The following is a 203,942-nucleotide window of genomic DNA, read 5'->3' as shown; positions in this document are numbered from 1 at the left end:
ATTTTTTAAAAAAATAATTTACGGTTTGGGTTTCTAAAATGGTAGTAGCGCTAATTGCAATAAGTATTTCTATACGATTTTTTGTTACAATTTAAGTTACAGCGCTAGTTGCAATAAAAAAAAAAAAAAACTATTTTAAATTGTAAAAATAAAAAAATCCCTAAAATTGTTATAATTAATTAAAAAAATGATTAACTAAAATATATATACATTTTTCTCTTTATTTTTTTTTCTCGGCTTTATGTGGGTTCTCCAGTGCTCCATGCTCCATGGGACACATGTTCCTTGTCACTATATATATAAGATGTCTTATTACAGCTCTTCTCAAAAACACTATAACCACAGCTCTCCTCTCCTTTGTCACTGTGTCATCAAACCAGACCATTTCTCTCCTTCAATATATATATACACATTAATCTAATTAATCTTTAATTTCAGAGACACAAATGAAGAGTAAATGGCTGATCATTCTCCTCCTTATTTTCACCACCTTCGATGATTCCTATGCAAAACAATCTAAACCCATCTCAGATATCTTCAACATTAGCCACCTCTTTAACCAAACTCATCAACCACAATCTCATGACACTGACACCCAACTCAAATTGTCAGCTCCCGTTGTTCTTGCTGGAGTCCTCTGTTTCTTAGCTGCCTCTATATCCAGCGCCGGTGGAGTTGGTGGTGGTGGTCTTTTCATACCAATCCTAACTATAACTGCAGGCTTAGACCTCAAAACTGCTTCAAGCTTCTCAGCTTTCATGGTCACTGGAGCCTCAATTGCAAATGTTATATGTAACTTGGTCTCAACTATTCCCAGGTTTGGTGGGAAGACATTAATTGATTTTGATATAGCACTTTTGTCACAACCATCTATGTTACTTGGAGTTAGTATTGGGGTCATTTGTAACCTTATGTTCCCAGAATGGCTCATTACCATTCTTTTCGCTATTTTTCTTGCTTGGTCCACCTCCAAGACATGTAGAAATGGGGTTGTGTGTTGGACATTGGAAACGGTAGTGATGGAGAGACAGGGATCGTGTGCAGATTTGGAAAATGATTCTAGGAAAGATATTATTGAAGGAGTTCATCATGAAGAGATCAATAGTAGTGTTAAAGAACCCCTTTTGGGTTCAGAAAGAAATTGTGAACATGGACTTCCATGGATGAAACTGGGGGTCTTGGTCCTTGTGTGGTGTTCCTTTTGTTTTCTCTATCTTCTTCGTGGCAATCGTTATGGAGAGGTACATACTATACTTTCACTTTATTATTATATCTCTATAACTTCATTGCTCTTTGTATTACATCTTTTGCTATAACTTATTAATTAAAGTACAAAAATTAAGGTAAAATATTTTACAAAGCACAACTGACTTTTTTTATCTTCATTAATTAATGGTATTTACACAAGTAGAATGCTTGAAATCTTATTTGGCCAGTTTCTCTCAGATTCGGAATTTTGATGTATAAGTTAGTTCAATATACGAGATGTGGATGTAAAGTAGGAGGAAAAATAATTGTCAATAATTAAAAGTAGGACCATTTCAAAAATAAATAAATAATAAATAAAAGTAGGAGTTAACATAGGAGAAGAATGATTCCATTTTTACTTTTTCTCTTTTTCACCAATTGAGTGAATGTAATTTTAGAGTCTAAGGTCATCTTATCTTGGTCCATCAGAAATACAGAATAGATTTGTTAAACATGGTGCTAGCCACGTGGAATTTGATCCATAAAGATTCTAGATATTTTTTTTTTGTCTTTCTTCAAAGAAAAATAATTAAAATTAACTAGTGGAAATTTAATCAAAATTAAAATCATAGGATAGTCATTATAGTGGATATCAATTTTCAATAGCTATATAGATTGTGGTCCAAATCAGATGGCAAGAGTGGAAGCAAGTGAAAAGGAATAATTTTAAAATGGGCCTGTATGCAGGGAATTACAACCATAGAACCTTGTGGAATTGGTTACTGGACACTGTCTTCGTTGCAAGTTCCTTTAGCCATGATTTACACTGCCTGGATTATATGGAAGAAAAAGAACTCCCAACGTCAAAACTTGAATCAGAAGGTACATTTAAGAAATGACAAGAAAGAATATTAGTTGCCCATTTGAGCCTTCATTTCCATATATTAAAAACTAGAATTATATGCTTCCTAATTGTTTTGGTAAATCTAAAACTAATTGTGAAGGACATCAAAGACAGCCTAACTCGAGTTGAACAGTCCAAAAAATTCCTTTTCCCATTGATGGCACTATTAGCAGGGATGTTAGGTGGTGTCTTTGGAATTGGAGGTGGAATGCTAATAAGTCCACTTCTTATACAAGTTGGAATAGTACCCGAGGTATAAATTCAAAATCCATATCTTTGAATATTATTTTCAGGTGTGTATTCATTTGGTACTCTGTATTTTTTTAAATACAAATTTATTACTTGAAATTTTTAATAATTTTTATTTGGTACTGTATTTTGAAATCATCATACATATTTGATTTTAGAGTACAATTTCAAAATATTAAGTACCAAATGAGTATTACAATATATATTTTTGGAGAAAAACACAAGATATTAAATGAGTATATTTAATCACTCAATTCCATTCCATACTCTCTGTACGTTTGGGCAGGTAACAGCAGCAACCTGTTCATTCATGGTTTTCTTCTCATCTTCCATGTCAGCCTTTCAGTATCTGATGTTGGGCATGGAACACACAGATGTTGCTCTAATCTTCTCCTGCGTCTGTTTTGTTGCATCGCTTCTGGGATTGGTAGTGGTTCAGAAGGCTATTCAGCAATATGGAAGAGCATCTCTCATTGTGTTCTCAGTCAGTATTGTAATGACTCTGAGCACGGTTTTGATGACCAGCTTCGGAGCTCTTGATGTTTGGAGAAGCTATACCTCCGGAGAGTACATGGGGTTCAAACCACCTTGCTAGAAATAGTTTTTGCACTTAGGTTTTTTTTTTCACTAGATCTTTAGCTTATTATATATCAACGACTTCAGTTCAAGATAACCTGAAATTTGCCTTTGTGTTTTGAAATCATTTTTTTTATGGATGATGTATAAAAGGACCTCAAAACAGTACCTAATAGTGCCATCAATGGGGTATACACCTGCATACTTGAGGTCCTAAAAGTACCTCAAATTACAAATTTTCATAAGCCAAGTAACACGTGCAATTACGTATACTAGGGTAGCTTAAAATTTGAAGCAATTATCATTAATTTAAGGGATAATTGCGGCAAAAGTCCCCAAAAACTTGAGGTTGATGCCGACTAGTCCTCAACCTCAAAAATTAGCTGTGAAAATACTTAAGGTCCCAATTTTTATTTGTCCGTTGGTCCCTAACTTAACTGATCCGTTAAACACAAATAAAATGCCACGTGTCAATTTTTAATTGGTTTAAATAATAATTTAATTAAAAAAATTTAAAATAAAATAAAAAAATAAAAAAATATTTTAAAATTATAATTTATTTTATTTTATTTGTTTTTTTTCTTTTTTTCAATTTTCTTCTTATTCTTCTTCGTCTTCTTCCTCTAGCCCGACCCCCTCCTCACCTCGTCTTTTTCTTCCAGCCACACTCCGAACCCCGTCTATTGCATCTGCTAACCAAATCGTCAACAAAAACTTAAAATCTCTTTTTTTTTTTGGGCTAGGGAATACTTAAATCTAATTAAGCAAACAAAAATTATAACACCCTAATCTCAGTACTATTTTCTTTTCCTTTTGCAAATTTCAGAGAGTGAGACAGATTTGAAATGAGAACAAATAACCAGAGCACCACCATTGTTTTGACCAAAAAAAGAAAAATCAAACATATATAAACTAATACGTATATATACACAGATGAGAATAAACAAGGGAGGAAACCAATTAGATCTAAAGAGAGATATACTTAAAGGAGTAGGGAAAGAGAGAATGGACCACTGTCCATAGCTCCAGCCCGCCCGCCGTCGAGATCCGAAGTTGCTTCCCAGTCGTCCACTGCCCACTGCCGTCGAGATCCGAAGCTCCTTCCAAGGACGAGAAAGAGATGAAAAAGTCTGAAAAAATATATTAGGGCTTTGATGCTAAGGAAGGAGAGAGAGAGAGAGAGAGAGAGAGAGAGAGAGAGAGAGAGAGAGAGAAGTTATGGTGAGGTCATGCGTGAAGAAGAGCTTGGAGAAGATGAATAAAAAAAAGAAAATATAAAATTAAATAAAATAAAATAAATTTATAATTTTAAAATATATTTTTTAGTTTTTTATTTTATTTTAAATTTTTTTAATTAAAATTATTATTTGGACCAATAAAAAATTGACACGTGGTACTTTATTTGGGTTTAACGGATCTGTTAGAAAAAGGACCAACGGACAAACAAAAATTGGGACCTTAGGTATTTTCACCGCCAATTTTTGAGGTTGAGGACTAATCGGCATCAACCTCAAGTTTTTGGGGACTTTTGCCGCAATTATCCCTTAATTTAATGAAACATCTAAATACAATAAATTTTAATCAAAACTAATAAACCTAATACCAACACAAATTCATGGAACTTTTTTTATCTTTCTCTTTGAAAAGAATTTCTTCAAATTTTATAAAAAATAAAGATAATAAATTTTTTTATTTTTGAACATTGGTATGATAGTTTTCAACCTCTCTCCCTTTGGTCATTTTCTTCAAAGCATCTATCGATATTAACAACCTCTTGGCTATAAACTTCGAACACCTTCCAATAGATAAACCTTTGACCATGATGGCGAAGATTGCATGAACGTACAGCATGGAATCCGTGTCTCCCATAAATGGTTACTTCTCTCTTGGGTTGACAAAATACTGATTCCATACAAGTGCACTCCAACCTTTGCTCGTCTTTACTCGGAAGAAACTCCATAATCTTCATCTTGTCGTTGGAATAGTCATGTTAAACTTTTATGTAACTATTCATAATCTACAACCTTTGCTCGTCTTTACTCGAGTAAAATCATGTTGTATTGAATCACTAACCTCCCATACAAATGGTTATAAAAATTTCATTTGAATACTTGTAAAAGGGTTGGAAAATAACCATTTGTATGGGAGCTTAGTGATTCATTACAACATATATTTTACTTCATTATTGTTTTTAGTTTCTCTTAAGGTTTTCATCTTTAGCCTTTCGCATTTGATTTTCTAACAAAAATTTCATTGACGAGTACTCACCGTTAATAATTTAGCACCATCTATAAAAACGGCAAGTCTATATCTACGTCTTTTCTTGAGTGTTAACCAACTACCATGCATTGACGTTCACAACATCTTCGAGACATTAGAGTTTACTCATATGACAACCAGTTGTTCGCCATCATAAGAGAACCTCTGCCTCTCGTTGCCAAACAAGACCAAAGGGAGAATAACCAAAAAGCTATTGCTCAAGAAGAGCTCCCATCACAACATGACTTGATATTGACATTGATGGCTATCCCCGTCGATAGAATTACTCAACCATCAAGAAGGCCATCTTCGGAACAACACTCTCCATCATCTGTGCCACAAAACTCGACATTTCAAGATGTGGACCCAGAATGGAGAGGCGGGTGTACTCATTGAGCTCAAGCCTCCAACTCGCTACTATGAAAAGGAAATAAATGACCTCTGCTGGAAGAACCAAATGCTAAAAATTACTATGGTTGGCATGCAAAAAAGGTTGAGTAACATGCTCAAAGGCAAAATTCAAGCTTCACACTTTCAGTACAAATGCTACTGACAGGAAAAAAGGGTCTCAACCGTGTATGCTGGTGAAAGTGACTTCATGTCATCCACTAATAGCACCTCCAAAAGGTCAGCATGGAAGGGGCATGTCGCGAGACAAGAACCCTACGAATCAATTGAAGCAACTCGAGCCTTCTTACTTTTTATTGAGGGAAACACTCCATAACTTTAGAGAGAGACTTCACTCAACAGATTTCATGCTAGGAGCACCTCACCCATGGATTCACTCCAAAAGCAAGGCAAGCATAAGACCTTATCCTTCAGCTTTAGTGAGAAGTCACGCCATGGCGTCCAAGAAAGCTAAGGCGTCTCATACCAAATGATGTAGGACTGGTTTGGATCGAAGGGAGCTGTTGAGAGCTCGAAGAATAGAGACAAACTGATATAACCTCTTCTGTATAATATCCACTAACCCTTTCATTGAGTAATAAATATGGTATACATACCATAAGCCCAACGACAATACAAAAGGCAAAGGAACGACAAGTAGTTCCACAAAGTCTTTAAAACGATATAGTTTAAATAAAAGGCTTAAGATAGAATAAAGAAACATAATTGAGATTGCATAATATGCAAACAGGGGAAACAATATAAAATAGAGATATGCTCCTGCATCACTAAATCTTTAGCTCATGTACCAACGACTTCAAAATAAGCTGAAATTTGCCTTTATGTTTTGATAATCATTAAAGAAAAAAAAATTGCCACACAAATTTCTTAAGAACCACTGTTAGTGTCGTAGTTACAGTAAAACAAACAAATTAATAATAAAATAGTTCATATATGTCAAGGGAAATAGAGGTAACAAGAATAAGTTGGATCATTACATTACATTTCTAACCAATGCCTCCAAATATGTCTCTAAATTAATGCTCAGCAACATTTGTTCTAGAGTAATCAAAATTGGTAAACCAAATTTACCAAAATGGTTAAAAAGAACCTTTGAAATTATCCCCAGAAAACAACTGAAGTATCCCGGAACGACGTTTGTAAGTAGAAAAAGAAAATGGCTCCTTACTGCACAGTTGCAGACCTGAAAAACAAGGCCTGCCTAAGGTCAAGTTATGCAACTGGAGGACGAAGTACATGATCTTGTGAGGTATCGACTGCAGCTGGCGGCATGAATTGCCACATGGAGAGTCCGGGGTAACCAACGAAAGGCACCAGTTTGCCACCGACAACTTGGCCAGGGCTGGCAAATGGAGACGGCATTGCAGGAGGATGCATGAAACTTGGTTGTGAAGTCATGGCCTTTACTTGTTTATCAAGAATATCTTTTTCTGCCTTTAGCCTTTGTTTCTCATCACGAAGTTCGTTCTTCTCAGCCTACAACATAAAGAAAATCCCCTTATATCATGTATCAAACAAACACTTTTGCAGAGTTTTACCGTCAAGCTCCTATTTCAACTTTTTAGTTAACCTTTGCACCCGGAAATACATGCTGAAATATTTTCATGGCAATGTTAGTTATAATTACAACATAGTTTCTGATATTATAGGTTTGATGTTGTAACTATAACGAATACTTCTATGAAAAAAAATATTTTGATATGTGTTTTTCAAGCGTAGTATTAACTAAGAGGTTGTAATTAGCACTCTTAAAAGCAAAAGCAAACCTTAAGCTCATTTATCTTGTCCTGCAAACTCTCATTCGACTGCTTTAGCTTCTGGGATTCCATTCGTAATTGGTTAACCATTCGAACAGCCTCACCCAATATAACACCCTTGTCCATTTTGGGAGGTCTTCCAGGATCCAAAATAGAACCCAGTTCAAGGAACCTTCATATCATGCCAATGCACAACGTGAGACACAGAAAGAGATAGAGAAACAAATATAGAGAGGGAGAGAGAATCAGAGTACTCGACCATGCCTGTCATTAAGTTTATCCCTCCTCATTTTCTCTCTACAAGCCTTTGAACCGGTGGTACTGCATGATCCAGGTCTCACCCTACGATACAATAAATATTTACAAGACTGATTAATGATTGTATCATGGGATTGAGAGGTGACCAAAGTGAAAGTAGAGAAATTAAAATGATTAGAAACCCCGGAAAAATTTTACACAAGTCAAAGGTAAAGAAAACCCAAAAAAATGCAACAAGTTTATAGTAATAATAAACTATTCCCATAACCCGTTTCCATATCATCAGTATAGTATATGCATACCGCTTCCGGGAGCCAGTTTCCTTAAGCCCATCATCGTTGGCAAATGAGTCATCAAAGTCCACGCTGACAGAACAAAACAACACAACAAAATAAAATGAGATCCTGACGAACTTAAGAACTTGGATACTGATGAGAGGCTCAAAAGCTTTTGCAATTAGAGATGCTAAATAGGTGTTTAAAGAAAAAGTATATGTATATATGTTTATATATACATTCTACAAAGAGATAACTTCAATTTTCTTTCTCATGCTACTCACCAAATTCTTCTGAAATCTGAAAAAATTATGTAATAAATTAACTTAATTTTAAATCATTTTACCAATTTTCAAACTCTTGCTCTTTACTATTCATTTCGAGAAAAATAAATGTTAAGTAAAAACAAAATCAAGCAAATAATTACAATTAAATACAGAAGCCTTGTGTTATCACAACAACAAAATCAAAAATATTTTACTTTATAATTAAAAAACAATTGACCATCTAGATTATCAACATAATGCATAGATTAAGCAAATTATAATTTGATAGTTCAAAATGTGGAACGCATCTCGAATGAACTACAGCTATGAAGTAAAACCCAAGTAGGGAGAGAGTAGAAGCACCTGAGATCAGTGGGAGTTGTAAACGAGTGAGAAGGCCAAGCGAAGCCAGGCGGCTCAAGGGTCGGAAGGTCTTCTATCAAGCTGTAATCAAAAACCCAGTTGGGATTTCCCGCCGAACTCATCTCCGATCAGTTGCCAGAAAGTTTACGGCAGTCGTTTCCGGTGATTCGCACTGAAAGAAAGCTTTTGCGCCGCCGGAGAAGATGGTCGAGAAGAGAGAAGGATATTGAAAAGAAGAAGAAAAAAATCAAGGAAGAAGAATAAGCGAAATGAGTGAACTTGATTGGTTTGTTAGGATATGAATTGGTAAGGAAGTGGGGTTCGTTAGAAAAAGAACGAAAAGGGAATGGGGGAGAGTCTCTTGGCGCCATCTCCACCACAGGTAGTGTCATCGCATCGAATCACCTTTTCTATATTTTATTCCCTTTTTCATTTGTTTATTGAATTTCTATCGATTTTGTAATTTTGTCTTTCCTGTTGCGTGTCTTCTGTGTTTGGGCCGAATCTATACCCAATAATTAACTTGGGCCACTGCTGTGTTTCTTTGGGCTGTTAGAGGCCCAACAGTATGCACTACCCCACTACCGCACCTTTGTCCAACTTTCACTTCATAAACATGGAAAAGTTTCCAATAAAATTGAAATAATTATTCTCTTAAATATGTATGTGAAATAAGTCATGGGATATTAATGAAATGAAAGAATTTGTTTTATTCCTCTAAAAAAATTATTATAATTTATTTAGTGCATGACAATGATTTTAGCATATGAAATATGGTTTTTGAGATTAGTTGTTGCATTATAATTCTTTTTTAAAATATACTACTGATTTGTTAGGGAGAATTGTTTTTTTTTTGGGGGGGGATTGTTAGGGATAGTTTGATTAGCTAAATTAGGTGCACAATAATTAATATTTGTCTTCTGGTTATGACTACTTACTACACAGCGAACTGATATTTTTCACTTTTCTAAAATTGAATATTGAAGGATGAATTCATCAAGCTACAAAAATCTATCCTCCAATCAAATATTTTAAAGCATGCAGATTCCACTTTTCTTTAGCAAAAGTTGAATATAATATCTGAAAAGAAATTGTTCATGTAGTCTTTTTTTTTTAAAAAAAAAAAATGAAGCTCACACTTTCAAACCATTACGGCTGCAGCAGCTGCTAAGTTATAACAAAGTAAGGAAAGAAAATCATAAAAATATCATGAAAAGCAAATAACTTGACAAATTCAAAACCAATGCTGCTGATCTGACCACCACAACTATTACAAGCACAACCACTTATTCAATTCTGTATGTACATTGTACACGAAAACTAACTAGGCAACATATACGCGACTAGACTGAACAAAACTGTCAATCCTTTTCTTTATCTCATCTGGATTGGCACCCACAAGCTTGTCCACCTGAGCTCCATTTCTCATCAACACAAAAGTGGGCATCGCCTTTACATCCATTCTACTTGCTACCTCCTGACAAAACAACAAAACACCAACTGCCTCTCAAAATCTTTAAAAGCCAAACTTCTTCAAAATCAATTCTCAAACGCCCCTTAATGATTGAAAGGGATACCTTGACTTTGATGTGATAAATTAACTTTCCAATTATTCTACCATTCACAACAAGAATATCTCTTAAACTTACATGTCAGAATATATCCTAAACTAAAGTAAAGTTTCAGATTATATAATCTCGGGTACTGACTGTGTGTTGAATTTTGACTATTTTGTTCATGGACTGTACTAAAAACTTTATACTGATTGGTGGGTGTAAAAGGAGTTCCAGGTTCTCACTAGTGGCAGAATAATTGATTGAAAGCGATGTGTATGTACTGTATAGCACACGTGATTTATGGATTTGCATTAAGCATAGAAAATCACTAATTAGATATGCCTTTACCACTAATATTAAGACAAAATGACAATACACCCGGTTAGATAAAATGACAATTAGATATATTAACATGTTGCTAACGAATAACGATTATGAGAATCTACTTAGCAAAACTAGATAAGATCAAACTATTTAGATCAGCATGCATATAATTGAAGCTGCTCTAACAAACCAATATCGAATAGAAACAATTACCATTCATATCAAGCATATATGCTCATTATACACTGCACTAAATCATATATACTTCAAGTTCAAGCACAAAAATATCATGTTGGCTTTACCAAGCTTGCTCACCTGTGCTTGGGAATAATTTCAGGAAAATACTAATTAACACGTGGTTGAAAATCATTTTAAGAAAAATCAATAAATACATGTCTTGAACATAGAAGTCCCAAATCTTATCCATGTAAAATGTAAAAATCAACTCTGAAAGGGAAATCATTTCCTATAACTATCTTATTAGCTCAATCTCAAAGAAGTTCATGGTGATTGTATTCTAAGAAAAATACAAAAGCGAAAGATATCCATCAGTGCATATCTTAATTCTAGAGAGAGTTTCATTACAGGAACCAAGAGAACATTTTTGTTCTTAAATACATTTTCTATATTCACTTTATTTAGATCTCCATGCCTTTATGATTAAAAGCATTTTCTTATAACGAAAAACAAATAAGCAGTTAGCATAATCTTTACTAGATACGATGAAAAGAGCCAATTTAAAGATACATTCCAGCCTAGGCCCCAACCCAGCGACTTGTGAAGAGAATCTCAAAATATCTTCCATGGAACAAATACGAATTAAACAAATATCTCACATGAAAAAATTCTACCAAACAACATCACCAGAAAAATATCAACAAAGAAACGGAACATTTTTAAACTCTATCCACATATCATATTAATATTATCCACTCCACTCAACATGTTCAATATATTAATTGATATATACTCATTTCTAAATTATTATTAGGTTAGGCTCTATCACAGCACACCATAACAGACCTTTGTCTGTTGTTTCAAAGTTCTTCCAGTCAATTTACCTTAATCTCATCAACATCAACCGTAAGAAACAAGACATCTGGGTAGGTTGAGGCTAGTTCTTCAAATATTGGATTCATAGCTACCGAAGGCATGCACCACGAAGCAGTGAAGTGAACAACAATCTGCAAGACATTCCAACAGAAGAAGAAATTAATATTAACAACCCTTCTAACCCCACAAATTCAATATCAAAAAAAATATCAGAACTTGTATCCGTTAATCATTTGATCCTAAAGTTCATAATAACTACTAGAAATTTGAAACACAAAAAAGAAAAAAAGATAAAAAAAAAAGATGGGGTATTCAGAATTAGAGGGTTTCTAATCTATCACAGAATCATAGATGCCCATTTCTACATAAACAAAATATAAAACTCACAGGGGAGCCTTGACTGGTTGCCTGGTTAAAACATGAGTCCCAGGACTCCACCGAGTCAACATTCAACACTTTGGACTTAATCCCCTCTTCTAGGTTACTTTCCATCTTCTCTCTGTCCCTTGATTTTACTTTTGCTTTGCTTAGCTCTCTTCAAACTAGTTTGAACTTTATCTAGTTGCCTACGATTACAGCGCACTCTGTTTTAGGGAAACTATTTTTTTAAACGGATAAATATGAATATGATTTAAACTATGGTATTGGACCCACCTTTTCAGCGGCAATGTACAAGATGGGGTACTCCTATTTGATATCACTCTCTTTTAATACACATCTTATTTTCATCCAAATTTGGTCCTTTCTGAAGTGCCAGAACAATAAGAGAAAGAAAGAAAAATTAAATAATAAAAAAAACCGCCCCTTGTTAACTTTCTCCATTTTCCCTCTTTCTAACACACATCACATGGTTTAGATTGGCCTACCAGTCACGGCACCGTTAGTTAATCGAGTATGACAGATTAGCAAATACCCCTAAATTATACACTAAATCAAATCAAATTAGCTATTAGCTATGGACCTATAGAATGAATTATGTATGCGTTAGGTATAACATATTTTCTTTTCTAAGAGTTGAGATTAATAATTTTGAAGCGACTTCTTTCTTAGTTGCTTCTTGAAGCTTCTACTCAATTGTATAATTTTGACCTCATCCAATCAAAGAAGTACATGCAGTCCTGGATATCTTTTTATGTAAAACAGAAAAAAAAGACAGAAAAATAATTGCCATACATAAGAATTTATGAGCTGTTACAGACTCCTCATAAGGTAGGAAAGAAAACATCCAGTGACGGAGTTTCATATGGATTATGAAATTGATAGTTCGTCGCACTCACTGGAGAGTAGAGACAATAAATTTATACTGATCTCAATATAATTTCTACACGTACAAATTAGCAGCTTAGAATCAGAAAAATCTACAAACAATGATACAAAACCCAATCATTACTACTTCCATTTTACACACAAACCATGAGATGAGCAGACACAAATAAAAATGTGTCAAAACGATTTTAGCCACAGCTCAAGCGAGAGTCTGCGATCCGCATGTTTGTCTGCCGTCGAGGAATGCCAATTTCACAGGCATTAACCCTGGAAGCAAATCGTAGAGAACAGAGCGACTCCCCAACTGAAGAAGAATCGGGTGACAGATTGACAAACATAAGAGTCTTGGAGTCACCTCCCAGACATGGCTGTTTAGACAATGAAAATTGACTGTTAATAACTCAATTCAACCATGTAAACTACATTATGTTCTTTCATGAAAGAAAAATCTAAATTTCTACTGTATGGCAATATCTATGTGCAAAGGAGAAAATATTACATACCTGAAGAAGATATGTCAGCTTAGAGTTCCTGAAAGGAATGTGATCTTCCTTTTTGGCTAAAGAGAATATAACATCACTCAAGCAGGACAAACTTTTATTGATAGCCTGTTGACAAGATAAATTAGTAACAAATCGTTTGTGTGTGTGAATATAACAACTACACATACGAGTCAAAAAGTAACAAGAACTACCTGAGTTTCCTTTAAACGCTCTCCAGTTGCACCACTCTTGGAAAGCCGTTCACTTCCGGCCAGATCAATAAGGTTTAGGACACCTTGAACTTGTTGTTCAGTACCCTACAAAGCATTATTTTATTTTATTTTATTTAAATATATAAATAAATATATTAGGAAAATAACTAGAAGCAGGAGTAGGTAGACTGTTGAATTGCGAGAGAACAACAAACCTCATTAACACCAGAAATTCGCAATGTGAACACAAAATGACTTCTGGATGATTGCTCATTCATTTGGGTCTTGCCAACAGATCTAGTGTCATACAGATAAAAATATTAATATATCTTGAAGAAATTAATATACATATGCAAACACACACATATATGTAGCTATAAATAAAAATATATACATGGTACGGATTTAGATGAGAAGTTGCACAAAATGGTAAAAGTCTGTACGGAAAACAGAAACAAACATGGCCTTCTAGTGTAATCAATACCTAAATTCAAGAATAATTTATAAATGAAAAAGGTCTTATGTTTGAACCTGCTCTGTGCTGCTTGTAGTAGAAGAGATGAAATTTCTTTTATGCTACATACATCAACAATAGTGAGATCTGAAACATATGTGTTCCCATTTGCATCATGTTTAATTGTATACTGCTTTCCAAGAGTACCACTATCTGTCCGCGTTAGGTCTGAATTACTTGACCGGTTTGATGATAACAGATCACGAATTGTCTCATTGTATATTTCTAGCATTGATACCTACAAAAGTGATAGCATTGTAAGAAGCCTGACTGATCATCAGAGTAAAAAGATGATAACTAGATTTAATACCTGCATCTTGTATTTCCAGCCCTGGCACTTTAGTGACTGGCTTATTTGGAATATTTGTTCAAGAGAACGTGGTATAAGCCCTTTCTGTTCCGGGGCTTCTGGCCTACCCATCATGGTATATGTTTTACCAGAACCCGTCTGACCATAAGCAAATATACAAACCTGTAAACAGAACAGGTATCAAAAGCAGTATTCAGCAGAAAGGAATAGCCAGACATGGTTTAATAAAAAGAAACAAATATCACACCAACAGGTGTGTACAATCATTAACAAAACAGTTTAATTAACTGCTGTAGAACAAATGCACCAATAATCCAAAGCACATTGGATTTCTTCAAAAAAAAAAATGGTACAAAACTTAATCACACACCACAAAACAAAGAGTTATCAACCATAACAACATATCCACATATGAGTGGCAACTAAAATCAAAACTCACCTTATAGCCATCAAGCGCACTCTGTACCAGTTGTGATATCTCTATAAAAACATCTTGTTGAGATGCTTCGTGACTAAACACTTTGTCGAAAGTAAAAGGAAACTTCTGCCCTGCACACAAATAAGAACTAGATTAAACTCTCAGTTCCAATCAAAACAGTTGAACACTAGGCCCAAAAGCAAAAATAGAATGGCTAAAATGGAGCTATTAGAAAATCTGTGGCGGAAAATGAAATAAGTGAGGCATGCAAGAAATGAAATACATCCGTACCATTTTGTAATATGTCAATGCCCCGACCAAGAGCTTCTGTTGAAGTAGGGTATGAAACAACAGCTTTTTCTGTACCGACACCATCATCTGGCAACAACGGTCGTACTCGACAAAACACTCTAATATTTCCTTTTAACTCCTGCCAAAACAAATAATTTAATAAAAATATAGAAACTTTATGAAAACAAAACAGCAGTTTGTCTCATTGTTACCAGAATAGTGTTGTGCAGCTTCTTTCTTAGATTCTCTCCTTCAACAACTTTGATCTCTGTTTCTGCCAGACGGTCTTGTAACTCCTGCACAACTTTCTTCTGCTCTTCAAATTCTTCCCTTGCTTGTGAAGTAGAAAAGTCGGCCATCTGAAAGAAAGCAAATAATTAAATTTTGAATGATTTGTAAATGTGGCATGCGACGTGGCACATTTTTCTAATCGTGTACTAGTGCTACCTTTAATTTCTCATTGGCAGCAGCTAGCTGAACCTCAAGAGCACATAATCGCTCCCTCTGTGATGAACAAGTGGCCTGTGGAATGAAAATAAAGCAACATTACAATGATTACCAGGCTATAAATGAACAAATCATGAGACATGTTACTAACAAACCTCCAATGCATCTGACTTCATTGACAAGTTATCAAGCTCTGCAACTGACCTCCCATGAACATTCTTAAATTTCTCCACTTCAGCAGACGCTTCCTGCACTTGTTTCACTAGGCGATCACGATCATCTCTCACTTGTTGTAGTTCCACCCGTATGTGTTTAAGTTCATTAGCCAAGGACTCTTTCTGTTTAATAGCATCATCCCAAGAAGCCTGCGGCAAGACCACAAGGAATTTACTCGAATAAAATAGACAAGGTCAAAGTAAATTAGCACTATAGAGAATTTAGGTACAGTATAGAATAGGAACCAAATAGATAAAATCAATAGTAAGTATATCACAAGGATATTCACCGTAATTGAAATTAACTGATCTTGCAATGATTTATTGTGACCCCTTAAAGTTCCAAGATTTTCCACAATAGCAAGTTTCTCCATTTCCACTCGTTTTAGAGACTCACTGGCTGCTTCAAGATCCTTTTGGAGCTTACTGTTGTACTGCTGTAGACTCTTATTATACTCTTGGGCTCGCTCGTACAAATCCTCACTTGTGGAGACCTGAACGTGTAAAAGAACAAATATTTTAGTAGGCATGAAAATTCATAAGTAAAAATAATTGTTTAGACCAGAGATCCAAACATAATCTTTGTAGTACCCTCTGATCAGCAATTAATTTTTCTTGCTTTGCTTTTTCAAGCTCAGCTGAGACAGAGGCTTGCAACTTTTCAGCAGCTTCCCTTGCCTCTTTTTCTCTTCTATGAAGATTGATTGCATCCTATTTTAAGACAAAAAGAGTAAAATATGGATGAGAAACAAACAGGTAATATCATTAAAAAAAATTGTTATAATTTCAACAGGAAAAAAGCCAATCTTACCAGCTTATCTGATTCTTCATTGGCCAATTTCTCTTCAAGCATCACAATCGTTTTCCGCAACTCAGAACTAGTAGCTTCAAGCTCCTCTATTTTAGTTTTCATCTCCACCTCTACAATTATACAAATGAATCTATTTTAAAATCTATTATAGAAGAAAAAGGCAAAACAGCAATGTACAGAATGGAATAGACAGATTCACAAAAAAAAAAAAATCTTCCGGAGTTGACAATTTTCAATTAAAATACTGGATTCAACTCCAAACATAGAATCTTACCAGTATCATTGCACTTTTTTTCACTGCATTCCAATGCAGTTCGAAGCTTTTCCTGCTCAACAAGGCTGTTCTCCTCAGCTCGTTGGAACCATTTGATACATATTTTGAGCCTCTTGTTGTGATCAGTCAACTGTTCCAATCTCTTCTGCTCAATCAATACAGGGAAAGTTAAAATTTTATATATAATACAGTCTGCATGGAGTTTCAAAGGTGGAAAACAGTGAACCAATATGAAAGCTTTAAGCAAGATACAAACCTTGGTATCAAACTTGCTTGATTTCAACTTCTCATTTAGCAAGGCCTCAACTTCATCTTTTGTGAACTCAACACTTGCATTATCTGATCCCTCGACACTCTTTACATCCGCAGCAGCAGAAGCATCTTGTCTATTGTTGACTGATGAAAAGGGCAGCCTCCTGGTGCTATTGCCAGGCTGTGCACCTGTCATTCTTGATGCCGCAAGTCTCCTGCGCTTGTCATATGGAGCTTCATCGACGGCTTCCTTTTTCTACGCAAATAAATGAATATTAAAAGTTAAAACTTTCAAATTCTCAAGAACTGACTTAGTAGCATGATTAATATACCCACGTTCCAGTTATTCTCTAAGTAGCAACCAGATGCAGAAATTACTAAAATGCATTCTATTCATACAAAAAGGCATGTGTTTTTACTATCTAAAATTGCGGTGGGATAGTGTCAAAACTTACATGTAAGAACAAAGAAATTGCAATAATATTCTCCAATAACTTAATTCTAAGAGTAATGCACGAACAAATTGCGAAATTTAAAACCATCAAGCAACCAAATTTCTCACTTTCTTAATTTTCTTACACTCAATGACCAAGAAGTACCACAAATTCTAATGTCCCAAAACTTCTTTCAGTTCTCTTAAATAGGGAAAGAAACAACCAACTTCAAAAACAAAAGTTATGGCTTACAGTAGAGGGGCTTCGAGGAGCCCGATTCTGGTTGCGTGAGGCCATTATTAAACCGCACACCGAAGCTTTCCAGAGGGTTATTGATGCGGGGACGCTTATCGCATAATCTGAGAAGCAAAAAGAAGAGAAGAGAAGACAAGAACGCCCGAGTTTCGATCCAACTGGTTTCGAGTGAAATCAAACGAGACACTGGGGTGGATTTTGGAAGTTAGGGTTTGAAAGATAGAGAGAGAGAAAGAGAGAAGCAGGAAAATAAATTTGAATTCTGGATCTGGCGGCATTCGAATACGCTCCTGCAAATAGACGTTGTACCTTTTTCGGTTTGGGCCAAACTGGGTTTGGGCCATGGTCCATGTAATATAACATAATAATTTAATGAAAAACCACATGAGGAGACCTTTTTCTTCTTTTTTTTTTCTTATATGAAAAAATGGGGTTTTTACACAATTTTTTAACATTTTTTACTTTTTCTTTTTTACTATAGAGCAGATTTTTTTTAAATATTATGTTTTTTTAAAAAATATTGTGTACTGTTTTAAGTTTTTACGGTTGTTCCACGGTTATTTTTTAAAAAATTATGGTCATGAGAAGTGTTGTAAATTTATGTGTGTCTAACTGGTCCAGTCCATATTATACTATACTTTTTAAAGTATAAGTCTATTGTGCGTGCCATAAAAAAATATGAATCATATCTTGTCATACTAACATTTTTAAAGGGTAGGCTTAGCAGAGCATAGCCTAAAGTTTTCGTGTCGTGCTCGAATGCGTACCATGTGTTTACTCGTGTTTGTCTGTTTTTTTTAAATGAGTTGGGCTTCAAATTCGTACTTTATTTTACTCGTGTTTGTTTGTTTTTATAATTAATGAGTTAATTACTAATATATATATATATTATAACTTTTATTATTATATAATTTTTTAATAATATTTTACATCAAAACAAAAAAAAAAAATATATAGTTTCAGACAATGAAATCGGAGAAAAATAAGAAAAAACAAACAGAAAGGAGCTCTGCACATTTTATTGATTAAGAGAATTATTTATACAAGAACTAATGGCTCGTGACCAAAAGCCAACTAACAAAAAGCAAATGATATTGTTTACATCATTTACAGTCGTTAATCAATCTTTTAATTTAGAATAATTTGTCAACTAGTATACCAAACTTGGAATGAGATTTTATCAACAAAAAAGAAGGAATGAACTGCAGTAATGTAAAGGCTAAAATTGGGCTTAAGCACCATATCACTGCATATTGTTGCCTAAGAGTGCTCAAATAATAATATCAAATTGGACTATCTAATTAATCTAAATGGTATGAACACATAAATTTACCCATATCCAATATTAAGATACTAATGATTTGTCTTTCGACACCATATTGTCTCAAAGTTTTTTGGTTACTAATGTGCCCACATATAATCATCTTACATTGATTGTGAATTTTAGTTTCTCCAAGTACAAGCTATTTTGACACAAATTTGTTTGTTTGTTTTGTTTTTTTTTTTTTCATATTTTAATAGCTTAAATTGGTAATATAACAATTTGTGATAACTCACATTTGGCTGGATTAAAGATTTGGTATGAAATAAAGAATAGGAAGGAACATATGAATGGAAATATTGACAATATATTGATTTTTTTTAATAGTTACTTTGTACATAAGAAAAAAGGAAATTAAAATCTCTACAAAATGAAAAAGAAGGAAATTAAAATACTTTACTAACTTCCAAATAAAGATATGCATTTGTTTCCGAAAAAAAAAATGAATTAAAATAAAGATATGCATAACAACAAATATATGAATTAACTTCCAAACTAGTACATTTTGTTTATCTCATATTATCCCCATTTACAAAAGGCACTACATGAACAAAGAATCAATAGTTTGATTTGCTAATAATTCTGTTCCAGGCCAGTTCTTACTATTATCCTCCTATCATTCCTTCCAACTTCATAAGGCTTGGAAAATACTCAAATTCACCTACCTTAAGCTGTTCATCACGCAGTACAAGTTCATCAATTTTGTCAATTCTCTCTGTTTTGGTATCGTAATCAAACACTTCATTTTTAAATTTAAACCGAAGGACATCAGATTTAAACCCCCACGGCACAACTTGATCTATTTCATTTGAATAGGGCTGTTTGCTTAAAAATGTGAGTGGAACAATCATTTTCTTCGTGTTCCATCTCAAGACACCACCCACGTACTTTGTCATTTTCAAGAGGTGAAGGTCTTGGTGGTTTATCTCAGCAATAGCTAAGCAATCATCAAGATCGATAAAATGGGCTTTGAGTATATTGAAGGAAATACGCCTAGGCAAACCATTAGTAACCACGTACTTGTCATCCCACACGTCAATAGAGCGAACACGCAAAAATTTACACGAACCAACCACTAATACTTGGATGAAATGCAATACTCCCATGTTTCTCACGTGTATCATTCGTGCTAGATCCTCTGCATCATAATCAGGGTCATCTAACAAGCCTGTCTTTCTCCCAATAGATGTCCAATTGAAATCTCTTCCAACTTCAAAAGTTTCCAAAGCATGTTCCATGATACCTTGACTATTAGTCAGTCTACATTCCAAGAGCAATTTGCACTCATGAGAGAAACTATTCAAAGCAATGTAACTCTTTAATCGACTAATAGTGGGAGCCTTGTAGGTCTGAGGAGAACGTAGCAGAGCATGATTTGGATCAGGCAAATGAAGTACTTGGCGGGTGGCAGGGTTGGAGATGTAGTGCTTCATCACAAGACCGGGATCTTCTCGGGTCACCCACACCAATCCACAGAACGAGTCAAGTATGTAGTTATTATTAGTAAATGGTGGAAAATAGTGACAAGGAGCTCGGTCCAAATGGAGTTCTGAAATGAAATACTTATCTTCGATCAAAGATTTCCATAATTTGTTGACGGCCTTGCATTTTAGTAGGCAATGTACGGACAACCTACTAAATATATTAAACACCACTGATTCCTCGGGAGCAATCAGCTCATCAAAAGTAGTTTTCTCTTGTTGTTCTTGACAGGTTTCTTCAGCCTCATAGTCGCTATCACTCATAGAATCATAATCAGTACTATATTCATCTGGCTCTGACTCTGAATCTGATTCGATTGAGTGCTCCATACTCTCTTGATCTTGGCATTCGAGTTGGCATAAGTCATCTTGTTTCTCCATTTTTACTGTAGACATCGAATGATCATAGTTTTAAGGTTAAAGAATCATAAAGGAATGTTATATTCATCAATATTTTAGAGAATCAAGATTGATAAAAAAAAATATATTAAAGAATCATGGAAGAATGTTATCTTTATCAATATTTTAATATGCATATGCAGATTGATGCAAGTAGATTACAATTAACATCAACAAGGAAATAAAACAAGAATTGGACTAACAAACACGTTTACCTGAGAGCTGAATTCTGAAACTATAGTCACTGATGCGGACATGCAAAGCAGAGAAATTGCGAAGAAATATAATCAAAGTCTGAGGAAATTGAAAGTGGAAATGAAAATATGTTTAAATCTAGCTGTTGTCGCCATTGATTACCTCTATTTATATGGGCATTATTGATACATATATAGAGACTTAGGTTTCCATAATCCGGCAAGCGGTGAACAATCACCTTAAGCAATTTGTTGGGTCCACCACATTAGTGGGCTTGACTAAAATGAGGGCAGCAGCCCATTTGAAATAAAAAGAAAAAAAAAAACAAAATAGAGATGGGATATTTTCAAAAATATGGGAAAAATGAGTCATCTTATGATAAATATGGCAACAAAACTAAATGCCACAAAATATGGCATTAACTAAGGAAGCAAACTACAAATATGGTTTTTTTTTTAAAAAAAACCATATAATAAGTTAAAAACAGAAACTAATTTTAAATGAATAAAATTTACTCAGATTCTTTCTCTTTCTCTCTCTGCGATTCTTTCTCTTTCTCTCTGCGATTCTTTCTCTTTCTCTCTCTGCGATTCTTTCTCTCGCGATACTCAGATTCTCTCTTCTCTCTCTACTGCGATTCTCTCTTCACTTCATCATCTTCTCCGATTCAATTCATCATCTTCTCCGATTCAATTCATCACTTCTCCCTGTCCAAATTTATTCTCTGATTCAAAAAAAAATGATCTGAAAAACAGCCATGGTCATGGCCAAACACACAGAAGCAACCTGCAACATCGCACCTGATAAGCAATGAAGCTCTCACCTTAAACCAGAAAATGCATTCTTAAACTCAGAGCAGAGCATCGATCAACCTGCACACATAAAATTCAATCAACAAAATCAAGCCAACACCGATCGTCCCTGTCAACAACGATCAAAATAAAATACAGGTACACTTATATAAATTCTGCTATGAATATTATAGGGATATATATACTGCAAAAGAAAATTACACCGATTATGTACAATTCCAATTTAAACTTAAAAGAAAAAAAAAACTAGATTGAAGTAAATTTCATACCAAAACTATATGATCTTGCATTGCTTCATAATGAAATGTCCATACTTAATCTAGATTTAGACTATGAAGTTTCACAAACAAAAAAAAAAAGAAAAGGAAAATTAAACATTATGAAAAATTCAGTTTTAGACGTCCACGATCAAAAATGAAAAGATTACTGAAAATTATGAATATAAAACCGGTTTCTAAAAACAATATATATTTTAACTAAAAGTTCTTAAAATGATATTATCTGTTAAACATAAACAAAATAAAAAGTAATGTTGGCAACCGGTTTCTGAAATATATAGGGAAACAAACACATATAATTTTAAAACAAAAAAAACAAAAACCAGTTTCTAAATACATTATAAATTGTAACAAACAGTTTTCAAAAATGATATTACCTGTTAAAAATAAACAAATATACAGTCATGTTGGAAACGGGTTTCTGAAATATATACTGAAACAAACACATTATAATTTTAAAAGAAAAAAAAAACCGGTTTCTAAAAACAATATATATTTTAACTAAAAGTTCTTAAAATAATATTATCAGTTAAACATAAACAAAATATAAAGTAATGCTGGAAACCGGTTTCTGAAATATATAGGGAAACAAACACATATAATTTTGAAACGAATAAAAACAAAACAAAAAAATAAGAAAACCAGTTTCTTAATACAGTACTCTACATATATAATTTTAAAACAAAAAAAACAAAAACCAGTTTCTAAATACATTATAAATTGTAACAAACAGTTTTCAAAAATGATATTACCTGTTAAAAATAAACAAATATACAGTCATGTTGGAAACGGGTTTCTGAAATATATACTGAAACAAACACATTATAATTTTAAAACAAAAAAAAAAACCGGTTTCTAAAAACAATATATATTTTAACTAAAAGTTCTTAAAATAATATTATCAGTTAAACATAAACAAAATATAAAGTAATGCTGGAAACCGGTTTCTGAAATATATAGGGAAACAAACACATATAATTTTGAAACGAATAAAAACAAAACAAAAAAATAAGAAAACCAGTTTCTTAATACAGTACTCTACATATATAATTTTAAAACAAAAAAAACAAAAACCAGTTTCTAAATACATTATAAATTGTAACAAACAGTTTTCAAAAATGATATTACCTGTTAAAAATAAACAAATATACAGTCATGTTGGAAACGGGTTTCTGAAATATATACTGAAACAAACACATTATAATTTTAAAACAAAAAAAAAAACCGGTTTCTAAAAGCAATATATATTTTAACTCCTCAACTAAGATATGCAAACTCTTCATATATTTACTATTTATACAATATTACAGGTTCTTTTTTTCCTTTTCATTGTTTTTATTTTTTTAAAAAAAAAAAACTGACAAAAACCAATATTAGGTGCATTATAATTTATAGTGTTATTACGTTTACAATTTTAAATTCAATTTCTTATGTGAAAATAGAAAGAATAGTGAATAATTTAACATTGAAGTGAAGACTTGATGGTTTTGTGATTTTTGATACCTGTAGCTGTAGAGTGAAAGTGAATCCGCCGCCACTTACTGAGTTGATGTCGTCGAAGTTAGGTTGCCGTGGCCGAGGCCGTACAGAGAGAAGAGAGAGATATAGGTCAAAGAAGAAGTAGGAAGACGGAGCGTCGTCGAATGTAGAGCCGCCGACGACGGGAACGGCGGCTGCTGAAGAAGAAAAAAAACAAAAACAACTCCTCAGAGCCAACACTACCTGCCAGCAAACCTCCAATCCCTTCCCAAAATCTTCATCCCCAATTAACTCACACAACCAGAAAATGAGAGAGAGAAAGAGAGATACCTGGTTCAGTGAAGTGAAGAGGAAGGGAACAACTGAAGTGGAGAACGGCTAGGGCTTTACCAAGCTAAGTTTTGGAGAGAGGGAAAAATGAAGACGAACAGGTGAGAGAGTGAAAAATGAGAGGGATAAAGTGATATAATGGGTTTATAGATCTTACTTGAAAACTGAAAAAGAAAGTTAAAATGGGGAAGCAACCATCAAATCACCATCATTACATGCAAAAACCCCTCTACAATAAACGGTTTTCTTTAAAAAAAAAACTGTACCAAAAAATTTAAACACTTAAAATGACTAAAATAACCTAAAGAAATTACAAAACACACAATATGGGCTTTTGGCAAAATAGTTCCAGCCGTATGGGCTTTAAAATCCCATAAACTGTTGCCAAAGTTGAAAAAAGCCATATAAAGTGTCCATAGTTAATTATGCCATATTTATCATAAAAGGTTTAAAAAACCCATACTCCACGTAAATTCTACAATAGAGATTGATGGTGTGTGTGTGAGTCGTGGAGAACAAGAATCAGCGGAAGAAAAAGAGAGAGAAAAAAGTTTTACTATTTAATCTTTACAAAGTGTTGTACCAATTTACCGGTTCCAATTTTTTTTTTTTTATGTGGTGAACAAAGTCACACATGATAAACAATGCAGCACACTACAATCGACGGTGGAGCCCCTCGAACCAGGATAGCTCATTGTCTAACCGAAGGACATGTTTTGCCAAACCATGAGCTGCTTAAAACAAAACGCAAGCCACATAGGACAAAACTGCCCCCGAAAATATAGACAATAAAGCTATAACGTATTTGAACAATACCCCATCACCTTGAAAAACACCTTCCCTTTATTAATAGTTGTCGCCAGAGTTAGCAAGACTGAAAAAATATCACAACACCAAACCAAAAAAAAACAATTATATTAGAATGACAATCTTCAAAATAAAATCTAAAATACAAACTTAAAATTTAACACACAACCCAAATCACTAGCTCAAAATTACTAAAAAACTAAAAAACCAACAAAATTTCAAGAATAACTAGCCAAAGGTATTACCCTTTGGCTAGTAACAACAAACTAACACCCTTATAAAATTACTAAAAATCAATAACAAACAGATTATATTTAAAATTAAAACTTATCGACAAATTCTCTGTAAATATAGGCCCTCCACAAAACAACCTACAAAATAACAAAAATAAAACTTCGTTACCAAATAATATAATAAAAAAGAGTATGCGAAAGAAATGATGGTATAGCAATCCATATTAAAATTAAGAACTTAAAAAAAAATTAAAATACTTATCTGATAAAGTGAAAAGGTTGTTGAAGTAGAAAACGAGAGCACAAAATGGATCAAATATCTTGTCCATCATATCACAAACCTATCTTAAACAAGTAGGAACAAGCCATAAAATGGCACAAAAACCATAAAAGGTACAAAAACTATAAACCTGAACAAGTTTTTTATCATACCGGTTCCAATTTTAACTCAAATTCGGAATAAAGTTACCTCCCTTGAGACGGGCAAATAGCCTTAAACCTAAACAAGTTTTTTATCATACCCAATTCAAATTTTAAATGGGAAATTTCATTTTTAATGCTTAAAAAAATACCCTCTAACAAAATTTAGACTCTTAATTAATTTATACAATTTAATACTATTGTTTTCAATTTCTACCCAAAATACCCTCCTTTTCATTTTTCCTTCTCTCTTTGTCTCTTTCTCTTTCTCTTCCTCACTCTCTCTTTCTCTTTCTCGCACCACTGAGACACTCAAACTCAGGCACCGACACCACCAACCACCACCGATGAACCTCTTCTCCTCCACCACCGAACCTCCTCATCTACCCAAAACTTAATCCAACAACCCCCAAATCTCACCTACCCAAATCTTTCTCTCTTCTTCCTCCTCGGCTTCTCTCAACCACCATCGCCATTCGCCACCGCCCACCTAACCCTCCCCCAACCAGAAATTCATTGAATTCTTATTTGTTTGACACATTAGATGGTGGTGGAAGGTATGATTTTCTGGCCAAAATGGGATTATCGATGGGTTATCGATACTTTATTGATAGTTTATCAATGGTTTTGTCTGCGCACTGCTTTTTTTGTATGCAAACAAAAATTATCGATAACCTATCGATTAACTATCGACAACTTATCGGTAAATGTCATCGATATACTATCGATAAATGATATCGATAAACTATCGATAACCTTTCGATAAATCCAATAAAAAAAATAAACACGAAGATGAAGATGAAGACGAAGACAGAAGTTCGGGGCCTCTGGGTTTTTTGATGCTTGAGTGCTATGGAGGTCCGACCAGTCTTGGGCCTCTGGGTTTCGTCTGAGTTTTTGAGTAGATAAGGAGGTTCGGTGGTAGAGGAAAGGAGGTTTGGTGGTGGTGGTTGGGTGGTCTCGGTGCCTGGATCTGGTTGGTCTCGGTGGTGCGAGGAAGAGGAAGAGAGAGTGGAGAAGAGAAAGAGACAGAGAAAGAAGGAAAATGATAGGGAGGGTATTTTGGGTAGAAATTGAAAACAATAACATTTAATTGTATAAATTAATTTGGAGTCTAAATTTTGTTAGAGGGTATTTTTTTAAGTATTAAAAATAAAATTTCCCTTTTAAATTTATACCCAATTCCACTTTGCAAACTTTTATTCCACTTTGTAAATATCATATTTCAGATTTTTTATTAGATAAAATATGACATTTGCTTATTATAGGATACGAAATTCTTGACCATGTTGGGGTCTTGCAAAAAATTTGAATTGGGCAAATAGGCTTAAATTTATACCCAATTCAATCTTTTTGCAAGATCCCAACCTAGTAAAGGATTTGGTGTCCTATAATAAGCAGCATCTTGCTCATATTAAAAGAATATAGACATAGCAATTTAGCCTCACCAGTATACGAATGAAAATATAATCAAAACTGGATGATTGGAGCAGTATGTTTACTCAAAATGACCACCAGTGAAAAAAGGAAAATATACATCATTTACCATGAAATGAAAGGCATCACAGCAACGACCTTACAAAAACACAAACTTAAAGTTTTAATAAACGAACTAAATGCATGACAACACAAGATATAAGCTACTTCCAAACTAGTAAACTACAAGAATATGAAAAATTGTTAAGGAGAGAGAGAAATGCACCATAAGTACATTCACATTATTCACTTACAAAAGACAAGTGCTTGAATAAAGAATCAAAATTCTGTTTTTGCTAGTACCCCTATCCAATATAATAAGAAAATATCAAGTCTGTGATTGGTATTACATTCTATCCTCGTACCATTGATAGTTCCCTTGATCTGGTCTCATGCCTTGTAACTTTACAAGGCTTGGAAAATGCTGAAATTTAGTATCTGTGTCAAATAGCTCTCTTTTTGGCCGTGGAAGTTCAATCTTGTTAATTCTCTTGGCTTTGACATCGTAAGAAAACGACATTCTCCTTCTAAAGTTAAACCACAGGACAGTAGATTGAAATATCGCTGGAGAAATTTGATCTCTTTCCTTTGAATAGGGTTCTGTGTTTAGAAATGTCAATGGAACAATCCTTTTCTGCTCACTCCATCTCAAGTCACCACCATCGTACTTTGTCATTTTTAAGAGGTGAAGGTCTAGCCCGATTATCTCAGCAATAGCTAAACAATCATCCCATTCAATAAAACAAGCTTTCAATAAATTGAAGTGGACATCTCTAGGCAAACCATTATTAACCAGATACATGTCATCCCATGCGTTAATAGATAGGACAGACAGAGCAATACCTTCATCAGTTAATAATACTCTAACTGAATGCAATTCTCCGCTGGTTCTCACATACATTAGCTTAATGACATCCGGAAAATGTAAAAAGCCTGTCTGTCTCCCGATGGATCTCCAATTGATATCTTTACCAACTTCAAAAGTTTCTAAAGCATGTTCTTCGACACCTTGATTGTTGACGCGTCTACATTCCAAGAGCAATTTGCACTCATGTGTTTTCCTATTGAAAGCAATTAACGGAAGCAATTGAATAGCGGGAGCATGATTATCAACATAAGGAGAACGTAGGATAGCATGATTTGGATCCGGCAAATCAAGTATTTGGCGGGTGGCAGGGTTGACTATAGAGTAGTTAACAGGATTTTGGTTGCTCATTTTCAACACCAATCCACAGAACGAGTCGATTATGTAAGAATTCTGGTTTACGGGTTGGAAATGTAGATAAGGGGCTCGGTCCAAATGGAGTACTGAAACAAAGTATTTATTTTCAATCAAAGACTTCCAAAACTTGTTGACGGTCTTGCATTTAAGCAGAGAACGCACAGGCAATCTACTCAATATATCACTCATCAATGCCTTGTTTTGTGCTAACATTTCTTTATTCGGGTTCTCCATCATTTTTTTTGAACTGATCAATTGATGAAGGATGATATCAGTGTACGTAGTAAGAAAACAAGAATACTTTCAGTTTATCATATATACAACTCCCTAAGAAGAGTATATACCAAGAAGAGAACTCGGTTGAACGATTATACACATACATAATTAAGGAATCGCGAACAGTTAATGGTGTAAAATAAATATCTTGATGGATATTTCAATTAAATCAGCTGTATGTACTTAATTTTCTTTCTTCTTTTTTTCTTCCGAATAAACGTAATGAATAGAAAAATAATACACTAATAAATTAAGTAAGATTAAAATTCATCAAGAAGCATATTAAACACAAGATTTTGAGTCAGCAAGAAACAAACTCAGAAGAAGAAGAAGAAAAAGAAGTTTGTTACCTTGAACCTTGGCTCTTTGATCAGTCTGTTTATGTTTACACCGGTATGGAATAATATGAATGAATGTCTTAAATACTTGTAAATTGAAGCCAAGCCCAATTTATTTATTTTTTGAAATAAAGCAATTTTGTATCTTTTTCCGCTATAACTCAAATATTATGTTTTCTTCTTACAATTTACATTGAGCACTATTTTCTACTGGGTTTTTCTTGAAAAGTTTACAATAATATATATTTTTTATATATTTAATTTATAATAATAATGTTATTATTATTTGACCTGCTATGTTAGTTTTTTTTTTGGAATGAAATTTCAACTTTTATTAGATAAACATATCAGTCACCAAAACAAGTAACAAAACAGTTGGAACAGAATCCAAACTGAAATTATAATCAGGAAAGGATACAGAGGCTCGAGCAAACTCATGAGCCACAATATTTGCTCGTCGAATAAAATAAATAGAAACATTTTTTTATATTAGTTAAATTTGACATTTTTAACGTTTTTTGGTTTTTTGTTTCTTATAAAGTAATTTTTTGATTATTAATAGTATTAATAAGAAACTAATTAGTTACTTTTATATAATTTTTTATTTTTATTTTTATATCATATAATTTAAGATATATTTTGGTTACTCTTTAAAAATTTATTTGTATACATCTTAGAAACTAATTAGTTATTTTTAAATTATAATTTGAAACATTATAATTTAAATACATTTAGGTAACTTTAAAAATTATTTTGAAAATTAATGCGTTGTCATCTAATATACCAAACTACCATTTTTATATACCGATTTTTTTATACTTTTTTATTATTTTGAAAGCTAATTAGTTATAGTATAATATAATATAATTCAACTAACAAAATTTTAAAATGAATATTAACTAAAATTTTTAAAAAATTATAAAATAGTAATTAATTACTGTAATTAAATATATTTTTTGTTTAGAAATAGTGAAAAATATATATGTTTCTCATATCTTGAAATATTCACATTGAAGAGTAGATCACAATGGACTTTGTTTAGGCTTATCCGAGTAATAACGTGATCAGAAATTATTTTTAAAGTTTAAGAGAAGAGAGAAAGAAAATGAGAGAAAGAGCGTTGGAAAAGAAAAAAAAGAAAGAAAAAGAGAGCCAGAGAAAAATACAGTAGTAATTGTTATATTATTTTATATAATATAATATTTAGATTAAATAATTAAGTTGTAAATAATTAAGTGTGACAAAGTATTAATTTTGTCAAATTGTAACATACATTATGGAGTTACAAAATGTATGTAGAATGATCACAAAATAGGAGTTGCAAATCCTTTAAATTGGTGATCACTTGAATATGTAACTCTCATCTCTTTTTCACTCTTAAATTAGTAAAAGATGTTACTAATTATTTATGAATGTGAATGAATGATAGCTATTAAAAATATAGTTGTTGGAGACTTGATTTATTCATTTATAAGGTGTATAAATGGTTCAAAATCAAGTGGGAATGATTTGGAACACTTTGGAAAAGAATTGGCCAAAGCTGAAAAAATGGTAACTAGTAACTAGTTACTGTTTTTTTCAGCATATTATTGCCCACGTTTTTGAAAGTTTGAGAGCCTTTGTAACAGCCCAAAACTCCTCCAAATCACCCAATTAATAACATAAATGCCCAATTTATGATTGGTAACATCCAAGGGCTTTATGGTGATCATTCATGTTCATATGAGAGTGAAAACTCTATAAATAAAGGCCATATTGTTCACTTGCATAAGAAGTGGTTGAAACCATTTGTTGTGGTTAGAACCTTGTGAGGATATGCTCATCCTTAGACACTAGGCTGAGCATATGAGGCTTGATAAATCCTTAAGAGCATTTCTAGAGTTTCCCTAAGTGTCCATATGAGGGAGGAAATGACTTTTAGGACAAAGGTCCTTGAGTCTTGGTCAAGCTTTTTGTGTGTTATCCTTCTTCTTTTCTAAATTTCTTGTAATCTTGATGAAATACTTTTATTTGTATTTTGAGTATTTTGATTGTAATCCTCCTATTCTCTCTTATAATGAGAATTTTTCCAACAATCTAAAAGTCATTTATGTGGCATATTCTTCTTTCTAAAAGACATGCCATGGAGGTCAAACAATCAAAGAAAATTATCCATGAGGGAGAGCATCAATCAAGATCATGAGAAGAAAAATAATGTGGTAAGAGATTCAAGCCATCCATGAGTAAGCATGGTGGATTTATTTTGTGATATCTTATTTATTTAATAGTAATATATATTAACATATTCATATGAAGAGATATGATATTTTGGTATAAAGTTTTTACATGTTAATATATATGATATGTGTATATTATATTATTATATATAGTGATATATAATATTATAATTGAGATTATAACATATTATTATATGTATATATGTGAGAGAGATATATATATCATATAATATGTGACATATGTGAGTTATATGTATATTATATGATGAGCATGAGATATAATTACATATATATATATATATTTGTGAGAATAAATATGTAGAAATAGTGATTTCTATATACATGCATACACATATTGTGTATATGCATATTAATGTATTTGTATGTTAATATATATGATATGTAACATATATATATTTAATTGTGGAATTAATATTGATATTTTGTATATGTTATTTATGATAGTATGGTAACATATATACAATATTAATTAATATAAAATTATTTGAGAGTTATAATTTTATGGGAGTTATATATTAATTTTGTGTATTAATATATGTATATAAATTATCATATTAATATATGTACTATATGGTATGATAATGGAGATGATGATAAGAAAAATATGTTCATTCTATCATTATTATTGTGAAACTATATTATGATTAAAGATAGTTACTTGGAAATGAAGTTCCGTTTTGGTGATAATCATCTCATTTTATGAGATAAGAAAAAGTGAACTATGTGAGTTACACTTTTTTGTGTTTGTTCATTTCATAGCAAGAGCATAGTGATCAAAGTGGATCTATATTGTGAAATGAGCTCATACAATTAGAAGGACAATTTTAGACTCAAAGAAAGTGGATCATTGTGGATTCAAATAATGAGATAAAAGATTATAAAATTGGAGAAGCAATTTTGAATCTTAAAAAGTAAAGTGGTGAAACAAAATTGATGAGAAGTAATTTTGTTAACTTTGGACTAATCTCAATGAGGAGATAACCATAAAATTGAAGAAGCAATTTTATCATTATGTGAATTTTGTGTTATCTATTAACAAATTTTAAGTATAATTTTGTTAATAAAGGACAAATAATGGATAAAATAATTCTATTAATTTGTAAGTGGTATTTGGAGAGATTATCATGTGATATCGAAAGGTTCATGATAATTTTGAGTGCACATTATTTTGAAAGATAATGTGTAGAGAACAAAATAAAATAAAGAGATTTATTTTAAAGTGATATGTGGTATTTTAACTTTATGGTTAAATGTGGGGGTGAGATTTGAGTTTAATCAAATTTATTGAGAAATTATTGATTATATATATGTGGTTTTGAATTTAATATTCTAAATTAATATTTTGCTATGTGCATATGTGAAATTTTGACATATTTAGTGTCAAAATTTGGTGGTAATAATTTCAAGAAGGAAATTAAATTTAAGATAGTGGGGGTGCATACTCCAATATAAGAAGTTTAGACATATTGAGTGTCTAAAACTAAAAATGTATATATTTGAGATATATGCTTGATGTCTTAAATATAGTATAACTTTGACATGTTTGATGTATAAAGTTAAGTGTGTAATTTAGACATGTTTGGTGTCTAAATTAATGTTTAATTTTGATATGCTTGATATCAAAATTATTGAGAATTTGAGTTGTGTGAAAATTAATCTTTTATGATTGAATTTTCAAAGCTTAAGTACTTAAAGAGAAAAGTGGTCACAAAGTGAACACTATATATTTGGCTAGCATGATTCGTTTGGAATCAAAAGTGTGAGGTTAACAAATCGCTTAATCTTCATACAAGATTAAAGCATGAATTTCGAGGGATGGGACCTAAACTCTCTTAGCGTTTTGCTCATTGATGGTAACCTATCTTAACACTAGTAAAAATCTAGTCTTAAGTTCAATAGGTAATAACAAGTCAATAGAGTGAATGTGGTACTTAATTGTCCCATCTATAGATCAGTACATGTGGTGAAAATTGAGGGTTAAAACTGAAAGATTTTTTAATGGAGCTTAAGCTTAAGAAAACTCACTTAAGCTTAAGAAAGTGTAAGTATTGTGAGACACTAAAACTCCACCTATATGGACTAGGGGTGGTGCCGCCTCTTATAAGAATTGGGAATTATTCTCTAGAAAGTCCATGAATTGGATTTGTGCACATGGCCATTAACGGTGCAAAAGCAATCCATAAGGTTCTTGAGTGAACATAGCAAATGTGTGTGTGTTATCATCGGTTTGTTATCAAGAAATAGTGGTTCAATGCTACGGCAACCAAAATTTCGATAAACTTTGTGGTAATTACACTAAGGTAAAATTCAAGTCGAAAGACATTTTACACTATGCACAAATGCAATGGTTTCTATTAGAGTGAAGTTATTTAATCAAGTGGGGGAATATTATATTACTCCATAATATAATGTTTGATTGATTAAATAAAATGTTGTGTTACAAAATTATTTGCTACAAATGAGATATTATTTAATCTAGTGGGGGAATGTTATATTATTTTATATAATATAATATTTAGATTAAATAATTAAGTTGTAAATAATTAAGTGTGACAAAGTATTAATTTTGTCAAATTGTAACATACATTATGGAGTTACAAAATGTATGTAGAATGATCACAAAATAGGAGTTGCAAATCCTTTAAATTGGTGATCACTTGAATATGTAACTCTCATCTCTTTTTCACTCTTAAATTAGTAAAAGATGTTACTAATTATTTATGAATGTGAATGAATGATAGCTATTAAAAATATAGTTGTTGGAGACTTGATTTATTCATTTATAAGGTGTATAAATGGTTCAAAATCAAGTGGGAATGATTTGGAACACTTTGGAAAAGAATTGGCCAAAGCTGAAAAAATGGTAACTAGTAACTAGTTACTGTTTTTTTCAGCATATTATTGCCCACGTTTTTGAAAGTTTGAGAGCCTTTGTAACAGCCCAAAACTCCTCCAAATCACCCAATTAATAACATAAATGCCCAATTTATGATTGGTAACATCCAAGGGCTTTATGGTGATCATTCATGTTCATATGAGAGTGAAAACTCTATAAATAAAGGCCATATTGTTCACTTGCATAAGAAGTGGTTGAAACCATTTGTTGTGGTTAGAACCTTGTGAGGATATGCTCATCCTTAGACACTAGGCTGAGCATATGAGGCTTGATAAATCCTTAAGAGCATTTCTAGAGTTTCCCTAAGTGTCCATATGAGGGAGGAAATGACTTTTAGGACAAAGGTCCTTGAGTCTTGGTCAAGCTTTTTGTGTGTTATCCTTCTTCTTTTCTAAATTTCTTGTAATCTTGATGAAATACTTTTATTTGTATTTTGAGTATTTTGATTGTAATCCTCCTATTCTCTCTTATAATGAGAATTTTTCCAACAGTAATATCCCCTAAGCGTGCATGACCAAAATGTTTCATCTTACATTATGCAGATATATATATATATTGAGTCATCCAAATAATTTGAAACAAAAGAAAGAAAGAAAAATAATAATACTAATAATAAAAAGTAAAGAAGTAGATAAAAAGTTAATTAAGCAGGGCCTCCGGGCTGGTGTCCTTGTCGATTTTTATGTTCTTCTCTATCTGCAGCTTTGGCTGAAATATAATATGCAATGATGAAGATCCCATGAATGAAACATAGAATCCCGCCTATGGATAGGAACCGATGATGTGCAATTCCACACGATTTTCTTGACCTTGAGTTTGCTAATGTCCCTACCATCAGCAACGAAAACCCAGCAGCTAATACAATCCTGTTTTCATTATATAAATGGTATAAATTCATGTATTATTCAGAATACAAAGTTTACACAAAAAAACTGAGAGAACAAAAGAAAACAGACATACGTACCAAGAAAGAATGAGAGAGCCAACAGCCAATTGTTTGTTTGCGTTTGCTTTCTCGTACTCTGCTCTGGACCAGATGCAAACACAACCACCAATCAAGTTAGCAATAACATGAGCCATCGTCAGAAGTACCACTGCAGCTATGCCTAGCTTGTAAGCTTCATAGCTCGGATCTCTACACTCAAAAACCCACAACCTCAAATGTTTCACCTGCAATTGATCAAATAATAAACAACAAATTAGGAGGGAATCCATTACTTGACAAAGTACGTACGTAGTTGTGTTCAAATAGTTCTAAGATGAGAGTACCTTGTTTTGAGCAACTTCAGCCTCAATCCCAAGTATCCCAGCAACGACATCCATGACCATGACCACTAGGCAGATAAGAGGGCCAAAATTTCTTGCCATTTTTACAATCTATACAGAGCTTTGGTAGCGTACAGTGTGGAGCACCAAATTAAATAAATATATAGGCATCTCTACTGTAGGCCTTGATTGAAAAAGTTATATGGGTTATATGGTATAGTGGAATAGGAATAAAGGGAAGGGAGGCCAGGTATTCAAAGAACTAAAGAAGAATAACATTTACATGGGAAGTGATCTTAATATTATAGCAAAAAGTTTATTTACGACAATAGTTTATCTTCGTTTCTTCCAATGCGCGTCTCTTTTTTAGATTCATTCATAAATTCTTTTCAAGGGGTACAAGGAAAGTAGAATATATTACCACCAAAGAAGGAAAAGGAATAAGTTACATGTGTTTTTTTAATAAAATAAATAGAGATAACATATTGGTGCATTTCAATCTATCCCCCTCTTTCTTTTTGCAAAATATTATATTCAACAGACCCTAATTTTTAATATTTTCAAAATAAGGAGTGTGATTCACAATATAAAAATACAATCAGGACTCTTATAAGATTAAATATCATTTTAGATCCTGTACTTTACAAAAGTTATAAATTAGACCTTTTGTTTTATTAAATGATAAAATAAATTCTTTATTTTTCAAAAATTGTACAAATATAAACTAATTTTTTGTCAATAATAATTTAATTTAGAGATGTTATGACAAAACTGGTTACATTTTCTGCATCTGTTCATATTAGAAATAATCTTAATTTAAAGTTTGTTATATTAAAAAAAAATTAAAATTGAGTTCAAGATTCTATTTTTACTATTTTGAAAAATATAGGGTCTATTTTATCATTTAATAAAATAGAAGGTCTAATTAATAACTTTTATAAAATATATGATCTAAAATAGTATTTAACCTAATCTAAAAATAAGAAGGGAAAAAGAATAAGTGTTTGTTTGTTTATTTTGTTAAGTTATCACTCTTTAATTGAGCTAGCCTTAATCACCTTTGAAGTCTTTTCTTTATTATCAATGCATTCCAAATACATATAAAATGTAGATAATTACTAAAACCAAGTAGAGTCAATAGCCATTTTGTATGAAATATGATGTAATATCAAATACTATATTTTAATTGGGTAATGATAGATGCACTCATTATACACAATTTAGATGTAATTGTTAAATTAGATCCCACTGTAATATTTGTTATTACTGTGTTACAAGATGAAGTGAAAAAAAAAAATACAGATAAAAGCACAAACAGAATACAACAGAAAATATAGATCCTATGTGGCTTTGCCTCTAGTGGATCAAGAACTAGCTGTTAGTTACAACCGAAGTTGTAACTAACTCCTAGTTCTGTGATCAACCCTAGAACTACAACTATAAAAGGAACAGAAGAGAAGAGATGAGATATACCAGATGCAAAAGCCCTAGGTTACCAGATCTGAGAGATTGTTCAGCTCCAGATGTTGTTTCAAGTCCATGCACAAGAAACAAAAGTGAGTTAGTGAGAGAAATCAAAAAGAAAAAAAGAGAAATAAACACAGAAAACAAAAAGAGAGAAAAACCTAGAAATACCAGTCGATCTGTGACTTGGATTTCTTACCTGTTGTAACTTACATTCATCATAGTGCAAGATCTGAGGTCGATCTTCAAGGCGAGCTCATCAGAGGATGTACCCCTAATTTTTAGGGCGAACCTCTATATTTCTGGTGTTTGATTTCTTACTCTAAACTTTTGTGTTTTGGCTAATATTTGTGTATGTGTGTGTGTGTTGTTTCTGGGGTGATTTTCTGGGTTAGATCGATCAAGAGATCGAGGGAGATCTCTGGTTCTAGGGTTTGAGAACCAGAGAGAAGGCAGAGAGAAAGAGAGAGAGTTTGAAACTCTCGAAGGTTCGAGGAGAGAAATGAGCTAGGGTTTGCTCTGAACTCTCTTGGTTTTATTCGAGGAAGAACGACAGATCGTTTTGATCAAACGATCTGTCGTGCAGGTAAGGAACGACAAGTTCCTTTGTCGTTCAAGAGGAACGACCAAGATTGCCAGTGTCGTTCAAATTGGTTTTGACTTGAATTTTCTAGGACAATTTTGTCCTTGTTATTTTAACTGCAAAATTGAGTTGGTGTAGGTTAAACTTGGAATTTCACCAAGCAAAATTCCTACAGTGGTATCAGAGCTTTGGTTCAAGCTTAAATCAACTCAAGAAAGAATCAAGAAAGTGACAAAGACTGGGAGAAGAAGAAGAAACACAACAAGAAGTTGTGGACAGTGGAAAACCTGTGGAAATTCCACAAACTGATAATAAATCAATCTTTCTAAACTCAACTCAATTTAATTTTGATTTTTCTAACATGAGCAATATCAAGGTTGACATTGATCGTTTTGATGGATCTGGTGATTACAGGATCTGGAGAAGAAAGATCAGATCTCTGCTGGCTCAACAGAAACTACTTAGGGTTCTTGAAGACCCTATTGAATGGCCAGACAACACTTCAAAGATTCAACAAGAAGAGCTGTTGGAAACAGCTACTGGAATCATAATTTTCAATCTTTCTGATGCCATTATCAGATTGGTTGATAAAGAAGAAACACCAGCTAAAATCTGGAAGAAACTTGAAGAACAGTTTCAACAGAAGTCCCTAACTAACAAGATCTACCTAAAGGAAAGAATCTTTGGGTTTAAGATGAGTCACACTAAAACCCTAGATCAGAATCTTGATGAGTTTCTCAGAATGCACATTGAATTGGCAAATTCAGGAGAGAATGAAGCTCTAAGTGATGAAAATCAGGCAATAATCATTTTGAATTCATTGCCTGATTCATACAGAGAGGTAAAGACAGCAATCAAATATGGAAGAACTTCAATCACACTTGATGAAGTCATTTCAGCCCTAAAATCTAAAGACTTAGAGATGAAGAGTGAAAAATCCAATTCTGGACATGGTGAAATGAACCTAAGTAGGGGAAGGCCATCTCACAAGAAACCCTACCAGAACAGGGGTAGAAGTAATAGTGCACATCATCATAGAAACTCAAACAGAGGGAAGAGTAGATCACCATCAAGAGATTCTGGTGATTCTACAGGGTGTTTCTATTGTGGAAAACCTGGACACTACAAGAAAGACTGCTATTTCTACAACAACAAATACAAGAACAAGAAAGGAAGTAGATTTTCAGAAAGATCAGATCAAAACAAACAACAAAATGACAAGCAACAAGAAGCAAACTATTCAGATGGCTATGATAGTGGTGAAGTCTATGTTGCATCTACATCTTTCAAAGATGACTGGATTTTGGATTCTGGGTGTACTTTTCACATGACAAATTCTAGGGAAATCCTAACTGATTACAGAAATTCTAATGGTGGCAAAGTAATTCTGGGAAATAACGGCTTAACTTTGCAATATAGAAGGTTCAGGTAATGTAAGTTTTAAAATGTTTGATGGAATTGTTAGAACCCTAACTGGTGTAAGGTATGTTCCTAATCTTGCTAGAAATTTAATTTCTATAAGTGTTCTAGATGACATGGGTATTGTTAGCAAAATTGAAGCAGGTTCAATGAAGCTAAGTAAGGGTGCTATGACAATAATCAAAGGCCACAAACATGAAGGGTTATACTACTTAGATGGAGAACCAGTGACTCACTGCAACAATGCAGTCACTAGCAATCCAGAAGACCTAAAAGCTGTTCTATGGCACAGAAGGCTGGGGCATATCAGTGAGAAAGGCTTACAGATCATGAGTGATCAAAGGCTACTGGGTAAGGACAGAGTAAGCAAAGTTGACTTCTGTGAATCTTGTGTTTTAGGTAAACATCATAGACTAAAATTTAAAACAGGTATTCACAAAACTAAGCACATATTGGAGTATGTTCACTCTGATCTTTGGGGACCAGAGAAAACTCCAACACATGGTGGAAATGTGTATTTTATGTCTATTGTTGATGACCATTCTAGAAAAGTTTGGGTATTTTTACTTAAACATAAAAATGAGGCTTTATCTAAATTCATACAATGGAAAACCCTAATGGAAAATTTAACTAATCAAAGGGTTAAAACCCTAAGGACTGACAATGGCTTAGAGTTTTGCAGTGATGAATTTAACAGGTATTGTGGCTCTGTTGGAATTCAAAGGCACAGAACTGTGAGAATTACTCCTCAACAGAATGGGGTAGCTGAGAGGATGAATAGGACCTTGATGAACAAGGTCAGATGCCTATTATTGCAATCTGGGCTTACTAAAGGGTTTTGGGGAGAAGCTGTGTTAACAACAGCCTACCTGGTGAACAGAAGTCCATCCAGTGCCATTGATTTCAAGACACCAGAGGAGATCTGGTCAGGTAAGCCTCCTGATCTCTCAAACTTAAGAGTATTTGGATGTGCAGCCTATGCACATCAGAGTGTTGGTAAGTTAGAACCTAGAGCTCTCAAATGTGTGTTTCTAGGATATCCTGAAGGTACTAAAGGCTACAGATTATGGGTAAGAGAGAAACAAGGGTTTAAAGCTATAAACAGTAGGGATGTTGTTTTTAAGGAAGATTTATTTCCTTGTATTACTAATAATAATGCAATATCTAGTCCTACTTTAGACACTAACCCTGCAGGCACATCTGTGGACATGCAAACAAGGAACACTCAACCTAATACTGTTCAGGTGGAACCAGAACAGGTGGAAAATACTCAGGGAGATGAAAACTTGGAAGGAAATGACCAAGTTCAGGATGACAACATTCAGGTGGAACCTATTACTGAAGAAGGACAAGAAAATGAGGCAATACAAGATTACCAACTGACCAGAGACAGAACTAGAAGGGTTCCTAGACCTACACAGAGATTCAGCTTCACAGCTTGGGAAGAAGTGCTAGCCTATGCATTTTTCTGTGCTATGGGAGTGGAAATGACAGAACCTAAGTCCTATGAAGAAGCTATGACTGATAAAGATGCCAAGAAATGGTCCAAGGCAATGGACACAGAGATGGAATCTCTGAGAAAGAACAGAACCTGGATACTAGTGAAGAAACCTAAAGGAAAGAGCATAGTTTCATGCAAGTGGCTTTTCAAACACAAAGAAGGACTTACTGAGACAGATCCTAAGAAGTTTAAGGCAAGACTAGTGGCTAAAGGATTTACACAGAAAGAAGGAATTGATTTTAATGAGATATTCTCACCTGTGGCTAAGTATAAAACCATCAGAATTATACTTACCATAGCTACTCAATTTGACCTAGAAGTTGATCAAATGGATGTAACTACTGCATTTCTACATGGGGAACTTGAGGAAGAAATCTACATGCAACAACCTAAAGGATATGAGGAAAAAGGCAAAGAAGACTTGGTTTGCAAACTGATTAAGTCCCTGTATGGACTTAAACAGTCACCAAGGCAATGGAACAAAAGGTTTGATGAGTTCATGATCAAGAAGGGGTTCTCTAGGAGCTATTATGACACCTGTCTATACTACAAAGGCACTAAGATTGATGAAGTCATCTACTTACTGCTGTATGTAGATGACATGCTCATTGTGAGCAAGGAAAGGACCAGGATTGACCTAATGAAAGGTTGGCTAAGGGAAGAATTTGAGATGAAGGACTTAGGCAAGGCTGCTAAGATCCTAGGCATTAACATCTCTAGGGACAGGGAGCATGGGACACTAAGGCTACATCAGAAAAACTACATTAAGAAAGTCTTAGAGAATTTCTCTATGACTAATGCAAAGCAAACTAAGCAACCTATGACTAATCAGTACTATCTAAGCAAAGACCAATGCCCTAAAACTACAGCTGAGAAAGAATCTATGAGTGAAGTGCCTTATTCTAGTGCAGTGGGATCTGTGATGTACCTAATGGTCAGTACCAGACCTGATTTAGCCTATGCCATTAGTGTACTAAGCAAGTACATGGCTAACCCAGGTAAACAACACTGGGAGGCTATGAAATGGTTACTAAGATACTTATTGGGATCTACAGAAGTGGGGTTAAACTACAAGAGAAGGGACAACAGCAGAATGATCACTGGGTACAGTGATGCAGACTATGCAGGTGACAGAGATAGTAGAAAATCTACCTCTGCCTATTTCTTTACACTATGGGGTAATTGTATCAGCTGGAAAGTACAACTGCAGCCTGTTGTAGCTTTATCTACAACAGAATCTGAGTATGTAGCTGTTACAGAGGCTATTAAAGAAGCCATTTGGCTTAAAGGACTACTAGATGAACTTAAACTCCTAGATGAAGAACCTACAATCTATTCAGACAGCCAGAGTTGTATCCACTTGTGTAAGAATCCTGTCTTTCACGACAGAACCAAACATGTGGAAATTAAGTATCACTTTATACGAGATAAAGTGACACAGAAGGTTGTACAGATAGAGAAAGTTCCCACTGAAGAGAATCCTTCTGATATCGGTACTAAGGTGCTACCCTTAACCAAGTTCAAGCACTGCTTGGACTTGTTAGGGGTTGGTAGTGGTGGATGACCACTACCACTATGAGCTAAGACCCTTGAAGACGAAGCACAATGATAATAAACATTACAGATGAGATCTAAGGTGGAAATTGTTAAATTAGATCCCACTGTAATATTTATTATTACTGTGTTACAAGATGAAAAAGAAAAAAAAATACAGATAAATGCACAAACAGAATACAACAGAAAATATAGATCCTATGTGGCTTTGCCTCTAGTGGATCAAGAACTAGCTGTTAGTTACAACCGAAGTTGTAACTAACTCCTAGTTCTGTGATCAACCCTAGAACTACAACTATAAAAGGAACAGAAGAGAAGAGATGAGATATACCAGAAGCTAAAAGCCCTAGGTTACCAGATCTGAGAGATTGTTCAGCTCCAGATGTTGTTTCAAGTCCATGCACAAGAAACAGAAGTGAGTTAGTGAGAGAAATCAGAAAGAAAAAGAGAAATAAACACAGAAAACAAAAAGAGAGAAAAACCTAGAAATACCAGTCGATCTGTGACTTGGATTTCTTACCTGTTGTAACATTCATTCATCATAGTGCAAGATCTGGGGTCGATCTTCAAGGCGAGCTCATCAGAGGATGTACCCCTAATTTTTAGGGCGAACCTCTATATTTCTGGTGTTTGATTTCTTACTCTAAACTTTTGTGTTTTGGCTAATATTTGTGTATGTGTGTGTGTGTTGTTTCTGGGGTGATTTTCTGGGTTAGATCGATCAAGAGATCGAGGGAGATCTCTGGTTCTAGGGTTTGAGAACCAGAGAGAAGGCAGAGAGAAAGAGAGAGAGTTTGAAACTCTCGAAGGTTCGAGGAGAGAAATGAGCTAGGGTTTGCTCTGAACTCTCTTGGTTTTATTCGAGGAAGAACGACAGATCGTTTTGATCAAACGATCTGTCGTGCAGGTAAGGAACGACAAGTTCCTTTGTCGTTCAACAAGAACGACCAAGATTGCCAGTGTCGTTCAAATTGGTTTTAACTTGAAATTTTCTAGGACAATTTTGTCCTTGTTATTTTAACTGTAAAATTGAGTTGGTGTAGGTTAAACTTGGAATTTCACCAAGCAAAATTCCTACAGTAATAATGTTGTATCTTGTATGCATCTATAATCTATTATTACTCATTTTAATTAAAAATATATTTAAAAAAATAGAAAATATGTAATAAACCCAATTACATAATTATAGTGGTATTGGTGCTTCTTACAAAAATATCCAATACAAAAAAAACGTCTAAACAACATAAAAAATAAAATATGATGGGCTCCATCCTATGTAAGAGTTTACGCTTACAGTAGTGCTTGGTGTAACCGTGTAAGTATGGGCTTGTTGGCCAGTCCTCATAGTTTTCAATCTAAAAACCAAATCATAAACTTTTTTTGTTTGATCAAACCAACCAAATCATAAACTTAAAATTAAAACAATAAATAATAATAATAATAATAATAATAATAATAATAATAATAAAAAAAAAAAACCATTCTTCTGCAATCATTAACTTATTTTTTTATAACTATTTTAAAAAGATTTTTTTTTTATAACTATTTTAAAAAGATTTTTTTTTATATAACTAAAAAGTCGTTTTTAAAATCTTGTTATCGTTAAAATATTTTTTTAAAAAATAAATTAAGAAGTAAATATGTATCAAAAAGAATGGAAGTAAATACATTATTCTAACTTTTAAAAATAATTTCTTATAATTGAAGTTTTAAATTATATTTTTTTTATTCAAATATATAAGGTTAATTTTCGATTGCAAATAAATAATTAAAGTTAATTTTTAATGTAATAATACTTAAGTTGTATTTTTAAAGTTTATGTAAGTACTAACAATTGATGTAAAAACCAATTATTTTATATCATTAAATTTTTATTATTTATTTAAAAGTTAATATATCATTTGAATAATGTTGTTTAAACTTTAAAATGAAATTCTAAAAATATAATTTAAATATATATATATTTTTGCTAAGATAATTTAAATATTATAGTGTAAGTGTGTAACGCAAATTAATTTTTTAACCTTGGTGAAAGAATAGCAGTGTCGTCTCACTTAATAAACTCTTTAAACAACAGTATTGATACGACACGTCCTCTTTCTAATAAAAGCATAACAGAATTGTCGTTTTTCACTCAATCGAGAGAGCGCGAGACATTTGTAGTAGTTTCTGGAAATTAAAAAAAATAAATAAATAAATAATTAAAAGAAAGGAAACATGACAGGTGGAGCTGTTAGCTTTTTTTTTTTTTTGATAGGAGAAGATGATGATCGTTTAATGAAAATTTCTAGAAGCAGCTTCACTCTTCCATCAAATTTCAATTGCTCATTTTAAGCTCAATTACAAACAAACACTCCATTTCTTCTTCAGTAAATTTCTGCCTGGGTACCTAAAATGTCGGCCTACAGGTGGAAGAACTTTCACGAGGACGAAGACCGACCCGAGAAACCTCGTCGGTTCGGAGTCACGGAGATGAGAGGCCCCCATTATACCCTTCTTTCTCAAAACCTTCTTCAGGTAATCATTCATTACTGTTGCGTATAAATAATGTTCTTGCTTGATCAAACCTCAGCTTTGCTCTTCTAATTTCATTTACTTTGTTGTTAATTGCTTCAATTTTGCATTCTTGGTTGGTAATTTTGTAATTTCTGTGCTTTCTGAATTATTAATCTATTCGATGTGGCATGTGGCCAACAAATGGTGGATCTTTCAGGATATATTCGAGTCCATGGGGCAGTTTGTGGATGGTTTGAAGTTCAGTGGAGGTTCCCACAGCTTAATGCCAAAGTCTTTCGTGAAAGAAGTGATTGATATGGCCCATCAACATGATATATATGTCAGTACTGGTGACTGGGCTGAACATTTGCTTAGGAAAGGTCCATCAGCTTTCAGTCAATATCTTGAGGTGAGGCTTTGTTAAGAATGATCGTGTTGATCACTGCAAACTGTTCGCAGCTTAATTCTGTTGAATTTCTGGTGTTTTTCAGGAGTGCAAGCAAATGGGTTTTGACACAGTTGAGCTGAATGTAGGGTCACTTAATGTCCCTGAAGAGAGCCTTTTGAGTTTTGTGCGGCTAATTAAGAGTGGTGGTTTGAAAGCCAAACCTCAGTTTGCTGTGAAGTTTAATAAGTCTGATGTTCCAGTTGGTGGTGACAGAGCTTTCGGAGCTTACATTGTTCCAACCCCTCGCTCTTCTGGTAATGTTGCAATATTTTATCAAAATGTCTCCTGAATTTATGATGGTGGCCTTTGTTTCTCTGTCCATTTAAATGTATTACGCGCTTCTCAAGAGAAGAGGATTGCATGCTTTATTCATGTCCAGATTAGAATCTTCGATTTTGTTGGACTAAAGATGATTTGTGAACTAAAACAAAGTAGGATTGTCATTTGATTTAATAACCAACGTTCTAGCCATATGATTTTAGCGGGAAAGGGGGGTTTTAGGTGCTTGATGCCTGATTTTGGTAGCCATCAAAACTTAACTAAGCTCCTTTGTGTAAAATACCGCAAATCCCTTTTTCTACATCCTCTGTTGCTAAACTTTTCTGGAAAGAATTGAGCATGCCTCGGGTTCTAAAGGGTGGCACAATTTATACTGCATTGTATGTCAGAATGACATTAGTGTTCCATAACTATCACCATAGTGTGCTTGAATGTCGTTAATAATGTTCTTGCTGATTGCCTGTCAGTGAGTCGTGACAGATGGTTTCCTTATTTTAAAATAACGAATTCAAATAGGAATATCTTACCGCCTTGATTTCATTATAGTTGTGTCTTTGAAGTACTTTTAAGATACTCTAAAACTGTTGGATGGTTACCAATTCCTTTGAGATATATCTACTATAGCCTAGATGCAGCTTGCAGTTAAATATATCTAGCAACAATGTCCAACTAAATTATTGTTTTTATAAGTAATAGTAGCTATTTCTTTTGGTCCAAGATTTTTGTTTCTGAAATTGCCTGAGCTTTTATAGGTTTTGCTCCCTGAAAATACAGGGTTGATTGTTACTAGAGAATGAGACATGTCCTGGTAGAGATTTATAAATGGAATGGGAACCATCTTTCCTTAAGATTGTAAATAGATATTGAGAATCATCACCTTCACCTTTGTTTTGGTTTGCCACAGAATTTGTGGAGGATGTTGATCTCTTGATCAGAAGAGCTGAGAGATGCTTAGAAGCAGGGGCGGACATGATAATGATTGATTCAGATGACATCTGTAAACATGTGGACGCTGTACGAGCAGACATAATTGCTAAGATCATTGGTCGCCTTGGAATAGAGAGGACAATGTTTGAAGCTTCAAATCCCAGAACCTCTGAATGGTTTGTCAAACAGTATGGCCCAAGGGTATGCTGCTCACACACATTCTGCATGTATCGTTTTTTCATTTGAAAAATTCTATTACATCTCTTGAACTAATTCTAGTTTGCCCGTTTGTGCAGGTGAATCTCTTTGTAAACCACTCTGATGTGATGGATTTGGAGTGCCTCCGGGGACGCAACTTGGGAAAGAATCATTCCTCCGTCCTTGGTTCCTCATATTTTCTCTTCTGAATTTCTTCTAACTTTTGTTTCAATAAAACAAACATGAAAATGATTTGTACATGTATATATATGTGTAACCTGTTATCTGGTTGGGATTTGTTTTTTGTTTTTTTGTTTTTTCTATTAATGTTGTTGTCCTTATGAGAGGCATTAAGAAATTGTTAAAAACTTTGCTTTGAAATGTACTGTTATAAAAATATGAGATATATAGAAAAATACAAATCTATCAAAAAGATTACAACTACTATAGATTAAATAAAGGTATTACAAAAATACAAATAAAGAGGAGGAAAAGATGAGAACAAAATTACAGCTCAAAACACAAATGTAAAATTAATATGAAATTATATATACTAAGCAAATTTAACTATAAATATTAATTTTAAAAATATTAAATTATCAAATTTTGATTTAATAACAAATAATGAAATTACAAATTTGAATTTCTATATTTAATTTAACTACTTAATTAAAAAAAATATCAAAAAATATTTTTTTACACTATATCGAAAATATATTCATATAAAAATATTTAATTCAAATTTAACTTTTTCTTTTCTTATTTTTCTTGCTTCAAAATTTTTTTTTGAAATTTTTACATGAAAAATCACTTTTGCACAATTTATTACCTAAATACTCATACACGCTTATATCTACTTTTTTACTTACAAAGTTTATTTTATTACTCAAATAACACTTAGTCATCATTCCATCCATCATCAATCAAATCCTACTCTCTTCCCTCTCTTTTTTCATTTTCTATCAATCAATCCATCATTTCACTCTCTTTTTTTCTTCTTTTCTTTTTTATTTTTAATTTTATTTCAGTTTTTAATTTTTTATTTTTAATTTTATTTCAGTTTTTAATTTTTAATTTTTAATTTTATTTTCAGTTTTTAATTTTTAATTTTTTTTCCATAACAATTCTTCTTTTCTTTTTATTTTTAATTTTTAATTGTAAAGCTAGTTTCTTATATATTGTTGCTTAGGTCTAGGATTGACTTCTAATTTTAGTGCTACTGCTTATCCATATATTAATACATAGCTAATGTTGGTCAGTTCTTTTTTTAGTGAATAATAAATATTTATAATTGGTTATATAAATTTATATATCTATATATTGGTCTGATAATTATTTGCAATGCTCGTCGGTATATTGTTCTCTACAATTACCTCCAAATTTTATTGTCCTCTGCTATTTATGAACTTCTGTCACAAAGAATTACATTATCGCTTAAAAAAATCTTCAAAACTATATATAGTGGTGTTAGAGAGTATTTCACCGAAGTTAACCATTCAGCAGTCATTCCTTAAAATGAGGCAATTGGGTGAAATGAGCCAATACTGATTGAAAACAATTATTTTATTACTTAAGAAAAAATTGTTCCCATATAAAGATTTCATTGTCAACGTTTCTGGGAAAAAAGCTAATGTTGGTGCTGATGTTCGAACCGAGGTTTGTTTTCGGTTTCTTTTTGGTTTTCTCCCATATTTGAAATTTTACACCTTCTGTATGTATTTTTTTTAATATGTTTTTTATCTAGTTGTTTCCTGTCCATTTTTATATCATCAATGGGTAACAATGAGATTTATCATGGATGTTGATGTTCAAAGAGTTTTTCCTGTATTTTAGTTTGTATACAGTTGTTTTGTAGTTTTATTATAGTTTTGCTACTTGCATATGTTATTTCACTATAAAATTAATATGCAACTATTTGCACAAAACTTACTATGTATAATTACTATTTCTTAGTCCCCATCAAATTAAATTCTTGCATAATATATAAACTATCATAAAACGATAATGTAACTATAAGGCAACTATTTGCACTTGCATACAGTTGTTTTGTAGTTTTATTATAGTTTTGCTACTTGCATATGTTATTTCACTATAAAATTAATATGCAACTATTTGCACAAAACTTACTATGTATAACTACTATTTCTTAGTCCCCATCAAATTAAATTCTTGCATAATATATAAACTATCATAAAACGATAATGCAACTATAAGGCAACCAAAACAAAAAATAAATCAAAATGTAACTGTATATAACGTAGATGTATTATTCATGAGGTTTTTTTAAAAATTTTCACATCATACATTGTTTTGAATTTGGTGGGAGGTCCAGATCTGTTTGTTACAGATCTACATTTCATGAATCTGGATTTCGATATTAGGGGGAGTTGTTTTGATCGAATAAAACAGAAAACAAATGTGTAATTTCAGTTTCTTCACAGTTTTTCTGATTTTTTTTTCGTCATTTTCAGTTTAGATCATTGCAGGTATTCTTTTCCAGTTGATTTTGCCAGAATTAATAGTTGTATTTTTCTCGTTTTGGTTTCATTTTGGTTGTTTTGCGGTTTTGAAACGAGCGCGTATTTTCATCTTCATGGTTCGCTCTGTACAGCTGAAGGCTTAGTGCATGTGGTATTTTTGTAAATATTTGTATATAGACTGTATAAATGTTTAATGGGCCGGCCCAAAGTATTTTTGTAATTTTTTTTCCTTTTTTGTATTTTTTTGTTTTTTTCCTTTTTTTTTTATCGATGGAACAATCTCAGCCCACATGATATAAAAATGAGATTTTAATTAGATAGAAAAATCAATCATAAACACTCAAAATTTTCTAATTTTACTCATTTATAATATCCATTAAAAGTGTACCCATGTATATATATATATATTATATTAAGTGTAGGAGGAGAATAATATGGTGAATAGGATAGAGAAAACAGATGAGAAGAAGAACAAGGTGATGAAGGATCACCAAAGTTCGAATAATGTTTCAACACTTTTAACAGTTTATTTTTCTCCTCTGCAAAACTATTTTTGAAATTATCAAGCCATAGTGTTTAAAAAATAGAAGAGAAAGAAGTGTCTTATGAGTAAACTATAGGATCTTATTTATAGTGTTTAGATTAGACCAAAATTTGAAATTCAAATTCCACTTCTCTTTGGCTTATAAGACGAAAATATAGGATTAAATGGGATGAAAACTGTCGGCATGGAAGTAGGAAACGTCCCAATTTAAGAAGTGAATGTTTAGCAATGTTTTTTAAAAACTGGTTCCAAGTGACATGTCGCCTGGAGTGTTTCCCACAAACCAAGCATCGAGAAATCATCGCTAAACCCTGAAAAACCCACGACATCCCTACTAGTAAAATTTCAGCAACTCAAATTTTGAGTTTTGAAACTCTTCTTCGAGCCAACTTGCCACCAAACATTTCAATCTTTATTTTAATGATATAGATGAGATATGAACGTTTTCCAATAACTATAAACTCATAGCTATTAATCCCATAACCTATTGTGTAATTATTCATATATTAACACAGCATAATCAAATATGATTCTTGAGTTACAAATTTAAATTCAAATTTTATAACTCCCCATAAGTTACAAGTTTATGAGTAATTACATTATATCACACACTATATAGCTCTCATTCACTTTATATATTAACCTCTTAATAATATATAATATCACTCATTTTGATCTTGTATGGAAGGTTATTTTTCACAATAAATAATTTTTAAAAGACTTGCTTGAAATTCCATATTCTAATATTTTCTAGGTGAGTTTTGTCATTCTAACTTTGATGCCACATTAACTTAAAACGTAAAAGGGGAATAGAATCTCGACATAATTAGTATTAATTTATTTATTTATGTTGGAATAAATTTGTATTACTTTATTTTGTTCTCCAAATTTGGAACTTTTGACCATAGGTGTTGATAACTTTCTTTCCTATATATCCTGGGATTGAATAACGTAAGACATATACATAGTATGTCTGGGTGGCTGCTCCAACAACAAGAGTGTTATAAATTATTTGCCTGAAGAAGAAGGTAAAAAATGGAAACGAGATTTCTCCTAAAAGCTATGGCCGTTCCAAGTCCACAGGATGGGTTCATACCAATTGGGAACAGAAATTGTGTATATAAAAAGACCCATTGGAAGGGAGATTAGCAAGAAGAAGAAGAATAAAAAAAAATGTGTGGTACTTTGTTAAATGCTATCAGAAAAGCACTGCCCTGCAAATCTAAGCCGTCGGATGTATCCGACCCAGAGAGATCATCTTCTGTGGGATGTCTTTCAAATCTCAAAGGCACCACCACAAGGCACAAGGAAAGGGAATCAAACAGCAGTTCAAAGGTACAAAGAAAAATTAGTACCAGGTATCCCAAAACAAACATTGTTGGCAATGAAATGGTCCTTTATAACCCTGGACCTTCAAGGGAAGGGAAAGCTAGTAACGGTCGTATGGTTAAGAGTAAGAGTAAGAGGGTTGGTAATGGTGGTAGAGCTGAAGGCCCTCATATGGTGTCACGTTTTAAGATGGAAATCCCATTATTTGAGCATTCAAGGGAATACTGTGGTGGTAATTCTAGTGTGGTTTGTCATATATGTGGTCAGCAACATCAGAAGTCTTCTATTAGTGCGATTGACTCAAATCCTGTGTCCAAGAGATATACAGGTATCTATATATTCTCTCATCAACCTTACGAAATTCTAAAAAGTACTATGCTATTATGACGTTTTCATGACTTTTGGTTTTGGCTAACAATTCTTCAATCGAAGTTGAAATACTACAGTATGCGCAGTTATTTTATTTTGTTGTTTTCATTAAATGAAAATGTTAAGTTAGTAGAGAACTTCTGGCCGTGAATGATTGATTTGGGCAAAACAATTTATTTTCATTTGATGACAAAAAATAAAAAATACAGATATCAGTCATTATAATTAACCAAATACATTTACAAATCTTCGTGGTAGTTTCTCAAATTTTCCACTTTTATATAATTATGTTGTTAAGTACTTTATTTTATGTTCACCAGCAAATGAAAGTATATTATTGTCGTTTTTGTCTCTTAGTGAGCAAACTACAGGAAGGAGACTCATCGAGAAAGATAGTCGAAATAATTTGTAGAACAGGGCAAGATGAGAAGCAACATATCAAGATGGAGACCATATTGAAAGTTCACAACATGCAAAACATTCTGACTTGGTTTGAGGACTACAGAGAAATGGTCAAAATCAAAGCCCGGAAACATCCCAAGAAAGTTGACCCGCGTTGCCTGGCTGACGGGAACGAACTACTGAGGTTCTACGCCACCAACGTCGCTTGTTCATTGGGCTCCTCTTCTTCTGGCCTATGCCTATGCAATCTTGACAAGTGTGGAGCTTGTCGCATTCTGAGAAATGGGTTTTCGGCCAACAAAGATTTCGTGGGCAGCGTTGGTATCTTTGCCACTTCAACTAGTGAAAGAGCCTTGGCTTACGTGGAAGCCCATTTTAATAGGAGGAAAGCTCTGTTTGTTTGCCGAGTCATTGCTGGGAAAATCCATAAGTTTGATCAAGCATTTTCTCATTCTGGGTTCGATTCTTTGTCTTGGAAAGTTGGTCGAAATAGGGAAGCTGAAGAACTGTTTGTGCTAAGTCCTAAAGCTGTGCTCCCTTGCTTTCTTGTCATTTGCAAAATCTGAAAGATCAAGATAAAATAGTTGAATAACAAAAACCATGCATATCACATATGCATTAATAATTATTGAGTGAGAATGTAAAAGACAATGTCCTTTGAACTCTTTTACTACAATGGTATTTAAAAAAAAATAAAAAAATTATGCTCTTTGTTGATATTATTATCTTCAAAATGGTGAGCTCTTATCAGTTTTTGCGCTCACCTAACATCAATCACGTGATATATGCACCAATGGGTCAACCACCTAACATAAATTCTATGGATTTTGGAGAAGACACTCAATAGTTTAATAGAATAATAACACCCAAAATGGATTCCTTTATAATGATAGAATGTTTACTTTTGGAACAAATGCATTCGTATTGAATTTGGATAAACATAATATTAAATTATCAATATTACTATTATATTTTGCTGTTTCTCTTAGTTTAGTTGTATACCGATTCAAAATATTCAAAATAATTTTTGTAATATCAATTTTATAAGTTGGTACTTAATTACACCAGTAAGAAAGATGATGTTGGGTATTATTAGTACATTTTAACAATTATCTTTTATTTTAAATGTGAGGTTGATGAATTTGGATTATAGGATTGTAGTAGGGCCACTACTCCTGAATATCTCAATAGTAAATTTACATTAATTTGATTGATTTGGTTGATAGGATTGGAGTGTTTTTTTCCTTTCTATTATTTTATGTTTAAAAAGACAAAGTGGAAAGGAGATAAAATTGGGGTAACCTTTTTAATTCCACTTCAAATATTTGTATTAGGTAATGCTTCTGCTCTTTAAATTCCTTCAAATAGGATAAGCACGAGGCCTTTTAACATTGGTTTACTTCACCCATTTCGGGAAAAGAGGAAACAGTAACTATCCATTCAAAAAGAATATGATAACTATTAACATAATAATTAAAAAAAAATAAGATTAATTTATCTCTTGTGATCACTTTTAAATTATTTCTCTTATTGGAGAATATTGTCCCACATGTATTAAATGTAAAAGTATTGAGCCATATATAAGAACATGGGCTACTCCACTCATTGCCAATTAGTTTTGAGTTGGAACCCGATGATTCTCAACATGGTATCAGAATCATATCTCTAACGGGCTTTCGATCCACACCTATCAAAGAGTTAGCCAGCCGCAAGCGAGCAAAATTATTTCCTTATAATAAGATCGAGTAAATTAAATGCATATGCGTGAAACTGAATCATGCACAAGAATTATTATTTTTTTTTATTTATTGAAAAGAAAAAAAAAAGGAATGAATGATCTGGTTTTACAGTAATACAGCATTCAGCTTCCTTCCATTTATGTTTACTTTTTTTAAAGATTCCATTTATGTTTTTGTTCTACCTAATTTTCCCAAAGTAGTATATGTTATGAACTATGAAGAGAGTGGCATGAAACTATTGTTATTATTTTCTTCCCAATATATCCATCCCAGGAAAATTAATTATAATTGTATATTCTACTCTTTTCTTGATTAAGAAATACTCATACTATAATTAGCTATGGAACATGACATGTCCAAACCAAGGTTTGATTTGTTGGTGGAGAATTCACCTTACACGTGCTCACCTTCTTCATCATGACAAGTACTACAAACTCCAAAGAAAAACTTCTATTTATAAGCCGAACTTGCTGGTCATTATTGTATCCCCTGCCTAGAACACTGACTACCAGACACCTTTTTTCCAAGTTTATTGGCTTCCAATCACTCACACAATCTAATCAGCCATGGACACCAAACACATTGCCAAGAAGACAGCCTGTGTGGTCGGCGGCAGTGGATTCGTGGCGTCTTTGCTGGTCAAGCTTCTTCTTCAGAAGGGCTATAGGGTAAACACCACAGTCAGAGACCCTGGTTAGTCTCCCTCTCTATTGACAATAGTAATGATTTGTGATTAGAACTTTAGGTTAGAGAGGCATTTTATTGGCAATTATTATTGGACAAAAATGATTTAGTACGTCTTGACATGTCATAATTAGTCCAGTCTCTATATACATGCACATGAGGATGAACATAGTATAGTGTTAAGACTATTACCAACTTAGCACAGTGATTGGAAATCAAACTCTAATTTGGTATAGTAATAGTAAATGATGTACATATTATATGGTGCAGAAAATCAGAAAAAGATAGCACACCTTTTGCAGCTCAAAAGTTTGGGTGAGCTAAAGATTTTTGGTGCTGATCTAACTGAGGAGGGGAGCTTTGATGCCCCAATAGCAGGTTGTGACCTTGTCTTCCATGTTGCAACACCTGTTAACTTTGCCTCCCAAGACCCAGAGGTAAAGGCAACTAACTTGATTGCCCAAGACATTCAATTTTTAAAGGTTTTTTTTTTTTAACAAAAGCTATATATATTTTTTTGGGGGGGCTTTCTGAATAGAATGACATGATCAAGCCAGCAGTCCAGGGAGTACTAAACGTTCTTAAATCTTGTGTGAAAGCGAAAACAGTTAAACGCGTCGTCTTGACATCATCTGCTGCTGCTGTTTCAATCAATAAACTAAATGGGACAGGTTTGGTGATGAACGAAGAGAATTGGAGTGACACTGAGTTCTTATCTAATGAGAAGCCACCCACTTGGGTAAGTAATCGATCCTCAACTCTGTTTTATTATTATGAGACCAATTAATCAATACATTTTTCTTAAGGGAAAAACTTTTTAATGTGCATTTGCAGGGGTATCCTTTGTCAAAGACACTAGCTGAGAAAACAGCTTGGAAATTTGCTAAAGAAAATAACATTGATCTCATTACTGTGATCCCTTCTCTTATGACTGGCCCTTCACTCACTCCAGATATCCCCAGCAGTGTTGGTCTAGCAACAGCTTTAATTACAGGTAGTTTTAACAATCTCATATCAAACTCCAGCCAGATCAGATAGAATATATAGGAGGAATAGGAGTACTTTTTGTGTGTGAATTTATTATAATATGTGAATAAACATGTTCCAGGGAATGAATTCCTCATAAATGCAATGAAGGGTATGGAAATGCTATCAGGATCTATATCGATTACGCATGTGGATGACGCTTGCCGAGCTCACGTCTTTTTGGCCGAGAAAGAATCTGCTTCTGGTCGATACATTTGCTGTGCTGTTAACACCAGTGTTACTGAGCTAGCAAAGTTCCTTAGCACAAAATACCCTCAATTCAAAGTCCCCACTGAGTAAGCTCTCAAACCAAATCCAAGACAAGTTAGTGTATATAAATGATGTTTAAAAAGTGTTATAAATGCTAAATTGGGTCATTTCATTTGTGTTGTGAGATGCAGTTTTGGAAATTTTCCTTCCAAGGCCAAGTTGATAGTTTCTTCAGAGAAGCTGACTAAGGAGGGGTTTAGTTTCAAGTATGGGATTCAAGAAATATATGAGCAGAGTGTGGATTATTTGAAGACTAAAGGGATGCTTCAGGTGTAATTAAATTATGTCACAAAATAATGGGTGATCTGATCATGTCAAATGAATCCAGACCATCATGTTTTAACAGCTTTTATTACCATTCTCTTTGATGGGGGTGTATATGCAGATTCATTATATAATAAAGGATCTTATTTAATAAAATATAACAATTTGCTTTCACCAAAAGAAAAATTAACACCCATTCACCAAAAAAAAAAAAAGAGAGAGAGAAATTAACAATGCTACAAAAATTTTTGAAACTACTCAAGATATTTATTATGTAAATAACTTAAAAAAACTCAAAAAAAAACATTTATAATGTTTCTTTTAGTTTTGTTAAGCGGTCTGTTAATAAGGTTGTGCACGCTTGGCGCAATCTTCTCTTATGGAGACTGACCTTACTTCTAATAGTGTTGAGTTACCTACGTGTAATTGCTTCCTTAGTTTTGGAAGATTTGAATTAATGAATTCTCATTATTATTAAAAAAAAAATACTCCAAAAACATTTACTTTAGGGTAAATAGCGGCATAAGTACCTAAAGTTTAAAGTTTGTAAGCGACATAAATTCAATTTTTATTTTTAGCGACATAAGTACCCAATGTTTGTAAAACTGTAATTTTCTTCTAGTTTTGTCAGTACAGACTCCGTTTTAAATTTATTAAAGAACATTTGGAAGTAACTAATACTACACGTTTCTGTCTAGACACAGTAATCAAGAATCTGGACCTTATGTGTGGCCTATTTAAGAAAATAACAGAGTTTGTATTGACGAAATTAGAAAAAAATTACAGTTTTACAAACATTGGGTACTTATGCCGCTAAAAATAAACATTGGGATTATACCACTTACAAACTTGAAATTTTGGGTCTTATGCCGCTATTTACCCTTAAGTAAATATTTTCTCGGTAATTTTACCGGCGATAATGCCAATTCTGACGACTATTCTGGAGTTTGCTGTCAGTGCTAAAAAAGTCGTCGGAGTAGCTGCCTGATGCGTGTTGTAAGCCACAATAAATTTACTATTTTTTTAATTCCAATTATTTTAGTATAATCGTAAGTAAGGGTCGATCTCACGAGGATTATGTTTATTTAATTATTCACAATTTAGTAACAAGAATTAGAAAAATGGGGTTGTGATGATTAGAATAAAAATAGCAATAATAAAAATTAAAGAAAACAAATTTAATGTGAGACTACGATATGAGAGACTAGTTAAAGGTTATTCGCCACCCTCAACAACCATTCCTAATTCTCATTAAAGAATGTAATTTTCAGTTTCCAATCAAACTATTAATCCCGCAAATAATGATGAGACGGACAATTATCCCAATCTCCCTATTAATAAAAACTTATTAAATGAGATTGATACGATGAATTTGAACTTTAACTTGTTATACATTGAGCTTAAAAAAGAAAAAATCTTGAATCTATTACCATCTTCCTTTGTCCTTAGTTGTAGTATGGATAGATTATAAGTTCAGAGGGACTGTAATGGAGAATTTTGTGTTGTTTTGTGAAACATAAAGATATTATTGAGAAACATTCCTACAAAATGTTATTTTTGCAACAACGTAAAAAAGATTAAAAAAAGAAGAAGAGAAAAATTGGCAATATTGTGTCGTAAATTGAAAAAAAGGGAAAGTTGTTGGAAAGTTATTAAAAAAAAATGTTCTCTAGTTTTTATAGAAAAAGGAGATATTGGGATCATTTATAAAAATTGTAGGGTGATATTAATAGAGAAGTTTATGATATAGGTGAGCCGAAATGATATTTTTCATCTACCCTTACCTAAGTCTAATGTTAAAACCCATTTAAGTCCTTTTGATTTAAAGCACATGTCGTTGATATTAGTGGATAAGGTTGAATAATGCAAGCTTATTAATAATCAATTTGTGGATATGTTGGATTGACTTTGAGCATGTATATTAATTTTTAATAATTTTTGTCATTTGTGAGTTATATTTTTCTTTCCAAAGTTGAGTGCTAAAGTTAGTATTGGGAGCAATTAGAATGAAAATTTAGTTTTATAACAATTGAATCTTGTGAGTAGCGGTGATGTGGTGTGAAATGAAGTAAGGCTTGCTATGTGTTCATTTGTTTTTAGTTTAGTGTCGATCTTTACTCGAGGGCAAGTAAAGGTTAATTTTGGGGGTTCCGTTCATTTTATAAAGTATTTTAAATGTGTATTTCAATTGATTATATTCATTTTGTACAGAATTACATTTATTTTGTACTTGTTTTAGGTTTAAATGGTAAATTCATAATATGAATTGAAAATGAGAAGAATCATGTTAAATGAGATGAATACGATGAATTTTCATAGAATTTGGAGTTCTAGGATATAATTGGTGAAAAATTCTAAGTTTTGGGATGATCAACACGTTTTGTTTGTGATCAAAAATCAAGTCTGAAATTTCAAGTTAATTTTTGACTGTAATGCGTTCACTTCGAGAAAAAATATCATGAATAAAAGTTCTAAATCTCTCTTCCAACTTTCCAAAACATCTTGAATCGTATATTTTCAAGTAATATTGAAAGAGTTATAGCCAAAATATTATCACTCATTGCATTAGGAAGCTTGCAGCCCAAAAATAGCCTTCAGAGGCCGCAACATGAAGGGTCAATATCACGGCTTGCCTCATTTAATTAGAAAAATAAAAATAAAAACCCTACTAGAAGGCTATATAAATGACTCTTTTGACACTTTTCAAGGTAACAATTATTAGGGACAAAATTGGAAGCAAAAAGTGGCTTTGGAGACTATCATTATCGCAGTGGAGTGCCCTTACTTGATTGGTTTGTTGACAGAAGACGAGCGCAACAAGAAATATTAGAGCTCGTCAACTCTATTTTTGCTATTGGAGAGACTATCGTGTTTTTCATGCTCATTATTCAGGCCTTTAAAGCTAGTAACTACGTACGTTTCGATTGGGGGACCATCGACATGCCAATTTGAAGACGCCTAACCATGCCGCCATAATTCAAAGATAACGTGTTCATCCTACCAAAGGCGGGACTCCAACTTTGCTCAATTAATTTTTCGAGTGAGGCCAGCTTGTTAAATGGTATCTTCTCTTCCGCAGTGTGAACAACGTGCATCTGCTAACTTGGTACTTTGATACAGGACGAACAAAGATTGTTGTGGAAGCTTGTTGCTCTTCACCTTGAGGACAAAGTGAATTTTGGACAGCTGGTATTGTTAAACCTTAGGATATTACATAATAAAAGTAAATGAGTCATTATAATGTGGTATTAAAGTAGTATATATGAGTGTATTGGAAAGGCTGATTAGTGAATTATTTAGTTAAGTGAGCTTTTACTCTTAGGAGAGAGCATTGGATCTCTCCAATACGTACCTATTGTTTTCTTCTAATATCAATATAATAGCTATTATATCACTATTTCTTTATATGTTGCTACTGTTCTTACCAAAGTGTTAAGAAATTCCTATCACTTTTAAAAAGATTTTTATCCCTATACCAAACAACCTTACATAATATTATTTGATTAGAAAAATATTTGTACAATAGCTCTAAAAAAATTTATTTAAACCTAAACTTCAAATAGTTTACAACCGAATCAATCTTAATATTTTCAACTAGGGTTACCGCCCCACATAATTTACACCTACTTAGGTTCACCCCTGCTTACGTACGGGTACACTTGCTCATATTTTGTTTGGTAGTAGACTTATAATGATTGATTATTAAACGAATCTTCAATATCATCCTTAAAAAAAAAAAGAAAGAAAAAACTTCTTACATCTAAATATCTAAAACAGGTCCTTCGTGATCATTTTCAACTGTGTTATGGCAAATGGCAATACATCACATTTTCAACTCTGTTTTGTCCCATACAATTTCAGGCATGTTTTTTATTTTTATTTTTATTTTTTATTAATGTTTTTCTCTCCTTTTTTTTTTTTATTAATGTTTTTCTCTTTTTGACAATTAGCCACTTAACTCTCTATATAGAAACCAAATGTAATACATATGAAACATGTGTGGCCATAATTTTATTTTTCATTTTAAAATAATAGTAGGACACAAATATACATGTATAGTTTTCTTTCCAGCAAATTACAAATACATATAGGACCAGTTTGGCACAGTTATACTGTGGGAAAAAGCAGTTGTAGCTGTGCTGTGAGAAAAAGCAGTTGTTGCAGCAAAACTGTAGAAAAAAGCTGAACTGAGCGTTCGGTAAATTATAAATTTCAAAGTATTGTGAGTTGTTAATATCTATTATAATTATAATGGTAATGTTATAATCTAGTTTATTATAATTACAAATGTAAAAATTTATTTTATATAATATTTTATTTTCTATATATTTTAAATTTTTTTACAAATATAAATTTATATACATTTGATAAAAATAATTTATATTACTTTTATGTCATATTTTATCAAATATAAAAGAAAAATAGAAACTCAAGTATATAAGAAAAATGCTAGGTTGATGGTGTTTCTTAATATTAAAATAAAAATATAAATTATTTAAAAAAAATAATAGATTTAATAATTATTTATTTTATTATAATTAGTTTATTTTAAATATTTTTATTTTTTTAATATATAATAAATAAGTAAATATAGTTTTAGTAAAAAAAAATTATTATAATCTTTTAATCAATATAACTTTTTCTAAAAGTTGGGTTGGAACAGCTTTAGCTTTTAGTTGTAGCTTCTCTAAAAATTCTTCAAAAAGTTATTTTTTAATTGCTTACCAAACACATTTTTATCACAGTTTTTTTAAAAAATAGCTTTTAGCTTTTTAAAAGTTATGCAAAACGGGCCCATAGTATGTTTTGAACTGAAATATATCTATCACATCTATATAATTAAAAAAATATATATATTATTTTTTTTAACTTTTTTTTTGTTTTTTATATACTATTTTATTTGGTAAATAATTTTTTATACTTGCTATTGGCACCTTAAAGTGTTCTATACCATACCGATATAGTACCCAATAATTAAAGTAATTCTTTATTTCTTGTGTTTTATTTATTTATTTATGATGAATGATCTTTATACTATTTTTTTCAATAATTTTTTGTACTATTATTGCTATGTGGCACCTTAAGGTGCTCAACCATACTGGTTTACATATACAATAATTGGTTAGCTGTTTTTGAAATCATATTAATTAAATTAAAATGGGAAACTTACAAAAATACTGGAATTTGGGTTAACTTTTACAAAAATACTGTCACATGGAAATTTTTTCAAAAATACCGTGTTTTTATAAAACACCAACAGAACACAAAACAAAACAACTCAAAACAACAGTAAAACAACTAAAAAATACCAGTAGAACACCAGTGAAAACTTAACACAATATACTGCAATATGAAACTTATAAAAAATACAGTTAAAAAGTAAAAAAAACTGCCTGACAATATTTCTGTAAAAAATGCCAAATGTTAGTATACCATGTAAATTTCCCATTAAAATTTGTGGAAATTGATATTAAAATGCACAAATAATAATGTTACCTTTTGTGGTGCTTGACACCTTAATGTATCCCTTAATATTTTCGCTATTAATATATACTTATCTTTATTAATTTTTATAAGAGTTTTAATTTATTATTATTATTATGTATAAGTTTGCAAGAATATTTCTTACGAGATATGTAAAAATTGTACTATATTTTAAGAAAATTACTTATGATATATTTGTATCAAATTTTAGCATTACGTTCTAATGCATAATTACAAAACTTGTTGTAATTTTTTTTTTTTGTTATGAATGATTGTCAATAAAGGAACTTATACCACATTATGTCCTTGTTTAAACATAATTTTTTTCAATAATTGTTTAAATATAATTAGTAAAAATAACATATATGATTATAACCCACATGTTTTGACGGGGGTTACGTGCATGTGGCACGTGCTCCACACACTAGTATATATCTATTCTATAAAAAATGTGACTATGTAACGAAATTTTTGGTTTAACGATATATTTTTTTTTTATTTTCTATGTTAATTTTAACAGAATATACTATTACTTAACAAATATTCTTTAAAAATAAAAAATTATGTTGATATTTTATAGAGAAATTTATGGCATAAATACTCAAATCTTAAAAATTACAATAAAAAAACTTAAAATCCAATTGTGTTAATTCTTTCTAAAATAGCACGTGTTATTCTCTAATTAATCTAATTTAGAAAAATTATTAAAATATATTTTAAACAAACAACTAATTATATAAATTTAAAAAATTAATTTTAAAATAAATAAAATTAAAACTAACAATTTTTTTTTTTTTTTGAATCAAACAATTTTTTTTAATTCTCTCTCCCTTCATTTTCTTGTGCTTGGAATGTTCATCATTCTTCTAAACCACATACCTTAACAAATGGTAAAGGCCACCTTTACAAGGGAACACAAAAGGCCAAGAAGACAAAAAACAAGACTACTGAAAGTACCTAGCATTTAACCAGATTTTGAGCTCAAGGAATTAGAGTTCTATTAACTATAATAATTAATGGGTTTGTGTTGAATATATTTCTAGAGAAGATAATTATTAATGGATTTTTTATTTGTTTACGATTTTTAGGTATACTCATGTTTTTAGGGGTGGGCATCTGATCTAATCTAATCTTTTTTTTCTCATCCGGTCCAATTCGATCAGTAATTGGATTTGAAAAATTATCATCCGATCCAATCTAATTAGACCTTAAAATCCAATCTAATTACTAATTGGATACCCAATTACACACTTAAATTTCAATATTAACTTAAAAATATGAAGAAAAAAAATACATAAAAACTAAGTATCAATTTTTATTTAAGTTTAATACTTCATAAACATACCATCGTGACAAGTATAATGCATAACACCATAAACTCAATTTTTAATAATTTATATATAATAAAATTGTTACTTTTAATAACAAAATAGTACAAATAAGACCCTCTAGTATTTCTTTTAATATAAATAATATATCAATCAGATACTTTTTATTAAAAGAAATTGTTTCAAGATAGTTTTTTTCTCATACACATTTGATTGCTTATTTTGATCAGTTAACTTATTATGATTTTTTAGGCTATATTATATTATGTTATTGTTTAAGATACCTTAAGCTAATAACCTTTTCTTTTTGGGAAAAAAACAAAAAAAGGAAAAAAAAAATTACAAATATACTATGGGCCCATTAAACATTTATACAGCCCACATACAAATATTTACAAAAATACCACATGCTCTAAATCTTCAGTCGCACGGAACAAACGATGAAGATGAACATACCTCGATCATTTAAATCAACAAAACAACCAAAAAGAAACCAAAATGAGGGAAATACAATCATTAATTCCGGTGAAATCAACTGGAAAAGAAGACCTGCAATGATCTAAATAGAAAATGACGAAAAAAACCAAAAAAAAACTGGGAAGAAATTGAAATTACACATTTGTAATTGTTGATACTTTATTAATTGATTTCATTCTCTGAGCGTGGCCTTGTGGACCAGGAGTGTTCGAAAGAACACTGATACCATGTATAAATCTCTTGTGTCAAGTGTTCTAATTTTCTGAAATAATTTTTATATTCTGTCTGTTCTGTTTTGTCGCTGCAAAACCTATTTCTGCAGTAACAGAATTATATTCTACTTCTGCAAACGTATACAATTTTATATTTTCGTATTTATTATTGACATTTGAAATGGCTCAATTTTTCAAGATTAACTTTAATATCTGATCCTTCAACCTTAAAATAACATGACAAACATATTCAATAGTATAATCCATGACCTAGTCTAGATTTATAGTCAATTATTAAATCGTGGAGGACTCTTGTGGTAATAACTACCTATATATATATATAAATATATTTATATAATTTTTGTGGCGAGCAGATGTTTACACATCCAAAATATCCATTTTTCTTGATTAACATATGCAAGATATATTGAACATGTACACATATGAATATAAATCTTGTGGCTGCGGACTCTTGAAACTTATTACAATTAATTCTTCTACAATAGTACAATGTATCATGTGGTTGTGGTCATATAACTCATAAGCATATATACATATTCTTTCACCTTAGTATAAATCTCTATCTCCCAAATGAAATGAATATCAGTTGGTACGTAGGTAGTTGTGGTGGTGGCAAATGGCCGTGTGAGACTTTTTTTATTATTATTTTTTTTTATTTTAAGAAAATTGTATTAATATTAAATCAAATCAACAGTTATAAGCAGGAGCGGAACTAGAACTAAATAGTTGGGGGCCAATATGAGATAGTGTAATATACAATAAATTTAAATTTCGGTGACCAAAATGTATTTTATACAATATTAAAAAAAAAATCAAGTAATTAAATTAAAAATAAATTACGAGTAGTACTTTAAAATTTGACAAGGTTCAATGAAATATTACTAATATTAATATTAATATGTGGTTTCTTATAAAAAAAAAAAACTTATATTAATTTTAGAAATAGGATAATTAATTAATTTTACTACTATTAATAAAACAATAAACTGCATATTTTTTTTTAAATTAAAACTAATCGAATTAAATATAGTAAAAAAATAATATAATTATTATTTTATTATAATTATTTACGAGACCTACATTCATACATGTATAAATATAATAAAACTATATATATTCTTAATAATGAATTATATTTGAATAAGTAAACATTAACTTTTTAATTTTTTCTTCCATAAAAAATTGTGCCTGTATTAATATTTTTGCATATACTTCTACACATGATTATTCATATATATATATGGAAGAGGTTTCAATGGTTACTTTTTTATTGTAACCATCATGGTTACATTTTTTTTAAGCCATTGGATTACTATTTAATGGTTGTGATTAATTTAGAAATTAAATAAAAATAAATAAAAAATAACTTGTAACCTGAAAATAACCTAATGATTTATTTCCTTATAAGACTTTAATTAAGATTAATTATATTTTAAAATTAAATTAATTATAATTATTAATTAATTTTTTGCAATTTATTACTATATAAGGATCTTTTAGCAATTTATTTTTTTATACTTATATTATTTAAAATTTTATAGCAAAGTTTTTTATAATTTAAAATTATACACATATAATTTCATAATTTAAATTTTATTATACTTGTAATCTTAATTTTAAATTATTACACATAATTATTTAATTTTTTTATTTAAATATTTAAAAAGTAAAAAATAAAATAAGTTGAAGGATTTTTTAGAAAAAAAAATGGCTGCACTTGTTATCGATTGATTAGCTTGAGGCCTCATACTTAGTTCATATAATTGTAACAAAATAATTAAATATCATTTAAAAATAAGTAATTATTTGAAAATTTATTATCAGAAGAGAATTTTAATTTGTGTCAAAAGAAGTTTAATTTTTGTAAAAAAAATAATTTTTTTTGTAAATATTATAATTAAATGGCTTAATTATTAAAATAATTCAAGTAAGGATTTAAATATAAATATTAATTACTAAAAGAGGTCTTGTTAAATATTTAATTAATTATTTTAAGAAAATAGTTAATTATAATTAAATAATTTTAAAAAAGGAATGTCTATTTAATTAATTATTTTAAGAAAATAGTTAATTATAATTAATTAAATCTAAAAAAGGAAAGTCTACCTATTAGTAACCTGCTATTACAGGTTACAGAAAAACGTAACCATATGGTTACAATAAAAATGTAACCATTGAATAGTCACCCATATATATATATATATGTTAATACATAATTTTGAAAAATTCAGGGGAGCCACATCCCTGTTGGCAGGGGCGGAGCCACAGCCAAGGGAAAGGTGGCCATGGCCCCCAAATATTTTAAAAATTCCATTCTATATATATAAAAATATTTATAAAATAAAGTATATATATAAATAAAAAATAATAATAAATAAATATATACAATATATTTTTATATATATATATTTATAGAAGTTGATAATTTTCATCACTAAAGTAGAAATTGAGATTTAGGATCTCCTCTAATTAAGTGTTAGATTATGTTAAAATTATTTTATTCATATAAATTTTTTATTTATAAAAAAATTTACCACATTTAAAATTTAATGTGTGCCTTAAGTAGAAGTGTAGTAATATTTCTAATTTGGATAATATAGAGTAGAAATTTAAATAACAGGGTACTTTTTGTTTTATTTTAACATTTTATTATAGATAATTTTCGACATAAGAAAAACATCGTTTTAAATTTTAGTATTAAATATAAATATGTACTACAAAAAATTTATTTGATACTAAATTAAGATTTGGCCTCCTTAGCTAGGGCTGTTCATCCGATCCAATCCGCACTTTTTTGGTCAAACAACATCTAATCCGCACTAAGTGCGGATTTCATTTTTTGGATCCAATCCAATCCGCAAAAGTGCGGATTGGATCGGTTACTTTGGATTAGTTAATTTTTAATATTAAATTATTTAATATTTATGAAAAAAAATATTTTTTTTTTCACATAACTAGCAACAAAATAAAACAAACTATAGTTATTTTATGTCTCCAACAACACATTAAATAAATAAAATAACAAATAACAAATTCAAAGGAAGAAAAAAAATTGTATATATAAAAAAATATTTAATTTTATTTTAAATTGTATGTAGAAAAAAAAATATATAAGAATAGAATATACAATTTATCTATTAAGTTTTGCAATTATATGTATTAGACTTTTAAATTAATATTTTTTTTTACATTAAAATGTTATTTGTATATATAATTTTTTAATTTTGTTATAAATATGTGTGGATTGGATTGTATCGGTTACTTTTACATGTCAATCAACATCCAATCCGCACAAGTGCGGATTTTGAATTTTTCAATCCAATCTTATCTGTACAAGTGCGGATATCCGCACTTTACGGATTGGATCGTACGGATAGGATTGGATCAGCTATTTTATGAACACCCCTACCCTTAGCATTCAAGTCCTAGCTTCGCCCCTACCTGTTGGTGTGCATGTGGCTCCACCCCTAATTATAAGAGTACGTACAAATTTTGGATAAATATCTATCTAAACACAAATTTTTACCCAAGAACAGATTTTACTAATGTATGCGCTACACTATTCGCAACATGCAGAATAGCATAGTACTACCAACAGTAACTAAAAAAAAATTAATCTCATTAATAACAAATTCAAAAATATCATTAGACTCAGAACAATTAACCCAGCTAACAATTCTAGAATCAGTTTCTGGGCTGTCCACTTAACCCGTGTGGGGCCTTTTTGACCGTTTCTCAGTTAATTTAATTCATAAATACATATATTAATTCTTGGTCACCCCTTTTTATGTATAACAACCCTCACCTTGGCTCATCCTCCTATGGCCATAGATTTGAGACATTGAACCCCTAATATAAATATATGTATATACATTTATATATAGGATAGCTGTCGTTCTATATGCATGCATGCCTCTAGCTATTATATATTTATTATGTGGGTATGTAATAAAATTATTGCTTTAATAATATATTTTTTTAATTTTTTATGTTAAGTTTAATATATTATTACATAATAGAATATATTTTTTATTAATTTTATATATTATTATATATATTTAAAAATAAAAATTATATAGATAATTTATATAAAAAATTAATTTTATTGTGTATATTAAAATAAAAATTATGTAAATATTTTATTTAAATAAATTTAAATTTAAATTTAAAATATTAAAAAAAAATCATCAAAGATCAAAATCACAAATCCTATTTTAAAAATTAAAAAAAAAAATATATTACCTAATTAAAAAAAAAAAACTAATTATATGTGCATTGTACGTAATCAACCTAGCTAATATATATTTGTAAAAAATCATGTAATTTTATTAATAACACAATCTCCAATTCAATCAGGACATCTCTCTCGTTAGAAATACAATCAAGATTTTTGAGCCAACTAATCAGCTGTCTGCTTCTCAAATCATTTTACAAAAGAAACTAGAAATAAAGTCAGATGAAAAAGATTGTATCATCACAGTTAACCTTAAAAATTCTTATATTCAGTTTACTCCCCCAGTCAGAAGACAAACATTAGATCTATTGTAGCATATTAATATTCAACTCCTTTTAAGCATTCAATTATATTTAAGGTACGTAACTAGACGACTAACAACCTTTTCAACCACAGAGAAATTGTCATTTGCAACCATTAACATTAATTTGATGGCGAGATATCGAAGAACAAAAAGACAAACCAACAACGAAATAAAATAAAATAAAACCATGTCACAAAGACAAAACTAATCGTAGTAACTTGAATAAAAAGACAATTAAAACTATGTCACAGAAACAAGATTAATCGTAGTAGCAAAACCACCACTACAACAAATAGCTATTTTTAGTAACAACTCTTTAGTCACAACATAATTTTTTTGTGATTAAATGTGACTTTTAGTCACAACAAAAAATTTGTGACTAAAATATAAGATTTAAGTACAAGTTGTCACTAATTTAGTTTTGGTTACAACAATTATTGTGACTAAAAACACATTTTGTTACAATAAATTATGATTTTTGTGATTAATATATTTAACCACGGACCTTTTAATTACAATATAAAATTGATAATTTATAATTAGTCACATTTTTTTTTATTTTTAATTATAAATTTTGTTGTAACTGAAAGTAAAAATTTTTTTTAGTACAATCACGTTACGCATAAGCCTAAAAAAAAACATCGGGCTTGACCGAAGAAAAAAAAATATAAAAGTTTAAGAAGAAAAAATACTCAAACAGATAATATAAAATATTTAACAAAAATTTTAGGACACAATATTTCCTTTGAAATTTTTATATTGTTCAATATAATATAAATTAGAAATATTAACCGTTGACAACAACCAAGTACTGTAAATCATATGCAAAGAATATGTAAACGTGGCGTCGTGTGCACGGCTTTATTATAGGAGCTATCTCAATTATTTATGTATTTCTATAAATATTTATACTTTTTATTTATTTTTTATTATAATTTTACTTTTGTTTAAATTAATATCAATTTTGTTATTTATTGTATAACATTGATCATTAATATGATACTATTTTTCTTGACAGTTATATGTATTGTCTTTATTTTTGACTTTTTGTATGGAATTTTTCTTCGGTTGAAAAAAAAATTAATACCATTTTTCTAATATTGAAACAACAACCATATCATTTATTTAGGTGCACATGTGGGACTTAGAATATACTGTTTTTTTTTTCTAGAAGAATAATGTTTTATCTCTTCAATTATTATAAATGTAATTTTTTAATATTTTTTATTTAAATAGTGTTTAATTGGGAGGAATAAAAATAAAATAATAGAAATAAGAATAAGAATAAGAACAAAAATAGAATGAAATAAAATTTAAAATGCATAAAAAAATCTGATAGAAAAATTATTAAATTTTTTTTCTTCATGCATATTGTAATGATCTTTTCTTCCATTTCAAAATAAAATAGTTATTTTATCAAAATAGTAGAATAAAGAATATTCTATTAGAATGACATTTTAATACTTTAATATGCAACTAAACAGATGAATAGAAAAAAAATTGTTTCTTTTCCATTCTATTTTATCTTATTACCTCCAATCAAATACTACTTTAATCATGTATTGGGTTTGATATACATTTAGATTTAATAATACCTGAGGTCTTAAATTTGATACGCTAAAATAGTAGTGTTATTTCTTTAATTTATACTCCACTTGTATTACTTTTTATAATCTATCGTATCAAATGGCATTTGAGTTAAATTTCGAATAAAAAGTTACTCATTAGTTAGTTTCTTATTTGGTTGCTATTTTTAAAATGAAAAGTTATTCATTTTTTATTTAGTTGTTAATTTTGAAATAAAAAGTTACTAATAAATTCCATATTTGCTTTGTATATATAAGAGTTAATTTTAAAATAAAATAACTACTTTTGACGAGTTTTTTATTTGCTTCACATAAAGAAATAACCTTAAATTAAAAAAGTTAATTAGGGTAATTGATATAATTGAAACATGTCTAATTTACTCTTTGTGCTACTATTTTTTCTTTGGTAGTCTTAGAGTTGCTATATATGTGAGCTCTTATTAGTTATTTTTTATTTATTTAATTTGATGACCTTTCATTATTATTTTAATGTTTGTTTTGTTAGTTGTTGATCGTATTATCAACCCTACTTTAAACTTTAGGTTGCCAAATTGAGTTCTTATGTATTGCTGTAAGAATTTACGGTGATCTTTGAAATCTATGTTGATTAATATCATAAGTATTTTCTGAGTGTCTGTTGTAGTGCGATAATAGTTTTTTTTTTCAATTGCAATAGTTAATCTTTGCTTAACATTGGATTTTGTTGAAGCTTTTGCAATGTTGACAATGACATTTTTTTGTCAGAATCATTGTGCAGTGTCAACAATAAACTTAAATGGTAACCACTCGCGTGAAATTTATGGGGGCAGATTGTTTCTAATTTTAAAAATGTGATATAAATTCTATTTCAGTATTACGTAATAATGTGTCACGGTAAATATATGAGTGTTTATAGTCACATTAGATATGGAATCAATTTATTAGTTTAGTATATAATTAAAATTTTATCGATTTTAATACCGTAAATAATTAAGAGATAATTTAATACCGCCACTTTTTACAACTAATTATGTCCGTGTATTATTTTTTTTTCCTTTTCTATTTCTTTACGTATTAGGGTTTATTTTTGAAATAATTTTACAAACACATAAAAACTACAAAAATACAGTTTCACGGAATTTTAAATATTTTTACGATTTTATTTACAGAAAATACAGTCTTTTTTATGTTGTACTCTTGTTAATTTGTTGTTGATTTTTTATTATATGTAGATGTTTTTTTCATATTACTTTTATGTAGTTTTCTTGTTGTTTTTATAAAATACCGTAAAAATGTAAAAAAAATTCTTTAATTAAGCGTAAAAATATAAATTTTTCTACAAAAAATAGTGCCTTATATAATTATCCCTTTATTTTTTATTTTATTTTTTTTTATGTGAAGGCCACCAAATAAAAAAGAAACATATTAGTCTTTTTTTTTCTTCTATTTTCTAATGCTTATTTTTATCATTCCTTTATATAATTTTAGTTTATTTGAAAAAAAAATTCTAGTTGATCATTTAGTTCAAGAGCGATAAAAAAATATTTAAATTGAAGAGTGATATTAGAACATCTCCCGGAGTTATTCATAGGAGTTGTCTTCTACATATGTAATGTGATCTAATTTTAAAGATTAATTTTACGTAAAATATTGCTCAATATGGACCATAACCACATGTTATTATATTTTTTTTGTTGAAAAACATTTACATTTTACTAAAAAAGTCATTAATTTAATATGATGTGTCAATGGGCAAAAGTTGTCAACTATTAGAGTATTTTTTTTTTAAGTTAATGTGACAAGTTTTATGTGGATGAGAGAGAAAAAAATAAAAAAATAATAATATAAAATGTTGCTTCCATTAATGCTCTTATGTAGCAGAGCTAATCACGTATCTCTTGTGGTGCTTGACACCTTAAAGTATCCATTAATATTTTTGATTTCTATTATAACACCTTTCTATTTTAGTTAAAGAATGTGTTTAGAGAGTATGGTCGAAAATGTTCTACTACCATGAGCGGCTCTTACGGGTATTGCACAGGGCCCAAAAAAATAAAGGGCCTAATATATTTTTTTTAATGCTTTTCATTTTTTTAGGCTAATTAGTAATTTTTTTTTTCCGAACTTTGACATGTACCAAATCATGCCCCCTGAACTTTTTTTGACGTTAAAAATTCTCCCCGAACTATTGAGATTGTTAGATTTAAGGACTTTTGTCTAATTTTAGTAAAAAAAATTCTAACATGGATGAAAGTTCAAGGGGCATGATTTAGTGCATATCAAAGTTTAAGGGGCATGATTTGGTAGATATCAAAGTCTGGGGAGCATGGTTTAATACATAAACAATCACTGAAACAGTAAAATTGAATGAAATTAGACAAAAGTCCTTAAATTTAACAATCTCAATAGTTCGGGGGGAATTTTTAACGGCCAAAAAAGTTCAAGGGGCACGATTTGATACATGTCAAAGTTCAGGAGAAAAAAATTACTAATTAGCCTTTTTTTTTTTAATGAACCCAACTTTTTAAAGGGCTAACAACTTATCATTAATCATTTCTATGTCAATTCCCAAAATCTATTTTCAATTCTATTATTGCTTTTAAGCAAAAAAAAAAAAATTCATTGTTGCTATTTATCATTTTTTTCAAACCTTTCATATTTTTTTTCTAGCATTTTTTTTGTTGTATTACAATCAATAACAATTTTTATAAATTAATAAGAGTTTTTTAGTATTTTGTGATAATATTTAAAAACATTATTTATAAATTATATTTTTTTATAGGAGCCTAATTTTTAAAATTAGAACAAGTCTTCTAAAATATTTAAAGGCCATGTCTACTACTAATCTTTAATGTGAAAAAGATGAGACAATAAATTAGGGACATGAGACTTTTTGTTCCTTCTGATATGTCTGTCTTTATAAAGGACATGAGCTAGACTTGTAATATCATCGAAATTGAAAGACACAGGAAAAATATAAAAATAAATAAAAGATAAACATTATGGACACACAGAGAAAATTGCAAGCAGAGCAACTATCTTGCCCAACCAAGTCTCATGAACTAATATTTGATCATAAATCTGATCATCAAAGACGTTCGGCCAATTATACGCCAACCATTTGGAAATATGATTTCCTGGAGTCTCTTAACAACAAATATGATGTAAGAATTTTTTTTCACTACCAAGCTCCATTATGTATATATTTTCATTTGCAGATATAATTAATATTAGTAGTGGACGTTTTATTAAACTAATTATTTAATTATATCTTGATTTAATGACGTTTTTTTTTTAATTTATTTGTTATGTATTTTTATATTACATGATTCTTTTGACTGATAATGATATCATATTATGCATTGATTCATATACAGAGTGAAGAGTACAAAAAGCGGTCTGAGAAGCTTATCGAGGATGTGAGGCATATTATTGTTGAAACCAAAGACTTAAAGGGTATGCTAGAGCTGATTAACACCATCAGAAAACTAAGCTTGACATATCATTTCGAAGACGAAGTCAAGAAAGTTCTTGACAAAATATCATCTTCCGATTACTACTACAACAATAATGACATTAAAGATCCCCTCGTAGGAGACGATCTCTATCTCGCTGCATTATATTTCAGGCTTCTTAGGCTTCATGGATATCATGTTTCACAAGGTACGTACGTATATATATGAGTATAATTAGATCAGTTTACTTAAAGAAGTCATGGTTAAAATAAGAAGAGCAGATCAATAAGAATAAAAATGGGAGATGAAATTAGATTATTATATATATATATATATATTTTATATAATTAAACTGAATAATCTGTGCATTAATACGTTTTCTTCTTTGGATGGATTGAAAATAGAATTTCACCAAAATATACTACAAAAAAACTACCATTAACAACTTTTTAGTCACAACAAAAAATTACTTGTGACTAAAATATAGTATTTACATACAAGTTCAGACTAATTTAGTTTTTGTGTACAAGTATTGTAACTAAAAATACATTTAGTTACAATAAATTGTGATTTTTGTGACTAATATCTTTAGTTACGAACCTTTTAATCAGGACATAAAAATAATAATTTATAATAAATCATAATTTTTTCACTTTTGGCCACAAATTTTATTGTGATTAAAAATAAGATTTTTTTTGTAGCGATAATAAAAAAATCAAACACATCAGAATATATTATTAAATTATAAAGCAACCAATATAGTTAAAAAAATCCGAAACGATTTGTTGGATTGGTAATGAGGTTTCTCAGCTCTCTTTCTTAGTCCTGCTAGCCTCCAATTACCTTCAAAAAAAAAGTTAAAAGAAATGAAATAAATATAATTTCCATTCCATTAATTACTTTCTGTTTCATTACCCAAGCAATAGCAACCAGACCCTCATATAAAAATCCTACTGTTGTTTTCTAACACTGAACGACATATAATTAATGTGGTATACTAATTTTAGTAATGTTGTGGGGACTGCATATATTAATGACGTGGTTATATGAACATGCATGTTTTCAGGCATATTTGTTGGGTACAATAGTGTGGATTACAAAAAAGGTGGTGGGACACATAATATTACATCAACAGAGGTGAAAGTGATGATAGAGGTTTTAGAGGCCTCACATGTAGCTTTTGAGTGTGAGGAGATGCTAACTGAGGCTAAAGCTTTGATGGAAGAAAACCTCAAAATTGCCTTTCCTGACAACGGCAACAAATATCTTCCCAAACATGAGGTGGTTCATGCTTTGGAACTTCCATCTCATTGGAGGGTTCAGTGGTTTGACGTAAAATGGCAAATAGAAGCTTATCGTCAAGGTGACCCGGATACCAACACTACAACTACTACTAGTCTCTTGGTTGATTTAGCCAAATTAAACTTTAACATAGTTCAAGCCACACTTCAAAAAGATCTTAGGGAGTTGTCCAGGTAATAATAATTAATTACACAAATTTATATATATACTTCTAAAATGATGATTAATTTGTACACACTTTAAAAAGTTACATCTAATATACTTTGACTCACAGTAAATTAATGAATATTTTTTTACTTAAAAATACGAATATTATATTGTTGGGCATAACAATGGGTACGTTGCCCTAATAATTATTTTTAAATAATTTGTGAATGGACATTAATACCTTGTTTGATTCATTAATAAACCTCAATATATGTAAAAGTTTATTTGTTATAAACTTATAACTTTATTACAAGGAAAGTTTTGTTTTGTTTGTTTTGTTTGTTTTTTTTTAATTTTTTTTGCAATGGACATGGAAAATTTTTGCAAGAAAAAAGAGTAGGAAAAATGTTAAGAAGCATTTTAGGGTCCATTCTAAAGCTATTTGGCCTAATTAGGCGATTTTTTTTCTTGGGTTCTTTTATAAATATTTTTAGTAAATTAATATTAAATAAAATGATTTGTTGTAGCAATATAGATTTTTTTTTTTTTTTGGAATTTTTACAAAAATACTGGATTTTGGTTAAAAGTTTACAATTTTACTGTCACACGGAATTTTTTTTTACAAAAATACTTTCTTTTTATAAAACAACCGTAAAATAATAAAACAAAATAATTAAAACAACAGTTAAACAACTGGAAAATAACTGTAGAATAACCGTGAAAACTTAACACAATACACAGTATAAAACTTACACAACATTTTTTAAAAAAAATTCGCCTTACAATAAAAAGGTAAAAAAATTAAAAATTTCTATATGTAATGTAAAAATCCTTTATATATATATAAAGGTCATTTTTTTTCAAAAAAAAAATTATTAATTTATATTTAATCATGTTAAATTTCATAATTTTAATCATAATTTTGGGGTTAGGACTTTGGCGGCAAGGCACGGGCGCCCTTTAGTGTGCCTTAGCTCAAGACCAACCATATATATATTTTCTTGGACTTATTTGTTTTTTTTTAATAAAAATCTAATTTCTCAATTTTTATTAGAACAAAAGACTGAAATGTTTTGGGCTTTGTTTTTTTTTTTTTTTTTTTTCAATATTAAATGAGAGTAACGAATTGTTGCCCATGATTCTTTTTCTCTATTTCGTTTAGTTGGTGGAAGAATGTGGGCCTTTCAGAGAAGTTGGATTTTGCGAGAGATAGGCTGGTCGAGAGCTTCATGTGTACTGTGGGACTGGCTTTTCAGCCTGAATACAAAAGTCTGAGAAAATGTCTTACCAAAGTGGTCAATTTCATACTCATTGTTGATGATGTTTATGATGTTTATGGCTCATTGGAAGAGCTCAGACACTTCACCAATGCCGTTGATAGGTAACAATGATCTCTACTTCATTAATTCACTTATTATTTTTATACATGAATGTGTTATTAATATATATATATATATTTATATATATGTATAATTAAATGACAGGTGGGATGTACGGGAAACTGAAAAACTTCCAGATTGCATGAAGATTTGTTTCCAAGCACTCTACCATACTACATGTGAAATTGCTAGTGAAATTGAGACTAAGAACGGTTGCAAGTTAGTTTTACCTCATCTAAAGGGAGCGGTACGTATACCATCACGTAGCTAGGCTCATAGACCTTTTGATTTCGATCATCATGGCATGAAGATCGATCTAATTAATGATCTAACCAAGTATCTTTACTTTTTTGGTTTACCATCAATGTATATTTACAGTGGACAGACTTTTGTAAATCACTATTAATGGAGGCAGAATGGTACCACAAGGGGTATATCCCATCCCTTGAGGAGTATTTAAGCAATGCTTGGATTTCATCTTCGGGCCCTCTTCTTCTTCTTCATTCATATCTTGCTATGCCAAATCAGACTAATACGGCCTCTTCTCTTGACATAAGCAAAGATCTTGTCTACAACATTTCTCTCATCATTCGACTATGCAACGATTTAGGAACTTCAGCGGTAAATATCTATAATTATTTTCACCAATTTATATATGCATATATATGAAATGATATATTATAATATACTATGCAGGCTGAACAGGAAAGAGGAGATGCTGCATCTTCTATCGTATGTTATATGCAAGAAACGAAGAGTAGTGAAGAGGAGGCCCGAAAGCATATCCGAGAAATGATTAGAAAAACATGGAAGAAGATCAACAAGACATGCTTTAGTACTTGCGGCAGTAGTTCACTATCATTATCATTTATAGATATTGCCCTTAACACTGCTCGAGTGGCACATAGCCTCTACCAATCTGGAGATGCCTTCAGTGCTCAACATACAGACTATAAGACTCATATTCTCTCCTTACTCGTTCACCCTCTCATTCCCAATAAGTAAACTAGCTAGGATGATGAGTCCTTTAATGGGTCACCATGTGTTTTCTTTTTTATAATTAATAGAAAAATTTAGGTGGTTAAGCAGTTTATTACAGGTTATGTTATGATTAATTATTATTATTATTATTATTATTATTATTTGTTTTCTTTTTCATAGTAATTAAGTTTAAGTTTTTTATGTACAACTCTTCAAAGCACGTGAACGATGTCTCCTGTACTTTGAGGAATTGAGAATGTGTGTTTGTCGTTGGTGGTTGATCACTATAGCTAGTTGTTATGTATCGTGGTGATTTTAGTGTAATTTATATTCAGATAAATAAAGACTACTTGTAATGTTTTATTTCAACCTTTTTGAAGTCATTGAATGATCTTGACATGAGCAAAGAATAGTGATATTGGAAAGAAAGAGAGAGAGAAAGATGAAAAGACAAAAGAATTGTATTGTTATTGTACTAAGAAATCAAGTACAAAGAATTTATAGTGAATTAGAATTAACAAGAAGTAATTCTAACTAATTTGAATAATACAAGAGGAAGCTAAAAATACTAACTGAAATAACATAACAGTTAGCACTAACTCCTAACTGACTATAGCAAGCTTAATTTCCTTAAACACCTCCACGCAAACTCACAATTGGAAGCAATGGAAATTGTGAGTTTGGCTCTATAAATTGAGGAAAGTGTTGACTTGAAATGGCTTTTTGTGAGATCATTAGCAAGTTGATCAATAGTTGAAACATGTTTTACAGCAATTTGATGATTGTGAACCTTTTCTTGAACGAAATACAAATCAAAGTTTAATGTGCTTGGTTCAAGCATGGAGTACCTGTTGGTTTTACGGTAGCGATTCAGGGACCATGAACTTATATTTAAGGCTCCAATAAATTAGATTTATTTATTGAGTCTCATTAATCAAATAATCTTTGTTTATTCATTCCATAATTACTCCAGTATCTATTGATATAATCAATTCTAGTGATTATCCCTCTTTGTGTCGGTTGTAATTAGTTTTGGTCAAATTACCGTTTTACCCTTCCAATTACTTCTTTATTGTTTAGTACTATTAGGGCTCGTTTGGTACGCCGTATAAGGGTCGTATTGTATTAAATAATAAATAACACTATGTTTGGATTAAGTAATGTATTGTATTAATTATTACGACTAAATTTTTTAATACAATGTATGTTGTATTATTTAATACATAATAAATGGTCCGTATTAGCTTGTATTATAATAAATAGACCCCGAACCCGGACCCCGGACCCGGACCCGAACCCGGACCCAGACCCCGACCCAGACCCTAGACCCGGACCCGAACCCGGACCCGGACCCTGGACCCGGACCCCAGACTCGAACCTCGGACCCGAACCCCGGGCCTGAACCACGGACCCGGACCCGGACCCGGACCCGGACCCGGACCCGGACCCCGGACCCGGACCCCGGACCCTGACCTTGGCCCGGACCAGGACCCCAGACCTGGACCCGGACTTACCTAGACGCGGACCCAGACCCAGACCCAGACCCGGACCCCAGACTTAAACCTTGGACCCGAACTCGGACCCCAGACCCGGACCCAGATCGGGTCCCGGACTCGGTCCCAAACCCGAACCCGGACCCAGTACCTGAACCCGTAGTTGGTGTTGGGATCGAGTGTATTAAAAATATATTATAACTTTACACAATCAATTAATACAAGTCAATACTAAACATTGTATTGTATTAAATAATACTAATACAATACAATACAACACAATCCAAGACAAACACAATACAATACATTACAATACGGCGTACCAAACAAGCCCTTAATTCACTAGTAGAAAATATAATTTAGATACCATATAAATTTACGCGCAACTTTTCAGTTCTAGAATTAATACTTAAAGAAAATCAATCTATTAGGAAAGTCGGGAATTTCATAATTGTAGATCATGTTCCCAGCCATCCACCTTATTATAATCCCAAAAAGAGAAATTGTAAAAATCATATTCTCTGAGAATTTTAACGAGTGAATCAAAGACACTAATCCTAAAAAGCTGGATCTCGCACCAGGCGCATGGCAATTATAAATTTTTGGTTATGTCTTTCGGGCTAACCAATGCTCCAGTGGCTTTCATGAATCTGATGAATCAAGTATTCAAAGATCTCCTCGATGTTTGTGTTATAGTCTTTACCGATGATATCCTTGTCAGAAGCAGAGCATGAGTAACATTACGGATGATTTTGCAAAGACTACGGGAACATAAACTTTATGCCAATTTTAAGAAGTGCAAGTTCGAGTTATCGCAAGTATTCTTCTTAGGTCATATTATCAATAAAGATGAGGTTATGGTAGATCCAAGAAAGATCGAGTTAGTGAGGAACTAAGTTTTCTAGGTTTAGCTAGGTATTATCTTCATTTTGTGGAAGAATTTTCTAAGATTTTCACGCCTTTGACAGAGTTAACTAAAAAGATCAGTGATTTGTGTGGACTAACAAGTGTGAAGCTAGTTTTCAATACTTGAAGCAACGATTTATTACAACTCCAGTGTTAGGTTTGCCATCAGACCAGAAAAAAGTTTGTTGTTTACTATGACGTCTCTTGACAACGTTTGGGGTACGTTTTGATGAAAGCTAACAGGGTCATTGCTTATGATTCTCGCCAATTGAAGAAATATGAGAAACATTACCTAACTCATGATTTAGAACTCGCTACGGTGGTGTTTGCACCAAACATTTGGCGTGATTATCTTTACGTGGAAAAATGTTAAATCTATACTGACCAAGTCTCAAGTATTTCTTTAATAAAAAAGATTTGAATATGAGACAAAGACGATGGTTGAAGTTAGTTAAAGATTATGAATTCGAGATTTTGTATTATCCCAAGAAAGCCAATATGGTACCAGAGGCCTAGAGTAGGAAAGGTCCCGAGTAGATTTTCAGTACTAAAATAATTTTTCTTCAATTAGCGATAAACATGGTCGAGACAGGTATTGAATTTGTGGTTGATAAACTCAATATAGTTTGACACTTCAATCTAACATGTTAGAAAGGATCAATCTTTCTGTTGTCAAAATCATCAAGAGCTTGAAAAGTATTTACAGTTACTACAGTGACATGCTTTTATGCCAGTGCACATATTCTCCCCCTTAGTTATTTTATTCTTATTCCCCATTGTTGAAAACCATTGACATCCACAACTTGAGCTGAAGCCACTTGCTGCTTGGCTCGTTTAGGCACCCAAACTTGTTTTCCTTTGCTATTTTTACATATTGAGTTTGTATGGCATATACATTTACACATTCCAGATATAGTGGGCTTCCATTCATAATTCACCAACACATCTATTTCTTGATCTTTCTCATTAATGAAGGAAATGATACTCGGAAAGGATTAATCAATAATGGAGACTTCAATCATCACTCGCACAAAATTCAATTTATCTCTTCTTTTAGTCACCACATCCAATTTAATTGGACTTCCCAACTATATATCTTCAACAATGACTTTTCTTCCCAATAATTAAAATCTAAATTAGCAATTTGAATCCAAATAAAAACTATTTTAGTATATTCTTTGTGAAAATCATCAAGATCAAATCTCGATCACAATAAAAGAAAACACCTCTAGATAACACTTTAATTTAATCTACCTCTTTGTCCAAACACATCCTTTTGCAAAATTCATCAAACACTTGTAAAAGAAAATATTAACAATAAAACACAAAAGGTGTACTATTATATATTAGAAAATTGTAAAAATGACTGTGGTGATTAATACGGACTTCGTTGTTAAATCGCTATTAGTATAAAATTTAATATAATTATTAAATTTAATGCAATAACTTTTAAAGAACGTTATCTGAGCACTACTTCTAAAAGTTGCAACAGTGTCATAACAATGATATAATATTACAATTATAACATCACTTGTCAGCCTTTGGAATGACTTGGGAAATTCCCTGTCAATAAATTAATTTAAGTACATCATGACTATGAACAAACATTAATTACTTTAATAATTAATTCATTCACCACGTAATTAATTAATTTAATTATTTAAAATTATGTTTATAATAATGTGCACATATATGAATAAAATTGAACAGCTTGCTTGAAGGGCAGCGACATTCGTGGCCGTGGGAAGCACTAACGCCAGGCGAACCTTCTCAAAAGGGTCAACGGTCCACGGATAAACTCCCTCCAATCAAATAATAGAAAATTATAGTACCAAACAAATATTTTAATTTTAAAAAAATTATAACGAAAAAAAAAACTGAAGGTTAGTAAGAATTGGAGAATAGTTCTCCTTCATTTTCGGTCCATGACTGTTCTCTCGATCCATCATCGTTCCTTTTCTTCGAAAACCAAATCCATTTCCCTTGTTTTGAAGATTAGAGTAAGAGATTGAGATTGAGGTTGAGATTCATTAATCATTGAAAAGAAAAAAAGACATACGTGATCATGGAAAAATCCACAAGTAATTCAAAAGATGGGAATGTGGGAACTCCTAAACACGGCCATGAAAATCCTGATCCTAAATCTGAATCTGAATCTCAGCTCGCCGGAGAAAGTAAGACAGAGGAGAAGGACAATGTTTGTAATAATGCCGAGGAAAATCGAGCTGCCAATTCCGATTCCCATATGAATCACAATCAGATTCTGGAAGACGTTGATCGATTCTTTCAGAGTTTGAACCATTCAGATGTGCCGGGAGAAGCTCCAAACTCGGTGGAGCTACTCTGTAAAATGACGGAGTCCATGATCGATAAATATAACGAAGGACAGAGCAGTCTCATCAAATTCGGCAAAGACCCAGAAAACGACACGTCGTTTTCGGATGCGTTGAGACGAGTATCCAAACTTTCGAACGAGTTGGGGAAATACCCTGTTTTCAATGCTAGTGTGAACAGAGCAAGCTCTGTTCTTCAGAGAGCAATGTCGTTTTTAGAAGAAGAGTTTCGTGCTCTTCTTGAGGATTCGAAAAACGACAATAAAGATTCATCATCCTCCTCCTCGGATCCTAAATCCCAGGATAAGACTTCGAAACAATCTTCGTTCAACAACAACAACAATCATGAATATTCCGATCGTTGTGTTATAGGTGGCGATTCTGATCAACAACAACAATCTGGTCAGGCTTCAGAGGAGGAGTTTCCCGGATTCTCTCAAGAAACTGTTTCGAAACTAAACACGATCGCTAACACCATGATCTCAGCCGGATACGACACCGAATGTTGTATGGCTTATAGTATCTCTAGGCGATCTGCATTCAAAGCAGCCCTGGAGAAACTCGGCTACGACAGCATTAGCATCGACGACGTACAACGCATGCAATGGGAATCGCTCGAAGGAGAGATCGCCACGTGGATCACGATCGTCAGGCAATGCACCGCCGTACTCTTTCCCAACGAGATGAAGCTCAGCGACTCTGTCTTCTCTGACCACCCTTCAATCTCCCAGAGCCTCTTCAGCAACATGGCTCGTGCGTTTGTCATCAAGCTTCTCGATTTTGCGGAGGCTGTGGTTCTAACCAAGCGCTCCGCAGAGAAACTCTTCAAGTTCCTCGACATGTACGAGACCCTCCGGGATCTCATTCCGGTAATCGGCGGAGAATCGTACCCGCCGGAGATATCTAAAGAAATGACCACAGAAGCTACTACGGCCAAAAGCCGGCTGGGGGAGGCTGCAGTCAGCATCTTCTGCGACCTTGAAAACTCAATCAAGAGCGACAATGGAAGAACTCCTGTCCCAAGTGGGGCAGTCCATCCCCTGACTCGTTACGTTATGAATTACCTAAAATACGCCTGTGAGTATAAAGACACGTTGGAACAGGTTTTCAAGCAATGCCACAAGGTTGAGGACGACAATGTGGATCATCCAGTTGAACAGAGCGCTCATCATTGGTCGCAAGGTGATGAAACAGGGGAATCCCAAACGACACCTTTTTCGAAACAGCTGATGTCGATGATGGATCTGTTGGACTCTAATTTGGAAATGAAATCGAAGCTGTACAGAGACCCATCATTGAGCTATGTTTTCTTGATGAACAACGGAAGATACATTGTTCAAAAGATCAAAGGTTCAAACGAGATTCACCAACTGATGGGAGATACATGGTGTCGGAAGAGGTCTTCGGATTTGAGACAGTACCACAAGAACTACCAGCGCGAGACTTGGGGGAAAGTGCTGCAGTGTTTAGCCCACGAGGGGCTTCAGGTGAACGGTAAGGTTTCGAAGCCAGTACTGAAAGAGAGGTTCAAGAGTTTCAATGCCATGTTCGATGAGATACACAAGACACAATCCACTTGGGTTGTGAGTGATGATCAGCTTCAGTCTGAGCTTCGGGTTTCGATTTCGGCTGTTATGATACCGGCTTACAGGGCTTTCTTAGGGAGGTTTAAGCAGTATTTGGATGCCGGAAGACAAGCAGAGAAGTATATTAAGTATCAACCTGAAGACATTGAGACATTTATTGATGAACTGTTTGATGGGAATGCTACGTCTATGGCTAGAAGAAGAACATGATCCTCATGATCATGATATGATGAGATGAGGCATAGTTCATAATTGTGTTTGGTTGGTCCCATGTCAAGATTACAAGGTTTTTTTTTTATTATTATTATTATTACTTCGAACGATTGGTTCTCGAATAAACAAACTGGATTGAAACAATATTGAATCTCCGTTTGTTTCATAATTTCAATTTTTTTATATATATATTTTAATTCTCTTTTTATAGCTTGTATTGTCCTTTTGAGGCATGCATGCATTTGAATCAAATGATAATCAGCAATGTGTAAAATGGTATTTGGATTGGATATGAGCTCTTATATATATTTACCTCGGTATTAAGTCTACTTCCCGCAAGGTGTACTTAAAAAAAAAAAAGGAAATCATGTCAATTTTACTATAGTAATGCTGTTATATTATTTGTAGGGAAATGCAAACAAATGGTCTTATTTCTTTCTTTCTCTAGTGAAAGTTTATGTCCCTTTTTTTAAAATAATAAACTAAATGTTCCTTTATCGGTTACTCTGTAACTTTCTTGGATGGAAGAAATCCCCCTTCCTTTTATATAACTTTTGTTACCGTTGTTATCTTAACCCTTTAAAAAAAAACGTCCCTTTTTATTTTTTGTTACCTAAAATACCCTTAACTATATATAAGGTATATATTATTATGATGTTTTATTCATTCAAGATAAATGATGAACAAAGAAACAAAACTATCTTATCAAAACATGGAGTTGTCCTGTATAATTTGATTCAATATACTGTATTTTTTTTTTTATTGTGGTACATTAATTTATTTTTCAATTATAGTTAGAATATGGTATATTATTACACAATATGTTACATTTTTTAGTTAAAAATGGATAGATATATACTATTAGATGAATGTTTGTTTTTTACTATTCTCTTTTTATTAACAAGTATTGATATACATCAACGTATAAAACTAGTTATCGTAAATATATATGAATATGAATCATATATTTCATGCTAACATATATATACATAGAGAGAAAGAGAGAGAGAGAGAAAGTTATGATATATCGATTGTTTGGATAAAAAAAATTGATAGAATATTAATTTTTAGTTTGTGGTATATACATTTTGCATTATGGTATATACATTTTGTGTACTACAGTATAACATTTAGAAAATAAAATAATAAAATTTGAATTGTATAAAAATATACCCCAATTCCAACATAATATACCATTCTGAAAAAAAGAAATATATGTATATATATGTACAATTTTAAACATGGAAACAACATACCCCAATCTAATATATCTATGTTTCAAACTTAAACTAATATTTTACCTTTTTTTATTTCACCCAATATATACTATATCACATAAAAATGATATATATATCTTACAACAATATGAATATACCACAAAACTAATATTAATGATGCACTTAATTTTTTCGTTTCGTTCATGATATATTAAATCACGTAAAATGGATAATATGAACAAGCAAGATTCCGAGAATTGAACCAGTAAGATTCAAAGCCAGACTATGGCAAAGGGCTTCACACAGAGGGAAGGTATTGACTACCATGAGATATTCTCCCCTGTTGTGAAGCACATTTCTATTAGACTGCTTCTCAGTTTGGTAGCCTACCATGATCTAGAACTTGAGCAACTAGATGTTAAAATAACCTTTTTGCATGGAGATTTAGAAGAGAAGATCTGTATGAGGCAACCAAAAGGGTATGAGGAGAAAGGAAAGGAAGATCATGTTTTCCTTTTAAAGAGATTCCTCTATGGCATAAAGCAATCACTTAGACAATGATATAGGAGGTTTGATGATTTTATAACCAAAATAGGGTTCAAAAGGAGTGCCTATGGTAGTTGTGTTTATGTGAGAAAGGCCAAAGGATTGGCTTATTTGCTACTATATGTTGATGATATGCTAATAGCAAGCAAGGATAAGGGAGAAATAAACAAGATCAAAAAGCTATTAAGTAGAGAATTTGACATGAAAGACTTGGGGGCTGCCAAGAAAATTAATTCTAGGAATTGAGATCAACAGGAATAGAGAACAAAGATCTCTAAAGCTATCTCAGCATAGCTACATTGCCAAGATCCTCAAGAAATTCAATTTCCTTGACTGCAAACAATTAAGCACAGCTCTTGGCCAGCAATTCAGACTCAATAGCTCCCAATCTCCCTGCACAGATGAAGATACCAGGTACATGGAAACTATACCATATTCTAATGTGGTAGGTAGCATAATGTATCTTATGGTATGCTCCAGAACATATCTCAGCCATGCAATAAGTGTTGTCAGCAGGTAAATGAGAAATCTAGGCACAGAGCATTGGAATGTTGTGAAGTGGTTATTGAGGTATTTAAGTGGTACAATATATACAGGCCTAATCTATGGTCCAAACACAACTAACACTCAGATAGAAGGGTTTGTGGACTCAGATTATCCTGGAGATTTAGACTCAAGAATGTCACATCACGTTTTGTGTTTAGAATGTACAACAGCACAATCAGTTAGAAGGCAAATCTACAAACTGTAGTAACTCTTTCAACAACAGAGGCAGAATATATTGCCTGGACTGAGGTTGTTAAAGAAGCACTCTGGCTCAAGGGAATCACCAGAGAACTTGGTGCTGACCAAAGGACTGTTGTCATCCACTATGATAGTTAGAGTGCACTCCATCTCAGCAAAAATCAGGTATTTCATGAGAGGACCAAACACATAGATGTGAGGTATCATTTCATTCTGGACGCAATAGCTAAAGGAAAGTCAAGTTCCAAAAAATTTCAATACATGAAAACCCCTCTGATATGCTCACCAAGCCACTTCCAATAGCAAATTTATTTATTGTTTAGACTTACTACAAATCACAGCTTAGCATACTGTTTCTGTGATCTACTTTTTCTTTTGTAAGTCTTTGTTTTGAGTGTTTTTCATTCTTGTACATTAGGTTCCTAGGTGAAGATTTGTAATACTGTTAGTTCCCTAATGTACACGTATTAGTTAAAGTTAGGTGCAGTTCGGTAAATTAGTTATGTCAATTAACTCCTAGCTAGTCCTAAGATCTATATTAGTACCTAATTGCCTACTGCATTATATGCTGTAATTATATGCTGTAATAACACACACTCATATGATACAATACTGATTTCTTTTACTGTAACTAATCGAACCTAGTGTTCTATGGCCAATCGGCTAATGTCCATGTGAGCTGATCATGAGTATTTGAGTGAGATCAAAGGGAGACTTCGCATAACAGATATATTTTTTGATTTGTATATTCAATCTGTGCCATTAGATACTGATCATCATTCTCTCTCACATCATATCAATGGCGTTGTCAATAATGTCTTCTTACGCATCTTTTCGTCCCTTTAAACCCTCATCACTTTCGAGTTCTCAAAACATAATTAGAAATTTTGACGAGAACTCCAAATATCATATCAGGAGTAACGGTGATCTCACACCACAAAAGGTACATCAATATTAATAGTAGCCACGATGATCATAATACTTTGTTAGTATCCTTACAGAAGTATAAACCTTTCTCTAATAACAATATATATATATTTATATATAGATATTTATATATTTCCAGTTTGCTGCGATGCATATATTAATTAATAATTTTCTGATGAAATTGATTTACAAATTAAATATTGCAGGATTTAGATAAATACAGGGACGTTTTAAGAAAAGCAGACCCATTTGATGAAGGTCTGAAGATGATTGATGCTATTCAACGGCTAGGAATTGACTATATCTTCGAGGAAGAGATTGATAAAATTATACAAAGCCAGTCTGCTTATAAGTTTTTTAGAGAATTCGAACATGATCATCATCATCAAGATCTGTATGATGTAGCTCTTCGTTTTCGACTCTTGAGACAACACGGTCTCTTCGTTCCTGCTGGTCAGTATATATAACAAATAATTAGTTCTGTTGATTAATTATATCACTCATTAGATAATTAATAATAATAATAAGGCTAATTAAGATTTTTGTCCATTGAATTTTAACACGGACCAAATAATTTTTAAGATCGTTAAAAATACCTCAACTATTGAAATTTATGGGCATGATTTAATAAATATCAAAATTGAAAAGCATAATTTAGTAGATATCAACGTCCGAGAAGTGTAATTTAGTACATAAATAATCATTGAGATAGTAAAATTGAATAAAATTAGACAAAAGTCTTTAAATCTAACAATCTCAATAATTCAAGAAAAAATTTAACAGTAAAAAAAATTAAAGAAACATGATTTAATACATGTTAAAATTTAAAGGGCGAAAATCTTAATTAGGCTAATAATAATTATGTCTCTTTAAACTAATTAGATATTTTCAACAAGTACAAGGACAATAATAACGGTTGTTTCGACACGAGGCTAAGAGAGGACATCAAGGGTTTGCTGAGCTTATATGAAGCCTCCCATCTATGCATAGAGGGAGAAAATATCCTTGATGAAGCTGCTTTATTTAGTGCTCAACACTTGGAAGCGTCCATGACACGTCTTCATCGTTATGATCAATATCAGGCCAAATTTGTGGCAACTACACTTCAAAATCCCACTCACAAAAGTTTATCCAAGTTCACAGCCAAGGACCTTTTTGGTGTCTATCCCAGTCAGAATGGGTACATAAATTTGTTTCAACAACTAGCAAAAGTTGAATTTAATAGAGTTCAGTCCCTGCATAGAATGGAAATTGATAAAGTCACCAGGTAATATTAACTAGTTTTGGAAATTATTGAGGATGCAAAGATTATTATTTAAATTATTTTTGGCGAAGTACTTTTTATTTGTCTCAGCTATGAAAAACCGTCCCTTCTAGCTAATATATAAATATATGCATGTATGTATGTATATAATCTTTTTGCATTAATTTATATTATAAGGTGGTGGCGAGACATTGGTTTAGCTAAGGAATTAACTTTCGCAAGAGATCAACCGGTGAAGTGGTATATTTGGTCCATGGCCTGCCTAACCGATCCAACCTTGTCGAAACAAAGGGTTGCGCTTACAAAATCCATTTCGTTTATCTATGTAATAGATGATATTTTCGACATGTACAGTTCACTTGATGAACTCATTCTCTTCACCCAGGCTGTCTCTAGGTATTTAAATATTCATGAAATGCCTACACATAGATCACACACACAACTTCACCTGGCCATTAATTTACCAAAAAAGATTCATCTAATATCATATTTATTTAAGGGGAATTCTACATGCTAATTAATTAGTACTCTTTAGCTATTGATAATTAATTATTAATTTTTACAGCTGGGAATATAGTGCTATACAAAAACTTCCAGACTCCATGAAGACATGCTTTAGAGCCCTAGATAATATGATCAATGAGTCTAGCCATACGATCTATCAAAAGCGTGGATGGAGCCCTTTACACTCTCTTCGGAAGACGGTACTAAACAACTTTCTTTTTTCTTTTAATTTTTTATGCATGCATAGGCAATTGATAAACTTTGACTAATAAATGAGTACAAATATTTATCTCTTGATGATAATTTGAAGTGGGCAAGTTTGTGCGAAGCCTTTTTAGTAGAGGCAAAATGGTTTGCATCAAGGCACGTACCAAAGGCAAAAGAATACTTGGAAAATGGTGTGGTCAGCTCAGGAGTGCACGTAGTTCTGGTTCATATATTTGTTCTCTTGGATGAAACCAGTCTCACCCAAAAGACACTGGATTTTGTGGAAAACATGCCTTCCATCATTACTTCTACAGCATCGATTCTTAGGCTTTGGGATGACTTTGGTAGTGCCAAGGTAAATAAAATTACGGCTAGTTATTATGATTTTCACCTGCGAATTTTAACACCTGCCGAATTGTGCGTACAAATTTTTGACATGTATCAAATCGTACCCATAAACTTTTATTTACATCAAGCATCTGTTAGTAAAAGAAACAAAATAAAAATCATAATTAACCGAAAATTAATTAAACATGAAAAAAAACTACAATAATAATTACAAATCACCTACTAATTTATTATAGATATGTCCACGAAATTTTTACACAAATGCACCAAAAATTACAAAAATATTTCAAAACAATTTTTTCTATTTTTATGACTTTTTTTATTTTCGAACATATGTTCTTTAGTATAACAATAAATTGTTTAATATTTTTTTTTTTGTTGTTTTATAATTTATTTAATAACTGATTTATAGTTGTCATGATATTGATTTTCTCCTTGTATTTTATAATTTATTTATAGTTATTGTAAAGTTAATTTCTCATTGTCTTTTTACACTTATATTTTTGCTGAAAAAATCATATTTTTGTAATTTTAATACTTCTTTTTTTTATTGAAAGGGTAATTTTGATACTTTACAATCATATTTTTTAAAAGAAAAATAATTTTATAAAACTTTAAATAAAAAATTTAGTTCATAAATAGGTAAATAAAACGTAAAAATATCTTCTCCTTCTTCTCAACCATCTTCTTTCTCTTTTTGCCATTAACTACAAAAATTGCTACTTCGAACTCACAGTGCGTCACACCAGAACCTCAATTTAAACTTTACTCAAGGAAACATGCATGTATGTATGTGTAAATATATATAGTTGAAGGTGCTTTATTAGTTTTTGTTATTTTTCTAGGTACATGAATATACAATATATATAATATTGATAATGTATGTAAAATATATAGGATGAGAATCAAGAAGGACATGACGGATCTTATGTGGAGTGTTACATGAAGGAATTAGGAGGCAGTGTTGAAGATGCACGTGAGGAAATGATGGAAAAGATTTCAGATGCATGGAAGTGCCTCAACAAAGAATGCATACTTCGAAATCCAGCGTTTCCACCACCATTCCTCAAAGCTTCTCTCAATCTCGCAAGATTAGTTCCTTTGATGTATAATTATGATCACAACCAACGCCTACCCCACTTGGAAGAACATATCAAATCTTTGTTATAGTAAGTATCTACCTAAAATAACACCATATCTTTGTATATAAAATATGGTTATTTAAAGGTTTTTGTTAGTTTAAGGGAATATATATTTTAAGAATATAAGAATATTTCGTTAAATTTAATTAAGGGTGGCTATCATCCAATCCGATTCAATTGAACTGAACCGATCCAATACAATATCTAATTACAAAAAGTTGGATATTCAATTACAATTGAATTTGATTAGATGCTAAAAGTTAGATTCTAATTGGATTGGATTGGTTATTGGATGTCAATCTCAAAATCCAATTTAAAACCAATCCAATTTAATTACATTTAAAAAATTATTTATAAAATAAAAAATATTAAAAAATATAATATATATTTATTATATTTTTATAAGATTTTTTTTGTGTGTTGAATTTGTAACATTTAGTTGTTTTGTGTATTTATTTTCATGTTGTTTTGTTTTATTTTATTACTTAGGAATATTGTTGTGTTAATTATTTAAAACTTAATTTTGACGACATTACAATTGTAAACGATAGTATGTTTATGAAGTAATAAACTTAAATAAAAGGTAATACTTAATTTAAATTAATATTGAAATTTAGGTGTGTAATTGAATATTCAATTAAAAAGTCAATCCAATTCAATTAGTAATTAATTGGATTGGATTTTAGATTGGATCGGATGATAATTTTCCAAGTGGCAATGAGACCTACACTACAAGACGTGCCATATTAAACTACTTCTGGAGACTGTTAATTTGCAAGAATTGGGAACTATTAGTCATTTTTGGGAGGGTCCACCTAGATGATAGATGGTTTTGCTTCTTCCTCTTTGTGAGTGAACTAGACTCGGAGAAGAGATGGAGGCATAGGCGGAGCATGGCGCACTGTTTGAGGTTAAGTCACTGTACACACATTTAATTCTTCATAAGAATATCCTACACATTACTTTGAAAAAGATACGTGCTCAATGGTTTAAACTCATAATTCTCTAATTGCACGATGCCCTATACATCATTTGACAGCTACATTACGAGCTATTAAATCAGAAGCAAGAGACAAGTCTAGTCTCATCAAATGCCTATAGAAAGTCTATGTACATCATAAAAAGTAAGCGATCATGTCCTATGATTGAATTCGGAAAATTGTACAAAGCATGACTCATACAAACACAATAACGGTGGCCTTTTTACAACCATTATGAGCTTATCAATACCTCCATGTTGTATAGAAGGGGGGACACTTGGGAATACTCTGTAAGAAAACACTCATCAATAAAAAAAATTCTCTTCTTTAACTTCCATTAATTACTATAAACAACACTAATTAATAGTTGCTAAAAATCTTGGTCAACATAGTGAAAATTTAATAATCAATCCCTGTGGGTTCGACAACTTTTTTAGAATTAAAACTTTGTTATAACAATATTGTACGCTTGTAGTAAAAATTGTGTATCAAGAAATACCCAATTATAAGCGACAATTTTAAATAATTACATAACTTTATTAGCATCAGTCCTCGAAAAAAAACCAATTTGAGGACCGACCAAAATAAGCCTTTTGTAGTGGTGGCTATTACTTAATAAAGTAACTATATTCTCTATTGCATAATGAGACAACCTTTCGAATATCGTTGCCTAATGAGACAATCTTTCTAATTTTGTTGCCTAATGAGACAAGCAATGTCAATATCGTTATGTAATAGGACAACCGATATATAAGAAACCTAACATTAGTTTCAAAATAGAGTAATAACACTCTCTTAAAAACAATAATTACCGTATCACATTTTGACATGCTAAGTGGTATAATTATATTTTTCTTATTACCTCGTCTACATTTAGGTGTGTTGGCCAACCTTATGGAAAACGCACGACGATTTGACGCCCTATGTCAGTAATAACAGGTAAAGAACTCAATTTAATTCATTCTAAAACCTAAAACGTAAAATTGAAAGTTCTCCTATCGATAAATAGTGTGGTAATACCCTAAAGGTTAAGAAAATATAAAAATATAGGCACACAAAAAATACTCCAAACTGTTAACCGGATCCCCCAAACGGATAACTGAATAACTAGGGAAACGGTTTTGGTTAACTGTTTTCTAAAGTTCAAAACCTGAGTTTTAACACATCAAATCTACTCCAAACTTGATTAAAACCTACTAAACTTTTCAGAACAATCCTACTACAAGTTCTAAACATATATGACAACTCAAGAATCAAAATTTCAAAATTAAACCAAGAATCAAAATTCTCCATTGTTGAGTGAGTTTTATGTTAACAAACTCAAACTCACCCAACTCAAGCTACAACAGCCACAATTGCCAAAAACTAAGCACAAACTTAAAAAAATAATATTCAACTTCCCTTAATTTTTACAAACCCACAAACCACAAAGTGAAGCTTAAAACCAAACTTTTACTTGAAAAATTTAAAGAAAGAGATGAACTAAGAATTACCTTAAGTTTCCTTTGAATCAAGAACACTACTTCTTAGTTTGATAACTAGGTAGGGAGGAATTAATTAACTCTGAAAAATCTGGTCTGTAGTTGGGGTTTCCTTTAGTTTTAGGTGAGCTGAAAGAGAGAAAGAGAAATAAGAAAGAGAAAATTCTACCTTTAATTTTGTGTTTATCTACAAATCAATCTTAATTAAACCTATTATTCAACAGTATACTACAACAAAATATAGGTTTAGGGACACTTTTATTAGTGACATTTGGTAAAATATATTATTTAATAAGAATAAATAACCTTTCATTTAGTAACATTTTTTTAAAAAAATGTCATTAGTAATATATTTTAGTGACATTTGACTAAAAATGTCACTAGTGTTATAAAATAATATAATATAATATAAAGTAGATGAGAAGAAAGAAGAAGAAGATGTAGAGAGAAAGAGAAAGTGAAGGAGAATTTCTGAGTTGTTTATTCCAATGGGGTGAACCCCTATTTATACAAATACAAGAGTGAGATATTAAGAAACTAAGAAAAAGGGAAATTAAGGAAAAGATGAATGTTGATTACAATTCATGGTAATAAATAAAAGATTTGGACATCCACATAATTATTAATATTTATAACACTCCCCCTTGGATGTCCATAATAACTGCCTTATTAAAAATCTTGCTGAAAACTTGATCAAAGGAAAAAGAGTATAGTATAAACTAACTCCCCCTCATTTAAGCATTTGTGGAGATCTTCTAATCGACGAATTTCGATCTTATCTGTCTTCTTCTCAAATGTTGATGTTGGTAATAACTTTGTGAATAAGTTTGTAAGATTGACACTTGATTGAATATGTTGAACACCAATATGTATTTTCTTGAACCGTATAAAGAAGAATTTCGTGAAATGTGTTCTAACTCTATCTCCTTCAATGAACCATCCTTTTAGTTGAGCGATGCAAGCAGTATTATCCATAGAGAATTGATTGGGTTGATACTTCTTTATTGAGTGCAATTCATATGTTTCCCAAATATGCTATGTCAATGATCTCACTCACACACATTCTCTACTTGCTATGTACAATTTTAAACATGGAAACAACATACCCCAATCTAATATATCTATGTTTCAAACTTAAACTAATATTTTACCTTTTTTTATTTCACCCAATATATACTATATCACATAAAAATGATATATCTTACAACAATATGAATATACCACAAAACTAATATTAATGATGCACTTAATTTTTTTCGTTTCGTTCATGATATATTAAATCACGTAAAATGGATAATATGAACAAGCAAGATTCCGAGAATTGAACTAGCAAGATTCAAAGCCAAACTAGTGGCAAAGGGCTTCACACAGAGGGAAGGTATTGCCTACCATGAGATATTCTCCCCTGTTGTGAAGCACATTTCTATTAGACTGCTTCTCAGTTTGGTAGCCTACCATGATCTAGAACTTGAGCAACTAGATGTTAAAATAGCCTTTTTGCATGGAGATTTAAAAGAGAAGATCTCTATGAGGCAACCAAAAGGGTATGAGGAGAAAGGAAAGGAATGTTTTTCTTTTAAAGAGATCCCTCTATGGCCTAAAGCAATCACCTAGACAATGATACGGGAGGTTTGATGATTTTGTAACCAAAATAGAGTTCAAAAGGAGTGCCTATGATAGTTGTGTTTATGTGAGAAAGGCCAAAGGATTGGCTTATCTGCTGCTATATGTTGATGATATGCTAATAGCAAGCAAGGATAAGGGAGAAATAAACAAGATCAATAAGCTATTAAGTAGAGAATTTGACATGAAAGACTTGGGGGCTGCCAAGAAAATTAATTCTAGGAATTGAGATCAACAGGAATAGAGAACAAAGATATCTAAAGCTATCTCAGCATAGCTACATTGCCAAGATCCTCAAGAAATTCAATTTCCTTGACTGCAAACCAATAAGCACAGCTCTTGGCTAGCAATTCAGACTCAATAGCTCCCAATCTCCCTGCACAGATGAAGATACCAGGTACATGGAAACTATACCATATTCTAATGTGGTAGGTAGCATAATGTATCTTATGGTATGCTCCAGAACATATCTCAGCCATGCAGTAAGTGTTGTCAGCAGGTAAATGGGAAATCTAGGCACAGAGCATTGGAATGTTGTGAAGTGGTTATTGAGGTATTTAAGTGGTACAATATATACAGGCCTAATCTATGGTCCAAACACAACTAACACTCAGATAGAAGGGTTTGTGGACTCAGATTATTCTGGAGATTTAGACTCAAGAATGTCACATCACGTTTTGTGTTTAGAATGTACAACAGCACACTTAGTTAGAAGGCAAATCTACAAACTGTAGTAACTCTTTCAACAACAGAGGCACAATATATTGCCTGGACTGACACTACAAGAAATCCCCTCATTAGCGGCGGGGATATTAGCGGCGGAGCTCCTCCGCCGCTAATAATGGGGGTATTAGCGGCGGAGGCCCTCCCCCGCCGCTATTGGTGGGCTGAGTTTTTTTTTTTTTTTAAATATTAATAGCGGCGGGCTGTCCGCCGCTAATGCCCGCCGCTATTACTATTAGCGGCGGGGTCCGCCGCTAATACCCCGCCGCTAATAGGTGGGCGGGAAAAATCCCGCCCATATTGATTCAAACTATTAGCGGCGGGGTATTAGCGGCGGACCCCGCCGCTAATAGTATTTTATTTTAAAAAAAAATAAAAAAATTAATTAAATGTTATTAGCGGCGGGGTCCGCCGCTATTGCCCCGCCGCTAATAACACTATATATACCCCATCAGACCCCTCATCCCCATTTTTCCATTTTCTCTCAAAAAATCCCAAACCGCCTCCTCCTTTCCCCTTCTCCCTTTCTGAAATTTCCACCGCCTCCATCTCCGACGCACCACCACCCCGACGCACCACCACCCCGACGTACCACCACCCCGACGCACCACCGGTTATTTTAGGTAAGTATTGTATTTTTTTTATTATTTTAGATTTGTTATTATATTGTTTTAGGTTTTAGATTGGTTTATATAATGTATATTTAAGTTTTAAATAATCTGTGTAGGTTTTTATATAGAAAAATCTGTGTATATAGAAAAATGTAGGTTTTTATAATCTGTGTAGGTTTTTATAAATGTAGGTTTTTATATAGAAAAATCTGTGTATATATATATTTTTGTATATAAAATTGGTTATATTTATATATAAATATATGTTTATCTGTGTTTGTGTATATATAATTGGGTATATATATAAGTTTTGATTTTTTTATGTGTATATATACTTTATAAAAACTGTACATATATTGTAGTGTAGTATATAGATTATATATTTTGTAAAGTATATTATATATATAATCTGGGTATATTATATATATATATATTTGTATATAACAGTTTATATATATATGTATATCGTAGTGTAGTATATATATTGTATTGTATTATTATGTAAAGTATAAAAACTATATTATATATTTGTGTATATATAATATAGTTTTTGTATATATTATATACATTATTTTTGTATATATTATTTTTGTATACATTATATATATTATATACATATATTATATATTTTGTATATATTTTTTTTGTAATATAATAGTGTATATATTTGTGTATATACACTATTATATTATTTTTATTATTGTATATTGTATATTTTGTATATTGTAATATAATATTGTATATATTTGTGTATTGTATATTTTGTATATATTATTTTTTTTATTTATATATTTGTGTATATAAAATATATAGTATTGGGTTTTTTTTTTGAAGAAAATATATATTATATGTTAATGTATATATAATTTATATATTGTAACAATATTGTATATTGTATTGTTGTTATTTGTATGTTTTTTAATTAATTTTAGTAATAAGTAATTTGTATTTGTTTGTATTTGTTTATTTTATGTTAGATTTTATTGATATTAAATTAATTTGTTGTTAAGTTTGCTAAAATTTGAGAAGTAAATTTAGCAAATTTAGTAAATTTGAAACACGAAACTGACACAGGGCAATAGCGGCGGGGTCCCGCCGCTATTAACAGTATTAGCGGCGGAACCAGTTTTTGGCCGCTAATACTATTAATAGCGGCCAAGCAATAGCGGCGGACCAATAGCGGCCGAGGTCCGCCGCTATTGCCCTTTAGCGGCCACATTGTGGAGCAATAGCGGCCGAGGGGCCCGCCGCTATTGCTCCTGAATGTTGTAGTGTGAGGTTGTTAAAGAAGCACTCTAGCTCAAGGGAATCACCAGAGAACTTGGTGCTGACCAAAGGACTGTTGTCATCCACTATGATAGCTAGAGTGCACTCCATCTCAGCAAAAATCAGGTATTTCAGGAGAAGACCAAACACATAGATGTGAGGTGTATCATTTCATTCGGGACGCAATAGCTAAAGGAAAGTCAAGTTCCAGAAAATTTCAACACATGAAAACCCCTCTGATATGCTCACCAAGCCTCTTCCAATAGCAAATTTATTTATTGTTTAGACTTACTACAAATCACAGCTTAGCATACTATTTCTGTGATCTACTTTTTTTTTTTGTAAGTCTTTGTTTTGAGTGTTTTTCATTCTTGTACATTAGGTTCCTAGGTGAAGATTTGTAATACTGTTAGTTCCCTAATGTACACGTATTAGTTAAAGTTAGGTGCAGTTCGGTAAATTAGTTATGTCAATTAACTCCTAGCTAGTCCTAAGATCTATATTAGTACCTAATTGCCTACTGCATTATATGCTGTAATTATATGCTGTAATAACACACACTCATATGATACAATACTGATTTCTTTTACTGTAACTAATCGAACCTAGTGTTCTATGGCCAATCGGCTAATGTCCATGTGAGCTGATCATGAGTATTTGAGTGAGATCAAAGGGAGACTTCGCATAACAGATATATTTTTTGATTTGTATATTCAATCTGTGCCATTAGATACTGATCATCATTCTCTCTCACATCATATCAATGGCGTTGTCAATAATGTCTTCTTACGCATCTTTTCGTCCCTTTAAACCCTCCTCATCACTTTCGAGTTCTCAAAACATAATTAGAAATTTTGACGAGAACTCCAAATATCATATCAGGAGTAACGGTGATCTCACACCACAAAAGGTATCAATATTAATAGTAGCCACGATGATCATAATACTTTGTTAGTATCCTTACAGAAGTATAAACCTTTCTCTAATAACAATATAGATATATATATCTATATATTTATATATTTCCAGTTTGCTGCGATGTATATATTAATTAATAATTTTCTGATGAAATTGATTTACAAATTAAATATTGCAGGATTTAGATAAATACAGGGACGTTTTAAGAAAAGCAGACCCATTTGATGAAGGTCTAAAGATGATTGATGCTATTCAACGGCTAGGAATTGACTATATCTTCGAGGAAGAGATTGATAAAATTATACAAAGCCAGTCTGCTTATAAGTTTTTTAGAGAATTCGAACATGATCAATATATCACAATAAATCAATATTTGTTTAAACTCATATATACTATATGACATTGAACTTCAGGTTCAGTAAACTTCAGTTTTAAGTTCAATCCTTATGAACTTAATTCATTTCTAAGAATGAGTCATACGTGTATAATTAGAAATACATAAATTTACACATTTTGTAAATGCATGATTATATAATCTTATCACATCGATAAGAAACTATGCAATAAAAATCTAACAATAGCTCAAGATTGTTAAAAAATATAATTTAAATATTTTCTATGTGCAAATATATGCACATTCTTCTTTTGAGCCTTATAAATTAACAATGAGAAGAATTTTCTAGTTTTTCAACAAAATTTAATCAAATTCTTTGACAATTTATTGCATATGATTGATCATGTCAAAATAATTCAATTCATGAACTTCAGGTTCACTATAATTTGTATTTCAATGAAACTTTCAAAATGTAATGTAAATTCATTACAACATAATCATTACAAGTTTCATTTTTATATACACGAATAATATAATTATATTATTCTCCAAAACATATACGCATTTCTTGGGAATCCACTATCATCAATTCAATGATGTGTATAATTTAAAAGATACATGACAACTTCATCATGTTATTGTAATGGTCAAATAGATATAACCATAACATATCATTCATTTTTCCTGGTATCTTTTTAACAAGTCGTCTAATTTATTTAGACTATTCATCAGTCTAATTATCATGACTTGATATATTATATATTTAAATGTACAACAAGTACATATAATAAGTTATTTATTATCACTTTCATAACTAGATAAAAGTTACACATCTAGGTACATATAAAGACATTTTACTACTCAAAGTAGCAATTGTATGTAAGACTTCTTCAGGAAGCTTTTCAACTAATCATTTTGTAATTCTTTATCACTTTGATTATATTGGATCACTAACAAATATTAGCAAATTATATATCCACTTTTGGGAATATGCAAACTGAATTATATAGTAACTATATATTTACATATCATGTACCAGCAATAGTTTGAAACTATTGATTTCAAGAAATAATAAAATATGTATATATTAATTTGCTTATGGCATTACCAATATATGTGAAATCTATATTCTTTGAAATAGAATTTCATGCCTATTCATTCTCTTTAGGTAATGATATTTAAATATTCTAAATGTACAATAAGTTTGTACAATTCACATTCTATTAAATAATCAAGTATACTTTTATCTTGATTATAACTGTGTCCGTACTACAGGTACGCGACCACTATTATTCAATTCCACACATGATATATAGATTTCATGCACTTTGATTGTGTGTGGTATCTCATCTTTTGGTTGTTTCCAATTTCTTCTGAAAATATTTGAGTAGCAAACAATGCCATTGATTATTTAAAATCATTACATTCACTTCGGGGAATGACATTGAACAAGTAGAACATTATTATAAATTTCTTAAAAATTTATTACTTGTTCATATATAAAAAGAAATTACTCAACAATTTCTTTAACAATATTTCAAAGAATATATGAATACAATTTTTGCATAATCTCCAAGATGTATGCAAAATTTGATCTTTAATATATGTCACATGCAATAATTTTCAACATTGCAAGTAATAACAGTGTATAATAACATGACTAATACAAACAATCTTTAAAAGTAGTTGACTTCAATTCGTATCATTCTCTGCAGGGAATGATGAACAATAAATACATGTCTCATGTATTTAAATAACATTAGTCATGCTCACTGTTATTCTTATACTTTGATGTTTCAATGCAATTTTCTTAATATTCTTTTTAGATATTCAAAACCCACTATAAAATTGCATCAATAATAATCATTTTTAATGATTCTTTAGTTGTATTCACATAAATACAATCATTTTTTTTTTGACAAATATAAAACATTTACTTCTGGAAATGTTTGTCAAAATCTATATCATTGCGGTAAAAGTCCCTAAAAACTTGAGGTTGATGCCGATTAGTCCTCAACCTCAAAAATTGGCGGTGAAAATACCTAAGGTCCCAATTTTTGTTTGTCCGTTGGTCCTTTTTCTAACGGATCCGTTAAATTCAAATAAAGTGCCACGTGTCAATTTTTTATTGGTCCAAATAATAATTTTAATTAAAAAAATTTAAAATAAAATAAAAAACTAAAAAATATATTTTAAAATTATAAATTTATTTTATTTTATTATATATATTATCAGGGGATCTATTTTGTGCATCTAACCCTAAATTTAAATCTAAAATGAACATTCAAATTACTATGTTACTTATATTTCATTTTTTTCATACTACAAAATTTTGTTTTAAGAAGTAATTATGCAACTTGGACATGAAACTACATACTTCCACCAGGCTTGTTTACAAACATCCGAGCCTTAGCAGTAGCTACTTCTGCTATACCAGCATACATCTAAAAATCAAAACAAAATATCATGAACAAAAGCTTTATCATAGCTGTCTTCTTCTCCAACAAATACATTATGGAAAAAAAATCCATCACCATGTGAAACTCTCTCTGCCGCTCTCTCTCTGTGCCTTCAAAAAAAGAAACAACCCATCACCATGTTCATCAAAGCTTGAGCAGAGATGCGAAGGAGAGAACTTCGTGAGAGAGAGAGAGGGAAACAATCAGATCTAGGCCCATAAACGTCAAGATCCAGGAGAGAGAAGCGGATCGAGGCTCGAGGTCCTGCCTTCAGGAGGTTTCAAAGTGTGAGGGGGTCGTTCATCGGCTTGGGCGTTCGACGACTCTCTCGACCAGATCTGAGGGAGTTTGACGTCGGAGTAGGCCCGTTTCAAGTGAATAGATACCAGATCTGAGGAGGAGAAGAAAAAAAATAAACTGATTCAGAAGTGATTGAAGAAAAAAATTATTTTTAAGTTTATTAATTTTTATTCAATCAGTTTAATAACTAGATTGATTTTTTTTATTGATTTTAAGTGCCTCTGCAAAAATAATATGGTAGAAGAAGGAGAAGAGACGGTGAGGGAGAGAGAGAAAGATTTAGAATTTTTTGTTTTTGCTTTATTTAACGAATCAGATTTTTTATTAAATCAGATTTTTTATTAAAATAATTTTTTATTTTAAATAATTATATGTTTTATAATTTTTAATTATAATTATATGTGTACTAATGAACTCTCAACACGTGGTTTTTTTGTCAGCATTTAACAGTGCTGTTAAATTGGGTATGAACGGACAAACAAAAATTGGGACCTTAGGTATTTTCACCGCCAATTTTTGAGGTTGAGGACTAATCGGCATCAACCTCAAGTTTTTGGGGACTTTTGCCGCAATTATCCCCGATATTAAATTACTTTTCATTGTCCTCAAAGAATACAAGAACATATATATAAATATGTATTCATCTCTTTCATTATATATCCATCAACTATATAATGGATATTACGTTTGCATAATCTTCAGGATATATGCAAGATTTTATTGAGGACGCATAATCATCAGGATATATGCAATATTTTATCGAGGATGCATAATCTTCAGGATATATGCAATATTTTATCGATGATGCATAATCTTTAAGATATATGCAATATTTTATCGATGATACATAATCTTCAGGATATATGTATAATTTATATAGATTTTCTTTATCATATCATAGGCAAACATATATTGTAAATATTATGAATAATAAGTACATAATATGTATATATATGAATCAATAATAAATATATAAAAACATATACATACATATATAATATATAGATATATATATAGATAAAAAGAAAAAAGAAAACAAAGGATTCTTGAAATTGTTTCAGTCAGATAAGTATATATATAAATATATATTTAGTGTATCGTGACTTTGAAACAATTCAAGAATTTTAACAAAATACTTACATTGGGTCTTAGGAAGAGACTCATGCTTGAAGCTTGGGCAGAGACTCGTGCTGATAACGTGTTATAAAATAATATAATATAATATAAAGTAGATGAGAATAAAGAAGAAGAAGATGTAGAGAGAAAGAGAAAGTGAAGGAGAATTTCTGAGTTGTTTATTCCAATGGGGTGAACCCCTATTTATACAAATACAAGAGTGAGATATTAAGAAACTAAGAAAAAAGGAAATTAAGGAAAAGAGGAATGTTGATTACAATTCATGGTAATAAATAAAAAATTTGGACATCCACATAATTATTAATATTTATAACAACTAGTTTATTTTATTTTATTTTTTTTTGGAAAAGGGTCACTAGTTTATTTTAAATATTTATTTAATGTTATTTAAAAATGTTACTAAAATATATAAACAGTGACATTTACGAAAATGATACTAAATATTAAAATTATTAATTTATGCAAATGTCACTAAATTCTACAATGCACCTTTTAAAATGGATATATTGATGCATCCCTATTTGTTTTAGCATCCGAAATAATTTTTTAGTCAAATTTTTTATAGTTATTTAAGACATCTTGCAAAATTTTAAAAAATTTAGAAAAGTTTAACATACCGAAAACTATGTTCAAACAGTGTGTTGCACGCGTGTAAAATGGACTGTTTGAACATTGTTTTCTATATTGTAAATTATTCCAAATTTTTCAAAAATTTATAGGATATCTTAAATAGCTATAACTTACATGAATATGAAAAAAAATTAGCCAAATTTCTTTTTTCTAAATGCCGAAACAAATTAAAAGTGTATCAGTACATCCTTTTAACGGGGTGCATTGTAGAATCACCCAATAATTGACATTCGAGTACATAAACTTTTAAAATTCCCTTTTCCTTTACAGTTTTTTTAGCGAACTCCAATTTTCAAACCCTAATTCCCAATTTTCAATTTTGAAATTTGATCTTTCTTAACCTCACTGGCTCTGCAATCCTAGCTTCACCGCCGACCTTTTTACTCCTCAACAATGTCGTTTCATCGCACATATAGAAAACCTTATCTGATGAAGATGACTCAAGCTATAACAGGGGTAGGGGAGAAGTTTAAGGAGGTCCAACGCCCCCCAGCATGGAGTAGCTCCGACCCCAAGCCCACCAATTCTAAACCCTATTTCTTCGACTCTAAAGTGGATCCCAGAAATTTGGTATTTTGATCTCTTTACAGGTACCTACGATTTCTTCTTCTTCTTCGTTTTTTTTTTGGCTGAAACTTACGAAATGATAGCTAAACTTTTTTATTTTTATTTTCAGTTTCATATAGATGTATGTATTTATGAGTGAATGCAATGTTCTTATCTGTTTTGATACTTATTTGAGTCCTATGATGATGTGTAGAATGCGAGAAACGTAAGAAACAATGAGAAGAAAATGAAATTGGTGCACTACTTGGCGTATTTGAGCAATTGACAGGTTACAAGAACAACATTGATAAGTTTAAGGTTTAATGAATTTATTATCTTAGTTGCTGTTAAAATTAGACCTCACTGTAACCTTTATTATTACAGTTTTACAGATGAAGTGAAAATTACAAATAAAAGCAAACAGAATACAACAGAAATCAGATCCTAGGTGGCTTCGCCTCTAGTGGATCAAGAACTAGTTGTTAGTTACAACCGAAGTTGTAACTAACTCCTAGTTCTGTGATCAACCCTAGAACTACAACTATAAAAGGAACAGAAGAGAAGAGAGGAAATATATACCAGAAGCAAAAAGCCCTAGGTTACCAGATCTGAGAGATTGTTCAGCTCCAGATGTTGTTTTCAAGTTCATGCAAAAGAAACAAAGAAAGTTAGTGTGAGAAATCAGAAAAATAAGAGAGAAATAAACACAGAAAAACAAAAGAGAGAATACTTTAGAAATACCAGTCGATCTGTGACTGGATTTCTCACCTGTTGTAATATTCCTTCACATAGTGCAAGATCTGAGGTCGATCTTCAAGGCGAGCTCATCAGAGGACGTACCCCTAATTTAGGGCGAACCTCTATATTTCTGGTGTTTGATTTCTTACTCTAAACTACTGTGTTTTGGCTAATCTTTGTGAATATGTGTGTGTGTTATGTTTGGGGTGATTTTCTGGGTTAGATCGATCAAGAGATCGAGGGAGATCTCTGGTTCTAGGGTTTGAGAACCAGAGAGAAGGCAGAGAGAAAGAGAGAGAGAGTTTGAAACTCTCGAAGGTTCGAGGAGAGAAATGAGCTAGGGTTAGCTCTGAACTCTCGAGTTTTATTCAAAGAAGAACGACAGATCGTTTTGAGAATCAAACGATCTGTCGTGTTGGTGAGAACGACAAGTTCCTTTGTCGTGCAAGTGAAAACGACCAATTCTTGGTTGTCGTGTGAATTGATATTAATTGATTTGAAAGGACAATTTTGTCCTTGTCGTTTTAACCGTGAACATTGAGTTGGTGTAGGTTAAACTTGGAATTTCACCAAGCAAAATTCCTACAGTGGTATCAGAGCTTTGGTTCAAGCTTAAATCAACTCAAGAAAGATTCAAGAAAGTGATCAAGACTGGGAGAAGAAGAAGAAACACAACAAGAAGTTGTGGACAGTGGAAAATCTGTGGAAATTCCACAAACTGATAATAAACAAATCTTTCTAAACTCAACTCAATTTAATTTTGATTTTTCTAACATGAGCAATATCAAAGTTGACATTGATCGTTTTGATGGATCTGGTGACTACAGGATCTGGAGGAGAAAGATCAGATCCCTGCTGGCTCAACAGAAACTACTTAGGGTTCTTGAAGACCCTATTGAATGGCCAGAAAACACTTCAAAGATTCAACAAGAAGAACTGTTGGAAACAGCCACTGGAATCATAATTTTCAACCTTTCTGATGCCATTATCAGATTGGTTGATAAAGAAGAAACACCAGCTAAAATTTGGAAGAAACTTGAAGAGCAGTTTCAACAAAAATCCCTAACTAACAAGATCTACCTAAAAGAAAGGATCTTTGGGTTTAAGATGAGCCACACTAAAACCCTAGATCAGAATCTTGATGAGTTTCTCAGAATGCACATTGAATTGGCTAATTCAGGAGAGAATGAAGCTCTAAGTGATGAAAATCAGGCAATAATCATTTTGAATTCATTGCCTGATTCATACAGAGAGGTAAAGACAGCAATCAAGTATGGAAGGACTTCAATCACACTTGATGAAGTCATCTCAGCCCTAAAATCTAAAGACTTAGAGATGAAGAGTGAAAAATCCAATTCTGGACATGGTGAAATGAACCTAAGTAGGGGAAGGCCATCTCACAAGAAATCCTACCAGAACAGGGGTAGAAGTAATAGTGCACATCATCATAGAAACTCAAACAAAGGGAAGAGTAGATCACCATCAAGAGATTCTGGTGATTCTACAGGGTGTTTCTATTGTGGAAAACCTGGACACTATAAGAAAGACTGCTATTTCTACAACAACAAATACAAGAACAAGAAAGGTGGAAGGTTTCCAGAAAGATCAGATCAAAACAGACAGCAAAATGACAAGCAACAAGAAGCAAACTACTCAGATGGCTATGATAGTGGTGAAGTCTATGTTGCATCTACATCTTTTAAAGATGACTGGATTTTGGATTCTGGGTGTACTTTTCACATGACAAATTCTAGGGAAATCCTAACTGACTACAGAAATTCTAATGGTGGCAAAGTAATTCTGGGAAATAACAACACATGCAATATAGAAGGTTCAGGTAATGTAAGTTTTAAAATGTTTGATGGGATTGTCAGAACCCTAACTGGTGTAAGGTATGTCCCTAATCTTGCTAGAAATTTGATTTCTATAAGTGTTCTAGATGACATGGGTATTGTTAGCAAAATTGAAGCAGGTTCAATGAAGCTAAGTAAGGGTGCTATGACAATAATCAAAGGCCACAAACATGAAGGGTTATACTACTTAGATGGAGAACCAGTGACTCACTGCAACAATGCAGTCACCAGCAATCCAGAAGACCTAAAAGCTATCCTATGGCACAGAAGGCTGGGGCATATCAGTGAGAAAGGCCTACAGATCATGAGTGATCAAAGGCTGCTGGGTAAGGACAGAGTAAGTAAAGTGGATTTCTGTGAATCCTGTGTCCTAGGTAAGCATCATAGGTTAAAGTTTAAAACTGGTATTCACAAAACTAAGCACATATTGGAGTATGTTCACTCTGATCTTTGGGGACCAGAGAAAACTCCAACACATGGTGGAAATGTGTATTTTATGTCTATTGTTGATGACCATTCTAGAAAAGTTTGGGTATTTTTACTTAAACATAAAAATGAGGCTTTATCTAAATTCATACAATGGAAAACCCTAATGGAAAATTTAACTAATCAAAGGGTTAAAACCCTAAGGACTGACAATGGCTTAGAGTTTTGCAGTGATGAATTTAACAGGTATTGTGGCTCTGTTGGAATTCAAAGGCACAGAACTGTGAGAATTACTCCTCAACAGAATGGGGTAGCTGAGAGAATGAATAGGACCTTGATGAACAAGGTCAGATGCCTATTATTGCAATCTGGGCTTACTAAAGGATTTTGGGGAGAAGCTGTGTTAACAGCAGCCTACCTGGTGAACAGAAGTCCATCCAGTGCCATTGAATTCAAGACACCAGAGGAGATCTGGTCAGGTAAGCCTCCTGATCTCTCAAACTTAAGAGTATTTGGATGTGCAGCCTATGCACATCAGAGTGTTGGTAAGTTAGAGCCTAGAGCTCTAAAATGTGTGTTCCTAGGCTATCCTGAAGGTACTAAAGGCTACAGATTATGGGTAAGAGAGAAACAAGGTTTTAAAACCATAAACAGTAGGGATGTTGTTTTTAAGGAAGATTTATTCCCTTGTATTACTAATAATAATGCAATATCTAGTCCTATTTTAGACACTAACCCTGCAGGCACATCTGTGGACATGCAAACAAGGAACACTCAACCTAATACTGTTCAGGTGGAACCAGAACAGGTGGAAAATACTCAGGGAGATGAAAACTTGGTAGGAAATGACCAAGTTCAGGATGACAACATTCAGGTGGAACCTATTACTGAAGAAGGACAAGAAAATGAGGAAATCCAAGACTACCAACTGACCAGAGATAGAACTAGAAGGGTTCCTAGACCTACACAGAGATTCAGCTTCACAGCTTGGGAAGAAGTGCTAGCCTATGCATTCTTTTGTGCTATGGGAGTGGAAATGACAGAACCTAAGTCTTATGAAGAAGCTATGACTGATAAAGATGCCAAGAAATGGTCCAAGGCAATGGACACAGAGATGGAATCTCTGAGAAAGAACAGAACCTGGATACTAGTGAAGAAACCTAAAGGAAAGAGCATAGTGTCATGCAAGTGGCTTTTCAAACACAAAGAAGGACTCACTGAGACAGATCCTAAGAAGTTTAAGGCAAGACTAGTGGCTAAGGGATTTACACAGAAAGAAGGGATAGACTTTAATGAGATATTCTCACCTGTGGCTAAGTATAAAACCATCAGAATTATACTTACCATAGCTACTCAATTTGACCTAGAAGTTGATCAAATGGATGTAACTACTGCATTTCTACATGGGGAACTTGAGGAAGAAATCTACATGCAACAACCTAAAGGATATGAGGAAAAAGGTAAAGAAGACTTGGTTTGCAAACTGATTAAGTCCCTGTATGGACTTAAACAGTCACCAAGACAATGGAACAAAAGGTTTGATGAGTTCATGATCAAGAAAGGGTTTTCTAGGAGCTATTATGACACCTGTCTATACTACAAAGGCACTAAGATTGATGAAGTCATCTACTTACTGCTGTATGTAGATGACATGCTCATTGTGAGCAAGGAAAGGACCAGGATTGACCTAATGAAAGGTTGGCTAAGGGAAGAGTTTGAGATGAAGGACTTAGGCAAGGCTGCTAAGATCCTAGGCATTAACATCTCTAGGGACAGGGAACATGGGACACTAAGGCTACATCAGAAAAACTACATTAAGAAAGTCTTAGAGAATTTCTCTATGACTAATGCAAAGCAAACTAAGCAACCTATGACTAATCAATACTACCTAAGCAAGGAGCAATGTCCTAAAACTATAGCAGAGAAAGAATCTATGAGTGAAGTGCCTTATTCTAGTGCAGTGGGATCAGTGATGTACCTAATGGTAAGCACCAGACCTGACTTAGCCTATGCCATTAGTGTACTAAGTAAGTACATGGCTAACCCAGGTAAACAACACTGGGAGGCTATGAAATGGTTACTAAGATACTTACTAGGATCTACAGAAGTGGGATTAAACTACAAAAGAAGGGACAACAACAGAATGATCACTGGGTACAGTGATGCAGACTATGCAGGTGACAGAGATAGTAGAAAATCCACCTCTGCCTATTTCTTTACACTATGGGGGAATTGTATCAGCTGGAAAGTACAACTGCAGCCTGTTGTAGCATTATCTACAACAGAATCTGAGTATATAGCTGTTACAGAGGCTATTAAAGAAGCCATTTGGCTTAAAGGACTACTAGATGAACTTAAACTCCTAGATGAAGAACCTACAATCTATTCAGACAGCCAGAGTTGTATCCACTTGTGTAAGAATCCTGTCTTTCATGACAGAACCAAACATGTGGAAATAAAGTATCACTTTATACGAGATAAAGTGACACAGAAGGTTGTACAGATAGAGAAAGTTCCCACTGAAGAGAATCCTTCTGATATCGGTACTAAGGTGCTACCCTTAACCAAGTTCAAGCACTGCTTGGACTTGTTAGGGGTTGGTAGTGGTGGATGACCACTACCACTATGAGCTAAGACCCTTGAGGACGAAGAACTATGATAATAAAGATTACAGATGAGATCTAAGGTGGAAATTGTTAAAATTAGACCTCACTGTAACCTTTATTATTACAGTTTTACAGATGAAGTGAAAATTACAAATAAAAGCAAACAGAATACAACAGAAATCAGATCCTAGGTGGCTTCGCCTCTAGTGGATCAAGAACTAGTTGTTAGTTACAACCGAAGTTGTAACTAACTCCTAGTTCTGTGATCAACCCTAGAACTACAACTATAAAAGGAACAGAAGAGAAGAGAGGAAAGATATACCAGAAGCAAAAAGCCCTAGGTTACCAGATCTGAGAGATTGTTCAGCTCCAGATGTTGTTTTCAAGTTCATGCAAAAGAAACAAAGAAAGTTAGTGTGAGAAATCAGAAAAATAAGAGAGAAATAAACACAGAAAAACAAAAGAGAGAATACTTTAGAAATACCAGTCGATCTGTGACTGGATTTCTCACCTGTTGTAATATTCCTTCACATAGTGCAAGATCTGAGGTCGATCTTCAAGGCGAGCTCATCAGAGGACGTACCCCTAATTTAGGGCGAACCTCTATATTTCTGGTGTTTGATTTCTTACTCTAAACTACTGTGTTTTGGCTAATCTTTGTGAATATGTGTGTGTGTTATGTTTGGGGTGATTTTCTGGGTTAGATCGATCAAGAGATCGAGGGAGATCTCTGGTTCTAGGGTTTGAGAACCAGAGAGAAGGCAGAGAGAAAGAGAGAGAGAGTTTGAAACTCTCGAAGGTTCGAGGAGAGAAATGAGCTAGGGTTAGCTCTGAACTCTCGAGTTTTATTCAAAAAGGAACGACAGATCGTTTTGAGAATCAAACGATCTGTCGTGTTGGTGAGAACGACAAGTTCCTTTGTCGTGCAAGTGAAAACGACCAATTCTTGGTTGTCGTGTGAATTGATATTAATTGATTTGAAAGGACAATTTTGTCCTTGTCGTTTTAACCGTGAACATTGAGTTGGTGTAGGTTAAACTTGGAATTTCACCAAGCAAAATTCCTACAGTTGCTCGTCTATGTATGGCTTTGTAGATTGAGTTTTAGTAAAATTTTGATGCAGTATTCCACAAGATTTTGGAGTTAGATAAAGTTGTAGTCTCTTTTTGTAAGATTTTGTTTTGTATATATATATAGATAAATATATATATATAGAGAGAGAGAGAGAGAGAGAGGATTGGCATGAAGAGCTAATATATGTAACGATTTTTAAGTCAATATGATATATGGATATGGAGTGGTAGCGCTGTATAATGATTCATTGATGAAAAAGATGCAAACATAGTTATACTGGTTATATATATGGAAAAAGATCAGGTCATAAACACAACATTTTAAGGTTTGATAATTGATTCATACACCTACTTGTCTTCTTCTTTCTTTCTTTTCTTTTTTTTTTTCAGGTTAAGATGCAGGAAATTTTAAGTTGGATGAAGGGTACGAGTACAATGCAAGTTATCTCATAGGTTCTAACTTATTTTACGCTGCTATATACTTAATAGAATAAATATTATAATTTCTCTAATAGGTACAAATATATTTGTTATTACTAATGTCATGACTATTGGTATACTATGCTCTAATTTATCTTACTATGAATCATCGTTATACTATGTCATTTGTATACTATGATCATTGGTATACTATGATTATATCCTTGATAAACTTGCAATTAAAGCTCCAAGTTATACTCAATAGTCGATGACCAATTCGGCAAATTAACACATACAACTTGCAAACAATCTTGCAAGTAGAACTAAACTTCAAGATATCATAATATAAATGAAATTAAGGGTTCAAGAGAAAGGAAATGCAGTGAAGGGTACACCATTAGCTCTACCAGGAGCTCATCTGGTTTGGACGAGTTAAGTTATGTTCTTTTCTTTCATGTTTATTTTGTTTTATTTATATTATCTGCATGTTGCATCCAAAATTTAAAAATAAAATTATTTGGATGTGCAGAGATTTGCAGAGATATGCAGTTTACATTGTTTTATATACATTTACATTTTTATATATATGTTCTTTATAGCAGTGCTTTTCAATTTATTGAATCCTTATTATTAGTGTATATAATATATATTTATATTCTGTATATATCTTTTCTTTTATAGCAATACTTTTCATTTTAAAATATTTTTTTCAATTGTTTCAAGCTTTGGCTATAGACCCTCCTTGAAAGACTAAAATGCATCTCCATCTTGGTATGTATATAGTCTTTGTTCACATCTTCTAATATTCTCTTTGTTAAGTAATTTAAGATAAAGTATTTTCAATTTATATTTTGTAACGGATACTATTTGTTTTAGTGAACATTTATTATAAGTTCATATACTAAAATTTTACTGATTATGTTTATTTTTTCTTGTAGGAAAGTCAATATAGTAAAGTCGTCACTCTTGCAGGATGCAGAATATTGAAGTACTCAAAGACTTATATGAAAATCATTACTTCAGATGATGAATTTGTAAATTATTTGAGTATTTTTCCAATGTGTACAACAATATAAATTTGAAAAACAGATTATATCCGTTTGTGGAATTATTATTTTCATTTTAATAATATTTGTTTGATGGATTGTCTACTGATTTGTCAAAGTTGTCCTATAATAGGTAGTATTATTTGTACAATACAAATATAAATTTAAGAAAAAAATAATTAATTATAGTTTTTAATAGCTTTTTAAAATAAAATATTTATTGACAGTTGACATTTGAGGTTTTAGTGACATGGGAATATCTTACATTTGCCCAAATGTCACTATTTAATGAAAATGTCACAAAAAGTAAAAAATAGTAACATTTTAAAATGCCACTTATTCAATATATTAACTAAAAAAATACTAATATAAAGCTTTAATGGAAGACAAAAAAAAAAAAAAAAACCCTTTACTTCACTTTTTAGTAACCTTCAAAACTAAATATACTCATTCCAGTAATCTCAAAATTAACTAAAATATTCTGATTACCACAAACATATATATATAGGGTGACTATTCAATAGTTACATTTTTATTATAACCATATGGTTACATTTTTTTTTTAACCTGTAATAGCAGGTTATTAATAGGTAGATTTTTCTTTTTTAGATTTAATTAATTATAATTAATTATTTTCTAAAAATAATTAATTAAATAGACATTCCTTTTTTAGAATTATTTAATTATAATTAACTATTTTCTTAAAATAATTAATTAAATATTTAACAAGACCTCTTTTAGCAATTAATATTTATATTTAAATCCTTACTTGAATTATTTTAATAATTAAGTCATTTAATTATAATATTTACAATAAAATTTATTTTTTTACAAAAATTAAACTTCTTTTGACACAAATTAAATTTCTCTTCTTCTAATAAATTTTCAAATAATTAATTATTTTTAAATGATATTTAATTATTTTGTTACAATTATATGAACTAAGTATGAGACCTTAAGCTTGTTCAAAAAAAAAAAAGTATGAGACCTTAAGCTAATCAATCGATAACAAGTGCAACCATTTTTTTTCTAAAAAATCCTTCAACTTATTTAATTTTTTACTTTTTAAATATTTAAATAAAAAAATTAAATAATTAAGTGTAATAATTTAAAATTAAGATTACAAGTATAATAAAATTTAAATTATGAAATTATATGTGTATAATTTTAAATTATAAAAAGTTTTGCTATAAAATTTTAAATAATTTAAGTATAAAAAATAAATTGCTAAAAAATCCTTATATAGTAATAAATTGCAAAAAATTAATTAATAATTATAATTAATTTAATTTTGAAATATAATTAATCTTAATTAAATTTTAAAATATAATTAATCTTAATTAAAATGTAACCATGATGGTTACAATAAAAATGTAAACATTGAAACCTCTTCCATATATATAAATATAAATATATATATATAAAATACTGCTGTGATGTTTCTAGCCAACCAATTGAGTTTCTATTGTTATCGAACTTGAAAATATTTTATTTTACATATAACATTCATTTTACATATATATTTCAATAAAATTTTCGTAATTAATAAATTACACTTAAATTTATATTTCTAATAATAACTCTATTTTCTCAAATTTAACTTAATTAATAAGATTATAATATTACTTATTATTTTGTTATACACATATTTCATAAAATATGTTTTAAATATTCATAATTAATAAAAACCTAACTTTCAACACTCAATCCAATTTATTGAATATTTAATTTTTTGTAATTAAATTAGATAAATTCAGTTCAATTTGATTGAATTGGATATTACCACCTATATTAACACACACTTTTTTCATTAATTATTTTTCAAATGGAAGAGATTGCTTAGCCCCTCTTGTAATCAACTAGACTTGTTTAGCTGCTCTGTTTTGAGCGATTTTTCAATATATTTGCACTTCATACAAAAATTAAGAAAAACGATTAGCATATGTAATTGTAATATAATGTACTAATTTTTTTTTGCTGAAGAATATAATGTACTAATTTAGGCCGCGCATCGTGCAAGAAATGGGCCAATGATGCCCGCCCCTTGTTTAAATTTATAATTACCTTTGGACCCTTTTCACATGTATATATTATGTATAAATAGAAACCCCATCATATGAATATATGTATACCTTCTCTCTCTCTTTCTCTAATTATTACTTGTATTAAACTTCGCGTGTATCCTCATGGCTTCTCCCTTTCTTTATGTCCCTTCTAAACACGGCAATGGATTACAAAGTTTCACAGTTAAGTTTTGCACCTATATATATATATATATCGATTATTCATACATATAATATTGATATTTATATATATGTAAGTTATTTAACTCTTTTCCTTAAATAATGTATATTTCATCATCAGGATCCGTTTTACATGGAGTATACACGTAATATACGAGAGATGAAGAACGTAATGAACAGTATTATTTTGGCTGATGATGATTATCGTGAACGCTCCATAGAAGCTTTGAACTTGGTCAACGCTGTGCTTAGAGTCGGCATTGATTATCATGTCCAAGATGAGATTAAATCTATCCTTGAAAGGGAACATATAATTTTCAGTGACCATATTAGTAACCAATATTTTAATAATATTAATCAAGACCACCTGTATGAGGTTTCTCTTCGTTTCCGATTACTGAGACAAGGAGGTTATGATGTCTCTCCAGGTATATATATTATACTATATATATATATGTGTATGTGTGTGTTATATAATTAAAAAAAAAAACTGATAAATTAAATTAATAAATTATTGCTATATATAATTTGTATGTATACAGATGTGTTTAACGAGTTGATGAAGGACAAAAAGGGAAATTTCAATGTTTTAGTGGAAGAAGACAGAGAGGGACTAAGAGAATTGTTTGAAGCCTCACAAGTAAGAATAGAAGGAGAAGAGGTACTAGAGGAAGCTGAAGTGTTCAGTGGCGAACACCTAAAAGAATGGGCAAATCTTCATCGTCATACGAGTGAAGCTCGAAGTATTCAATTAACGTTAGACCAACCTTGTCATAAAAGCTTGGCCAGGGTCACATCTCCAAACTTTTTGGACAGTTTCTCAGCCAACACTGCTACCAGAGACCAAGGCTGGACCTGGATGACCCTTTTAAACAAACTGGTCACAATGGACTTCAAAATAGTTCAGTCTATTCACCAAAGGGAAATTGTCCTTGTCTCCAAGTAAGTTTTTGTTTGTGTTTCTATATTTCAGGTTTAATTTTCAACAATAATTAATAATTGATGAGTTGAGTAGTTACACACTACACGTAGTGTTCTATACATACTAGCTAATAGATTCTCTTACTAATTAATGAATGAATTAATTACTGACAATAGATTTAATTACAATATCTATGAATAATATTGCATTGCTACGTATACAGATGGTGGAAAGAGCTTGGTTTGGCAGAGGAGTTGAAATTTGCTAGAGACCAACCCCTAAAATGGTACCTCTGGACAGTGGCAAGTCTACCAGATCCAAGCTTGTCTGAAGAGAGGATTGAACTAACTAAACCCATTTCTCTCGTCTACATAATAGATGATATTTTTGATGTTTATGGGACACTAGACGAACTCACTCTTTTCACAGACGCAGTTAATAAGTATGAATATATTAATATATCAAAAATAATTTTGTTTATTTTTATTTATTTATTTATTTATTTTTTGAAACGGTGTTTATTTTTATTAATATATATGTATAAACCATAATTAATTAATTAAATTTATGGATGACTTTCAGTTGGGAAATTAAAGAGCAGTTCCCCGACTATTTGAAGATATGTTTCAAGGCACTTGATGATATAACCAACAAAATTAGCTACGTGGTGTACAGAAAACATGGATGGAACCCAATTGACTCCTTAAGAAAATCGGTAATTAGATCCAATATCATTTGCAATTAATTTGGGTATCAAATAAACATTATAATGAAAATTAAATTAATTTACATACAAATCAAATTATATTAAATTAAATTAAGGAGTATTTGGTTGGATGTAATGAAATAGAATAGAATGGAAAAGAAACAATACTTACAGACCCGACCCGATATAATTGAACCGGGTTATAAAACCCGACCCACATTTTTTTAATCTGTTTATTTATTTATTTTTTAAAGATAAATAAATTAGCAAAAAGATTGATCAGTTAGTTTAGTATAGAATACGGTGCAATAGTTTAAACTATTAGCTATTAGTCAGCAACAGTTCTAATGGTCTTATATTAGAGTTAAATTATTAGAATGGTTACTGTGGAACCATAGATATACTCCTGACTAGGAAATTGTGATAATGACTTTTCTAAATTTATTATCAAAATTCGACTAATAATTTTAGATATAAGCTATAAAAATATATTTCAATAATCTGATCCACATATAATAAATGGCACAAAATCATCCTCTTTTACTAGCCACTTTCTCAGGAACAACCAAGCCATAAAAAAATGAAAAAAAATCATTAATCCTACATAAAATTATGTAACACTGACAGATATATATGTAGAGAGAGATGGGTATAGCTAGAGTGGGGTGAGGCTGGTTGTGGGTTTGGAGTGCAGTGGCCGGACTGGGTTGGAGTTTCATTGTCACTTGGAGTTTTGCATAAGATAACATCAAAAGATTATTTCACATGTATTTTGTACACTATAATACATTTGGACAAGTAATACAGTATTATGACGTGTGACTCATTCTTCGTTTTCTGGTGGTAAAAAAGCAAAGAATCAAAATGAATTAAATACATAATTTTGCTTCTTTTTTTTTTAACACAAAATACATAATTTTGTGAGCTATACCTATATATATATTATGTCTATATAGGTCCTATCCTATCTTTGCTTCTTTGTTAGGCTTATATATTACATTTAATAATATGGACCAGGTATATATTTATATATATATTAACGTGATTAACGTGATTTTGATTGGATCTAATTAATAAGTAGTTAATCTGATTTTGATTGGATGTATTTGATTAATAAGTAGTTCTTGTGGTTTAATTAAGTAATGTTTATCTCTATTTCATTTTTTTTTTTTTGTTTGGTTGTATAATAAAGTATTAAAATAGTTTTTTTGACCGTTTTAGTGAAATTAATGATTATTCCTTTTTGAAATGGAAGAAACCATTCATTCTATGAAAAAATTTAATAATTTTTTTATCAATTTTTTTTTATATATTTTAAATTGTATTACGTTCTTATTCCCATTTTATTCCTATCTTTATGTTTTCGTTCTTCCAACTAAACTCACTTAAATTTTTTTGGTTACTTTGATTTGATAGTGGGGAAAACTGTGCAATGCGTTCTTGTTAGAAGCAGAGTGGTTTGGTTGTGGGAAGTTGCCAAATGAAGAGGAGTATTTGAAGAACGCGATTGTGAGTTCTGGTGTACACGTGGTGCTAGTTCATATGTTCTTTCTCTTAGGTGAAGGTATATCCATGGAAGCTGTAAACTTACTGGACAACATTCCAGGCCTTGTGTCTTCTACAGCAGCAATTCTTCGTCTTTGGGATGACTTAGGAAGTGCCAAGGTACATAATAATTTAGTATATTATAATTATACATAGCGCCAAAATGAAATGATTAATTAATTGAAGTAGGTACGTAGTACTATTTTAGTCCAAATAATGGCCAACCAATAATAATAATAATTGCAGGATGAGAATCAAAATGGGCATGATGGGTCTTACGTTGAGTGCTACATGAAAAGACACAAGGAGTGTTCAATGGGCGAAGCAAGGGAGCAAGTGATTCGTATGATTAAAAATGAGTGGGAACGCCTCAATAAGGAGTGTTTCTCGCCAAAACATTTTCCCATGTGCTTCAGAAAGGGTTGTCTTAATGCTGCTAGGATGGTTCCAGTGATGTATGACTATGATGATCATCATCGCCTTCCAAGCCTCCAGAATTATATCAACTCACTTCTCTCTCATCAAACAATATAATACACTCACTACTCACTATAGTGATTATATAAATAAATAAATAAATATGTACTTTGAGGTCTCGTAATTAATAAGATAGAATGAGTGATAATAACTTTTAATTCTCAAACATAAATGAGAATTGAAAAGACATAGTGATTTATTAATAAAGAAAAAAAAATTAAAATTTCTCGTACTTAAATTTATAGCTAGAGTTTCTTTTTTTTTTTTTTGTCAAGCTCGCGACTTTGTTTGGACTTAGGTCCAGTTTGGTTGGAGTTATGTTTTGCTACTGTTATTAGATTTGTTTCTGTGATATGGTTTTGAGTGATTTAGTCTTATCTGTGTGATATGGTTTTGTTTCGTTGTTGGTTCTTCTTTGTGCTTCAAAGGCTCGCCATCAAATCGTTGTTAGTGGTTGAAAATATTAATAACAAGATCTCTACAACTAAAGAGGTTCTTAGTAGCGCAGTTATGTAGCTTACACAATAGTTGACTGCTCAAGCTACAGGATTGAATGAACTTACTGCAGCAGTTTTTACTATTTTGTCTTCTAGGCGGTGGATGAAATAGAATATAAGTATTCTTAAGTTTAATTGTAAAGCTGCAATCTTTTTCATCTGATTTTATTCTATAATTTTTTTGGTGAAACGATTTGAGAATTAGGCGAATTAATGATTATTTAGCTCGTTTCTCAAATTCTAATTTTGGTCGTATCTGAAGAAATGTCCCAATTGAATAGCATGCCATTATTATTAATAATGAATTACCAATTCATGATTTGTTCAAAAAAATATATATTCTCTTTTAAGCTTTTATTTTCTTACCAAAAGTACTTCATAATTATTAAACAAAATCAATGATTAAAATATTGGGAAAAAAACAGAAAAATACAAAAAAAGAAAAAAAATTACAAAAATACTTTGGGCCGGCCCATTAAACATTTATACAGTCCACATACAAATATTTACAAAAATACCACATTCACTAAGCCTTCAGCTGTACAGAGCGAACCATGAAGGTGAAAATACCGCGATCGTTTCAAAACTGCAAAACAACCAAAATGAAACCAAAACGATAAAAATACAACTATTAAAATAACTCCCCCTAATATCGAAATCTATATTCATGAAATGTGGATCTGTAACAAACAGATCTGGAGCTCCCACCAAATCCAAAATAATGTATGATGTGAAAAATTTAAAAAAAACCTCATGAATAATACATCTACGTTATATACAGTTGCATTTTGATTGATTACTGGTTTCAAATATATATATATATATCTATTTAGAAACACAATAAGAAGAGTAAATTCGAATTAAGGTACAACCAGTTACGTATAAGTCAGTTTATTTTTTGTTTTGGTTGCCTTATAGTTGCATTATCATTTTATGTTAGTTTATATATTATATGCAGGAATTTAATTTGACGGGGACTAAGAAATAGTAGTTATACATAGTAAGTTTTGTGCAAAATAGTTACATATTAGTTTTATAATGAAATAACATATGCAAGTAGCAAAACTATAATAAAACTACAAAACAACTGTATACAAACGAAAATACAGGAAAAACTCTTTGAACATCAACATCCATGATAAATCTCATTGTTACCCATTGATGATATAAAAATAGACAGGAAACAACTAGACAAAAAACATATTAAAAAAAAAATACATACAGAAAGTGTTTACACTATTAAAAAACTATGAAAAAACTATTACAAAATGAGAAATAATCAAATGAAGAAACTGAAATGAAAAACAATAAAACATCTCGAAAAACAAAAATAGAAAAAAAAATGTTTAAAATGGGGGGAAACGAAAATGAAACCGAAAACAAACCTCAGTTCGAACAGCAGCACCAACATTATCGTTTTTCCCATAAACATCTTCAGCTATTTTTTCTTGCACACCGACCTTTGTTTTCTTCTTAGGAGGAGCTCTCCCACGCTTCGTTAATGGAGGAGCAAAATCAGAGTCTTCCTCCTCAATAATAGGACGTTTTCCCTTAGCTTTATTAGCTAGTGATTTCAAACCATTTTGGATTTTTTTTTTGATCAGGGGAAGGAGATGAAGAAGAACGGGTCACATCCATTTTATATAAAGATTGGCAAACAAAAAGAAAGAGAGAAAATGGTTATGGGATGGTTTAGTGGGAGTTGAAAAAATTTTGAAGAACAAAAATGAGAGGGAAAATGGTTGAGGAATCGTGGGGAGTTAAAGTTCAACAATGGAGGTTATTTGTTATTTCAAAAAAAAAAAAAAACTGAAAATGAAATAAAAAATCAAAGGAAAACAAAAGAAAAAGAGAGAGAGGGAAGTGATTGAGGGATGCATGATGGTTGATAGGGGAGTTGACGTGACTGGTGCATGGATGGGATGTGTATGTGGTATATGTGTAATAAAATATAGAGAAAAGGTAAAAAAGTTGCTTTAACCGTGTGTAGGTTTATATGTAATAAAGTGTGTAATTTGTATTTTTGGTGTAAAAATTTCTAAAATATTTACCAGTCTACAAAATCTAATAATTAATTAAATTTTACATATGTACATATCAAATATTAAATATTTTTACTTCAATTAGTAAAATTATTATTTTAAGTCCTACATATATATTCAACTACAAAAATTAAAGATTTGAAAGACTGGCACTTTCATAAATCATATCTATCAATAGACAAATTTAATTTATAGTTATTAGTTGTCTTTTTTTTTTGTCGGGCCCCGGCTTTCCTTGAACTTAGGTGTAGTTGGGGTTGTGTTTTGCTATTGCAATTCGACTTTTGCTACTGTTATAAGACTTATTTTCTGTGATATGATTTTAAATGTTTTAGTCTTATCTTTGTGATGTAGTTTTATTTTGTTTTGTTTCGTTGTTAATTTTTCTTTGTGCTTTGATGGCGCACCATCAAATCGTTGTTAGTGGTTGAGACTAATAAGTTCTCTGCGACTGAAGAGGTTGTTAGTAGTGCAGTTATGTAGCTTACACAATAGTTGACTGCTAAGCTAAAGGGTTGAATGAACTTGCTGCAACAGTTTTTACTGTTGTGTCTTCTGAGCGGTGGATAAAACAAAATATAGGTAAGCAATCTTTTTCATCTTATTTTATTTTAATTTTTTGTGAAACGATATTTGAGAATTAGGCGACTGATTATTTGACTCGTTTTTTAAATTATAATCTTGATCTTATCTAAAGAGATGTCTTAATTGAATTGCATGCTATTATTATTAGTTAATTACCATTAATAAAATTTGATGATTTATTAAAATATATATATATATATATTCTCTTTTAAGCTTTTATTTTCTTACCAAAAGTACTTCATAATTATTAAACAAAATCAATGATTAAAATATTTACCAGTCTACAAAATGTAATAATTAATTAAATTTTACATATGTACATATCAAATATTAAATATATTTACTTCAGTTAGTAAAATTATTACTTTAAGTCCTACATATATATTCCAAGTAGAAAACTTAAAGATTTGAAAGATTGTCATTTTCATAAATCATATCTATCAATAGACTTCAAATAATATATGAGAGAATAGCGATTATTGGAGTGATAATTTATTAATTTTCATCCTTGTTCATAAGTTCTCTAATATCTTATTATATACCTTATAATATGGACTAATAATAATTATTATGAATTTATTAAAATGTAAATACTATCTCGGATTTTTTTTATAGCATATTAATATAACATATATTTTTTATCACGTGTATATGTCTTACTTATTATATAAATACTTATTTAACTATGTTTCGTTGTGCATTTAATATATTATTGTGCTTTTTAACAGAATATTTCCAAACAAAAATTTAATTTTATAGAATTATCAATTATTAATAGCATATCTTAAGTGCTGAATCCTCCCATATAGATACAATCATTCACAATAAGCACTCATATTCATACAAAACCATCTTTCACATATATAGTCATCAACTCAACTCAAGGAATATTCATATTACACTTTTGTTTTTGTGAATGGTATTAAACCGAACAACAAAACACAAGGATTATGTAATTTATTTGATTACTATACCTGTTAATTATGTGTGAGAAATAATTACTCTTTTTTCTTATATTTACTTAGTTGTGTAAAATAGTATCTCAAACTTTTAAAATTAATGAAATATATAATGCTATGAGATAAGTATGATTCAGAAAGAGATTTAACTTTGGGAATTTAGGACGTGCATGAGAGCCAAATGATTATTTTTGAATGGTGGAATGATAGATCCTTGATGGTTATAGGTTTGGGGAAGATGATGAAATATAATGTATATGGAGGAATTTTTAGTGGAAACGAGGGGTGCATCGCTAAATGTCTTTGTACCTTTCGTATCCTATTTGTTATTCTAATTAAATTATATAAAAAATATAGATATTTTATTTTTACACTTTAAAATAAGTTTTTTTTTTTTTTTTTGTATTTTTACAGAATTTCACACAAAATTTTTATTATAATTAACGAAGCAATCTAAATCGCAAACAAAATCCGTATGACAACATACATAGAAAACAATAGGAGAAACCATCGTAGCAACTCAAATAGTAAATTTGCAACAAAAAAATTAAAAGTAGTATATGAAGTAATTTTTTTTAAAAAATATATAATTAGTATTTTTTTTATATATTTTTAAGATTGAATAATTATTGTGTATAACAGTAACTAGTCAAATTTTTATTGCCAGTAAAAACTTCACATATTAATTTAAAAATTTTAAATATCTAAATACACTGCTTTTAATTTTGATTGTGTTTTATAAACAAGACAAATTGTAGTGAAGATCTTTTTATTTGTGAGGAAAATACAAAAATTTACTGCCCGTTTGCTTACCCCTAGTATATATATAAGAGCATTGTTATTGGATACTAGTAGTGTCTAGCACGCTTAAGACGTGTTGCCTTGTGATTGGCTAGCGATACTCCCTAAAAGCTATTATATTAAACTATATGAAACTCGATATTTAATTAGACCAATAGCGATATTGACAAATAGGAGAGTACTTAGCACCACTGGTGCCTTTTAGTATTTCTCTATATATAAATACACAATGTATATATTTCTTTTCGATCCATTAAAAAGAAATAAAAAAGATTATTCTCCTTGTGTGGTCTATACACTAAAGTACTCATGAGATGAATTAAATGCCAAGTTTTTTTTTATAAAATTAAAACAATTGATTGGTATATTTTATGATGGTGGACCCTTTTGCTTCTATGTTTTGGTGTTATTCTTGTTGATGCTCTAAGTGCATTTTACACGTTATAATTAAAAAGTATTTTTAATTTTTAAAAATAGAAAATTAATTTTTGAAGACAATTATAGGAACTGTGATGGTACTGTTTTGGAAGTTTTTGCAACATAATCTCCTGGCGATTCGAATGCTTCTGTGGCGGAGATTATGAGTATAAAAGAGGCATTAAGTTTGATAAAGAAGAAGTGCTAGAATAATGTGTTAGACATTTATACATATAATATAAAATATATGTATGTGTATATAACATGCGGAATAAATAAACATATACACTATATGAATATAAGGATCGAAATACCTCCAGCCATTGAATCTTTGAGCTTTAGTCCACATAAGCTTGATCTGCAAAAGAAACCGATTGATGTGGGTAATCGGGCTTCCTCGCTCTCTCAACTCTCTTTAGATGGAATTTGCTGTTATGAACAGAATGAGTAAGGAGCTCGGGGACCGAGACCCTATATTTATAGGTGAGATACTCCATCGCATTCGTGCCACATTAATTGTCAGAATATTTTGACAATTAATTCAGGAAATCAAATCAGGTAATGAATATAGAAATCTGACCATATATAGAATATTACATAATTGATTTTGTTCAGATTCAATGAATATAAAATATTCATTTATCAGAAAATCAATTATTTATTTATTTCCTTAAATAGAAATTTATTTCTTTAAATAGAAATATATTTCCTTAAATAAAATATTCTTATATTCTCCCACTTGGTCAGCATTTAGACTAAAACATTCAAACCCAAACGTTCCCCATTATATAATAAACATACGAATCATAGCGACATGTCCTCATTATAAGTCGAGTATTATCTTCCATGTATTACGATATATTTATTATATAACAATGTACTTTATGTGGCAATGTACTTAAGCGAATAAACCCTAACCCTTATGTTTATTCAGGTCCTCTTACGATAATTTTCTCAGATGAAATTAAGGTGCACATAAATATGAGAAAATATCGAAATTAGAGTTTCATTGAATAATTTTTGGTTGTACAAATATAAAAAACTGCATATAGGTTAACTGAATCCCATATTTACTTTATGATCCTTGAATTTGTGTTGCGGCATGCCTTTAGTCAAGGATCTATGCGATCACCCAATTCAGTTTGCGTGATTAATGACCACTTATCACGTCTTTTTATGGCTAAATACTTAATATCGATATGCTAGCTTCGACCAGTACTCTTAGAGTTATTAGCCATAAATATTGTAGCTGAATTTATCGCAAAATTTTCTTAATGGCCTAATGAAACTGTAATTCTGAACTCTAGGCCTACTATGAAACTCTATAATACATCATACGAGATGTATCCTCAAAACAATAAATGAATGTGACTTCTATAGTGGAAATAACAATCAAGATTCTCTACAATATAACTTACTGGTAATCTTAAGGACGTAATAAAATATTGATTTACGTGAATCAATACAACCAGTGAAGTACATTAGAATCTAATTGGTTAACTATATTTCCAGATGGTCAATTCATCTTAACAAAATATGTATGAATATAATTTTTAGTATCTTAAAGACACCTCATCACTTTGTATGAAGAATAAAGTGGTCTTAACTTTAGTTATTCTGATGCTACTTAACGATCCTGAAACAAATGTAATGCAAAGTCTTATTCAGACTCTTAGGCATACATTAGGCTTCTAAAATAGAAGCAAATGAATGTTCTTAATTTATTCTCATTCCAGACCATTTTTCAGATGCTGGTTTGAGTTGAATTTATCACACTTAAAGATAAAAGCTATATCAGATGAATAATACATAATTTTATTTAACCAGAGATGCTGTGGCTACTCTCTAATTAATTAAAATTATATATATTATTTATATTCCTTATCTCAAAATAATAATTTGAGATATGAATTATTTCAACTTATATAGAAAACTTTTATCATCATTTGCAAGTAACATATTGTCTACGTATAAAACAAACATTACTCCCACTAACCTTCTGGTATATAATTATTTTCATAATTCTCTTTTCAAATCTAAAGGAAAAGATAATGAAAATACCAATTTGTGAGATGTTTGTTTTAATCTATAGGTAGACATCTTAAGCTTGCATATGTTCACCACTATTAGAGGAAAAATTTTATGGCAGTCTGTATACCTTCTCGTCTAGTTCACTGTTTGGAATTGATTAATAAATTGAAACGAGCAACAAATGCCAAGGTCTATAATAGAATCATTTATAAAAACAAGTGAGAATGTAAATCTCCTTTGCTATTGATTCTTATTTCAAAATGAACTTCTTAGCAATGAATATTCTTTAATATCTTTATGTTTCTCAATGTTGCCTAATGAATATTATTGGTGAAAAAACCTATGCTTAATTAATGTTCTCCACCCCATTAGGCAACTTTACTAAAGATAAACTTTATTGCTCTTTAAGATATTCATTTCTTCATTCATGGCATATTGTACTACAACTTCAATTTTTTTTTTTTTTATCATTCTATAATTTAATTTGTGTCTCAAATTAATATTGTAGTTGAACTCTTATTGTACAAAATGTAATCACTAGAAAATATTGATCTTATTGTTCTAATAAGTCATCTTAAGGATGGACCAACAAACTCTTAAAAGAGCAAATGGTTCAATATGCATGTTATTTTAGAAATTGTTAGCAATTACTAAATAACATAACTTATTAGAATTTTATCAATGACTTGTAGATTATTAATGATTAGTTATGAATTCTCAATAACCATTAATCTTAAGGGTTGTTGTGAATCATAATTAATCTAACACTGAGGTGAAAGTTTGAGAAAATATGAATGATCTTTCTCAGAAACTAGGTTCCTAGATTGATCACTCCCACTGATCAAGTCAATTCTTAATTCCACAGTTCTAGTGTTGTGAGATGGATAATAAAATATGTAACCCTTAAACCTTATAGCTTTTCAAATGAAATATGCTCATTTATGGTTTTGGGCCCAGATCTTTTCTTTGACAATTTTACTCTAACTATATATGGGTATTTATAAAATGTGTACATGTCATCAAGTCGGTTTTCAACCTTATCACAACTCAAAATATGTTTGAAAAACAATTTTGGTTAGAACACGATTCGATATGTACACCCCATTGAAGAGTATCAATAGAGAAAGATTTAGGAAAGTTTGGAGTTTGCTATGTAGGCTCCACCCCATGTCCAAAAAATGCTTAGTTTCTTAAATTTGTCACACACTATGATTTAGGTGTACCAGGCATATGTATTGGGCAATGAACCCATGCTTTTAAAGAAACTTTGCAAATAGACTGGGAGTTTATCCATACTCACTAATTTTAATGTAGTATTCTCCATTTTATATTTGATCTCACTATCTTAATATGCAAAATGCACCATTTCTCTACTTAAGATTTAAATGTCTTTGAAACATATAAATCTATACTGTTGTAGAAAAATTATTTATGTGAGTAATCGTTAAAAAGGAGATGCAAAATTTGAGTCCATGTCTTCAAAATTAATTGACTTGTATGATTTCTAATATGATAGAATTCTAGTATGCACCGATTTTGACTTGTTGGAATACATATTCTTAATGAAATTCACACAAGTTCTAAATAAAGTTAGTAAAATCAAGTGTAATGAAGATCCCCACCATTTACTAACATTTATTCTATTTATGGAGATATGTTCCATAATTTTTGGTACTATAATGTAGAAGAATTCTTATTAATAACACATTTCTTATTGTCAGATTGAACTTGCATATCTTTATGAGTGACATCATTTGTAGTAAAGACCTCTAAATGTGTCTAAATCAAGTTTCAATAGAATCTTGGAACATAAAGATCTTTGCCAATTTTAAAACAAAGCCACTACTATATTGCTTGTTCCTTAAACTTCTAAATGTGAGAACTTATCTTGTCTGTGGATAAGATTTGCTCACAGTTACTGACTTTCTTAGGTTTATTTGTAAACCTTGCAAGAAATTATGAATGTGGAATAACAATCTAAAATAATCCACTATGTGTTAATAATCACATTAACTATATTAGAATGAATTCATACACAATAAATTAAAATTTATTGGTGATAATAAAGTGTGATTTATTTTTCTTAATTATACAGTAAAAACTGTATATGCTAGATGAAGTTATCAGAATAAATTTTGAAAATTTCTACTGTTATTGAAGAAATTTTCTACTAGTATGGAAGAAATTTATGAATAGTGATGTAATAAAATTACATATATAGTTTTGAGGTTTAAATGAATCATGTTTTTACCAATAAATAAACATGCTTAAATATGAAATCTTATTAAACAAAAATTGCCTGTGGGCTAAATTTTAATTTAATAAGATTAGATTTAGATGTAGATTATGATAGATTTACACAATTTATGAGAAAACTTAAAGTTTAATATTTCTATCTCTATGAAAGGTATGAAACACTTAATTATTTATAAATGTTTCAAAATTTTATACTTTATGATAAAATTATTAAATTAAATCTACATAATTTCCTGTGGGATAAATTAAGAGAATTTAATTTAACATATTAATTATGTAAATATAATAAAATCCCTGTAGGGTAAGATTGTTATGTTCACATAATTCATGTCCATTATGTGATCTTAATCCACTTAATATATATAATTTTATATAATTAAGGATGCTGTGGCTACTCCCTAATTATTTAAAATTATGTGGTTCACTAGACACCAAAGTATAAACTGAAGATTAAAATTTTACTAAATCTAAAATTGCCTGTGGGCTAAATTTTAAATTTAATAAAATTAGATGAACTTTATGATAGATTTAATTAAACAATAAGTTTTGGAAAATGAAGGTTTATTATCTATCTTTAATTAAATTTGTGATAACACTATTAAATTAAATCCCCATAACTCCCTGTGGGGTAAATTAAGAGAACTTAATTTAACATATTATCCTAATTAATTATACAAATATAATAAAATCCCTGTGGGGTAAAATTATTATACCTATATAATTAATTACAAGTTATGTCCATTAAGGTGAATTTTAATTAATATATAATTTTATACAAATAAGGATGCTGTGGCTACTCCCTAATTATATAAAATTATATTTTCACTTTGACATTAGGTATTGGGCTCTACCTAAAAGTAATTTCGTTATTAACATAATATACAATCACTGAGTTAGTGCTCCTAGTGTGGTCGTCCGAAGATCATTAAAAACCGTTCTAGATATGAGCATTTGTCCCAAGTTCATGTTTTCTTATGTCAAACCACAAAATTACTTACATTTTATTCATATTTTATTCATTTTAGGAAGTTTTATGAATATTTTATGAATAATTTTATGAAGTTTTATGAAACTTAATGTGCTATATAAAATATTCAACCTATCTTAATGTTTGAACATTTCTAAATATATCTAGCACTATAAAAGGAATTTATGTATAGCATTTAAATCATACAAATCAAAATTAATTGTATTAAAAATAAATTTTCCAAATAAATACAAATTAAAACAATTATTGTATGATAATATATTAAATGCTTAATTCCATGATATGTATTAATTATGCATTTATAACCATATAATATCTTAATTATTTGTACTAATAATTAATTTATATAAATAAGGTAAATATACAAATTAGTACAATTAATTATATGAAATCAATTGAATGCAAAATTAAAAAAAAATGTATACTTAATGGCAGATTATCAATTAATTTAATCAATAAATTACTTAATTGGTAAATAAATATAATAATTGCGCACTTAATTGTAGAATAATTAAATATTCACATTCTTAAAATATCACAATTATTGTAATTACATGTAAAAAATAAAGCATGTAATTAATTTACCAAATTAAAAACTTTCCATAATAATTTATTACTAAATAACATATAATATATGAAGATATATGTTAAATAAGAATGGAAAGTTAAACAAATGTAATTTAATTGACTAAATCAACAAAAATAAGGAAATAAAATAAAATTCCAAAAATAAATCAAAGTAGCAAAATTTCGGAATTTTCTTAAATTTTTCTTAATTTTCCTTTTTTTTTTTTTTTGAAAAACTGCCATGAAAAACAACACCGATGACCAAAATTCATGAAACCAATTCCAAAATGATCTAAATGAATAAATTAAGAGATCCATATTGATTTCAAGCATCGAAAACACGTAAAATGTAGACTTTAATTTCATAAAAATTCTTTCGGGTCCTTATCGAGTTCTTAAGAGAATTTTTTCAGTTTTCAGATGGGTTTTAAATCCTTTTCATTCATAAAATCGAACTAAAATATTATATGAATATAGTAATGAATAGAGGATTTGAAATAAATACCGAAAATGAAAACGGAAAAATTATAGACCGAAAAATAAAACTTTCATGTATATATATACTCGTATACAATGTATATATACTGCATAAAATCATCATTAATGTATGAAAGAGAGTATTACATACAATTTTATGCAATAAAAATATGAAAGCATTGAGTATTATATATAAACATATATACATGAAAATTATATGTATACACACTGAATATAAATATGAATGTGTATATATATATATGAATATATAGATTATGAAATATTAATATAAAAGTATATATATAAATATGAATATATATACATAAATGAAAAAAAAATGTATATAAAATATATATAAACAAAAACTAATACTATATATGTATATATATACATATATATATTTGCATATACACATTAAACCATATAAATTATCATAAAGATATATAAAAGAATATGATAATCAATTATATGGAAAGAAATCAATGAATATAATATGAAAGTGTATACTCAGAAATATATATATATTATACGGTATAAATGAATGTATATAATATATATATATATGAACGTAAATATGAAGATGAATATATATATGTATATATAAAAAATTGAGTATGAATATATATATAATCGGGACTATATAATATGAAAGTATATATATAAAATATATATTATATTATAAATGAAGAACCCCGTAAATGTATGTATATATATATGAAACTCAAAATAAATCAAGGCAGAGATATATAATCCGCTCTGATACCAACTGTTAGACATTTATATGTATAATATAAAATATATGTATGTGTATATAACATTCGGAATAAATAAACATATACACTATATGAATATAAGGATCGAAATACCTCCAGCCATTGAATCTTTGAGCTTTAGTCCACATAAGCTTGATCTGCAAAAGAAACCGATTGATGTGGGTAATCGGGCTTCCTCGCTCTCTCAACTCTCTTTAGATGGAATTTGCTGTTATGAACAGAATGAGTAAGGAGCTCGGGGACCGAGACCCTATATTTATAGGTGAGATACTCCATCAGTATCTGTGCCACATTAATTGTCAGAATATTTTGACAATTAATTCAGGAAATCAAATCAGGTAATGAATATAGAAATCTGACCATATATAGAATATTACATAATTGATTTTGTTCAGATTCAATGAATATAAAATATTCATTTATCAGAAAATCAATTATTTATTTATTTCCTTAAATAGAAATTTATTTCTTTAAATAGAAATATATTTCCTTAAATAAAATATTCTTATATAATGTTATTATAAAAACTGACTCTTATCAGTAGAGGATATTTTAAGAATGGTTCTTTGCATGTCTGGTCTTTTGACCTGAGTGTCGCTGTTTGGCTGTTTAGTTGTAAAAGTGTTTTCTTGTCGTTTGTTTGAGAAAGTTTTGGAGTGTACATGGCTGATTCCGAAACAATGGACTTGGAAAAGGAAGGTGATTTCATTACTCTGTCTGGTGGAGAGGAAGATGATGGGGGGATTCTATACGATACCAATGATAATGAACTATCGGAATTCGATGACCGATGGTGCCTAGTGGGCCGGTTCCTTACAGAAAGAACGCTTGATTTTCTGGCTATGCAGCATAAAATGGCGTCTCTTTGGAGACCGGGAAGAGGCTTGTTTGTGAAGGAATTAGAGGAAAACTTGTATCTCTTTCAATTCTATCATCCTATTGATATTGATAGAGTGGTGGAGGGCAGCCCTTGGACCTTTGACAGGGTTCCTTTAATTTTCGCAAGACTGAAGGAAGGGGAGTTACCAAGATCGGTGGTTCTCAATAAACTTGATTTCTGGATACAGCTCCATGGTTTGTCTACGGGTTTCATGTCTGCGAAAGTGGTGAAAGATGTGGGCAACTATATTGGAACATTCGTAGAAGCAGATAAAAATAATTTCATGGGAATTTGGCGGGACTATCTTCGTGTTCGAGTGACTGTTCGTGTTGATTTACCATTAAAAAGAAGAATGAAGCTGGAAAAGAAGGGAGGTGAGTGGTGTTATGCTAACTTCAAATACGAAGATCTCCCCACTTTCTGTTTCATTTGTGGAATTCTCGGGCACTCTGAAAAATTTTGTCCAAAGCTCTTTGATACTCCTCCCCATTTGATCAAAAAGCCTTACAGTTTGGACTTAAAAGCTATGCCACGGAGGAGACAACACACTATCGGCTCAAGGTGGCTTAGGCAGGGCCTATTGGCTAAAAGAGAAAGTTCAGTAGGAGGGGCCGGTGGTGCTTCAGACGGGACAACCTCCATACCAGTGGGAACTCACGGTGGACTCAATCAAGGGCAAGATCAATTAGGTGCACGATCCGTGGGATCTAATGAGGTAATTAGTGGAGTTAATTTTGGAAGTAATGCTAATAATGCCTCTTTAAATAATAAGGGATCCTCCATTGACTATGCTATAAGAGGTAATAATATGAATGAGGATATCATTGATGATGTGGATGGAGATTTGTTTGTGTCAGAGGCAAAAAGGAAGAGGTTGGCCGAAAGTAATGCTGCTGGGGTGAAAAGTGATATTGGAGAAAACATGGCTTTTAACAATGTTATTGGGCCAAAAAACTTTGTTGGGGCGGGTTCTGTTTCACAGGCCCGCCAAGAATTATGAATGTTTTAAGTTGGAATTACCGCGGGCTTGGGAACCAACGGGCTTTTCAATTCCTTAAAGAAGTGATTACTTTAAAGAAACCCAATTTTGTTTTCTTGTGTGAAACAAAATGTAATAAAGCTAGAGTGGATGTGGTGGGCCGAATGTTGGGGTTTGAAGGTGTGTTCTCAGTTGAGGCCCAGGGAAGAAGTGGGGGGCTTGCCTTATTCTGGAAAAATAGCAATGAAGGCAACATAGTTGGTTATTCTCAACATCATATTGATTTTCATGTGTTTGTTGAAGGTCACCCGAATTGGAGGCTAACAGGAGTTTATGGGGAACCTCAAAGGGGTCAAAGGGAGGATACATGGAACTTAATAAAATCTTTGTTCAATTCTCCTAGTGATCTTTGGTGTGTTATAGGGGATCTCAATAATGTGCTGAGCCAAAGTGATAAACGAGGCGGTCTTCCATACCCGAATTGGCTAATTTCGGGGTTTGAACAAACTCTTCATGAGTGCGACTTGGTTGACATGGATTTAGTTGGCTATCAGTATACTTGGGAAAAGGGCAGAGGTACATCGAGATGGATTGAAGTTAGGTTGGACCGGGCTCTAGTGTCATCTAATTGGTGTCAAGTTTTTCCTCAGTCTCGGCTCATCAACTTGGAAACTTCTCCCTCAGATCATAATCCTATCTTTCTTGAGTTTGTTGTGCCTGAACAGTTCTTACCTATTCGAAGCTTTCGGTTTGAGAACGCTTGGCTCAAGGAGCCTATGTGTCTCGAAATCGTTAAGGACTGCTGGTCTGCCTCTAATCACATGACAGTTGGTGACAAAATTGCTCTTTGTGCTGAGAAGTTGGCGTCCTGGGGAACTAAAGTGACTGGTAACTTCAAGCTTCGAATCAAAAAGTGTAGAACTGAGCTGAAAATCTTGAAGACTAAAAGAGATGCTTTCTCTGTGCAACGCTATGCTGATGTTAAGAAAGAACTCTTTATGGTTTTAGATCAAAAGGAAGCTTTTTGGAAACAAAGGGCCAAACAGTTTTGGCTAAAGGAGGGTGACCAAAATAGTAAATATTTTCATCGGGCTGCTAGTAATCGTCGAAGCTTCAATCAAATAACAAAACTTAAAGATGCTGGCGGTGCTTGGAAGGACTGGGATAATGGCTTAGAAGATGTGGTGGTGGACTATTTTACCAATTTATTCTCTGCCTCAGACTTGGGAAATGATGTTGTGATACAATATATTCAGCAGAGAGTAACAAACAGAATTAATGAAGAGCTCCAACAGCCCATAACTGCCGAGGAAGTCAAAAAAGCTGTCTTCAGTATGCATCCCGACAAGAGTCCAGGTCCGGATGGTATGACACCTGCCTTTTATCAAAAATGTTGGGAGATAGTTCAGCATGATGTTACAGCCGTGGTTCAGAAGTTTTTCAATTCAGGTGCGTTTGAGTCAAGTTGTGGTGATGCTAATGTTGTTTTGATCCCGAAAAAGAAAACTCCTGAAAGTATGGTTGATCTAAGGCCTATTGCTTTATGTAATGTCTTGTACAAAATAATTACTAAAGTAATGGCTAATCGAATGAAGCCATATATGGATCAAATAGTTTCTGAATCTCAAAGTGCCTTTATTCCCGGGAGACTCATAACTGACAATATTTTAGTTTCCTTTGAAGTACTTCACTACTTGAAGAGGAAAAGGAAAGGCAAGGATGGTTTCATGGCGCTTAAACTGGACCTTAGCAAGGCATATGATCGCATAGAATGGAAATTTTTGGATTCGGTGCTTCGAAGACTTGGTTTCTCAGAAAAATGGGTCTCATTGGTGATGAACTGTGTTAACTCGGCCAAGTATAAGATTGTGCATGGTGGAAGAGTTATGGGTCCGATTACTCCTACCCGTGGTATTCGTCAAGGCGATCCATTATCTCCTTACATTTTTATTCTCTGTGCGGAAGGACTTTCGGCTTTGATGAAAAGATACGAAGATATGGGTCTCATCCATGGGTGCAAAGTGGCGAATGGGGCTCCGAAAGTGTCTCATATGTTGTTTGCTGACGACAGTTATTTATATTGCAAGGCTACTCTCCCAGAAGCTACCCGAATCAGAGATCTCCTTCACCAATTTGAGTGTGTTTCAGGCCAGAAAGTTAACTTGGGGAAGTCATCCATTTTTTATAGCACTAATACATTGAGCCATGTTAGGGAAGACATCAATTCTCTTTTACAGATGCCACAAGCTGATGATAGAAGCATGTACCTGGGGCTCCCTAGTACCATGGGGCGAAATAAGTCGGCTGTATTGGGATTTTTGAAGGATCGTGTAAGGAAAAAACTTCAAGGTTGGGACTCCAAAGTTCTATCCAGAGCCGGTAAAGATGTATTAATCAAGTCAGTTGCGCAAGCGCTTCCCAGCTATGCAATGAATGTTTTCTTACTTCCTTTGGAGATCAGTAGAGATATTGAAAGCTCTATGGCTAGATTTTGGTGGAAAAGTTCCTCAAAGGAGAATAAAGGCATACCTTGGATGTCTTGGGAGAGAATGTGTCAGAGTAAAAACAATGGAGGACTTGGTTTTCGAAATCTCCGTGATTTTAATTTGGCTCTTTTAGGAAAACAAGGTTGGCGTTTTCTTACAAGACCTGATTCTTTGGTTTCTCGCATTTTCAAAGCTCGTTATTTTCCTACTGGTACCTATCTCTCGGCCCCTCTTGGAAATAATCCTAGTTTTGTTTAGCGAAGTGTTTGGGAAGCTAAGTCTCTGGTTAGTGCGGGGGTTAGATGGAATGTGGGTAATGGCTCTTCTATTTCTGTCTTGAATGAACCGTGGCTGCCTGATCCCCATCAACCTTTTGTTACTTCTACTCATCCGGCACTTCAGCAAGCTCGTGTGTGCAACCTGATGTCAATGGACAGTAATTCGTGGGATGAAGAAATTCTAAAGGACTTGTTTGATGACAGAGAACAGCAGCTTATACACCAGATCCCTCTGAACTCAAACCAGGCAAGTGACATTCTCTGCTGGTTTCATGAGCCGACTGGTGTGTATACGGTCAAAAGTGCTTACCGGTTACTTCAATCTTTGAAAGGACTGTGTGATGAGATAAATGCTTCAGCTTTTTGGAAAAGTTTGTGGTCTTTGAAGATGCCTCCGAAGATTAAAAATCTGATGTGGAGGGCCGGTTCTAATTGTCTCCCAACTCTTGCACAACTTGCAACGAAATGCGTCCCGGTGAATACGAGATGTTCCTTATGTGAGGAGTTTGATGAGTCAATTTCTCACGTGTTACTTACCTGTAGAGTGGTCAAGCAAGTCTGGGAGAGAGTAGGCATCGGGACATCATCGGCTGCTGCAGGGACAACTTTTCTGGACTGGTGTATCCTCACTTTCAAGACTTTGACAGCAGAAAAACAATGCCTTGTTGCTGCTCTGTGCTGGGCAGTTTGGGGAGCTAGGAACGATGTTGTCTGGCAAGGGAAACCGATTAATATTTCAGCAATAGTAGCTTCTGCAAAAAGCTATCTTGATCAATGGCAAAACGCTCAAAAAACTCAAATTGAGTCATCTTGGTCTGAACTTCAAGACTGTGATGGGACGGAGCGTTGGATTAAACCTCAGAATAATAGTATCAAGATCAACGTGGATGCGGCTATATTTGAAGGACAAAATCGGTTTGGGGGTGCTATTGTTATTAGAGATCATAATGGTTTTCTAATTGAAGGCCATACTAAATTGCACCAAGGCAACATTGCTCCTTCTGTAGCGGAGGCTTTGAGTTTTCGGGAAGCCTTAAGTTGGATCAAAGATCACCAATCATATCCCGTATGGGTGGAGACCGACTGCCTTCTGGTCATTCAAGCTTTAAGGAGCTCGACTAGCTTGACTTCTTATTTTGGTTGTGTGATTCAGGAATGTAAAGCCATGTTGGCTAACTTAAGCAATGTTTATTTTTGTTTTGTCAAGCGGTCAGCTAATAGAGTCGCTCATGAGTTTGCAAGGGCGTCTTTATTTTATCCTGATTGTACTTTCAGTATGGGAAACATCCCTACTGAGTTGTTGCCTATTTTGGTGACAGAGTTTGAAGGTTAATAAAGTTTAATTTTCCTTTCAAAAAAAATAAAAACTGACTCTTTAGTGGTCACTAAAAGTTTGGTTGACATGCCATCTATCTTTGGTCTTCTTGTCCAAGATTGCAAATCTCCTACTTTCTTTGCATAATGTTAAAATTTGTCATATTAAACTGTCTGCTAATAAAGCTGTATATTGTCTGGCTCGTGGCTCTTATTATTGGTCTGACAGTATCTTCTCTGGGAGCAATGTTCTTTCTGCTCTTCAAACTATTGTAATAGCAGATTTAGCTATTTAATAAAATTTCTACTTTTATTAAAAAAAATGTTATTTTCTATTTCAAAAAATAATTCACTTTTGATTAATATTTTTTTCCACTTTATCTCACATTATCTTTTCATATTATTTTCTCTCTCAACATTTTTTCACATTATTTTCTCTCTCATCATTTTCTCACATTATTTTCTCACACTTTCTCTCTCATCACTTTCTCACATTATTTTCTCTCTCATCACTTTCTCTCTCTTCATTTTCTCACATTATTTTCTCTCTCCTCTTTTTCTCTCTTATTATTTTCTCTCTCCTCATTTTTGTACGTGTTGGGCCGGGGTCTGAGGCCAAGTTCGGGATCCGTGTCTGGGTCGAGGTCAAATCTAGGTCTGTTTTTCGGGCTAAGGTCTGGGGCCAGGTCCGGGTTCGGGTTCGGGCCAGGGTCTAGGGTTAGGGTCCGAGGCTCGGCCGGGGCCAGCCCGGCGATCCAGGTCCAAGTCGGGGTTAGGTCCAGGCCGGTGTTGGGTCAGAGGTTCGAGCTGGGATCGGATCTGGAGTCCGAGTTTTGGGGCCGTGACCGAGGCCACGACCGGGTCCGGGGATCGGACCGAGTCTGAGTTTGTGGTTTGGGCCAGGTCCGGGTCCGAGGCGGGGCCGGGTCTAGGGTAGGGCCAAGGTCAGGTTCAGGCCCGGTCCGGGGTCCGAGTTTGTGTCTGGGTCCAGGTTTTGGGTCCGAGTTCGATTCGGGTCCAGGTCTGAGTCTAGAGTGGGTACGAGTCCAGGTTTAGTCCCAATGCGTGTCTTGGTCTGGGGGTCCAGGTCCTAATCGAGTCTTGTTCATATCGGGGCTCAAAGTATTGAAGTATTTTTCAAAAAATAAAACAAATTAAAATAAAAATTATTTTTTGAAAACTTTAGCCAAACACGACTTGTATTTTGAAAACTTCAAAAATTATTTTTTGTTCTCATTTTTTAAAATAAAAAACAGAAAACAATGCCAAACATACGGCTTTCTGTTTTTATTTGGATCCAAAGTTTTTATTTTATTAATATTATAAGTTCATAACTAGTTAACTACTTCATAAACTACTTTAATATTATTGGACTCACAAAAACTATTCACCCATGGCATATAGATCTTCTAGTCCTCTGAAAACACTGCAAAGAGAGTAAAGATTATATCACTGGAGTTGAAGAGGAAAAGCACTCCCAAGTGCTTTGAGCTGAATAAACGCATAAGGAGGAGTCAATGCTTTGAGCGGTTATCAGTACAGAAGTAAACAAAGCTCATGGTGTCCTGCGTTTATGACATACTAAACAAGTAGTGGAACTTGCAACAAATGATGAGAGATAAAACTACTAATGAATCAGATGCATGATATTGGAATAACACTATACTCAGGCTACTTAAAGCATTACTGTCTCATACCCTTCCAACAAAAATTTAGTCATACTTAATCGTGAAATTCAACTCATAGCAAGATGATGAGAAAGATACAAAAGTAAAATAACTGAAAGTTCATTACCAGCTAAAAAAACTGTTAACAGCCAAAAACATTATATGATAATAATAATTAAAAAAAAAGGATGCAATTAAGTTCCTAGTCGACCACTGGCAACTCCAGTTTATATTTTAAGTACTTGGTAGAGTTTATCAATTCCACAAGCTTACATGCTTTCTCATCCTTATCCTGCTTGACCAATCCATTAACCACTTGTGTAAACATCTCCTTCTTTAAACGCATTTCCTGATTAATTGCCTCGGAGCAAAGCTCAAAAGCCATATCGAAGTCATCTGCCTCAAAAAATAATGGAATAAGCATCTGGTAAGTCACCAAGTCTGGATTACATTCACTTTCCTGAAGTTGACCGTACCATTCTTTTGCTTCCTCCAAGTTCTTACCATCACAAAATCCTTTAAGTAGAGCATTATAACTAAACACATCAGGAATAATATGCTTACTTTTCATTTCATTCATTAACTGAACGGCCTCGGATACTCTGCCATCCAGCACCATTCCTCGCAGCTTTGTATTATAACTTCTAACATCAGGTACAACATTCTTGCTCTCCATCATTGCCCAAATTTTGTCTCCCTCAGAAAACTGACCATTCCTATACAACACATTGAGAATTGTATTGAAAGTGACCAAATCAGGCTCTTTCCCAATGTTATCAAGCTCATGAAACATCGAAAGAGCATCATCCAAAGAACCCATCTCGCACAATGCTTTAATGACAATGTTATACGATACCAAGTCTGGTTCTATAGAAACACGAGAAGGCAACTCTTTAAAAATCTCGACAACTTTGTCGTATTTCTTTGATGCAACACCAGCCTTTAAAAGGGCATTGAAAGAACTCACAGTGCGAGGACAATTCAGCTCAGGCAATTCATCGAACACCTTCTGTGCGTGATCAAACATGCCAGATTGACCGTACAAGCTAATGAGGCGCATTGCGAAACCTTGGCTGGAGATGTTATAATATTGTTTCTGGTCTTCTAGGATATCTTCGATCATAGAGAACTTCTTGGCACCGGCAAGACGGGCCACCGTGCGCCTGTAAATGCTTTGATTGTGTCGAAAGCGTGAGGACTTAGAGGACTTCTTGAACTCATCTACCAATTTCTGGAGCTGGGTTTCAGTGGTGGAAGCGGAAGTGTTCTTTACCAATCGTTTATTGCCAAGGGTTTCAGTGGTGCAGAAGTTGGCGCTGGGTTTTGAAGGAACTCTCGTAAAGATAGCTCGAACACGACGACACAGAGAAGACATTTTTATGTGTCTTTGTTTGCAGACACTCACTCGCTTACAATACTTGTTTTTCTGTGTAAACCTTTATTATAACAGGCATCAAATGAAGGCTCCCCAAGCCCAACAGGTCAGCTAAACCTAAGCCTAGTTTGGGCTTTTTACGCCATTACAGTCCCTCATGAGTGATGAGTTTGATGACATGGTGAAGCTCATGCTCATGTAATTATCCTTTTCACTTTATTTTAGTGAATGCATACTTCTTTCATAAAAAGGATTTATTGGAACAAATAGAGAGAACTTTAATATTATTTTAATGTATATTTGTAGTTTATAAGATATTTTATTGTACGCCTAAATGTGGTTTCTATAACTATAAAATATGAAGAAAAAAAAAATCTTGCTATGATGTCAGGTCTACCAACTTTAACAAAAATAAACAAATGTATGTGAAGCCAGATAAGTTTTTATTTGTTAATTTTCCTTCTCTGTTTTGTATGTTTTTTTTCAGTTCTAAAACATTTCTCAAATATCCATGGATAGTTACTTAAAAAAGAAATAACTATAAATATCAATTTTAGAAAATCAATCAAAAACAGAATGTAGATAACTTCGAGTTGAAAAGCTAGGCCATTTTTGCCATCTGAATTGGTCAAGTGAAAATCAGTGGTGAGTCTCATATTAAGAGTTCCTGTATCTCTGTTGCGTGGTGTTACTCTATCCAACAACATCAACAATGTGGACGAAAAATCCTAAAGAACTTGATAGAATGGTTGTGATTTACTAACTTGGTCCCAAAATTTGATAATACACTTTCTTCTGTCGCCAAACCTTCAAGTTCGACATCAAATAACCATATGGATCATGACGTGAATCAATTCTACTCGTAATGAGTAACAAAGTTGAATTTCAATTCATGTACAAATGAAAATGCTGAGCCAACTCACAAGCTAGCCAAGCTAATGCAGCAGGGTAAGCAGGCTGAAATGAAGTGTACACCTCACAAGTACACTACTTCACTGCTAAACCCACAAAATATGCCAGAAGTAGTCTTACTATAAAGAGAGTAATAGATTCTGGTTACTGAAGTTTCTTCACAGTTTTCCTGAGAAGCAGAAAACTTCAAAGCTTAAAGCTTAAACCAGTGACAGCTAAAAAATAGTTAACTTTGCGCTACTTATAAATACACAAGCAGAGAAGTTGGTTCTATGCAAACAAGAAATATAGTATATCAGCAACACAAAGTAGCATACAATTCTCATAAATTATTAAGGAGTGACCAACCAAAATTGACAACTGGAGTGTACTACTTGACTTGTCTAGTGGGCCAGCGGTCTAGTTTGAGGCAAGAGCTAAGAAATAATTTAAACTTCCAACTAGGAAAAGACAATCGTCTGTCTCTTCAAAATATTCTTGTAGAACAAAAAGACAATTAGCAAGCAAAGCAAGATAATAAAAGTAAAGGCAGGCGCTACTTGTCTGAAGGAACCTCTGATTCTGAAGGCAATTCAGGCAACTTCAGGCGATAGCGACGGTAGTCGTTAGTCTTTCCAAGCTCCACTAGTTTCTTTGCTTCCTCAATCTTGGACGCCTTAGCCAATTCTTCCACCACCCGCTGCAATAATGCCACATCTAAAAGGAATCGCCTTTTGAAAACTTCCTCGCAAAGCTCAAAAGCAAACTCCAAATCGCCCTGCTTCCTAAGGAAGGGAATGAGTTTTTCAAAGGTAGTTTTATTTGGCACACACTCGCACTTCTTCATTTCATTGTACCACTGCTTAGCTTCCTCCAAGTTCTCACTTTTGACAAAACTTTCAATCACCAGATTGAAGCTAAACACATCTGGTTCAATTCCCTTAGCCCTCATTTCACCGATCAAGTCAACAACTTCTTTTGTTTTCTTGTCCTTAAACAATCCGAGCAACTTGGCATTATAGCTCCTAATGTCAGGGGAGACATAATTCTTCTCCATTAGATCCCATATCCTTTCACCATCAGCAAATCGACCTTTTCCATAAAATGCATTCAATAATGTATTAAACGAAATCACATCCGGCTTCAGACCCTTCGTTTTCATCTCATCCAGTACAGAAACAGCCGAATCCAAAGAATCCATCCCGCAAAACGCCTTGATAACGGTGTTGTAGGATACCAAATCTGGTTCAATCGACAACTTCTCGGGCAGGTCTCTAAAAACCCCATCAACCTTATCGAACTTCCTGGAGTTTACACAAGCCGCTAAAAGAGCATTAAACGACAACAATGTACGCTCGCAGTTCCTCTCAGGCATTTCATCGAACACCTTCTGGGCATTGTCGAACATCCCCGATTTCCCATATAGAGAAATGAGCCGGACCGCAAAACCTTCTTTGGAGATATCGCTGTACTTCTTCTGGTCTTCGAGGATCTCTTCAATCCATTTGAAGCGTTTAGCGGAGGCAAGGCGGCGAACCGTGTCTTCATAAATCCCAGATTTGGTTCGGAAACGGTAAGCCTCGGAGGACTTCTTGAACTTCTCGACGAGGCGTTTGAGGTTACGCTCCTTGTAGACGACAGTGAAGAGGGAGTTGTTGGTGGCGGCGGCGCAACTCGCCTGGGTCGTGGTTGAGAAGGCGCGGTGAAGGAGTTGAGAGAACGACATTGCTCTTCTATGGGACTTTAGGGGTTTTGGGGTTTGGGGTTTATTGATGAAATTACGCTTCGCTCACAGTCTAAAGTAATTTAGTATTCATAAAACTAAATTAAAACAAAATGAATGTAATAATTGAGTGTAAAATAATAAAAAGAAAAATATCTGAATTTAAAATTAGACATATATAATAATCTAAAAATTTTAAACAATATTTTCTCAAACATAAATAAATGGATAGGATTAATACATTTGCAAATATTTTAATAAATTTATGGGATATGAGTATAACTCTATTAAAATAATTATAGCCTTGAAATATTTTTCTTTTAAATATATAATCACCAATTTGTAGTTATTCTTGAACTTTATTAGTAGACATGGTTATTTTAAAGAAAAATTACAATTTAAAAGTATTTATTAATTAAATTAGCAAAAATTAATTGCAAAGATAAATTATACTATAACTATATTAATTCACGAAAAATCAAAAGTAATACACACCATGGATGAACTATATTTTATTTTTATAAATGTTTTTTAACTATATATAAATTTTGTTTATAAAAAAAATTATTCAACTATCATTTATGTTTCTTCACATCATTTTATGTATACATATAAACAAATTAATGAATAGGTTTAATAAAATATTTGTATATAAATTAGAAAGAAACAAAAACATATATATATCATACAATTTAAATGTAAAATAATTAATAATACTTGTTAACTCAACGATTAATCCTTCATTATGAACCCAATCCTCCATGCTGGTTGCGGTTAAAACTCCTTTCGATTAACACACCACAACTTTGGCATTGCTTTACACAAATGAATTGTACTTTTCAGGAATATGCCAGCTCCAACAACCTCACTCTCTTGTACTTATCAAGTCAATAGAAGACTAACCACCATGACATGAACACCAAACCAGAAAAGCAAAGAGTAAAGACCATCTCCCACCAATGCTCACAAGACAACCCCAGTCGTTTTTTTTAGCCTTTTAAAATAAGGTAAATACCATTTTGGACCCTCTGTTTTACAAAAGTTATCAATTGGATCCTGTGTTTTGTTAAATGATAAAATAGACCTTGTGTTTTCTAAAATAGTACAAATAGGACCCTGAATTGATTTTTTGTCAAAATAAAGTTTAATTATAATCCGATCTAAAAGTGTTATGACAAAACTGTTTACATTTTTTGTATCTGTTCGTATTAAGCATTGTCTTCAAGTTGGTTGTATTAAAAAAAAAGTTGTTAAAAATTAAGCTTAGGGTCCTATTTTTACTGTTTTAGAAAATACAGGGTCCATTTTATCATTTAACAAAACATAGGGTCCAATCTGTAACTTTTACAAAACACAGGGTCCAAAATGGTATTTACCCTTTAAAATATAATATATTTATATATATATATATATCTATTCTATATAAAGTGTGCCTATATAACTGAAATTCTTGGTTTATGAGAATTTCATGGGTGGCTTTTTTTTTTTTTTAAAAAAAAAAAAAATTCTATTCAAAAATAACAGATTTAACTTTTAAATTTCCAATTTATTTTCATTTATAATTTTTTTTTTCCAAATTTTAAACACGTATCTCACAGCAAACACCATATCCTCCAGTGGTGGTTAGGTTTCCTCATCTGGGTTTCCAGTCCCATAAATGATTCTCACTCTCGCATGCCCAATCCATGAAATTCCAATCCAAAAAGTAACGATCTTGATTGTGCCCAGAAGCCCGATCAAAAAGTGCGATCGATTTAGGTGCGACTGAACGACGTGCAATCGATTACCGCTACAACAATGGGTGCGACTGAACGGTCAGAGATCTATGAACGTGAGGTGAAATGCTCAGGTGATTGACTTCGAAGATATATCGATTGCTCTATCAACTCTGATGATTGCTCTATAACACGCAAAAATTGACACTCATAAAAGGTTTAATTTTATTTTATTTTTCTGGTAATTACTATATAAATAAATGTTAGAGTTTGGAGAGTCTGGTAATTACTATATAAATGTTAGGGTTTATATTATTAATTTTTCTCAAACAAGTATTTAGATTTTGAACACTAAATTTATATCCTAAATCCAAATCACAGTCATCTGTTGATTCTTCTTTCCTCGCCATTGACAAGGATTGGGTCGCCGAACATGTTTGCCAGATTTACTTAATTTATTCTTAGTCGAATTCAGCACTTTGAATAATCTCATTGTGTTGAATATTATGAAAAATTAGGCGTAATTAGTAATTTATCAAATTGCTAAGTTCTTGCTTGCCATCTTCACGGCTTTACAATGCGGATAAAACCCTTGGATAATTAGTATTTTACTAATTTTTTATTAATGGTGTTCAATCCATAGTGAATGTTTCCAATTGACTCTGAATTTTTCAATCTAACAATTTTTGGTTTTCATGTTTTTTCGTTTGACACTCATAAAAGGTTTTATTTTATTTTATTATTTTGTCAAAATCTCATATGTTGGGGAGGAATTTGTTGTTAAAGTTAGAGAATACTTGCTGTCAATTGGGGAAGAGGCACAAGGAATGGCCATAATTTCAAAGTTCTTACTCCATTTCTTTCTTCTTCTTCTTATGTATTATCATTAACTATTTAGTAGTTTTTGATGATTAATTTAGTATTAATTGAAAAATGGCCATCTAAAATTTTCTCGTCTGATTAAGTCCTGCTTTTCGTGTCAGAGAATATGAGGTGTGTATGTTTGAACAAATTAGTAGTTATTATATGCATGACACTTGTCTCTAATGTGTAGTGTTTATATATATAATTCTTAATCTTCTATTGTTTAAGATGTATCCATTTATTTTTAATTGTTATGTAGGTACCATGTTACAAATTTTTTTGCACCTAGCAGTCGCTGTGAAATCCCAGATGAATTGAAGTCGCTGATTGATAAAGCCCATGAGTTAGGCCTGCTTGTTCTTATGGATATCGTTCACAGGTATTAACTACTTTGTACCCTCTCCTGAAGCATCCCTTGGTTTAGCATGTGTTATTTGGCAGGTTTCATTTTCGTTGAAATTGTTTGTTTATTAGATTCTTAATATCAAAGAATTTGCACTTAGATGATCTGTTCATTTTCAAACTTAAACCCATTTTCAGAATTCTGAGTGCAAACTTTCTCAATTCGTTGAGTACACCCATTTTCGTGATAGCTATGAGCTGAAATGTAACCATAATTTCTCACGAGATTAATATATTGGCATTTTTCCTTCAATGTTTGGCAATTCCAAATTATTTTGTTTTCTTGCTACATATCTGATAAATCTGACTGCTATGTGGTTGTACCAGCTATTCATCAAATAATACTTTAGATGGACTGAACATGTTTGATGGGACTGATAGCCAGTACTTCCACTCTAGGTCACGTGGATATCACTGGATGTGGGATTTTCATCTTTTCAATTATGGAAGCTTGGAGGTATTTGGTCTTATTTCTTTTTGAAAGAGTTAGGCCTATGCTTGCTGTGTAACACTGTAACTCTCTCATTGTTTTGTTTTTAAAAGTGAAATGGAGGATAAAGATTTTCTTAAGTATTCATTATAAATGATCTCTGCCTTTACTTGTGAAAATCAAAAAGAGCTGTTGCCAAGCAAGCCCTTAGTTTTTTTTTAAAAAATAAATTTAATATATTTTTATGGTAATTGATTCTTTCTATGTATGTAGGTATTGAGATTTCTTCTCTCAAATGCAAGATGGTGGCTCGAAGAGTTCAAGTTTGATGATTTTAAATTTGATGGTGTCACTTCAATGATGTATACTCACCATGGGTTGGAGGTACTATTAATTTACCACTGTGACATAGATTATAAATTGCATAATGTTTGAAAATTCAGAGTCTTATTATGTCAACCATGTTTTGTTCTTGGTGACAATTGTATGGTATTTATTTTCTGTGTTTTGTTATTCGTTATTTAGAAATATCAGTTAAGTGGTATTGCTTTGTTATCTTGGTGAAAGTTTTCATGTTATGTTCAGTTATGTTAAAAAGGAATCTTCTGGTGTGCGCACCCATAGAGTATGGAACCTTGGATCAAATGGTGGCCTCCATGAATGAGGCTAAAGCAGAAGGAGCTGACCTTGTGGAGCTTTCCATATCTTTTTCTTCTAACATTTCTCAACTTGAGAAACTCATCAAACAACGAACTCTCCCTGTGATTCTCTCCTTTAGGTATCTCTCTCATCAATTCGTAATACATATATGAGTTTGAGTTTGATTAATATTATTAATTGTTTTCCAAGAGCTTTTAAGTTTTGAAAGTGTAATATAAAGAGAAAACCATAACTATAATTGAGCACAATCACAAACTCTTATAGTTGTTGGTTCTAATTGATATGGGCCAGAAATGTATTCTGGTTCTAAGGAGCTCTGTACAATTTACAACTACGCAAATATTAGTAGATTCATAATTTTTAATTTTATAAACTCTTTAAGTTTTAGTAGATTCGAAAATTCTACTGTAAGGAAATGGGTATTTTCCAAGATGAAGGTGAATGTAATCTCACGAAGTGGTAAAGAAGTAATCAAGGGTGGCCTTGAGCTCAATAACTCTGTAAGTTCTTTTTTTTTTTTGTATATTTTTTGGAAAAATAAAAATTGAGTTTATAAAGAAATGGAAGAAATACGATAAAGTTTGAATCTTTTCCATTATTTACTTGTTGAGTTTTGGGTGAAATGATAAAAAGAGAAGGATTTAGTGTGAAAGATTCAATCCTTCTGTTACTTGAAATTTGCCTAGAGACTTTGATTTTGTGTTTATTTAATTTTTATGTTGTTTCTTCAGGCCACTGTAGATGATCTACAGGAGGCGATTCATAAGAGAAGTACGTAATTGTTAATATTCATTTGTTTGGTCAAAATTAATTTTCACTTGTAACAATTGATAATTATATGATTTCTAATTAGTTTGGTCTATTAGCTATAGAATTTTGAAAGGTTTACCTATTACGAAGTGAACTTTTATTTAAGTTTCAGTTCATTTTCAACTTATCAACTTATCATTACCATGAATTTTGTTATTTTGATAATTGGTACATAATTAAGTATTTGTAATAAATTTTTCTTTATGGAGTGGCAGAGCTTCTTTAGCATCCATACTCTGTACCTGCAACATAGGATTTTTTGGGAGCTTGTTAAATGGTTTTGCTTCTAACCTTTTTTTACTCTTGAAAACACAATTAAACGTGATAGAATAAATGAATTGTTATCTCATTAATTTTCGTTCATGCTTTAATTCCTACTCATCCTTTTGAATCAGTGATTTTTTTCTATTAAGAAGGTTGGGAAGTATACATAACTTTTTGTGACAGTCAGTAGTCCCGTGATCCGTAAGGGGAAACATCGGGTAAGCTGTGCAATCCCACACCGCCTGGGGAAGGTCAAGTAGGATGATTCTGAGACTGTGTAGGTATGGGACTACACAGTTGAAGAGAGCTTAAATGGATTGATTGGTACTACCTATATCAACAAGGTGCATCTTGTTTTTCGGTAGCCCATCTCGAAAGAACTCCACAGTTAAGCGTGCTTGGCCTGGAGCAATTTCAAGGATGGGTGACCTCCTGGGAAGTTTTCCCAGGAAGCGTGTGAGTGAGGACAAAGCACGCTGGAAACACTTGTGTTGGTCTGTAGGGTCAGTCATCAATCCAAGAAGCAGCCAGAGTGGCGTACTCGTGTATAAGAGTCATTATTCCGTGGGTGTAAGGACCCAAGGGAGGCTTGAAGCGGGGACGTTACAAATGGTATCAGAGCCTTGACCCAGCCGGAAGTGTGGTCGACGAGGACGTCGAACCCCGTAAGGGGGGGTGATTGTGACAGTCAGTAGTCCCGTGATCCGTAAGGGGAAACATCAGGTAAGCTGTGCAATCCCACACCGCCTGGGGAAGGTCAAGTGGGATGATTCTGAGACTATGTAGGTATGGGACTACACAGTTGATGAGGGCTTAAATGGATTGATTGGTACTACCTATATCAACAAGGTGCATCTTGTTTTTCGGTAGCCCATCACGAAAGAACTTGACAGTTAAGCGAGCTTGACTTGGGAGTAATTTTAGGATGGGTGACCTCCTGGGAAGTTTTCCCAGGAAGCGTGCGAGTGAGGACAAAGCATGCTGGAAACACTCGTGTTGGTCTGTAGGGTCAGTCATCAGTCCATGAACCAGCCAGAGTGACGTACTCATGTATAAGAGTCATTCATTCTGTGGGTGTAAGGACCCAATGGAGGCTTGAAGCGGGGACGTTACACTTTTTAACTTTGTGAGCCATGAAATATTGATCAAATGAATCATAGTCCACATGTATATTTTTTTCCTTCCAGGAAGTTGTCTTATTTATTTGTTAGCATTCATCATATACTAATAAGTTTTATCTGTGATTATGTGATTAGGCTTTTGTATGAGATATAAAGTAATTTGGTTTTTGATTGTATGTGTTTAGAGCCTAAGTGTGTTGCTTCTGAAAATTCTAAGCTCCATATTTCTTTTGTGTTTTATATTGTAAGGTTATGGTGAATGTGTATATAGGATACTAATAGATTATATTTTCGATAAGATTTGGTAGATATTAAGGAGTTGTTAAATTTATGCAGTTCAATAATTTAGTTCGTTGTAGTGTTGTTTCTACTGTCCAACACATATGGTATTGGACACTTTGTTCTATTATTATTAAAACATATATATATATATATTACACGCTCTTGATTACAAAGTAACTATTTCATCACTGACTGAAAAATATTGTTCTTTTCTAATAGGACTACTTTTCATTGTGGCTGCCATTTCTACTTTTAATTGTAAGTACGATACAAATGCACGAACAATTAGTACAGATGCTATGATTAATCATATTATAATTAATTTATTCCTTGTTTAAAACCCGACTTATGGTAATATAAATTCATTGATGATGATCAATATGGTAATTTCACAAATTGAAGATAATATTAATGGTGGGAACTAAGCTTCAAGTAATCATTACAAAGAAGGGATTAAGCACAGCTGATGAATACTATGTTCTCTGAGGATGTCTAATGTCGAAAACGACTACTATATGAACTTGAAGGCACACCATCTCCCAACAATGGACCAGCTGCAGCAAGTGAAACACAAGAGAATAACTATAAAGTTGAGAAGGATGTAAGTGAGGAAGTGGTTCAGGAGCCAAGCTCATCCTCACAACAAAATGAAGTAAAGATTTTCTTATCTCACTTTTCATTGAGGAAGTGAAATAGATAACACTACTATTTTACTCTTTTTTTCCTTTCTTTTCTTTTGGTTATGTACTTTTTGTTGAAGATGATGATATGTATAAGCTTGAACATGGTAAAAATTACACTATTGTCTCTATCGAAGCAAATGAAGATTAAAATCCACCAATGATTATCATTAGTTTTTTTATCTACAATTTTTAGACAAGTCCTATTTTCAATTATCAACAATTTAGAGATTGATTTTTAATTTTCTTTTTATCTTACACTCATTTAAGTAATGTTTCATTAAGTATTGGAACATCAATTTTTAGTTTACTTTTGGATTAACTTAAGAATATATTTAAATCATCAAGCTTTCTTATACTAATTTTTAATTGACAAAATTATAAACTATAATATTTAAATACACATAATAATAATCTCACCTAATAACTAATAGTATTTTTTTTTAATTTTTAATTGTATCATTTTCAATTAACATAAAAAAAAACTAGCATAAATTTAATATACGTGCCTCGCACGTAATTTTTTTGCTAGTATATATATATATATATATATAAAATTTGCTATTGAAACACATCAAAGATGGAGACTTTATGGCTTTAAAACACATTCCAATATTGAGTGTGGTGTGTTAGATTAACTAGAGGGTAGAGGGGTTTGCATATTAGGCCCCAAACTTTGTTTGTTTTGTATATAACCCATAACAAAATTTGGAATAGCTTAACTGATTCGCACGTACGGAACTCTTATTCTCTCTCTTGCCAAAATTAGTTGGGCTATGAGGAATTGTGCCTATCTAATTGTGTATTATAATCATATCCGTAGCATCTCATTACCTCTCTCTTCCACACACGAAAGAACATGTTACCCTTGTGAAGACCAATTTCAATATAAATATTTATAGATATATATTTATACATATAACTTGTCTCCCAGAAACACTACTTAACGAAATACTGCCGCAAAAGGGGCTCTCTCCCTCCCTCACTTGGTGAAACTAAGAGCTCCCAATACTTGCAGGATATGGACCAGTTTATCCTGAGCTCTGGTTTGGATGAAATGTGCATTGGCGAAAATGGAAGGATTAGTCGAAAGAAACCCGAAAACGAGCAGACTGAATCCAATTTCAAGTCCAAGAATCTCCACGCTGAGAGGAGGAGGAGGGAGAAGCTCAACGACAAGCTGCTGCGGTTGCGTGGCTTAGTCCCTAAAATAACAAATGTAATTTTAACGAACTAAAGGAGAAAACTTTTTGCCTTCTACATTTTCCCTCATTTCAGTGATTTCACAGATCACTTTTGCAGTGTAAAACTAATAGCATTGGTCTGTGATTTGTTACAGATGAAGAAGGCAACCATTGTGGACGATGCAATTGCGTATATTAGCGAGCTGCAACATACTGTGGCCACTCTTCAGCACCAGCTTTTGGGTATAGAAACTTCATCTGCGGAGGGAACAGTACCAAAGAAAGACGGCATACATATTCGTGCTGCAGAACGTAATAAAGAGCTCTGGCTTCAGGTTTAGTAAAAAAGTTTCAAATCAATGTTCTTAACTTGTCACCTATAGTAATTTCCAAACATTAACGCCAGCAACGTTCTTTAACTTGATGTTTGTGTTTATAGCCAGATATTACTGTGGCTCAAATCTTTGAAAACAAACTTTGGATAAAGGTGATTTTTGAGAAGAAACCAGGTGGGTTTACTAAGCTGATAGAGGCCTTAAGTGCTTTAGGCTTCGAAATCACTGATACCAATTTAACAACCTTCAAAGGAGTAATGCAAGTTACATTATGTCTACAGGTAAAACACAACAACAAATGTGTAACCCTCCGTTGTCTTTAATTTTGTATTGTTTAGTTATCCAAAATGTTATATTTAAGTTCATTTGTTACAGGGATTTTCTCGTGAATTGCTTGCCGTTGAAGAAATTAAGGAACTGTTGCTTAAGGTTGTTAATTAAGGCACATACAAGAATACAGACTGGATAGATGATTAGGCATGGCCATGGGCTCTTAGCATTAGAGGAATGTTATAATCTAAAATAATATTTTGTGAGGTAACAATTAAGAAAAATCGACACTAATTCATACATTTAAACATATATAATTATAATGAATGGGTTATAGAAAGAATATTATTTATTTGGTGAAGAATCTAAACTCAATTAGTCTATTTTGATCCATACCATTTCACAATAATGAAGAAATGAATGAAGTTTTACCAAATCCATCGTAGCCAGCAAATTAATGAAACCATGTACAGATTGATTTTGTGATCTCAGCCCCCATATTTGGTATAGAATCCTCCCAGAAAATATGATTTTCCCCAAGATGTAAGAGGTTTTTCAATAAAATCAAAGTACTGGATTCTCAGGTTAGCCAAAAAAAGCAATGTTAAGAAAATAGAAAATTCCAAATTTCGTTCGATTCCAAAGTCCAAACCTTATACACATTTACATATATTCTAACTATCCTTAACTCCTTATAGCTTCAATCAACATGAAAAAACATATGTACCTGTCAAGAAATCAAAAATCAAAAACATACAATAGCACTGGAAAAAATATCTGAAGGTGGATATCATGATATGAAATGTTCTCTCCTTTTCATCTCTGAACTTGAAATCCCATACTCTTCCTTATCCCTGCAATTCCAAAATTCATATTTTAATTCTACTATATAGCAAAAGAGCCCAACAAATACTACTTTTTACCCAAAACCCCTGTTTTGGCAGTATCTAAAATATCCTCGATTTTTTTTGTTAGCAATACAAAAACAAAACTTTAACTTGAATTTTAGTATTGATTCTATTGAAGAGAAGTTTCCAAGAACAAACCCAGGAAGAAAAAAAAAAAACCAAACTTTCAAATTTAAAAATCCTTAAAATAATAATAATAATAATAATAATAATAATAATAATAAGAGAGATCAGAAGAAGAGAGTAGTACCCTGAGGTTTACAGACAGGAGGATCTTCAAAGAGAGAAAGAGAAAGTCGCTTATGGGCAACACCAATATCGAACAAAATTAGACCAGAGGAAGGGTCATTTACAGATATGCCCTTAACGGGCAGCCATAGAAATAGCTCCTCCTGAGAAAGACCCTCAAGCCCTTGAAGCCCTCCGAAGGTAAGGTTGGCTCTGACGACGCTTTCATAGTATACCCTCGTCTCGAATTTTGAGAGGCAAGGCCATTCGAGGTGCACTTCTAGGCGACCCAAGTGGTCCAGATCGTATGATTTTATGGTGTCCGGGAAGAGCCCAGCGGGCAAGCCCTGGCTTCGGAGCAGGTTATGGAGTGAAGAAGTGGCCGTCAGAGAATGAAAAACTAGAATCAAAAGAAGAAGATGGAGGATCGGGGTGAGACAAGATTTGGGTGTTTCGGACATTTTCTTTTCTTCCTTGGAGATACAAACAAGAACGATAACCTTGTTTCTCCGCTATATGAGTTTTTGAGGTATTAAAGAAGAAGAGAGGGTTTTAATTTTAAGGTTGTTTCGTCTTTTAAGAAGTTACTATGATGAAAAGTGGACCCCCTCAACAAGAGGAGAGGACAGTGTAAATTATTTTATTGGCCAAGTTTTAAACAAATTAACCACAGCTTTTGTTTAACTTGTCTATTTTAAAGGAAAAGTTTTATTACCAACTTATTATTATTATATTACAATAAAATATAATTACTTTTATCACTGTGGAATTGAAAGAGTCAAGACTGAAGAAGAGGCTATAATTTATAAATTTGCTTAGCTGGTTTTTCGGGAGGGAATCATTGGCATAATAATTCCAAAAGTTTGCCGATTTGGTTTTGGAATAATTGGTTTTGAAGGTAATGCTGGATATATATGATATGGATTATGCTTGAGAAAACAGGCCACCTTACTTTGTCTATAAAACAATAATACAACAAATGTATTATACAAGACACTAAAATCATCAACCTGTGCTTCATTTTGCCTTTTTATTTCCTTAAAAAATAATTAAACAACGATTACGAAGCTATCTGGAAATTAAAAGCAATTTATGAAGAAATGCAATACTTTCGGCACTAAAACTGGAACACAAGGATAAAGAAAGCCAATGTCTTTGTAAAACTCTTGAGTAACTTGAATGTTGTTTGGTTTGACATGTACGCGTACCTTTTGCTTTGGTGGACTACTTGATTATATTTTTAAAATATAAATAGGCCAATGATATAATGGCATTATTACAAATAAATTACTTAAATTACTTTTTAATTTTTTTTAAGAAACTATACAATTTTATTAATAGTAATTTTCAATTTAATGTTGACATCTCTCCCGTTAAAAACTTAAATAAAGAATTAGAATTAGAAAAATGAGTTAACTAATCAGTTGTCTGATTTCCGAATCGTTTTATAAAATTAAATAAAAAAGATTGCAATATCACAGTTAATTTTAAGAGCACTGATATTCAATTTACTCTACTGCTTACAAGACAATATAATAGATATATTGCAGCAGGTTCATTCGTGCAAAGTACGTAAATGCACCACTAATAACTCATTCAGTTTAGAGAACTTGTTGTTCTTAACCACTAACAAGAATTTGATGGTGAGCTATCGAAGAACAAAAAAAAAGAACTAAACAAAAGAACTAACAACGAAATAAAACAAAACAAAATAAAACTATGTCACAAAAGACTATCACCGTAACTTAAACAAAAGACACTCAAAACTATATCACATAGACAAGACTAATTGTAATAACAAAACTACCGACCGCAACCAACCAAGCTACGCCTAAACCCAAGGAGGGCTAGTAAGCCTAGCCAGAGAAAACAATAACCTCGTCGATTTCAGAATTAAGAAGAAAAACCTAGCAAATAATATAAAATTTATTCATAATATCTTTTTATATATATTTATTTGGTATGGTTTTGTGTTAAATTCAATAATGTTTTTATCTATTTATTAAAAGTAATAAATTTTTATTTTTATTCTAATAAATAAATATATTTATGTTTTATTTTTCTTGTCTTCATATTTAAAAATAAATAAATACATTTTATTTTTTATATGTATTTTTCTAAAATGTAAAAAAAATTAGGAAAAAAAGTGAGTATAGATAAAAATATATATATTATATAAAAAATAAAAATAATAAAATTAGGTGCTTTTATAATGTGTAGGTGCAAATAATTTTTTTTTTTTTTTTGTTGACTATCAATTAAATTCATAGATATATTTTGTTAAATCTTTGTATACATTGATTACATTGTGTAGTTAACTACACTATATATGATTGGATATCTACTTAATAAAAAAATATTCAAAGACAAATACATCCGACAATTTAAATAGACAAATTCTAACCAAGTAAAAATAATATCACATAAATCTCACAAGAAAATGACTAAATAAAAGACTAAATCAAGTCGATTACAAACGATATAAATTAAGTCAATATCGAGACAAAATGATCAAGAGAGAGCACACCAACGAACGACAACCACCCTATACAAGAGACCAAAGAAGAGGAGGGTGCACCACGAACACATCCTCCCCTTTTCAATCACAATCTCAAGAAATGCTCAATATTAATTAGCAAACACGAATCAAATGGTATACCACTTTCCAAAATCGATGATGGAAAAAACTTTCAAAATGTATGCCACAACCAAACACCAACCAGTAGTTGCAACAGTCTCCAATTGGCCAAGGGAGAGACAGACACCACTCTCAACTGCAAGAAACCCTCCACTAAGATGTCAAACTCTTACTGCCAGGGGAGACCCAATACCTCCCGCCGCCAGCCACAAAAGATCTCTGACCCAAAAATTATCTTAGTCTTAGATTATTAATTACTAACAACTAACCTAGCATACAAATGTGCCACTGTTTTTCGATTTAGGCATATTTTAATTATTAAGAACATAATATAAAAACTTGTTAATAATATTTTTCGAAATATAACTTTTACAGTAACATAATCCATCACATTTTATTTAATTTTATCGTAAAATGAGTAAATGAATAATAGAATAAAAGACTTTTTTATAATAATTTATATTTATATTCTTAATTTTTTTAATAATTATAATAAAATATATTTAATTTACATCTATTTATTAGTTATTATTTACTCCATCATTCATTTCATGTAAAATTAAATAAAATATTATAAAGTAAGAGTTATATTTTGAATCTTTGAAGAATATTATTTACAAGATGTATAATATAAAAAACACCACTTAATAATATAAAAAAAAAAAATAGAAGTAAAAACAGTTTATCACTACAAAAAATCTTACTTTTAATCACAACAAAACTTGTGACTAAAAGTGAAAAATTGTGACTAATTATAAATTATTATTCCTATATTGTGACTAAAAAGTCCGTGACTAAAAGTATTAGTCACAAAAATTATAATTTGTTGTGACTAAATGTATTTTTAGTCACAATATTTGTTGTCACCAAAACTAAATTAGTGACAACTTGTAATTAAACACTATGTTTTAGTCACAAGTAATATTTTGTTGCAACTAAAAGTTACATTTAATCACAAAAAAAATTATGTTATGACTAAAAAATTGTCACTAAAAATCTTTATTTTTTATACCTAGTGTATATAAAAATAAGAGGTGAACAATATATTATGTATAAAACTTAAACATAATAGTAAAATTCATATATAAAATTTGTCAAACAGAGACTATACCTAAAAGATTAATATTTATTTGAAGCAAGTACTTCTCTAGCTTTTTTTTCCAATAATATATTACTTCTCAAAATTTTTGATGTTTATTTCTCTCTCTTTGCTTAGATATTAGCTCTTCATACTATGAGAAGAATTATAAGATTTTATTTCAAAAATAATTATATATAGTTTAATATTTTTATGATAAGTCTTAAAATATATTTTTTAGTTACAATATTATACTATTAGTTATTTTTTAAATATTTAATTTATTCATAATCAGAAATAATATTTTATTTCTTATCATAATTTGCAACATAAAATATTATTATGCATAACAAATATTATAATAAATTTATCAATTGTTTATTTTTTTGGGGCGTTAAATTTAGTAAATATTAGAAGATAAAGATGGTCTAATAATTTTATCCTATTTTTTTTACCTTAATCATACATTGGGATAAGTGGGCTAATAATATGCTTACGTATAGAAAGGATGTTGGAGGCAATCTTTCTCTTTTTTTTTTTTTTTTTTTTTTTTTTTTTTTATAGCAATAGCGAGTAAATAAGTTAATAACTGTTAAATTAAATAATCTTATCTTCTTAGAAACAACCAAACCTATTTTTTAATTTAAAATAATAACCTATTTCAAAAAATAAAATAAAATAATAACTTTAGAAAGAAAAAAAAAATTAATGACAAATCCACTCTGTTTTACATCCGCACGAAGTAAAATATAACTTTAACTCGAGAAGAAAAAATCATTTTGCCATATTATCGCTAGACCAACTTGACATGATTTTCTTTACAAGACAAAGCTAAATCACAAAAATGAACAAGTGCTAGTATTAATTTCATTTTAAGTAAGAAGTGTCTTTAAGTTGGCCAACTCTCTTTTCCTTTATGACTTTTCCTGTATATCATCAATTATATTGTCGTACATATATTAATTTGATTGTTTTGTGCTTGTCTTTGACCTGATCCCTTTAACAAACCTTTTATTTTCTCAATTTTATTCCTATAGTATAGTTTTTCAATACCTAAACCAATCTTGCAGTCTGTGTCTACACAACAATGGGAAGCTGTAATATAGAGATGTTTTTTGTCATATGTTATTGAAGTATTAGCTGTTAGGAACAATTATTTAATAAAAAATCATTAAATATAGTTTAAAAAGGATAACCCTTATATTAAAATTTGAAAATGATTAAGTCCTTCACCGTTTACATAATTATCTTAAATTTTATTTACACCCCAAATATTTATAAATGTACCAAATGTTAATAATTTTTATTTTATATAAAATATATCTCTTTAAATTTAATTATTGTAGATTTTTCTAAAAAAAAAAAAATTCTTCAAATTTATATTTTGAAAAATATATTTATCAAAAAAAAAATATATAATATTTTAAATAATATGATAACAAATTAAAATAAAAAATTATATGAAATTTTAATAGAAAAAAAATAAAAAATTACAGATGTTTAGAAAATATAAAAATAAAATTAAAATAAGCATTTAAATAAACACAAAATAATGTAAGAAAGGAACTTTTAAAAAAAATATTAAGACTGATTTTTAAAAATTATTTTAAGTTTATTTTTTCAATATTAAGGTGTACTTATTATTTTGTGGGGTTTGTTGGAATAATGAACAGTATTTTAATTCTCCTTTAGGATCAATATCTGTAGGTAAATATAATTGGGACTCCGAAATTCTTTTTTGATGTGAAAGATCAGTCAAAGTTGGAATCACAGAGTATATTCAGAATTTTCGGATATCTTCCAATGCAAATAGTGTTTTACGAATAATAATCAAACACTAAATGCATGCCAAGAAATTATCTCGTGGTAAATAAAAACTACGGTAAACCTTCCACTATAACAATACTAATGGGTACACAATATTAGACTCTCAAGTTTTGACAAACACTTACACTCAAAACTCTCACACTCACTAGTGTGGTAATCTCACCATATCTCTCTAAAAAAATTCTCACAATTTTGTAGGAACTCTCTTTTTCTCACTCTCTTAGATTTCTCTTATTAAGAGGTAGTCTCACTATTTTTCTCTTAAGAGCCTCACTCTTCACTCTTGGAATAGCTTGTGATGGTTGTGATAGGATGAACAAATAAAATGGATAAACCTATATTTATAGGCCTCCTTGGATGTATGAATAAAACACAAAAAATCAATCTTACATTTAATGTATAGTTAAATATGTGCACATGTCTCAAGTCAAAAATTACCATTGTAACTTTTCACATGGCTGAAAAACACAATCACATTCTCACATGGTTGAAAAACAAACATTACCCATCAATTTTCTCCCTTTTCAATCCATGAGGAAGAATTGATCTTGTATCTTCATCATGAAGAACTCATCCTAGCAAGCTTGGAACACAACTCAAGCTTATACCGAGAAATCACCTTTGTTAGCATATCTGATGCATTCTGGTCTGTATGAATTTTTTATACTTGGAATAGCTTCTTTTCAAGTGTGTCACGGGTCTAATGATATCTAACATCAATGTGCTTCGTGTTAGACATTTATATATATAAACTGAAATGTATATGTTTAAGTATTAAGTGCGGAATTAATCAAACATATATACACTATGAATAAGGATCGAAATACCTCCAGCCATTGAATCTTGAGCTTCAAACCCACATAAGCTTTGATCTGCAAAGGAAATTGACTACCATGGGTAATCGGGCTTCCTCGCTCTCTCAACTCTCTTTAGATGGAATTTGCTGTTATGAACAGAATGAGTGAGGAGCTCGGGGACCGAGACCCTATATTTATAGGTGAGATACTCCATCGATATACGTGCCACATTAATTGTCGAATATTTTGACAATTAATTCGAAATCAAATCGGGTAATGAATATAGAAATCGACCATATATAGAATATTACGTAATTGATTAAATCGGATTCAATGAATATAAAATATTCATTTATCAGAATCAATAATATTATTTTATTTCCTTAATTAGAAATATTCTAATATTCTCCCACTTGGTCAGCATTTAAACTAAAACATTCAAACCCAAACGTTCCTCATTATATAATAAACATACGAATCATAGCGACATGTCCTCATTATAAGTCGAGTATTATCTTCCATGTATTACGATATATTTATTATATAACAATGTACTTTATGTGGCAATGTACTTAAGTGAATAAACCCTAACCCTTATGTTTATTCAGGTCCTCTTACGATAATTTTCTCAGATGAAATTAAGGTGCACATAAATATGAGAAAATATCGAAATTAGAGTTTCATTAAATAATTTTTGGTTGTACAAATAAAAAAACTGCATATGGGTTAACTGAATCCCATATTTACTTTATGATCCTTGAATTTGTGTTGCGGCATGCCTTTAGTCAAGGATCTATGCGATCACCCAATTCAGTTTGCGTGATTAATGACCACTTATCACGCCTTTTTATGGCTAAATACTTAATGTCGATATGCTAGCTTCGACCAGTACTCTTAGAGTTATTAGCCATAAATATTGTAGCTGAATTTATCGCAAAATTTTCTTAATGGCCTAATGAAACTGTAATTATGAACTCTAGGCCTACTATGAAACTCTATAATACATCATACGAGATGTATCCTCAAAACAATAAATGAATCTGACTTCTATAGTGAAATAACAATCAAGATTCTCTACAATATAACTTACTGGTAATCTTAAGGACGTAATAAAATATTGATTTACGTTAATAAATACAACCAGTGAAGTATGTTAGAATCTAATTGGTTAACTATATTTTCAGATGGTCAATTCATCTTAAAATATGTATGAATATAATTTTTAGTATCTTAAAGATACCTCATCACTTTGTATGAAAAATAAAGTGGTCTTAACTTTAGTTATTCTGATACTACTTAACCATCCTGAAACAAATGTAATGCAAAGTCTTATTCAGACTCTTAGGCATACATTAGGCTTCTAAAATAGAAGCAAATGAATGTTCTTAATTTATTCTCACTCCAGATCATTTTTCAGATGCTGGTTCGAGTTGAATTTATCACACTTAAAGATAAAAGTTATATCAGATGAATAATACATAATTTTATTTAATCAGAGATGCTGTGGCTACTCTCTAATTAATTAAAAATATATATATTATTTATATTCCTTATCTCAAAATAATAATTTGAGATATGAATTATTTCAACTTATATAGAAAACTTTTATCATCATTTGCAAGTAACATATTGTCTACGTATAAAACAAATATTACTCCCACTAACCTTCTGGTATATAATTATTTCCATAATTCTCTTTTCAAACCTAAAGGAAAAGATGATATAATACCAATTTGTGAGATGTTTGTTTTAATCTATAGGTAGACATCTTAAGCTTGCATATGTTCACCACTATTAGAGAAAAATCTTTATGGCAGTTGTATACCTTCTTCTCTAGTTCACTGTTTGGAATTGATTAATGAATTGAAACAAGCAACAAATGCCAAGGTCTATAATAGAATCTTTTATAAAAACAAGTGAGAATGTAAATCTCATTTGTTATTGATTCTTAGTTCAAAATGAACTTCTTAGCAATGAATATTCTTTTATATCTTTATGTTTCTCAATGTTGCCTAATGAATATTATTGGTGAAAAAACCTATGCTTAATTAATGTTCTCCACCCCATTAGACAACTTTACTAAAGATAAACTTTATTGCTATTTAAGATATTCATTTCTTCATTCATGGCATATTGTACTACAACTTCAATTCTTTATCATTCTATAATTTAATTTGTGTCTCAAATTAATATTGTAGTTGAACTCTTATTGTACAAAATGTAATCAACTAGAAAACATTGATCTTACTGTTCTAATAAGTCATCTTAAGGATGGACCAACAAACTCTTAAAAGAGCAAATGGTTCAATAACATGTTATTTTAGAAATTGTAAGCAATTACTAAATAACATAACTTATTAGAATTTTACCAATGACTTGTATATTATTAATGATTAGTTATGAATTCTCAATAACCATTAATCTGAAGGGATGTTGTGAATCATAATTAATCTAACACTTGAGGTGGAAGTTTGAGAAAATATGAATGATCTTTCTCGGAAACTAGGTTCCTAGATTGATCACTCCCACTGATCAAGTCAATTCTTAATTCCACAATTCTAGTGTTGTGAGATGGATAATAAAATATGTAACCCTTAAACCTTATAGCTTTTCAAATGAAATATGCTCATTTATGGTTTAGGGCCCAGATCTTTTCTTTGACAATTGTACTCTAACTATATATGGGTATTTATAAAATGTGTACATGTCATCAAGTCGGTTTTCAACCTTATCACAACTCAAAATATGTTTGAGAAACAACTTTGGTTAGAACACGATTCGATATGTACACCCCATTGTTGAGTATCAATAGACAAAGATTTAGGAAAGATTGGAGTTTGCTATGTAGGCTCCACCCCATGTCCAAAAAATGCTTAGTTTCTTGTTACACACTATAATTTGGGTGTACCAAGCATATGTATCGGGCAATGAACCCATGCTTTTAAAGAAACTTTACAAATACACTGGGAGTTTATCCATACTCACGAATTTTGATGTAGTATTCTCCATTTTATATTTGATCTCACTATCTTAATATGCAAAATGCACCATTTCTCTACTTAAGATTTAAATGTCTTTGAAACATATAAATCCATACTTTTGTAGAAAAATTATTTATGTGAGTAATCGTTAAAAAAGAGATGCAAAATTTGAGTCCATGTCTTCAAAATTAATTGACTTGTATGATTTCTAATATGATAGAATTCTAGTATGCACCGATTTTGACTTATTGGAATACATATTCTTAATGAAATTCACACAAGTTCTAAATAAAGTTAGTAAAATCAAGTGTAATGAAGATCCCCACCATTTACTAACATTTATTCTATTTATGGAGATATGTTCCATAATTTTTGGTGCTATAATGTAGAAGAATTCTTATTAATAACACATTTCTTATTGTCAGATTGAACTTGCATATCTTTATGAGTGACATCATTTGTAGTAAAGACCTCTAAATGTGTCTAAATCAAGTTTCAATAGAATCTTGGAACATAAAGATCTTTGCCAATTTTAAAACAAAGCCACTACTATATTGCTTGTTCCTTAAACTTCTAAATGTGAGAAGTTATCTTGTCTGTGGATAAGATTTGCTCACGATTCTTGACTTTCTTAGGTTTATTTGTAAACCTTGCAAGAAATTATGAATGTGGAATAACAATCTAAAATAATCCACTATGTGTTAATAATTACATTAACTATATTAGAATGAATTCATACACAATAAATTAAAATTTATTGGTGATAATAAAGTGTGATTTATTTTTCTTAATTATACAGTAAAAACTGTACATTTTAGATTAAGTTATCAGAATAATTTTTTAGAAATTTCTACTGGTATGGAAGAAATTTATGAATAGTGATGTAATAAAATTACATATATAGTTTTGAGGTTTAAATGAATCATGTTTTTACCAATGAATAAACATGCTTAAATATGAAATCTTATTAAACAAAAATTGCCTGTGGGCTAAATTTTTAATTTAATAAGATTAGATTTAGATGTAGATTATGATAGATTTACACAATTTATGAAAAACTTAAAGTTTAATATTTCTATCTTAATGAAAGGTATGAAACACTTAATTATTTATAAATGTTTCAAAATTTTATACTTTATGATAAAATTATTAAATTAAATCTACATAATTTCCTGTGGGATAAATTAAGAGAATTTAATTTAACATATTAATCATGTGAATATAATAAAATCCCTGTAGGGTAAGATTATTATGTTCACATAATTCATGTCCATTATGTGATCTTAATCCACTTAATATATATAATTTTATATAATTAAGGATGCTGTGGCTACTCCCTAATTATTTAAAATTATGTGGTTCACTAGACACCAAAGTATAAACTGAAGATTAAAATTTTACTAAATCCAAACCTGTGGGCTAAATTTTAAATTTAATAAAATTATATGAACTTTATGATAGATTTAATTAAACAATTAGTTTTGGAAAATGAAGGTTTATTATCTATCTTTAATTAAATTTATGATAACACTATTAAATTAAATCCCCATAACTCCCTGTGGGGTAAATTAAGAGAACTTAATTTAACATATTATCCTAATGAATTATACAAATATAATAAAATCCCTGTGGGGTAAAATTATTATACCTATATAATTAATTACAAGTTATGTCCATTAAGGTGAATTTTAATTAATATATAATTTTATACAAATAAGGATGTTGTGGCTACTCCCTAATTATATAAAATTATATTTTCACTTTGACATTAGGTATTGGGCTCTACCTAAAAGTAATTTCGTTATTAACATAGTAGACAATCACTGAGATTAATGCTCCTAGTGTGGTCGTCCGAAGATCATTAAAAACCGTTCTAGATATGAGCATTTGTCCCAAATTCATGTTTTCTTATGTCAAACCACAAAATTACTTACATTTTATTCATATTTTATTCATTTTAGGAAGTTTTATGAATATTTTATGAAGTTTTATGAAACTTAATGTGCTATATAAAATATTCAACCTATCTTAATGTTTGAATATTTCTAAATATATCTAGCACTATAAAAGGAATTTATGTATAGCATTTAAATCATACAAATCTAAATTAATTGCATTAAACATAAATTTGCCAAATAAATACAAATTAATACAATTATTGTATGATAATAAATTAAATGCTTAATTCCATAATATATAATTAATTATGCATTTATGACCATATAATATCTTAAATATTTATACTAATAATTAATTTGTATAAATAAGGTAATTATACAAATTAGTACAATTAATTATATGGAATGAATTAAATGCAAAATTAAAGACTATACTTAATGGCAGATTTTTCAAATTTTATTAATTTAAACAATAAATTACATAAATTTGGTAATAAATAATTAAATGCACAATTATACAAATTGCACAATTATTACATGCCTAAATAAATCATGTAATTAATTACCATATTAAAACAAATTTCCATTTTCAGTTTATACTAAATAACATATTAATTCTAAATATATGTATTAAATTAAAAATGGAAATTAATGAATGTAATTTATTGACTAAATTAACAATAGGAGAATAATTTATATTTCCAAATAAATAAAATATATATAAAAAAAAAAAAAATCGAAATTTTTTCCCTTTTTTTTTTTTTTTTTTTTGAAAAATACACGCCATAAACGACATGATAAAATTTCCTTAAACTTCCAAAAATCATGAAATCAATTCCAAATGAATCTAAATGCAAAAATTAAAACATTCATATAGATTTTATGCATCGAAAATACATAAAACAAAGACTTTAAAAATCACCAAAATTTTCTGAAAAATAATTTTGAGATTTCTTTATTTTTTCAAAGTGGATTTTCATGCTTAGAACAATCTATATTAATATATGAATGTATTAATACATATACAATATATATATATATAAATATAAATACATATATATACAGAAAAATAAAAATACTGTATGTATATATATAAACATGAAATGTATATATGTATATATTTGTATATAGCATTTAGATATATAAATAATATATATATACAACATATATACGTAATGAAATGAAGAAAATATATATATATTTATATGTATATGAATATATATATATGAACTGAATGAATAAACAAGTATATATGTATGAAAATATATATGTATATATAATTGGGATTGAATGAATATGAATATATAAATATATACACAAACGAAAATAAATATATATATCAACACTGAATTAAATATATATATATATAAACACACTGTATATACGAGTATATATATATATGAAACTCAAACTAAAATCAAGGCAGAGATAAAAACCGCTCTGATACCAACTGTTAGACATTTATATATATAAACTGAAATGTATATGTTTAAGTATTAAGTGCGGAATTAATCAAACATATATACACTATGAATAAGGATCGAAATACCTCCAGCCATTGAATCTTGAGCTTCAAACCCACATAAGCTTTGATCTGCAAAGGAAATTGACTACCATGGGTAATCGGGCTTCCTCGCTCTCTCAACTCTCTTTAGATGGAATTTGCTGTTATGAACAGAATGAGTGAGGAGCTCGGGGACCGAGACCCTATATTTATAGGTGAGATACTCCATCAGTATCTGTGCCACATTAATTGTCAGAATATTTTGACAATTAATTCAGGAAATCAAATCAGGTAATGAATATAGAAATCTGACCATATATAGAATATTACGTAATTGATTCTGTCCAGATTCAATGAATATAAAATATTCATTTATCAGAATCAATAATATTATTTTATTTCCTTAATTAGAAATATTCTAATACTTCGTTCTATAGTGGTTAATGAATCACGTACCTTTCTTGCTTCAAACCCAATTCTTGAAGAAAACTCTTTACTCGTAACATTTCTTTCCCAGCTTTTGCAAGAGCAATATACTATGCTTCTATGGTAGATAAAGCAACACATTTTTGCAACTTGGACTGCCATGACACAACTCCCCCTGCAAAAGTAAACATATATCTAGTGTAGACTTTCTACCGTTAAAATCACCAGCCATATCAGCATCTGCATACCCTTCTAAGATTGGTTCTCCTTTCCTGAAGCTTAGGCACAGTTTTGATGTCCCTCTCAGATATCTGAAGATCCATTTTATAGCTCCCTAATGCTGCTTGCTCGAATTTGCAAGGAAACGACTTACAACTCTCACTGCATGAGCAATATTCAGTCTCGTACAAACCATTGCACACATCAAGCTTCCAACTGTTGAAAAGTAAGGAATAGCCAACATTTTCCTCTTTTCTTCTTCTGAAGAAGGATATGACTTCTTAGTGAGTCTAAATTGGCCACCAAGTGGCAAAGAAATTGACTTTGCATCCTTCATGTTGAACCTCTCAAGTATTCATTCAACATAGTTCTCCTGTGACATCCATAATCTTAGAGAAGGTCTATCACGAATGATTTCCATTCCTAGGATTTGTTTGGATGCCCCCAAGTCTTTCATATCGAAGACTCTTGATAGTTCTTTCTTCAACTGATTTATCATCTTACCATCCTGGCTGACTATTAACATGTCATCGACATATAGTAATAAGATGACAAATTTCTCATTAGCAAATTTCTTGATGTATACAAATAAATCTGCAGCTAATCTCTTATAGCTTTGATCCACCATGAATGAATCAAACTTCTTGTACCATTGTCCTGGAGCCTATTTTAGACCATACAAACTCTTACGCAGTCTACAGAAAAGATGCTCTTTTCCTTTCACCTCAAAACTTTCAGGTTGCTGTATATAAATTTCTTCTTCTAAATCTCCATGAAGAAATGTAGTCTTTACATCCATATGCTTAATCTCAAGATCTAGACTCCCAGCTAGTCCAAAGAATATTATAATTGATGGCATTTTCACCACAAGAGAAAATATTTCATTGAAATTGATCCCTTTCTTTTGACCAAAACCTTTGACAACTAATCGGGCTTTGTACTTTACCAGGTTTCCATATCTATCATTTAAAGACTCATTTATTCCTCAGGGCCTTCCTGCCTTTTAGAAGTTTTACCAACTCATGGGTGTTGTTTTTTGTAAGGGAATTCATCTCCTCATCCATGGAATCTATCCACTTATCTTTGTCTTTGTGAGCCAATGCTTCCTAGTAGTTCTTTGGCTCCCCCTTTTCAGTTAAAAGGATATACTCTGACCGTGGATATCTTTTGGATGGAATTAGTCCTCTAGCTGACCTTTTACGAGATTTTTTATTTTTTGGTTGCTGGTACTGCTCCCCTTGATTGATATCTTCTTGTGCCGGTATATCTTCTTCAGCATCACTATCATCACCATGGGTCATCTCAGCAACTTCTTACAATTCATCATCTGACCATTGTTGTTTTAGAGGAAATAACTCAATTTCAGCCTTTTCTAGTTGACTTTTTTTTTTCTCTTGCGCTCAATTGTTTGATCTTCATTAAAGACCACATCTCTGCTTCTTATGACCTTCTTGTTAACTGGATCCCAAAACCTATACCCAAATTCTTCATCTCTATAGCCGATGGAGATACATGGAACTACTTTATCATCAAGTTTGGACCTTTGTTCCTTTGGTACATGCACAAATGCCTTGTAGTCGAACACCTTTAGATGTGAGTATGACACATCTTCCTTGTCCATACTCTTTCTGGAATATCAAACTTCAAAGGAATTGATAGAGATCTATTGATCATATAACATGTATTCTGTAGCGCTGCTCCCCAAAATGGCTTTGGTAGCTTGGATGATCTCATTATGCATCTAACCCTTTCTATAATGGTGCGAATAATTCGTTCTGCTACACCATTATCTTGAGTAGTTCCTAGTCTTATCTTTTCATGTCGAATCCATGTTTAGAGCAATAGTTTCTAAACTCATGAGAAGTGTATGTTCTAAGACACTTTAACTGCTTTCCAATTTCTCTTTCTACCATAGCATGAAATTGTTGGAAAAATCCAAACACTTGGTCTTTCGTCTTTAGCATATACCACACCTTTCTTGATGCATCATCTATGACAGTTACAAAATACTCCCAAGGATTCAACTTCTATGGGACCGCATACATCAGAGTGAACTCGCTGCAATACCTCTTTTTTCTTAGCAGAGGAATTCTTAAATAAAACTCTATGTTGCTTTCCAAATAAGCAATGCTCACAAGGATCTGATATAGTACCTTTCTCCAAATGAATGAACTTCTTCTTTGCGCGTAGTTGCAAATCCTTTCACTCATATGACCAAGTCGTTTGTGCACAAAAAATTCATATAAAACATTGCGTCATAATAATTAAAAATAAAAATTGCATATTTTAATATTCATAAATATATATATACTTACAATTTAGCTTCATGATAATTTTTCTAAAGTAAAATTGCTTAAAGTTCTAAGATATATATTGTAGTATATATAGGATAGTTTGAGTGAGATATATTATAGTAAAAAAGTTAAAAGAGTTTTTTTTTGAAAGAAAATTGAAAAGTTTTGTGATAATAAAAAATCTCATGAAATATACAAAAGAATAATAAGAGCTATATAAAGAAAGAATACAACTCATTTTTAATTAATTGAAGAATACAAAAAGTTTCACTATTAATAAAATAAAAATGTGTAAAAAAAAAAAATAATTCTTCACCAACCATAAGAAAACTCGTAAAATTTAAAAAATAGAAAGAAAAAATTATACGATAACACCTCAAATTTTGTGTACTTTTTTTTATTTATATATATTGATTGATATATTGATATTGATGATTTGTGTTCTATTCGTTTTTTAAAAATTTTAAATAATTTATGATGTTAAAATAAAATTCAAAAATTCAGTTGTATTTATACAAAAGCAATTAAAAGAGGATGATGTTGACTTAATTGGCTGCATAATCGAGTAACCAAATTAATTGTTGGCGGGTATCATTGTTTTTCTGTGATGATGATGCTTCCTTTCGATCAAAAAATGATGATGACCCATTTGTTGAGTTTGTCTATTTATAAGTGTACCTAATAAACAAACATAATTTTGAAGATAATAGTATAGAAATAGTGATTAAAACTGTAACTTAAGTTGTAAAAGAGCAAATAGTGACCATTACAGTCGAATTCCATATCTATCAACATTTTACTTATTGGTAAAGCAATTCCTTCATCAAATTTGCTTACATTTCAATGGCTAGTAGCTTTCGACACTGTGCCACTATCTTAATCCAATAATCCTAATTCTCTTTCTTCTTCTTCTTCTATTGAAATCAACTAGTTAAAAAAAAGAAAAGAAATGACAATGAATATACTCAGAAATTGTTGAAATTTTGGGACCAAGAATCCTCCTGAGGCTGAACCTGAATATACAGAGGAGTCTCCTGATAATGCTTTTCGTAGCAATGGATAGGTTGACCATAGCTTCCTCCACCGTCCCTTTTCTCCACGTACGGATCCGAACCCCCAAATAGATAATCTGCAGCCCCATTCCACTGGTTCCCACTCCCACAGCTGCTGATTCCCTCGTAAAAACCATACTCATCATGACAACCACCGCCATTATTATTCATAGCTGATCTCTTTGCGTAACGTGATAAACATGGCCAATACCCGAACAAGCTTTCGCAAAGATCCATGGCTTCCAAGCCATACCCACTTGGAATCAGACTACTACTACTACCACTCACCTGCTTTTCGTATTGAAAATCATTCCCAACCCCAACATTATGAGTCCCATGATCTCCATGCCCACTTTCATGGCTTGGCTTTTTCTCCTCTTCCTTCTTATGTGCCTCCATCGGCTTTAACCCATTTTGGGGCTCGCTCTTCTCTTTCTCCTTAGCCTCTGCGTTGGAAGGTGGGGGCTTTTCCCTTTCCCCAGTTGTAGAGTCTGAGTGAGGATAACAAATTTCAGGCGAGGGTTGAAGTGGCTTTCCATAAGCTTGAATTATATCAAAGCCACCATCATAAGGGGTTGGATCATAGTCGTCGAATTCAGGTATAGCAAACTCCGGAGAGACCGAGTTGTAAGATATTACGAACTGGGTACTCTTAGGTTGATGATCATAATAACTGATCTTGTAATGGGAGACAGAATCATGATACTGAACCGACAGTGGTTCACTCGAAGTAAAAACAGAGTATGCAGTTCTAGTAGTAGCAATATGATTAAAATTAGAATGGTTGTTGTAATTAGCACCATAGTTATAAGGAGTTGGAATATTATAGTCAAAGAGATTATAGATACTTGGCTCTTTGTACGAAGAGTAAGCTACTGAGCCACCCTGATCAGTTATAAAATGATTAGAATTATAAGCATAAGGGGTTTGATGATACTCACCAAGATCAGAAGAATTCTGGTAATATCCAGAGTTGTAGAAGGCCATTGAGGACTAATTCACGAGTTAAATAATTTGTGTTATCTTGAGATTGAGACTCCTCTTTAGAATTGGAGCTGCTGTTATAGTAAAGGCTAGAAAATAATTTGGTGCTTTGAGGTATCAAATTCTATTATATTGGTCCTTATCGTTACTGTATTTTCTATCCACACAACCCTTATCTCTGTGATCTGTACGATGCAAGAGAAATTTTGGAAGAAAGCTTACCTAAATTGTGGGTGCACATGGCTACGAACACTGAAAACGTAGGAATTACTACTGAGACAGTACCGTTTTTACCAAAGTGGCCCCCTTCCTTCCATCTTTAGTATAATAAATAAGACAAATATTTCAAAGCCTTGTATGATTAAAAGACATTTAACCTTTTAAAGGGCACTAGATAGTGATGCAAAGTGGATTAAGATGTGATAGAAATGGAATCTTTGATGACCTCAAATTACCATGAGTTAAATATTTGCTCATTCATATTAAGCTCCCTCTTCTGATTAAAGTTGAGGAAACTCGCTGGCAGAATCGAACCAATAATTACAATTGCCACCACTGAGTAAACCTATCAAATCCCATTTGATTTACTTTTAATTTATTTTCAAAAAAAAATATTTGCTCATTCATATAGTCCAAGAGGATGAATAGATAGAACCAAGAGGGATCCGTTAAGACACACTCTTTGTCTGCTTGTGAATTACATGGTCCCACCAAAATTATGAATCCATTTCGTCTGGGCCTTTCACTTGGGTGTAATCCAATATAGATCTTCTACCTTCAATCTGCGCAGTGTTGACAGTTTTAACAATTTGGGAAAATTCCTATATAGCATTTCGAACATGTTTTATAGATGCTCTTTCAAGTCTAAATGTAGTTTATTTGCTGCATATCATATGGCACAAATTACACAAATTACATGAGTAACCATATCATATGCCAAGAGATTATTTTATTTTGGGGTAAGTTGAAAAATACCCCTTTTATTAATCAATTAATTAAATTTGCCTCTAATTTTATATTTATTTGAAACATACATCTTTTTATATGTATTGTACCTAAAATACGCTGACATAAGAGAGTCACATGGAGAGTATCTTGAAATGACAGGGGCAAAATTGGTACAATATTTTAAAAAAGAAGTAAAAATGATAGACTTTAAAAAAAAGTAAAAATAAAAGATGACAATATAAAAAGGGTATAGAGTGTAATTTCCTCTTTTATTTTTGGTACACTAATAAAGAGGGGGAAGTAACAATGAACACTCTTGGGCCTAATTTGTGTTATTTATCAAAAAGGAATTTTACAAAAACATACCTAAAATGAAACTTCTTTTTCCATGTTTACAAAAAACAATAATGTAGCGTCAACATCAAAATTACATTATTTTGAAAACAACATATAAATAATGTCCGTATTTTTATAAAAAAAATATTCATAAAAAAGTTTATAATACTGTAGATCTATAATTTTTGTCTTTTTGAGGTAATTATGAAAAATTCCCTTTCCAAAACATATTTTTAATAAATATAAGATTAATTGTTGATGATAGATTTGGACAGTTAAGATTAGAAATGTGTTATCACAGATGGCCCAAATTATGACGCTTTGTGGTGTGTACTAACTTGCCACCAAGTCTTTTATAAATATAATTTTTCAGACAAAAATATGCTTCGATTTGACATTATCGTATTAGTTCATAAATTTGTGACTTCTTTGCATTAATTGCCTAATTCACAGTATAATAACTTATTGTACACTTGATACAATGTACGTTGAATCATAGAAACCTTGTAAAATATGCTTATCCCTAGGGAAAAATTCTCTTTTAGAACAAAGGTTATAAGCTTTATTTAAGTTTATTGTGTTCATGAGGTTAATGGGATGATTTTTGGCTACTTGGGATATTGCAACACTCAAAGAACTCATACAATACCCCAAAAGACGAAGCTGTGAAAGTGCTACGATATGTTGTTTGTGGCAATTTTCAGATTTGGTTACAAGTCGCCAAAACGCTTCAAATCTTCTCTCATGTCATTTTGTAACATATCTAAACACTTGGATGTCTAAATAACATCTCCAACAACTATAAAATATTTATAAATCATAAAATTCAACATCTCTATCGCTCATTTACACACTTAAATGTAGATTTGTAATCAGATTTATACTTTCCAAATAAATGTGACAGTTTCACTAAGAATAATTTTACCAGTGTTCCTAAAAATTTATTTGATTTCTTTTGTTTATTTCAAATTAAAAACAAATTATCTATTCCACCAAAAAGTTTGATTTTAGTTCAAAACGATTAATATGTAGAATCAGAACAAGTGATTGTTGAGATTCGCACAAGAACATCCACTTTTAATTTTAAAGAGAAGGTTTGAAAACATTTTTATTCTGACTCCGAGGGAGATATGCACTAGAGTACCGATGTATATCATGCACAAGATTTTACGTATAGCAATGTGCATCTTTTTACCAAAAACAAGTCATTTATGGATATTATCAGGAAGCTCGAGGATTTTATTTGCACCATATAAAATGATAAATACACCCTATTGTTAAGGAAAATATAAACTTAAATAATTTTAAAAATTATTCTTAATATTTTAGTTTAATTTTTTTTTTTTTTATATTCATGTACGTTATAGCTATTTAAGATAACCTACAAATTTTAAGAAATTCCGAATAATTTACAATATAGAAAATAATGTTCAAACAATCCATTTTACACGTGTATAAAATAAAATAGTCACGCGTGTAACACACTGTTAAACATAATTTTTGGCGTGTTAACTTTTCCAAATTTCTTAAAAGTTTGCAGGATGTCTTAAATAACTACAACGTACATGACTATGAGAAAAAATTTGACTAAAATATTATTTTGGGTGCTAAAACAGATAAGGGTGCATCAATGTATCCATTTTAAGGGGGTACATTGTAGAATTTCCCTATTTTATTTTATCAAAAATCAAAATTCAATAATATTGTAAATTTAGAAAATGACAAACTCATACAAATTAGATAATTTTACAAAATATACATTCCTATTTTGTTTTGCTAGAGTTTTCTTTTTGATAACTGTTTTTGTAGATTTTTGACACATTTTTTTTTTATTTTTATTTATAAAATACAACTTAGTCGTAGTATTTTATTTTGAGGAAATTACACTCTATACCTTTTTCATATTGTCTTCTTTTATTCTTACCCTCTTTTTTAAAGCCTATCATTTTTACCTCTTTTTTTAAACATTGTACCAATTTTGCCCATGTCACTTCAAGATACTCTCCATGTGACTCTCTTATGTCAGGGTATTTTGGGTACAATACATGTAAAAAGAGGTATGTTTCAATTAAATATAAAATTAGCGGTAAATTTGATTAATTGATTAATAAAAGTGGTATTTTTCAACTTACCCCTACTATCTTCTTTGTCATCAAAAACTGAAATTACCTTGATGCCCAATGACTGAAATAAGTCCAGGAGCTGAAAGGTAATTGGGCTAGGTTAGGATTAACATGGTATTATAGAAGCCCAAAACCTAAGCCCACGGTTTATTGCATGGAAAGATTAAAAAAAATATAATAAAAAAACTAATTCTTTATATATGTTTCTTAGGGAATTTTTTGGGGATTTTTTTTTAAAACATTTTTTGGGGAAATTTTGTTTACGCTTTAGTTTGTTAATTTTATAAGGTTTAGTGAATAAAGAAGAAAATAAATGAATTGAAGAAAAATAGTGCAAAATCAAAGATTTAATTGCATTCGCGTGGCTACCATGCCAAAATTTAAAAAGGCTTTTGATTGAAACTTTTGAGAGGACAAAAATAGAGAGAGGAAGTGACCTTTGAGGCTACAAACATTGATATTCAAAGAGTTTCTTTTTTCTACCTTTGATTTTATATTTTCAATTAGTTTTATGCAATTGTTTAGAAAGATTATGAGGAGCCAAACTCTTAATTAGGGTTTTTATTCGATATTATTTGATATATTTCTATGGTTTAATGCAATTTTAATTTTTCTTCAATTTCTTATGTATAATTATTTCATTCGTGTTTAATGCTTATAGTTACTTGATCACCAATTATATGTTTTATGATTTTAATGTAAAATATGAAAATTGAGTATTGATTATGCTATAGTCAAATAGACATAGATCTCGATAGACGAAAGTACCTATATGTTATGTGTAGCAATTAAGATTTCTTTGTTTAATACAAATTATATGTGTAATTTATCTCATAAGCGTGTAGGACTTTGCCATATGATTTAGATTTCATATGTCCTAATAAGGATATAGATTGAATTAATAATCTGCTACTCATGAAATTAGAGAGTAATTAGATTGTAGTTTGCCATAGAAAGTTGATGCAATTGAATTTATTTATCCTATATTTCTAATTATTGTTAATTGCATTTTTGTTTATTTATTTTCTTTTTATAAATCAATTACAATCATCATTCATATTATTTATTTGCCAAATAAAAATGAAAATTCAATTATTTGCTACTTAGTTACCGTTCTTGTGGGATTCACGTGAGTTTATTATAGAGATTATTTCTCAAATATACAAAAACAACAATAAATTTACAAAAATATTGTTGTACGGAATTTTAAATTACAATTTTTATGATTTTATTTACAGAAAATACGATCTTTTTATGTTGTACTTTTTTTAATTTATTGTTGATATTTTGTTATCTATATGTGTTATTTTTGTTACTGTTGTGATGTTGTTTTTGGATATTATTTTTATGTAGTTTTTTTGTTATTTTCGTATTTTTTCTATAAAAAACGGTAAAATTGTAAAAAAAAATTAAATGTTTTTTTTTTAGGAAAAAAATTAAATGTTAAACTGTATTTTTTTTTTTTAAAAAATAATGTTTTTATGCAATTATCTATTTATTATATATTTTATTTGAAGAATGAAATTATATATTTTCTAAACCTATTACATTTTATATACTAAACATATATAGTTATAACCGATAATAACTATGCTCTATAGATTTCTATTTTCTTCTTTTTGGTAAATATAATATAGAAATTAGCTCTTGTCAATAACATTAATATCTCAAGTTTTTTTATAATAATTCTTTTTGAAACAATATCCTCATTATATATTAATGCACATATAATATATATGTTTGCTTTTGTTCTTGTTCTATATAAATTAGTTCAGTTGCGTGCACTACTGTTTGCATGTGAGATGTGTGGTAGAAATCCTAATTTCTGGTTATATCGCTCTAATTTACTCACTACTCACTACTCACTACTCTTAACTTACAAAGTCATGCCGCCTTCCTCAATATATATTCTGTGCCATTCGCTTTTAGGCAAATATTGCCGTCTCTCTATTGATTTGTATGGTATGATTCTTGGTTGAATCATAAAAGTCAATACTACTACTACTATATTACTATTTAAATACAGAAGCTGCTTTTTATTACGCGTTGACATTTTTCTACTTATATAATTCTACCCTTTTGAATACTTACAAGATTAGGTGAATATTACATCACCAAAACATATATATAAAAAACCTACTTCAAGAAAATCATGAAAGGGGGCCTAATTACTTAGTTCCTAGCTAGTTATATATATTTAGTATTTCAATTAATGAAATAATCTCTTCAGGAAACACATTAAATATATATAATATCTGTTGCTAAAGAATGCATGCATGTCACATATAATTATAAAAAGGGAAAAATTAATTGACCGAATCTCGTATTATATTAGCAGTTCAACAAAACTTGTCTACATTAGAGATGATACGGTAGATATATATAAATGCTACGAAACAGGTAGAAGAAAACAAATTAACCCAGCTTGCATGTACATACAAATACTGATCTCTCTCTCTCTCTCTCTCTCTCTCTCTCTCTCTCTCTTATTTTTTTTTTCTTTCATTTTTAAATATGTTTTATTGTGCAATTGTTTTCTTTGTTTATTTAAGATGAACTTCTATCTCTATGTAATATTATTTTTCATTCACTAAATCCATATAAGAGCAGTTTAAGAACTTTCCTTTGTTCAGGGGTATTTAGGAATTCAGTTTCTCGGACGTAAGCAATACACCCACCCATATAAAGATAAGATTTAATTATTATATATATGTGGATATATATCTCACTTAATTTGGTTTTGACTTCAATTTTTTAGCATATACGACAACGTTATCTCATCGTGTTTCCCATATATGCTTCTGTATATATAGTCTTTTAAGCCCACTCAATAAAACAAAAAGCAGCCCAAAAAATATGATTCACTTTCATAAACATGATTTGTTTTATATATGTTTAATTTGGTTTGGATATTATTGAACCAACAAACTTCTTCACCAGCATGTTATAATAATAGCATTTCTTATGTATATATATATGCTTAACGTTTTAAAAAGAGCAACCTCTAATTAATTGCCATCTCCCACACGACCATTAATTAGCTGATAAATTATAGTATGAAATATATTTTATTTGAGCGCATTTTTTATGTTATTGGTGTAATATAATTAAATAGCGGGTTGTGTATATAATTTAAATTTAAATATTTATTTGTGCATGAGATTTAATATGAATTTAATATGAATTTACACTGATGATAGTAGATATTAATAGGAGCTAGTAATCTTTAGTTTATTTTTTTGAAAAATTATCTCATATATATTTTTTTTAATTTCTTTTTTTCAAATTTACGATTTGGCTGGATTTGGGTTGCTTCAATAATTTTTTTAGTAGTTTTTATGAGTTTACGTGGATTTTAGTTGCAATTTAGATTGTTCTATTAATTATTATAGTGATTTTTATGTAGAATTAAGTAAAAATATAAGAAAAATTATTTTAAAGTGTAAAAATAAAAAAGATTAATTTTTTTTCAAACAAAATTAATTAAATATTTGAATAAAGTTATACTCGAGGACGAAATGACTATGTTGAGAAAACGACAAAGGAAGAGCGGGAAAGAAAATAGTTTGTGTTAATATACGAATAGAAAAAAAAACAGTTCCTTTTTATTAATTTAATTCATTTATTTATCTTTTATATTTAGCAATTATGGCGTCAAAGAAAAAGGAACATGCATGATTAATAGTATTGTAGGTCCAACACAGCTTTCACAACTCCTTTTAATTACCATGATCATAATATTAATTATATATTACAATTCTATGTACATGTGTGTATATATAACAGTTTCTTACTATTTCTGCCGACGGAATTGGGAAAAGAAATTGCTTTTTTGATCAATACATACAATAAATTGACCTAGCTAATATATTACTATGTGATTATCGATCTCTATGTAAAACCACTTAATAATGCTCCCATATATATCTGTCATTGAGTAGTAAACCAACTTTTCAATAACCTAGGAATTACGAATATTTGAATTCAAGATTTGAAAATTTTCTACGTATATCCAACGTCGTAATTTTGAGATTCAACTAGGTTAATAATCTTGACAATATGTACACGATCTGATGGTCAATCTATGTACTGTATATATATAATTAGTACTAATTATTTCTTAACCCGTAAGACAAATTTCAAAGAAATTTTACTAAGCGTCTTAATCAAGGATCAAGAAGAAAAACGATTATTATTTGTATTAAATTAAGAAGAGCATGATCAGACAGGGAATGACCCATCTTTCAATAAATGTCCTAAAAACCAATCTAAGAAGAATTTTTAAAGCGTTGATATAAATATATCAAACGGTGTGGGACCAAATATGACTAAAAGAATATATTTATATACGTATATATTTGTTTTGATTAAACATGGGTCAATTTGTCCATGTCAACCCCACTAACGTGAAGAATATATCGTTTGATTTTTCATCAAGTCCAAAGCCAATGATTGGTAATTTGTCGTTCTTTAGAATTTTACAGCCTCTGCACTTTGGTGGAAACGCATTAGAAAAGCCTAGCCTCCTCTTATTTAGTGGAAAATATGCATCAAAAAATTTTCAACTCCATCGATGAATCGCGTTTATTAAGTCAATATTGTTCAGACATATCTAATTGATGACGAAAATTAATATATGGGAACTATCCTAATTTAGAAAAATATACTAAGTGATCTAACAAAGTTTAGAACCTTGCTGCGCTATATAGCAAATGAATTAGTTAATAATAATAGCTAGGTACTAATTAGGATGATATACTGTCAAAGCTATAGGACGGCACCAAAAAACAAAGCAAGAGCTTTAATATTCAATATAATCATTTTATCCATGAAGCGCGTGCATGCTATTATTTCTACAGGATAACTTATAATAAAACTGGTGTTATGAGGAAACACACTCACACACAACAATTAATAAAATTAGTAATTAAAGTATACTGCTTCGCTATATTTAAAAATATTGATAAAGTTCTCTTGATAAATCCAGCATGTCAGTCAGGCAAGCCCTATATACATGTACCGCATATTCAAATGAATATATAAAAAACAACTAAATGCCTTTAAAAGAAAAACTATATTAAATGTAAAAGATAAAAAAAGCATTGCTATATATAGCCAGAAACCATCATTATTTAGTTTTTGTAGGGGAGGAAAAAAAGATAATTAAAAACAATAATTCCTATATCGTTCATAATCGTTCACATGAAACATTATGCAGATCCCATTATTATATATAAAGTATATATTATTATAAATTATAATATATACATGATAAGTTAAAGTTTTACACTTTTTATTCTTTTTTGCTAAACAAATTAAAGTTTTACACTTGAAGGGTACGTTTTTGTGAAAACCCACCTACCGAGAGCAATTAAACACACATAAGTAGTCCTAAATCTCCCTTCGATTTTTCATCCACAAATTTAAACTTTTGGATTTGATTGGTTTAAAATAAATAAAGTGAGAAGCTAGAAAACATAAAAGATAATGGGCGGCTCCTGTGGCCTTCATATGTTTACTCCGTCGTCGGGGTTGACTACATATAATATAAGATATATATTTTTTCAAGTTATACATAACCCACATTATATTAGATTCACATAACACATGGACCATTGCACTTACATATTGCATTAATTATTATTATCTATAAGAATTAGACTCAAAACTTCTAGGTCAGCACGTGTTCACACCCACACTCGATAACTCTCTCTCTCTCTCTCTCTCTCTCTCTCTCTCTCTCTCTCTCTCTCTCTCTCTCTCTCTCTTGTATATATTGACATACATGTGTCCTTCCATTGCCCTTTTGGCTGCCACGTGGTACATACCAGGGAATCACTATTCTGAGACTCATCATTTCTCTGGGGTCAATTCTGTCTCAACACACGTGTCATTCTGATGACAGCATTACATCAGCGTGACATCATTACATACATATATATGTATATATTATTATAAAATATGTACATACATGAAATTTACCCCTTGTCGGTTTGTATCATGAAGCTAGAGCGGAATGTATTTGATTACAATTTAGTTCACAATATTAATCAGTTACCCAAAAGTGGAATTACATTTATACATTAACATACGATGAACTTTTTTTTTTTTGGTTAATGATCATATATAATATTGATCATGCATGTTTCACATTGAACCTTGCAATGATTAATTATACTACATTATAAACAGTTTTCTTTTATTTCATCAACTTCAAAAAATATACATAAATAGTTTGACCTTTTTCTTTCTTTAGGTAAGTACGTAAGTCTAAAAACCCAACAAAAACATTATAATTAACCTAATTAGTACTTAACCGAAACATTTTTATAATAAAGATAGAAATAAGTCAACCCTAACATATATATGACTGTGATAGTATATTGAAGAGCTAAAGCTTAAAATACTAGTGTGCTATCTAGTTTTAAAAGATCTAATCTCACTTACTTAAAAAGAAACTATATCTATATATCTAAACTGATCATAATCAATATATGTATTAAACAAAAAAGAGAGGGGTTAACAACCGAAGGTTATATGGTATTGGTAGGGAGTCAGAGAGCATGACATGAGCATTAATAAAAGGTCCAAAATAGTCAATTTGTAGAGGTAGGAAAGAACATTCTAATTGCAAAACAAAACAAACACAAAATCCAAAGGGTTGGATGGGTGTAACCTAATTTCCTTTTCTCCATCAAAACTAAGGAGAAAGTGACTATGGGTGTGGTGACCCTAGCTCATATCGTATAGTAAACACCTCTCTAATCTCTTTCTCTACAACTCTTCTTAGCTGTATGTTAACTAGTTTCACTCTCCTACTTTCCCTAAAATTCTTCACGCGCTCCCTTCTATCACAGCTGATTTTAAATTTATAATCCCAATTATTAAATATTACTTTTTTCAAAGGACAAAAGAAAAGAGTTTTAAACCTCTTATTTGGTAAAACACAAACGATAGGATAGTGATGTGTGGCTCTACGTAGGCCGTTCATGTCAGCATCATGCCTAGCAGGAGTGGGACCTAGCTACTAGGCCGATCAAAATCTAAAAGAATGGTTTTGGTCAACATATTGACGGCTGAGATCTTGTTGTAAAGTCAAGGAGAAGCGTGCGTGTACTCCACGCATAATGATTTGTACACAGTCCACTCTCTACTTTGACTCTTACTTTGGCCAAGTTTAAAGGTCCCACGCGGTTGCACGCGAGCGTACCTTTCAGGTCCCATGTTGACCCATGTCCTCTCTCTCTCTCTGAAGCTCATAAGCATGACGTCTTAATCCAATTTTTCTTTTCTTCTTGTTTTATTTTGTGGAAAATGTTAAAATATGAATAGTATACGAGAGAAATAGCCAAATTTGTATTTTTGCCACGTTTAATATTAAGCTATTTTTATTAATACTATTATTATTATGTAAATGTAAGTTATATAAATGTCTAAGTAATCAAAATGTGTGTGTGAAATTTTTGAAGTAGTACTACATGCCTCAATAATTAAAATCGGCAAATAATATTGTTTATGAAGATTTTTAGAAATTGATTATAAGATAAATAAGTTTAAGAAAAAAACAATTAAAGAATGAGAGATTGTGTCGTTTGGTAACACTTTTATTTTTTAATTTTTTAATCACAAAATGAAAGTAAAATTTTTGTTTTTAAAAAATTTTGTTTTTGAAAAAAAAAATGTATTCTGTAACCACTTTTGTTTTTTAATTTTAAAAACAGAAAACAAAAGTGTGTTCTGTAAAGTTTATTTTCATTTTTTGATTTTATTTACATCGGGTCTAGGTCTAGGGTCGGATTCGGGTTAAGGTCAGAAAACGGGTTCAGCGCCAAGACCGTGGGAGGATTTGGGTCCGAGTCTGATCGAAGTCCAAAATATTAATTAAGAAAAAAAAAAGTATTTAAAAAAATATTGAAAGTGATTTTCATTTGTTTTTAAAATTTGGATTCTCAATTAAAAAATTGAAAAATAAAAACAGTTTTATAAACATGTTTTTAAAAAATATTTTCACCTTTTCAATTTTAAAATAGAAACTGATTAAAAAAAATGTTACTAAACGCCAAATTTTTTTACATAATGATTAAATGAGAGAATTCTTTTTTGTATTACCAAGTTGAGTTTTAGATTAACTTATCTTAAAGCTTGTTTGAGCAGTGAAAAATTCTTGAAGAGCTGTCCAATCTTTTTAGCTAAAGTTTCATGACCTATCATGCAAATGTTCAGTTCATCATTCATGAAGGACATCATCTATGAAAGAAGTAATTGGTTTTCAATCTAAGTAAACATTAAAAACAATGTTGTTGATGTGATTTCCTTTTGTATCAAGATTTGGTGTAGTAGAATGTAGCTCAAAGAATCAATGGAGACAATGAGCTCAAACAACAGCAAGGATTTGGCTTTTCCATGATATATAGAAAATTATTTTCATCAAGCTTGGAAGACAATAAGTGTTTGAATGAAATTAGTCTTTCGGAACTGATGTTGCCAGCAAAATAGAAAAAAATATGAAATACAGATATTGAACAAAGGAAGACCAAATATTTTTCAAAATTAAATAAACTCTGATACCATATCAAACTTCAAGAACTAAAAAATATATTATTTGTATTGAATAAAAAAGAGAATACAAATCTATGTATAGTGTTAAGCTAGTTACAATAAGTATAATAGAAACTAACTAACTAATACGAAAAGCTAAGTTACACTTGTAACATCCATAACTAACTTCTTTCAACACATATAACTGAATTACTTTTGTTGTATATATGTTTAGTTACTATATATTTACATATCTTTAAAGATATTGTTTAGGAATGTAATTAACACCAATAATGCATGGATTGGCATAAAAGATTAATCATTTGTGGTATAAATTTAAAACTAACAATTCCCCATGCATTTGTTAAATATTAATTATATTTTATTTAATAAAATTATAAATATTTATGTAACTTTGATTCGATCGGTTTTTACACTAAAAGTAAAATTATTCATTCACATGTTTAGATGCACTAATTAAAATGAAAAATTCTGAGTATTACTATACTATATACTACTCAATTATATATTACCCTATTATAACTAACACACCACATATTAATTAAGGGCTCGTTTGGAACGCCGTATTAGGTCGTATTGTATTGTATTGTATTGTATTATATTGAATTGTATTTTATGCAATATTTTTATGTAAAACTATATGTGGTATTAACTTTTATGTACACCTAAATATATAATATTTTAGTATAAATTAAAGTTTAACATAGTTTTATATAGAAATATGATATATAATCCAATTCAGTATAATACAATACAATACAATACGACCTAATACGGCGTTCCAAACGAGCCCTAAATGGATTGTTTTATAAATATTTAAAAATAATAAAAAAAAATTAATGTTTTTTATAAATGAACTGTTTTCTATACTTTTTTATGGACTATATTATTTTTTGATTATTCTAAAAAAAATATTTAAACGTTGTAAAAATATAATATAATGTTATGGTAACATGAAAACAATTTTATTTTCCTTGTAAAAAAATAATAGTCAGTAAAAATATATATAAAAAAAAATTAAAAAGTAAAAATATGTGAGTTTTGACATTTAATTTGTGTAAATTTATCTTAATTAAAATTAATTACTACTACTGACGGAGGCACTTGTACACCAGAGAACCCTCCCAACAAAACAAATTAATTTAAAGTGTATATATATTAAATAAATATATATTAAATATAATATATATGTGATTATTTTTTTGATAAACGTCCTATACTTTATTTTTATTCGTTTTCCCTCTCTAATATTTATGTGTATATATATTTAAACGAATATTGCTCATCTGAAAAGAAGGAGTATTTATATAGAATTATTTAAAATTATATTATATGTATAAAATATCCAAATGAATATAATGTTTAACAATATTTTGATTAAAAGAGTAAAATAAACTAATATGATCTCTTTACAGTATATATTAATTGTAGTATACATACGGATACGATATGCGTACACCACAGTACGCGTTATGCTCCATTAATTATATAATAATATGCAAGGTTTGAAAGGTTGATCCATGTAAACATCAATCAAAATGAAAATGGTTGTTTTCTCGGTTTGCTTATAAGTAATTATATACGTCTTGAAAAAAGTTTTCATTTTTTTTTCCCTACAGTTAAACACTCTTAAACTGTTAATAACTATGAAGCTGTGTGTGTCCACGTGCATTTCAATATTAAATTAGACATAGTTTAGTTTTTAATAAATAATATAAAAAATTATTAATTAATTATATCATATTCGTGTAATATTAGACACAATTTTAGCACTTATAACAATTTTTCTAAAATAGAAAATTTTTAAAAATATTAAAAAACTATATACAAAATATACTACATCAGAATGCTCTAAATTCTTTCTTGGTTTTAATTTTTTTTTAATTTATTATTTATATTTATAGAATATTATTTATTGTTCTAAATATATTTTATTAATTATTTTAAATTTAAATAATTATTTTTTGTATGGAATATATGTCTATATTAATATTATATATTTGAAATATTTTAAAAAATTAAAATTTAAGTGATGTATTTTAAAAAAATTTATGTATAGTGTCTTATAAAAATATGCCTATTGTAAAATAAAATAAAAAATAGTATATATATTAAAGATAAGAATATAGAAGCTGTTAGGATTACTCTAGTCAAATACCAATGCTCCCTGCCTATGGGCCAAGTGTGTAAGAAGAAGGTTATCCCGAAACAAAATATGTGTCATTAATTATCTTTTTTCTTTGTGAAGGACTTCTAAAATTTGATCTCAGTTTAATTTTGGGATAATTACACTATACACCTACTTTTACATCTTAATGTTAAAAATAACTTAATTTAAATTAATCACTAATCTTATACCGTATTAACATTTATACTAACAACTGCAACTTTTATTTTTGCTAGATGTTGCCTGCCACTTCTTCTTCTTCTTCTTTTTTTTTTTCTTTTCTTTTTTAGCCATTCTCCTCCTTTTATATATATTGATACATATTATATTTTTCCTTTATCTCTATTTTATATCTAATTTAAAAATTTATACTGCTCAATTAAGTTTAAAAAAGTTACAATCATGATTGCATTATATTTTTCCTTTATCTCTATTTTATATCTAATTTAAAAATTTATACTGCTCAATTAAGTTTAAAAAAGTTACAATCATGATTGCATGTAGTCAATTTAATACGTGGAAAATATATAATTTATCATTTTCTAAAAATAAAAGAAATATTTGAGTTACATTTACACATGCTACCAATCATATACTAATTAGTTACCATTAGATTATATTATCTACATTAGATATTTTTATTTAAACTGGATCATTTTATAAAAAATAACCAATTGGTATATTATTGAAATCATAATTAATTTAAATATTATTATAAAATATACTAAATAATATTATTTTATATCTATGCTTATTTGTTATACTATATGAAAACTAGTTAGTTTTTACTGTAAACTTAAAAGGTAACTAAAAATATAACTTAAAAATAACTAATTAGCAATTTAAATATTTAGTAAGTTTACCAATAAGTTATATGCATTTTTTTTAATTTTATTGTAACTTATTAGTTTATTAAATAATCTAAGAAACATAAATATTTTAATAAAGGTAAAATAAAAAAGTAACGTAAAAGTATTTAAAATAATAAATTAATTTAATATAATATAAAAATAAACACAAGTAATAAAAATGTATATAAAATAATTGGTAAACAAAAATAGCAGTTTATTATATTATATTATATGACAACTCATTAGTTTTAAAAATAAACTTTAAGATTACCCAAATGTATTTTAAATAATAAGATAACACAATATAGTTTAAAAATAGCTACTTGATTATTAAGATGTTTATAGATAAGATTTTAGAGGTAACCAAATTATATAATTTTAAAATGAATTTTTTTTACGTAAAAGTAACTAATTAGTTTCTTATCAGCATCATAAGTAACCAAAATGTTACTTTTAAAAACTCGGGAAAATAATAAAAAATGGAATTTGGGATTAATTTTGTTTCTGGCATATTATTTTAGAATTAAGGTATTTTTTAATGATGTGGCAAGGTATTATTGTAATTGAGATTTATTAAGGTATTTTTATAAATAATTTATATTTTAAGTATATAATTGAAAAAATCCCTTTAATTTTCGACTACTTTTTTCTTGGTCTAGTTAAATAAATAGTTCAGCTGGAAAAAAATAAAAGTTAAAGAAAAAGAACACCTTTTAATTGGTAGTTAAATGTTTGTTTAATTGTGATGTTACTAGGGTATCGACACGACTTTGCAGTGGTGGGGTTCGGATTAGGAATTCATCACTTATAATATATATCCCACCCTCTCATTTTTAATCATCTTAAGCATTAAAACATAAGATTTATTACCTCAAAAGAAAAAAAAAAAAACATAAGATTTAAATATATACTACTGGTTTATTAATTAGCAGTATCCCAACTAGAGCCATTAAAAATTCTAAGAGAAATTAACTAATGAGGAAATTATTATTTTTTTGAAATATTAAATGGATGTCCTTACAAAAGGGCAGGTCTCTTATTATTTCTATAGATTGTAGAAGTTAATGTGTCCGTCACGCGCTTAATATGGCATCCGGGAATTAGGAAACGTAATCTCTACAATCAAATTATTGTAAGGACCATCAACTCTTCAACCCCAACGGGTCCTTATAATAAAAGCTTTACAAAACCTCATTTTACAATTTATATATATGAATGCCTTGCCTTTACAAATTTCTACTTCAAACAATTTCAACCGTCTGATCTGATTTCAAATTTCCACTAAATAAACTATTATAAGAAAAAGTATACATTTCGCTCTTCCACACTTACGTGGCATTTATTTCAAATAATATAGTTATTATAAATACACACACCATCATTATCACCATTGCTTTACTTTTACTCATAAAGAACAAACAAGAATTTCACCATATAAATAATTAAGATTAAATGCATAAATAATAAATATGTATTGGGATGAATTATTTATACAAAAACAAAAATAAAAGAGGAAAGTAAGGGATAAACCAATAAAAAAATATGCAATGATAATAAAAAGTAAAAAAATAAATAAATAAAAACGAAAGGCAAAGAAAATTCGATTCCAAATACATGTCTTATATTAAAATATATAATATCTCTCTCTTCTCTTCTCATTTGTCAAATTATAATCACCATAGAATTGTCAACCGGATACTTGTTATGAAGTTTGCACTATCCGTACTCGAACCCCTTCATATATAATTTTTAAATCCCAAACTTATATACTCATTCTATCTCTATCTATATCTCTCTATATATATAATACGTGACTCAAAAAAGATATAGTAGAGAGAAGCAATACAATTAAACACAACATCCTTTGCTCAGCTCACGGATCCAACACTACTTACTACTTGCTACCAACAAAAGCTATATATATAGATATATAAGAATTTGTTTATTGTTAACATATAAGTAGTATATATAGCTAGTTAATTATTAGCTATGGCGGAGGAGTTTCAAATTCAGGGAGGGATTTGCGGTGGCGGGAACTGGTGGAACCCATCGAGAAGCGTGTTTTCGGCGGCGGCCGCGTTGCCTTGTTCCATGGGAAGTTTTGGATGGCCGAATAATATTATTAGCCACGATTTGCTTGACATCAAGATGACAAGGTCATCTTCTTCGTCTGGGGATGAGACTAAAATTCATGATGATCACTCTTGTAATAACATTTTTCAAGATCAAAAATCTCTTGGGCATCACCTCCAAACAGATGATCATATAAGTAATGGTATTCTTAATATTGACTCCGCGTCATCCTTGCAAATGATGGGTTATGGCCTTTCAACCTCACCGACCTCAGATTTCACAACTAACCAACCATTTATGTAAGAACTATTTCTCTATATCTATCTTATCTAAAATTGATTTAATAAATTCAAATAATCATTACTTATATCCTTTTTAATAATTATTCTTAATTATTTTGTTGTGACAGTAGTTCTCGAAGTAGTAATAATATTAATAATGGAAGAAGTGAGAGATCAAACAACAATTTTTATTCCATTCTTCAACAAGACCACCTGGGTAGCGCCAAGTTGAATTACGAAAACGATTCATCATCTCAAATCCAAAAAGATTGTTGGACAAGTTGTACCACAGCCACTACAGCTACTAATCCTCCGCCCAAGGATTTCTCCGGCGACGATATCATGGACACCTCCGCAACAAGCCAAGCCTTGTCCGCCGGCTTCCCGGTATCCTCGTCTCCGTTCGAGTACACGTCAGCAACATTGTTGCAAAATTTGTTTGAGTGTGAAACTACAGCTACTACTACTACTTGTACAGCAACAGCAACAGCAACAAATCAATTGGCAGCACACGAACAATCTTTTGGAAATAGCAATATTAACCAATTATCAGTGAACATCACTAACAGTAATTATGCTAACAATAATAATATTTGGCCAAGATTCTCTCCCTTAATCCTAAGCTCTCGTCCTTCGGCGCCGATTCCTTCTCCTTCAGAAGCTTCTGGCTTGCACTTCTCCAACAATACACCCTTTTGGAATGCCTCTTCTTTGCCTGCTACTGCCGCTCCAAACGATGGCGTTTTTCCAAATTCTACACAACAATCCCAGGCCCAGGCACAGCAGCTACGATACGTTACACCAAAGTTTGAGGAAAAGAACCATAAATGTAACAATTATGTCACAAATAATAAGGTATTATATGAATCATTTATATATAGCATTAATAATTATATTAGATTGATATATATAGAGGAGTTATGTATATTATTATCAATTGATATGTGTTAATTTTTGGTTTAAATATTAATTACAGGCTAATTCTAATATGGAAGATATTCGTCATGAGTCGGCAGGATCAGTTTCAAAGAAAAGTAGTAATAGTACTACTGGGAATGACCAACCCATGGTGAAGAGACCTAGAATTGAAACGCCGTCACCGTTACCTACTTTTAAGGTACGACATATATACATATATATTTATTATTCATTTAAGCTTTTTCCTCCATTATTATTGCTATTTATTATTTTTCTTGGTTCTTCGAAAGAGAGAAGGATAAGAATTCTAACTTTTGATATATTAATTTTAGGTCCGGAAAGAGAAGTTGGGGGACCGAATCACTGCTCTTCAGCAACTCGTTTCACCTTTCGGAAAGGTGAAATTTTGGAGTTTTCTTCCCGTACAACTTTTTTTTTTTTTTGGATTAACACAATAAATATGTTTGGATTTTTTTTTTTTTTTTAAAAGGGTTGTTTATAGCTAAATTAACCTTGAATCATTATTATGTGTTTGTTACAGACGGATACAGCTTCAGTACTACATGAAGCCATCGAATACATCAAGTTTCTGCACGATCAAGTCAGTGTATGTTTGATCAGTAGTTGCTACAAATTATTATTTTACATTATATGATATTGAAAAGTTATATATATTAATGCAAAAGCATTGAACAAATAAAAATATTAATTAAAAATGAATATAAATAAATGAGTGCTAATAAATTGTTAATTTATGGGATCTTTTTCAGGTTTTAAGTACTCCATATATGAAGAATAATGGAGCTGCCGTTCAAGCACACCAACAGGTGGTTTTAGTTATTAAGATGGAGCAATTTTTTCTGTTTTAATATTTTTTTCTTTATTTATTCAAAAAAATAATTTTTTCTTTATATATATATATATAGCAATGTCACTAATTAAAAATTAAATGCTATTTTATGTGTATATAGGGATCCAATAAACTAGTGAAGAAGCAAGATGAGTTAAGCCAAAAACAAGATTTAAAAAGTCGTGGACTATGTTTGGTTCCAATTTCAAGCACATTTCCAGTTGCCAATGAGACAACAGCTGATTTTTGGACACCCACATCGTCGTTTGGAGGAGCCTTCATCAGGTGATGATAATCATCATCACACAAATTAGCGGCCGCAAAGGCAATTTCAACGGAAACGTTTATCTACTAATTATTATAATTATTAAGTATTTTGGATAAGTGATCATAATTAGTATGTCTTCTAATTATTACAAGTCTTAATTAACAGTACTATTTGATTATTTGGTTAGAGTAGTAAATGGTACTGTTTGGTGACTTGGATTAAATTAGCTAGACAGAGGGCAAAGGAAAGGAGTATAGTAAGTACTATACTTGATGATGATGATGGTCATCGAAAAGGTAGATAAGCGCCCACAATTGCTGTGCTGTGCCAGTCGTGAAAGAAAAGGCTTTACAATTAAAAGAAAAAGAGCTCATAAGAAAAGACAATGATTTTTCTTAGAGGGACAGAATGCTGGGCCAGCTGCAAGCAGAATGATATAGATATATATATTTATATATATATATAAGTTGGGTAGAAGAAGGAATATATGTTATGTTAATTATGAAGCTAGCTAGTTTAATTTATATAAATATCATGATCAGGTGGGTTAGGAGCAGGAACAGGTGCTAAATTCAGCGGAAGTCGACATTAATTAATAGTTGTCATTTGTTAAAGCTAGCTTTAGCTTTTGTTATTGTTGTTGTTTTCGGCTTTATTTCTTTATTTGGGTTGGCGAATAGCTGAATTTAGCAGATGGGGGTTTTAGTCATCAACAACCTTTTGTTCCTGTTTAATGTATATGTATATATACAGGCCTACATTCCACCTTTTATTATTAATTAAGAGTGAAAAAAGATTACAGAAAAACAATTTAATGTTGATCCCAATTATTAATTATATTATTTATTTTCATTATATATATATTACTTACTATAAATTTATTAAATGGGCTAGTATTTATTTATATATATTATTATATATATAGAGAGAGAGTTGTTCAATAATAGAAGAGAATGAGATGAAAGTGAGTGGAGATGATTAAATTTTGATTGGGTGCCTGGCTGAGCAGCTTTTTCTTTTGTTATATAATTTAAACATGTGATAGTGGAAATCAGAGGGCAGCCCACTGTTGCTGTTTTAATTAGGGTTTATCTCCTTAACAAGGATTTGCATGTATACAAAAATTAAGATATGTATGAGCAAGCGAGTGCGTTCTGATCGAGCGTACACGCCCTTTGTTTGTATATTTTTGTATACCATTATACTGCGTGAGTTGGACGATCCTCAACCGTTTGATCCTATCGCTTACGCAATTATTAATCTATACGTTTCCATGAAAAATAATCAGTTTTCTTTTGGGATTTCGACTAGCAATTAAATACTAAGTTTTTTTTTAATATGTTTGGTAAGGAAAGGGTGACTGTTTTTTTATTCTTTTTATCCCTTATTATTCCTAATGCTATCTCATTTTTTTTAATGATTACACATCTTCTGTAAAGTGGAAATATATATTATCCTTAAAAACAGCTAAAACAAGATCAATCCTTAATTATTATAGTTAATTTAACACAATTATTACGTGTTTCTTGAGTTAACTCGTTTCGGTTGATCAACTTTTTGTTAAACTTGTGAAAAAGATTTTCACCACGCTTTTCCCTGCACGTGCTTATGGCAAGCAATTGGCCGCAAACACGCATATACCTATTTACTTTGTAATTATATAAAAAAGAAATAAATTATTTATTATTATCAGTACAGTTAATAATTTTAGTAGTATATATATATATGTACGTATACAAATATTATCTATATACATATGCCCAAACAACTGATAAATTGCCAATTTCGGAAAAAGAACTAAAAGGTTGGTGAATCATTTCAAAGTGAATCAGTCCCATCCCATGTACCCAAAATAGATAGCTCAAATAATTAAACATATAGTACTCATAATGAAGGTATGAGATTGTTTTTTCTGGCTACCTAGATACTAGATAGCATGTTATAGTTTGTTGATCCCCAAATATATGGAAAATGTTCATAATCCACAAATTAATGAATATATTAAGCTCGGCTGTAGACTATATTCCCGTGTAAAAGTAAATTAATATTAGTATCTCATGATGACATGAATTTTGTTAACATTGTAGGTTTTCTCATAATAAGTTCGAGAGAGTTTGGATGTTAATATATTCCCATATATGCCAGAATTACACACACTGCGGCATTGTGCTACTATAATAAGTATTTTTTTTTTTTTTTGAACTGGTATAATTAATAAGCATCTTATAGGTTAGCTTGTAATCATAAAAAGATAAAATAAAATAAAAGAAGAAAAATTAAGGTATATGGCCACAAGACCCACATATATATACATATATATTAATATGGGAATAATGATTTTTTTTTTCTTTAAACATGCACCGCAAGTTAATTGATAGAATAAAGATAATTTTTTTAATAAAAATTTGTTGTATTATAAATTAAGCAAATTAGCTATCAAAATATAACTTGAAGATCTGAAAGGACAAACCCTCACTAAACCGAAAACTAAAAAAGAATAAGTAGAACACGCCAAATTCTTGTTGATAAATTGTTTAACAAAGATAATATAAAAACATTGTTTAAAGAAATAAGTCGTAGACGCTTACAATAAGAAATAATCAATGCAAAAAAAAGAAGCACTTGATGTGTATGATTCAATTGCATAAATAATTACTTGACAATCAGAAAATAAATTAGTACTAAGATTATCTGGTTTTTTTTTACTTTCTAAAGTGGTGATAAGAAGATAAATTGGTACTAAGATTATCTCAAAAAGAATGGTGTTAGATTCTTGGTTTCGGCGGAATGTCTGTTAAACTCTTAAACGTTTTATGAATGTTTAACATATAAGCACAGTAAAATCTAATTTAATTTATATATGTTTTTTCCTTTATCAAGAAAAGTTTCTTTATACGTTATAGCTTTCAATTAAAGTTTAAGCTTGTTCAGTCTAATAACAACAAAAGTAATTGATTATGTGTATCATTTTACCTTCTATAAGCATATCCACGTCACAGCATAAAATTCCGACATGAAAAGAAATTAATTGTCATTCACTAAATTGCTTACACAAATTAATAATTCTGAAAAAAAAGACGTAGATAGCTATCTAGCGGGTAGACAAGAGAATTTAAAGTAAAGAACCTTGCTCCCTGATTGGTCTTTTATATGATATCAATTAGGCTTATAGTGATTCAGGGGAACAAATTGAAAAGCCTAATCAAGTATGCGAATTTAAATTAAAAGAAGCTTAACATTGAAGAATTCCTTGTGTTGTGACTAAAAAAATGACTAATCATTAGAATGATATTTTTTAAAAAAGAAAAAAAAAACTTTAATTGTTAAATCTTGCTGGTTGGTATCACTTGGCACCTGCTTTTTATAATTTTATTTTATTTTTTATCATTTTTAATGACTTTGTTTGAATTGATTGGCCAAAGGGTATATTATACCATATACCTCTCCCATCCATGGAATTTAATTCTCAACTCTCTCCTGAGATATGGTTACTTATTAGTTAAAAAAACGAACAAACATTTATATAAAAAGGAATACTTCAAAGGAAAAGCATATTGGCATCATTGTGATGTTAGTAAAGTAATATATGTGTGTGTTAATATATATATCTATGACTTTCAGCAACTTCAATCATACTTTAATGGGAAAACCTTTTTTTTTTCCTTGTTTTGGCTAATCAATGGCCAAACCATGTTTGTCTTCTGTCACAAGCTCTTTTGAACATGCTTAAAAAGCTTGGCCTTTTTCTTTTCACCTTTGGAGATACCTGATTTTACAACAAAAGTTATCCATCCACAAAAAAACAGTTTCAGGCCTTAAAGGGCTTTAAACAGTTCATATATACATAATTGTTTACAGGTTTGATATAATTTGTCCAAAGAAAAAAAAAAGAAATGGGCATAGTATCGTTTGAGATTCTTATAAGTGAGTACAGCTAGCTAGCTTTGTCCATTACAACCACTTTTTCTTTTTAACCTCTTTGAATCTAGCAGTAATGTTTATCTCTCCTCCTCTAGAAGACTGATGAACTATCCATATAATAGGAAAAAGGTTGGTAGTTTCAGGTCAAGATTGTTTAAAGTTTTTTATTTTCAGTACATTACTTGATATCTAATACGAAAAGTTGATGGCTTTAAGGGAAATAAAAGCTTTCAAAGTATGATGAAAAAGTGGCAGAAGATTTCCCTTTTATTATTATTTATTTTGGTTCATTATATTCATCAAGCATGAAGGTAACATCATCATTATATATGCTTTGATTCTCATGATCTGTGGTTTGAAAATTTGAGAAATAAGATCATGAAGCAAAACAAAAAAAAAAAGGAAAGGTTTTATCTAACTTATTAAATTTCTTCCACGGCGATAGTATTTAACAGGACAATTCTAATACTTGAAGAGAATATTAATACTACTCATCACCAATCGTTTTTATCAAGGTGCAAAGTTAGAATAAAAAATTAAGGCATGTAGAGTTGGGATGATACCAATTTTCAGAATATAAAGAAAATATACAAACTTAAGTAGTGGAAAAAAAAAAAGAAAAGAAGAAATCAACTTAAAACCAAAAAAATTTTCTAGCCGAACGTGTGGGTGAGGCTATGGACATGATTCGAATCCTTATGTGAAAAGACAAATCATATTATGGATTATTGTTTCTCCTCAATTCTCTTGTAAAAAGCCTAACCCAAGCTATATGAAAAAGGTGAATGTGCCTTCTCTTTATTTGGGCTTTTGGTCCATTATGGGAAAAGACGAAGTCACTTTTGGTATCAGATTGGGTTGTGACCACAAGCCTGCTTTTAATTGTTTTCTTCTTATAAGGGCCAGGATTCTTAATTTGGCACAGGATTTCAGTTCATCCAAATTTCTTCTTAGAGGGATGTAATTACTATACTATGCAAAAATTATAAAAATTATTTTTTTTTTTAAATTTTTTACATTTTTGCATTCAATTTATTTTATATATATTTTTAAAATATTTTATAAATATATAAAAAAAAAAACAACAAAAAAAATTTATAGTAACAAAAAAATAATATCAAAACAACATAAAAAAATAATATAAAAATAACAAAATAAAAAAAATATAATATAAAAATAGATTAAAAGACTATTTTATGTAAATAAAATCTTAAAAACTATAAAAATGTTTAAAATTAGTATTTTATTTTTTTATATGTTTTTTTGAAATAATCCCAATTACTAATTTACTTATTCTTGAAACAAATTAAGACATGTTACTTAGACAGATACAGAGATTCGAAGTTGTTCCCCCTCTGCTTCAAGAGTTGACTACTTATGCCATTTTTTTTTTCAAGTTTTAGTTTCTTCTGATGAATGATGAATGGAACTGTTTTGAAACTGCTTTGTATGGGAAGAACTATTACCTTCATGTGTGATCATTCTATCACAGAAACAGAACAAGAAAACTAGTTCTAGTTCTACGGCTCATACTTGGATTAGGAATGTAAGATCAAATCGAGGAATGAAAGAGAAGGTCTAAACAAACTTCTATTAGTAAAAGTAACACATTGTTTCAGGTTGTAAAAATACATATACTGACAAACAATATTATTCATCAAGATAACATCAAATCGGAAGATAAATATTTAGAAATAGGATAATACTCTGTGTAGGTAATGTATAGAACACTAAATAGGCAAGCATAGTGAATCATGAAATCAAGCAGTTCCCTTTAGCTTCTTAGCAATGCCAGCAAAGTACTTCCCCTGATGGAAAGCTTGCTGTAGCTCTAGTTCAGATGGCTGTCTAGTGCCATCCCCAGCAAAAGTTCCTGAGCCATAAGGGCTGCCACCCTTCACATTCTCCATCTCGAACATCCCAGCTCCAAAAGTGTATCCAATAGGCACAAACACCATTCCATGGTGAACCAGCTGAGTGATGGCTGTCAAGCTGCATACATGGAAACCAAACCGATCAGCATAATGTTATATCTCGAAGTGAAAAGTATAAATGATGGTCTCACAGAATATGATAAAAAAATAATTTGTCGAGAATTGTAAGCTTACGCAGTAGTCTCTTGTCCACCTCCTTGAGATCCAGTGCTGTAGAAAAGTCCTGCAGGTTTGCCTGCGAGTTCTTGTGTTCTCCACAAACCCCCGGTAGCATCAAAGAATGCTTTAAATTGTGAAGCCATCATTCCAAATCTTGTTGGGAAGCCAAGAAGTAATCCATCAGCCTCAGAAAGATCCTTGGGTTCAATGATAGGCACATCGCTCTTTGGGGGAGCACCCATCTTGCCAAGAACATCTTCTGGCAGTGTCTCAGGTACCTGTTGAGGTGCCAAATTTAGTCAATCAGACTAAGCACACTAAATTACAAGTGTCTTTAAACATCTTTCTCTCTTTAGTGAAAGCTAGCACACATATGCTGAAGACTACAAATTCTAAAGTCTAAAACAGATAAATATTGTAAGAGGCTACAAAAATTACACGGCTATTGTGTTTTGAAGCATACATATTAAGCAAATAAGCACAAACCATGAACCTAACCTAAAGAGAATGCTAACTCCACTAAACACAAAAACAAAAAATCAACAACACTGTAAAATCATGCATGTTAAATAGTATATAAAGTAAAATCATGCATTTATATTAATACTCTGCCGTCGAAACAAAAATTAATTAGGGGAAAAAAACAGGAGAAAACATTGTAAAGATGTCTTAATCATTGTTGAAACAACAACAATTCAGGTTGAGTTTCTAATGTTCTGCTTGATACACATGAATGTGAGCTCAAGGACTCAAAATTTTCATCCTGATTAGTCCTGAGAAATGATAAATTTAATGCCAATTTCATACCTGCCATAGTTTTACTTCTACTCCCTCCACTGAGGCAGCACCTTTCTGAATCTCTTCAGCTAGCTTTGCAACATGTCCGTACATGGAATAATAACTGATCACGCATAGATGAATTCCAAGAATTTTAATCAGTTAGCATTATTTAATAAAACATGAAAATCAATTGTATAAAGTTAAAGATATGGTTAGGAAAAAAACCATATTCCAAATACAACCTGTTTTGCTTAACTAAGGTCCAAGATGATATGGTAAGAGTACGATGGTCCCATACAGAAAAATTGCTCAAAAAATTTCAGCTTTGATGCGAACATGTGTTATTAGCAATAGTGACATAACACCAATCCATCAATCAGTATCACTACTTTGTGGGGCTAAGCAGGTAGAAGACTAAACATATCAACTAGTTCAACAAAACATATATTTGCAATCTTTAACAGTGCCACTAATAATTCTATCTTGTTCAAGTTTTCTTTTGACATAAATGGAAAGGTGAAACAAAAGAAATGGAGTGGTTAGAACAGTTTAAAAGCTTATCTAATAAGTTTTCTAGAAACACCTACATACAAATAAATAAGTGAAGTGTCTAGAGTAGACTAATAGACACATTAGATATATCTGCCCATGAGAGAAGTAGCCTCAATCTATAATCATGATTTCTAAAAGCACACGCACTAGAATATTTCTCTCCATTATGATTTTAGTTGGTTTTCACTTTCACTATCACTTCATCTCCAGTTAATATCTGTTACCATCATTATAACATAAACTTCATATTATTTCTCCAAAATTTTGAATTATGTATACACAGTAATGTTGAACTTCAGCTACTTGGACATAAATTATTACACATCAAACAGTACGATTTGACTCTGAGTCAGATGGCATATATCCAGGTTGCAAAAGTAAACCAAAGGCCAGAGCTCTTGAGACATAACTGGGAATCTGAGATCATTCTCTTTTCAACTAAGTAAATAAATCTAGTCGTCTTTAAATTTGATCAGGACCCTTATCATGGAATCATTACTTATCTCATCTAAGGTTAATGAACTGAAACTACAGCCCAGAGAAGAATTGATTTTATCATTATTATAATTACAAATTCATTTAGCTCAGACTTTAGGAAACAGAATAAATAATAAATGACATTTCTGCCTCTCATTTTAGTAATTAAATATAAAAGGAGAAAAACAAATCCTCATAAGTTATTAAAATCTTCTAAACAGCATATTCAACTTTGAAAAATGAAGCTTTTAAAAAATAGAACATGAGAAATTGGCCTTTCCCACATAGTGATTTGTGGGATTTATATTACACACATAGTTACCAAACCTTAACCCCATGGTATGATTTTGGTATTTAGAGAAATGCTATTTGTGTGATTGAAATTTATTTAAAAAAAAAAAAAAGAAAATTTGTGTGTGTTTTGTCCCACATATTGGTCAGTGAATAATTTGTGGAGTTTATACCAAGCCTTAACCTCATAATAGGTTTTTGGTAATTGGATAAATGCTATGTGTGATTGAAATTTAATTAAAAAAAAAAAACAGAGAGAGCGAGAGCGAGAGAGAGAAAGAAATTGGCCTTTAAAATCCATTGCCATTAAAGTTAAAACCAGCAATTCTCAATTCCTTGGTTTTACAAGGTGTGAAGCCATGACTTCCATAATGAAAAAACCCAGAAACAGATCTCATATTCTTTGATCAAAAGAAAAAGACCCAGAAACCATTTCATTGAAAGCGACTAGAAACACTGATCGGATATCTCGTCGAACAAATAATAAAGATCGATAAATAATCAAAATCAAATCATAAATAAAAACGAGAGAGAAAGATAAAATGCATACACAATGTAAACTTTAGTGGCCATTGATGGAGGAGTCTGTGTCGCTCTGCGTGCGCTTTGGTCCCTCACGAGAAAAGAAGAAAAAGAAAAACGTATTTTCGGATGAATGGAGCGTTGACAAGGAATCACGAATGGGGACCTTATTTATAGTGCTCCATAACTACATAATAATATATTAATAGCATTTCTCAACCAAAAAAAAAATGGATATTATATTAATTATAATACTGCTGCATTATTATTTCCTTTCAAGAAAATACTGCTACATTATTGTGTGTATTTTTTTTATTTACAAAAATTGTGTATTTTTTTAGTTGGGTAAATATTATTTTGGATCTTGTATTTTGTAAAAATTACCGATTATATTATTTATTTTGTTAAATGATTAAATTCACTCTATATTTTCCAAAATAACACAAATAAGATCTTGAGCCCATTTTTTTTTTTGTCAAAATAAAATTTAATAATAATTCAATCTAAAAATATTATAACAAAATTAATTATATTTTTTACATTTGTTCGTGTTAAGAATTGTTTTCTAGTTTATTATATTAAAAAAAATTATCGAAAATTAAGCTGAAAGTCTTAGTTTTACCATTTTAAAAAATACAAAATTTTATTTTATCATTAAGAGGCTTTATTCTATAATTTTGTAAAATACAAGATCTAAAATGATATTTATTCTTTTGAGTTTTAAAAAAATTTATTTACTTTCTCTTTGGTATTAAGAAATAATAATATAAGAGAGATAGAAAATTAAATGGAAAAAATAGAAAATATATTTTTCACTAAATTGTTTGATGGGTTGAAAAAACATAAAAATTAAATGATTATATTATTTTTAAATTATTATATATTTTTAATAATTAGATAAATATTATATTTGATATAATTAAATTTATTAATTTTTTTTTTTTTTGAATGAATGTAATTCTCTCTTTTTCTATTACGATAATATGATAATAATTCAATAAATATAATAAGGAAGAGGATGGTGAAGAAGAAGGTTTTGTTTGTAGTCTTTGTTATTTAGCTTATTATTGACATCATTAGTGCATTTTTAAATTCTTTACGCGTAACATATACTTTTCTTGATGTCATGCCTACCATCATTTCCTAACACCAATGAGTTTATAACTTTGTTAGTTAAAAATTAAAATTAATCATTTTGTATTTCATAAAATTTAAATTTTTTAAAAATAATGCTATCACTTTCAATTTAAAAGTGTTAAACTTTAAGCTTATATTAAGTTGCAAAATGCTTTTCAAAATTCTAAATGATATCTTCCTTCACCTCTATAAGTTGAAGGGTATACCATTAGGAAATAGTTTTTTCTTTTTCTTTGTTTTTTTTTTTTACCTTTTTTAAGGTAAAAAAAAGAGAATAATTTATTTTTAAGGAGAATTACATGTGTGTATATATATATATATATTAAGTTATTGTTATGTGCGTGTATACTTAGTTATATTATTAGTTTTATTTTTATTATGTGTATTTGTAAAATTTTATAAATTAAAGAAAATAACTTATTATTAATTTTTTTAAAATTTTTTTGAAGAATTTTTTTTTTATTATTTTTATACTTCAAAATAATTTTTTTTTTGTACTTTTACAAAAATTCACATAGAAACACACATAGCAATCAATGTAGGAACTTGAATCGCAATCAAAATCCACATAGCAACCCACATAGAAACCACAAAGAGCAACTCAAATTGTAAATTTGAAAAAAAAAAATAATATATTAGTACCACAAGCAAGGGCGGACGTAGTTATTACAATATAGGACCATGGCCCCCCTAGAATATATATGCTTAATTAGATTTATATATGCAAACTAAATTTTTTTGATAATTATTGTATGAAATTTTTTGAAAAAGTCAAACTAAAATTTATAAATATTAACTTCTTTCAATCTATATGTATTTACTTTATTTATTTATTTATTTTATATGAAAAATTTATTTGTTTTTTTTTTCTTTAAAGCATTTATTTCTTTTTTAATAATATTGATTGGCTTAGTAAGACATACTTTTTTTTTTATTTATTTATTCTTTAATAATATATATTGATTTGCTTAGTAAGACATACCATTTTTTTTTTGAGGTACCACTTTAAATTTTTTTAATTGTGTATAAAGTGATAACTCTTATAACTACACTTTTATAACTACTATAAAATAATCATTTTCAGCTATGAATATAGTAAAAACTGCATTTCGCAACAAAATAAAAAAAAATATTTAAGTAGTCGTTCGCTAGTATTATACATTAAAAAAAAAAATTATCAAAAAAATTTAGTATAAATTCACTTATAGATAACTTTTATGATAGGTAAGAAAGATGTTCTACATTTTAATTTAAATTATAAAGTTAATAAAGTATTTTGAAAACATTTATCACCTAAATTTAGAAAATAGTTTGGCCCCCCCTAACTTTATATTCTGGCTCCGCCCCTGACCACAAGAGCAACTCAAACTGTAAATTTAAAAAAAAAAATAATATATTAGTAATTCTGTTTTTTTTTCTAAAATAAAAAACAATACTAAAAGTTTTAAAAATTTAAGGAAAATAAATATAAATTTAAAAATATCAAAATTGAACATACTCTCAATATTAAAAATAATAATAATGTTACAAATAATATATTAATATTTATATATATTTAACTTAATTTAAAATTAGTATAATTTCAATTAACCAAACACAAATAATATTAATATTTATATATAAAAAATAATTTAAAATAAATATTATTAATATTTTTATATATTTATAAAATTAATCCTACTAGCAATATTAAATTTAATTAAATATTTTTTATATTTTTAAAATATTATGTTAAATAAACGAAAACCGTTACATTTTTTATATATAAAAATATACGGATATACTTCTCTATGTTTTTTCAATTTTTCAAGACACAACTTGGTTACTGGTTACTAGTTAGGTGTAGTTTTGTAGTGGTCAAGAGTGTACTGCTCTGGCCATAGTAGGAAGCAAGATGGAGGTGAATTATCCTAACTATATATTATGTTAAGAGGAGCTCTATTTACACCATATAAAACGATAAATACACTCTATTATTAAAAAAATATAAGCTTAAATAATTTTTAAAAATTATTCTTAGTATATTTTTTAAAATTTTTTCTTCAAATTATTTTATGTTAAATTTCAATACTTATTTTAAGTTCATTTTCATAATTTGTTCTAACTCATATATATATATATATATATATATATTTATATATTTTTATTTTTTTAAAAAAAAAATCATATAATTTTTTATTTTAATTTTTTTGTCATAAAATTTAAAATATAATTTATTTTTATTTAATAGTATATTTTTTAAGAATATGAATTGGAAGAAAAAAGTTAAAAAAATTTAATACAATTAAAGATATAAATTTTATATAAAATAAAAAATTATAAAAATAGGGGGTGTTTAAAAATTTTGGGGGTGCAAATAAAATTTCCCTAATTATGATCTACAGAATGTTTTTTGTTAGTTAGAGCATTGTAAAAGTCAATTAAATCCACATCTTTCACTATAATTAAAGTCATTAACCAAACTCGATTGCGTTTATATTGTAGTAATTTTTTATAAAATTATTGTGAGAAAACAACAAATAAAAATATGAACAACCGCTTAGTTCGATATGAGTAGTGAGACATTTTTATTTGATTAAAGAGATAAGAAGTCCAAGTATGTAATTGTATATTTAGGCCAGATTGATACAGATGCCCAATGATGAAGCTGTTAGGGGTAAGGCTCTAAATTTTTTTTGTCAACTTTTTTTATTTATATTTTTTAAAATATTTTATTTTTCTTTAAAAATATATGTAATGGCCCGTTTAAATTTTAGTTTTATATTTTAGCCCCTCTCACAGTCACTCTCTACTCTCTAGTCTCTACCTCGGTTATTGATTGTATTTTTCTTTCAACATAAAATTATGAAAATAAAAATTATCTAATAAACATTAAATATTTTCAAATAAAATACAGCATAAAAATGTAAATATTTAAATATTATTTATTTATTACATAATATAATTTATTTTAATATTTTTATTTTTAGTAATATGCAATAGATAAGTAAGTATATTTTCGTACAAATAAATTTACTATAGATTTTTTTAATAAAAATTGAGAATCAACTGTTTTTAAAAGTACGGTTCTACCAACTTTAACTTTTAACTGTAAATTTTTTAATAAGTTAAATTTTAACTATTTATCAAATACCTTATTATACTACAACTTTTTTTTAAAACAAAGCTTTTATTTATTTATTTATTTTTTTTGAAGGAAAGCTTTTATTTTTTAAAAAAATTGGAGAAACTTACAAAAATACTGTAAAATGAAAAAAAGTTTACAAAATACTGTGATACAGAGTTTTTTACAGTTTTACTGTATAAACTTTATTAAAATATTGTGTTTAAAGTTTCAAAATTACAAAAATATCGTATTTCAGTAAAATAAAAAAAAAAACTCAAAAATAGCTCTAAAACAATTTAACAAACAATATGAAAACAACAAAAATATAACTACAAAGCAATAGAAAAATAACAAAATATTAACTTACTTGCAATGAGAAAAATTATATCAACTCTTTAATATGTTTTTGTATTACAGTTGTTTTTACTTAGTTTTGACAACTTGATTTATCTTTATGTACTATTAGATTGATTTTTTTTTTTTTTCATGAAATTTGTTGTTACCACTTTAAATATGATTAATTTTAAATAAAGATAATTAGTTACAATTATTTATTAAATAAGTATATTAAAATTGTGTATAATATATATGGATGCATATATGGTTATAAAATTTTATATTTTTTTCCTTCCACGGTAGTATTTTCGGTGAACTGTGTCAGATTGGAGAATTATATGTACATGGAGATTTGGAAATTGCTCATAATATTGAACAAATTATATAATACATATAAAAATAGGTACACTTGAGATCGACCATCAATTAATGAAGTAGTGTGTTAATAAAGACAAAAGTATAATTTGGAATGGGGACACAATTATGGAGTTGATTCACCTCATAAGATGGTTGACATTTGAATTCCAAATCCAACCGCCAATTTAAATAAATAAATAATCCATCTAATTATTAAACCCAAAATCTGTGACAGATTCAGAGGATATATTCAAGCTCATCCTCCTCTCCTCGTCTACCATGCATCCAAAATTCTCTCATCAATTCTTTATAACTTATTGAATTACACAAATTAGAAACAGTCAGAGCCGCCCAACAACAACTTGCAATTTTTAAAATCTAATGACATTAATTTTTTGGTTTTGAATGAAACAATAAACTGTGACTACTGACTAGTCTAGTCTTGTTGTACAATAATTTTGACATATTTGTTTGGCTTATTAAAGTATTACGTACGTATGAATGATGGAGTTATGACCTATTTTTTTTTTTTTTTCTATCTTCAAATTATATGAACATTACATGTAATTTTATTTATTTTAGTATTTGGATGATCAGTTAGGATTATATTAGTTTAATGAGGTTGTGTCAAATCTAATCTTCTCAGAGTATATCCCAGAAGCTTGAACACGTACGTCTTTTTTTGGTAAGTTGGTCCACATATGTATATATGACAAAACATGATAACTTAAGTCAAAAAAAAAATCCAAATCTTTCTCCTTATTGAATAACTTCATATAACGGCAGCAAAATATATGTCAATTCTAATTTAATTTTTCTTTTCAAATATCACATAATTTATTTTAGAATAATTGGTACTTTTGATCTCTTACTTATTGACATTGTCACCCAAAATAAGGATATTGTCGAAAAAAAAAATTCTTTAAAATTTAATTTTTACAAAAATTAGATTCTAATATATATGTTTTATTTAAATAATTTTTTAATAAAAAATAATAAAATTTTTAAATTGTTTAATTAGTTTTAAAAATTTATTTCTTTTTCAAGTCTCTTAAACATTCAAAATGATTTTTTTAAGATCTAAATTAATTTTTTATGATTTAATCTTTCTCATTTTTATTTGAAGGGGTACGATTTGATAATTTGAAGTTGCTAATTTACAAAAACACGTCAACATTTAAACAGAATAATGAGACGGAACCTAACAGAATGACTAAATTTCTATAAATGTAAAAGTTAAAAGGAGAATTTTTAACCCGTCGTATATTTTAAGGGTAAGATCAGATAGTGTCAAAAATTCAAGGAGCAAACTTGCTAATTATTCTTTATTTTAATTATATAGTACACTTTTACTAAGAGTACTGTTAACCTCCTATTACAACCTTTTAGTTAACTACTGTGCCCGAAAATACATGCCAAAATATTTTATATAATATTATTTTTCATAGATGTGTTTATTATAGTTACAATATCATTCCTGTAAATTTTTAAAAAATTTCGAATAGTTTATATTGCCAAAAATAGGTTTAAAGTTTTTTAAACAATTAAGATTTGTTTAAAAAATTTACTGGGATGATATTGTAAAAATTAAAAAAAAAAATATTCCGACATTTAATTTTGAAACTTAAAAAAATTATAATAAGAAGTTATAATTAGAACTCCTACTAATTTTTTAAAATTCAAATAAATAATACCAAAAATAAAATAAAAAATAATCCTTTGGGTATAAAAAATAATATAACCCATATATGAAAAAAAAAAAAAATAAACTAGTCAAATACATATTATAACTACAATATATACTATTGCATATATATATATATATATAAAAAAAAAATAGAGCTGTTCATCCGATCCAATCCGCATTTTTTTGGTCAAACAACATCCAATCTGTACTAAGTGCGGATTTCATTTTTCGGATCCAATCCAATCTGCACAATAGCTCAAATCTAATCCAATCCAATCCGCAAAAGTGCGGATTGGATCGGTTACTTTGAATTGATTACTTTTTAATATTAAATTATTTAATATTTATGAAAATATATATTTTTTTTTTGCACATAACTAGCAACAAAATAAAATAAATTATAATTATTTTTTGTCTCTAACAACACATTAAATAAATAAAATAACAAATAACAAATTCAAAGGAAGAAAAAAATTGTATATATATATATAAAAAATATTTAATTTTATTTTAAATTGTATGTAGAAAAAAAATATATAAGAATAGAATATACATTTTATCTATTAAGTTTTGCAATATAATTGTATTATATGTATTAGATTTTTAAATTACTATTTTCTTTACATAAAATGTTATTTGTATATATAATTTTTTAATTTTGTTATAAATATGTGTGGATTGGAGTGAATCGGTTATTTTTACATGTCAATCAACATTCAATCCGCACAAGTGCGGATTTTGAATTTTCCAATCCAATCCAATCTGCACAAGTGCGGATTGGATTAGATTGAATCGTGCGGATTGGATTGGATCGACTATTTTATGAACACCCCTAAAAAAAATTATAATCACTCCATAAGTATATATAAATATATCTATGAAAAAAAAAAAGCAGTCAAAGGCAAAAATAACTCTCCACTGTATATTTATTATTTAGGAGTTGAGTAAAGTAGGGTTATAAATAGCTTGAGTTCCACGAATGCAAGGCCCCTTCTTTCTCATCATGTCCATCACCAGATCATTGTTCTTTT

The 203,942-nt window shown here is 30.7% G+C and overlaps 23 protein-coding genes, 4 long non-coding RNA genes and 1 other non-coding gene across 47 annotated transcripts; 15 read left to right on the top strand and 13 right to left on the bottom strand.

Moving 5' to 3' along the window:
* Positions 1 to 311: 311 nt before the first annotated feature.
* Positions 312 to 3,085, top strand: LOC115708154 (sulfite exporter TauE/SafE family protein 5). The gene is made up of 4 exons (XM_030636364.2): positions 312 to 1,241; positions 1,936 to 2,070; positions 2,193 to 2,345; positions 2,628 to 3,085. The coding sequence occupies exons 1-4, from the start codon at positions 447 to 449 to the stop codon at positions 2,934 to 2,936; spliced, it is 1,392 nt and encodes a 463-aa protein (XP_030492224.2). The 5' UTR covers positions 312 to 446; the 3' UTR covers positions 2,937 to 3,085.
* A 3,350-nt stretch (positions 3,086 to 6,435) lies between these two features.
* On the bottom strand, positions 6,436 to 8,937 carry LOC115707690 (transcription factor ILR3). The gene is made up of 5 exons (XM_030635718.2): positions 8,504 to 8,937; positions 7,902 to 7,964; positions 7,606 to 7,683; positions 7,351 to 7,513; positions 6,436 to 7,060 (listed from the first exon to the last, which is right to left on the bottom strand). Exons 1-5 carry the CDS (start codon positions 8,623 to 8,625, stop codon positions 6,797 to 6,799), a joined length of 690 nt encoding a protein of 229 aa, XP_030491578.1. The 5' UTR covers positions 8,626 to 8,937; the 3' UTR covers positions 6,436 to 6,796.
* Positions 8,938 to 9,554: 617 nt separating this feature from the next.
* Positions 9,555 to 12,233, bottom strand: LOC115707447 (thioredoxin-like protein CXXS1). The gene is made up of 3 exons (XM_030635411.2): positions 11,824 to 12,233; positions 11,445 to 11,567; positions 9,555 to 9,980 (listed from the first exon to the last, which is right to left on the bottom strand). Exons 1-3 carry the CDS (start codon positions 11,926 to 11,928, stop codon positions 9,828 to 9,830), a joined length of 381 nt encoding a protein of 126 aa, XP_030491271.2. The 5' UTR covers positions 11,929 to 12,233; the 3' UTR covers positions 9,555 to 9,827.
* A 306-nt stretch (positions 12,234 to 12,539) lies between these two features.
* Positions 12,540 to 17,930, bottom strand: LOC115707446 (kinesin-like protein KIN-14C). Its single transcript, XM_030635410.2, has 17 exons — positions 17,615 to 17,930; positions 16,933 to 17,184; positions 16,677 to 16,821; positions 16,403 to 16,512; positions 16,183 to 16,302; positions 15,882 to 16,085; positions 15,532 to 15,741; positions 15,377 to 15,451; positions 15,142 to 15,288; positions 14,930 to 15,068; positions 14,660 to 14,769; positions 14,221 to 14,382; positions 13,928 to 14,148; positions 13,612 to 13,693; positions 13,397 to 13,501; positions 13,206 to 13,310; positions 12,540 to 13,070 (listed from the first exon to the last, which is right to left on the bottom strand). The coding sequence occupies exons 1-17, from the start codon at positions 17,657 to 17,659 to the stop codon at positions 12,891 to 12,893; spliced, it is 2,412 nt and encodes an 803-aa protein (XP_030491270.2). The 5' UTR covers positions 17,660 to 17,930; the 3' UTR covers positions 12,540 to 12,890.
* A 1,469-nt stretch (positions 17,931 to 19,399) lies between these two features.
* LOC115704868 (uncharacterized) lies at positions 19,400 to 21,314 on the bottom strand. Its single transcript, XM_030632076.2, has 2 exons — positions 21,034 to 21,314; positions 19,400 to 20,805 (listed from the first exon to the last, which is right to left on the bottom strand). The coding sequence occupies exon 2, from the start codon at positions 20,798 to 20,800 to the stop codon at positions 19,544 to 19,546; it is 1,257 nt and encodes a 418-aa protein (XP_030487936.2). The 5' UTR covers positions 20,801 to 20,805; positions 21,034 to 21,314; the 3' UTR covers positions 19,400 to 19,543.
* A 5,696-nt stretch (positions 21,315 to 27,010) lies between these two features.
* LOC133037684 (uncharacterized) lies at positions 27,011 to 28,898 on the bottom strand. The gene is made up of 2 exons (XM_061115064.1): positions 28,697 to 28,898; positions 27,011 to 28,317 (listed from the first exon to the last, which is right to left on the bottom strand). Exon 2 carries the CDS (start codon positions 28,305 to 28,307, stop codon positions 27,195 to 27,197), a length of 1,113 nt encoding a protein of 370 aa, XP_060971047.1. The 5' UTR covers positions 28,308 to 28,317; positions 28,697 to 28,898; the 3' UTR covers positions 27,011 to 27,194.
* A 5,398-nt stretch (positions 28,899 to 34,296) lies between these two features.
* LOC115706376 (protein DESIGUAL 2) lies at positions 34,297 to 35,430 on the bottom strand. The gene is made up of 3 exons (XM_030634008.2): positions 35,087 to 35,430; positions 34,782 to 34,987; positions 34,297 to 34,683 (listed from the first exon to the last, which is right to left on the bottom strand). The coding sequence occupies exons 1-3, from the start codon at positions 35,183 to 35,185 to the stop codon at positions 34,461 to 34,463; spliced, it is 528 nt and encodes a 175-aa protein (XP_030489868.2). The 5' UTR covers positions 35,186 to 35,430; the 3' UTR covers positions 34,297 to 34,460.
* An 8,360-nt stretch (positions 35,431 to 43,790) lies between these two features.
* Positions 43,791 to 46,360, top strand: LOC115708087 (protein HEAT-STRESS-ASSOCIATED 32). The gene is made up of 5 exons (XM_030636273.2): positions 43,791 to 44,121; positions 44,318 to 44,509; positions 44,592 to 44,802; positions 45,732 to 45,955; positions 46,051 to 46,360. The coding sequence occupies exons 1-5, from the start codon at positions 43,999 to 44,001 to the stop codon at positions 46,159 to 46,161; spliced, it is 861 nt and encodes a 286-aa protein (XP_030492133.2). The 5' UTR covers positions 43,791 to 43,998; the 3' UTR covers positions 46,162 to 46,360.
* A 1,183-nt stretch (positions 46,361 to 47,543) lies between these two features.
* LOC133029275 (uncharacterized) lies at positions 47,544 to 48,700 on the top strand. The gene is made up of 2 exons (XR_009683427.1): positions 47,544 to 47,608; positions 48,424 to 48,700. It is a non-coding gene; the product is annotated as an uncharacterized LOC133029275 (long non-coding RNA).
* A 1,022-nt stretch (positions 48,701 to 49,722) lies between these two features.
* Positions 49,723 to 51,791, top strand: LOC115705021 (uncharacterized). The gene is made up of 2 exons (XM_030632253.2): positions 49,723 to 50,633; positions 51,032 to 51,791. Exons 1-2 carry the CDS (start codon positions 50,150 to 50,152, stop codon positions 51,640 to 51,642), a joined length of 1,095 nt encoding a protein of 364 aa, XP_030488113.2. The 5' UTR covers positions 49,723 to 50,149; the 3' UTR covers positions 51,643 to 51,791.
* On the bottom strand, positions 50,976 to 51,968 carry LOC133033529 (uncharacterized). The gene is made up of 2 exons (XR_009685651.1): positions 51,841 to 51,968; positions 50,976 to 51,638 (listed from the first exon to the last, which is right to left on the bottom strand). It is a non-coding gene; the product is annotated as an uncharacterized LOC133033529 (long non-coding RNA).
* An 874-nt stretch (positions 51,969 to 52,842) lies between these two features.
* Positions 52,843 to 55,215, top strand: LOC115708131 (anthocyanidin reductase ((2S)-flavan-3-ol-forming)). Its single transcript, XM_030636329.2, has 6 exons — positions 52,843 to 53,508; positions 53,770 to 53,936; positions 54,038 to 54,238; positions 54,334 to 54,493; positions 54,608 to 54,821; positions 54,927 to 55,215. The coding sequence occupies exons 1-6, from the start codon at positions 53,382 to 53,384 to the stop codon at positions 55,069 to 55,071; spliced, it is 1,014 nt and encodes a 337-aa protein (XP_030492189.2). The 5' UTR covers positions 52,843 to 53,381; the 3' UTR covers positions 55,072 to 55,215.
* A 16,264-nt stretch (positions 55,216 to 71,479) lies between these two features.
* LOC115707439 ((E,E)-alpha-farnesene synthase) lies at positions 71,480 to 76,330 on the top strand. The gene is made up of 7 exons (XM_030635401.2): positions 71,480 to 71,848; positions 72,062 to 72,347; positions 73,206 to 73,614; positions 74,751 to 74,969; positions 75,073 to 75,214; positions 75,346 to 75,588; positions 75,664 to 76,330. Exons 1-7 carry the CDS (start codon positions 71,687 to 71,689, stop codon positions 75,970 to 75,972), a joined length of 1,770 nt encoding a protein of 589 aa, XP_030491261.2. The 5' UTR covers positions 71,480 to 71,686; the 3' UTR covers positions 75,973 to 76,330.
* A 3,824-nt stretch (positions 76,331 to 80,154) lies between these two features.
* On the top strand, positions 80,155 to 82,653 carry LOC115707438 (exocyst complex component EXO70C1). The gene has a single exon (XM_030635400.2). It carries the CDS (start codon positions 80,413 to 80,415, stop codon positions 82,474 to 82,476), a length of 2,064 nt encoding a protein of 687 aa, XP_030491260.2. The 5' UTR covers positions 80,155 to 80,412; the 3' UTR covers positions 82,477 to 82,653.
* Positions 82,654 to 85,594: 2,941 nt separating this feature from the next.
* On the top strand, positions 85,595 to 89,560 carry LOC115707440 ((3S,6E)-nerolidol synthase 1). 2 transcript variants are annotated; one of them, XM_061115047.1, is made up of 7 exons: positions 85,598 to 85,929; positions 86,120 to 86,366; positions 86,796 to 87,180; positions 87,355 to 87,573; positions 87,743 to 87,881; positions 87,992 to 88,243; positions 89,134 to 89,560. In XM_061115047.1, exons 1-7 carry the CDS (start codon positions 85,786 to 85,788, stop codon positions 89,404 to 89,406), a joined length of 1,659 nt encoding a protein of 552 aa, XP_060971030.1. In that variant the 5' UTR covers positions 85,598 to 85,785; the 3' UTR covers positions 89,407 to 89,560. The 2 variants fall into 2 exon arrangements, with proteins under 2 accessions (XP_060971032.1, XP_060971030.1); XM_061115049.1 differs by lacking the exon at positions 87,992 to 88,243 and having other exon boundaries at positions 85,595 to 85,929.
* Positions 89,561 to 89,955: 395 nt separating this feature from the next.
* Positions 89,956 to 92,022, bottom strand: LOC133037666 (uncharacterized). The gene is made up of 2 exons (XR_009687723.1): positions 91,852 to 92,022; positions 89,956 to 90,646 (listed from the first exon to the last, which is right to left on the bottom strand). It is a non-coding gene; the product is annotated as an uncharacterized LOC133037666 (long non-coding RNA).
* Positions 92,023 to 96,614: 4,592 nt separating this feature from the next.
* LOC133037638 ((3S,6E)-nerolidol synthase 1, chloroplastic-like) lies at positions 96,615 to 97,395 on the top strand. Its single transcript, XM_061115039.1, has 2 exons — positions 96,615 to 96,972; positions 97,159 to 97,395. Exons 1-2 carry the CDS (start codon positions 96,826 to 96,828, stop codon positions 97,378 to 97,380), a joined length of 369 nt encoding a protein of 122 aa, XP_060971022.1. The 5' UTR covers positions 96,615 to 96,825; the 3' UTR covers positions 97,381 to 97,395.
* A 4,679-nt stretch (positions 97,396 to 102,074) lies between these two features.
* On the top strand, positions 102,075 to 110,655 carry LOC115704945 (uncharacterized). 2 transcript variants are annotated; one of them, XR_009687704.1, is made up of 4 exons: positions 102,075 to 102,430; positions 102,601 to 102,704; positions 109,473 to 110,273; positions 110,441 to 110,655. It is a non-coding gene; the product is annotated as an uncharacterized LOC115704945 (long non-coding RNA). The 2 variants fall into 2 exon arrangements; XR_009687706.1 differs by having other exon boundaries at positions 102,081 to 102,430; positions 109,473 to 109,933.
* Positions 110,656 to 112,632: 1,977 nt separating this feature from the next.
* On the top strand, positions 112,633 to 116,816 carry LOC115707431 ((3S,6E)-nerolidol synthase 1). The gene is made up of 7 exons (XM_030635393.2): positions 112,633 to 112,794; positions 112,913 to 113,219; positions 113,334 to 113,733; positions 113,937 to 114,155; positions 114,296 to 114,428; positions 115,836 to 116,084; positions 116,211 to 116,816. The coding sequence occupies exons 1-7, from the start codon at positions 112,735 to 112,737 to the stop codon at positions 116,496 to 116,498; spliced, it is 1,656 nt and encodes a 551-aa protein (XP_030491253.2). The 5' UTR covers positions 112,633 to 112,734; the 3' UTR covers positions 116,499 to 116,816.
* Positions 116,817 to 136,418: 19,602 nt separating this feature from the next.
* On the bottom strand, positions 136,419 to 138,933 carry LOC115707432 (small ribosomal subunit protein mS78 (rPPR3a)). The gene has a single exon (XM_030635394.2). The coding sequence runs from the start codon at positions 137,811 to 137,813 to the stop codon at positions 136,641 to 136,643; it is 1,173 nt and encodes a 390-aa protein (XP_030491254.2). The 5' UTR covers positions 137,814 to 138,933; the 3' UTR covers positions 136,419 to 136,640.
* Positions 138,934 to 138,993: 60 nt separating this feature from the next.
* On the bottom strand, positions 138,994 to 140,746 carry LOC115707435 (small ribosomal subunit protein mS79 (rPPR3b)-like). Its single transcript, XM_030635395.2, has one exon. The coding sequence runs from the start codon at positions 140,428 to 140,430 to the stop codon at positions 139,261 to 139,263; it is 1,170 nt and encodes a 389-aa protein (XP_030491255.2). The 5' UTR covers positions 140,431 to 140,746; the 3' UTR covers positions 138,994 to 139,260.
* A 1,235-nt stretch (positions 140,747 to 141,981) lies between these two features.
* LOC115725315 (1,4-alpha-glucan-branching enzyme 2-2, chloroplastic/amyloplastic-like) lies at positions 141,982 to 147,837 on the top strand. Of its 14 annotated transcripts, XR_009687694.1 has the most exons (10): positions 141,986 to 142,359; positions 143,266 to 143,385; positions 143,736 to 143,865; positions 144,112 to 144,222; positions 144,424 to 144,616; positions 144,890 to 144,998; positions 145,230 to 145,269; positions 145,524 to 145,585; positions 147,195 to 147,233; positions 147,378 to 147,837. XR_009687694.1 is itself a non-coding variant. In XM_061115037.1 (9 exons), exons 5-9 carry the CDS (start codon positions 144,426 to 144,428, stop codon positions 147,398 to 147,400), a joined length of 411 nt encoding a protein of 136 aa, XP_060971020.1. In that variant the 5' UTR covers positions 141,982 to 142,359; positions 143,266 to 143,385; positions 143,736 to 143,865; positions 144,112 to 144,222; positions 144,424 to 144,425; the 3' UTR covers positions 147,401 to 147,837. The 14 variants fall into 14 exon arrangements, 12 of the variants coding, with proteins under 12 accessions (XP_060971020.1, XP_060971021.1, XP_060971017.1 ...); XM_061115037.1 differs by lacking the exon at positions 145,524 to 145,585 and having other exon boundaries at positions 141,982 to 142,359; positions 144,881 to 144,998; XR_009687691.1 differs by having other exon boundaries at positions 144,424 to 144,998.
* A 741-nt stretch (positions 147,838 to 148,578) lies between these two features.
* On the top strand, positions 148,579 to 149,805 carry LOC115704570 (transcription factor DYT1). Of its 2 annotated transcripts, none has more exons than XM_061115025.1 (4): positions 148,579 to 148,874; positions 148,995 to 149,174; positions 149,279 to 149,455; positions 149,550 to 149,805. In XM_061115025.1, the coding sequence occupies exons 1-4, from the start codon at positions 148,677 to 148,679 to the stop codon at positions 149,613 to 149,615; spliced, it is 621 nt and encodes a 206-aa protein (XP_060971008.1). In that variant the 5' UTR covers positions 148,579 to 148,676; the 3' UTR covers positions 149,616 to 149,805. The 2 variants fall into 2 exon arrangements, with proteins under 2 accessions (XP_060971008.1, XP_060971009.1); XM_061115026.1 differs by having other exon boundaries at positions 148,593 to 148,874; positions 149,327 to 149,455.
* A 243-nt stretch (positions 149,806 to 150,048) lies between these two features.
* LOC115707430 (uncharacterized) lies at positions 150,049 to 151,257 on the bottom strand. Its single transcript, XM_030635392.2, has 2 exons — positions 150,603 to 151,257; positions 150,049 to 150,298 (listed from the first exon to the last, which is right to left on the bottom strand). The coding sequence occupies exons 1-2, from the start codon at positions 151,039 to 151,041 to the stop codon at positions 150,261 to 150,263; spliced, it is 477 nt and encodes a 158-aa protein (XP_030491252.2). The 5' UTR covers positions 151,042 to 151,257; the 3' UTR covers positions 150,049 to 150,260.
* Positions 151,258 to 166,966: 15,709 nt separating this feature from the next.
* On the bottom strand, positions 166,967 to 168,725 carry LOC115707428 (uncharacterized protein At5g39570). Its single transcript, XM_030635390.2, has one exon. It carries the CDS (start codon positions 168,279 to 168,281, stop codon positions 167,208 to 167,210), a length of 1,074 nt encoding a protein of 357 aa, XP_030491250.2. The 5' UTR covers positions 168,282 to 168,725; the 3' UTR covers positions 166,967 to 167,207.
* A 17-nt stretch (positions 168,726 to 168,742) lies between these two features.
* On the top strand, positions 168,743 to 168,841 carry LOC133033822 (small nucleolar RNA R30/Z108). The gene has a single exon (XR_009685884.1). It is a non-coding gene; the product is annotated as a small nucleolar RNA R30/Z108 (small nucleolar RNA).
* A 16,099-nt stretch (positions 168,842 to 184,940) lies between these two features.
* LOC115707425 (transcription factor bHLH112) lies at positions 184,941 to 188,462 on the top strand. 4 transcript variants are annotated; one of them, XM_061115024.1, is made up of 7 exons: positions 184,941 to 185,634; positions 185,748 to 186,471; positions 186,593 to 186,733; positions 186,867 to 186,932; positions 187,076 to 187,135; positions 187,305 to 187,361; positions 187,506 to 188,462. In XM_061115024.1, the coding sequence occupies exons 1-7, from the start codon at positions 185,252 to 185,254 to the stop codon at positions 187,671 to 187,673; spliced, it is 1,599 nt and encodes a 532-aa protein (XP_060971007.1). In that variant the 5' UTR covers positions 184,941 to 185,251; the 3' UTR covers positions 187,674 to 188,462. The 4 variants fall into 4 exon arrangements, with proteins under 4 accessions (XP_060971007.1, XP_030491246.2, XP_030491245.2 ...); XM_030635386.2 differs by having other exon boundaries at positions 185,745 to 186,471; XM_030635385.2 differs by having other exon boundaries at positions 184,944 to 185,634; positions 187,076 to 187,141.
* A 4,676-nt stretch (positions 188,463 to 193,138) lies between these two features.
* Positions 193,139 to 196,499, bottom strand: LOC115707421 (probable NAD(P)H dehydrogenase (quinone) FQR1-like 1). Its single transcript, XM_030635380.2, has 4 exons — positions 196,317 to 196,499; positions 194,474 to 194,567; positions 193,682 to 193,944; positions 193,139 to 193,565 (listed from the first exon to the last, which is right to left on the bottom strand). Exons 1-4 carry the CDS (start codon positions 196,337 to 196,339, stop codon positions 193,334 to 193,336), a joined length of 612 nt encoding a protein of 203 aa, XP_030491240.1. The 5' UTR covers positions 196,340 to 196,499; the 3' UTR covers positions 193,139 to 193,333.
* Positions 196,500 to 203,942: the final 7,443 nt, after the last annotated feature.

Source organism: Cannabis sativa, chromosome 1 (genome assembly GCF_029168945.1).
Source record: "Cannabis sativa cultivar Pink pepper isolate KNU-18-1 chromosome 1, ASM2916894v1, whole genome shotgun sequence".
Taxonomy (NCBI): Eukaryota; Viridiplantae; Streptophyta; class Magnoliopsida; order Rosales; family Cannabaceae; genus Cannabis; species Cannabis sativa.
This window is presented reverse-complemented; position numbering and strand designations above follow the sequence as displayed.

What these genes read in the sequence shown, in the direction of transcription:
- LOC115708154 (XM_030636364.2), top strand. Translation starts at nt 447, where the DNA reads ATGAAGAGTAAATGGCTGATCATTCTCCTCCTTATTTTCACCACCTTC. An exon ending in GTGGCAATCGTTATGGAGAG is followed by an intron (nt 1,242 to 1,935) that starts GTACATACTATA and finishes GCCTGTATGCAG; the next exon opens with GGAATTACAACCATAGAACC. An exon ending in GTCAAAACTTGAATCAGAAG is followed by an intron (nt 2,071 to 2,192) that starts GTACATTTAAGA and finishes CTAATTGTGAAG; the next exon opens with GACATCAAAGACAGCCTAAC.
- LOC115707690 (XM_030635718.2), bottom strand. Translation starts at nt 8,625, where the DNA reads ATGAGTTCGGCGGGAAATCCCAACTGGGTTTTTGATTACAGCTTGATA. An exon ending in AGGGATAAACTTAATGACAG is followed by an intron (nt 7,514 to 7,605) that starts GCATGGTCGAGT and finishes CATGATATGAAG; the next exon opens with GTTCCTTGAACTGGGTTCTA. An exon ending in ACAAGATAAATGAGCTTAAG is followed by an intron (nt 7,061 to 7,350) that starts GTTTGCTTTTGC and finishes TTTATGTTGTAG; the next exon opens with GCTGAGAAGAACGAACTTCG.
- LOC115707447 (XM_030635411.2), bottom strand. Translation starts at nt 11,928, where the DNA reads ATGGAAAGTAACCTAGAAGAGGGGATTAAGTCCAAAGTGTTGAATGTT. An exon ending in CAACCAGTCAAGGCTCCCCT is followed by an intron (nt 11,568 to 11,823) that starts GTGAGTTTTATA and finishes AATGTCTTGCAG; the next exon opens with ATTGTTGTTCACTTCACTGC. An exon ending in TTGATGTTGATGAGATTAAG is followed by an intron (nt 9,981 to 11,444) that starts GTAAATTGACTG and finishes TTGTTTTGTCAG; the next exon opens with GAGGTAGCAAGTAGAATGGA.
- LOC115707446 (XM_030635410.2), bottom strand. Translation starts at nt 17,659, where the DNA reads ATGGCCTCACGCAACCAGAATCGGGCTCCTCGAAGCCCCTCTACT. An exon ending in CATTGACATATTACAAAATG is followed by an intron (nt 14,770 to 14,929) that starts GTACGGATGTAT and finishes ATTTGTGTGCAG; the next exon opens with GGCAGAAGTTTCCTTTTACT. An exon ending in AGCGTTTAAAGGAAACTCAG is followed by an intron (nt 13,311 to 13,396) that starts GTAGTTCTTGTT and finishes TCTTGTCAACAG; the next exon opens with GCTATCAATAAAAGTTTGTC.
- LOC115704868 (XM_030632076.2), bottom strand. Translation starts at nt 20,800, where the DNA reads ATGGAGAAACAAGATGACTTATGCCAACTCGAATGCCAAGATCAAGAG.
- LOC133037684 (XM_061115064.1), bottom strand. Translation starts at nt 28,307, where the DNA reads ATGATGGAGAACCCGAATAAAGAAATGTTAGCACAAAACAAGGCATTG.
- LOC115706376 (XM_030634008.2), bottom strand. Translation starts at nt 35,185, where the DNA reads ATGGCAAGAAATTTTGGCCCTCTTATCTGCCTAGTGGTCATGGTCATG. An exon ending in CTGAAGTTGCTCAAAACAAG is followed by an intron (nt 34,988 to 35,086) that starts GTACTCTCATCT and finishes GATCAATTGCAG; the next exon opens with GTGAAACATTTGAGGTTGTG. An exon ending in GGCTCTCTCATTCTTTCTTG is followed by an intron (nt 34,684 to 34,781) that starts GTACGTATGTCT and finishes TAATGAAAACAG; the next exon opens with GATTGTATTAGCTGCTGGGT.
- LOC115708087 (XM_030636273.2), top strand. Translation starts at nt 43,999, where the DNA reads ATGTCGGCCTACAGGTGGAAGAACTTTCACGAGGACGAAGACCGACCC. An exon ending in CTTTCAGTCAATATCTTGAG is followed by an intron (nt 44,510 to 44,591) that starts GTGAGGCTTTGT and finishes GGTGTTTTTCAG; the next exon opens with GAGTGCAAGCAAATGGGTTT. An exon ending in TCAAACAGTATGGCCCAAGG is followed by an intron (nt 45,956 to 46,050) that starts GTATGCTGCTCA and finishes CCGTTTGTGCAG; the next exon opens with GTGAATCTCTTTGTAAACCA.
- LOC115705021 (XM_030632253.2), top strand. Translation starts at nt 50,150, where the DNA reads ATGTGTGGTACTTTGTTAAATGCTATCAGAAAAGCACTGCCCTGCAAA. An exon ending in TGTGTCCAAGAGATATACAG is followed by an intron (nt 50,634 to 51,031) that starts GTATCTATATAT and finishes TTTGTCTCTTAG; the next exon opens with TGAGCAAACTACAGGAAGGA.
- LOC115708131 (XM_030636329.2), top strand. Translation starts at nt 53,382, where the DNA reads ATGGACACCAAACACATTGCCAAGAAGACAGCCTGTGTGGTCGGCGGC. An exon ending in CACCACAGTCAGAGACCCTG is followed by an intron (nt 53,509 to 53,769) that starts GTTAGTCTCCCT and finishes TATATGGTGCAG; the next exon opens with AAAATCAGAAAAAGATAGCA. An exon ending in CAATTCAAAGTCCCCACTGA is followed by an intron (nt 54,822 to 54,926) that starts GTAAGCTCTCAA and finishes TGTGAGATGCAG; the next exon opens with TTTTGGAAATTTTCCTTCCA.
- LOC115707439 (XM_030635401.2), top strand. Translation starts at nt 71,687, where the DNA reads ATGGACACACAGAGAAAATTGCAAGCAGAGCAACTATCTTGCCCAACC. An exon ending in GATCTTAGGGAGTTGTCCAG is followed by an intron (nt 73,615 to 74,750) that starts GTAATAATAATT and finishes TATTTCGTTTAG; the next exon opens with TTGGTGGAAGAATGTGGGCC. An exon ending in ACGATTTAGGAACTTCAGCG is followed by an intron (nt 75,589 to 75,663) that starts GTAAATATCTAT and finishes TATACTATGCAG; the next exon opens with GCTGAACAGGAAAGAGGAGA.
- LOC115707438 (XM_030635400.2), top strand. Translation starts at nt 80,413, where the DNA reads ATGGAAAAATCCACAAGTAATTCAAAAGATGGGAATGTGGGAACTCCT.
- LOC115707440 (XM_061115047.1), top strand. Translation starts at nt 85,786, where the DNA reads ATGGCGTTGTCAATAATGTCTTCTTACGCATCTTTTCGTCCCTTTAAA. An exon ending in GAAATTGATAAAGTCACCAG is followed by an intron (nt 87,181 to 87,354) that starts GTAATATTAACT and finishes TTATATTATAAG; the next exon opens with GTGGTGGCGAGACATTGGTT. An exon ending in TTCACCCAGGCTGTCTCTAG is followed by an intron (nt 87,574 to 87,742) that starts GTATTTAAATAT and finishes TAATTTTTACAG; the next exon opens with CTGGGAATATAGTGCTATAC.
- LOC133037638 (XM_061115039.1), top strand. Translation starts at nt 96,826, where the DNA reads ATGGCGTTGTCAATAATGTCTTCTTACGCATCTTTTCGTCCCTTTAAA. An exon ending in GTGATCTCACACCACAAAAG is followed by an intron (nt 96,973 to 97,158) that starts GTATCAATATTA and finishes TAAATATTGCAG; the next exon opens with GATTTAGATAAATACAGGGA.
- LOC115707431 (XM_030635393.2), top strand. Translation starts at nt 112,735, where the DNA reads ATGGCTTCTCCCTTTCTTTATGTCCCTTCTAAACACGGCAATGGATTA. An exon ending in GAAATTGTCCTTGTCTCCAA is followed by an intron (nt 113,734 to 113,936) that starts GTAAGTTTTTGT and finishes CTACGTATACAG; the next exon opens with ATGGTGGAAAGAGCTTGGTT. An exon ending in TTGACTCCTTAAGAAAATCG is followed by an intron (nt 114,429 to 115,835) that starts GTAATTAGATCC and finishes TTGATTTGATAG; the next exon opens with TGGGGAAAACTGTGCAATGC.
- LOC115707432 (XM_030635394.2), bottom strand. Translation starts at nt 137,813, where the DNA reads ATGTCTTCTCTGTGTCGTCGTGTTCGAGCTATCTTTACGAGAGTTCCT.
- LOC115707435 (XM_030635395.2), bottom strand. Translation starts at nt 140,430, where the DNA reads ATGTCGTTCTCTCAACTCCTTCACCGCGCCTTCTCAACCACGACCCAG.
- LOC115725315 (XM_061115027.1), top strand. Translation starts at nt 144,426, where the DNA reads ATGTTAAAAAGGAATCTTCTGGTGTGCGCACCCATAGAGTATGGAACC. An exon ending in CCTGTGATTCTCTCCTTTAG is followed by an intron (nt 144,617 to 144,880) that starts GTATCTCTCTCA and finishes AAACTCTTTAAG; the next exon opens with TTTTAGTAGATTCGAAAATT. An exon ending in GCCTTGAGCTCAATAACTCT is followed by an intron (nt 144,999 to 145,229) that starts GTAAGTTCTTTT and finishes TTGTTTCTTCAG; the next exon opens with GCCACTGTAGATGATCTACA.
- LOC115704570 (XM_061115025.1), top strand. Translation starts at nt 148,677, where the DNA reads ATGGACCAGTTTATCCTGAGCTCTGGTTTGGATGAAATGTGCATTGGC. An exon ending in TAGTCCCTAAAATAACAAAT is followed by an intron (nt 148,875 to 148,994) that starts GTAATTTTAACG and finishes GATTTGTTACAG; the next exon opens with ATGAAGAAGGCAACCATTGT. An exon ending in ATAAAGAGCTCTGGCTTCAG is followed by an intron (nt 149,175 to 149,278) that starts GTTTAGTAAAAA and finishes TTGTGTTTATAG; the next exon opens with CCAGATATTACTGTGGCTCA.
- LOC115707430 (XM_030635392.2), bottom strand. Translation starts at nt 151,041, where the DNA reads ATGTCCGAAACACCCAAATCTTGTCTCACCCCGATCCTCCATCTTCTT. An exon ending in TCCTGTCTGTAAACCTCAGG is followed by an intron (nt 150,299 to 150,602) that starts GTACTACTCTCT and finishes TTGGAATTGCAG; the next exon opens with GGATAAGGAAGAGTATGGGA.
- LOC115707428 (XM_030635390.2), bottom strand. Translation starts at nt 168,281, where the DNA reads ATGGCCTTCTACAACTCTGGATATTACCAGAATTCTTCTGATCTTGGT.
- LOC115707425 (XM_030635384.2), top strand. Translation starts at nt 185,252, where the DNA reads ATGGCGGAGGAGTTTCAAATTCAGGGAGGGATTTGCGGTGGCGGGAAC. An exon ending in TCGTTTCACCTTTCGGAAAG is followed by an intron (nt 186,933 to 187,075) that starts GTGAAATTTTGG and finishes TGTTTGTTACAG; the next exon opens with ACGGATACAGCTTCAGTACT. An exon ending in CCGTTCAAGCACACCAACAG is followed by an intron (nt 187,362 to 187,505) that starts GTGGTTTTAGTT and finishes ATGTGTATATAG; the next exon opens with GGATCCAATAAACTAGTGAA.
- LOC115707421 (XM_030635380.2), bottom strand. Translation starts at nt 196,339, where the DNA reads ATGGCCACTAAAGTTTACATTGT. An exon ending in TAGAAGTAAAACTATGGCAG is followed by an intron (nt 193,945 to 194,473) that starts GTATGAAATTGG and finishes GCACCTCAACAG; the next exon opens with GTACCTGAGACACTGCCAGA. An exon ending in GGTGGACAAGAGACTACTGC is followed by an intron (nt 193,566 to 193,681) that starts GTAAGCTTACAA and finishes CCATGTATGCAG; the next exon opens with CTTGACAGCCATCACTCAGC.